Source organism: Labeo rohita, chromosome 18 (genome assembly GCF_022985175.1).
Source record: "Labeo rohita strain BAU-BD-2019 chromosome 18, IGBB_LRoh.1.0, whole genome shotgun sequence".
Taxonomy (NCBI): domain Eukaryota; kingdom Metazoa; phylum Chordata; class Actinopteri; order Cypriniformes; family Cyprinidae; genus Labeo; species Labeo rohita.
In genome coordinates, this window is record NC_066886.1 from 9242604 (window position 1) to 9530961 (window position 288358).

The following is a 288358-nucleotide window of genomic DNA, read 5'->3' on the forward strand; positions in this document are numbered from 1 at the left end:
TACATAGAGTCCCTGGGCATGTAACTCCTAACCAGGCATGAAGAGATTATGTGAAATCCTGCTCATAGTCGTCCAAAAATCCTTCTGTATATCAAGTATCAAATATGTTTTACTTGACTTGTCACATCCTACAGCTTTTTTGATTTCACTGTGGACAGACAAATAGCGTGACGTAAAAGTATTGCATAGCTCCTAGCTACACGCAGTGTCATTCTTTCTTTCCTCTGTCTGTCATGATGGTAAGAGCCTCAGTGGGCAGCAAGCTTCCCATTAATCTTAGCTGACAGCTTGACCATAGATGTACCGCAGCGTGGCGATGAAATTCTGGAAAAGGTCTCGCTTGGAAAGTTAAAGTATTCCTCTTCTCTGTATCACAGGAGCGTCATCACTGCAGTAGTTCTAGTCTAGGTGGAGGTTTTATTGAACATTAGAGACCCTTTGACAGACAGCTGTGATTGCAGCCATTCCTAGTGCTTCTTTAAAGGCAAAGTTTTAAAAATGAATCAAAGGCTTTAGGAGGAGGCGTTTTTCAGCATTTTTTTCCAGGCTTACTTCACAGTGACTATCCATGTATTATTTATACACCACACAAAGCTTTGCGAAAGAGTAGGAGGGACTGTTCAAGCACTCATTCATATGCAGAATTAGTCAGGTTCATTTAAAGAGTGCCATATGATGTGCTATAGGCTAATAAACTCAGATTTCAACAGTTCATTTGCAACATCTGGCTCATAAACATCCCTCTGTCCTAGAATAAGTCTCATTCTCGCTTCAAAAAGAGACATGTACTGTTTGTTGGAACATTGTTCATTATCCTGATAACTTGGAACAAGGTGGAGTAAAACAATAAATATTAAATGAAGGTTCGATTAGCATCCATCAGTTTGAAAAACAAACATGTTTACAGTAATGCACTTAGAATGGAAGTAAAAGGGCCTTCTTTCTCTAGACTCTTTGTCTGCAATGTACTGTTTATATATTTGCTGTTTATTTAGAGGCTGATGATGCTTTATATTTTCATTCTTATTCAGGGTTCTCATGCTCTTAAGCAGGTGTTTGTACATGAAAGCTCTTATTCCTGCCGTCAAATGAGCAACTTGTGTGTGATCTGCTGATGTCTATGTGATGTTCTGCTCAGGTACAAAGTGTCTTTTTGTGTCCCTCTGAAACCAACAAACTGTGTCGGAGTCCGTACTATAACAAGCGTTCCATCTTATAGACAGACTTAATGTTTTTGGTATTTTGTGGTGAAAAATGATCCTTTGTCTCTTAAACTGTAATGAGAATGACTGCTTATACAGATGATATGTCTGCAATTAGGTAATAGCAACCAACATCTGCTGTTCTGAATTACTCTTTTAGAGGAAAGTGGTTTAGTTTGACATTTGAGATTGCAGCAGATTGAAAGAGTGGTTGAATAATGCTTGTAAATACTATTATGATAACTTAGAGGAGAAGTCTACTTGTTCATGACTTTCTTTCTTCTTCAGTCGTAAAGAAATTATGTTTTTGAGAAAAAAAATTCAGCATTTTTCTCTATATAATGGACTGATATGGTGCCCTGATTTTAACCTTCCAAAGTACAGTTTAAATGCGGCTTCAAACGATCCTAAATGCGGTTTAACGTCAAACGCTCGTCTTATCTTATTCTGCCTGGACTGTTTTTTTCCGGTTCATGACAGTTAGGCTATTTCGAAAAACTCCCATCTCATGTTCTCCCTCAACTTTAAAATCGCTCTATATCACTGTTTTACCTTTTTTGTTAAGGGTGTTTGATTTTCTTTGCATGTTCACTTTGCAAAGAGTGAAGAGTGGGTGGGTACTTCTGCAGCGATGTATGATGATTTTGAAATGATTTTTGAAGTTGAGGGAGAAAATACGATTGGAGTTTTTCGACATACCCTAACGGTCTTGAGCCAGAATACACAGAGTTCAACGAGAGCAAGGCAAGATGAGCGTTTGAGAATAAAAAGTATTTAAATTGTACTTTTTTTAATGAAAATAACCGATCGTTTCGCTAGATAAGACCCTTCTTCTTTGGCTGGGATCATTTACAATCGCATTTGGGATCATTTGAAGCCGCATTTTAACTACATTTTGGAAGTTTAAAATCGGGGCACCATATCAGTCCATTTTATGGAGAAAAAATGCTGAAATGTTTTCCTCAAAAAACATAGTTTCTTTACGACTGAAGAAAGAAAGACATGAACATCTTGGATAACAAGGGGGTGAGTACATTATCTGTGAATCTTTGTTTTGAAAGTAGGCTTCTCCTTTAAATGAAACAAATGGAGAATGGTGTGTTTATACTTACTGCAAAGTCATAATTTTACTGCATTGCAACATTATTAGCAAGCTTTGCATTTCATCTCTGGTGCTTGAAATGCCTAAACTGGGCGTTTTATGATATTGAATTTCCTGTGTATCGTCCCATAAACAGATTGGATGTCAAAGGCTAAGTTCAGAGTGAAATAATAGCTTACTGCATACTGCGCAATACATTCTCAAAGCTTTTTATAAATGCGTCCAGTATCTGAATTAAATTGCGACAACAATTTGCATGTTTAATTCAGGTACTGGACTTCTTAGAATCAAATATGGTTGTTTTGCAGTTTTTAATTCAACGTTTGTGTAAAATGTACCTTTCTCGCATCCAATCAAGTAATTAGAAGACATGTTAGATATCATATTCATAGTAGCTACTAGGTCAGTTGTTATTCCGGAAATGGAAGGTTAGGTGGAGTCCATTGTATTGTGGGATACATTACATTGTACAGTATTCCATACATACACTATAAGTCGGCAGTTTTTTATTCTGTTTTACTGCACTTGCTGAAAATAAAGAGGTAAAGAGCTCTGAGAATTTGTGCAGAGTGTAAGAACCCAGACCTGGGGAAAGGTGACTATAAATCATAAATGAAATCATCAGTCCATTTGCCTGTGGACATTTTATGGATTCACCACCATCCTCCGTGAGGTCTGTTGAAGCTCATTAATACATTACAGTTATAGTCGCATAACTGATTCAGGGATATTTCTACTTTCCCTGACATGACATCGTTCTGGTCACCATGGCCTCTAGAATAGCTCATCCCTGTCTGTGGGCTATTTAGAGTGGGCTTTGATCGATTGGTTCTAGGATGTTAGAAGTTGGAACTAATTACCCACGGTGATGAGATGATTAACGCTGCCCTTTAATCTGCCCTTAAAGACAGTAATCATCAATGTCTTGTATCTGCCTTCTTATCTCTAGATACCTGCTTTACTCAGCCCTCCACCTGTCTCTCTGATCTCTCTTGTCATGTATGATTCCAGGTTCATCAGCCTCTGTGGAACATCAGAACAAGTTTGTATCATTACAGCAATTACAGCACTTCCAACTACCAGAACAGCTACAGCTAATGGCACAATTTTTGACTCTTAACATTTCTGCAGTATGCATATAGAATACATCTGTAGGAGGTGAATAAATGAATAAATAATGCATGACCTACTACTTTTGCTAAAATGTGCAGTTTACAACAGAAGGAACACACTGCAAGGAATATACACTACCAGTCAAAAGTTTTTAGATTTGTAATATTTTTTTAAATAAGAATCTAAATATTTTTACTATTTAAAATAACTGTTTTTATTTGAATATACTTCAAAATGTAATTTATTACACTGTATTTTTTTTAAGAAACCTGATAAAATTCTCAGTTGTTTTCAGCATAATAATAATAATAATAAAATGTTTTTTGAGCAGCAAATCAGAATATTAGAATGATTTCTGAAGGATCATGTAACTAGAGTAATGATGCTAAAAATTCAGCTTTGAAATCACAGGAATGAATTAAATTTTACAAAAAATGTTAGAAAACAGCTATATTTAATAGTAAAAAATATTTCACAATTGTACTGTTTTTGGATCAAATAAATGCAGGCTTGGTGAGCAGAAGAGACTTTTTTAAAAACATGAATACTCAACCACATAGAAGAGAAAAGAATGGGGAAAAACCCTAATATGTAATATGGCTGGTATATGCAATATTCTGTGTGTGTGTGTGTGTGTGTGTGTGTGTGTGTGTGTGTGTGTGTGTGCATATATATATAAAATATATATATATATACACACACACATTTGAGATCAAAAGTTTACATACACCTTGCAGAATCTGCAAAATGTAAATATATATATATAAAATGCATGTTATTTTTTATTTAGTACCAAACTGAATAAGATATTTCACACAAAAGACGTTTACATATAGTCCACAAGAGAAAATAATAGGTGAATTTATAAAAATTAACCTATTCAAAAGTTTACATACTCTTGATTCTTAATACGGTGTTGTTATCGGAATGATCCACAGCTGTTTTTTTGTTTTTTCATTTTGTTTTGTTTTTTGTTTAGTGATAGTTGTTCATGAGTCCCTCAGTTAAACTTCCCCCTGTTCTTTAGAAAAATCCTTCAGGTCCCACACATTCTTTGGTTTTTCAGCATTTTTGTGTATTTGAACCCTTTCCAAAAATGACAGTATGATTTTGAGATCCATCTTTTCACACTGAGGGGTGAAAACTTTTGAACAAAATGAAGACGTGTACATTTTTTCTTGTTTTGCCTAAATATCATATTTTTTCATTTAATACTGCCCTTCAGAAACTACAGAAGATACTTAAATGTTTCCCCGAAGACAAAATAAGTTCAATTTACTCTAATCTTCAAATTCCAAAAGTTTTCACCCCCCCGGCTCTTAATGCATTGTGTTTCTTCTAAAGCATCAGTAAGCATTTGAACCTTCTGTGTAATAGTTGTCATTTAGTTGTCCTCAGTGTGAAAAGCTGGGTCTCAAAATCATATAGTCACTGTTAAAACCCTTTTCAATTACAAAAAAAATGCTGAAAAACCAAAGAATGTGTGGGACGTGAAGATTTTTTCTGAAGAGCAGCAGACAGTTTAACTGTTCCGGACAAACAAGGGACTCATGAACAACTATCACAAAAAAAAAAAAACTGTTAACTGTTAAAATTGTTAATGTTATTTAAATATAATATTGACCATTTTAGCAATTTGGTCTGTATATTCAAAATTTTCTCTGCCGTATTATCATTTTTGAGTTATACCTTCATAACATCTCGGAACTGTCTGTACGACACTTGAACAAACTATAATACATAACAGGAAAAAATGTTTTACAGTTATCTTGTCATTCCATTCTATTTTAATCACTAGTCTGATATCATACTTGTAGAACTGGGTTTCATTTCCTCTCTCTCATCTCTCCTGTGCAGCTCCAGCCGAGATATCATCACTATATCATCAGTCTCACTCTGGATTACTGCCAGATGTTCGCTTGCCTAAAATCAAGAAATTGAATGCCACAAAAACATTCAAAAAAACTTGTCCACGGGGATCTCCATATGCCACAGAATCAATCGAGCAACCAATTTGACTGCCCCATTTATCTTCAAACATAACGATGGTTGGAGAAAAGAAAGTTGTCCAGCTGGATTGAAATTGTTCCCCCATCCTCCCTCCTTCCTATATTAGATATACAGGGTAATTTGTGATCAATCTTGAAATAGGGAAAAGTGTTAGTAGAAGACTTTGTGTCCTTTCAGCTGTGGCAGGGCTGGATTGAGTCTTAATCATCCAAACTATCAGCACAGACTGTGAATAAGCCCCTGATGGGCCCTTCATTTTGCTCAGTTGGAAATGCGCAGAAAACCATCATCTTTCGTTAGTTTCCCACTGCATGCATATATGCATGTGCGTGCGCACACGTCCACGCTCTGACATTTTGATTGGCTGTATAGTACGTTTTTTGTTGACTAAATCTCTCTGTGGTCGTGTAAATTAGAACGCCTTGGGCTTTGAATGCTATCCGTGACGCTGGGCAGATGGTGAGGTTGAACTCCAGAGTGATGAATCAAGGGTTCAAAATATAGATCAGTGCAAAACACTACAGAGGCTGTGGTGAAAAGAGCACCCTTAAAATAGCCTCTAGATTAGTGCTTGAACAAATGTAAAATTTACATTTAAAATATCAACCATTTATAACCTACTTACACTACCAGTCAAAAGTTTTTGAACAGTAAGATTTGTAATGTTTTTAAAGAAGTCTCTTCTGCTCACCAAGCCTGCATTTAGTTTTTACTATTTAAAATAACAGTTTTCTATTTGAATATATTTTAAAATGTAATTTATTCCTGTGATTTCACACAGTCTTTAGTGTCACATGATCCTTCAGACATCATTCTAATATTCTGATTTGCTGCTCAAAAAACATTTAATATTATTTTTCCTTTTTTTTTTTTTTTTTCAGGTTTCTTTAATAAACAGAGTTCAGAAGAACAGCATTTGTCTAAAAAAGAAAACATTTGTAACATTATAAATGTCTTTATAATCACTTTTGGTGAATTTAAAGCATCCTTGCTAAATAAAAGTATACATTTCTATAATTTCTTTACCAAAACATTATGGTGACTCCTAGCTTTTGAATGGTGTAGTGTATAATGTTACAAAAGCTTTTAATTTCAGATAAATGCTGATCTTTGGATCTTTCTGTTCCTGAAAAAATGTACACAAATGTTTTAAATTTATAATAATAATAATAATAATAATAATAATAATAATAATAATAAATGTTTCTTGAACAGCAAATCAGAATATTAGAATGATTTCTGAAGGATCATGTGACACTGAAGACTGGATTAATGATGCTGAAAATTTAACTTTGATCACAGGAATAAATTACATTTTAAAATATATTCAAATAGAAAGCAGTTTCTTTTAAATAGTAAAAATATTTCACAATAATATTACTGCTTTTGCTGTATTTTGGATCAAATAAATGCAGGCATGGTGAGCAGAAGAGAATTCTTTAAAAAACATTAAAAATCTTACTGTTCAAAAAGACTGGTAGTGTAGATAAAAATAATTGTTTGCATGAATAAACAAACAAATAAATAAATAGAATATTTACACAAAGGTGGCGCAGACGCACTTCTGAAGTGGAATTTAAATGTATTCACACAGACTATTTTAACAATTTCCTTACTACCTTTCTGGGTCATTTGAATGTGTCAGTTGCATTGCTGTCTATGCAGGGTCAGAAAGCTCTTGTATTTCATCAAAAATATCTTAATTTGTGTTCTGATGTTTTATATGTGTATGTTTTATACACTGAAAAACCTTCCAGTTGTTATTTATACAGTACAATAAAAATATCCCAGACAAATTTAACCCTAGAATTACACTGCTCAGATCGGATGAAACGTAAGCAACACACATGCAAAACAAATTTACATCCCTCAGTATTCTGTATATACAGCTGTAGTAACCCTCATATACAGTAACCCTGTTTCCTCTCTCATTTACATAAGCTCCACCTTTTCCTCATCATCTCGCTTAACCTGTGGAGTTTTGACATCATCACAGCAGACCAGAGGCTTAGTGCTACAACACACCTGATGGCTACAGGTAAGACTTTTTGCTTCCTCTGCTGCATATATTACATTAGCACAGAGATTTGCTCTGTCTCTAAGTCTGTTATTGTTCTATCAGTGTTTGCTGCTAAGCTGTGTACAGATAAGGGGGGAAGGGATGTTTTTGGTGCTGTGACACCAAATCCTCTGGAGGAGCACAGATGGTCACCATAGACACCAAAACATAACCATGACGATAACAGGGGGCACCTTTGGTGTCACACCTTATATAGATGAAAACAACCGAACAGAATCAGTGTTAGAGGCAGTATGCAATACATAGCAATTATTAGCAAATACTCAAGAGTGTTCAGATCACTCTTCAATTTCATCTCTTTATATATATTTATATATAAAAATGAGAAAAAGTGTAATTTTAAAGGGATAGTTCACCCAAAAATGAAAATTCTGTTGTTAATTACTTAACCTCATGTCATTCCAAACCTATAAGACCTTCATCTTCAGAACACAAATTAAGATATTTTTTATGAAATCCAAGAGCTTTATGACCCTGCGTAGGCAGCAATGACACGTTTAAGGCCTAGAAAACCAGTTAAGACATTGATAAAATAGTCTGTGTGACATCAGTGGTTCAACCGTAATATTATGAAGATACGTGAATACTTTTTGTGCACAAACAAAACAAAAATAATGACTTTATTCAACAATTTCTTCTTTCCTCTGTCAGTCTTCAACGCGTGTTCATGACAGTTAATGGCAGAATTGTAATTTTTGGGTGAAATATTCCTTTATATTTAAGTGCTTCCTTCCTTTTAACCCTTAAATGCATACCTCGGGTCTTTAGCAACCGGGGACGTCATTCACTACATAGAACTACTAGTTAGACATCAACTTTCTTAGTGTTCCTCAATCTATTCATTACAAACAATATGAAAAGAAAAAAATACAATTTAAAAAAATGTCTGTTTTCTGATTATTTTTTATAAAAAAGTGTATAGGGTCCCGAGACCCGAGGTGTGTATTAGTGTATATTTTCCTGCACAAAAATATTTAAATATCTGATGACTCAGTACATGCAATTTACCTTTATTCCTCGAGGTGGCACTGTTTAATAGACAATACTGACGTGATGTTTCACTCGTAATTACGGCAGGGATAAAACAAAAGAATATCATTAGCAAAAATAGAACTAGTTTGAATGGCTATACTGCAGAGGAATTACTGTATGCCATAAAATATAATTGTCACTGTCATTTGATGGTGGATGTGGTGAAAAAGCTGCCAGCAATCAAACTACTGATTTTGTCATTAAAAACAACAGTTTTGCGAATATGATTGAGATCGCGAATATGAGCCAGATGCTGAATAAGTTTCAAAAGGTAACAAAGTATGCTTTATTTTATTCTTCTGTAATTGTACTTAAAATATTAAGAAAGCTTTTTGCTATTGCAACAGAGATCCATCCGTGCTGGATATATAGATTTGGCTCACTAATATGACCTGAATATGTAATAGTGGTTGGCAAAACATTCATGCATTTAAGGGTTAATTCATGTGTATTGAGCTGTCAACATGCTCTTCAGAGAGATAAATTAATGACAGGGAAGTCATCTACTATAAATAAATGCATTTTATTCTATTAAGATTCCCCTAAATCCGCTTTCTGCTTGCTATGTCTGTTTACATTTAATTCGAATTAGGAACTGAATTGAAGTCATTCTCAATTCATTTTGAAAGCTGATTGTTTTAATTACATAAAATTGATTTTAAAGATGCCAGTATGCTTTAAATTTACAAAAAAATCCAGGAATCCATGTCTATCTAAACCAATTTACTTCTATTTTAAATTAGTATTCCTAGTTGTAATAGACTGTCCAAGTCTTATTTTATAATAAGCTTGGCCCTCTCTAGCAGGACAGCTAATCCAAAAACATAGAACAACACCTCATTTTCATTACATTGATTTATCTCCAAAATTGCACAGCAGCTTTGTATCCAAGAAAAAAAAAATAATGTACATTCTGTCTTCATTCTGGAAGAATTTGCTTTGTAACAGAAGCTTCTGAGTAATCTAACAGAGCAATTTTGGTGGAATTGTGATTTAGATGATCTTTATGTTCCAAAGAGTTCCTGTCTGGCTGGCTTCTCATCTTTTTGTGATACCCAGGTTTTGTAATCAACAGCAAAGCCATCTGGGTAAGTGCAGAGACACCTGTGCTTTTTGGGTGAAAGCCACTGAAGTGGAAGCACTGCCAGACGAGAATGCCCTTCTAGCAATGACAATGTAAAAACATACAGTTCAACGTCACAACATGTTATTCCACCCCCACACTATGCATCTTATATTGCTCTGAACCATTTGGAGGATTAATACTTAACCTGTCTATGTCATGTAATTAGTTTCATGTTGTGCATCTTTTCACATTTTCATCCTATCCGAGGGATCCTGAACGTAAATTCTTAATATGATGGATGATGCTCACCTCAGCTAAAGCTAACCTTTAGTTTAACACCTTGTGGGTCACAGCACCCAGACAGAGATTAATCTTATTTAAAGTTATTTCGTCCCTGCTGTGATATCCGATAACTTGAAAATCAGTCTGATTAAGCTACTGTCAGTTTTTACTTCATGAGACGTGTCGAAATTCATGCCTGGAATATGAAATCATTAAACAAGATGTCAAGGTCTGTTGACCAAGGGTGGTCTGATGCATGTCCAGGGAGTAAAAGATCACAGATAATCAGGCACTGTACAATATTCCATAACTAACTAGCTGACAGCTGGTTGGTTATTAAAGTTCTTTTTAATTGGATTTCATCCAAGGCTGAACCAGCAATTAGTCAGAGAACATCCAACCTATGAAGCTTTAAACAGGACATGCAGCATTTAACTTTACAGCTGTATTTTAGCCTTTCAGTGCTGTTTAACCAAAATGACCAGTTTCTCTAGTTATAGTTATTCTTCCACCTCTATATTCAAGAAATATAATTTAAAAGTTTGGGGTCAGTAAGATATTTTGGTAACACTTTACAACAAGGTTCATTCGTTAACATTAGTTAACTACATTAGTTAACATGATCTAAAAACGAACAATACTTCTACAGTATTTATTAATCTTAGTTAATGTTAATTTCAGCATTTACTAATGCATTTTTAAAAGTTGTGTTTGTTAACATTAGTTAATGCACTGTGAACTAACATGAACTAACAATAAACTACCATATCTTTATTAACTAACATTAACAAATAATAATAAATACTGTAATGTATTGTTCATTGTTCATTCATGTTAGTTAATACATTAACTAATGTTAACAAATGACACCTTATTGTAAAGTGTTACTGATGTTTTTATTCTAAAGAAATTTATTTTCAGAATGAGTGGATTAAATTGATCGAAAGTGAGAGCAAAGATATTTATTATGTTACAAAAGATTTCTGTTTTAAATAAATGTTTCATAAACTTCTACTGTATGTATTAAATAGTCTTAAAAATATGTATCAATAGTTCTATTAAATTTTTAAGCAGCAAATCAGCATATTAGAATGATTTCTGAAGGATGTGACACTGAAGATTGGAGTAATTGCAGCTGAAATTCAGCTTTGCCTATAGGAATAAATTTCATTGGAATATTTTCTTAAAATAGAAAAATGTGATTTTAAATTGTAATAGTATTTTACTTTATTTTTAATCAAATATGTGACCCTGGACCACAAAACCAGTCTTAAATAGCACTGGTATATTTGTAGCAATAGCCAACAATACATTGTATGGGTCAAAATGATCATTTTTTCTTTTATGGCAAAAATCATTAGGATATTAAGTAAAGATCATGTTCCATGAAGATATTTTGTGAATTTCCTACCGTAAATATATCAAAACTTAATTTTTGATTAGAAATATGCGTTGCTATGAACTTTAAAAGTGATTTTCTCAATATTTAGATTTTTTTTTGCACCCTAAGATTCCAGATTTTCAAATAGTTGTATCTTGGCCAAATATTGTCATATCCTCAAAAAATCTAAAAAAAAAAAAAAATTGACCCTTATGATTGGTTTTGTGGTCTCGGGACACATATATGCAGCTAAGCATAAAATACTACTAAAAATATAAAATACTATTATAAATATTACAGTAGTGTATATTTCTTGCACTCATAGTATTTTTTTTTTTATTTCGAGAAAGCGACTGCTTATATCAATATAAAGTGCTCCTCACCAAATTAATGTTCATGAGTTAATGATTAAGTTGCTGGTTAAGATATTTCCACTAATCTTTATCGCTCAGAAGACAGCTGGACAGACATATTGCAGTTTATAATGACGTTTTGGTTTCATTAATATATCTGAGAATGTAAAGGGATGTAAGCCAGTATGTAAATTTATCTATGTTTGATAAATATTACCTAGACTCATAACTCACATTATCTGCATGCTTTGACACTGCATATATCCTTTTCAGTAGTCTATGATAAATTCAGTTTAAAGCATTAGTAAAAATCAGTAATATAAGTGTTAATGTCATTCTAACTGACTTCTCATCTTTTCATCCAAAGTACTGCCACACAGTAAACCAGGATCTTATGTACATGTATTATCATATACATGTGACATATTTAACATTCATGTCATGCAACCAGTTCTATTGGTATGGAAGCCGAACGCATCGTCTTTAGTTTTTACTATCCACATCTCTTTTTTTATGCAAACTTTAGTGTCTCTGTAATATTACTCACCATCTATTTCATAATGAATAGAGTTTAAGTGCCTGTCCAGAAGCCAAAAATTACAGCTGAATGAATCTGAAGCTGGCACTTTTTATGCACATTTGACAGTTTAACCTTCCTTTTAGGAAATACTTCCCACTTTACATGCATAAAGAGGGAGAGGGAGAACATCAATGAAACAAGTTTTTTTTATTGGCCCCCAAGCTTATTTAATTTTCCTTCCTTTTAATTTGTTTTTCAAAACACTTTGGTTTTTCGCTCTGAGCAGTGTAGATCAAACATCAGAGGAAGCTTAAATGACCTCCACTAATCAATGAAAAAGCAGTGGATGAGAGATGAGATTCAGGCTGTTACTGAACTGCTAGGTTCTGAGGGTAAAGTACTATTTATGCCTCAATTTTAGTTGAAGTAGAGTGTCAGTTCAGTTTCAAGATTACAGGTGCAAGAGGGTGCAAAAAAATCAAAAGAAGTTCTTGGCAATGCATATTACTAATCAAAAATTAAGTTTTGGTATATAGGAAATTTACAAAATATCTTCATGAAACATCATCTTTACTTCATACTCTAATGATTTTTGGCATAAAAGAAAAATCGATAATTTTGACCCATACAGTGTATTGTTGGCTATTGCTACAAATATACTCATGCTACTTACAACTGATTTTCTGGTCCAGGGTCACATATAATGACCTTGGACAATGCTAATTTGAAACACAATTAGGCAGGATAACATTACTGACTATCAAATTTACAAACAACCTTACAAATACTTTGGAGGTCAAAGGTTTACCCAAAACCCCTCCATCTTATCTTCAAAATCCTATTTTTATGTACTAGGCACTTTGTAAGATATTGGGTGAAAAGGAATGAGAATGAAAAGGAATTATGTACCATATTGAGCTCAAAAAAGCTGATGTCTGTACATTCTTGGTCAGTTATTGTGTGGTTTTTACCATTTCTATTATATCTGATTCTTAGAAACTATTTTCATTGGTGTTAGCTAATGTATTCAGGTTAGTTCAGTTATAAATTACATGTTTGACTCGAATAAAAGCAGTTAATTTAGATGCTATCACACAATGCACATACCTAGCTTATCTAACAAAATGTGCTAAAGTGCTGAATGTACCAGAAGGCTCATCAATTTTATCATAAAGAAAGTTTTAAATTATATAAAAAGTATAACAATTTTATAAAAAAAAGTGTTTCTGTGTTCATAGTGTTGGCTTCTACTGGTGAAATGTATTATAAGATATATTCAGCCTAGCAGGGTAAGATATAAAGGTGGTTTAGCGTGCAATTAATTGTTAGTTTCGGCACATCTTGTATGCTCTGGAGAATGATGTGCTACGCACATTACTGTGCAGAGTAATTCATTTACAAAACAGCTTATTTATGCTCAGGTCCAGAGATCATTCAAGCGTTGGATCAGTGAGGTTTGGTTAGAGTAGTTGTGCAACTCCTGCAGCATAGCAAGATAAACGCTCTTCATGTGCTCTAATATAGAGAACTATCAGGAAATAATAATGCATAATAGAATAGAATAGAATAGAATAGAATAGAATAGAATAGAATAGAATAGAATATTCTTTGCTGAAAAATATAGTAAAATGATTTGAAAAAAAAAAAGCCAGACAGTAAAATATAGTAAAATGAAGTGTCAGCAATTTTTTTTGTTTGTTTTTTAATAATACAGTTTCTCCTTTCTATTTCCCAATTTCTTCCTCTTATATGAAATAGTTTGCCACCAAGAAGGTTACCTCCCACTTCCTACTTGTTCCCTGTGTTGACCTTTGTATTTGTGTGTACGGTAGTATGGATATGCAGTCACTAAAGATGAGCCAGACAGAACATGAAAATGGGAATGAGGAGCCTTTGCAGCCAGCAAACACCATGAGAGGTATAATCTTGTTTGTATTGCAAATATAATGACCCTGCAACCTCTTCAGCTGTGATTAGATTTAGAATATGGTGCCTTATTGTATGTTTAAATAGTTGCTACATGATGTGAAATAATGCGTTAATCATTTTTTAAAAAATAGGGATGCACAACATTGGATTTTTGCAGATATGTGTTATTTTCCAACACATTTTAGCCGATAACCGATACCGATATATTTCCTTTTGTTTGGAAACAACACGACATCTCTCCTGTGCTGAAATAATAAGCAAATTATTTTACATTTTGGCTAGTTTTTAACAATAACTTATTTGTTAGAATTAAATAAACAACAATGCTCTTTCAATGACGGTACTCTGAAGCTCTGAAAATAACTATAAATAAACTATATATCAATTGCTGCATTTTTTTTCTCAGAAAAATGCAGTGGTAACCTTAACATTTTATTCTAAGATTTAACATTCGTAGATGGTCTAAAGCAAAAGAATTGTAAAAATTCTGAAGATCTTTTAGCTCGTAATTTATTTAAAAAATAACATTTACACATTAATAAATAAATCAGTATATCTAAAATGATTTAATTTACAAATGACATGTTTGTGATTTTTTTTTTCTTTTTTTTGTGATTTTTATAGCTTCTGACTATTAAATGAAAACATACTCATGATTTTATGACATCAGTTACTGCTTACTCAATCAGAAATACAGTCCAAATTTTAGTTGTGTACTTTATTTTCATTTTATTTCATCATTTTAATAAAAGTCTTTACCGAACGGGGATTAGGACCTGGTGGAGGCTGCCGCTGCTGCAGCTGCACGTGCTATTGCTGTTTACTCTATCACAGACCAAACATCTTATTCTGTGCATGCATTCTCAGATTAAATGCAGCGATCCAAAACAGTGAATCGAATCATCATTCAGGCAAAACTTTGCTTCAAGAATGAGCCACACTGCTGATATGATCTAATCACTAGCTCACCCTAAGCACATATGAGTTATTCCCTTATATCAGCAAGACATATCAGCATATTTTTTTAGATTTGGGCCAGTGCCAGTATTTACATTTAAAGCCATTAGCTGCCGATTCCAATATCGATAATATTGTGCATCTCTAGAAAAAAGTCGGCACAGGCTGATGGGTCATTAATGCAGACTAATAATATATTTACAGCATTAAACAACTAGGTACAAGCTGATTGGTTCATGTTGTATACGCAGTCAGTAAGCTTGCTGCTTTACATTTAAAGGAGAAGTCTACTTCCAGAATAAAAATCTACAGATAATGTACTCACCCCCTTGTCATCCAAGATGTTCATGTCTTTCTTCAGTCATAAAGAAATTATGTTTTTTGAGGAAAACATTTCAGGATTTTTCTCCATATAATGGACTGATATGGTGGCCCGAGTTTGAACTTCCAAAATGTAGTTTAAATGCGGCTTCAAACGATCCCAAATGTGGTTGTAAGAAGGGTCTTATCTAGCGAAACAATCAGTTATTTTCCTTAAAAAAAAATACAATTGAAATACTTTTAAATCTCAAATGCACGTCTTGTCTTTCTCTGCCTGAACACTGTGTATTCTGGCTCAAGACAGTTAAGGTATGTTGAAAAATTCCAATCGTATTTTCTCCCTCAACCTCAAAAATAATTTCAAAATCGTCCTACATCGCTGCAGAAGTACCGACCCAGTCTTTGCAAAGTGAACATACAAGAAAATCAAATAACCTTAACAAAAAAGGTAAAACAGCGATATAGGGTGATTTTTAAGTTGAGGGAGAACATGAAAGGTGTTTTTTCGACATACCCTAACTGTCATGAACCAGAAAAAAACAGAGTCCAGGCAGAGTAAGACAAGACGAGCATTTGACGTTAAAAAGTATACAAATTGTATTAGTTTTATGAAAATAACCGATCGTTTTGCTAATAGATAAGACCCTTCTTCCTCGGCTGGGATTATTTACAACCACATTTGGGATCATTTGAGGCCACATTTAAACTGTATTTAAAGTTCAAACTGAGGGCACCATAATGCCAAATTTCCAAAATGCTGAATTGTTTTCCTCAAAAACATAATTTCTTTATGACTGAAGAAAGAAAGACATGAACATCTTGGATGACAAGGGGGTGAGTACATTATATGTTAATCTTTGTTCTGGAAGTGGACTTTCCTTTAAATGGCTGGTTAGCATTCACTCCCCAGCTCCACCTGTTTAGATCTGCTACGGAATATAATACATGCTACTACATTTTAATACTCACAGCAGCGTATCTGCTGCATATTTATTGGCAGTAGCAAGTTCCTTTGCTTGCTTTGCTATAATCTGCAACAACAGCAATAGCAGCAATTTATCAGCGTAGCAGATCTATTCCGCCAAGACCAAATACATTAACATTGTCATATCCATTACCATGCTAAAGTCTTCTGAGAGGTGTCATGATAGAACTAAATTTCACCCTGAAAATTAATGTTGAATAAATGGCTGTGCTGGATTTTACACACAATAACATCCTGCTTGTGTTGAAAAAGAAGGGAATATTTACAGAGCAAGATTTGTAATGTAATATTAAGCAAATGTGTCTGATGCTTACGCTTTAAAATGATCATGAATACTGGGGGACGGATTGTTGTCGTCTATCCATAGCAGTTATCGCTCTCATGACCTGTAAAATTAAAAAATGCATGTTAAATACATGTAAGAAAGTAATGATGTAGGGAAAAGAAGTTATTGAAGCTGTGTTGTCCTATATGGCTTTCTTAAAGCTTATGTTACGTGTGAGGGGTGATATACAGGTCATCATGTGGACACCTGTCTTAACTGATAACTACCATCCTGCATGACATGCTAATAGCTGTTCACACCTATACATTAACACATGGGTTATAAAACAGGACATAAACACATGTCAGCTGCTCTAGGAAACACCCCTATGTGCATAATGACGAAGACCACCATCAGCTCCAACTGACTGGCTGTTAACAATTGCTTCTGGCGGTTAAAAAAGGAACTAGTTTTCTCACCGTTTATGTCTCATTGTTATGCTGACATGGGTTCAACATTCATTCCCTCATAGAAAAACACATGTGCACAGCGTAAGTTCAGTGTTATACAGTATTACTGATTACAGCTTGTAGTAGTTAATCATTCTACAGCTGTTTTGACACTCACAGATAATAATTGATGAACTGTATCACTTTCGTCTCACTGGGTTCGGAGAACATTAAGTGCTGACTAGGCAGTGTGGATTTATGCATTCCATAGATTTAAAAATAGTCTGATGTATGCTGTATCTCTTTTTTTAGATTGCAGATGATGCTTTGAATTTCCAATGGAGCTACAAAGGAAGAGCCGGACAGGTCAGCCTGCTGGGACTCTGGATGGAGGCTATGGCTGGTTCATTGTGCTCTCCACCTTCCTTGTGTTTGGGCTGACATTTGGTGTAATCAAGTCCTTTGGTGTGTTCTTCGTAGAAATCCAACACTACTTTGCTACCACAGCTACTGCAAGCTCATGGATCACATCCATTTCGGTGGCAACTGTACATTTTGGGGGTATGTGGCAATTTTACGTTTTTAGCCAGGAGGGGGCTCCCTCTACTTACACTCTTAGTATACACCTTTGCCTTCGATGTCACACATGGACATACACTGATTGAGATTTGTTTGTAAATATAAAAAATGAAAATGTGACTTGGTAAAAAGTCATTGTCACATCGGTGCCAATAGCTTTGTGGACAGTGCACCGATGATGTGTCCCGAGATCGAATCCCGTCTCGTGGATCTTTCCTGACCCCACAAATTCTGAACATATAATATTTTTTATATTTTCAATGTACAAATTTATAAAACTAAATACATAAATAATACTTAAAACATATTATTTAAAATATTAAATAATAATATTAAATTATAATATTTTAAATTTTAATATTATAATTTAATTTATTTAAAATAATAAGTTTTATAATAAGTAATAAGCATTAAAAAATATTAAGTTATTTAAATATTTATTTTTATAAATTTATATTTTATCATTTTATAAATGTAAGAATTATTTACACTAAAGAAATTTTTGCGCACTGTTTGCACAAACTCTAAGCTGCAAACACACAAATAAAATTTAAAAATTGTAATAAATAAAGGTGTAATTTGGTAAAAAATGATTGATTGTCGTTGTTGCCTGATCTTATTTAATATTAACTTGCATACTGTCAAAAATCAAATATATATTTGTTTATATACAGTTTTTATTAAAAAACTAATCATATTTTATAGATAGATAGATACATTCATGTACTATTATTTGTTGTCATTGCCTGATCTTATTTATTATTAAGATGGATATTGACACATGATCATTGAAATGTTTTCATATTTGTTAAAGACACACTCATGTTCTAGTATTCTAGTATTTTCTTGTTTATTAATCATTTTATTTTTAAATATTTAAATATTATTTGTTAATATCCCCTTTTTAATCTAGAATAAAATATAACAGAATACATTTAAAATAATATAATACATTTAAAATATTACAATTTATACATTTTAGAAATTATAACATTTATGTAATATAATATATATTTTTCTCTCTGTATAAATACATATGAATGTATTATTATTTGTCGTCATTGGCTGATATTATTACAACGCATACTGACATGCAGTCATTGTAATCTTTTAATATTTTTTAGAGACAAACTCGTGTTCTAGTATATTTATTTTCTTATTTATTTACTTTTTATATTTTAATATTATTTGTTAATATCCCCCTTTTAAACTATTTGCACTTATGTTATTTTGCACAACTTTGGCTATAAATGAAGATTTAGTAAAAATGTTATTTAATGTTTAAAATCATTGTCTGATTTTATTTGTGATTAAGATGCATCCCAACACACAATCTCATTGTAAATGTTTGTTAGAGAAACGCTTATGCTCTCTTATATATATATTTTTTTTACAAATATTTCCTATTTAAATATCATTAGTTAATATTAATCGTTTAATCTAATGTTATTTTCCACAGTGTTCACGCACATCTAAGCTGCAATCAACAAAGATGTGATTTGCGAAAAACTGTCGCACTTGAAAACTCTTTGTCACACTTGATCTTCTGTTGTCTGATCTTGTTTGTGATTAAGACGCACGCCAACACACAAGCTCGCTTTAATCTTGTAATATTTGTTAGAGACACGCTCATGTTCTCTGGCACCATCAGACTTTTAAACATTATGTGGCTGAAATAAATCTAACAGAGCAGGGGACTAGAAATATGAGTTTGTGTTCTACCATTTCTCTGTCTCCCAGTATGATAGCACTACTGGGTCTGACAGAGCACTTGGTTCCTGGGGGTACATTATGTCATGACTGTGTGCTTTGTGTTTGTCTGTGATTCAGCCCCCGTAGGCTCTGCACTAAGCGCGTACTTCGGCCATCGGCCAGTGGTCATGGCAGGAGGTCTGCTGAGCAGCATTGGGATGGTGGCCGGGTCATATGCCCAGGACCTGCTACAGCTGTACATCACTGTGGGGTTCCTTACAGGTAAGAGCGCAGCCGGGAGCATATGCCTCACACACACACATTCACACTTCCAGTGTTTCAATGTGGATTCACAACTTGAAAAGGTCATTAGCCATTTATAGCAGCTGTATGGGATCTTATTCATGAACCCCTCAGATTCAGGAACACTGCAGAGCATATGATGAAATGGGAAAATGGCAGGGGCAAAGAAAGAAAGAAAGAAGGAAAGAACAATGACCGTTTATTTTGCTCATTATAACTACTGGCGTATTTACTCAAAAATTAATTTTTACTATATTCTTCGTAATTACTTGTTATTCATGTATTTTACTTCATTAACTGGCACTTTCTTAGTATCTTAGACTTAAATTATATTTATTTCACTATTTAGTTGTTTTGCTTTATTTTTGTTTTTTATTTTATTTTTATTTTAACATTTATTTTTATATTTATTTATCTATATATTATTACTATGTCTGCCTGCCTGTTAATTTTAATCGTTTAATCTTTTTGCACTAATGTTATTTTGCACAAAAACTAATATACTGATTTTGTCAGACCAATAAAGCACACTAAAAGAAAGAAAGAAAGAAAGAAAGAAAGAAAGAAAGAAAGAAAGAAAGAGAAATTTTACCCAAATTATGTAGTTTAATTCATTAATTTGCCACTTTTTTTATTATCTTAGTCTTGACTTATTTTTAAGAATTTTTTTAAAATCTAATTATTTCGCTTACAGTTTTTTTTTTCTTGGCATCTTAGTCTTAAATTATTTTTAATTTATTTAACTATTTAGTTGTTTTGCTTTATTTTTGTATTGCGATTTTATTTTCATTTATAACATTTTTTTGTATATTTACTTAATATTTTATATTTATTATTACCTTACTATTTCTGTCTGTCTATATATATATATTATTTATTATTATTATTATTATTATTATTATTATTATTATTATTATTTTTACTACTTATTGTTATTTTGCTTATTTGTTTGTTTTGCAATTTTATTTTTATTTTATTTATAATATTTCTTTTCGGATTTATTTATTTATATTTTATTATTGTACTATTATCTGTTAATTTTACTTTTTTAATCTTTTTGCATTGATGTTATTTTGCACAAAATCTAAGTCACAAAGCCTAAAAATGTACTCATTTTGTCAGACCAATAAAGCACACTAAAGGAAAGTTGTTATGGTTATTACAATACTGTTCTCCATTTAACCAGTGGCATTTTTACCCTAGAAGGATTAATGACTTGTCAGAGGAATAAATGCTTGTTCAGGTACATCCATCTGCTTTGCTCTCTGAATGTCCTTTTGTTTCGTCCTCTGCAGGATTTGGCTATGCCCTGACCTGGACCCCTACTGTCACCATGCTGGGCTGGTACTTTGAGAAGCGACGGCCAGTGGCCAACGCTCTGGCCAGCACAGGAGAGTGCCTCCTCACCTTCATCCTCACCCCATCCTTCCAGTTCATGGTGGATCAGTACTCCTGGAGGGGAGCCATGCTGATCCTGGGAGCTCTGCAGCTCAACTTGTGTTTGTGTGGAGCTCTTCTGAGACCCCTCAACAGACATGTACCTCCTAAAGAGCTCGAAGAGGAGAAAGAACATGAGCTTGAACTGTTAACTCAACCTCACATAGACTGTAAAAGTTCAAACTTTAAAAAATCAGATGCACTGAAGGTCAAAATCATTCGTTACGTGGACTACACGCTTATCGCTAATGCTCGCTTCATGGTGTATTCGATGTTTGGTGTCTTCGCTGCTCTCGGTTTCTTCGCTCCATCTCTCTTTCTGGTACCGTACGCCCGTAGTCAAGGAGTGGAGGAGTACCAGGCGGCCGCTCTCATGTCCATCTCTGCGGTGCTGGATCTGTTAGGCCGGGTGCTGTTCGGGTGGGTGGCTAATCTGCGGCTGGTAAAGACAGTCCATCAGCTGATCGTCACAGTGATTCTGTTGGGCATTGTTCTGCTGCTCTGCCCCCTGGCAACTACATTCACCCAGCTAGCGCTGTTCAGTGCAGGTTATGGACTGGTGTTTGGAGCAACTGTGGCCATTCATATCACGGTGCTTGCGGAAGTGGTGGGGGTGGAAAGGCTGGGAAGCGCTCTGGGCTTCTTCATGCTCATCCGCAGTAGCGGTGGCCTCCTTGGACCACCTTTGGCAGGTGAGATGTTTAAATCTAATTACAAATATAATATATAATATACTATTTATATTATATTATATTATATTATATTATATTAGTGTGTTACACAATCAAAATAAATGTTTTTGCTCCAGAATTTAAAAAACAAGAAATAATATTTTTTGAGTGTGTAATTTTGTAATGAATTGTATAAATGTAAGATTACAATATTATTGTGTATAATTTAATTGCAAATATAATATATACGTAATATAGTATTTAAAATGTATTATATTATATTATATTATAATATAACCATTAATATAATATAATAATATAATAAAATATAGTTCTTACATTATATTATTGTATATATAGTAATATATAATAAGAATTGTTTTAGTTATTTCTTTATTTATTATGTGTAATTTAATTACAAATATAATATATAATATAGTATTTAAAATTATATTTTATTATAATCACTAATATAATATAAATAATGAAATTTGATAATGACATTTATTTATTGTGTAATTTAATTACACATATAGTATAGTATTTAAAATGTATTATATTATTATATTATATTATTATATTTCTGCGTAATTACAAATAAATGTTTTGCTCCAGTATAAAAAGATCAAGAAATAATTAATATTAGTTATATTCATTTATATTTGTGATTTATTTATTTGTTGAGTGTGTAATTTAAATAAATCACTAATAATATATATAATATGAAATAATAATAATGATACTTTTTTTATTTGTACTTTTTTATTTATATACATACATACATATATATATATATATATATATATATATATATATAAATATATATATATACACACACATTTTTTTATTTATTTGTTTATTTATTTATTTACTTGTGTTATTTAATCACAAATATAATTTATCAGTTAAACTTAATATACATTTAAATGTATTATATTATATTATATTATATTATATTATATTATATTATATTATATTATATTATATTATATTATATTATATTATATTATATGATATTATATTATATTAATCCAGTCTATAAAACAAGAAATAATGAATATTAGTTATATTATATTATTTTAGATTTGTGATTTATTTGTTTCTTTACTTATTTGTTTGTGTGTAATAATGAAGTCTGCAACCAGGGGCTACATAGTTCAAAATGCAGTATTATTACAAATAGCTTGCTGAAGTTATTTTATAGCCTGACATTGTACATTGTCCTGTTTGCTCTTTATCAGTCATCCTAATGCATACCCTTTCCCCACCATATTTCTTTGATGAGGTTTCTCATTAATGCCCGACAGGGCTTAATTTACAGTAATACTATGTTATCTTCCCATAATGCATAGCCTATCAGAGAAATACAGTCGGCTGTTGTGTTAATTTCATGGATTATTGGTCACTGCATAAATGGCTTTTCCTGTTTCAATAGCAGGCCACGCTTTAACTGCCCTCACCGAATGTAACCCATTTATTTGGTTTCATTGGCTGTAATTTTTCTGTGGCCGCTACTCAGTACAAAGAACACATCACAAACGGTAGTGTGATAATACATCAGCGGAGCTCTACAAAAGTGGCCAATAAATCAACAAACAAACAACCAGCCAGGAACAACAATGTATATAATAGCTGTAATTGACTGCTAGACAATAAGCTCTGATAGGGAAACTTCAAATAAATAGTTCTGTAATGTTGAGATAATGACATTTTGCTCTTGACAGTTTTTCTCTCAAGAACATCTGCCAAAACATGGCACAAGTTAGAAGAGTTTTCACCCTGAGCAGCCAAAAACCTCTCCCACGCCAAAAACACTAAATCATCCAGAAAAAAACATCATCTTTCCATTTAATGGCACTGACTGCCAAAACTACATCTATATCTGTATTCTAAAAGACTTATGTCGTTAATATGAATCTCTTGGGTTTTTAGGCCATTAAATAGAGCACAGATTGATGTTTGGGAGGAGAGCAGAGCCTTTATTTTAGGCACTGCAGGTTAAGAGTGCAGTCTGCTGGGCTCCATAAGCAGCGGTGTAATTACACCATAAATTAGCTCTGCAGCAGTTTTTCGCACTGAGTTTTAATCGGGATGGAAAACTCCTTCACTGTGGCATTATAAAAGACGACTCAAATAATCACTGCCTCACTGACTTCACAGGCGCTCTATTTCTAGGTGCTTTAACTGATTGATCATTTAAAATAAATGTACAGGGAAATGTGCAGTCAGAAAGCAGCTTGGCCCGAAAACGTGAGGTGGGAAGATGCACGAACAACTGCGGACTAATTAGTGGTGCTTGGGCAAGCGTCACTGTTATGCACAAGCAACCTTCCAAAACATCCTAATGCAACCGCATACAAATGCCCTTGCCAACACCTACAACACCTTAGAATTGTTGCGGCAAGTTTTGCATGCAAGCAGTGCACTCACATTTTCTTTAGATAATGTAAATATTTTAAATAATAGCACATAAGAGATTTTTTTTAGTTTGTGGTTCTATTTTAGATATTTTGTTTACAAATACAGTTGAAGTCAAAAGTTTACATACACCTTGCAGAATCTGCAAAATGTTAATTTTACCAAAATAATAAAGATCATACAAAATGCATGTTATTTTTTATTTAGTACTGACCTGAATAAGATATTTCACATAAAAGATAATAGTTGAATTTATAAAACTAGCCTTGTTCAAAAGGTTACATACACTTGATTCTTAATACTGTGTTGTGACTTCAATGATCCACAGCTGTGTTTTTGTTAAGTGATAGTTGTTCATGAGTCCCTTGTTTGTCCTGAACAGATAAAATGCCTTCTGTTCTTCTTTGGTTTTCCAGTATTTTTGTGTATTTGAACCCTTTCCAACAATGACTATATGATTTTGAGATCCATCTTTTCACACTGAGGACAACTGAGGGATTCATATGCAACTATTACAGAAAGTTCAAACACTCACTGATGCTTTGGAAGGAAACAATGCATTAAGAGCCGGGGGGTGAAAACTTTTTAAATTTGAAGATCAGGGTAAACTTTCCTTATTTTGTCTTCTGGAAAACATGTAAGTATCTGCTGTAGCTTCTGAAGGGCAGTACTAAATGGAAAAAAATATGATATTTAAGTGAAATAAGAAAAATGTAAAAATTCATTCTGTTCAAAAGTTTTCACCCCCTGGCTCTTAATGCATGATTTTCTTTCTGGAGCATCAGTAAATGTTTGAACCTTCTGTAATAGTTGCATATGAGTCCCTCAGTTGTTCTCAGTGTGAAAAGATGGATCTCAAAATCATACAGGTATTGTTGGAAAGGGTTCACATACACAAAAACGCTGGAAAAACAAAGAATGTGCGGGATCTGAAGGATTTTTCTGAAGAACAGCAGTTTAACTGTTCAAGACAAACAAGGGACTATAAACAATCACTAAACAAAAAAGAAACACACACATCTGTGGATCATTCAGGTAACAACACGGTATTTCGAATCAAGCGTATGTAAACTTTTGAATGTGGTCTTTTTTTTATAAATTCAACTATTATTTTCTTTTGTGGACTATATGTAAACATCTTTTACATTAAATATCTTATTCAGGTCAGTACTAATTAAAAAATACCATGCATTTTGTATGATCCCTCTTATTTTGGTAAAATATTTAGCATTTTGCAGATTCTACAAGGTGTATGTAATTTTTTGACCTCAACTGTACATTTTGGATGGCCTGACGGCAAGTAAATATTCTTCAAAAAGTGACAATTTAACTTAAAGCTTAACTGACAATTAATAAATATTTTCTACTCTTCCACAGGAATCTTCATTGACAAAATTAGTGACTACAGTGCTGGTTTTCTGATGGCAGGTGTGGCTCTTCTCGTCTCCGCCCTCTTTTTGCTTGTATTACAGCAGATGAACAAAAAAGGGACGGAAAAGGGAAAAGACGTCAACTTGGAGAACGAGGAAAGGACATGAGAATCTGAAACACGGGATTCTGGTTACAGAAAAAGTTAGTAAAAGGAGGCCCTAGCACATAGTGCAGTGTTTCACCACAAATGCAGCCATGATAATAATTAGAGATGACTGTCATAGGTGTAAACTGACAACAATCATCATGCTGACATATACTGTCTGTTCATTCCTGAAGGAAACTCGCTTAATGACGCTGAGTGAACAGACATTTCCCACCTAATTGAAGCATTTGATGGATTCTGGGAAGTCATCTTAGCCCTGTAATGATGCCATTGCAAGCAATATTTCATTAGATCTATTGCTCTGGAAAATGGGCACTGCCTTAATGGACTAATGGAAGCTGACTCAGTTTAGCTACAGCCAAAGATAATCACATGCCGTCAAGAACAATACTGCAGTTTCTAGTGTATGACAATAAGTAATATGTATCTAAAATTACACAAATTGAAAGTGGGGTTAAAACATGATTTTATTCAAAACCCCATACGCAGGCCTAGATGTCAAATATATCTCAAGAGTTTTAGAAAACATTCTCATTTATCGCCCTCTAAAGGTGGGAAAATGGAATTGCAGGACGGATGTCAACAGCGAAGCTGTTCTAAATGCACTTTTTTCCTCAATTATTTTTTTTACTCATTAAACTTAATAAAGTAAGGCAGCCTAATAAAAGTTGTTTATTTTACATGGAGCAACTGTCACATCAATCAGTGCAACATAAAAGTTGAGTACGCATTCAAGCAAGAAAAAGCTATTAAAGTGCATTTTGTTTAGCAAAAAACATCTTACAATAGCTTAATCTTGGATCTGTGGGAGATAAATGTCTTTCCGAAAGCATAGACTAAAAACACAGCCACATCCTGCTGAAGAAAAGCACACGATAGATAGCAGTGTCTAGATCTTTCCTGTTTATACTGCGTGATGAAACAGTAACCGTTCAAAGCCAAACTGTCTTTATAAGATATCAAAGCATATTTCTCATCTCTCGTCTCTTCACAATAATCTGTTCCCAACATCTGCACTTTGATGTGTTTTATGCATGCTGGTCTGTGTGTATGACAGATAAATAGCTTTCCAAACTGGGGGAAAAAATGAAGATAACAGAAATAAAATTCAATATGCTTGTTACTTCCCATGAATCTGAGAAAGCAAACATTATGCTACACAATAACAGTGTTCAATGGCATACAAAAGAAAAACTCTTCACATTTTAGTCAGTTCACAAGCGCTTGTTTTTTTGTTTTGTTTTTTTACTTTAACATGCAAGTATTGATAGTAAACTAAACACAAATACATACACACAAGGCCATAATTTTATCGAGTTTTTAGTGTTATTTATATACTAGCATTTATTAGTTTTTTGAATGAGCTTTTTTTTTTTTTTAAATAATTTTATAATGCACTTTTGCCATTTTTTACATTTTTTTAGTTTTTCACATTTTTACTAAGCTTCAATTTTTTTAACTTTAGTTTTAGGAATTAGTACTTCAATCTTAATTTAGCTTATATATATATATATATATATATCATTTTTTTATTTTATGTATAAAATTAGTATTATATTTATGAATTTTTTGTTTAGTTTTAGTTAACAGATCTTATCATTTTATCTTTTATTAATATTTTTTATTTATCATTTTATATAATTTTATTATAATTGACATTTTATACTGTAGTAGGAGTTATCATTTCACACAGAAACTCAACACAGGCTGTTATATATCGTTTTTGACACTTGATCCCATCGGTAAATCCCAAAGAGGAGAAGAAATAATGCTGTAATGAGAGAAAATAGGACTCACGCTGTCTTCCTGTGACCTGAGCCATCCTTTCTTTTAAACACGGTTGAGGCGATGAGTCCTTTGAAGTCTGTAATTGGAAACAGTTGATGGAGTTAAGTGGAATAACGGATCCCAGATCCGTTTCTCCAGCCGTATCTCTCTCCACCCGTAAAACCGGGCCTCTTAACTTTGACCTTGGTGTAGTCCATGTCAGGCAGTAAGCCCAGAAACAGACGACCAGAATGATGCATGATGGCAACATTCAGTGAAGCCTCGGGATGAAAACTGAATTAGGCTCAATCTAATAATAAAGACGAGGAAAACTACCTAAGAAATTGGACAGCAATGACAACAAATTGGAAATCTGCTTGTCCCCGAAGAGAAAATTCAAAGTGGCAGAACACCTGATTAATGTGGCAGCTCTTTGAAAAGTAAGAAGCGATAATAAGCAGAGACTATGCAGACTCAGCAAACATAACCTTTCAGTAGTGAAAGCAAACACAGACAGACCACTTTTTCTTAAGAAAAACCCAAAAGCATTGTATACCAGTCTACTTAGGCTTACAATACTTTTAGGAAAGGTACAGACTGTGCTCTTTCTACACCAGACAATGAGGTAAAACTAGAATAAACTTAGTATATTAGTTTAGATATTAGTTTAGATAGTTTATAATATTAGATAACAAAACATTGAACCAAGTGGCATCTACAAACAAATTAAGCAAAGGTTTCAAGGTTTTTAGCAGATTTAGAGCTGGGTAAAAAAATATATATATATATATATATATATATATATATGTATGTATATTTTCTAGCATTAGAGATTTTTGTACATAATACTGTATCCAAAATAACCGATATTGAATTAAATCCGATTCGAATTGAATTGCAAGCTTGAAAAACATAATCGAATCAAAAACCCAGCTCTAATATTCTCACTCTCGTGTCGTTCAAAACCTGTATGACTTACTTTCTTCTGTGAAACACAAAAGAAGATATTTTGAAAAATGTGATTAACCAAACACTTTTGGTGATCACTGAATTGCATTATATGACCCATGGACCACAAAACCACTCATAAGGGTTAATTTTATGAAATTCAGATATATACATCATATTAAAGCTGAATAAATAAGCTCTTGATTGATGATTTGTTAGGATATGACAATATTTGGCCAAGATACAATTATTTGAAAATCTGGAGGGTGCAAAAAAAATCAAAGTATTGAGAAAGTCGCATTTAAAGTTGTCCAAATGAAGTTCTTAGCAATGCATAATACTAATCAAAAATTAAGTTTTTATATATTTATGGTAAGAAATTTATAAAATATCTTAATGGAACATGATCTTATAACTTAATATCCTAATGGTTTTTGGCATAAAAGAAAAATTGATCATTTTGACCCATACAGTGTATTGTTGGCTATTGCTACAAATATACCCATGCTACTTAAGATAAAAGAAAAACACATTTCTCAAAATATATTTATTGTTCCACAGAAGAAAGAAAGTCATACAGGTTTGGAATGAGTAAAAAATGACAAAGTTTTTATTTTTAGCTGAACTGTCCCTTTAAGTGTGGCTTTTGAGGCAATGTTCATGGATTACCATGCCATTTAACCTTCGGCGTTTGAAGTTTCATAAGAAGTTCTATCAGTGGGATATGTATTATGAATGAAAAAGATGCACTATGCAGTGAGGCCAGACAAAGGAGACATACTGCTTACAGAGAGAGTGAACTTCAAAGCAGCGAGGAATCAAAGTTGGAGAAGAAAAATCTGGAAAGCTGGAGGGATTATACTGAATAATACCCAAGAGGTGTAGTTCTTCTCCTGTACCTTTCTCTTACTCTCTCTTTCTCTCATTTTCTCCCATTTTGGGTGGGCCTAATGGGGTCAGATGAGCAGGGCTGTCCTAAACAATTGTGATAGGAACAGCTATGGAAAAGTTGGTATGAACCTATGAGACTGTTGTGGCTCTAATATAGCGTTATCCAAAGAAAATTCAGTTTTTGGTATATAAAAATTAGAATAATTGTGCTAGAATTGGTTGGAAGTTTCAGAGAATTGTGTAACATTTGAGTGCCTGACAAGTGCTTGACAACACAGACACTCAAGCCCACATCGCCTACATGCACCTACATGCGAGAATCAAAGGTATTTCTTTCAAAGGAAGCGACATAAAACGAGAGAACAGAACTTTGTGCACATCATAGCATTTTTTCTTGCAGATTTATTGTCTTTCTTTCCGGAGCACGGTGAGGTCGGACCCCTATTTTCTTTTATCCACACATAAATCATGAAAGCTTATTTCCGCAATACACCAATCACGTTGTACAGATAATAAAAGAGAACAATCTCACAAAAATGGGCAACTTTCAGGACGAGCAACATTAGAGCACAGAAACATGCTCAGGTTTTTTTCACACATCAGATTGAATTTTATGGGCATGTAATTCACGTTTATTCAACAGATGCTGAGAAAGCTGTGTTTCTGGTCTAGTCTTTGCAGATCGTAGCTTTAGCAGGTTAGATCAAAGGATTCAGAGCAGCTGTGCATCAGATGACACACGTGCATTCACTTCATTTATTGCAGTGCTGCCATACAGGTGTTTTCATGCAGATTTTTTCATTAGTCATTCTTTCTTACATTTGTTATTAATTTATCCTTTAGGTTTTATGCATTTGAGTGAGAAAACAGGACCATGTACTATAGCCAATAATTGCGAATGAAACATTTCTGACATGGAGGAGAAAAATGGTTGAATAAAGTTGTTATTTTTGTTTTCTTTGCAAACAAAAAGTATTCTTGTAGTTTTAAAACATTATGGTTGAACCACTGATGTCACATGTACTATTTTATCGATGTCCTTACTACCTTACAACCTCTTAGTCTTGAAGATGAACGAAGATATTACAGGTTTGGACCGACATGAGTGAGTAATAATGACAGAATGTTCATTTTTGAGTGACTGTCCCTTTAGCTAGAACAATCTGTTTGAATTAATTAAATAGGGCAAAAAAAAATCACACTTAAAAAACAGTTAGCCCTGGGTCCCCTGCTGAAAAAAACAGCTAAAAACAGCCTAAGTTGGTTGGATGGTTTTAGCTGGACAGCAGGCTGGTTTTAGAGGGGTTTTGGCCACTTCCTTAGCTGGTCAGGCTGGGAGACCAGCTAAAACCAGCTGTTTAAACCAAGACCAGCCAACCATCTTAGGTGGGTTTTAGCTTTTCCTAAGGGGTCATTATGCAAATCTGGACTACCTTGTTTTAAGTTTCAAGCTGAATATTCTTATTTGCAAATTTGTTGTGCCAGTGACTGGACAAATGCAGCACGTGTTTACATAAGAGCTTCTGCACACCCAAACTATCCACAAGTTTCCTACGCCCCATGAGGCCTTGCGTAAAAAGTGGGAGCGTCTTCCGGTTCATAGTAAACAAGCGGGACGTGATACTCATTCATTCAACAGTTGACAGTAGAAAGAAACACTGTCGGACGAAACATTCACGTATTCCACAAATCGAAGTGTGTTTGTGTATGTTTGTTGAATTTTTGTCTCTGATAAATTCATTTACCCATTAAACTGTGCTATTAAATGCTAGTATGAATATCTATATGATGCAATAGAAGAATAATGTACACATTAAAGTGCATATGGCAAATATTTAATTTTCCTGAAATAATTTGTGTTCTGGGGAGAGAAAAGGGAGGCTTTGTTTGTCACTAGTTTCGTGATTCTACATTAACAACACAAGCCTAGAATCGAGGCATCATCTGGCACACCTCTTAACACAAGCTCCGATGCCTCGGTTCAAATGTCACATCACTAGTTCACAGTCATTCAAGATTTAGCACTCCGAACTTGCTAATGATGTGGGAGCACAGCTTCGAACAACATGTTGTCCCTGAGCACCTGAAAACCTCAGGTAGGTTTTGATGCTGGTTTAAGCTGGTCCTTTGCTGGTTTATGCTGGTCCTTAGCTGGTTTGCTGGTCCTTTGCTGGTTTATGCTGGTCATGTTGCTGGTCAAGGACCAGCATAAACCAGCAAAGGACCAGCTTAAACCAGCCTCAAAACCTACATAACCAGCATTCCAGCATCAAAACATACCTACCAGCATATGCTGGTTTTTTCACCAGGCCGTTGTTTCAGAGACTTTCCAAAGCACGAGGATATGAGGCCCACGAAGCATTTAGCAGCAACATTACAATTTTAACAGCGCAAACTTAAAAATAGCTAGAAATAGTTAGAATTGTGAGATAAAAGGCTGTAATTACCTCTTTTAACAAGCTTCCCGTAACTTACCTTTTTTGGGGTTAAATTTACAACAATATATCCCATGCTCAAGTACTAAAAACACTTTCTTCCAGAACACATTGCCTTCCAGCATCCAATGCAAATCTGAACACACCATTTTGTTTTGTTTTACAAGTCAAAATTACTGCTTTGTTAATTATATATTTATTTTTATTAAACAAATATAGTTACCTGTTGCCTAGGATATAATTAAATTTCCTAAATGTTTTTTTTTTCTTACATGTAGCCTATTTCTTTTAATCCCTGAAATATTTACAGGTGTCTTCGTCCAGTAAAACAGAGTGGCGTTAAAGGTTAGAATGGACTTGGCATTCCTTCGTTTTTTTTCCTAGCCCCTGCAGCAGGGGTACAGAAGGGTACAGAGAGTGTGGGGCTGGAGGCGGGATGTCCTACTTTAGGAGGGAACGTGAATTTCAAAGACTGGTGGCCCCTTCCTCAGAATTCACCACATGCTTTCATTCTTTCTGCTTGTTCAGTCTGTCTTATCCCATGAATATGAGCACGCACACTCACAGATTGCAGGAAAACCTCAGGATAATGGTGCTAGGAATAACTTTTTTCTTTAAAAAACAGCAAATGTGAAATATGAGATTTTCCACAGTTCTTTTTTTGCTTTTACTTCACAGATGTATTTTCTAGATGAAGACACTTTTTCAAGTTTCAGTAAAATTTCTTGATAAAGATGCCCAGCCAAAGAAAGTGTAAGAAAGTTTAATTCCTCAACTTTGTCTTTTCGTCCTCCTCTTCACCCTCCCTCTCTTCTCATTCCCTCCCTCCCTCTCTCTCTCTCTCAAAGAGTAACCATGTGCTTTTCGTGTCAGTAGACACATTTAACCCTCTCCTCAGAATAACCGATGCATAGACAGCTGTCTTTTTTCTCTCTTTTTCTTTGACTTCTCCTCTCCTTTTGTACTGTCTTTGTGTTTTTTTCCACAGCTTTTGTCTTCTTTATGGCTTTAGAAACTCTCCTGTAGAGGAATTTATGTAACTGCAACAGGACAGAGACACCTTAAGCATACATATACATGCTGGAGGAAGCCGCAACATAAGCACTTCCAACAGGACCAACTTAGGAAGTCTGAGGATTACAGGGAGAAAAGAAGAAGGACCATGCCAGGCTGTCAGATCTGGACTGGGTTTGCGCCGGTACTGCTGATCTGTTGCTTTCTGCTGTTGGCATCTGGTTCAAGGAATGCACGCATGATCAGGAAGAGGGGACTCAACCAGAAGGTAAGGATTCAATGCATGTGTGTGCGTTTGTTGGACACTAGAGGCCTCTTAGGCTCAGCAAGACTTTTATTTGCAAGGCTTATTGCACTTACGTGATCAAAGATAATTATTACAATTTAAAATACCTGAGCGATTTTCAGCATCATTACTCCAGTCTTCGGTGTCACATGATCCTTCAGAAATCATTCTAATATGCTGATTTGCTTAAAAACTTTTATTATTATAATCAAACAAATGTTGATGAAACCTTGAGATGCTTTTATTTAGGATTCATTAATGAATATAAAGTTCAAAATAACAGCATTTATTTAAAGCAGAATTATTTTGCAACATTATAAATGCCTTTGCTGTCACTTTTAATGCATGTTTATTGAATAAAAGTAATCATTTTAGGGGTGTCACTAACGTTTATTTTGCTCAAGTAATCTGACGATTATTCTGACGATTAATGATGTAATTATAAATATTTTTAGAGTATTTAAAAGAGACCTAAGCAAAAATAGCCTTTAAAATGATTTAATATGCATATATAATAGCAATGAAGCAATAATAATTGGTTCAAATAAAGTATCTAAAGCGAGTAATCATATGGTTTTATTAAACAAAACTGTGAAAATACATAATTATAAACAATAGAACTAATGTGCATTTGCATTATATCAAAGACCTGCAAAGGGGCCAACGGGCTGACGATTGTTTTTACACTTTACTTTTAATATTGACTAAACAACATTTAATTCAAATGTCCACTTAATCTTTAATATGTGGCCATTTCTTTTTGACAGAAATGTTACGGCCACTGTAATTTATTGAATATGTGGATATCAAAATGTGTAAACTCAGAGTGAGGGTTTGAGCTTTTATTTTGAAATCGCGATATTCTCCTGTGTTGTAGTGATGGGACGTTCGGATCATTTTTATCGACTCGGACCTTTGAGTCTCGTTCAGCAAAATGAACGAATCTTTTTTCGAGTCATTTCGTTCATTTTAGCAAAATATAATTAAAATGTTACGTGTTACTTTCCTAACACATCTACTGCTTACACAAACGTTGATCACACTACAAACAAGACAAAACTATAATGCTATAAGAAACAGAAAAGATTAATTCATTGTTTACCTGGGTCTTTAGTCTATGATTAGCTCACCTCTTATCTGACAAGTTTTCGGGTTTGAGTCTTTCGTTCATCACGTGACAGCCCCATAAGATGAACGAATGACTCTAAAACCCCGAAGATTCGAATGCTGCGAATGAACGAATCACTCTCCAAGACGACTCGTTCGCGCCGACTCACATTAAAGCTTCGTTCAAAATGAACGAATCGTTCAAGAGCAGCCCATTTCTACTGTGTTGGCGCATGTATTAAAAATTGTAAATGATAATTGTCTGTGTGGAGCAGCATTTACTGTAAACAGAGCTGCTCTGAGACCCAGTAACCTACACGCATATAAACCCGAAGCGCATATATTTATTTAACTGAATCGTACAATTTGTAAATTCACAATAGCATTAAGCATCATTATTTTTTTAATGGCTTTAACATATCATGCAGCCTTAGTGGAATGTGCCACTTCCGGTATTTTTTTTTTTTTTTTTTTTTTTTTAATACAGTACTCAAATTGAACCGAGGAATCGTGACAGCCCTAATTCATTTCTTTAATAATTTTTTTTAATTTTAGTGTATAGTGTTTTTGAATTACATACTACAATGGTACCATAATAGAGTCAGTCATTTTGGCGGCACTGAATGTAAACGATGCCACTAAACCGAACGAAACTTGCATATTTTGTTGATTATTGCTACTGAAAATGGTCAATTATTGTCATGTTTTGGGTCAGAATGGTCAGACCTGGAAAAAAACTTTTGGAGTACTATAAATTGCCAAATGTTATAACAAATCAAGGAGAGGAGTGCAAAAAACTGAGGAACAAAAGGCATTTTTGGCTGGCCAAAATGAACCAGGATTTCCAGGGCAAGAATCTTGACAACATTCTGTTTGTTCTTATCATTTCCAGTCAGGTAGGTTAAATATTAGACTAATATCTTAATTAATACTGCTTGTACTTATCTATACCACCTATTACCTTACGTTTGTCAAAATATTGTGCCTTTTCCTGCTTACTAAGTCCTTCTCTATATGATTTAGCAGCTTCCACATGTTTTTTCCATGGTTTAGACAGCATAAAATTAGCAGAACAATGTATTTAGTAATACATTAACCACACAATCCATGCTGTTGTTTAAATCCAAGTATCACCAACATGGCTGTGCATCCGACCCTGTATATTTTGATCATGGTACTTTATATTAGAATATGATAGTATGTTTTGTTTTTCTGTATCTAGTTTTAAAAGATTTTGTTTTCAAATTAGACTGCAAATATGCTATGAAGTATGCAGATATGCACTCTAATATGATATCTCATGTACACTTGAGCAGGAAAATGGTCATACCATGGCACTCTTTGGCCCTTTGATGTTAGTGAAGGCAGTGTTGGCAGAGATTGGCATCTGTGAGCCTTTAAAAAGGTTTTAGGTCCATTATACAGTGAAAAAAACGTAATGAATACACTGTGTCTCTGTGACTCCAGTGGAGTTGCTGTGGTTACAGTTGAATACTCAGATGTATGTAGTGTGTAATGTGTGTGTGTGTGTGTGTGCAACAGAAGCAGAGGGATTTCAGGCGGGAAGTTTGTGGGCCTCAGCTCATTAGTCCTGATAAGCCTAGGTTTGATTGATAACAATTAACAAGGGATGGCAAAATGGAATTCGCACCGGATGGATAACCCTTCCCAGCTGACTGAATTCCAGCGTCATTCTAGATTGACAAGATTTACAAACGGATCCATTCGCATGCCACAGGAAAAAAAAACGTGCCCAAAGTAACCCCCTTGTCACACATGCATCTTTTTGTCCTTAAAAGTCCTTTCATACTCATTCTCGTTTGGTTAATTTATCTTTCCGTTTGACGTTTTGACAAGTAACATCTGCTTTCATCCCTAGCTGTCCTCTCGTTCTCACTCTCTCTTTTTGCAGAGTCATTGGTGTGAACTGATGAAGCACGGACAGACACACAGTACAGTGCTGTTATAGCAATAAATCATAATTAGGTTCACATTGAGGGTAATAGAGATCATTCCACTGATGTGACCTCTCTAAGAAAACCAGCAATAAGGGGCTCAGAGAAGTGGGTGAGCTGTGCCTCACATTCAGGGTTTTGTAATGTAGTATTGTTGGGGGAGAGAGAAAGTGGGTTTGAGCCAGCATTCTGCTGAGCTGGATTTTCTGGGTGGGCGTGAAGCGGTCCAAAAGCCATCCTGGTCCAACTGGCTCCCAGCTCACTCGTGACTGCAAACCATGGACTGTTTGTTCTTTCAAAGCATTTTTGTTTGGTAAAAATGCTTGTGGCTGAGCATTTCAGGCTTTCTGAATCTCTGAATCAGAATGTAATCAATCCATGACATTTTTAAAGGGTTTGGATTGCTAAAGTAAAATAACTTTAAGTAAAATATTTTGCATTGATCTAAATGCTAATATGGATAGTCTGAGTCTCTGCAGAACATGTGAAGACATGTGAGGGGTCATCTCAGCTCAGCTCTACCCTCACAGCCCCATCAATCTCGGAGCACAGTGATGATTAACAGGCCAAGGGAGAACGCTTTAAAAGCTGACAGAGATGATGACAGATGTTTTAGAGCTACTTGTCAACAACCCCCTGAGGTGATGTGAAGTGTCTGTCATCCTCGTTCAGGCTCTATTTGCTCATAGTAGGCTCTAAATCAAGAGTGCAGTATCTGCTTTCATGGCAGGTTATTTCAAACTGGATGGAGCATGTTAATGTTTTGAACCGTAAATAACTTTGTAAGATATTAAACATTAATTTGCAGCTTAAATGATTCAGTTAGCACCCTGGAAACTTTTTATCATCCAGTGTTAAATAAGCCAGTTTGGAAGCCATATAGGAAGTCGATATCTTTGTAAGTGCATTAATATTAAGAGTGTGCGATAATGACAAAAATCTTAATATTTTCTGGAATTTTGTTGATAACGAGTGTTATTGTGTTGGTATTTTGCCAAGTTTAGGACTGCTGTGGACAGCTGACTCCCAAAGCTTTTGATAGTCTTCATATTCTGAATTTAACAAAATGAACTTTCCTAATAAGTTTAATAAAGCAATAAGCCCCAAGAAGCCATGGTTTACAGTGAATTTATAACAGCTAAGGGGCGTTGTTAGGCACAACGCGAAGCGCTGTAAACCATGGCTTCACGGGGGTTATTGCTTTTATAAAACGGTTATTCCATATACGTAGTAAGGTTTCACAACATTAAACAGAGCAAATAAAGTGTAATGATATTAATAAAAACAGTATTCTTCCACCAAACAATGTAGTTCCTCAGAAACAGTTGTGGTTGCAACAAAGTGGTTGCCAAGCAACACACAGAAGTAAATAAAGGTGTATGTTTGTAGAGTAATTTACAACAGCTTAACAGCTCAACCAATCAGAATCAAGCATTTTTACCTTTATAAGGCCAATTTTGTGTAACCTAGTAAAATATATGCATCATCTTTTGTGTCAAATTCTTAAATTTAGTAAATAAATTTAAATAGTAAGACACTATAGGGCTGTTAACAATCAGATATCTAGAATCAGTGATATCTAGAAACTATGCAGAATCTACATCTGAAGTGGCATTTAGATGCATTTACACAGACTATTTAATGTAGGACATGAATGCAGTGAACCTGCAGTTACAAATGTGTAAATAATGTTTTGATGTTTTAAAAACAAAATGTTTAATAGTGATATTTGAAATTATTTGGAGAAAAAAGAGATGAGCTACTTTAAATATAAACCTAAAAATCGCCAGTTGGTCGCAGCAAATCACTGAATGAGTGAGTCATTGATTCAACCGATTCATTCAAACGGCTGATTGATTCAGTATGTGTGTGTTGCGCAGAGACGTAAAACAGTTCTGCTGTGGCTTTGTTTGAAACGATTTTCGTTGATGAAATAGAGCAAAGACAGGAACTTTTGTCTAGAATGTACGGTAAGTCCATTAATATTGGCTTTATTGGACTGTTTTATGAAATCATACTGATGTTTGGGAAAAAAATATACTTTTTGTGTGATATTAACTATATGCTACCAGTCAAAAGTTTTTGAACAGTAAGGTTTTTAATGTTTTTAAAAGAAGTTTTAAAGAAGCCAGTGTTTATTTGATCCAAAGTACAGCAAACAAACAGTAAAATTTTGAAATATTTTTACTATTTAAAATAACTATATCTATTTGAATATATTTAAAAATGTAATTTATTTCTGTGATCAAAGATAAAAAATTTTCTTCAGTCTTCAGTGTCACATGATCCTTCAGAAATCATTCTAATATACTGATTTGCTGTTCAAGAAACATTTATTATTATTATTATTATTATCATCAATATTTACAGCTGAGTACATTTTTTTATTCAATTGAATTGAATTTTTTTAGCATTCTTTAATGAATACAAATATCTAAAGAGCAGCATTTATCTGACATAAAAAGCTTTAGTAAAAAAGCTTGGAGTTGGTAACATTTTTTTTATTATAAGGGATTATAGAAATTAATCCTTTATTTAGCAAGGCTGTTTTAAATTGATCAAAAGTGATGATAAAGACATTTAAAATAATAATTAAAGATTTCTATTTCAGATAAATGCTGTTCTTTCATCAAAGAAACCTGAAACAATTCTACTCAGTTGTTTTCAACATAATAATAATAAATGTTTTTTTGAGCAGCAAATCAGAATATTAGAATGATTTCTGAAGGATCATGTGACTGGAGTAATAATGCTAAAATTCAGCTTTGAAATCACAGGAATAAATTACATTTAAAAATATATTCAAATAGAAAACAGTTACTTTAAATAGTAAAAATATTTCAAAATTGTACTGTTTTTGCTGTACTGTGGATCAAATAAATGCAGGCTTGGTGAGCAGAAGAGACTTCTTTAAAAAAAACATAAAAATCTTACAAACCGAACCTTTGAATGGTAGTATATAACTAATAAAACTACAAAACACAATCATTTATATAACCGAGAAAAAACATGTTATGAAAATACACACCAATCGCTGTAAAGCTGTAAAGCTTTGTGTGAGATTAAAATATGATCCAAAGTGCAAACTCTTTAAAAAATTACAGTATAAGTTCTTGAAGCATTTGACTGTTGTGGTGTTTCAACTCTAGCTAATATCCAAAATGGGTTCAAACTAAAGCAGTTGAACAGCAGTCATGTGTTCTGTTACAGAGAGAGTTCAACAGTAATCCCAGTCAGCTGAGGAGACCTTGTTTAACTCCACATAGAAATAGTAGAAAAGGTTTCCTGTGGTGCTGATATTTGAAGCAAGGTATGTTTAGCTGTTATGCATGTGTTTTGGTCTTTGCATTTCTAACAAGTACATGGCAGCTAACCTCATGGCATATCAGTATTGAGGTAGTCCCAAACAAAAGGGCTGCTACATTTCCTCAAAGAGGTTAGGGATTACCAGAGTTTATCAGGAAAAGAGGTGAAACACTGAAACAAGTGACCTTCACCCTGCCCCTCATCAAGCTTTCTGTTCCCATCTTCAGATCTGCCAATCATCTACAGGTCCCGTCCTACTCACTCCATTCAGTTCAGACTGAGCCAAGCCACCGAAGCACCTAAAAAGCTGTAAAATACCCAGAACTCGGCAGGAAATGAACGTGCAGACGTCTAGACTTAAATCACAGCTCGCTGGTGGAACTTAGAGAGAGAGAGGGGAAAGGGGGCTATTTAGTTTTCCTCTCGTAATTATCTTAATGATTGCTTGGAAGACCACACTACAGAGTGCTAAGTATGTCAACATGTATTTAGTTCAAATCTTATTGTCCATACTAATAGGGGCCTCAAGTCAGTGAACCTGAAGGATGTAGAGTAGCAAGAGGGTGGAGCATTTAAATGGAAAATGAAGGATATTTTGTGGCTCCTTGGAGGGTGAGAGAGTGTAATTTTGCAGCGCTTAACCCAGAACTGGTGATGTTAAAATAATAGGCTGCTCTGCAGACAACATGAAAGAAAAATTAGTAAAATCTAGTATATTTTGGGTCCACACTAAATGGCTGTCACTATATAGATCTCTTTTACAATATCTTGCATACATTTGTGTTAAAGCACTGTAAAAGCAGCATCAAACAGTAGAAAGTTTCTGTGCTGGCAAGACTGGAACAAACTGTTATATAAGCAACTGATATCTTCTAAGCAGGGACAGAGGATCTGAGAGAGATAAGCAGAAAGACATATACAGCACATCATCAGGAGACCTATTCCAGACAGGAAGAGCACACTACCACTTCCTCTCTGCCTCATCTAGAAACACTTGGGAAAATATAATCTGTACATTAAATAAGCAAAGGCTTAATCTAAGACTGATCTTAACAGTCACTGATATTTTTACTGTCAGCACTGGTAAAACAGCATGCTGAATTACTGTCATGCTAATGCCAGTCATAAATCATAAAATAACAATTTAAACTTAAAGATTTAAAAACCCAGGTTGGACAGATCATTGCTGTTACGCAACTGATACATTCACAAGACTAATATTACAAAAACTATTTCAAATAAATGGCTAAATGCATTCATGTGAATGTAAGCACAACTGTTTTTAAAGGGGTCATCGGATGCCCATTTTCCACAAGTTGATGTGACTCTTTATGGTCTTAATGAAAAATCTATAACATACTTTGGTTAAAAATTCTCAATGGTTGTGTAAAACAACACCCTTTTTACCTTGTCAAAATGAGCACTGCAAAAACCATCCTGTTCTGGTCAAAGCTGCTTTAAATGTTAATGAGCTCTGACATTTGTGTTAAAACAAATGTTTGGACAGGCACCTTTTCTAAACTCTTTATAGCTTTCCAAAGGATAATTTTCAACATTTTTTTTATAATTATTGGCCTAGAGAGTTGGCCTTTTGTTCCAGATTGGGCAAAAAACATAGGACTAGTTCGCAAAAGTACATTTTTTACATCTTCTCAATCATTTAACAAACGATTTGAGTGACAGCATTGGTTGTTAAGGCAAAGTTGTCCGAAATGAGGAATTCTATACGTATGTGCAAAAAAACATGCGACATTCAATCATTTACGCCATTGACTTTTGGGTTGTGAGTCGAACAGTCCCATCAAGCTACGTTTTGATCGGCCTCCGTTCCTTGCCTAACAGATGCTCAAAATTTGTAGGCCAATGGTGGTCATGTTTTTTAAGATATGCAAATGCCCTTGTAGGTACTTGTGGCAGTTCGCACCAAGACCGTGCACACCAATTTCCATGTTAATAGGACAAATGGTTTCACAGTTATAGCTATTTTTATGTTTTTTTCGCTCTTATAGCACCACAACTTTTTTCTTGCGACTTCAGATTGACCTCTTATAAGTGTTCTGAGTAGGCATTTTACTAAAAGTGGCCCTGCCTCTTTCAAATGTTTTGGCGTCCTTTGCAACGGTGAGTTGAAAGTTCAACTCTGCACTGGTTTGATTCCGATCGGGTGAAAAACCTAGGACTAGTTTGCAAAAGTAGGTTTTTCAAAAATGTGAAATAGGCGAAAATCTCACGATCGAATCTGCGGCGTGCATTTTGTCTGGCATGAGCCAAGGATTCCAACGACTGATGGTTATGATCAATTTTTATTTTTATTTTTTATACTTTTGATTGCTGTTTCGCCCCCATCAGGCCGATTTGGGCGAGCCTTGATCACGTTGTAGGTGGTGTGAGCACTACCATTCCTACAATTTTCACATCTCTACGATTTACATATTTAGATTTCTAATGGATCATGTGACACTGAAGACTGGAGTACTGGCTGCTGTTCCATCACAGAAATAAATTGCATTATGTTTTTTTCTGTATTTTTGATCAAATAATGCAGCTTTTGTGAGCATAAGAGACTTTTTGAAAATCTTACTAACGCCACTTTTGATAACACTTTTGGTATCTTTTGACTGGTAGTGTATATAAAATGATAACTGCACTCCGTAAGACTTATTGTACTCTGTAAGAAGACAATAAAATTGACTCTAGCCTAATTGTAAAAACAACCACAATGGCCTTATGCCAGACATTTGTTTTTATTTTAACAGTTTATTCAAAAGCGAAGCTCCAAACTTGCCAAGTGAACATGCTGAGTTTTTAAGATGCATGCAGCTCACAAACCCATAATTTAATTACTAAACAAAATCACAGCCACATTTCAACTTGGGCCCTAATGAAGAGCTCTGTGGAGAAGAATAAAGTGCTGAAAACCATTTCATGCGTGTCTGCATTCTAAACAGCTCTGGTCTGGAGTTTCAGCAACAGTTTAGTATATTCTTGGCCAGGGTAGCAAGAGAACTGATGAACTTAAGTATTGTTGAAATGTAAAAAGAAAAGCAAGAGCAAGAGAATGGAGGTGGATTCTGCTCAGAATAGAGTGAACCCCTAAACGGTACCTCTGGTGCAAACTGAAACCTGGCTCGGGCAGATCTATGAGCCCATTGAAGAACCCATGGGAGGAAGAAAACTAGAGTAGAAAGGCCCAGGCTTGGATAAAAAGCCTTTTTTTTTCGAACTCAGCATCTCTATGAGAGGTATTATGTTCCTGAACAGTGTACCCGTTGTATATTACAGTGTTAAATCAGAGAAACTGTGTCACAGGCTATTATAGGCACAAAATGTCATCCATGGAAACTGTATCTATAAACAGATCTTTCAAGGAACTTGAAACTGATGCTATGCAACTTGATTAGGCTAATTGTTTTGTGCAATACAAGTTTTTTTGTTTTTGTTTTCTTACTGAAAGCTTTAAAATAATATACATAACATGCATACCAGCAGACAAAAGTGTGGAATAATTACAATTTTTAAATGTTTTCTCCTATGCTCACAAAGGTTGCCATTTTTTTTCATCAAAAATACATTAAACAGTAATATTGTGAAATATTGTTTAAAAATAGCTGTTTTATATTTGAATATATTGGTGATGGCAAAGTTACATTTTCAGCAGCCATTACTCTAGACTTTAGTGTCACATGATCCCTGAGAAATCTGTTAATTTGGTGCTTAATTATCAGTGCTGAAAACAGTTTTTGCTGGAATGTTTTTTGTAAAAACCTTCATACAATTTTTTTCAGGATTCTTGGATGAACTGAAAGTTATGGCAGCCCATTTCTGCCCCTAAATAAAAAATGAAATATCTCACAATTATTTCACAATTCTGACTTTTTTTCTCAAAATTGCGAGTTTACATCTTACAATTCTGACTTTTTTCTCAAGAATGTGTGATACAAACTTGTAATTCTGACATTTTTTTCTCAGAATTGTGAGATATAAACTTGCAATTCTGAGAACATCTCAGTCTTTTTTCCCCTCAGAGTTGGACTTTTGACTCAGAATTGTAACTTTATATCATTCTAAAAAAAAAACGTTGCGAGATAAAAACTTGGAATTGCGAGAAAAATGTCAGAATTCTGAGTGTTTATCTTGCAGTTCTAACTTTAAACCACAAAATTCTGACTTTTGTCTCACAATTGCGAGTTTATATCTCACAATTCTGACTTTATAACATGTAATTGTGAATTTATAACTCAGTTCTGAGAACAAAGTCAGAATTGCGAGATATAAACTCAGAATTGTAAGAAAAAGCCAGAATTTTTAAATCGCAATTCTGACTTTATAACTTGCAGTTGTGAGTTTATATCTCACAGTTCTGAGAAAAAAGTCAGAATTACGAGATGTAAACTCGGAATTGCAAGAAAAAGTCAGAATTGCGATTGAAAACTCACAATTGCATGTTATAAAGTCAGAATTGCAAGATAAAAACTCACAATTCTGAATTTTTTCTTGCAGTTCTGAGTTTATATCTCACAATTCTGACTTGATAAAACGCAATTGCGAGTTTATATCGAGATGTGAGACATAAACTTTTTATCTCGCAATTCTGACTTTATAACGCAATTGTGAATTTTATTATAAGAATATATTATATATAAGAAATATTATAAGAATATTAGAATGATTTCTATAGGATCATGTGACTGGAGTAATGATGCTAAAAATTTAGCTTTGAAATCACAATTCAAATAGAAAGCAGTTATTTTAAATAGTAAAAATATTTCATATTTTAATAACTAAAAAGTTTTACTCACAATTGCACTCGTACTAAACTAACTCGTAACCTTTTTGTCTTGCAAATCTGACTTTATAACATGCAATTGTGAGTTTATACCACAAAATTCTGACTTTTTTTCTCACAATTGCTTGTTATAAAGTCAGATTTGCAAGATAAAAAGTTTACGAGTTAGTTTTCAGTCGCAATTCTGACTTTACAACTCGCAATTGTGAGTTTATACCATGAAATTTCGACGTTTTTTTGCAATTCCAAGTTTATATCTCACAATTCTGAGAAAAAAAGTCAAAATTGTGAGATGAAAAAGTCACAATTACCTTTTTTATGTTTTATTCAGTGGCAGAAATGGGCTCTCTGAACGTTCAAACTGAACAGCAAAAGTTCACTGAACAGCATGTATTTGAAATTAGATTTTTTTTGTTACAATATAAATGTGCTTACTGTCACTTTTTATCAATTTAATGCATCCTTGCTGAATGAAATGATTTGGTCATACTTATCCCAAACTTTTGAATCGTATTATATCATGGGTTCCATAAAATTATTAAGCAGCACAACTGTTTTTAAAATTGATAATAAAAAATGTTTCTTGAGCACCAAATCAGCATATCATGTGACACTAAAGGCTGGAGTAATGATGCTGAAAATTCAACTTTGCATCACAGGAATGATTAACATTTTAAATATATGTTCAGAAAGTTATTACTCTTCTTTTTTCTTTCCCTTACATATGTTGTCTTTCAATCTCTCAGGACTACGAGTACCCCAACCATCCTCAGACCGCTCAGCACCAGAAGAACGACCGCTGTCCTCCGCCACCGCAGATGCTGCCCGAGCGAGCCTGTGAGGTGCCGGGCTGCCGGTCCGATTCTGAATGTGAGAGACACAAACGTTGCTGTTACAACGGCTGCATCTACGCCTGCCTGGAGTCAGTGCAACCTCCACCCGGTGAGAAAACACCATGATCTGCTCAAAAATCAATATGAGAAACACATATCCACTTTAGCAATTCAACCAGGCATAGTGCTAATGGATTCTAAAATGAATTGATCCTCTCGTGAGGTGTGAGTTACTGAGCTGGATGTATATATACGGTGAATCATGAGTACATTTAGCAGTGCTGATATTATGTATTGATTTCTTATTGGTCAGTGCTGGACTGGTTGGTGCAGCCCAAACCACGGTGGTTAGGAGGAAACGGCTGGCTTTTAGATGGACCAGAAGAAGTTCTGCAGGGTGGGTATCGATTAATCATTGATCGAGTGCACAAAGTGACAGAGCACTGACTCACAACTAAATGTTGTTTGGAGCAATATTAAAAAAAAACTTAATAGACCTTAGTCACAGCTGATGCCATATTGAATTTTCTGTGAATGAAAACAAGGCTTTGAGGTATGGACTTCGAGTCTGTACAATGGCATGTGCTGTATAAAGGTCCTAGATCACACGTGACAGCTTTCAAAGCTGTTTTCTGAAGTTTTGAGTACTGAAAGTCTTTTTCGTCAGCTGAACAATCTGTATTTTCAATCCACTGAACAGACTTCTATCCCTCACAGTGTTATTTTCATTAAACATGGAGCTACAATACTATCCTGAGGTTTATTCATTTTCAAAAATCTGTCAAAAATAAGCAGTTATTTTGAAATCGTTATAACAGTCAGCAGTCTAAAATAACACTGAGGACTAGACTGACACCACATTAGAATGCTGATTGGCTGATCGCACCACAAGAACATGCACAGTCCCTGGCTCTTTATGAGCAACTATTCTGCCAGGTTTGCCTAGTTAGCATGATTCATTTGGCTCCTTCTAGTAGAAGTTGGAACTACACCCACATCTGGCAGCAAAATGCATCTTTCTTCTTAGACGGCAGGTTAAAAGTAGCCACATGTTCTGACAAATCGCAAATATTTTATTATAATGTATCAAGATGTGCCAAACTGGGGTTTGCGAGGGAACTACACTACCAGTCAAAAGTTTTTGAATGGTAAGATTTTGAATGTTTTTAAAGAAGTCTCTTCTGCTCAGCAAGCCTGAATTTATTTGATCCAAAATACAGCAAAATTAGTAATATTATGAAATATTTTTACTGTTCAAAATAACAGTTTTCTATTTAAATCTGGTTTGTTAAATGTAATTTATTCCTGTGTTCAAAGCTGAATTTTCAGCATCATTCCTCAAAAAACATGACCCTTCAGAAATCATTCTAATATGCTGATTTGCTATTCAAGCAAACATTTTATTATTATTATTATCAATATTTAAAAAGGTTGAGTACATTTTTTTTCAGGATTCTTTGATGAATAGATAGATTATCTAAAAAAAAAAAGCTTTTGTAACATTAAACACTACACCATTCAAAAGCTTGGGAAAAAATTATAGAAATTAATACTTTTATTTAGCAAGGGTGCCTTAAATTTATCAAAAGTGACATTTTTAATGTTACAAAAGATTTCTATTTCTGATAAATGCTGTTCTTTTAAATTTGCTATTCATCAAATAAACCTGAAAAAATTCTGCTCAACTGTTTTCAACATAATAATAAATGTTTTTGAGCAGCAAATCAGAATATTATAATGATTTCTGAAGGATCATGTGACTGGAGTAATTATGCAAAAAAAACAGCTTTGAAATCACATAAATAAATTACATTTTAAAATATATTCAAATAGAAAGCAGTTATTTTAAATAGTAAAAATATTTCATATTTTAATATTTAAATGTTACTGTTTTTGCTGTACTTTGGATCAAAAAAATGCAGGCTTGGTGAGCAGAAAAGACATCTTTAAAAAACCTTAAAAATCGTACTGTTCAAAAACATTTGACTGGTAGTGCACAAGAGGTTTCATGAAACGCAAATAATTAATTAAATCTGAAAAATATAATGTTACATTAAATAAAATAATTTAAAAATAAAAATAAATCTGAAACAAAAAATGCATATAATATAAAACAATATAAATATAGTTTTTATATTGTATAAATATTTCTCAAAATATTTATATTATATAAAATAATATAAAAATATAGTATTTTATAATATATAAATATTTTATTTGCTTATCTGCATGTTATGTGACCATTAGCCTCCATCAGAGAAATCTGAACTGCTCTTTAGTATCTGACTGTTGTTAATTATTTAAATATTGTTGTTAAATTATTCAGATGTTAATATTAAATCTGAGGGGTCAAGGGGGTTCAGCTGACTCCTGGAGAAAACTATCCAGAGGGGTCTAAATGGCCCATGACCAGCAAAACCCTGACTATAAACCTCACTGTTGTTACTTAAAGGTTCAGGACAGTTCACCCAAAAATTAAAATTCTGTCATGAATTACTCACCCTCATGTCGTTACAAACCTGTAAGACTTCCGTTAAACTTCAGAACACAAATTAAGATATTTTTGATGAATAAAGTTGTTGTTTTTTTTCTTTGGACACAAAAAGTACTCTCACACCTTCATAAAATTAAGGTTGAACCGCTGATGTCACATGGACTGTTTTAACAAAGTCCTACGTTTCTGAGCATTGAACATCAGTAGTGTTGCCGTCTATGCAGGGTCAGAAAGCTCTTGGATTTCATCAAAATATCTTAATTTGTGTTCCAAAGATGAACGAAGGTCTGACAGGTTTGGAAAGACATGAGGGTGAAAAATTATTGACAGAAATTTCATCTTTAGGTGAACTATCCTTTTAATGTTATTCAATACCTTTTCTAACTGCAACACTGCCATCTGTAGGTGGTTTACTGATATTACTAAATCAGCTACGAAAGAACAAGGATTACATGAACACTTTCCCACAATAAAACATTCTGGTGCTCTGACCAATAAATGATACTGTGTATCAGAACACGCTGGTAACTTGCTTGGTTGTTTTTATGTGTAGCTGAGGCCTGCAGCACCACAGAGGATGGAGATGAGCCTTTGCTTTGCCCAACTGGTTACGAATGCCACATTATTAATCCGGGAAACCCCTCGGCTGGGATCCCAAATCGAGGCCAGTGCATCAAACAGCGTGGAAACTCAGGTCTGAAGTGGCTCCTAAATCCAAACCTTCATTCATACATCCATCACGCCATCCACTCACACGTTATGCATGTGTAGGTTATATAGTATGGTGGTTATAAACATCTAAGCAAGATTACGTTCACACATCCAACAGCAGATTTTTATAATTAATATATTTAAATAAAAATATTAACACAATAAACATTAAACTGTTCTTCCTCTAGATGGACGTAGCCTGAGACACAAGTCCTTCAAAGATTACAAGGATTATTTAGGTTAGTATGACCACCAGTTTATTTTGTGTTTCAGCTGTAGGGAAGGAAAAAATAAGAGCGGTCATTATTAACAGAATGACGATGAATTTAATCTTTTGTCTTCAGGAAGTAACTCCAACAATGCAGTGAGCTATGAGAAACATCAGCACAAGCATTTGGGCTGAGACAGGTGAGGTGAGTTTTACTAATGAATCTTAAAGGAGAACTCCACTTCCAGAACAACAATTTACAAATTTACTCACCCCCTTGTCATCCAAGATGTTCATGTCTTTCTGTCTTCAGTTGTAAAGAAATTATGGTTTTTGAAGAAAGCATTTCAGGATTTTTCTCCATATAATGGACTTCATTGGTGCCCCGATTTTGAACTTCCAAAATGCAGTTTAAATCCAGCTTCAAACGATCAGTCATTTTTTTTAAAAAATAAAAATTTGTATACTTTTTAAGCACAAAAACTTGTGTAGCACTAGCTCTGGCATGCGCGTCCACAACGCTACGTACTATTGAATCACGTCGAAAGGTCACGTGGAAAGTACACTGCCCTACAAAAGTTTGGAAACATCCCTGGCAAAGTGTGGTTTTGGACAATATCAGCTTAAATCCTTATCATTTTTTGGTGCAAATACTTTAAAGTAACTTGACATTATCATTGAAGACCAGCAATAATAATTTTCATTTTGATTACATAATGGCAATATATACATGTCAAAGTCAGACATGCCCCTTTGCCAGCTGTGATGCCTGGTTACTGATTTAAACTTGGCCCAGGTTTTTAAAAGATTTTTGGGTCAGCACACCTTAATAGCTATAACAATTGATTGCCAATTAAGTTTAGAATACAATGAATTTAGGCCTAGATTAAGCAGAGCTGTAATAGCTGCTAATGGTGGATGTTTTGATGAATTTAAGTTTTTTCTATGTATAAACTGTTTATGTAATAAAATATGTTTTCGTAGTTTGTGTTGTCCCTTAGCAGTGCAAACTTATCACAAATTAAAAAGGATTCATGCCAATATTGTCCAAAACCCCACTTTTCTAGGGTGTTTCCAAACTTTTGGAGGGCAGTGTAGGTGGAACTACAGACCCAGTTTTTATAAAGCGAACGCACAAAGACGAAGTTCAAGTAAGTCAAACGCTGTTTACAAACTTTTTAAGCACAAAAGCTTGTGTAGCACTAGCTCTGGGATGCGCGTCCACGACGCTACGAATCGAAGTTCATCGTCTGTGTACTCCGGCTCAAAAAGGTAGAGTGTGGTGAAAAACTCCATCTCATTTTTTCCTACAATTTCAGAATCGTCCAACATTATTGTATCTTTTTGTTTGTAAACAGCGTTTGACTTATGTGCAGTTCCTTAGTCTTTGCGCGTTCGCTTTGTAAACACTGGGTCTGTAGTTCCGCCTATGTTCCATGTGACCTTTTGACATTTAGAGCCCTTTAAAACTGCATTTAAACTGCATTTTGGAAGTTCAAAATGGGAGCACCATATCAGTCCATTATATGGGGAAAAATGCTGAAATGTTTTCCTCAAAAACCATAATTTCTTTATGGCTGAAGACAGAAAGACATGAACATCTTGGATGACAAGGGGGTGAGTAAATCATTTGTAAATTGTTGTTCTGGAAGTAGACTTCTCCTTTAACTATTTTTGTTATTAAATGTATTAAAAGAGGCACTTTTTCTCATTTAGTTTCCAGGACTGAAGTAATCAGTAAGCACTGACCCTTATACCTGAACCCCAACCATCAACTTCAACAGAACTGCACAAGCCTTTCTCTTCAGCTTAAACCAGAGATCGGTTTATATGTGGTGCTCTTTTTCTTAGGTGCTTAATGTGGAGTGACAGAAATGCAAAGCTAAAATGTCCTACCTCTTGTAAAAGCCAAAAACAGACTACAAAAAGTATCAAGGAACTTCTACAAGAACATGTCTTGAACATATGCGTACTTTGGGTAAAAAGCAGAGTTAACTCTATGTGATTTGTGTTAAAAAAAGATATGTTGTGTGGTTTCTATGCTGCTAGTCTTTTTTTACTTTAAACACCAAAACAGCTAATGTATGCTCTGCTCTGTTACTATGTCTGTGGATTTAACTTTTGCTACAGAAATGCTTAAATACTACACGATTAGGTTTCTCCTTCAAAGTTTTATATTTGTTCAAAAATCATGTGTTTAGGTGCTTGCCGCAACTAGTTCATCATAACTAAGCAACTGTTCATTTCCAGCTGTGCTCTATCACTGCAAGCTAATTGTTTCTCATATGGTGCTCCAATCAATAACTGTGGTTGTTGTTGTTTACTCATTGTGCAGGTTTGTGTTTTACTCTACTGCTCTCTGATAAGCTATACAAGTCCGACGATTGGGACAAACCACAGCTTTCGATAAAGCAAAACATTTGAAACTGGTGCTGCATTACTGCCTTGTAATTCCAAATAAAACAGTTGATAAAATATATCTGTGTGTGACGTTCATGTGTATGTTATCATGGTACTGTAGGGTTTGATCTCAGCTAAAGAAACTAATCTCTTGTAAATTTAACAGATTTTATCCAGCAAATGATACAGAAATTTAAAAAGGTAAAAATACAAATAGGATCTTTTGTAATAACCGTCATGAAACCACCTTTATTTTGTTGTCATTCATTTATTAATTACAATATTTAGTGTTCTTGCCTTATGGGAAGTAAGTTTTTAAACTAAGTCTGCTTTAGATACATTCTGCTCACCAAGCCTGCACTTATTTGATCCAAAGTACAGCAATAACAGCAAAATGTTGAAATATTTTTACTGTTTAAAATAACTGGTTTCTATTTGAATATATTTTTAAATGTAATTTATTCCTGTGTTCAAAGCTGAATTTTCTACGTCATTAATAGTGTCACATGATACTTCAGAAACCATTCTAATATGCTGATTTGCTGTTTAAGAAATTATTATTATTATTATCATCATCATCATCAATATTTAAAACAGTTGAGTACAGTTTTTTCAGGATTCTTTGATGAATAGAAAGTTCAAAGATCAGCATTTAGGCTATCTGAAATAGAAAGCTTTTGTAACATTACACTGTCTATACCTTTCAAAAGCTTGGAGTCATTATTTTTTGGTAAAGAAATTATAGAAATAACACTTCTATTTAGCAAGGGTGCTTTAAATGGACCAAAAGTGATAACAAAGACATTATAATGTTACAAAAGATTTCCATTTCAGATAAATGCTGTTCTTCTGACCTTTCTATTCATCAAGGAAACCTGAAAAAAATCTACTAATAATAGTTTTCATAATCGTAATAATAATAATAAATATCTTTGAGCAGCAAATCAGAATATTAGAATGATTTCTGAAGGATCATGTGACTGGAGTAATGATGCTAAAAATTCAGCTTTGAAATCACAGAAATAAATTACATTTTAAAATATATTCAAATAGATTTTAAACAGTAAAAGTATTTTAAAAATGTACTGTATTTTGGATAAAATAAATGCAGGCTTGATGAGCAGAAGAGACTTCTTTTAAAAACATTAAAAATCATACTGTTCAAAAACTTTTGACTGGTAGTGTACGATTAAACTTCATTGATTGTCATGAAAAAGATTTTTAATCGTTTTTAATCAATTTACTTTTATTTTTGTTCAAAGTTGAAGTTTGTTAATAGGCTGAATTTGCGGTTTTCTTTAATCAAAATCCCTTTAAAAGGTCTTTTTTCACCTTATTTTTACTGTTTGTAAGTGGTTTAAATGTTACGTTAACGTTTCAATATCTTACACATGTATTTGATGTAATTACATTGTATCGACATTGTAATTAAAAGCTTTAACTAGCATATTACACATAAATAACATCGAAACAATATCTACAACAATACTGTTGTTTCGAGACCTTTATTTTGAAATTCATGTTTGTAGCCGGGCTTCCGTTCCGGGTCAGGGGTCCCAACGTGGTACCTCTTGCAGCTCAACGTGTGCGTTTCTTCTGAGTGGTAAAACATCTGAAAGCGAGTAATATATAAGAAAATAAGGTAAGGAACGGAATTGTCATTTTGCACATCATCTCGAATCATACGACATGAAGTATATGTCACCTAAATCAGTAGTTAACCTACTTCAGAAAGACACTTTCAGGGACAAGCCAAAACATGATGCGCGTAGTCGAATTGTTAAATTAGCAAAATATGATTTTTAAATAGTTGCATTTACAGTTATATAAACTTTTAGGACCGTCGTGTCGTTTAGAATCTCTGTAGTGACCAGTCCGTGCTCATTTAACTATTTGATGATAATAGCAGAATCTTCTTTAACTAAAACCATGTTCTCATGATGTCTACAGATCTCACATCAGCGATGGGGGAGTTTAAAGTTCACCGGGTTCGGTTCTTTGACTACATGCCGTCGGGAATCAGAGCCTTGGCTTTCAACCGGGACACCGAAAGGATAGCAGTAGCGAGGGTGGACGGATCAGTGGAGATTTTCCACTCTTCAGACAGATGTTTCCAAGAAAAGGTAACTTACGTTCAGTCATATTCATCAAATTGGTCCTCGTAAGACACCTCCGTCTTAGGTTTGGGTACCAGAGCTATGATGATAAAATTATTTTCGACCAGGAGATTGTTTCTTAATGATGCTTAATTGTGTTTCCCTTGTCCACAGATCATCCCTGGCAGAGAGCAGTGTGGGATTGAAGGCCTGTCCTGGGTTGGGGATCGTCTGTTCAGTGCAGGACTAAACGGTGGAATAACAGAGTATGACCTGACAAACCAGAAAGTAAAATACACCACAGATGCCTACGGAGGGCCAATCTGGGCCATTACAGGCAATCAACAAGGAACACACTTAGCGGTAGGTTTCCAATAAGTGTACAGTCACAAAAATCAGCTACTCTCAATGTATAAATGTCATTGCATTAGATAATGAAATCAGTTTAAAAACAAATGGTATTTATTTTAAGGTAAGATAAAGCAAGCAAACACTTGCAGAAAAGAAGTGTGCATAATTGTACTGAATGTGCACTTCAGATAGTGTACTAATAGTGTACTTCAGATCTAATAAAATATATATATATATATATATATATAAAAAGCTTTAATTGCATATTATATACACTACCTGTAAAAAGTTTTATTTTTTATTTTATTTTTTTTTTTAAATAAGTCTCTTCTGCTCATCAAGCCTGCATTTATTTGATCCGAAGTACAGCAAAAAAGAGTACATTTTAAAAATATTTTTACTATTTAAAATAACTATTTTCTATTGGAATATATTGTAAAATGTCATTTATTCTGTGATTTCAAAGCTGAATTTTCAGCATCATTACTCCAGTCACATGGTCCTTCAGAAATCATTCTAATATGCTGATTTGCTGCTCAAAATCTTTATTATTATTATTAATATTATTATTGTTAAAAGTCTACATTTATTTGACCCAAAATACAGTAACATTTTGAAATATTTTTACTGTTTAAAATCTATTTGAAAATATTTAAAAATGTAATTTTTTTTTTCTTCAAAGTTTCTTCAAAGCTGAATTTTTAGCATCATTACTACAGTCACATGATCCTTCAGAAATCATTCTAATATTCTGATTTGCTGCTCAAAAAAACATTTATTATTATTATTATTATTATTATTACAATTATGAAAACAGCTGAGTAGAATTTTTTTTCAGGTTTCAGAAAGTTCAGAAGAACAGCATTTATCTGAAATAGAAATCTTTTGTAACATTATAAATGTCTTTATCATCACTTTTGATCAGTTTAAATTATCAATTATATGTATATATACACACGCTGACTCAAAGCTTTTAAATTGTATAGTGTATAATATTACAAAAGATGTTTTTTTTATTAAAATTAATCAGATAAATGGTGATCTTTGGATCTTTCTATTCTTTCTAAAAAATGTACTCAACTGTTGTAAATATTGATGATAATAATAATAGTAATAATAAATGTTTCTTGAATAGCAAATCAGAATGATTTCTGAACGGTCATGTGACACTGACGACTGGAGTAATGATGCTGAAAATTTGGCTTTAATCCCAGGAATAAATTACATTTTAAAATACATTCAAATCGAAAGCAGTTATTTTAAATAGCAAAACTGTTTCACAATATTAGTGCTTTTGCTGTATTTTGGATCAAATAAATGCAGGCTTGGTGAGCCGAAAAGACTTCTTTTAAAAACATTAAAAATGTCTGTCCAAAAACGTTTGACTGGTAGTGCAATACTAATGAAATTAAAGGCCACTTAATGGTACTTAAAAAGTACACTTTCAATTTCACTTTCATTTTTGGGCTTTTAATATTTGTAGGTTGGCTGTGAAGACGGAACTGTGAAACTGTTCGAGGTGATTGAAGACACAATACAGTTTGAGAGAAATCTGGACAGGCAAAAAAGTACGACTGTAGTCCTATTTGAAATTTCAGATGAATGTGATGATTAGTTATTGTATTAAAGATTAAAAAATCTGAACGTCTAATGAAATCCCTATTCCACAGGCCGCATCATCTCTCTGTCCTGGCACCCATCAGGCTCCAAAATAGCAGCTGGAATGATGGATATGATCCAGATTTTTAATGTAGAGACAGGTAAACAGCATCATTCTTTTAGAATGTACTCTTGTAGTCAGTGATGTAATTAGTACATGAACTGGAATATATGAACGTAATCAAGTGTTTAATACGTTTTCTAGGCCACTCTATACACAGAATGCTAGCTGACAGAGGGGTCGGGACGTCCCGCAGTAAGGAGTGCGTGGTGTGGAGTGTGGTCTACCTCACGGATGGGACCATCATCAGCGGAGACTCTGTGGGAATGGTCAAACTGTGGGATGATCAAACTGGCACACTAATCAAAAGTCATAATGTCACAAAATGTGATGTGCTGGCGTTATCAGTCTCTCAGGTTAGAAGATTAAATCTTTCTCCTAAAGGATAAGTTCACTTTCAGAATAAAAATGTCCTGATAATTTACCATGTCATCCAAGATGTTCAAGTCTTTCTGTCTTCAGTCACAAAGAAATGAAGGTTTTTAAGGAAAACATTCCAGGATTTTTCTCCATATAGTGGACTTCAATGGGAGCCAATGGGTTGAAGGTCCAAATGGCAGTTTCAGTGCAGCTTCAAAGGGCTCTACACAATCCCAGTCAAGGAATCAGGGTCTTATCTAGCAAAACGATTGATCATTTTCCAAAAAAATTAAACGTTATATACTTTTTATATACTTTTTAACCACAAATGCTGGTCTTGCACTAGCATTATGTAATCACGTTGAAAAGATCACGTGTGGTTAGTTCTTTGTCTGTGTACTTTGGTTTAAAAAGGTAGGGTACGGCAAAAAACTCCATCTTGTGTTCACCTCTAATTTCAAAATTGTCCAACATAAATGTTTTATCTTTTTTTGTAAAGGGAGTTTGACTTTCTTTGCACGTTCGCTTTGTGAACACTGGGTCGGTACTTCCACCAACGTCACGCGTGACCTTTCCAACATGATTAGTTAATGCATGAGGTCAGGCTGGTGCAAGATGAGCATTTGTGGTTAAAAAGTATATAAATTGTAAGAAAATTGTTAGAAAAATGATTGATCGTTTTGCTAGATAAGACCCTTATTCCTCAGCTGGGATTGTGTAGAGCCCTTTGAAGCTGCATTGGTCCCAACTTCAGTTTGGACTTTAACCCATTGATCCCCATTGAAGTTCACTATATGGAGAAAAATCCTGAAATCCTTCATTTCTTTTCACCTAAAGAAAGAAAGACATGAACATCTTGGATCATGTGGGGTTGAGTAAATTACCAGCAAATTTTTATTCTGGAAGTGAACTTCTCCTTTAATAAAACACATGACATATTATAAGAATATGAACTAATTTTGTCTAATTTTCCTTTTTTGAATGACAGGATGAGGACAGCCTTGTTGCCGGGACATCAGAGGGAACTGTGGTACAGTTCCAGTTCGTCTCTATGGTTTTGGGTAAGGATGACAAAGAATGGGTCAGAACCAGAACATTTAAGAACCACACGCATGACATCAGAGCTGTGGCGGAGATCACGACAGCTGTGGTTTCAGGAGGTGAGTATATTCTTAGATGCTTATTCTTAGATCACTATGACTGAAGTGTTAAGGTTTGAAATAATTTAAACAAGCATTGTTGTCTCAGGTATGGATGCACAGCTTGTTGTGAGACCTTTACTAGACAAGATTGAAGTGAGGTCAGTGGCCTCAGCTTTGAGGAAGATTCACTTTCCACATGTGAGTATTGTAAAATTATGACTTGCACATAGACAACATGTTTGTAATTGGTTTTTAATGAGAGGGACCTGTTGTGCTCTGTTGCATTGCAGAGGAGACTGGTAACCTGTGCAAAGAAATCAGGCCTGATGCTTTTCCAGTACACTGGTCATCTGGAGCTCTGGAGACTGGGAGAGACTGAAGGAAAAGGTGATATTCAGTGTGATCCTTAAAAGTTTGGACACACTTCATTTGAACATTCTCAAAAGCACCCTGAAATTATATCAAAATTTTAAGTAGCACAACTGTTTTCAACATTAATGATAATAAATGTTTTTTCAAGCTTCAAATCCATATATTAGAATGATTTCTGAAGGATCATGTGACACTAAAGACACTAAATATTCAGCTTTGGAATTGCAGGAATAAATAGCAGTTTAAAATATATTAAAATTAGGGCTATAAACAATTAATCACCATTAATCGCATACAAAATAAAAGTTTGAGTATGACTAATATGTGTGTGTACAGTGTGTAATTACTATGTATGTATTAATACAAACACATTCATGTATATATTTTAGAAATATTTACAAGTATTATAATTTTTTAATATAATTTATATTATATATAAATAAAAATATTTAGTAAATAAATAACATTTCTTTAAAATATATACATTAATTTGTGTGTATTTATATGTACATAACAATTACACACAGTACACACACATATATTAGGCAAACACATTTTTTTGTGTGGGATTAATCCTTTGACAGCCCTAATTAAAATAAAAAATATATATATACATTATTACTGTTTTAATGTAATTTACATTATAGGTGCATTCTATAATGGTTTTATACAGTATTCCCATAGTGAACATTTTTATTTATTGTAAAACTTATGTTGGAATGTTTTATAAAACTAATATCAAGCAGAATATAATAATAATAACAATAATAACAATAATTTGACTTTTTGAATTTGAGTTGACTTTGGCATGAAACTGACTATTGGTCTTTGTTTTCAGGTGTACCAGGAAGCAGTTTAACTGTAAAAAGAAATCCAGAAAAGCTGCTTCATTTGAAAGTGAAGGTACAGTGCTTGTTTCGAAAATCAATGTCATTTTTTTTGAAAGGTGACATCATGAAAATCTGACTTTTTCCATGTTTAAGTGCTATAATTGGGTCCCCAGTGCATCTACCAACCCAGAAAACATTAAAAAGAACAACCCAGTAAATTTAAATTTTTGGTAAGCCTTTTTTGTGCAAGTTTGTGAAAAAACGAGACGCTCAGATTTCGCTCTTCCCGTGACATAAAAGAGGGATCTTATTATAATATTACCGCCCTTTAATCTGCATGATTCCACCTATGGCGCAGACATTGTGTTTTCGCAAGTGACAGCGGTGTACCAGTTTTAACACCATGGCAAAAGATCGCTCAAAGCATGCTAACTGTTCTGTCGTTGGCTACACAGACGAGCACAGAACACTATTTAGAGTCCCAGCCTCAGGAGACAAGAGAGCAGTGGATTTATTGATTTATTTACTGTATATTACGCTGCTGCCACACAGATCTAATATAAGCATGCAGTTTCTTTCCCAGCTGTTTACCTTCTCAGACGTAATCAACTGTTTTTATAACTCGTGTTTTTAATATTAAACTTGTGTGTATTTAACAGTTTAAGCACAATACGACATGAAAGAGAACTTTAGTGCTCGCATGCCATGTGACAGCTGCTTTCTGTGTGCGTGCTTTGAATGTGTGTGCTCAGAAAACCCTAAATCAGAAATTTAAACTGATACAGCTTTAAAAAACATGATTTCAACACGATAGACATGATAATCAAAACCAAACAGATGTTTTTATCAGAGTATCTGAGTTATGACCTGTAAAGGCACTGCCCTATTCTGGAAAAGGGGGCAGGGAACAGCAGCTCATTTGCATTTAAAGAGACATGCATGAAAAAAGCATGTTTCTACTTCCACTCAAATTAGGCATTTTGAAAACAAATATATTAAACGATCTGTGGGGTATTTTGAGTTGAAACTTCAGACACATTCTGGGGACACCTGAGACTTATGTTACATATTGTAAAAAGGGGCATGATAGGTCTCCTTACACCCATATCGAATAGTCTAGAATCTGTGTAACTAAGCACAATGTTGTGAGAGTTGTTACATCCATAGAGCTGCAATAAATGAAGTGACTGTGATTATGATGTTTATCCGTAGGGTGAGGATCACATCCGCTGCAGTGCTGTGTCTCCCTGTGGAGAATGGATTGTGTACTCCACAGCCAGCAGTCTAAGGCTCTACAGGCTACACTGTGACAATAACAATGTCAGCATCACCAAGGTACTGTAGATGTTTTTCACTAAGTTGCATGAAAACACATTACATGGTTTTGAAGCATGATAAAGAAATGGGTTCTCATCAAGTTTTGAAGAATCCCAAGAACTCCATGAAAACTGATTAACTGGTACCAACATTGATGTTATTCTTCTTTCAGATATCCAAACTTCCAAAGGTACTCAGCTCAGCCAATCAGCTTTGCTTCTCCTCAGACTCCTCCCATTTGTTTTCCGCCTCTACACAGTCAGTGCACTTAGTTTCTCTCAGCCAGTCAGGATGCAAGTTTGTGGCCACCCTTAAACCCAAGTCAGGTGAGGTGTTACTACTTTAGGCTGGTGTGAAAAGTTTATAGAAATTAACACAGTTAAAACGTATGTATGTAACAAAGTTGTCCTCCTTTAGGTTCCCATCAGGCCATTCACTTATTAGCAGTCAGCGAGGATGGCAAATGGTTGGCCTCTGCAAACAATGACCACGAGGTTCACGTCTACAACCTGCAGACACGGAAGGTGTGTTATATGATCGCAGTATTTGTATAACCTTAAAGAAACATTTGAGAGAAGACTGATGATTAACAATGACCTAATATGTTTCAGGCTCATTGCACAGTTCCTGTATACAGTTCTGCTGTCACCGCCATGGGAATTCACCCAACAACAAACTGTTTGTTCATGATGCATGCGGATCAACAGGTAATCACTGGGCTTTTTTGACAATGTGTCCACTGAAAAACGTAAGTGTGAGATGAAGTGGGTTTGATTGTTTCTCGTGTCATCTACAGATGTTTGAGTATTCCATAGAGCACAAACAATACACAGATTGGAGCAGAATGGTGCAGAGGAAGGGCCTTCATCACCTCTGGGTGGAAAGAGACACACCGTGTCTCAATGTGATGTTCAATCCACAAAATCCCTCCCATGTCATCCTGCATGATACGTACATGTTCTGCATCATTGACCAAACCCTGGTGAGACAAACTTGATCATATTCAGAAAGCATCTGAATGTCTAAAAACAGCTATTTTTTCATGCATTTACAAAACTGTGACTTTTTTTCCAGCCACTGCCTGATAACAAAACTCAGTTCTACAATCAGCTGACTTTGAAGAGCCTCCCAGAAGAACAGAGGAAAGCTCACAGTCACGCTTTTAAAGTCTGCAAGACCTTCAAGGTGTGTGTGAGCAACTTGCATGTGTCTTTTTTTTTCTTTTCCAGCAATTTTGGATGGAGAGTGGCAAACCTTTTTTTTCCTCTATTTGTCTTTTAGGATATCCTGTGTGTTGAGATGATGTCAGATCAGTCTCTGGTGGTGGTTGAGCGCCCTCTGGAGGATGTCGCCACTCAGTTGCCTGCACCTATCAAACAAAAGAAATTTGCCACATAAGGAAAAAGCTTTCCATCTGTATGTGTGTGGCCTCAGTGAGGAAGTGTGTTTTTATTAAGAGACTGCAAATTGTTCCCTGTTTCCCTCCATGTAAAAACTGCTGAGTCAGTATTAAAAAGAAATATTTACTGTAACTGCTGCATTGGTCTTTTTTTGTCTGAAAAGGTTAAGTTTGATATTTTCATGTATGTTCTGATGTTATTGTTAACAGTAAGTTTTCAGTAATTGAAATAAAGCTGAAATATAAATATTATCTAAAGGAAAAAAAGAAAAACAAGCTCAACTTGAAAATTAAAAAATATTGCCTTTGCAACTAATGGCAAGTTTTAAAGATGGAGTATTTCCTTATTTAAAAAAAAAAAAAAGGTTAGAAAGATTTAAAAAAAAAAAAAAACTGAAACTGACAAAAGTGCATGACAAAAATTAATAAACCAAACTAAAATACAAATATGAAATAAAATCAAATATTTATAAATACTGTAATGATATACAATCTAAGTAATTACTTGAAAATAGAACATTAAGATTATACAGAAATAAATGTTTAAAAAGCTGTTGAAACTGGTGAAAAAAAATAAAACAAACTAAAGTGCAAATATGAAATAAAATCAAATATTTATAAATACTATAATGATATACAATCTGAGTAATTACTTAAAAATAAACATTAAGGTTATATAGAAATAAATATTTAAAAAGCTAAACTGACAAAATGTATAAAACAAACTAAAATGCAAATATGATATAAAAGGAAATATTTCTAAATACTATATACAGCATAAGTAATTACTTAAAGTAAACATTAAGGTTGTTTAGAAATAAATATTTTAAAAACTATTGAAACTGACAAAAGCTTGTGACAAAACCTATTAGAAATATGAAATAAAAGTAAATATAAATACTAAAATAATAAATATTAAATACAGTATTTACAAAATAATAAACATTAAGGTTATATAGAAATAAATATTTAAAAAACTATTGAAACATGACAAAAATTAATAAAAAAAAAACTAAAATGCAAATATGAAGTAAAAGCAAGTATTTATAAATACTATAATGATATACCGTGTAAGTAATTACTTTAAAAATAAACATTAGGGTTATATAGAAATAAGTATTTAAAAAACTGTTGAAACTGACAAAAGCACATAACAAAAATGATAGTATAAATAATACTAAAATAACACATTGTGACAACTCCGGTTTTTCATATATCTTCAGCACTTCATTCATTTCATCACTGAGAAAATTAGTAATAGTACTAAATTATTTCCCTATTCATATATCATTGTATTTTTTGCATTGCAACAACATAAAATATAAGGTATTTCAAAAATTCAGTGGCATGGAACCAATATTTTTTATTTTTGTTGGAATGATTTAATATGTATGCCAAAATAGGCACATTTTATTAAAATTCTATCTCAGTTTGTTTTCTGAATATTAGCCTTATTGTTATATTTATTATCTTTTAGTTGATAATTAAGGTCTGTGGTTACCATTACTTGAAGAGGCTTGAGGGCCAAATTACTCAAAATTAAATAAATAAATAAATGTTGAAATATATAAATAAATCGTTAAATGCATCATTTAATTATTGAAAGCATAAATAAATGTATAAATATTTATTTACTTAAATATTTAATTATTTATTTATTCATTTATTTAAATATTTATTTACGCATTTATTTCTGTATTTATTTATTGCCTCCACATCTCATTTTGAGGTTTGCGGTTGTCGGCACGTCACTCAACAATAGTGGGCGTCACCTTTCCAGCTCAATTACTTTGGTAATAAATAAACGCAGAAATAAATGCGTAAATAAATAATTAAATAAATATTTAAATAAAAAATATTTATACATTTATTTATGCTTTCAATAATTAAATGATGCATTTAACGATTTATTTATATATTTCAGCATTTATTTATTTATTTATTTTTGAGTAATTTGGCCCTCCATATTTTCGCTTATTATAATATATTATGTAATATTATAATATAGGCTGTATTTTCTTTAACCGTTTGCCGGTTAAAGGCTATGATAATAACGTCTCCTCCTTTTATTTTGAAAACGTGGTAATTACGTCACTAGAGCTTGTTGCGGGCTCGCTGACAGACTCACGCGATTGTTTTGGTAGGATGGCCGCTCCTGTCAGTGACAGCAATCAGAGACCGCTGCAGAATGCCATGAGACTTGTAAAAGTGGCCATTCAGCTGGATACCGGCAACAGACACAAGGTACAGATGTTTAAATCTTTAAACCTGTGCTGTTAGGTCCAAATATGGCCATATTGAGCCAGTAAATGCATGCGCGAGTTACGTCATTTATCAGCGTAAATATTGATCGAAGCAGAAGATCATGAGAACTCCAATGATTTTCCCCCAAAAACTGGCGAGTCCATTTGAGTGGAATTATATCAACGGTGATATGGAGTGTTTACCTTTTGATCTGAACTAATGTAATGACCTGTTTCCTAATCGTCTGAAATTAGAGTGTTTAAAGAGTCATCAGGGCTAGTTTGAGTTCATGTTGTGAAAACACACAAATTCAGAGATGTTGTGGGTTGTTGTTGTTTTTTAGCAAAGACTAACACAATTACATGGCACTGTGCTGCAGAACACATCCAGTAAAATCTTCCCGCCACCCACTATGATTATTTATTTACTTTTATAGGAGGCCTACTGTGAATACTTGAAAAGTATCAACTATATCTCTCATGTTCTGCTTGAAGATGCCACATCTAAACGTAAGTTTGTCATACTTCATTAGTTCTCCGATCAGACATCCTTAAACCTCTATTCAAATGTGATATGTGTTTTCAGGCTTTAAAGCTTATTTCACAATGCATTCATTTCCTCTGCGTTAGTCACTGTCATGTGGCGTAAACTGGCTTCCTATTTTAAGAGAGGAAGAGATTGTATGTGCTAATGTGTCACAGATTTGTGTGCTTCATCATGACAAAACAGTTAATTTAATTGACAAGACAAACAGAGATCAAAAGCATCTTAACTTTTGTAGATTGCATCAAATGATTCTTAAAGCTCTATTAAGATAAGGCTCTCATCTTTATGATTAAGTTGTGTAAGTCTGCCGTGTTGATTAGGTTGGAGTAACTCCACTGTCAGATTGTAACTGTAAAGTTTTGTTTTTATGGACTGGATGAGACGTGAGTCTTTTGCAATTCTTCTTGCAGAGGAGGGAGAGATGGAGTCGGTGGAATTGGAGAAGATGGTGAAACTAGTTGAGCAATGTTTAGAGAGGGTTAAATCATGTGTCATAAGAAAGCACGAGTCCCCAACACCTATCATCTCTTCCACTTCTCCATCCGCCTCCCAAAAGACAGTCATTCCAGCTATTAATGCAACAAATCATCCCAAAATGACAGGTGAGCCTTTATTTTTTTATTCAGGGTTTTCAGTTAGGGTGTCTAATGTATTAAACAGAGACATTTCTTTAAAAAAATATATATTATTCATACACTACCATTGAGAATTTTGGAATAGTTAAGATTTTTAAGTCACTTAAGTCTCTTATGCTCACCAAGGCTGCATTTATTTTATGAAAATATAGTAAAAAAAAACAGTAATATTGTGAAATATTATTACAATTTAAAATAATTTTATTTGAATAGATTTTTGAATAGTTTGAATAGTTGAATAGTTACATGATCATACTGTTATTTGTGTGCTTAATTATTAATAATGGTTCTTATTATTGTCAGTGTTAAAAACAGATTTTATTGCTTAATATTTTTGATGAATATAATTTATTTGAAATAAAAGTCTTTTGTAACATAAATGTTTTACTGTCTTACTGTCATGGTTTATGCAAAACTCCTCTTTCTGTAGAAACACCTAATGCAGCTGCATTGATTTCTGAGACCCAAAGTAGACAGCAGCCCACCAGACATCGCAGAGTCCTCTCTGAAGGAGGGGAGACTGACTCCCCCTTCCTGCCACCTGAAGTTTTCCAGAAGCTTCAGTCAATGGAATCACAAGACAATCGAAAGTAAGTCAGTGAGCCACTGAGAGTTTCATAACCATTGTATACATAACAGCAGAATGTGGGGGAACCTACATAATCATGGGTGCAGAGTCCCAATATTTATTGATCGTTGACTTCACATCTTGTTCCCAAAGATATGGTACCATATACAAAGACATGCAAGATAATAAACAAAAACAAGATTAAATGACTAAAAAATATATATTAAAAATATACATTACTATTATACTCTACCAGTCAAAAGTAATTTTTTAAACAAGTCTCTTCTGCTAACGAAGCCTGCATTGATCCAAAGTACAGCAAAAACAGTCAAATTTTTAAATATTTTTACCATTTAAAATATGTTTTTTTATTTGAATATATTTTAAAATTTAAGTTATTTCCTGTGATTTTTAAAGCTGAATTTTTAGCATCATTACTCCATTCACAAGATCTTTCAGAAAATGTTTACTATTCTTATTTGTTGCTCAAAAACATTTATTACTATTATGTTACAAAACAGTAGAATTTTTTCAGGTTTCTTTGATGAATAGAAAGTTCAGAAGAACAGCATTTATCTGAAATAGATATCTTTTGTAACATTATAAATGTCTTCATTATCACTTTTGGTCAATTTAAAGCATCCTTTTTAAATAAAAGTATTAATTTCTATAATTTATTTCCCAAAAATAAATAAATAAATATAAATAAATATATATATATAAATAAATAAATAAATAAATATATATATATATATATATATATATATACACATATATATTTATTTATTACAACTCCAAGCTTTTGAATGGTGTAGTGTATAATGTTACAAAAGTTTTATTTCAGATTCATTAAAAATCTGGAAAAAAAAATACTCAACTGTTTTAAGTATTGACAATAATAATAAATGTTTCTTCAAATCAGTATATTAGAATGACTTCTGAAAGGTCATGTGACACTGAAGACTGGAGTAGTGAAGCTGAAAATTTAGCTTTGATCACAGGAATAAATTACGTTTTAAAATATATTAAAATAGAACACAGTTATTTTAAATGGTAAAAATATTTCACAATATTACTGCTTTTGTTGTCAAATAAATGCAGGCCTGGTGCGCAGAAGAGAGTAAAAAACATTAAATCTTACTGTTCAAAAACATTTGACTGGTAGTGTGTAATTCTAAAGGCTAATAAACAGTGTTTCATTTAATTGTGTCTCAGCATCTCAGAGCTCTACATTAAAAAAAAGTGTTATCATTTGCTTAAACTTTCTCCAAAAGGAATGCCCTTGTTTTATTAAATTAGATTATCCAAGAACATTATGCTTGGTTTTAAAAGAGACAGAATAGTTTTTGTCAAATACTTGAAAACTGTATATGGTGGTTCATTTTTAATGGATGGCATTCAAATATAGTTTTTGTAAGAAAGCAAAAAGCAATAATGTCAACAAGTTTGTTTTTATCTGGATGATGCTTCTAAGAAAAATACACCAAGGCAAAAACTGCAAGCTTTTGCTTAAAATTTAAATAACTATTATAAGTAATTATTTTTTTATTCTGTTTTGTTAGCTGCTGTCTTGAACCTTTAAAATTTGTTTTTTTTAATCACGTTTTTTTTTTAAATAATGGTTCACATGACACCCCACGTTTCACATTAGTTACGTGCATTTCCACTGAATGCTGACCCCGACAATTGATCTTTCAAGGCAATCAGTTCTGTGCTAGAGAACAAATCTATTCTGCATTCATGTGAAGGAAGTTAATAGAACATCACGTCCTTCTAGTCTCACTAAGAGACTACTCTCACTGTCTCTAATGCACAGAATGTACACAATAAGACGTTTTTTATGTGTATGACAGGGAATTAACGCCTATTGAAGAAGCATCACGTCTCAACCAGAAACTTAAGGCTAATTATGAGGCTCGGCTGGCAAGACTTACTCCTAGTCAGGCCACACAAAAAACCTCACTGGTAAGTCTGGAAAAATGTGAGATATATATATATATATATTATATAACATTTTCCTTTTTCCATTTTTTAGGTATTTATCTCCAGTAATATTTTATTTGTATTTTTTTCAGAATCCTTTTCTTTTGTTAACAAATTCTGAAGAAAAATAGAAAATATGAAAATAATAATAATAATAAATATATATATATATATATATATATATATATATATATATATATATCAGGAAAATCATGAATTAATGAAACAGACCCACCTTGTGGTTCAAAGTTTTCATAATATCTATAAAATTCTATATATGGTGTGGAAAATCTGTAAACACTGAACTTATTCTTTGACCAATTTCATATGTTTGCGCACATGATCTGTGACCTTATTGTGCGCATGCGTAGAACGCGTCTGACGCCACACCTGTTTTAAATGGCTTTGCGCGATTCACTCAACTCACATGTACATGTGCTGCGACGCCTGCTGTGGTTTTGGGATCCAGTCAGGGACCGAGAGAGCGATAGACTGGCCGCAAGTAGAAGAAAACAATTCATATTTAATAACTTGAGGTCGCTATCGCAATACTGTCGTAGTTTTAATGAGAAATATCGCATTTACTTACACGGTAAGCTCTTTCGTTTGAGTTTTGGTGGCGGTCAAATGTAATGTTGCTCGGAGTTACACAAACAGTGTTTGCTGTCCAGTACTCAAGAATGATCCGGAGACGCAGAGAAACACCAATGGATATCCGTTTATACTGGAAAAAAATCAAGACATTCTGGAAGGTTCGTTTTGATTATTATTATTATATTATATTATATATTACGTGGCGACAAAGTAAAATAACTGGTACTTCTCGAACGATTTACATATTAAATTCTTTTATGTTTCCAGGATAAATCGTGTAAATTTAAATACGATCTGTACTGTATTGGTATGCTAAAATGTTTCCGTTAATCGCAATGAATCTTTGCCGTTAGAAAATCCAGTGCGTAATGACGTTAAAATATTTAAATTTTGAAAGTTGACAACTCACGCTGTGACCTAAAACTGTTTTAATTTGCGTTTTGCATTATGTATGCAGCTTTTAAGACATTATATTAATTGATAAACTACTTTTTATGTTTTTAAAAGCTCATTTGACACTACAGGATTAATTTAAATCAACTAGGGAAAAGTTTGATTTACAACTGGTGAGCAGTAAGTAGTTTAGTTTTTGTGATTGGATATGGTGGATGTTTTCTGAAGAGTGTGCTGAATTATGTGTTTAAAGCTATATTCGCTTTATGTAACTTTCTTCAACTTTCTCTTTTTTATTCTTCTAATGTAATCTAAACCTATGAAATAATTACTTGTATAACAATGGCCTTTTTCTTATGCTTATTACAGACTCTCTCACTCCAGAGACAGATGATGGAGAATCTGATAATAGCCAAAGCCAGGCAAGATGCCGTATCCTTAACAGTTTCTAAATGTGTTGCTTTGGTTAAGATCTGGTTTCAGAGTTTACACCTAAATGCATTGCATTACCATTCTAATGTAAAATCAGCCTGGTTTAGGACGGGTGTTAAAGGAGAACTCCACTTCCAGAACAACAATTTACAAATAATTTACTTACCCCCTTGTTATCCAAGATGTTCATGTCTTTCTTTCTTCAGTTGTAAAGAAGTTATGTTTTTTAAGGAAAACATTTCAGCGTTTTTCTCCATATAATGGACTGGTATGGTGCCCCGATTTTGAACTTCCAAAATGCAGTTTAAATGCGGCTTCAAATGATCCCAGATGCAGTTGTAAACGATCCCAGCCGAGAAAGAAGGGTCTTATGTAGCGTAACGATCGGTTATTTTAATAAAAAAAATACAATTTATATACTTTTTAATGCCAAACGCTTGTCTTGTCTTACTCTGCTTGGACTGTTTTTGTTCCGGTTCGTGACAGTTAGGGTATGTCAAAAAACTCCCATCTCATGTTCTCCCTCAACTTCTAAATTGTCCTATATCGCTGTTTTACCTTTTTTGTTAAGAGTGTTTGTTCTTTGCATGTTCACATTGCAAAGACTGTGTCGGTACTTTTGCGGCAATGTAGGATGATTTTGAAATGATCTTTGAAGTTGAGGGAGAAAATACGATTGGAGTTTTTCGACATACCCTAACTGTCTTGAGTCAGAATACACAGAGTTCAGGGAGAGAAAGGCAAGATGAGAGTTTGAGATTAAAAGTATTTAAATTTTTTTTTTTTTTTTGTTTTTTTTTATGAAAATAACGATCGTTTTGCTAGATAAGACCCTTCTTCCTTGGCTGGGATCGTTGACAACCGCATTTGGGATCGTTTGAAGCCACATTTAAACTGCCTTTTTGGAAGTCCAAAATCAGGGCTCCATACCAGTCCATTATATGGAGAAAAATGCATAAATGTTTTCCTCAAAAAAACATAATTTCTTTACGACTGAAGAAAGAAAGAAAGACATGAAAATCTTAGATGACAAGGGGGTGAGTACATTATATGTGAATCTTTGTTTTGGTAGTGGACTTCTTTAAAATGTAGTAGTTTGTGTTTGCACTCTGGTGGCTGTAATTGGATTGTTCTTGCTATCGTATCTGTTACAGCTATTTTCTTCTCATCAATAATTTCTGTCTATTACTTATGCTGTTGTAGAGGTTATTACATAATTATAAAAGGGTTCTTGTTGTCTGTTTATCGAAAGCTTATCAAAGGGTTTTTGATGTCTTTTTTTGAGTTCATCAATGTTTGACCTTTGAGATGCATGTATCATCTCTGTAAGAAAGGTTTAGGGTTGGAAGGTCAACACCTCTGTGACCTGTTAACGTTTCATGAAATCATACTATTTCTGGTTTATTTTATTTTTTAAAAAGGTATCTATGTGTATTAAGTGAACTAATGAATTATTTTCAAAATCTCTAATATCTAATATCATTTACTAAAAGCTTAAAGCACTGCCTCATTGATACTAGAATGTAGACATGAAGAACCGAAAAGCAAACTTTTACTGTGTAATGTGAATGTTTAATCAATGTGAGCAAGGTTTGCTTTCAGCTGATATCTTTTTCTAAGTGTGGTAATTTTTTAAACGTTTGGTAGTTTTCCTGAACTCTTGCAGCTTCAAAGAAAAATGGAAGAGAGGAGACTCAGGCTGCAGGAAGAAGCCAACAGGTGAGCCTTCCTGCCCCATAGGCCTTATAAAGTTGTTTAGCTGGCTGTTTATTTGCAGATGTAGTATTTTGAGAGTTCCCTGTTTCATATCTGTTGTTTGTGGTGTTAGCAAAGGCATTATGTAAATGCATTTATGCATAAAATTGTGCATTTTTGCAGGAGGTTTGCGACCTGTGGGACCATGACACCTGAGGAACAAGAGCAGCGAGTTCTGTATGCAAGTGTGCTTGAATATGAGCAAGATCATGTAAGTTTATGTATATTGTAGCTTTAAAAAAAAAAAAAAAAGATTATTATTTTATTTTTATTTTTATCATTTTAGTAAACAGTTGTGCTGCTTAATATTTTTGTGGAAACCATATTTTTAATGATTTTATTTTTTTTCCTCCAAGATTCTTTGAGTAGAACTATGGAAGCCTGTTTCCACCACTGAATAAAAAAAAAGTAATTGCACGTTTTTCTCAAAATTCTGACTTTTCTCACAATTGCAAGTTTACGTCTTGCAGTTTTCACAAAAAAAAATGTTTTTTTTTTTTTTTTTTTTTTTTTTTTTTGCATTTTTTCGTAATGCATATATAAACTCGTTTGCGAATTATAAAGTCAGAATAACGGGATATAAACTCACAATTGCAAGAAATGAATTGCAAGTTTATATCTTGCTATTATGAAAAAAGTCAGAATTTAGAGATGTAAACTCGAAATTGTGAGAATTCAGAATTGTGAGAAGTCGCAATTACTTGTTGTTGTTGTTGTTGTTTTTATTCGGTGGCAGAAATGGGATCCTATGTTTAACGGTATTAATTTGAAGCCGAACTCATTTAAAAGAAAAAGTACTGACCAAACATTTAATGTACACAAATGTATAAACAGTTATTTTATTGGTTTACTCTCAGGAATGGCCAAAAGTTTGGAAAGCTAATCTGAAAAAGAATCCAAATGATCCAGTGCTGGTTTCAGGTCTTATTTCATGTCTTCTCAGGTAGGTCCTTGCTGTCAGATCATGTGTGAGCATAAAAATGTTTCTTCCGTATCTTATGCATTTCTTTTCCAATCCCAGCTACCCAGACCACCCAGTCATGAAATTGCTGAAGAGGCTTCAGTATCGGGTGTATAACAGACTATATCCTATAGTGAGCCAGTGTGTTTCTCTGAGCACTGGTCGCTCACTACCCTTAAAGCCCTCCCGCAGTGCCCAAAGCCTGCTCCTGTCCGACAGTTCTATATCTCCACAGCAGCAGCAGAGCCCACTCAAATCTGCCATGACACACAGCTTATCAGACGCCTCCATCTCCCTTTCCCCTTCCCACGACCTCAACGCAAACGACACAAAGTCCGAGATCGACCCGGATGAGTCCTCAACTCTGGTCTCCACAGATAGGGAGAACTCTTTTGAGGATCTAGAGAAGTTTCTTACTCAGCTGGACTGGGTTCCTTCTCAAGGTGGAGATGATACGGACTCTGATGTGACCTTTGACACAACACATGTGGGCCTAGAGTCTCAAATTCATCATCTTGAAGAGCGTGCTTTGAAAGAACATTTGAAGGCCATCGTCAAAGACATCCACATTGCTATTGGTAAATAAATGTCTGATCTTGTGTGATTGAATGAGACCTTAGTTGTGATTCTAGATGTGAGTTCAACATTTTAGAAATCCCCTGTTATAGCCAGTGGGATCTGTATGGTCGTATCATGTGTTTATCATAATCTTCCATTAATGTGTTTGTAAAAAGGTCTTTTTATGAAATAGACTAGTTGGCTAAAAGTCTGTGGTAAATGGATTTGTATTTGTGTGAAACAGATCGCCTGCTGTCTCTGTGTCTACTGTCTTTTGAATGTCTCAACACTGCAAATTCTAAGGACCAATGCGTGGCGAGTATAGAGGAAGTCTTCTTCACCCCTATTTGGCGCCCTCTGTTGGCCCTCTTTAGGTATGTCACAAAATAAATGTTTTAAAAATGTACACCAGCGTTTAAAACGGGGGTGCCCAAACTTAGTCCTGGAGGGCCGGTGTCCTGCAGAGTTTATATCCAGCTTACCTCAACACAACTGCCAGGAAGTTTCTAGTATGCCTAGTAAGAGTTTGATTAGCTGGTTCAGGTGTGTCTAACTGGGGTTGGAGCTAAACTCTGCAGGACATGGCCCTCCAGGACCGAGTTTGGGCACCCCTTGTTTAAAAGTTTGAGGTCAATGAGGGTGTTTTTTTTTTTTTTTTTTTTTTTTTCTCACCAAATCTGATGTGTTTGATTAAATACAGTAATATTATGAAGTCTTATTATAATTTAAAATAATTTAATATTTTAAAATGTCATTTATTCCTGTGATGGCAAAGCTGAATTTTCAGCAGCCATTACTGCAGTCTTCAGTTTCACATGATCCTTTAGAAATCTTTATAATATGCCGATTTGCTACTCAAAAAAGCAAAAACAAACTCCTTTCTTAACTCCTTTTCTCATCTATTGATTGCATCTTTTCTTAATAAAAATATTAATTTGTAACTTATTTTCTAAATTTAATGAGTAGTGTATAACAAGAATTAGGTTAATCTAGTTTTGCAGAGATTTGAGTTAAACAGATTTTTAAATAATTAATTTTTCTATTTCACTTATGTGAAGTAAATACTGTATTTTAGTGAAATTAATGCAGGAAATTTTAATTGTTGGTAACACTTTACAATAAGCTGTCATTTGTTAATGCATTAACTAACATAAACAATGGGCAATTAATTTATTACAGTATTTATTAATCGTTGTTAATGTTAGTTAATAAAAATAGTAGTTCAGTTTTAGTTGTTTAGTTAGTCTAGTCATGTTAGTTCACAGTGCATTAACTGTTAACAAACACAACTTGTGATTTTAATAATGCATTAAAGGTTTAAATTAATATTAACTAAGATTAATAAATGCTGTAGAAGTATCGTTCATTTTATGTTCATGTTAACTAAAGTAGTTAACTAATGAAACATTATTGTAAAGTGTTACCAATTGTTTTTTCCTCATTTAAAATCCATTTAAATTACTTTGGCAGAGATTGCTGAGTCATGTTGAGTCATATGGATTGTCTAGACACTGAGCTGTAGATGGCACTGTTAATCTAAACTTCCACAGTCCCAGAATGGCTGAAAATAACCATCATGCCCTTACAACTGCTCCCTTAAAGCTCTTAGCCATCAAAGCACTTTTATAGATGCTGTAGGGTTTAGATAACTGCATGTAAATGACTTTGTGATGCGGTTATGTTTTAGGAAGGTGCATCAAGAACGGGAGCTGACTGTTGAGAGCAGCATGCGTTTTCATCGTAATGTTTCACCTGGTGATGTTGGTGTACCATCCAAACTGTTCCCCAGAGACCCAGCTGTACTGCACGGTTCCTATCCATACGAGTCAGCAGTGCAGGAGCTGAGGCTTCTGTGTAGAGATCACTGTCCTCAGAAGAAACTGGAATGTATTGGTAAGATTTTGAATTGGAACCACAAACCCTTTCAGTGTGTCAGTTTATCATGTAAATTACAAAAATAAAATGTTTTCAAACAGGTTTACCAAACACACTTGCCATTTGGTCTGACACACTGCTGGTCACACCCTTTTTTTTTTTTAAAGGTGAAATCAGCTTACAAATTGTTCACTTTCAGTTATCTGTGTATGTTAAAAGTATAGTTCACCCAAAAATGAAAATTCTGTCATTACTCACCCTCATGTCGTTCCAAACCAGTAAGACCTTTGTTTATCTTTGAAGTACAAATTAAGATCTTTTGATGAAATCCGAAAGCTTTCTGATCTGGCATAAACAGCAATGCAACTACCACATTTTAAGGCCTGAAAAGGTAGTAAGGGCATTGTTAAAATAATCGATGTGACATCAGTAGTTCAGCCATAATTTTATAAAGCTACTATGCAGTATATGCAGGAAAAGAAAGCTCTCAGATTTCACCAAAAATATTTTGATTTGTGTTCTGAAGATGAACAAAGGTCTTGCAGGTTTGGAACGACATGAGGGTGAGTAATTAATGACAGAATTTTCATTTTTGGGTGCACTATCCCTTTAAGCTGTGATAGGAGAAAGTATTGTAACATTTTATCAAATCATTTTAAAAATGTTATTCTAAGTAATTACATGATGTTGATTTAATTAATCAACAAAATTCTAATTAATCACAAAATTAGTTTTACTGTGATAAATAAAAAAAAAAAAATATATATATATATATATATATATATATCAAAGTTATGACAGTGGAAAGTGACATTTGTAATGGGCAAATGCGAAGTTTAGATGGGGGAAAAAAATCAGTTTTGAAAGCTGAAATTGAGGCTTGATAGCTTACAGTTTCAGCTTCATAATTACAACTTGTTTTATGTCATAATTTGATTTAGTATATCAAATTCAGCTTATTCAGCATAATTATTAGTCATATTTATGAGAAAGTTATGACTAATCATGACTTGATCTTATAATAATGACTTGTCATGACTATTACTTCATAAAATAATGCTTTGGTAAATGTATTTTGTGTGTGTGTGTATGTGTGGCAGAAATGCGGTTCCATACTTTTGCCTTTAATTAAGGTGTTCATAAATGTAACCTTTTGCACTTTGTTTAAAATTAAATTCCTTTTGCACCCCTAAAGGGTGCATATTAGTCTTTGGTGCATATTAATGTTAAGAGTGCATATCAGTGCTGAAATGTACCCTTACAGTTTGAACATAAATCTATTCTGTCTGCATTTGTTTTTCATTGCAGTGAGAACTCTACGAATCATCTGCGGCTGTGCTGAAGAGTACCGCCTCCTGCAAGAAAATGATCCTCCACCCAAATCAGCAGCAATGTGAGTATACATAAGTCTTATAAAAACTGTTATGTTCCTGTAAAGCTTCATCCATTTTGCTGTCCTTTTCAAAAAAGTAGAACAATTCATGAAAGTACTTTATGTTGGAGTTCAGAGTTCTTCTAGAACAATCTCCTGCTTGTCCGCTGGCCTTGTGTCAGACTTCATCAGACCTCACGGAGGCCAGAGCTCAGCAGGGGTGCCGTCTTGACCCTCTGGACCCCGCGGGGTGCTCAGAGCTGACTTCCTCTCTAAGTGGGTCGCCCTGTCTGGAGCAGACTTTGGCCTTGATGCACTTTGAGAGAGAGGGTCTGAGCGTAGAAGTGCTTCGCTCAAGTCAAACTGATCAAGTAATGATAACCAAAAAGTGAGCCTTATCTATAATGTATACAGACTTGTGACTCTAGTTTATGAGATGTTCACACAACTTCTGGCCAATGAATTTGTAAAACTCTTAATTTGTGGATTTACAGCTTGAATGGGTGTGTTCCACCAGAGTAACATCCTGATGACACGCATTTTCTTAAAAATGTGGGTTTGTTTAGGTTTATCGGAGTCAATGTATTTAGCTCAGATTCCCTGTGGTAATTCTCCCACAGACCTCAGCGTCTGCTTCACTCTTTTGGAAAACATCTTAAGTTTCCTCCCATCTCAGCTGCAACCTTGACGGTTAAAGTGAGAGCTCACGCTAGCATCCTGCAAAGGGGAAAAAAAAGTGCACAGGGAGATTATGTGGGCCTGTGACCTTTTGGCCCTGCCACACCCATCAAAACAAGCTGCCTGTTCATCTTTCTCTCGATTTCTTGCTTCATTCAAGGAAACGAGGGTAGAATGAACTCTTGCGTCATATCTACATGTCTCTTTGCATCAGTTAGCAGAGCGGTGGCTCGTTGGTGACGCACATGCTCAGAGGTTTGGCGGCCCATGACAATGGCTGATGTAGATACTTATTTTTGAAGCAGTCTTGCAATGCTTATACAATGACTCACAATTGTGCTTCTTAAGAAGGAACAGTTAGCTGATGTGAAATGTGTAGAAATGTCTCAACTGGTGTGAATTATGCTGTTTACACTATTCAATATATGCATGGTGATGTAATTAAAAAATTGGGCAGAAAGCAGGCTGTATTGCAGGTAGAAGCTTCCAGTGCAGACTTGTTACCTGTGTCAACTTTGAATCAATCAAATGTATATGCTCAATTACGCTTTTACATTTAGTCATTTAGCAGACGCTTTTATCCAAATGAGGACGATAGAAGCAGTCAAAACCAAATAAAGAGCAAAAATGTCAATGCTGTGAGTCTTGGTTAGTCTAACGCAGTACGTGTAGCGAGTTTATTTGTTTGGGTTTTTTTTTTTTTTTTTTTTTTTTTTTTAAATAAAAAGAAAACAAGTAGATGAAAAAGAATAGAAAACACTAGCTTTAGAGGCTCGTTTTAAAATGAATAAAAAGAAATGTCGAAAGAATAGAAAAAGAACAGAGCACCGACATAAGGTGCCCCGAGTTTGAGTCCTGACTTCGAATCCCGCCTCTTGGATCTTTCCCAAACCCGCTCTCCTCTCTCTCTCCCATTCACCTCCTGTCATATCTTCACTGTTTTATCTAGAAAATGCAAAAATGCCCCCAAAAAAAGTACAGAGAATACTATATATTTTGTATTCTATAAGAGAATAAAAAGTATTCATTTTATAGACTACAAATATTAGAGGGTCAAGTTTTTTTTACGTAAATAAATTAAAAGTAACAAGTAGATGGAATGGAAAAAGTATAACGAATGTTAGTGTTGGAAGCAAAAAGTATTAGAATAAAAATTGAATAAAGTACAAATGTTAGAGTGTCAAGAGCAATACAAACAGGGTTGCCAGGTTTTCACAAGAAAATCCACCCAATTGCTTCTCAAAACGATCCCAATTACGTTCCCAGGGGTAAATATTGTGTTAGTGGGGTCGCTTCAACCCACAGAATTAGAAAAACAACCTGCGGCAACTGTGAAAAAGTAGCCCAATTCCATGGGAAAACTGTGGACTTGGCAACACTTGCGCATCGCGCTGTCGTACCGAAGTAAACACAGAGGACATAAAGTAAGAGATTATGCATTTAAAAAAGACATTTACATATAGTCCACGAGAAAATAAGTTTAATTTATAAAAATGAACCCATTCAAAAGTTTAACTGTTCAGGACAAACAAGGGACTCATGAACATCTATCACTAAACAAAAAAACACAGCTGTGAATCATTCAGGTAACAACGCAGTATTAAGAATCAAGCGTATGTAAACTTTTGAACGGGGTCATCATTATGAATTCAGTTATTTTCTCTTGTAGACTATATGTAAACCTTTATGTGAAATATCTTCACGTCAGTACTAAATAAAAAAATATATCATACATTTTGTATGATCCCTCTTATTTTGGTAAAATTAACGCTGCAAGATTCTGCAAGGTGTATTTTAACTTATGACCTCAACTGTATTTATAGTGTGATGTGCTGCAGAAGCCAGTGAAATTGTGTATAGGCAATATGAAAAATAAAGACAAGGATGTATGACAGGAGAATAGAGTTTTAAAACTTTATGATGTGAGCCTTTGTTTTGCTTGAATGTAAACTACGTCTTGCAACTGTCTGGAAAACTTTGTGACTCTCATGAGTGCAGAATCGTGACTGTTGATCTAGAGCAGGGGTGGCGAACTCTGGTCCTGGAGAGCCGCAGCCCTGCAGAGTTCAGCTCCAACCCTAATTAAAACTTACCTGCCTATAGCTTCCTAGTTACCCTTCAGACCTAATTAGCTTGTTTAGGTGTGTTTGATTAGGGTTAAAGCAAAACTCTGCAGGGCTGCGGCTCTCCAGAACCAATGTTCGCCACCCCTGATCTAGAGTGACGTAATTTAACTGTTCAGACTGCGGTCGCATTGCAAAACATCTGACCTATATTGGATTTAGTACCACATGTGGAAGTGGCACAAATTGGAATTGAAAGATCAGATTCCATGTGGTTTGTGCTGTTCACACTGTCATGAGAAAAGCAGATCTGAGGATTTGGGCCATATTTGCCTGCGGTGTGTATGTAGCCTATATTTTGGGCTTTTAGGAAGGAATGAAAGTGCACCGCTTTGAATGCAACACAATCATTTACCTCGTAATCTTGTATTAGTTATTGGGAGCCAAAATTTAAATAAAAAATTTAAAAAAATGTATGAAATCGCATGGCCCTGAATTTTAATTTAATAATAGTAATAATATTTGTTGTTGTTTAAAATAGCTTAATTTCTGATGTTCTATAGTTGTTATATTTGCATATTTATTTTAGATTTTATTCTATAAAATGTATAATATGCAGTTATTTATTGAATTATCAATCAATTTTTTTTTTTTTTTTTTTCCTCCTCCTTTTAGAAAGATTTATTATAGAATTATGATTTTGCAATTGGATGGATTGGTCATACTGCCCATCCCTAATTTCTGCATGTTTATTTATTCTTACCAGAACAATGTTCTGTTGCTTTTCAAGTCCAACGGTTTGGTTCGTTAGCATTATTTGGGTGTTTTCAATTTGGGTGTTTGAACTGTGGTTTAAAAATGATTGTGCTATAAAGGCATCAGCGATCCGAAAGGAAATGTGTCATTGTGAGACTTGTCCTGATTTTGCCCTGGTAGCACAGCCAAGGCACATTCTGCCTTTGTTTTGCTTTTAAGTTTGTATTTGGTTGTGAGGGAGAATGAATGTCCTCATGCATGCATGAACATGAACAATTTAGCCATTCTCACCCTTTTTTCGGTTGTTCTGTTCCATTGTCTCTCCTCTTTCTCACTCGCTCACTTTCTTCTCTTTCACTCGTACTTAAATTCATATTGCTGTTTCCTTCTGCACAGCAGTCTTTTCCTCTGTCTGTCCGTCTTTTGTATTATTCTTTTGTCTTTTCTTTAGAGGGGGCATATTGCTGAAAACAAAGCTGTTTGAAATATGCTCTGATTTTGTCATAATTAAACAGGCTTGAACAAGCTAACTGCTGCGTCATCCCAGCACGCCTTTGCTGTGCATGAGCATTATTTTGAAAGCAGGAGAAACAGTGTTGAAACAGAGATGATGATGGTATGCACAGCTATTCTCACCTGTATGAAACATATCAGGTGTCCTCCAGTCCGGCAGGAAAGGGGACACCCAGCTATTTTCTCACGCAAGCGTCCCTCAAACGCACGAATCACAGGGTTTATCTGTTCTTCCTGATACTAGCTTGTCCTGCAAATAAGTTTAATTAAATTTGTTCATTTACTTTATCTAATTTCTCTTATTTTGTTTCTCCCAGAGGTGCCGACGACCTGTTGCCCATCCTGGCTTTCGTGGCTTTACGCAGTGAAATGCCTCAGCTGGTGTCTGAATGTGCTGCGTTGGAAGAGTTCATTCATGAGGGGTGCGTCTTCAATATAAAATGTTGTGTAATTTATTTATTTATTTATTTATTTATTTATTTTAATTTTCTGCCATTATGAACTGAAAATGACCTGAACATGCTGTACCACAGGAAGTTGTGTAGACTTTTCCATGCTGCGTGCACTTGCCTCCAACTAGGCCATGATTTGTGGTGGTCTTTTGTAAAGTCAATCTCTTTTTAGATTTAGACGTTATAAAGAATGAAGTGAAAAGTAGCATGTGATATCAGTGGCAAGTAACCACAGAAAGGTCAATGGGAAAATGCTTTACGCCAAAAACTATTGCTAAAAGTTTGTGGGTTTTTAAAATGTCTCTTATGCTCATGATGGCTACCTATATTTGACCAATAATTTTCATCATCAAATCATTCTAAAATGATGATTTGGAGTTCAAGAAATGAGTTCATTTGCAAAAACGGATAACTCGGTTTTTAACCATTGGGTTATTTTCGTTAAGTAAAAAAATAACACAAGCAGCTAACTAACACAATAAAAACGTAACACAATAAAAACGTAACATCATAAAAAACATGATTTTTGAAAATGTTATCTCTTTTTGCAAAAAAACCCTCTAAATATTACTTAGTGTTGAAGAATTTGTTTTGCTTAATTTTTGTGGGAACCTTGATACTTCTGAAAAGTAGTTTATGTATATTCATGAAAACAGCTTTAGACATACACTACCAGTCAAAAGTTTTTGAACGGTACGATTTTTAATGTTTTTAAAGAAGTCTCTTCTGCTCACCAAGCTTGCGTTTAATTATTTATTATTATTTTTATGCATTATGCATTTATTTATTTTAAAAAGCTATTTATTCCTGTGGCGAAAGCTACATTTTCAGCATCATTACTCCAGTCTTCAGTGTCACATGATCCTTCAGAAATCGTTCTAATATGCTGATTTGCTGTTCAAGAAATGTTTATCAATATTTAAAATGGTTGAGTACTATCTTTAGAAAGATCTAAAGATCAGCATTTATTTCAAATAAAAAGACATTATACAGTAGTCAACATTTGAAGTGGATCAAAAAAGTTGTGCTAAGACAAGAACAGGCATTGTTTTAGTTTTAGGACAGCTTTGAAGAAAGGTTTTGATCCACTTCAAATGTTGACACTACTATTCAAAAGCTTGGAGTCAGTATTTTTTTTTTTTTTTGTGAAAGAAATTATAGAAATGAGTACTTTTATTTAGCAGTGATGCTTTAAATTAATCAAAGGTGATGATAAAGACATTTATGATGTTACAAAAGATTTCTATTTCAGATAAATGCAGTTCTTCTGAACTTTCCATTCAAAGAAACCTGAAATTCTATTCAGCTGTTTTAAACTTTTTTTTTTTTTTTTTTTTTTTTTTTTTTTGAACAGCAAATCAGAATAATAGAATATTTCGGAAGCATCATGTGACTTGAGTAATAATGCTAAAATTAAGCTTTGAAATCACAGAAATAAATTACGTTTTAAAATATATTCAAATAGATAAGTTATTTTAAATGGTAAAAATATTTCCAAGTTTAACTGTTTTTGCTGTACTTTGGATCAAATAAATGCAGGTTTGGTGAGCAGAAGAGACTTCTTTTAAAAAAAAAACATTAAAAATCTTACTGTTCAAAAACTTTTGACTGATGTAACATTAAACTATTAAATAAAACAAACAAAAATTGGAAAAGATTGTCCAGTTGATACTAGAGCTGCATGATTCTGGATAGATTGAGAATCTTTTTTTTTTTTTTTTTTTCTTTTCTTTTCTTTTCTTCTTCTCCCCCCTCTTCTTAAATAGAGATCACAATTCTCCCACGGTGCTGAACTAAGCAAAATAACGTGATTTACTAGAGGCTGTGCCTCATTCTATTCAAATATGTTTAATTTGAATGAATCATTCGTTCAAACAAATTGAATGACTCACTCATAAATACTTTATTTGTTCTGTTACTTACTGAATGAGTATTTAAACAAATCTGTTAAATGAATGATTCAGTCACATACAATGATTAAGTCACTTGTTGCCACCTAGTGGCTTAACATTGTAATCAACAAATGCTACATGAAGCGCTAATTTGAAGTGAAAAATTATTTGCTCAATTTCGATCACTACCATAGACATCAGTGTTTATATCTGAACTATAAATGTTTGTCCCAGTACTTCTGTGATGAGTGATAATTGTATGACATAAATAATACTGTGTGTATTTTCAAAGGTTTAATAGACACAAATCATTATCATTTAGAAATAAATTTGCGTGGGTGTTTTGAATCAATTGAATGTGTAACTCTAGTTGATGCCTGTAATGCTGTGAGTTAAATGTTACTCTTATAATGGGTTAAAGCTTTGCAGTTACAGCCTGACTAAATATTATGCAATAGAAAATAGCATATCTCAGATAGACTGTCAATGGGTTTGAGAGACTGTCAAATTTTTGGCATCAGTTGTTGATAATGGTGAGGTAGATTTGGCTTGTCTCATCCTTTTAAGTGCCAGTCTCGCTATCATTTGGGCATGCATCAAGTATCGACAGAACACGACCTCACTTGCTACCAAAAATCGAATCTCATCTATTGCACAGTCTCAGATTTTGTGCATGAGTATTTCAGCTAGAAAAATACCCTCCAGTCTAAACATGTTGGAATAAACCCATAAAGCAAATATTACAGTTCATAATATGAGTTCAACTTAGATGCCATCTTTCATGTTTACTTGTATTGTTTTGAGCAGAGGATATCACAGTGCGATCTCAGTTCATTTGGGTGACCGCTTGACCTGTTTCCTGAGCAGCGTTATGGGTATTCATGTCACCCCTCCTGCGCTGTACTCTCGCGTGTCTACTCAGACCACAGCCCTGAGCTCTGTTTATCAGTATAAAACTGGACATTTTTACAGGCTGGTTAGATTGGCACTTAACAAGGAATGTTGGGGATATTCTGGTTTGGGTTTTTCTTTCCCTATAAAAATACAAATAAAATCTCTTTAGATGTTTATGCTCCTTGGTGGCTTGGAATTGAGGGTGGTGCTCTGGAGCGTGTGAGCAAAGTTGTGATAGGAAGTGTTCTCATGCTCAGGCACACTTGACAGGTTTTGTTTAATTAGGACTATATACGTGCATCTTGGACTGATTTAAAGGGATGGCTCACCAAACTATTTTGTCATTATTCATGGCATTCCAAATTTGCTGTTATTTTTGACATTGAACTCAGAACTTTTTTTTTTAATTCACCAACTGTTCGTAGTGGCAGGATTCAAAAGTGTCAAAGTGAATTATATTCACTTTCATATATTCCATCTCTCAGGCCACAGACATTTAGTATCACATCACTTGCTCACCAGTGGATCCACTGTAGTGAATAGGTGCTGTCAGAAAGAGAGTTCAAACAGCTGATTTAAAAACATCACAATAATCCACAACAACTCAAATCCATCAATTCATGTCTTGTGAAGTGAAAATCTGTGTATCCATGAAGACATTTTAAATTCAACCATTGCTTCTGGCTAAAATATCTCCATTATAATATGTGACCCTAGACCACAAAACCAGTCATAAGGGTCAATTTTCTGAAATTGAGATTTGTACATCAAAGCTGAATAAATAAGCTTTCCATTGATGTATGTTCTTTTAGAACAGGACAATATTTGGCAGAAATACATCCATTGAACAATCTAAAATCTGAGGGTGCAAAAAAATCAAAATATTGAGAAAATCGCCTTTAAAGTTGTCCAAATGAAGTTCTTAGCAATGCATATTACTTATCAAAAATTAAGTTTTAACAATTTTATGGTAGGAAATGTACAAAATATCTTCATGGAACATGATCTTTACTTAATATCCTAATGATTTTTGGCAAAAAAGAAAAATGTATCGTTTTGACCCATACAATGAATTGTTGGCTATTACTACAAGGGTCCAGGGTCACAAATATCCTCTATCTATAATATTGCTTTTTCCCATGGAAAAACCCATCTCATCTTAATCAGGAGAGAAATATGCACAGATCAAGCAGCTTTTCACTTTCCAAGATATAAATTTATGGACTGGAGTCTTGTGGATTATTGTGATGTTTTTATGAGTTGTTTGGACCATTATTCTGACAGCGCCCATTCACTGCACTGATGAGCACGCTATGTAATGCTACATTTCTACAAATATCTTCTGATGAGGAACCAAACTCATCTACATCTTGGATGGCCTGAGTGAGCAAGTTTTCATTTTTAGGTAAACTATTGCTTTAAAGGAGAAGTCCACTTCCAAAACAAAGATTCACATATAATGTACTCGCCCCGTTGTCATCCAAGATGTTCATGTCTTTCTTTCTTCAGTCGTAAAGAAATTGTTTTTGGAGGAAAACATTTCTGCATTTTTGTGGTTGTAAATGATCCCAGCTGAGGAAGAAGGGTCTTATCTGGCGAAACGATCGGTTATTTTCATTAAAAAGATACAATTGAAGTACTTTTACATCTTGCCTTTCTCTCCCTGAACTCTGTGTATTCTGGCTCAAGACAGTTAGGGTATGTCAAAAAACAATCGTATTTTCTTCCTCAACTTCAAAAATAATTTCAGAATCATCCTACATCGCTGCAGAAGTACCGACCCGGTCTTTGCAAAGTGAACATGCAATGAAGATCAAACACTCTTAACAAAAAAGGTAAAACAGTGATTATAAGACGATTTCGAAGTTAAGAGAGAACATGAGATGGGAATTTTTTGGCATGCCCTAACTGTCATGAACCAGAACAAAAACAGTCCAGGCAGAGTAAGACAAGACAAGCGTTTGGCATTTAAAAAGTATATAAATTGTATTATTTTTATTAAAATAACCGATCGTTATACTGGGATCGTTTACAAATGCATTTGGGATCATTTGAAGCCGCATTTAAACTGCATTTTGGAAGTTCAAAATTGGGGCACCATATCAGTCCATTATATGGAGAAAAATGCTGAAATGTTTTCCTCAAAAAAACAATTTCTTTATGACTAAAGAAAGAAAGACATGAACATCGTGGATGACAAGGGGGTGAGTACATTATATGTGAATCTTTGTTTTGGAAGTGGACCTTTCATACGCGAGTCATCTCAAGTCATACGTGAGATTTTTGTTCTTTATGCAAACTTAAGCCTTTTGTTAATAATTGCACCTCATACAGGTCTCAAATCAAATATGATTTAATGACACGGGTGTAAAATGACTTTAGGGTGCAAAATTTTTATATTTGAGTAAACTTCTTTTAATGAACAATAATATAATACGGTCTGCCTTTTCTTCCTTACTTTCTCTTCTCTAATCACACTCTCCAACATGTTACACGCTCTTGGCTTCAGCTTGATCTCGTGTCTTAGTCTCATTAGCAGATGGGTTCACTTGAAGTTGACCCTCAGTGGAAGAGATCTTGTTTTCCCTTGTGAGCAGAAGCGCTAATGAAGTGTTTATGTCTACAGGTATCTGATCGGAGAGGAAGGGTACTGCCTCACGTCAATGCAGAGCGCGCTGACCTACGTTGAGTCATTGCCCTTGGGTGGGGCTCCGCCCCCGGCTGCCAAACCCACCTGACGTAGGTAAAGCCAATCATATAATTTCAGGTTTATCCTCTCTGATACACACTGACTTGAATCTGAGCTACCTACATGTAGGCTACATAGATTGTCTTTTCTTTTCTTTTTCTTTCTTTCTTTCACAAAAAATCTTTAAAATGTTCTTTTAAACTTTTTATTTATCTGAAAATAACAAAAAAGTCACTTTTTTTTATATTAGTTTTTAACTAAATTAATATATTAGATTAGTTTCTGAAAGATTATATGACACTGAAGAGTGGAGCAATGGCCGACAAAAATTAAAATTAATTTGCATTAAAAAAATCTATATAAATATCAAATAGGAAAGTTATTTTGAATTATAGTCACTGTTTTTACTGTATAATATTACTGTTTTTCTACTCCAGTAAATGCAGACTTACTAAGCATAAGAGACTTCTTTCATATATTTAAACAAATATCTTAATGACCCTGAATTTTTGAGTGGTGGTGTTGTAGTATTATTATTATTATTATTATTATTATTATTATTATTATTATTATTATTATTACCACCACCACCACCCTTATCGGTAACTTTATAATAACTTTCATTAATCATTACCAAGATTTATATAATGATTAACAGATCATTAGTTGATATATTCACACAGCTAGAAATATGCTTGTTAATGTTTACTAATGCGCTTATTATACATTATCTAATGATTAACAGATCATTATTTAATGTGAATTGAAATGTTTACAAATGTCATTGAACTTTGAATTCATATGATCATGCACTTTGAAAATCTACAAATGATTTTGATAAGATGGTTTACAAAAATTAAAAGCTTTATTAATAAGTCATTAACAATAATGCTCAACAGATTATTTTTGGTAGTATACTTCTGAATGCTAACAAATGTCATTAAACTTCAGTTTGTATATAACCTAATTCTTTTTACATTTACAAATGTGGTGAAAAAATGGCTTTAAGCACTATTTATTAACTCATTAGTCTTTAAAGGTAATATATATTTGGTCTTTGTTGTGTAGACTTCTATTTTCACATCTTAACAAATCATTTATTAATTCATGTTTTTGCAGTGCCCAATCTAAAGTGGAAACTCATCATTTGTAAATGTTTGTAAAAAATCATCGTTAATTAATCATCAGTCATCAAAAATAAATCATTATTACCCTTATGAACCCATCTCGATGGCAAAATGTCTCCCAAATGGCCTGAAATCACGCTATTTTATTTATTTATTCACAAGACCTTCATTCACATTCGGAACACAACTTAAGATATTTTTGATGAAATCCAAGAGCCTTATGAACCTGCATAGACAACTGAGACATTTAAGGCCCAGAAAGGTAGTAAGGACATGAAAATTTTCCATGTGACATCAGTGGTTCAGTTGTTCATGAGCTTTTTGTTTGTTCTGAACAGTTAAACTGCCCACTGTTCTTCAGAAAAATCCTTCGGGTCCCACAACTACTTTAGATTTTCAGTGTTTTTGTCTAGTTCAACCTTTTCCAACAATTACTGTATGATTTTGAGATCCATCTTTTCACAGTGAGGACAAAACTCATATGCAACTATTACAGAAGGTTCAAACTCACTGATGCTTCTGAACAAAAAAGATGCATTAAGAGCCGGGGGGTGAAAACTTTTGAACAGAATGAAGATGTGGACATTTTCTTATTTTGCCTAATTATCTTTTTTTTCTCATTTAGTACTGCCCTTCAGAAGCTACAGAAAATGCTTGCATGTTTCCCAGAAGACAAAAGTAAAATTTATTCTGATCTTTATAATTCAAAAAGTTTTCACCCCCCAGCTCTTAATGCATTTTGTTTCCTTCTGAAGCATCATTGACCATTTGAACCTTCTGTGATAGTTGCATATGAGTCCCTTAGTTGTCCTCGGTGTGGAAAGATGGATCTCAAAATCATAGTCATTGTTGGAAAGGGTTCAAATACACAAAAATGCTGAAAAACCAAAGAATTTGTGTGACTTGAAGGATTTTTCTGAAGAACAGCAGGCAGTTTAACTGTTTGGGACAACAAGGGACTCATGAACAGCTATCAGTAAACAAAAACCACAGCTGTGGATCATTCAGGTAACAACATGGTATTAAGAATCAAGTGTATGTATATATTTTGGTAAAACACTTAACATTTTGCAGATTCTGCAAGGTGTATGTAAACTTTTGATTTCAGCTATACTTAATTGTGTTAATCATTAATGTTTATTAATCTCATTAGTAAACATTAACAAGCACATTATCTCTGTTTTTAGTTATTTGAACATATATTAACTAATGATCTGTTAAGCATTATATATGTTTGTTAATGATTTATTGCTGAAAGTTATTATAAAGTGTTACCGTTATCTTTCAGCTGAGTAAGGACTTAGTCAAATGGTGGGTCAGAGCAAGATGAACTAAATCTATCAGACAAAATTGTTCAGCCTCATCAGAACTGACTGTGACGGAGTTATCCCATTTTATCCAAACATTTAACTTTGCAGAGCACAATGTCTGTACAGTTGTCACTTACGCTACAGCATCCCAAGTTGAAATGCGTTCCTCTTTCGTCATCGTTCATCAGCTTAGATTAAACAAATAGAAAAGGAGGGGCTGGGCGGTACCCCTGGATCACAGCCAGATGTGTTGCTCTTACCTTGATGGATTAATTACATTGAACTTGCTGAACTTTGAACTTCACTTCTTAAAGTGAAATGTTGCTGTTTGTTTTTGCCCACGGGGGGAAGTTTCTATTTAAGGTCACGTTACTGAAATAATGATAGTCTACGGTGGCTTAGGTTCTAATTAGATTACCCAATGGCGACTGTTAAACATGCCAAAACGTCAAACAAACTTACAGCCTCTGCCAGAGTGATGGAGAAAACTTGTTTTTGCTTTTCTAACAGCCTCTGTTCTTAAAGGAATAGTTCACCCCAAAAACTAAAATTCTGTCTGTAATTACTCACCCTCATGTCGTTGCAAACCCGTAAGACCTTCGTTCATCTTCAAAACACAAATTAAGATATTTCTGATGAAATCAGAGAGCTTCCTGACCCTGCATAGACAGCAACGCAACAATAAATTGAATAAAGTGGTTATTTTTGTTTTTTTGTTTTGTTTTGTTTTTTTGCACACGAAAAGTATTCTCGTAGCTTTAGAACATTACAGTTGAACCACTGGTGTCACATGGACTATTTTAACAATATTCTCACTACCTTTGTGGGCTTAAATGTGTCTATGAAGGGACAGAACTCTCTCGGATTTCATCAGATATATCTTAATTTGTGTTCCGGAGATGAATGAAGCTCTTGGAACGACATGAGGGTGAATAATTAATGACAGAATTTTCATTTTTGGGTGAACTGTCCCTTTAAAACCCTTTTTTTTCATACAGTTTAATTAGAGCCGTTTGTGTTTTGTTTCTAGGTGCCTCAGCCAACGGAAAGATCTCATCGTGTTTGACAGTCCTCAGGAGTTGGTGTATCTCCTCTGCTCAGCCTGTTTAGTCCCAAATCAGGCCAGACTTCAGTTCTGCTCAAATCGTCCCCACCTACTGCTTTTGAAGGGACTGGAGAAGGTTATTCGCTGTGTTTGGACAGTACAGGGCAGGTTGGTCCGAATGTGGTTCGAGGCGAGATGAGTATTGTAGCCAAAGCAAAAAAATATATTTATGAGATGAAATGAGCCAGATGTTAGGAAAGGTTAAGAGTTAAGATATCATCTTTTTTTTTTTTTTTTTTTTTTTTTTTAAAAATGTGTGTGTATATATATTCTAATCCCATTGACCTTTTTTATTTTCTTGTCCAAATATATTTCCCAGAGAATTTTACAATGGAAATGAAAGACTAAAGCACTACTAGCTAGCATTTGTCATCCTGTAACACCCTATTTATTAAACAATATAAAAAGAGACACTAATAGTTTTTGTGTTGTTTTAGCTCATTTTTATTCATTTTGAGCTTAACTGGGTAGGAGAAAATGGAGAAAAATGCAAAACATTCTCTTATATTTTTTTTTTTTTTTAAATACGCTGAGCTGTATTTCTTTTGCAAGTAAATATACCACTAAGCAAAACAGGCATCATGTTGTTAGACAGTATAGGTTTTATCAGTTTCTTTTTAAATATCTTAACTTATTTAAATTCACTCTAGTAGTCAAAGAAGTAAAATCGATGTGGAAAAAAAAAAAGTTTGGATGTGCAAGAAAGATTAATGCTGCTGAACTGTCTTCACTCTGACGTTACTGATGTTAAGGGGATTGAATAGAAAATAGAGGCGTAATAAAATGTGCGTGCAAATGCCTAAAATATATATATATATTTATATGTTGAATGTTTGTTGCATAAGTATGTAATGTGAATGATGAATGTAGCTTGAATCTCTCTGCCTGAGAGAAAACAGCCGTGTGTTTTTGTACAAAACCTTCCCAAGTTCTTCATACCCGATCATTAGGATTGGATAATGCACATGGGCATGGTTTAAAAGAAATTGCATGGCATGTGAATTTTCTAACAATAAAGACATGTAACCCTTTCTAGTTTAATTCCTCATTCTTCCATGCTTTTGAACACCTTTTCATTGATTAGGTACAATTCAAAATGCAAAGAAATCACTGGGAGAGAAGCAGTTGCTCAGAGGGAGGCCGAGTCGCCTGATGGGCAGATGGCTGGATTGCTTCAAAAGTTTCCGGGCCGAAGGAGAAAACATGCCACTCTGAATCAGGAGGCTTAACCTCTGTCCTAGAATACCCTCTGTGTGGATGACGATTACTCTAATGGCTTCACTGTGTGACTTTGTCTATGGGCGGCCTTTTAAATCTCTTCCAGTCCACTTGTCTTGTCCCTCTACATATATGCCCCAATTCCTGTCTGTGTTTTGCAGCTGGCACCCAAGCCTTGGGGGTTAAACACCAAAACACAGCAAGAGTGGTTAGGAAAAGTTTGCAAACCCTGATCTGAATGCGTTTAATTTGATCTATAGAAATGGTTGATGAGAATAGATAACCAAATATGGATGTTTCTCTTTTTAACTGGGTGCATAACATTTAAATAAATAATTGACCCCAAAATGGAAAATAGTCATTTACTCACCCTCAAAATATTTTTGTGTTTCCTTTGAAGGAAAACAGCACTGGTTTGGAATGACATGAGGGTGGATAAATAATGACTGAGTTTTCATTTTGTGGTGAGCTATCCCTTCAAGTGTGACTTTTGAATGAAAATATTGATGAGAAGCAATGTCTTTTTGGCACTCGAAGTGTACCGTCTCACGAAAAGGGACATTACTTGTTGCCAGCGTGGATGCTTTGTTTTCCGTTGTTTTAGATTTTTCAATTCCCAAACTGAAAAGAAATCCAAGCCAGATTTTAATGAAGTCCAGGCAACTAAAGTCACATCACACACCCTTGGGTTTGTGGCTCATAGTTACTAATTCAAAAAAACTAGGAGTCTGGGAGATTTTCTCTTTTTTTTATTTTAATTTCCTCAGACACACATTATAAGTGCGCCCTTAAATTCATTTCACTCAGACAAGTACTAAACCATGTAACAGAGACACTGTTTTTGGTGGTGTGAACAGAATGGCACTCTTTTTGGTCTGAAAACTCTTAACATGTACTCACCCTCATGTCATTTCAAAGCTACACTTCCAGTCAAAAGTTTGTGAACAGTAAGACTTTTAAATATATATATATATATATTTTTTCTTCTGCTCTCCAAGCGTGCATTTATTTGATCCAAAGTACAGCAAAAACAGTACAATTTTTTAAATATTTTTACTACTTAAAATAAGTCTTCTATTTAAATGTTTTAAAATTTTATTTATTTCTGTGATTTCAAAGCTGAATTTTTAGCATCATTACTCGCATGATCCTAATATTCTATAATTCTAATATTCAGATTTTCTGCCTGAATTTAAAGCATCCTATAACCCCCCCCCCCCCATCAAAAAAAATTGACTTCAAGCTTTTGAAAGGTAATAATGTTACAAAAGCTGTGTATTTCAGATAAATGTTTGGATCTTCCCATTCATCAAAAAATCCTGAGAAAAAATTTACTGTTTCAAATATTGATAATTAAAAAAATGTTTCTTGAACATCAGATCAGCATGTTAAAATGATTTCTGAAGGATCATGTGAAACTGAAGACTGGAGTTATGCTGCTGGAACTTCAGATTTGATCACAGGAATAAATTACATTTTAAATAGAAAAGCTATTTTAAATAATACAAATATTTCACAATTTTACTGTTTTGCTGTACTTTGGATCAAATAAATGCATCCTTGGTGAGCAGAACATTAAAAATCTTACTGTTCAAAAACTTTTGACTGGTACTGTATACATTTTTTCTTAAAGAATTGATATTTTAAAATCTTGTTTCACAGAAGAAAGTAAGTCATGAGGGTTTGGAATGACATGTGGGTGAAAAGTGTTATGTTTTAACCACAGCTGACAAAACCTTTAATTAGACAGTTCACTGAATCCAGATTCTTTTAATGGCAAATTTACATTCATACCGCTAAAGCATTTATGCAGATATCATATGATAATCGCAAACAAAACAAAAACGTCCTCCTTCTGAACCCCTTGCCCCCTCACATGCTTATTATGGGCCACACGGCTGGGAATAATTGAAGCTGTGGAAGCAACAGCCAGATAAGTTTGGACTGAACAAGGGCAGGGGAGTCACGCTACGGGGATGCAAGTGTGCCAACAACCTGCTATGTTCTTTCTCATGCTCTAACTGTGAAAAAGTTTGTTTTTACAACCATCCTCACACGTGGCTCTGTTCTTCAATGTCAAGCTTGTATATCTGGGTCTGCGTTTATGCTCAGCTGCACTCCAAAGCATCTGTACCATTCCATTGGTTATTATATTGATTTGTTTTGAGCACAATGAGTATGACTATATTATGACAAAGCTGGGGATTTTCAATACAGAAATGTTTTGCTGTCATGCAATAAAACAGTACATGCAAACTAACAGGAGAAAGTGAATACAGAGGAAAATCTGACAGGGCTTGCTTACAGATGGCCCTCCAAGATAACAGTTTTTAGGTCGGCAGGAGAGCTCACGGGGAAGACGGTGTGAGACGTGTTGCGGCGCTCTATCAGCGTAGCCACGGCTTCCCCTAAATCCAAGTGGTTCAGGTACCCGGGGGCCATTCGTTCTGGGGCCGCCACACCCGTATTGATTTTCACCTGTTGGAAGATTATTAAGAGAACAAATATGAGGAAATACTTTCATGACATTTAATTAAGCACATCTGTAGTGAGCGTGCATGTCATGGCCGGAGTATAACCTCATGAGCTAATTGCTGTGTTTGGGTGAGTTTGATGAGACACACCTGGTTGAGTTTGCATGGCACCTCTGGGTATTCCTCACGCAGAACCTGACAGAACGCCAGAGCGCTGGCTGCTCCTACGGTCAGGAACCCTGTGCCCGGCATGAGCACTTTCTCTCCAGCACCTCCTGTATAACACAGAATGCATTAGGATAAGATGGGGGAATAGTAAGTTTGTTACCTAACTTGTTAACTAATGAGTTAAATAATGACCTTATTGTAAAGTATTACCTGTTTTGCTTCTCTTTATCTGGATAAACACACACACTCAAAAAAATGTGTTTTATAAGGTTCTATCTATATTTTTTTCTCAGTCGTTTAGTGTATGACGGCCCGTTTTTCCTCTGTGACGACTATTACAAAGTCGGTAAGTATATGACGCCTAGTGTTTGTAAAATCTGTTCAGATTTTAAAAGTCGTGTAGTATAGGCCTGTTCCACGCTTTATGAAGAACATTTTAATATGGAAGCCTGTTTACACCCCTGAATAAAAAATAAAAAAGGTAATTGCGACTTTTTGTCTCACAATTCAGACATTTTCCTTCAGAATTGTGAGATATAAACTAGCAATTGCGAGTTATAACGTCAGAATTGCAATATATAGACATTTTCCCTCAGAATTGTGAGATATAAACTAGCAATTGCGAGTTATAACGTCAGAATTGCAAAATATAGACATTTTCCCTCAGAACTGCGAGATATAAACTAGCAATTGCGAGTTAAAACGTCAGAATTGCAAAATATAGACATTTTCCCTCAGAACTGCGAGATATAAACTAGCAATTGCGAGTTAAAACGTCAGAATTGCAAAATATAGACATTTTCCCTCAGAACTGCGAGATATAAACTAGCAATTGCGAGTTAAAACGTCAGAATTGCAAAATATAGACATTTTCCCTCAGAACTGCGAGATATAAACTAGCAATTGCGAGTTAAAACGTCAGAATTGCAAAATATAGACATTTTCCCTCAGAACTGCGAGATATAAACTAGCAATTGCGAGTTAAAACGTCAGAATTGCAAAATATAGACATTTTCCCTCAGAACTGCGAGATATAAACTAGCAATTGCGAGTTAAAACGTCAGAATTGCAAAATATAGACATTTACCCTCAGAACTGCGAGATATAAACTAGCAATTGCGAGTTAAAACGTCAGAATTGCAATATATAGACATTTTCCCTCAGAATTGCGAGATATAAACTAGCAATTGCGAGTTATAACGTCAGAATTGCAATATATAGACATTGTCCCTCAGAACTGCGAGATATAGTTAACGTCAGAACTGCAAAATATAGACATTTTCCCTCAGAATTGTGAGATAAACTAGCAGTTGCGAGTAAAAACGTCAGAATTGCAAGATATAAGCTCACAATTCTTACTTTCTCTCAGAACTGCGAGATATAAACTAGCAATTGCGAGTTAAAACGTCAGAATTGCAAAATATAGACATTTTCCCTCAGAATTGTGAGATATAAACTAGCAGTTGCGAGTAAAAACGTCAGAATTGCAAGATATAAGCTCACAATTCTTACTTTCTCTCAGAACTGCGAGATATAAACTAGCAGTTGAAAACTATAACGTTAGTTTGGCGAGATATGAACTAGCAATCGCGAGTTATAACGTCAGAATTGCAAGATATAAACTAGCAATTGAGAATTATAACGTCAGAATTGCGAGATATAAGCTAGCGATAGCAAAGTAAAACGTCAGCATTGCGAGTTATAACGTCAGAATTGCAAGATATAAACTCACAATTCTGACTTTCTCTCAGAACTGCGAGATATAAACTAGCATTTGAGAATTATAACGTCAGAATAGCGAGATATAAACGCATTTTTTTCAGAATTGCATGATAAACTAGCAATAGCAAATTATAACGTCAGAATTGCCAGACATAAACTAGCACTCGCGAGTTATAACTTAATAATTACGAGACATAAACTCGCAATTATGACATTTTTCTCATAATTGCGCGATATAAACTAGCAGTTGTGCGTTATAACGTCAGAATACCTTGATATAAACTGATATAAAATCTGAGAAAAAAAGTCAGAATTGCGAGATATCAAATAATCTGAGGAAAAAACTGAGTTTTTATCTCACAATTCTGATTTTAGGCCTAAATCTCACAATTCTAACTCAGTAACACTGAATCATGAGTTTATATCTCACAATTCTGAGGGAAAAAAAATAACACAAGAACCTGCTGGGCAATAAAAAGGTTCTAAGTACAATAAAGGTTCTTTGTGAAACCATAAATGCTCATACAGAACCGCATTTTTGCAGTTTTTAAAAATGCTACTTGACCAATGATTCTGTTTTATTGATTTGTGTTTTGAATTTGCTGAATACAAACTCAAGGAGATTTTTAATGCTCATTTGTGTACTGTTAGTAAACTCACAAGATTATTTTGCACATGTAACTAATAACTTTAACTGAATACGTGTTTTTGGAGGGCAAATAATGATTTACCTGTGATAAGCGTGTAGGTGCAGTTAGGATCATCTTTCACCAAAGGGAAAAATGCTTTCCAAGACACAAAGGTGCTGAAAAGCAGAGTCTCAATAACCTGTTGAACAGAGAGGATGAGTTTTGAGCAATCAAATGGTGGGAAGCAGACCAAAGGAAAGCAAAATGTGGATGGTGAAATGTTGTGCGTCATATAAGCATGTATAAAGAATCACTGAAAGGGATCATGTTTAATATTGTAGACGGGTTGCCAGGGTAAATGCTGCTCTCTTACCCATTGCAGTTCTTTGACGGGCTGGGTGTGAGGTGGACCTCCCTGCCACCAGCTGAAGCCCAGAGAGGACACCACATCTGTGATCTTACCCACAGACTTTACCAAGGCCTGTTTGACCTCCTCCACTCCTTCTTCTGAGCCTGATAGATTAGGAGAGTATTTCATCAGTCACAAACAATCTCAGATCAATGAGATGTCTAGAGTTGCAAAGATAAAAGGTAGAAGATACTTACCAACATTCCCCACTAAAGTGGTCAGGTTATTTTTTGTGCTAGGTGAAACAAACCCCTTGAGTTTGTCCAACTTGCTGCTGTCTCTGGAGATCACAGCAACCTTGAAACCTAAATATGTTTGCATAGTTACCACACATGTGATGCAAAACTTACAAAATATATTTATGCAAAGAAATTTTTAGAAAAAAGTTTAATCAATTTAAAATTAAATCAGAATTAAACTTGATCTGAATTTAACCAATAGGGGTGGATGTATAATTGTTTTCCTAATTATAACTGCACTGAATCTAATTTTTAAGCAAAACAATATGTTTAGAATCAGAGCAGGGCAGTGCGGAAAATTGATCTATTTTGCTTAATAATAATAAAAACAATAATAATAATAGTAATGATAATTATTGCTGTTGCTATAAATATTTATATATTCATAATAAATAATGCTTCATATATAAATTTTATAAAAACAAAAAATAAAAATAATGCTTACTATTATATACTGTGTATAAGTGTAAATACTTAGCATGCTCTTACCTCTGTCCAGGAGAGCTTTCACTATCCCGGAGCCGACAGTTCCTGCTCCACCGAGCGCTAAAACCACCCTGTCCCCGTTTGACATCGCGCACACAACCGCTGCAGCAGTGCAGACGTCTGAGATTGATTATGCTTTATGGGGTTCATGTCTCCTGCTGCTCAAGATCTTTAAATCAAACCGCAGCACGAATGCCACGCCCCTTTCAAAGCGACACGCCCATCTAATGATGCATTCTTTTATCGTTTATCACAATTACATTACAGTTTCTAAGAAGCTACTTTTCAGGAAAATTATAAATGTTGCGACTGAAAAAAAAATATTACATTGTAGTGAAAGACAATAATATCATCATGTCAGTAGAAATGTTAATACAAGGGTCAGAAGTGATTACCAACGGTTTCTATCATATATTATAGCGCCCTCTTGTGAACTATCACTAGTATGTACACTTCTTATATAAACTCTAAATAAATTGGTATAAATTTATCAGTTTTATTCACGAAATGAGAGTAGCCTCTGTTTAGTAGACTTGCAATAAGAAATAGGGATCTCAAGACTGATATGGAATACTTTCCATATACACCACCAGTCAAAAGTTTTTAATGTTTTTAAAAAGTTTTTTTGCATTTATTTGATGCAAAGTAGAGCTAAAACAGTAACATTTTAAAAATATTTTTGCTATTTGAAATAACTATTTTCCATTTGAATATATTTTAAAATGTAATCAGTTCCTCTGATTTCTCAAAGTTAAAGCTCCAGTCACATGATCCGTCAGAAATCATTTTAATATTGATTTGCTGCTCAAAAACGTTTATTATTATTATTATAATGTTGAAAACAGCTGAGTAGAATTTTTTCAGGTTTCTTAGATGAATAGAAAGTTCAGAAGAACAGCATTTATATGAAATAAAAATCTTTTGTAACATTACAAATGTTTTTATCATCATTTTCGATCAATTTACAGCATCCTTGCTAAATAAAAGTATTAATTTCTATAATTTCTTTACAAAAAAAATTATACTGGCTCCAAGATTTTGAACGGTATAGTGTATAATGTTACAAAAGTTTTTTTTATTTTCAGATAAATGCTGATCTTTGGATCTTTCTATTTATCAAAAATCCTGTAAATATGTACTCAACTGTTTTAAATATTAATAATAATAATAATAATAATAATAATGTTTCTTGAACAGCAAATCAGCATATTAGAATGATTTTTGAAGGATTATGTGACAGTGAAGACTGGATTAATGATATTAAAAATGTAGGTTTGATCACAGGAATAAATTACATCTTAAAATATATTCAAATAGAAAGCAGTTATTTTAAATAGCTACAAATTTTCACAATATTACTTTGTTTAAATAAATGCAGGCTTGATAAGAAGGGGCTTCTTTAAAAAAAAAAAAAATCATTAAAATTCTTACCGTCCAAAAACGTTTGACTTAGTGTATAAAAGAATCATTAAACTGTGAAAACTGCAAGTCATTATACCGTTTTATTTTTTATTGTTTTATTTATTTACATACACTTATATTTACTCATTTAATTTTTATGTACGTGTTTAGTTTATAAGGTTTAACGACACAGCAACTCTAAAAATCTTCACGTGAGCCGAACACGGAAGTGATGTCAAAAAAGTTTCTCCACAGAGAAACAGCGACGCTCTTCAAAGCAGTTCGTGTTGGACGTTGAACGTTGATCAGGTAACAAATCTACTTTATTTAATTCGTTAAGTCAAAATATGAAGGGCGTTAGTGTGTCAAAAGCTTTGTTGGTTGAAATTTAAGGAGTCACTTGGGAAAAAAAACAGAAGTTGCGGTGGTTTTGTTTTGGAAAGGCAACAAGATACACAATCTTTAAACATTTGGCGTAGTTTATGTTATTTATTGTTTAACAATGTGCTATACATTAAATATACATCTAAAATATGTCGTTTAATAACTGCAGAATGATATAAAACGATGGTTTTTAGATTATCCGACGGAATTGTGCTTTCGATCTTTACTTTCACTTTAGTCTGTTGATTTAGTAATAGTATTATAGATACTGGGTATTTAATAGTTTACATTTTTTTCACATATTTTACATCTTTGGTCAGATTCAGTTGAATTGGATGTTGTTATATCATATTTTATGACATAAAATTTTAGTCGTCTATTACACAGTATTAATGACGTCATCATGCAGAATAGAAACTTGCTGTAATGTTTCTCCACACCTGTTGTAAGTGATTATTGTCGTGTTTAATGATTATAAAAATGAAATTTTTATACATTGTTTCTTCTAGGATGAATTCTGCTCATAAAAAGACAGAGGATGGTCTCATCAATAAGTACAAGTCTAACTTGGAGAGTCGAATTGAGAAGGGGGATCGAAGTTTGGTATGCAGGGATGAGGACTTCTGTAAGGAAGTCGAGATGCTCCTTCGCAATGGCAGTGGCCAGAAGATACACAGTCTACGTGGTTTAGATTCACTGGCGGTGATGGAAAAATCTCTCTCTGTATTTCCCTCTAAAACTGGCCAGGTGGGGCTTGAGAAACTTTCCAAGGCCTTTGAAGTGTTGGAGCTCGCTGCGTTAAATCTTTATGTCTACCCCTGGAGAAGAGAGTACCGACTGGTGAAGGTATGTGGAAATACTAGTGTACTTGATGTTTTGTTTGTTTTCACTACTTAAAAGTAGTCTCCTCCTTCTCATCAGATGTTTTCAGGTATGTTCACCCATTCGATCAAACCTGCACTCACACTTCAGCAGGCTAAAGAGCTGTTTGGTTTGCTTGGATATCAAGTTTCAAGTCTTAAAGGAGATGAAGAGCTGGCGCTGAACTCCAAACTGGTTCCTGCTGATTTTCTACTCAGCTTTGCATGTGGTTTCTTCGCTGCTCGGATGGAGTGCCAGCTGCTACTTTCTGCCTTGGGATCTGTGGACAGAGGTCTGGAGTGGGCTCTACAGCTAGTTAAGGAGAGGCAATTGGGCCTCAGTCTTCAGGTGGCATTAGAGAACACCAAGAGAAAGTCAGATGCTGCTAGTGTTTCAGATACAGTCCTGGCAGGCGGCATGGATGCTGAGCTGGATCTGTACACAGAGCAGGCAGATGCTTCTCACGTGATGTCTACTTCTTATTCACCACCTCACTCTCCTTATACGCAACCAAAAGAGATTGTTGTAAACCAGCCTTTACCTAAAGAGCCCTCACAGTCACACTTGGGGAGTAATGAAGATGCAAGGCATAGAAGGTCATTCAAAGATCCAGGTATAATGGAAAACACATCTCATGGTCAAGCTGAAGGTGATGCCCAGAAACAAGAAGCATCAAAAGTGATGTGCAGCTGTGTCATGCTAAATCAGTTATATATATACCACTGTGAGCAGTGCAAAGACATTCACAGTTCAGTGTGTTCCTGTTATACAGAGTGCAAAAGAAAGGACACATTTTAGTGCTATGCTCACTGAAAGCTGAAGAACTTTATTTAGCTCAAAACAAGAATAGCCTGGCTAAGGAAAAATCGAAAGATTCCATGAAGACGCATTATTGTGTGGATGGTTCTACTTCTGATTCATTTTTAGTGTGCTATGACTGCCAGTGTATTCATGACCACACCTGTAATGATATTAAAAAGTGCAATGTAAACCACAATGTGAAGCCAACAGGAAAATTGCAGCCCCCTCAAGAGAAAACACAAAACCTCAAAAGAGGCATACATGTCTTTCTGCTGCACATCATAAGCAGTACTCCCAGGAAACAGATGCTTTAGAGAAACCTTGTGCACCAATACCGTATCACAATTATTGCTGGAATGGTAACCAAAATTTGCCTGAATCTGTATGCCTCACTTGTAAAGTCTTTCATTTCTATGGGTGTCCTGAACAACAACACTGCTCTCAAAAACACAACATACAAATGTTAGAACATTCTGTGACATTTGCTACAGTTTTGAATTTGGCACCTTGCAGGTATGCAGGTATTGTTGTACCGTGTATTGCAAACGGTGTTGCTTTGAAAAAACCATGATATGTAGTAGATGTGGAGGGTCTTTCTTCAGCTCTTCTGCTGTTTAAAACAACTGTGTCAGCATTCACCATGTCTGGTTGAAAACAGTTTTTAATCTGCAAATTAATCCTATTTTTATTTTGCTAATTGCACAATAAATCTGAAATACTGGTTGATAGAAACATGACAATCTGATACACTTTTGATTTTTGATAATATCTTTGTGTAATGATAAGAGCTATATATTAGAGAAAAGTAACAAAATTCACTGTTCACAGGTTGGCTTTCTCTTACTAATGTATATGGCATACAGTAGCACATCTTATTACTATCTATTATTGGTGAGATTGTGTAATGGCCAGTCAAATATTCTATGTATTCAGTTATTGGTTTCATGTGTCTTAGCAACAACTCAAAACAGTGATATACTGCCATATAATTCTTAATTATAATGTACATGTCTGTTATTATGATGATTTAATGGAATTAATATAAAAATAAAGGATCTAAAGGAGAACTTGTACTTTTATTTAAAAGAGGTCAAATTAAAAACTACATAGGGTGACCACATGTTCTCTGTCCTTGGCATGATTTCTAAATTGCCTAAAAAGTCCAGGTTTTGGCTTTGTTCTCCTTTTGATGTGCTTTCTACACTACTCATACATTATATGTACATGTATTTGCATTGCTTTGACTGTTCTCTTGTGGATTTAACCTTCTCACATGCCATGATTGGTCAATTATGTACAATGCTTGCATGCTAATGGTCAAACTACTTTTTAGTCGTAAACAATAGGAAAACAAAACCAAAACCAGGACATTTTAAACAATTTACAGTCATCTTACACTACCAGTCAAAAGTTTTTGAACAGTAAGTCTTTTCTGCTCACCAAGCCTGCATTTATTTGATCCAAAGTACAGCAAAACAGGAAAATTGTAAAATATTTTTACTATTTTAACTCTTTTCTATTTGAATATATTTTACAATTAAATGTATTTCTTTGATTCAAAGCTGAATTTTTAGCATCAGTACTCCAGTCACATGATCCTTCAGAAATCATTCTTATATTCTGATTTGCTGTTCAAAAACATTCATTATTATTGAAAATAGCTGAGTAGATTTTTTCAGGTTTTGATGAATAGAAAGTTCAGAAGAACACCATTTATCTGAAATAGAAATCTTTTGTTATCTTCTTAATCATAATTTTTGATCAGTTGAAAACATCTTTGATAAATAAACAGAAAAAATTATTTCTATAATTTCTTTTGAAGCTTTTCACCAGCTTTTGATGATATAGTGTATAATGTTACAAAAGCTTTTTATTTCAGATAAATGCTGATCTTTGGATCTTTCTATTCATCAGAGGATCCTGAAAAAAAAAAAACAGTTTTAAGTAATAAAATGTTTCTTGAACAAATCAGCATATTAGAATGATTTCTGAAGGATCATGTGACACTGAAGACTGGAGTAATGATGCTGATAATTTAGTTTTAATCACAAGGAATAAATTACATTTTAAAATATTTTCAACTAGAAAGCAGTTTTTTTAAGTAGTAAAATATTTCACAATACTACTGTTTTTGCTGTGTTTTGGATCAAATAAATGCAGGCTTGGTGAACAGAAGAGAATTCTTTAAAAAGCTTACTGTTCAAAAACTTTTGACTGGTAGTGTTTATTACAAAAATTGACTATTGCAGATGAAATTGTTTTATTTTCCCTATAATCTAGCTTGCTTGTAAATGCTCAGTGTGAGAAATCATTTCTGGGTGTGAAATGTGATAAAATGCTTGTTTCAGATAACACAGGAGAGATAAAAACATCAATTTTCACTGAATTGCAAAGGTACGTTGTAATAAAGTTCCCAAAGCTTTATTCATTATACTCTTCCCATTTTACATTGATGAAGGTTTTACTATCCATGCGATCGATATATAGCACTCCATTGAGGTGATCCATTTCGTGCTGCAGTATTCTGGCCGGCCATCCACTCGCTTGCCAGCTGACAGGCTCTGCTTTCTCATTAAGACCTTTGGAAAGAAGACAAAACCTCTAAAATTTGATACTTCGAAAAACATCCGAAACTAAATCTTTAGGTCACCTCAGTGGTTTTAAGTCTAGCCTATTTTAGAGCAATTTTACCTGAAACTTCTACAGACAGATAGCGTGGAACTGATGCTGAAAACCCAGAGATGCTCTCACAGGCCTCTTGGAAGATGACAGTGCGTCCATCTAGTACACGTAACTGTGGGTTTACAAAAATCATGAGAGGCACTGCCACCAGACCCCGAGCTTCAACAGAAGTGCTTGAGCTGTCCTCCAGCATTTTCTTTGGATACTCCAAGGCTAATATTTGTAGAGGAACGCCAATCTGGGGTGCGCTCAGGCCGACGCACTCAAGCTTCCTCATCACCTTGACCAGGGTCTTTATGACCTTCTGCACTTCTGGTCCCTGAATGTCTCTGGGTTCCACTGCCGCAGCCTGTGAACGTAACACAGGATCTCCAACTTGACACACATGATTGTATGGAGGAGCCGGTGCACCTTTGACTTTCCTTTTCATGTACTGTAAATAGGAGCGCATCTTGATGTTGGTAGAATGAGAACGTGGGGATGTGGTATGTGTGAATGGTGACCAGGGCAAAAGAATCCTAACTGGTTTGGAAAGTACATAATTTGTTTGACTTTTTAAGAAGTAATGTGAAAATGTCCTGCAGTGCCTGAACATGACTGACTGAAAAGCTTCTCTCTTGCCACCTGGATAAAAAAAAACACGTAAACACATACAATTATTATGGCAAGACAAACTAGTGAGTAAGGCAAGCTTTATTTTCGCATATTAAGCTGAATGCACATTTAATTTTACATTTACACTACCAGTCAAAAGTTTTTGAACAGTACGATTTTTTATGTTTTTTAAATAAGTCTCTTCTGCTCACCAAGCCTGCATTTATTTGATCCAAAGTACAGCAAAAACAGTACAATTTTGACATATTTTTATTATTTAAAATAACTCCTTTCTATTTGAATATATTTTAAAATGTAATTTATTCTTGTGATTTCAAAGCTGAATTTTTAGCATCATTACTCCAGTCACATGATCCTTTAGAAATAATTCTAATATTATGATTTGCTGCTCAAAAAAAACATTTTTATTATTATTATTATTATTATTAACTTTTTAAGCTTCTTTATGAATAGAAAGTTCAGAAAAACAGCATTTATCTGAAATAGAAATCTTTTGTAACATTATAAATGTCTTTATCATCATTTTTGATCATTTAAAGCATCCTTAAAAGTATTAATTTCTATAATTTCCTTACTGTTTTTGCTGTACTTTCAAATAAATCAGGATCAAATAAATGCAAGCTTGGTGAGCAAAAGAGACTTATATATATACAGGGGTTGGACAATGAAACTGAAACACTGGCCAATATAGTGTTGGAGGTTTCATGGATATGTTTGCACAGCCTGGTGGCCTATCTTCACTGATTGCACACTGCACCAGTAAGAGCAGAGAGTGAAGGTTGACTATGTGCACCCAATGGATCAAACATTGTACCCTGAAAAGTAGTGCCTTGTATCAGGATGATAATGCACCAATACACACAACAAGGCTGGTGACAGAGTGGTTTGATGAACATGAAGGTGAAGATGAACATCTCCCATGGCCTGCACAGTCACCAGATCTGAATATTATTGAGGGATGTTTTGGAAGAGCGAGTTAGGAAAAGTTTTCCTACGCCAGCATCACGTAGTGACCTGGCCACTTTTTTTTTTTTTTTTTTTTTTTTTTTGCAAGAGGAGAATAGCTTAAAATCCTTCTGGCTACTGTGCAGGACTTATATTTGTCATTCCCAGGATGAAATGATGCTGCATTGGGCACAAAAAGGCTCAACAACGTACTAATTGTTTTTTTAAAAAAAAAACAGGTGTTTCAGTTTTATTGTCCAACCCCTGTATATTTGATATGAACATTTTTCCAATGACATGACAAACAATCATTTTAACAAAAAATGACTCGGTCACTTGTATGAGCAGGTGTCAGTACTCACCAGCGCTGTAATAATTCCCTATGTTAAAAAAATAATTAATATTTCACGTGTAAATGTCTTTAAGCAGTTAGCATTTCAATGTAAGGACAGACCATTCCGGAAAACGTTACTGACTCAGACGACACTTTGTCTTTTTTCAAAATAAAAGTATCGGGGTGACAATTAAATTGTGGATTATTTACTTATAATGTGATTTATTATAAAGCAGCTGAGATAAAGGTTGAAACGGTTCAAACTGAAATAACACTGACCAAAATTTAAATCGACGTGTAGTTACATTTTCCTTAACGTTTACAACTTCCTGTTTCGTTCGTTTTAAAATGTCACGTGATGGCATGACAAAACGTGGGGATTGTTTACACGTACGTTAAAAGGACACTCCTCCGGTCATATATTTTAAGCCAAACACGTCTTACCATTAACAGAACCATTTATGAATAATATATGGAATACATATATATATATATATACACACACATATATATTCACCGTTTCTCTCATGAGTAATTACTCATGTCGTGTTATGACAATGTTATAGTCGGGAGGATAACAGACGTTGTCTTACTTATGCATAACATTAATTATTTTTAATCTATGTATTGTTTATGAAACGTATTTTATCTTAAAACTCGTATTAGTTGTTCATAAATGAAAGTGAAAATAAATAGGTGAAGTCACGTGTTTGCATCGTTGTAGTAGGGAGAGAGCTACCCACAGTACGTACTACATCCGTGATTAGATGAACATGGCGCAGGGGAAACAGGCCATCGGTGGATTGTAAACAAGAGGAAATTTTGGGATAAAATTGACATCGTACCATGCACGTGTGAAATGGTCTCAATCTCGATATACTGGACCACTTGTTCTGCTTCATTGATGACTACGAGGCGACAGATTGAGTGCAACACATCCAATTGCATTCATAAACATTTCTATAGGACTTCAAACCCCTGAGCATTCACTCGTTTGGATATTTAAACAATAAGCCTTGTTTTTATTGTGGATGTCATCCTTGCACGACCAAATGGCTGCAACTGGGAAAGTCAAACGGAGTAAAGATATGCCCCAAGGCGTTGAGAGGTTGAAAGAGGAGCACAGAAAGGTCAGGAGTAATGTTTATTTCATATACCACCAATGCATTCCTGCAGATATTAAAGCTTAATGCTCATGCATGTGGTGTATCATCAGCATCGATTCATTTGGTCATTTGTTGATGTTGTTTTTGCAGTGTAGTCGCAGTATTACGCGTTTCGTGCTCTAGAAAGTTCTTTGTGTATCACGTGTTGCTGTTGGCTAGCTGATTGCAAACAGTTATTTTGCTTTGGGGCACGAGTGCTTCTGATAATTTGCAATTAAAAGCTTGTGCATATTTATATGCAGTGTATCTCAGTAATGTTAACAGTTAATTATTCATGTATAGTAGTTAGCAAACAATCTTTGTTCCAGCACATGTGGTCCACGTTGCCAAAATGCATGCAAGCAAGGAAAAGTACAGTACAGGTACAGTAGGTAGTTTACATGCTGTGAAATGACCCCATGGGAAGGTAAGTTAAGGGTTAACTGACCTATTTATATTTGCATGTTATTTTGAGTAGGTGAAAGGCAAACAGTGTCGACTTTGGAGGATAAATCTCAGCTGGCAAGATATGAAAACTACATTTGTGCTGGTTCATTAACAGTCAGCAAGAGCAGAGGATTTTTTATTAGAAGTTTCTAAATCTTTTAGAAGATGGAAAATAAGACAAACAAAACACAATGCATGTTTGTGCATGCTGTTAGACTTGCTTTATATTGTTTTATTGGTGGGTGATTCTCTTAAAAGGCCATATCTGGGTCACATTGCACTGTAATATTAAAGCTCTAACTAAAAAGTGGAAAAATAGAAAATTGCAAATAGAAAATTAAGCCTACTTTTAGCAGCATTAAGATGATTTGACATGTGACCTCATTTTCATGTAATCAGTACATTAACCTAGAAAAGTTAATAGTCCTAATGCCAAAACAATCTCATTCTTATTACTTTAATAAAAAAAAAAAAAAAAAAAAAAAAAAAAAAAAAAAACATTAAATGTTTATACAAGTACATTATATATGGGCCATTCTACAGAATTGGTGCAAACTGCTGTCCCACAACCAAAACTAATTTAAAAAGCATTTAAGTATTCAAATCTCAGATGTTTACTAAGATCCTTCTATTTAAACCCACAATAATGTTTTAAAAAATGGTAATCTTGGTATGTATAAAATCATTTATTAAAATTAAATTGAATATTGAAATATTTTTTTCCATTGTTTTTAAAAGCATCTTTTTGATTCTCTTAAAAAAAGTGAAGTTTTTGATTCTCTTAAAAAAGTTTTGCATATTCATACTACCGAATGTAGTAGTATAGTATGTTTTAGTCCATTGAGACTGTTTTTAACATCACCCCTACGTTTATGATCAGGAAATATTCCTGTGTCCTTTTCTCTCAAAGCTACATGGTGAGTAGACAGGCCCCATCATTTTGAGGTAAATGTGTTCAAAAGTCTGAAAAATCTGTGCGTAATTTTAAGGAACGCCACTACCGAACACCTTTTTTCTGCAATTAAGCACACTTTTTTTGGGAGTTATTCCATAAACTTTTAGTTTTTATATGTGTACCACTGTTCAGAACTGTGCTAGCTAACCATGTGCTGATTAGCATCTTTAAGCGAGGTTTAAAAGTATATAAAACATTGTCACTACTGAAACATTTGGTGAAGTTTCGGTAGTGAAATCTTTTGTGGTTTTTTTGGGTTTTATTCCTGTTACTACCGTAACAATCACGACCGAAACATTTCATCATTGTTTCGGTAGTGACAAAAAGGAACACATAATCCTTGTATTTGGGGAAAATAAACAGTTTTATTTTTTGTATTTTAGTTTGTTTTAGTATGCAAGTTAAAATTCTGTAATGTGATGTGGTCGCTACCAAAACATTACTGTCACTACCAAAAATATGCACTCACAACCAAAACATGGGATGTTTTGTCAAAAATAAAGTATATTGAATTATCAACTAAGATGTTATGACATTCTTTGGTTCAAAGTATATTCAAACTAATGAGTCATTAACTTTGAAATCAGTATGATCAACTTTTTGCCTTTTGCAAAGAAAAACTGGATACAAAATACAACAAATCTCATAAATTACACTTGAAATATTGTTAAAAATGTACCTCTGAAAAAAAAAAAATCAAATAGCAAAAATATATTTATGATATAGATGTAAGCAAAATCTTAATACTGTAGGTCAGTATAACCCTTCTGATTAAATTACTAAATTATATTACTGTTTCAGTAGTGACAAATATTCCAAAACTTTCTGAAAATACAATATGAGAGTTAACTGCACAAATGTGTACCTTGGATTTTGTACAGTTTGCATACATACAAATATTTTAGAAGACTTTTTTTTTTTTTCAAGATGTTTCCAACTCTGACTTCTGTAGGATGGCCCATATACATGGACACACAGGAGGCTTGTCATTACCCAGTTTCAATAATGAGAGAATGAGGTTAACGTGAGTTCCAAAAAAATCCTCAAAGGTATCCAAGTGAGCGTTAAAGTAATGTGAAATAGATGGTAAATATTAAGAGATCACAAGTGCAAAAAATCCTAATGGACTTGAAATAGGCTTCATGTTGTGTAATAGTACTTCAGCCTACAGACAGTTATTTTGACATTAAAATTGCCAAAAACATGCCTTTTGTCTCAGTATCACTCTCTATAATGGCTAATTCACATTACCAGAATAATACAGATAGTTTAGCAGTGATTGTCACTGGTTGTCTGTGGCATTTCGGGAATCTCAGCGTTTATGAAATAACAAATTGTCTCTGTTTCCACAACAGGTGGTGAAAGATTGCAGAAGTCAAATTGAGCACTGGTGAGTGTCCTCGTGCAATTTAACAGCTCTTTCAGACATGCATAATATTATTATCAATCTATCATGTCAGTGTTTCTCAGAAAATAACTATTCATTCCTGTGTGTTAACTTGTCATTGGTTGTTTATTGATTGTTAAAGGTTTAAATTTGGAATTGAAATGCTATTTATACTGTGTATCACTATATAGATGTTGATGGTTATGACAAAAGATTTGACAGGCTTTTGTTATGTTCCTTTTCAGTATTTTTAAAAGATTGTCAGTGGGTAGGACAAAAATAGAACTTGTATGTCAACAAACCGACAATTTTCTTTTAAGTGATTCATTTTTCTCTGTGACTGTCAGGAAAAAAGTGGAAAATGACTATGAATCTCTTCAAGACCGCCTCAGGACTTTGCCTGACAAGCTGTCGTATGATATTATGGTACAGTGTCACTTTTCAATTACTGACGCACCCAAGTTAATCTTCACATCTAGATACACAAACAATTTGTATGCCTGAGCAACAAAATATTAAGATATCATTAGAGTATTATTCACACATTTTTAGCCTGTTTTAAGACCTGTTTACATCAAGGACGACAGTTATAACCATGAAGTTTTAATACTTATACTTAATACAACAATTATCATTGTATGAAAATAGGAAAGTTCACACCACAAGCAGCCAGTCAGAGCTTGAGCATTTAAAGTGACAGGCAACATAATTGCAGTGTGTGTTTATAATAACAGAACGTTGCTGTGATACTTGTGTAGTTATCTTTATATCATTACATATTCTTGGTGTGAACAGGCCTTTACTTGACAGGTTTGAAAATGATGAATGTGAAAGTGACACTATTACATTAAGCCCTGATTTTGCTCATTATCTGGATGTTTTTTTTTTCAACATGATAGGTACCGTTTGGTCCCTTGGCTTTCATGCCGGGAAAGCTAGTTCACACTAATGAGTTAACCGTGCTCCTCGGGGATAACTGGTTTGCAAAGTGTTCTGCCAAACAAGCTAATGATCTTGTGGAACACAGAAAGAAACGTGAGTTCATTTCTACTTGATTAATATTTTCCCTTGACCCATTTGGAATGATCCGTACAGCTTGATCTGATATGTGTTATTTTTCCAGATGTCCAAAATGCACTGGATGACTTACAGAAAGTGATGAAGAACTTTCAGAACAGAGCCGACTTTACAGATGATCTTGAAAAATTGACTGGCGTAAGTGTCCTAACCATGACCTCATTGCTGTGGGAAACCTTATACTGATGCTTTCTTCCTGGAAAAAAAGAGTCACATCCACACTTTTTTTTTTTTCTAACAGGATACTGGAGATTTTGTAGACATTAGAGAAGAGGTAATAAATGAGGAAGAAGTTACCAAAGGTAATTCTAGTTTTTTAGGTTAGCTTTTGTGTTGTCAGGTTGTTTTTATCTTCTGTTGATCATTTACCCCCTGTTGTGCTTCCACAGGAAAACATCGTTTGGCCCACAAACCCAACTCTAAGCCTAAGCAGGAGTATTTGTTGGAACTGAAGGAGGAAAAGGAAAAGAAAGAAGATGACGAAGAGAGAAAAACAGGGGTGCTGTCAGAGGAGGAGCTGTGGGCTCGACTTGATGAACTAGAACGTGAGGAGGAACTTCAAGATGAGAGATACCGGTAAAATATTGAGTTTCTGATAAAAATATTAAGCACCACAACTGTCTTCAACATTGATAATCATAAGAAATGAATCCTGAGCACCAAATGTATGTATGTACAAATCTACCCTATAATGATAAAAATCCATGCAGTGGTTAATTAATCTGTAAAAGTAATATTCCGTTTTTCAAATCGAGCCGTTCTCATATGCCTGTCGGTGTGGCGTCACACCCACAGAGGCCGCTCCCACGATAGTTGATTGACATGAGCGTTTTACCTCAGATCAGTTGTAACAGTCCGACCTCTTTGTTTCGTTGCCGGAGCAGGGATGTAAGTTAGACAAGAATATCTCCGATTGAGCAATTGAGGTGTTGTGTTGCCGGATGTAATAATAAACATAGTGGTCATCATTTACACCTGACATCTGAGCTGCTGAAGATGCAGTAGATTACATTCGTTTGTGAAGGGAATGCGCCTCCTGATCTCTACATATATCCGTCTATGTTCGCGCAAATCATTCATGATCCACCTTCACTTACAGCAGAAGTGAGTATAAGTTTTTTTTTTAATGAATCTTTGCGATCGCCTTTCCTAATAATGTGCTAGTTAGCAAGTTTAGCAGCTAAATGCGGCTAAAGTAAACAGGCTTGTCACTCCACAGAGAGAAGAGAGGGGCGGGGCGAGCAGAGCTAATTTGCATTTAAAGCAGCCACAACCAAAATGAGATGATTTTTGCAGAGCTGATTTTGGCCATGTAAAAAACCATTGAGAATTTTTAACCAAAGTACATTATAGACTTTTCATTAAGACTCTAAAGAATCATATCAACTTGTGGAAAATGGGCATCCGATGACCCCTTTAATATATATTAAAATAAAAAAAAAGAGTTATTTTAAATTACAATAATATTTCAAACTTTTACTGGTTTTACTGTATTTTTAAAATCAGGTAAATGCAGCCTAGGTAAGCATAGAGAAACAATAAAATATTTTACCAACCCCAATGATACTAGCTAATAAATGTTTCCTGTGAGACAAAAGGTAGACATTAAAAGGTAAACATTAAAATGTAAATCAACCCCAGATATCCCAATTATATGTGACCCTGGACCACAAAACCAGTCTAAATAGCATGGGTATATTTAAGCAATAGCCAAAACAATGTATGGGTCAAAATTATTGATTTTTCTTTTATGAAAAAAAAGTCATTAGGATTTTAAGTAAAGATCATGTTCCATTAATATATTTTGTAAATTTCCTATCATAAATATATCAAAACTTAATTTTTGATCAGTAATATGTATTGCTAAGAACTTCATTTGAACAACTTTAAAAGAGAATCTTTCTTAATGTTTTTATTTTTTATTTTTTTATTTTTTTTTGCACCCTCAGATTCCAGATTTTCAAATAGTCGTATCTCGGCCAAATATTGTCCTATCCTAAGCTTATTTTTTCAGCTTTCAGATGTATCAAGGGTAAAAAATTTACCCTTATGACTCGTTTTGTGGTGCAGGGTCACATATAATTTTATTTTAAACAAATACCTAGTAATCTTATCCAGTAATCACAAACTTCTCAGAAAAGTCATGAGAAATTTATTGATCTAAAAGTGTAGAAACTCTGTTTGTCATACCACATATGCATACATCTTTAGGTAAATTGAAAATGCAATATACATACAGAAAAAGTAGCTGTTGCCAAACTTTTTAATAGTATGCTTATAGATTTAGTCTATTTTTTTCCTCCTGTTATACTAGATTGGACAGCACAGACACTAATGGAGAAGACACCACTTCCTCCTCAGAGGAAGAGAAGGAAGCAGATGGTGGCAGCGATGTCCAGGTTAATGGCCATCAGAAGGAAAATGGCTGGGTACCGTCATCTATCACGAGTCAGATGAACGGCACTAATGGCTCGCACCATGAGGATGAGGAGGAGGAAGATTGTGATGAGGAAGCAGGCAATGGTCTTCCAACTATCTACTTTTCTCATACTGCGGAATTCAAAAAGGTTAGTCGAGTGCTGCATTAACCCGTTTTAGATAGTGATACAAAAGATGTCTATTTTTGCAAGTCATAAAGTCAGTACTGCGTGATATAAATTTGCAAATCTGAGAAATAAAGTCACGATTGGGAAAAGTAAAGTCAGAATTGCAAGATATAAACTCATAATTCAGACTCATAAGTATTGTGATATAAATTCGCAGTTGTGAGGAAAAAGTCAGAATAGCGAGAGATAAACTTGCTGTTCTGAGAAATAATCGCAATTGGGAAAAATAAGGTCAGAATTGCAAGATATAAACTCACAATTCTGACTTTTTTCATGATAAAAGTTTGCAATTGTGAGGAAAAAGTCATAATTGTGACTTTTTCCTCACAATTGCAAATGTATGTCACACAAATACTGACTTTATAACTTGCAACTGCAATTTATATCACGCAATTCGGAAACAAAAAGTCGGAAATGCAAGTTTATATCTCACAATTCTGACTTCCTTTCTCAGTTGTGAAATTATATCACAGTTCTGAGGAAAAAAGTCAGAATTGTAAGTTTATATCTTGCAATTCTGACTTTATTTTTTAGAATTGTGACTTTATTTCTCAGAAATGGTACTTTATACTTTATATCATAATTCTGACTGTTTCGCAGAATTGTGTGACAAACTCTCAACTGTGAATTAAGTCAGAATAGCGGAATATAAAAACGCAATTCAGACTTTTTTCTTGCAAATGCAACTTTGTATTTTACAATTGTGATTTTTTTTTTTTTTTTTTTTTTTTTTCCTTCTCCTTACAATTTTTATAAATTACAAATTTATACCAACCAATACCGACTTTATAACTAGCAACTGCAAATTTATATCTCGCAATTCTGAGTATTCTCAGAGTTGTGAGTTTGTATCCTGCAATTCTGACTTTCCATACAATTGCAAATTTATATCACAGAATTCGGAGAAAATAGTCAGAATTGTGAGTTTTCGTCTCGCAATTCGTATTTTCTCACAACTGCGAATTTATTTCACACAGTACTGAGGAAAAAAAGCCAGAATTATGAGTTTATATCTTGCAGTTCTGACTTTATTTCTCAGAATTGTGAGATACAAACTTTTAATTTGTGAGGAAAAAAGTCAGAATTGCGAGTTTATATCCCGCTCTTCTGACTTTACAGCTCACATTTGTGAGTTTATATCACAATTCTGAGAAATCAAGTCAGAATTGCAAGATATACACTCACAATTCTGACTTTTTTTCTCAGTGTTGCATGCTCAGAATTTACAGTTGTGAGTTCTAAAGTCAGTATTGTGTGATATAAATTTGCAGTTGTGAGAGTCACAATTGTGAGATGCAAACTTTTAATTTGTGAGGAAAAAAATCAGAATTGTGAGTATATATCTGATTATTCTGCCTTTAGAACTGGCAGTTGTGAGTTTTTATCATGCAATTCTGAGGGAAAAAAGTCAGAATGTCCTATTTCTGAAAGTTGGGATCTCACAATTCTGACTTCATTTCTCAGAATTGAGAGTTTGTATTACTCGCAATTGTGAGAAAAGTCAGAATTGTGAGAACTCAGAATTACTTGTTTTTTTTTTTTTTTTTTTTTTTTTTTTTTTTTTTTTTTTTAGTTTTTATTCAGTGGCGTAATGTTAAAGATGTAATGAAATTTCACAATATTACAGTTTTTATTGTGTTTTTGATTTTCAAAAATCAGCCTTTGTGAACATAAGAGTGAACATTCCTCCTGTCTGTCTTAAAAACGAAATATTTTGCATAATTCTTTCTTTTCATCTCCCCTTTTCCCTGTGAAGGTCAGGATAAATACAGGAAAGAACACCACTCTCAAATTCAGCGAAAGAAATGAACAAAAGGCGCAAGCCAAGCGAAAAAAGAAAAGTGGCAAAACTAATGGCCATTCTCCTCACGAAAGCTACAAGATCACAAGCCCGGCAGACATTTATAGGTAACGGCCTACTGATTCATCTATATTTATTGATGTGTTCCACTGCTTGTTTGTATTTTATAGGTTCAGCTTTAACACAGTGTTTGTTTGTAGGGTGTTTGTGGATTTGGTGAATGGAGAGCCTATACCACGCAAATCAATTCTGAAGTCCCGTAGCCGTGAGAACAGCGTGTGCAGTGACACCAGCGAGAGCAGCACAGCTGACTTCGAAGAGCGCCGCGCAGCTTTTGGACGCTCGTGGAGCCACGACGACGCCACATACAGTGATACCAGCGATGGCATTACAGAAGAGGAAAGCCCTACAGGAACAAGCCCCCGCACTAACGGACGCTTTGAGGTACAGAAGACATGTTGCTGTTGGTTAAATGGATAGTACACCCACAAATGAAAATTCTGTCATTAATTACTCACCCTCATGTCATTACAATCCTGTAAGACCATTAAGATATTTTTGATTACCCTGCATAGACAGCAATGCTACTGGCCCAGTTCAAGGCCCAAGAGATAGTAAAAACATCGTTTAAATAGTCCATGTGACATCAGTGGTTCAACCATAATTTTATTTTTGTGTTCAAAAATAAAACAAAAATAACAAATTTGAATGTGCTAGTTGCATTGCTGTCTATACAATCTCATTAAATATTTAAATGTCTGTGTTTTAGGCTTTTACAGGCACAGTGATTGAAAAGGATCCCCTGCCTTGCTCAATCCCACATCTGACCATCGCCCCTCCTGCCTTACCCACAATCCCTGAGAGGAAACTAGAGGAGGTGGGACCCGAAGCTCCTCAGGAGCCACCCAAGAGGATATCCAAGTTTAAAGCTACACGTTTGCATCAGAAATGAGATTTTTGTCTCATCAGCACCCAACTTTTAATTCGGTTTTGTACAACAGTAACACTTATAGTCTGACTTTCTCACTACTGTCCTCTTTCTCTGTCCTCCATGCTACTTCTATACTGTCATCTGTCATACTGTCATTTATTTGCTCAATAAGAGTAATTCATAGAGATGATAAATGATTTCCCTTTTTTGTAAATGGCAGATGGTTTGTTTAAAGGGATAGTTCACTAGAAAAGGAAAACTGTCATTATTTACTCACCTCATGTCTCTCCTCCGACATTTTTTTTCCCTGTGGAACAGAAAGGAAGTTATTTTGAAGGAAGTTGGATTTTGTTGTTGCACAGAAGAAAGTCATACAAGTTTAGATCTTCATGAGGTTAATTTGCTTTTTTTGTGTGAGCTATGCCTTTAATTACAAACAAGCTGCACATTTTGGTACCTTTCGTGTGTATTAGTTTAGATAAAAGTTAAAAATAGAATGGGGAAAAAAATGAAAATGCTTTCAGAATGTTTTCAAAACAAACAAAATGGTGTTAGAGACATCATGACTACTGTCATTGCGATGTGGTCTATGATGTGGATTTTTTTTTTTTTTTTTTAAATGCTATGTCAAAGTTTATTTTCATTTTGTTAATCATGACATTAATGTGCAACTTTGACCTGTGTTGGTCATGAAATAGCTGACAATTTCTGTCAGCATAAAAAAAAAAAGAAAAACACACATTTTTATCCCTTCTGAACTTTGTCTCCGACTCTCCCTATGTCGTTTTGTATCTTGTTTTTGTATTGTTTACAGAGTTTTGGCTTTGCTGACTGCCGGAAAAAATGTTGATGTAACTGAAAAGGAAAAAAATAAATGATTTTTAACTCGCCATTAGGATATTATTCTTTTGAGTTCGGTTCTACACAAGACGTAAATTCTTGCATTCATTTCTGGGCATGAAACAAAGAAGTCATGACTCTGAAGATGAAGCAACTTTTTTTTCATTGTGGTGTTGTTGGGTCAAAACCACAAGAGGGCGCTAAAGCCTTGTACGGTTTTATCCTTAAACAAATCAAAGGCAAAACAAGCTTTAGACATAGACATTTAACAGCTGAATCTATTGGAGTGAATGTTACCAACAAAAACTTTGAGCTTGTCAGGTGTTTTTATGTATTTTTTGTAATAAAATAAGTTTATATATATATATATATTACTACCGTTCAAAAGTTTGGGGTCAGTACATTTTTATTGTTTCTTTTTTTTTTAAAGAAATTAATACTTTTATTCACCAAGGATGTATTAAGTTAATAATTAAAAGTATATTAAAAGTTAATAGATAATTTACATTGTTATAAAATATTTATATTTTGAATAAACACTGTACTTTTTAAATTTGTTATTCATGAAAGAATCCTGAAAAAAAAAAAAAATTACAGGTTCCAAAAAATATTTGGCAGCACAACTGTTGATATTATCCAACATTGATCATTCTAATAATAAATCCGTGTATTAGAATGATTTCTGAAGGATCATGTGACACTTAAGACTGGAGTAACAGCTGATAAAAATTCAGCTTTTCATCACAGGAATAAATACTATTTTAAAGTATGTTAAAATAAAAAACATCATTTTATATTGTAAAAACATTTTGCAATATTACTGTTTTTTTTTTTTTTTTATATATATTTTTAATCAAATAAATGCAGCCTTGATGAGCATAAGAGACTTCTTTAAAGTCTTACTGACCCCAAACTTTTGAACGGTAGTATATATATATATATATATATATATATATATATATATATATATATGTATATATGTATATATGACAGGGTATCTTTAAGTTATTAAGTTAATCAAAGGCAACGTAAGCATCCATGTTAGATTGTTAGATTATGTATTTGTGTTTAATGATGCAATATATCACAATAAATGAGTCGTGGGCACACAGTCCTTTACAAGGTTCGCAATGTGCCTTTCAAGAAAAGTAGTTCGTCCTTCTTGGAAACAAACAAGTGTGTCAAATAATCCAAAAACTAGATGACTCAGAGTGCTCCATTATTACTTCTGGCATTTAAAGGCAAGGATGGAGTACTACTGAGGACTACTGCCTCCATTAATGCCTTTGTTTGCACCGGTATCAGTCACTTGTGTTTGACTGCAGACTTATCCATCAGCACATTGACATTTGGATGTGGACAGGTTCTGAGTCAGCAGCTGGGCTGAACGCAGCTCAGTCCATTCAATTAATTTCTGTCTAGAACGACTGAATGATCAACTCAAATCAAAATTTTCCAAGCATGATTTTAATGCTTAAAATAGGTTGATTTTTGATGTCATTTAGCAGGGCTGCTGTGAAATTCGCGAGAGATATTTACATCCACCGTATTCTTCACCGCAGAAGTAAGCCTATGGGCGCGACTTCCGGTTCATTATTAAGCAAAGGAATAACAACGTGCGGCAAGTGGTAAAACTGTTTGCACTTCAAGCCAGTGTTTACATAATTAAAATAATACATTAAAATAATATAGTAAGACACAGCAATTTGCAGTATCAAGCTACAAAACGAGCAGTTTGTGAAGAAAAACTGGCTTGATGCATGAGACTGGAAGCCACACCCATAAAATGTACAAATGGCCGCACCCACTCTTATAGCAAAAATAAGGTGGATAGAAACATATTCAATGGGTGTTAAAGAAATAGTACAGTCAAAAGAAAAGGAATTCTCAAGATCAGGTAATTTTCGCTACTTAAAAACATTTTTCAAACTTTAATCTATCATGACGTTTTAAGCCTGTATGTTATTGCTTGTTGTTTATTATTTGTGACCTTGGACCACAAAACCAGTCACGGGTACATTTTTTGAAATGGAGATTTATACATCATCTGAAAGCTGAATAAACAAGCTTTCTGTTGATGTATGGTTTGTTAGGACAATGTGTGGCTGCAATGCCAACTATCTGAAAATCTGAAATCTGAAGGCGCCTTCAAAGTTGTCCAAATGAAGTTCTTAGCAATGCAATTACTAATCAAAAATTAAGTTTTGATATATTTACGGTAGGAAATTTACTAAATATCTTCATGAAACATGATTTAATATGCGAAAAATCAGTAATTTTGACAGATACAACATATTGTTGGCTATTGCTACAAATATATCCATGCTATTTATGACTGGCTTTGTGGTTCAGGATCACATTTTACAACCTCTGTTCACCATTCACATCCATTTTACTAAAAAGAGAAGCACAAACTTTCAATTAAACGTCTCATTTTGTTTTCCACAGAAGACAAGTTTGGATCAACATTAGGGTGAGTAAATGATGGCAAAAATGTCCATTTTTGCTAGAACTATCACTGTAATTTTCATTCATGAGTCAGTGTTGTCAAATAATTTTGTGTGCCAGTAAATAATACATGCAGAGCCACTATGGTGCTTTCTATTTTATGCCACTGTCTCAAGAGCTTGGGGCAGCTGTGTTACTGAAACTGTCACTGATAAGGATCGCACTAATAATCGCTTCTGGGCCCACGAGCTCTATAATGTCCAGCTGGTCTCTCATGCTGATCCACCGTTTTAGGGGTCAGAGTCTCTCCGAAGTTCAGTGTGGATGTGTCATCATTAGACTCAACATACCAGCTATACCAAACCATAGTGCCTCAGAGTGGCCAGTTCACCCCATAATTGAAACATCTGATACTCATCGCAAAGCAACAGTTATTAAAGGCAATTACACAGCAATTAGTTGTGTAGTTAACACATCTAATGGAGCCAGATGGGGAGTATCAATTTAAGCTCGAATGACAAACCTGCCCTGGATTTTGCTTGGGTGCAATTAGCAGTATGAATGAAGCTGAAAAGAGTGAGAGTATTTCATGCTTGCAATGCATCCTTGTTCCTTACATTACTATGCATGTTTTGCATCTTGGGCTAATTTGATAGACTCTCTGTGTTAAGCAATTACATTCATTTTGGAGATCTGCAATGCAAGTGTTTCACTATGCATGTGTTTGACTGGTAAAACAATAGATCACCACGGGCAGCTGTGTTACCTCCCTTGTTTCCATGGCAATGCTGCTGATTGACAGTTGCCCTGACAACTCCATTCAGCCACCACCTGCTAGCTGTCAATCAGACCTGCCATCCTGGGGCTATTGACAGAGCTGTCAGCCCATGTGAGATGTGCCTGTCAAAGCTTCCAAACACTTGTGGTGGCAGGGAAACATCTTTTTCCTCCATTCACATTGTCTTCTCTTGCTGCCTTCTTAAAAGTCAGATTTGGGCAGAGCCATATCCTCTTAGATTTACATTTTACATTCACATTTATATGCCTGGCACACAGGTTTTTTGTCAGCTCCATGGTATTTAATGGAGAACATTCTGACTTCATTGTTTGTTATTGCTCTCTGCGTTTATTCATTCGTGTTGTCTGAATGCTAATTTTTAGTAATATTACAGTGGCACTGCATGAGTTAATAGCTGACTCAATGATGTAATTTTCAAAGTATTCTTGTAACAACAGTTATTTTACATGAATTATACTACATTTTATGGTTATAAGCTAGGAGTGTAGACACATACTTTCACTGCTGTTCTCACTAAAGTAGTAACAATCTAAGTCAGCAAACTGGCAATAAATTTGAGCCACTTTACAAAAAAAGGGGTGCATTTGAAAGATCAGTTCACGAATTGCACTGAACTAGTCCAAACGGTTTTGGAACAGGAAACTGTTGTCCACACAATATTAAAATATGTATTCACATAAACTCACAGGGTCAAACACAAAGTTTATCTAATCAAAACTGACGCTGAGTCTGAGCTCCTCCCCTTTTTAGGGAATGTTTTCCACTGACAGATTTGTCAGCCAATCAAATGTTTTATTTATTATCCTGGTGGGCGTTGTCCTGTCGAGGCCTCATGCAATCATGCATTCAATGACGTGTGTAAATAAAGAGAAGACTGCCAGAGAATTCATCAAACAAGAAGGGAGTTGTTTTTATTTATTTTTGCTTCAAATAATAATTAGTAAGTGATTTCTTGCACTTGAATAATGTTGAGCTTGCACAGTAGGCCTACTGAACAGTGCACTGTAAAAAACTATTTGTTGAGTCAACTTAAAATAATTTGTAACCTGGCTGCCTTAAAATTTTAAGTTCAGTCAACTCAAAAAATGTTTATTCAACTTGAAATGTTAAATTATACTAAGTGACAACTTAGATATTTGAGTTGAATCAACTTAAAATTTTAAGGCAGCTGGGTTACTTACCCATCTGTTAAGTTTAGCAAACACAAATATCTAAGTTGTTACTTAGTATAACTTAACATTTCAAGTTGAATAAACTTATTTTAGTTGACTGAACTTAACATTTTAAGGCAGCAGGGTAACAAATTATTTTAAGCTGACTCAACAAATTGTGTTTTTTATTTTTTACAGTGTGATACACGTGTAAAAACAAAATAACACCCCCCCAAAAAAGTGCTTAATTGAATAAAAAAAGGTGTTCGGGAGTGAAGTTCCTTAAAGTCACACACAGATTTTCAGACTTTTGAATACATTTACACATGGGACTACTCACCATGTAGCTAATGAGAGAAAGTGACATGAATATTTCCTGATCATAATGTAGGGGTGTAATTAAAATCAGTCTTAGCCAATGGATTAAAAAATGGCATGAAAATGCTGGACATTTTTTAACAAAATCAAAATGACATTTTCACAAACAACGATGGAATCAAACGATTTAAATATCATTTTCATAAGTTAGGAGTTGGGGTTCGGGTTAGCCACCTCCCAACTGAAAGTACCCAATAAATGATGATCCAGTTCTGTCAAGTTCATTAACATTTTTGAAATTTCAGTAGCGTTGTTGGTGCAGATGGCTAAACTTAGCCTAAATGTCCATACAGGACTAATAGTTAAGGCATTATGTAGGTGTTTTAAAACATACCCTCTTTCTTCCGTCCATGTTTGTAAGTGTCATCAGCCCAGCAGAGCTTTGCTCACACCTGACAGATGACAAGCCCCAGCTCAGAGGCTGACGCTGCAATCAAAGTTCTGTCACACCTGTCAATATCCCGCTGTCATAGCAACACTTCTTGTGAATGATGATGTGAGAGGCGGTGGTGGTGGGTTGGGGGCTAGCTTTGCATAAACAGTCACCCACACCTCCAGATAAAAGGTAGGGTATGTTCTCTAGGTTTCGTAACTTCATAGCTGTCCATTAGCAATGTACTTTCTAGGATGTTTCTTCATTTAGAACTATCCGGGGGAAATGTGCATTCAACAGTGATAGGGTTTTTATTAGGGCTATCAGTTTAACATGTTAACTTAATTATTAATTATGAAAAAATAATGTAATTAAAATATTTTAACACAGTTAACGCCACCAGACCTGATCTTATATTTCATACAGTTGACTGTTGACAAATATGATGCAGGGCAACAACTCCATAAATGTAATTACACCCTGAAATTCAAGACATTGGTGCAAAAATGCCCCTGTATGTGTTTTTAATATCACACGGGCAGTAAGAGCAATATGACACGAGTGCTGATTTTGTCCAGATCTATCACAAGCTTAAATGTGATTTTATACAACAGTTCAGTAAATAAGAAGTTGATGCTGTGTTATATTTTAAACACTATATTATATTTTTTAGCTCAATTTTTACCTTTGAAGCAAATAAGAATAAGAAACTAAATCTGCCAGCAGGTGGCAGTAAATGTCTTTATGAGTCATTCACTCATTTGATTTGATTAGTTTAAACAGCTGATTCATTCAGGAATGAAGTAAATGCTCACTTTATGAATGGGCCTTTGAATCATTGATTAAAGCAGCCTCGACCAGAACAGGATGATTTTTGCAGAGCTGATTTTGACAAGGTAAAAAGGGTGTTGTTTTACAAAACCATTGAGAAATTTTAACCAAAGTATATTATAGACTTTTCATTAAGACCCTAAAGAATCATATCAACTTGTGGAAAATGGGCATCCGATGACCCCTTTAAAGACTCTCGGTAACAAAGCTGTTTTAGTTACCATGACTTTTGTTATATGAACAAAAAATACTGAGCTGTTTCTCCAATTCTCTTCTTTTTTGTTGCATAGTTTATGTTATGCCGTTCCATCCTAAATGTTTATCTGTTAAACATTTTATGTTGAAACGAATAAAATATTTCATTCTAAAGCTAAAATGTTTAATGTCTACTTGATACTTTCTCATTTAGCTTTAAATAATTTTTTGTGGGTATTTTCACAGTCAAATTTATTTTGCGAATAATTAGATTAGTTAATCGACACAGCATGTAATTATTTAGTTAAAAATTTTAATAGACTAAAAGCACTAGTTTTTATGTATTCACTCTATTCTGATAATGCAGAAGTTCTTTTTGTAATTCGCTTAAAAAACGCTTCAACTTTAAGTGCTCATTTGTATCCGTACATCATGCTACTTAATCGTCCTTTTTATTTAGTGTTTTTAAAAGCTCAAAAATATACTCAGTCTGAACATTTAGGGCTGATAGATAATGCCTGTTCAAAATCTTTTGACAAAACTAAAAAAGTGTTAAAGGGATAGTTCACCCAAAATGTCACCCTCACCCTCATGTCGTTCCAAACCCGTAAGACACAAATTAAGATATTTTTGATGAAATCCAAGAGCTTTCTGACCCTGCATAGACGGCAATGCAACTGACATGTTAAAGGCCCAGAAAGGTAGTAAGGACTGACGTGGAAGAGAAGAAATTGTTGTATAAAGTCATTATTTTTGTTTTCTTTGCACACATTAAGTAGCTTCATAAATTACGGTTGAAATATAGACTATATTCTTACTAACTTTAATGGATGCCCATCACATTTCTAAAATGTGTGTGCCTACCCTATAGAGAGATTCAATAATATTGCCTGTACTGTTTTTTGAGCTACTCGACAGGAAAATAAGACGTTAATTTAACATTTGCTTTTATTGTTTTACACTTGTACTCCAAACATGACAACAATAAAGTTGATCTCAACAAAACATGCAGATTAAATCAAATAGCCTATTAAAGTATGCTCAGAAAATTGACATATGCAATTTAATGACTGTCTTGCGTTTTGTTATATATCACATTTGAAATCCCATGATTGGGTCAGTGCAGGGGAGGAAGGTTCTATTAAATCTGTCTGGATGAGGCATTCGTGGTTTTAAAGAGTTTACAATATCCTGGCCATATTTCAAAGCCTATCATCTCCTTCAGATTAAAGCTGACGCTGATGTCTGCCAGCTCACATTAATCAGAAGAGTGTCACAATGGGTTTTGCAACACTTAGAGTCAATGCTAATGATGTCTGCATTTCATGTTTCCTCTGCAGTGGATTATTAATCATGATCTATGATATTTGCTGTCGAATTGTTGTCTAATCGTCCAAACAGTTTGCATTTACACTTTGTTTCAACATCTTTGGACATGTTTGACTTAAAAAAAAGATTTGATTCCTGCCACGCAAAAGTCCAGTGAATGGAAACTCATGTCTCCTGTGCATTTACATGACGTGAAATCGGAAGGGACAGGCTCGTCCTTGACAAGTACACCTGTCACAGGGTCAAGTCAGATCACATTGGCAGAGTCAAGCATGTTGCGCTTGCTGCTTGTGTTTGTTTATTTCAGGATACATTTGTTGTAGTAACTAGCTGGCTTGTAAAGCAACAACGAATGAAGTAAAATGTATTTTCAGATTGTAACACTATACCACATACTTAATAAAAAAACAGAAAATGTAAAGCAATAAAAGTAGTCTTACTATCTATATAACAATATTTAATCTTAGTATTTATATGCACATGGTAATTTACACTAGAAACTACAGTAGACAGAATTTTCTGCAATTATGTTGTCTTTTTAGTTTTTATATTATCTATAATTTTTACAAATAATTACATTTATAAATAATAAAATGTACTAAATCGAATGTTTTTGAGATTGTAGATAAGTGTCAAAGTATTACTTTGCTGTATGAATTCTGCGGAAAATAGACAATATTGATAATACTAGAAAATGGTAAGAATATTTATTTTGATTATTTCAATGATTTGTATCATTATATAGATTAATATTTTTATTTAAAATAGTTTTTAATAAGAATTTACAATCTTTTATGGCAAGTTAGAAATTGTATTTTATTTTAATTTTATTTTAAAATATTTTATTTTATTCAGATTTGTAATACTGTTTTTTTTTCTTTATGTGGAAGTAAATGCTATTTAATCTTATTTGTTGTGTTTTTGAACAGCAAGATTTTTAATGTTTTTTAAAGCCTGCATTTATTTGATCCAGAGTACAGCAAAACAGTAAAATGTTGAAATATTTTACTATTTAAAACAACTGTTTTCTATTTGAATATATTTTAAAATGTAATTTATTCCTGTGATTTCAAAGCTGAATTTTTAGCATCATTACTCCAGTCACATGATCCTTCAGAAATCATTCTAATATTCTGATTTGCTGCTCAAAAACATTTATTTTATTATTATTATTATTATTATTATTATTATTATTATTATTATTATGTTGAAAACAGTAGAATTTTTTCAGGTTTCTTTGATGAATAGAAAGTTCAGAAGAACAGCATTTATCTGAAGTACAAATCTTTTGTGACATTATAAATGTCTTTATCATCCTTTTTGATCAGTTTAAAGCATCCTTACTCAATAAAAGTGTTAATTTCTATAATTTCTCCCCCCCAAAAAATTGTACTGACTCCAAGTTTTTGAAAGGTAAACATTAAAAATCTATAATGTTACAAAAGGTTTTTATTTCAGATAAATGCTGATCTTTGGATCTTTCTATTTATCAAAGAATACCAAAAAAATGTACACAACTATTTTAAATATTGATACTAATAATAAATGTTTGTTGAACAGCAAATCAGCATATAAAAATGATTTCTGAAGGATCATGTGACACTGAAGACTGGAGTAATGATGCTGAAAATTTAGCTTTGATCACATAAATAAAATACATATTAAAATAAATTGAAATAGAAAGCAGTTATTTTAAATAGTACTGTATTCTGGATCAAATAAATGCAAGCATATATAATAAATGCATACATATATATATATGTGTGTGTATATATATATATATATTTTTTTTTTTTTTTTTTTTTTTTCAGCACATCACAAGGGTTAATTTGTTTAGCATTCTAGCCATTTATACACGCACAATAAGTTATTCAAGATGTTTTCCTTTGTGAATTCTTTCTTAGGTAAAACATAATATCCTGAAACCAAGCTGATGGACAGAGTTGACACCTCTGTCTTACAGCTCATGTTATTATTGGGGCATTTTTTCATGAGGGAAGGACTCACCCTGCCAAGCACACAGGCTGATGTTCACAGCTTTGACAAGATTCTGCACCTCTTTGATGTCTGTATGCGAAGATGTACGTGCGTGTGTTCTCCAACACGTTATCACGTCTCTGTCATTCTTCTGCGCTGAACTGACATCTTGAAGGTATGGGACAGCAGCTTGAGAGACCGTGGGTGGGTTTGTGTTCGTGTTTATGCTATCTAAATGATATTAGAAGGCTACAAGTAAAATATAACTTACATGATTGATTGGATGAAGTAATAATCAGTCACACCTTTGTCAGGATAGCATCATATTTAATTTTTGACAGGGATGAAAACAAGGCTGTGAGGGATAGGCGTAGTACAGTGCATTCAGATTGTACTGATTAACAACTTACCGACTGTTCAGAAGAACCGTCTTTCTGAAAAATTGTAATCTAGGTCGTTTATATAGTGGGTGCCAGGAGTCCATTCACACAGAACGTTCTTCCATTCCATTGTTTTTTGATGTAAATGCGCTAGATGAACGTGTTGCATTCGCAGCTCACATCTTTTGCTATGTTCTGCACATGACATGAATGCGCCACTTACTTTTAAGTTCAACTTCTAAAAAACGCGTCGTTTTTGCTTTAAAAACATTTAGATGTGTAATGAGGAAAAATACCTCAAGATGTGTTTTTTAAAAGCTGAATTTACTTTTATTTTAATGGAAGCCCATTTCCACCCACTGAATAAAAAATAAAAAAAGGTACTTGCAAATTTTATATTACAATTCTGACTTTTTTCCTTGAATTGTGAGTTTACATCTCGCAGTTCTGAGTTGTCAGTATTGGGTAATATAAATTCACAACTGAGTTTATATCAAGCAACTCTGACTTCATTTCTCAGAATTGCAAATTTTTCCTCTGAACTGCACATTAACATCTCGCAATTGCGACTTTTTTCTCTGATTTGCAAGTTTATATGTCACAATTGTTACTTTTTTCTTTAAATTGCAAGTTCACATCTTGCAGTTGTGACTTTTATTTCAGAATTGCATGTTTATCTCGCCATTGCAATTTTTTTTCTCTGAATTGCAAGTTTATACCTTGCAATTGTGACTATGTTCTCAGAATTGTGTTTATATCTTGCAAATGCAACTATTTTTTTATTTGAAGATTGTATCTGTTTTTCCTTCTTTTTTTCTTCGAATTGTGAGTTTATATCTTGCAATTGCAACTTTTTTCCTCTGAATTGCAAGTTTATACCTTGCAGTTGTGACTACACTGTAAAAAATAAAAAACACAATTTGTTGAGTCATCTTAAAATAATTTGTTACCCTGCTGCGTTAAAATTTTAAGTTCAGTCAACTAAAATAAGTTTATTCAACTTGAAATGTTAAGTTGTACTAAGTAACAACTTAGATATTTGTTTTTGCTAAACTTAACAGATGGTTAAGTAACCAAGCTGCCTTAAAATTTTAAGTTGATTCAACTCAAATATCTAAACTTTTTTTTGAGTTGACTGAACTTAAAATTTTAAGGCAGCCAGGTTATTAATTATTATTTTAAGCTGACTCAACAAATTGTTTTTTACAGTGTATGTTCTCAGAATTGTGATTTTATATCTTGCAAATGCAACTATTTTTTCCCTGAGTTGAAGATTTTTTTTTCTTCTTTTTCTTCGAATTGCAAGTTTACATCTTGCAGTTGTGACTTTTTTTCTCTCAGAATGTTTATATCTCGAAATTGTGACCTTTTTTTTTTTCCGAATTATATGTCACATATGTCATAATTGTGACTTTTTTTCCTCCAAATTGCAAGTTTATATCTCGCAGTTGTGATTTTTTTCTCAGAATTGCGACTTTTTTCTCAGAATTGAAGTTTATATCTTGCAATTGCGACTTTTTCTAAGAATTTCACACTTATATCTCACAATTGTGACTTTTTTACTCAGAATTGTGATTTTTATATCTCGCAATTGCAACTTTTTTTTCAGAATAACTACACTTTTTCTCCAAATTGCAAGTTTATATCTCGCAATTGTGACTTCATAACACTCAAATGTGAGTTAAGTCAGAATTATAAGATATAATCTCAAAGACCTGAGAATATATCAGTCTTTTTCCGCCCTCAGAACTGGACTTTATAACTTACAATTTTTCAGAATTGCGGGAAAAAAAGTCAGAAGATACAAACTTGCATTTGCAAGGAAAAAAAAAAACAATTCAACAAAGAATTGTGAGTTTATATATCTTGCAATTCTGACTTTATAACTCACAATTGCGAGTATATATTATAAAATTCTAAAAGTAAAAGTCACATCGGCTAGTCACATCTGACTGTGTTTCTCAGAAATGCGAGTTTGTATTATGCAATTATGAGTTCTGAGATTCAGTCAGAATTGCTAGATATAAACGTAGTTATATGATATAAACGACAAAAACTCACAATTACCTTTTTTATTGTTTATTCATTAGATGAAACAGGCTTCCACAGGGTTCCCTCTGGTTTAGACAGATTTAAACCTAGACTATATAGTGTTAAATAATTATTTGACTACATTAAACCTTGATGTTACATCCGCTTTAAGAGATAAATCAACAATCCTTGACTCTAGGAAATAAAATTAATGTGTTTAATTGTTTTAATTTCATTTATTACTTTTTATCGGTAAATCATTCTTAATTAGACTAGAAATGGCTGAGTTGGCCATTAAATGCAGTAGCACATGGCTGGTATCTGCTGCTCTGTAATGCAGATCAGAGCTGGCGTTGACGTTGAATGAGAGGTGGCCGAACACGATCATGACAGTCAAACAGAAAGGCCAGACAAGCAGACAGATGTCTGATCAGTGATTTTCAAAACAGTGTATTTCAACTCCCTCAATGTGTGAATAAAGAGGACAGGAAGTGGCAGTTTGGCAGCTCCAACCAGGAGTGTCACACTGAATCGTGTCCCCTGCCATCTTCGGACGGCTAGCGCGGCCCAGGAGGTCGCGTGAAGCGCTCAGCTCATGCATTTCTGGGACGTCGCATCTAAACGCCACCTATGCATACGGCCGAGACGTGCGGAGAGGGACGATGGACAGGGACCGAGACCATTACCACATTTCGAATGAGCCCTGACAGAACATGAGTGGATGCCTTGTCAGATCATTCTGAATACACAATGTCAGAAGTCATGCCACCATGTCAGACAACTCTGGCGGTGGTAGAGAGCAAGCATGCTACTACGTTCGTCTTCTTTCTGAAATCTTGACATGGCTGAGATTTCGGCTCAAAATGAGGTCATTTCAAGTGAAACAAGATAGACAAAAGACTATTAGGTGTTTGAGACTACCAGTAATAGTGCTTCTATTTATATTATTTTCACATTTAAAACAATGTATTTTCTAATTACAAATTATGCAATGAAATTAAAATCTTAAATATTTATTTACTGCCAATTTATTTTCTTTGGTTAAATTATTTTAGATCTCAATTTTGTAGTCATTGCCAGGTTTAAAAGGGGAAAATATAGTTGATGTCAAAAGTTTACATACACCTTGCAGACTCTGCAAAATGTTAATTATTTTATGAAAATAAGAGGGATCATACAAAATGTTTTATTTAGTACTGACCTGAATAAGATATTTCACATACAAGACAATTACATATAGTCCACAAGAGAAAATAATAGTTAAATGTTCTTTAGAAAAATCCTTCAGCTCCCACAAATTCTTTGTTTTTTCAGCATTTTTGTGTATTTGAACCCTTTCCAACAATGACTGTATGATTTTGAGATCCATCTTTTCACACTGAGGTCAACTGAGGGACTCATATGCAACTATTACAGAAGGTTCAAATGCTCACTGATGCTCCAGAAGGAAACACAATTCATTAAGAGCTGGGGGGGTGAAAACTTTTGGAATTTGAAGATCAGGGTAAATTTAACTCATCTTATCTTCTGGGAAACATGTAAGTATCTTCTGTAGCTTCTGAAGGACATTACTAAATGAAAAAAAAAGATATTTTGGCAAAATAAGAAACTTGTGCACATCTTCATTCTGTTCAAAAGTTTTCACCCCCGGCTCTTAATGCATCGTTTTTTTCTTCTGAAGCATCAATGAACATTTGAACCTTCTGTAATAGTCGCATATGAGTCCCTCAGTTGTCCTTAGTGTGAAAAGATGGATCTCAAAATCATAAAGGATACAGGCAATGTTGGAAAGGGTTCAAATACACAACAATGCTGAAAAACCAAAGAATTTGTGAGACCTGAAGGGCAGTTTAGCTGTTCATGACACTTAAGTCCCTTGCGTCACATCTTCAATAGAAATATTCTTGTTTCTAAATTCTGTCAAGAGAGGTAGGGAATAAAAAAAGAAAGTGGACAAAACTAAAACTAGTTCTTAGTGAGATATCCAACTTGGTTCTCTTGGGAGTTGTTTGTTACACTCTAGTGTATAAAAATGAAATATATGCTCTTATTTATACCCCAGCAGATCTTGTTTTAGACCTTCCTTTTCTTGCAAATGTAGCTAGATCAGCCAGTCTGTTCCTCTCAAGCGTTTTACTTGGTCAGCACTTCTCTCCTAGTCAGAAATGTTGCTTAAGGTATCACTTAAGGTGTTAGAAAACAGGATCAAACGGATTGATACACAGCTTTTGACATGCTATTTGAGCATGTAGCTCACTATAATTGGTCGTGTCATCATGCATTAAATTAACAATGTATGGTGTAATGCCCTGAAACGAGTGTCTTTTGCAAATCTGTCAGATATCATGCCAAAATGCTCTTGACAGCTGTCTGGGGAAATGCTAGTGAATAGCAGTTCAGCTGCTCAAAGTATTCCCTGTCCAGCTGTTAAATATTTTGGACTTACAACAACTTTCTTGAATTAGTTTATTGGACAGATCGAAATGGATGTAAAGCACCATAGTTATTCATACTGCTTACGACCTTCTGTGACTAAAGCAATATCATGTTTAAGTAACATTAAGCATAAACATTGTCCAACTTGATTTAAACTGACTGTACTTCAGCAGTATGACAATTTTCCCATTCTTTAAGAAAAGGAAAATGACCTTAACCCGTACCCTTGTGCTGAGAATAATTCAGCCAGTGTGAACTCTGTGGGCAGCTGCCTCGATTCTGTCCCATGAGTGCTCTGGAGCTGTCACAAACTGTCATGTCAACTCAGGTCTGGTCACAATATGAACTGACACTCAAGTAGCGGGTGAACATGATTTCCAAGAGGCCATGATGAGATGAAGATTGTGCTAGCTCAGTGATCAATTTACTTTCAGGTTAACCATGAATATGTTCTAAGGAACGCTGCAAATTAAATTAAGCAAAGCACAGCTTTGCAAGTTGCATGTTGAGATGTTTGTGAAGATCTATGCTTGGCCTATATGCTGTAGTTTTTCGAACAGCTAACTTCAGACGAGATGTCAGACAAGAAATAAGGATGACGCCAGTACAATCTGTACAGAATTTCACATCAAATTCAAGCTACTGTTTTCCCGTCAACTTTTTTTTGGATTGGCACATGTGTCAGAATTCCTGTTCAAACTTGTCTGATCAGGTTGAAGCTTATTGCACTGTCAAACGTAGCTCTCTTCTCATTAGTCTGGGCCCCCTTCCCATCAGTGCATGCGCTCAAATTAGATTGACATCCAAACTGTTCAGATATACAAAGCAATTTAGATGATATTCATTAGAGCGATGACATAGGCTGATGTGACTCTGACAGGGAGCACTTCTCTCTCTTTCGCTCTCTTATTTTATTACCACTGAGGCGTGACTACCCCCACTGAATTCACCGTACCGAAGGAACAAAACAAAAAGACACAACAGTGTCAATTTAATTCTGCCAATACTTGATGGGAAACAAGCTAAGATGGCAAAGGGTGCATATATTTGATGACGACTGAATGTTTAGACTTGGCGTGGTAAGAGTTAAAAATCCCGCACTCTAAAGAGAAAGAAACTGAAGCACAATGGGGAGATTTTTTATTTAAAAACATTCATTTTACATTGGAAAAAAGGGCTTGATCCAACTATGACCGGTCCATGGATTGTTTCTGAAACTGAATAAAAAAAAGGGGTTGTGACTTTTTTTTGTCAGAATTGTGAGATATAAACTTGCAATTCTGAGAAAGGAAGGCAGAATGAAACTAGCAATTCTAACTTTTTTCAGAATTGAGATATAAACTCGGAATTGCGAGTTATAAAGTCCAATTTTGAGAGGGAAAAAAGACTGATATGTTCTCATAATTCCGAGTTTATATCTCGCAATTCTGACGAAAACTCACAATTCTGAAATAAAAAGTCAGAATTGCAAGTTTGTATCACAATTCAAAGAAAAAAAAGTCAGAATTTCAAGTTTATATCATGCAATTCCAAGAAAAAAGAAAGAAATGCGAGGAAAAAGTCAGAATTGCAATATTGTATCACGCAATTCTGAGAAAAAAGGTAGAACTGCAGGTTTATATCTCAATTCTGAGAAAAAGAGTCAGAATTACGAGACGTAAACTTGCAATTGCGAGAAAAAAAAATCAGAATGGAAAGTTTGTATCAAGCAATTCTGAGAAAAAAAGTCAGAATTTCAAGTTTATATCTCACAATTCTAAGAAAAAAAGTCAGAATTTCAAGTTTGTATCACGCAATTCTAAGCAAAAAAAAAGTCAGGATTTCAAGTTTATATCACAATTCTGAGAAAAGAAAAGTCAGAATTGGAAGTTTGTATCACGTAATTCTAAGAAAAAAAAAGTCAGAATTTCAAGTTTATATCACAATTCTGAGAAAAAAGTCAGAATTTCAAGTTTGTATCACGCAATTCTAAGCAAAAAAAGTCAGAATTTCAAGTTTATATCTCACAATTCTAAGAAAAAAAGTCAGAATTTCAAGTTTGTATCACGCAATTCTAAGAAAAAAAAAGTCAGGATTTCAAGTTTATATCTCACAATTCTAAGAAAAAAAAAGTCAGGATTTCAAGTTTATATCACAATTCTGAGAAAAGAAAAGTCAGAATTGCAAGTTTGTTTCATGTAATTCTAAGGAAAAAAAAGGCAGAATTTCAAGTTTATATCACAATTCTGAGAAAAAAAGTCAGAATTTAAAGTTTGTATCTCACCATTTTGAGAAAAAAAGTCAGAATTTCAAGTTTTTATCACGCAATTCAAAGCAAAAAAAGTCAGGATTTTAAGTTTATATCACAATTCTGAGAAAAAAAGTCAGAATTGGAAGTTTGTATCACGCAATTCTAAGCAAAAAAAGGCAGAATTTCAAGTTTATATCACAATTCTGAGAAAAGAAAAGTCAGAATTGGAAGTTTGTATCACGTAATTCTAAGAAAAAAAAAGTCAGAATTTCAAGTTTATATCACAATTCTGAGAAAAAAGTCAGAATTTCAAGTTTGTATCACGCAATTCTAAGCAAAAAAAGTCAGAATTTCAAGTTTATATCTCATAATTCTAAGAAAAAAAGTCTGAATTGCAAGTTTGTTTTACGCAATTCTCAAAAAAAAGAGAAATGCGAGGAAAAAGTCAGAATTGCAATTTTGTATCATGCAAATCTGAGAAAAAGGTAGAACTGCAGGTTTATATCTCAATTCTGAGAAACAGAGTCAAAATTGCAAGTTTGTATCATGCAATTCTGAGGAAAAAAAGTCAGAATTGCGACTTTATATCAGGCAATTCTGAAAAAATTGCAAGATGTAAACGCAATTGCGAGAAAAAAGTTAGAATTATGAGATAGGAAGTCACAATTACCTTTTTTATTGTTTATTCAGTTAAAACAGCACCGGTTAGACATAAAAATACACTAAAAAAGTGATTTTGGACTCTTTTGGATGACTAATAAAAACAATGGCCTGTTAATGTCTTATTAGAATACTGATATTAGGTTAAATTATGCTGTTTAAAAACATGAATTCAAGCATTTAAAAAAAAACAGACAAAAAGGCTTTGTTTTTGTTTCAAATTGCATTTTTTTTTCTATAAAAAGATTACAGATTTTTTTACATTTACATATATAGATGGCATGCCTCGTTCAATGTTTTAACATTCAACAAAATGGATGTAAATAAAAACAGTCAAAAATGTCTGGTTAAATAGTCTGATTAACAAATCTGGCTAGAATAAAAATGAACAGGTGATACAAATATTTAAAGAAAACATCTGTAAAAAAAATCTGCAAGTCAAGGCAATTTATATCAACAAAAATGTTAAAGACTTAAGTATTATATACATTTTTTTCAATTATATATCTATAAATAAATCAGAGTCCTTATGCACATATGAAGCATTAGCACAGGCAAAAATGAGAGAAAAAAAGCAAGCCATATTTTTGGAAAATACGCATAACATAATAGTTTATCTATGTACATCTATACATTCTTCTCTCATCAGAACTAAAACTTCCACCAGAAACCTGTTCATCATGAGCATCCAAGAGTGTTTACAACTTTAAGACATTTTTATATACTGTATAATAGATTCTTATACTGTGTATCTACTTGATAAATCTGGTGGTAGCCACCTTAACTTTAAACAGGTTTTAAAGTTAAATTACTGTTCACAAAGCTTAGCCTACAAGGCCAACTGTGTATGTTAATGCAACAATATATACATTATGTCTGTTCTCAACTATTCTGGCATACAATGTTAACTGTATTGTTTTATAAGCTGTTTGCATGTTACAGTGCTGGCACTGGTGGTAATTGCTCCTGACATCCTCTAGTTGGCAGTACAACAGGAAGCACAGGTTTTATGGCCGGGCTTTTAGAATGCTTTGCAATCCTCCGATTCAGATCCTTAGACGTAAGTTTAGCCAAGTCCTTTATTTTAAACCCAAGGTGTGACTCAAGATGACAGATGTATGTAGAACGAGCTTGGAACTGTGTTGCACATTCACTGCAGTAGAAAATCGGGTGTCCTGAGTCAACGTTCTTTATGAACTTCGTTCTGCCCGTTCGTCTAAGCTGATATTTCACATTGGCCAGCCAGTGGCTGATTGTTGTCATAGATAGACCCGTTATATGTGATATGACCATTCTTTCCTGCGAGCTCAAGTCTGATATCACATACTTTCCATCAGCTGTCTGCCTGAGGCAGGATGCAAACTGAGCCTGCAAAATCAGCAAGTGCTGGGGTTTCCAGTGCGACTGCCTACCTTTACGTTTATGCACCACAGATGCATCCTCTGCCTCATCTGAAGTATGAGAACCCTCGATTTCTGACTGCTCTGGTTTACATAAAAGCACTGGGGATTTCAAAACTCGAGAGTCTGAGAGATTGCGCAGCATGTCTGATATGTCCAAGAGGGCGTTTTCACGCAAAGGACTCACAGGTGTTACGATTCTTGAACTAGTTGACTCACTTACAGATGCATCAGACACAGAAGAACTCAAAGCTTTGCCTGGGAGAGCGGCAGCTTTGAGACACTGTTCGCTTTTGCCTTTGGACAAGTCTATCGGTTGGTCTCCGCAAATTTCATGGCAGTCAGAATGCAACTGGCTAAGTTTCGCCGAGTGTCCAGATGGACCGGCAAGAGCGGCCCTTTCAGCCATGCTGTTGCTCATCCTGAGAAGCATACTCATAGGATCCTGGACCGGCCTTACTGGTTTGGCAGCTTTACCCAGATGAAGATTCATAACAGACTGAAGGGCACTTAGAGGACTGACAGAGGGTTGTTTTGGCTCAGGCTGGGCTGAGAGTAGACCAGCATCATCATACAGGTCTGAAGCGGAAGTAGAGTGAGTTCTGAAATCTTGTGTGTGCTTCTGAATTTCCCTTTCGTTTGGGTTACCCTCAGAGACATTGCTCATAGATATAACCGCACTCTCATTACTTATAAGTGGCTTCTCGTTAGAATTCAGCATTTGCTGATGTGGGGATCCTTGCCTATTTAAGTCCGGAGTCTTTTCTGTTACTCTCTTTTCCAGTTTGTCCACCTCCTGGACAGTAGCTGTGGTTGAAGAAGCTCTTGGTGGAGTGCCTGGAAGGATCAAATGACTTTTGTCTATGGACTGTCCTTCCTGACTGGCTGAATGTTTTAAAGAAGAAATACAGCCTGAGTTGTTTACAGCAGGTTTCTGTTGGTTTCGTAACTGATAAGCGGCATGTATGCTCTGGTAACCGCCCCAGCTCGGGGCGCCCCTCTGTGCTTTGTTAATGGCCGATGTAACTGTATTCTCCAGTGATTTTAGAATATCAAAATCCATTTTAGGACTCTCTTTTAGATCATCTTCAGTTAGGTAATCAGACTTTGAGGATATGCCAAAGTTCTGCTTAACTTCATTTCTATTTGCAGGATCCTTGTCTTTCTGAGAAGTCATTTCTTGTGTCTTGTTCTTGTCTCCAGTTGCAACAGATGGGAGGGACGGGGACTCCAAGAGTCCCCTGGCTAAGAGAGGGGATGAACAAGGTGTACCTGACTGAGACTTCTCAGACTTACTTTTGGAAGGCTTGTCTGTCTTCTGCAATGTTTGGGTGACTTTAACGAAGTGTCCGGTCAACATCATATGAGCGCTCAACTGCTGCAAAGAGTCGTGTGAAATTCCACACTCCATACATTTGAGATTCTGAGACTTGAACTGTGCACCACGGCTTGTCTTCTGATCTGTCAAGTCATCTTTGTTGGTTTTCTCAGAATACATCTGAAAAAAATCACTGGCCTGTCCTCCATTGGGACTTCTTGTCAGTTCTGTGGTGTGCAAAGATTTTGCAACATCCAGCTCCACTGGAACCCTCTTCCTGAATGAAGACACAACTTTAGCAGCAATTGCTGTTCTTGGCTCTCTCAGTGGAACCTTCTGATAATGCTTAGTCTTTATCATGTGCACGCTGAGGTCTTGCAGGGATTCAAAAGAATGTCCACAGTACATGCAGCGTAGGACTTTCTGGGCATCTTCCTTTCCCTCCATCTCCAAAAGAGAGCGCTTACGTGGCTTGGACCATGACTTGGCACCCTTGCTAGCGCTTTCAAGGTTGTCATCACGGTAGTGGTCCGTTTCATTCATGTGAACCGTGAGATCAAGCAGTGTGTCGTATGATGCACTGCAGCTTTTGCAGTGGAACTTGCTAGCACCGGTAAAGATGGATCCATAGAGTTTAGTACTTTGGCGATAGAGCTGCACAGTGGAGAAAATACTTGGTTCAAGTGCACTAGGTTGTTTCTGAGAAACCTGTTGGAGTGTCTTTGCAATAGCAGACTGATGCCAGTCATAGCTGTTGCGTCCAGGACTGCTGTTGCTGCTACTGGTACCGCTGCTACTAGCCAGCTGTTCGTCTGCATGCAGTTGAGAGGAATTCAAGCTCAAAAAAGACCAGTAGGGATTATTAAGGAAGCTTTTGTAAATAGCCTTCATCTGGTCTAGGCTGTCTGTAATACATACTGAGTCCTCAGAACGGTCTGTTGTGGCCTCCTCCTTATTTTTCATCGGGGTGCTGTCTACATCTGACGTGGGGTCACTAGACTCACTTATGTGAGATTCACTGTCAACATCATGACCTGACAGCTCAGCAGTAGGGGAATCTTGTTCATCCACTGGGTTATTGAAGTCTTCTCCCACATCACTTTCACCCTGGTGTTTCTTCTTGGTCACTGAGCAATCACTTCCAGTGCCTTCGGTCTGTATGGTCTCCTTAACATTCTCTGAATCATAAGCTAGTAGGGGGAAAAGAGAAGAAAATATTAAATAAATGCCATGTAAGTTGAACTAGATGAAGTAAACATACAAAACAATCATTTAACCTAATGATATTCTTCTGGAAATTAAAATTAATGGGCCACATCCCACAAAAAGTTCAACTGCAATACAGGCAATTTATCTTGGGAAATGAAGTATTCCTCCACCCCGGCCAACAAATTTGAACTGCAATTCTGTATCCTGTTGTCTGCTTCAATTCAAAACAAATTTTTAGGAATTGATATCATTCAGTTCCGAAGGGAAAGAAAGGCAAGCTCTCCGCGGGTCCTTAAAAAGTCTTACATTTAGTATCAAATTTAAGGCCATAAAAAGTCTTAAATGGTACAAGAAAGTCGTAATTATGATTTCAGGAGGTCTTAAATTTGGGGACGAAACAACAAGAATTGCAATATAGCTTAATATGATGATTAAACTTCAAAAGGCTATGATTTTAACTGCATATATATGAGCACTGCATGTTTCAAAGTTGAGTGTTGTGCTGTTACTGGGAAAATCGCTATATTTCTGCTGCCCCAAAAGCGCCATCTGCTGGCAGAGAATAAATTTGCATTCTCAATAAGCCATCTGCTGTTTTTGCAAAAATCCAAGACTCATATTTTTTATGCAGCGAACACGCAAAGTTGTAAATATGAACTGGTGGATTGACTGAAAGTTAATGCTTTATAAAAATCTAAACAATAAAATAAAATAAAATATAGAGTGTGGAAGCTGAATAGCAGCATGCTCACTGCATGACAGATGGAGGCACCGGTGCGGTCACTTACTCTTAAAATATAAAATTTTTGGTCATACAGACAAAAGTAATTCATCTTTCAAATCTTTAAAGACTCTACGTTTATCTGTGTGCACTCAGAATAACAACGAAACGTTGCGCTTTTGTAAAATAATTAAAGCGAACGGGATGCGCTTTCTGCCGTCTCAGTCTCTGTGAACTTGAGTGTGAACGTTGAAACTCTGTGTATATTTGCCTATTTATTAAGAAACATGGGACTAATAGTCGATTAATGCTTAAAATGAACAACTACTAGTCAACCAGAAAAATCTTTAGTCAGGGGCTTTGTTTTTGTGAAAGCCTGTATCTGAACTGTAAATCATGCTTTTACAGTCATTTTAGTTTGATATGTTATCATAGACATTGCCCTACCCTGCTCATATAGCATTTATTTTATTTGTGCAGATGAAAAAGGTCTTAAAAGTCTTAAATTGGAGTTTAAAAAACCTGCAGATACCCTGTAAGCGCTGGAGCATCCATAAACAAACAGAAGGACCAAGAATTAACCTAGAGATTTTAAACTAGTTTGGTATAGTCTAGTAGTCAAGTGAAAATCAAAGATTTTTATTTGTTTGTTTCTAAGCATATAATCAGGCCATTTGCAAGGGGTTGCACCTGCTGCCATTCGGCCCACCTCTCCACATGTCCACATTTCGACACACCTGTGCACATAGGAAGAGACAAATAGATAGAGGGAAAAGGTGGACAGATAGATTGAGAGGTTAAGGGGAATGACATAAGATGGCGGCACATAAGCCACCTGTCACTTTGAATCCCACCTGACGACTGTTCACCTTGGACAGGTGACGTGTTGCGAGAAAGGTGTCTGCTCGAGCACCTCCCGATGACAGATCCAAGGGGACACGGTCGCCCTTCTCTCTGCCAGCTGCCCTCACACCCTCAAAAGAGCCCATCCACCACCGTCCTCCGGGACTGACGATCCCGTCTCCTGACAGCCTGTCCCCTGCTAGTTTGACACTGTCACTCTGACTCCGTAAGTGGAACAAATGCCCCCTTGAAAGCCATACCAACCCCCCTATCTCTGTTCCACTCTATTCGCTCTTGTTTGTGTGCGCATTTGTGATTATGTTGCTCATGTCAAACGAAAAACGCTTGACATGTTAGATGTTTGGAAATACAGCAGGCCTTGAATTACAAGCTAACATGGTGTGATTCAAGTGCATTGTGGCACGCTATCGGCCCCTCTTCCTTTCTTACAAGATCCACCACAGTCTTGACAAGAGTGTTAAAGCACAAATAGCTCTCATTTCAAATGATAATACACAATCTCACAAGCCTGCGCTTCTCTCATTTAGCCTCTCACTGGCTGTCAGCCAAGCGGCCCGCAGGATGGGGGCTCTAAAGGATAACTGGCAGGTGCAGGCCAGTCTTATCCCCTCTGTAGATTTGGATTGTCACTAGGTATCCATTACTTGCCAATCTCCTCTGATCGTGCCCGACAGCCTTGATCAAAAGATGTCATTTGAACGGCCTGATTTGGCATGAACTCCAAAGCCGCTCGAAAAGAGGGTGAACCAGGTGTAACTACAATGACATGATCATTTTCCTGCCCTCTCATATCCCTGAGACAATTACGCTGACACACTGAAGGTCCACAATGGCAAATTGCTTTTTTCTTGCACAAATGCCAAAGACCACAGAGTGTAACTTTTTCTTAAACCAAGTAAAATATAAAACAGATATCATAACCCTGAGGTGAACCAGAATAAGAATCAGAATCAGATTTGCTTAGAGGGTGCACTTCAGGAGATACTCTTCAGAACATAACCTAAGAAGAAACCATATACACATAAATGTGTATCAAGACCAAAGCCCACCAATTTTGAACACAATCTTTAACCTTAAATGTTTAACATTCATACAAAATACTGTAAAATTAAATTCCAGGACTTTTTAAGCATGACTTTTTTGATTTTCAAGGACGTCAATCAGAGATCTCACTTATCAAACAATTTCTTTCATTTTAAATTCTGAAAAAAGAGAAATAGATAAATGAAAATATACTAATAAAAATGGCGAAAATAAAGTGAAGCACATGCAAGTAAGAATTACAAAGTATACTACACTTTTACTATAGTAAAACCACTGTTAATTTTCATAAGGGATTAGTATTTGTGTTTATTTGTGTATTTTTAATTTTGTACTGCACTAATGGTTTGATGTATTCTAGTGTTTAAAAAAAAAAATGTAAATGTGCGAAATAGCTCCAAAATCCTGATCTGCAACAAATGATTCACGAAGCCGCACCGAAGTCCTGTTCTGAATAAAAATGATTCACAATCCACGCCTGAAGTTCCGATCTAAATCAAATGATTTGCGATCCACGCTCTGAAGTCCCGACCTGAATAAAATAATTTGTGACACGCGAAGTTCCAATCTAAATCAAATGATTTGCAATGCGCAAATTTGAAGTCCTGATCTGAAACGAATGATTTGTGAACCCGCAGCATAGTCCCATTCTAAATCAAATAATTTACAATCCATGCTCCAAAGTTCCAATCTAAATCAAATGATTCACGCTTCACACTCTGAATCCCGACCTGAATAAAATAATTTGTGTTAAGTTCCAATCTAAATCAAATGATTTGCAATTTGAAGTCCTGATCTGAAACAAATGATTTGTGAAAACGCACAGAAGTCCCGATCTGAATCAAATGATTCGCAATCCATGCTCTGAAGTTCTGAACTAAAGTAAAAGATTTGCGAACCCATATGCGTTTTGAAGTCCTGACCTGAATAAAATTATTTCCGATACACAAAGTTGCAATCTAAATCAAATTATTCGTAATTTGTTAATTGAAGTCCTGATCTGAAACAAACGATTCGCGATACGCAATCAGACTGGAGCAATTCAAAACAGTGAATCATTTTGCAACCTAATGGTTTAACTGATTCAAAGTTTCACTCATCACTACAAGCTTTTTAAAATCATCACAAGCGGTCAAAATTAAAAAACGAATGGCTTTTTTACTTTTATCTGTTTTTTACTAGTGAATCGCCTGAACTGAATGATCAAAGTCTGAATCAATTGAATCAATCGGAGTGGTTCCAGTGTAAATGACTCCATTAATTCGGTTTGTCTGTTCCTCCTCTTTTCGCATCTTCAGCCAAGTTTACGCGACACTGTCAGTACTACTACTTGCTTAGCTTGATTGTTTTCTGACATTAACTGAAATAAGCAAAAACTTATGTTTTTTGAATTAAGTGAATTTTGCGTGAAAAGACGTGCTTATTAACAAAATTAAACACTTATTTCTTTGATACATTGTCTTTATTAATACAAGTACTTTTCGAGTTCCTCTTCAGGAATATTGCTATTTTCAAGGGTTTTCCAGGCCTTAAATTTCAAAAAGTCAAATTCAAGTACCTCAAGCACTTTTCACGAACCATGGATTTATAATCCATCTCAGGAGGCGCCTACCATAACCAATTATTCTCAAAAGGCTTGATTGACAGCCTGGGTGATTTATTAAGCTAATAAAATGTGACGTGTGCAATGAGAACAAAAATCCAGGAGACTTGTGGCACTCACCTTGTTTGATTTATGTAAGTATTACATTTGTCTCCATATGATCAGTCATTAATCCCCTCCACTTTACAGACAAAAAACAGCGCCAATGATATCTGACCGGAACATCAAGAGCTTTTCTTAATGTGCGTGCGTAATTGCTTACTCTAAGACTGCACATGATTACACTTAAAAGTAGGCATGTTTTGTTAATCTCATCTAATGTGATCCTCTAGATGATCATCTAAGTTGCTCATCTTGATGTCATTGCATTTGATGCCATACGCATGTCTTAGGTAACTCTGCAATAATACCCAATGATATAATTGCTCAACTCAAACAAAGCTTTCTGTCCGTAAATACTGTAGCTTTTCATCCTCAGAGCTCACATGACTCACTCACAACCTCTTAGTGCGATACAGATTGAGGCTAACTGCGAGAATTGTTCTTGCTTGAGGCCATGCTAATGTGCAACACATGACACTCTGATCAAAATAAAGCAGCGTTCAGGCAACATGTCGAGATGCCCCCATGCCAAAAATAGCGTGTTCTTTGCTGCAAATGAAGCAGAGGGAATGTGTGAATTTTTTAGTCAATCAAAAACTGGGGGTGCACAACGCCGTCCTGGGTCTTGCCCTTTCTGTAGTGTTTTTCTTTCTCTGCTGGAGAAACCTAAAACTGACCATTTACAGTAAACGCGGGAAGGCAAACAGTCTCTGCTGACTGGAATTCCACCGACCACAGACGTCCTTTCAGGGAGATATCTCTCTAATTATCACTCTGTGTGCCTTTGATTCCTTTTCCCCCTTGACAACAGTGTGTCTGATGTGCCTCAGCTGCCAAGAGTGATTGGCAACAATTCTATGTGTATCTAAGCCAGCAGCTGCTGAGATGATGGCCCGGCATCAAAGAACTCAGCGAGATGGATGGCACTCATAATTCTACTCTGCAGGGACAAGGTGGGGGAGGTTGGGGGCAAAAACCAACATCAAAAAAAACCCCCAGACTGTCACCCGCCCACCCCCAACCTTTCAAGCAGGGCTTTGTCCCCGAGTTACCCTCCTTTAATAAGCTTCCGATAACTACGAATTGAGTTCACTGAGAATACTGGAAGACTTCGTCGGGAATGCAATACCGAACTCCCAATCTTATCCGGCAATGACCACCCGGTGGACAGCTGGTGTCTCATAACAAACACAGAGAGAAAGCAAAGCTATCCATCATAGAGAGGACATCTAAGACCCTGTGCTCTGTCTATGCCTCTCTAACTCTCAGGTTACAGGCTTACACAGCCGTCCAAATAATATTCACTGTGATAAATGGTCCTCTAAGCCGCCTACCTCTCATTAATCTCTTTCTTTAAAGGAGCATCCATCATGGAGCAGGGCTAGAGCTGTGGGAGAGAACGCTAGAGTTCATTTACAGGCCAGCTGAGCTTGAGTGATGCATGTCATTTTAAGCTCGGACGGGAATGCGCAGACGTGAACACGTACAAATGTCGTCCACGTACGTGAATACCTACACACGAAGGCGGACGCACGCACAAACATGCATTGATTGACGGACTGACTGACCGATTTAAAACCAGAGAGAATTTTCCCACCTTTCGCTGAGGTAGAAATTATCACGCATTAAGCTAAATTAGAACTCATTTGTTGTTTCACTTGCTCAACACGTAATATATCTCAATCTGTCATCGGCTGAGGTCTCTACCCAAACAGGGCTTTCAATGACTTAATGACTTAACAGCTTAACTCAGCAGTGCGACAATTTATTAAATCTTCTCGCCTGTGTCACTTTCTCTTAGTCTAGCGGCAAACCCTGTACAGCACCGCCTCCGTTTTATACATTTGACCTGTATCTCTGACTTCCCAACTTTCTCCCCAGCCTTTTCTGTCTAATTCTCAACAATATTTCTTCTCTTTCTTCCCTCCCTCGGCGTCTCGGAAAGCCTGCGTGATAGATGACATGTGTCAGGATGCCAGAAGTAAAGGGTGGCAGCGTGATTAACGGCTCTGTTGAAAGGGTAATTGACGGTTTGGCATTGTGCTGATCTTCTCCACCAGGGTTTGGTTTCTGGACCCCTGAGGACCAGACTGACTCATTTTTCTAAAATGGACCGCAAGCTAAAAGCCACCTCCCATGAGAAAAGAGATGGATTCTTGTCTTCTTAACAGAAGATTGATGTCTTCATTGTCAACACAGCAAAGTAACATTCATATAAGTTTACAACCACAATAGAGTGCTAGTTCAAATGAGACTTTGGACAGTAGGTCAGTGTGAATGAGGGGGGCATATAGTGAAAAAATGAGCGATACGACTGTCCTGATATCACAATTAAGAAAACATCTCATTAAAAAACAACTGTGATGTATTTTACTATTATTTCTCAGAAAAATTATAATATTTAAAAAACCTATCTGTCAAATCTTTACAGTTTTAAAATACCATATACTCTCAGGCGATTAATTTTTCCAGTTTAATGACGTTAAAAATATTTAACGCGGGGGCGCACTGCTGCTTCTGTCTCAAGAATTGCGTTTATTTAGTTGTAGAACGTGTTTACGACCACATCAAGTGGGAGACTTTCTTAGACGCGTACTCCAACTTCAAAGTTCTTTTTTAATTGATTGTTTGGTGGCATTAATCACAATTAATCATGATTAATTTCAGAAAAAATGTGTGATTAATTAGTTAAAAAAAAAATTATTGATTGTTAGGTGGGATTAATACGATTAATCATGATTAATTTCAAAAAAATGTGATTAATTAGTTATTTTGAATTGACTGTTAGTGGGATTAGTCACGATTAATTCCAGAAAAAAAAGTGCATTTATTAGTTATTTTTTTATTTATTGTTTGGTGAAATTAATCACGATTAATCATGATTAATTTCAGAAAAAATGTGTGATTAATTAGTTAAAAAAAAAAAATTAATTGATTGTTAGGTGGGATTAATCACGATTAATAGTGATTAATTTCAGAAAAATGTGCATTTAATTCATTATTTTTTAAATTGATTGTTTGGTGAGATCAATCACGATTAATTCATTGTTTTTAATCTATTTTTAGTGGGATTAATCACAATTAATTCCAGAAAAAAATGTGTTTAATAGCTTTTTTAATTGATTGTTTGGTGGCATTTATCACGATTAATCGTGATTATTTTCAGAAAAAATGTGCATTTAATTAGTTCTTTTTAAATCAATTGTTCGGTGGGTTTAATCACGATTAATCGTGATTTATTTCAGAAAAAATGTGATTAAATCGATTTTTTTTTAAAATTTGAAATAATGATTACATGTTTAAAACTAGATTTTTCCTTTTTCGTTATCATAGACACTCAAACCATTGACTAGTAAACGACATCTGCATCCTTTTAAACTGAAATGTTTAAGCAATTATAAGGATTAAACTGAATATTCACAAAGCAAAAATAAATTTGTCCATCACAACTAAAGTATCAATGCCAGTTCTGAACACATCTGTGTGCATGTGTGAAATGTGTACGCAGGAATGTGTATGATTACTTTAATCTTTTGTCTCGGCCACCGTGTAAATCAATGGGGTTCTAGCAGTTTTGAAGCTGTTGGCAGTGATTACAGGCATGCCTGGCTGGAGAGGTATGTTGACACTGGTTGGGATTAGGGAATGGTGGGCCTCTATGGTTTCCTGGCCTTTCATCACCGCCACCATCAAGCCCAGCTCCTGCGTCACATCTACGCATGACTGATGGCCGCCTGTCCGGATGACCTGCCTCGCACCTTAGATCTGACAGCGACTGATTTTACCCTTAGAAAGCGGGAGAAGGCAGGGCCTGGAGTCGCGCCCAAAAAGAGCCTGAGAACGGAGAAGCTTTTTGGCCAGGGTGGCCCGTGGGATTTGCGGAGGCGTGTCCGATTAACTCACATTATCAACCCACACACAGACGGAGAGAGATCTAACTAAGAGAGTTGAAAGAAAGTACAACTCTCAAAATAGATTTGATGTCTAATCTGTCTTTCCAAATGTGGCTCAAAGACAGATGAAAACATTCATTTTCAGAAGGACTGTAGGTGTTTCCACATGTTTATCTTCTCATAGCAGTTCAGAATCGTCTAGATTCCAGACTGGCACCGAAAAGCTCATTTGTCACGTAAAGGTGCTAAATTGGGTTATGGCAATAGGAAAGGCCAGCAGGAGTGGCTAATATCAACTTGATTACATCAAGGGAGCACAAACCTAATATGACTTGGTGACAGACGCATAGCTTGTCAACTCCAATCATTACACCTGTCAGGAATCCATCAAGTTTACAGCTAATTAGATGTGCTCAAATTAAGCAAAGCTATTTTTTACAGACCTAGACTGCACATCCCTCATTACGACTTCACCTACAAGATTGCTATTGAGCGCTACATCGCCTACAGAGAAAACAAAGCATGAGAATCAATAAGTTAAAAGTAGCAGTCCTGCTTCCAGTGGCTCAGTATGTGTTCATACCTGTAAACCATAAACTCGCACTTGTAAACCACACGGTCACCACTCTGCACAGCGGCCATGAGTGAAGTTTGGAGGAGCATACTGATGAAATAAAAGCCCAGGCAAGCTTATGGGAAAAAGAAGGAGAGCACTCACATGGCCTTGCTCTGATTGACCATTAAAGCCTTTGATGGATGAGGCTGTCACAAGGATAACAATTAAATCCAACATGAGACAAAGCTGTTCTGACAGGCCAGTCTAACAGAGCAAGCCATACCCCTCCATTAAACTCCACATCATCTCTGCCTCAAACACACACACACAAACAGTGAAGGCTATATAATAATGGCTTTGTATCTCTGTTTCAAAGAGCTCTGCTATAAATATAAAAATGCTCCAGAACTCCTCCTCTTTTAAATAACAGGATAGGATCTATTCTATTAAGCAGACAGATAATGTTTTAGATGACATTAAGGCGGTTTCAGTGCTTACCACCTCTTTGGAGAAGTTAAAAGAGTCTGAAATCTACGTGCATCCCACGTATATGTCAAAGATGCATAAAGATATAAGGTCTGAGCAGATAAAAAGGACATATGCTAGGAAATATGCTAGCTGGTGGTTTCACAGCTTTGAAAAAAAAAAAATACTAATTTTACTAAAACACTTTGTCTGCACCATGTACATAATCATTATTTTAAAAAGTAAATATACTTTTTTCATTATTTTAATAATATTTAATTATATTTTCTGTTTTATAATGCATTTTCAGTTACAAATGTCAAGTTGTATTGCAACAACAACAAGCTTTTTCATAAGAATATCCAAAACAACTTAATGACCTTGATATATAGATGACTGTCTAAATGGGTTCTTTCTAGTTTATGGTTTTCTTGTCACATGACAACAAAATGGCTTCCTGGCTGTCTGTTAAGCAAAGTTTTTCAAATATTAATATTTTAAAACAAAACTTCTTCACCCCCTAAAAATAATTAAATAAATTAATAATAAAAATAAATATAGAAAGAAAATACACTAAAACATGATTGTCTGAAAAACATGATTGATTTCTGCCTTCTAAATATTCTTTACTTTTTTTGTTGTTTTCCTTTTTTTTCTTTCTTTCTTTTTTTAATTACAGTATCTAGACACCGCTTAATCAATTCTGGATTGTCTTGAAGCCACATAAATTCAATCAAAATGACTTTTTATTAAATATTTAAAGCACCGTCATTATTCAAGTATCTTTGTAGGAACTGAATCGGACTGAAAAAGTATCTAGTAACATGACAAAAAGTATTACTGAAATTAGAATAGGAAAAACGAGTTCAACGCGAAAATAAAAATCCAAATCCACGTAAACGCGATTATACACAAATATTCTTCCTCATGATAGTTTGTAAATGCAAGGCAACATAAAGCATTACGGTTTAAAACGAAAACACTCAAGAAGACAGATGCACAAGAGCATCTGACTAAAACCAGTTCAGATAAACTTACCTGCCGCTCGTTTCGGCGCCTGCTGTTTTCTCCTCGGCATACTTGCGCGCAGATTGTGCGTCTGAATACGCAACCTGAAACGATATTCAACAATATATGCTCCCAATCAGACGTGTCACCATTTAACAACAGCGCAGCGCATTCAGAAAAGCTACGCCACTTCGCATTAGGCATAGGAGAAAGCCAGGTGCTCGGTGTTCAGCGGTAGTCTTTGTTTAAAGCCCGTCTGCTGGAGTGATGAGGAAAACTGCACGGCAGGACAGTAACGCCTAGCCGCTCGCTACGAGTTTGTCACGTCACTCAAAAGTCCGCGGCAACTGATTCTCTCAGAACGCAGAAAGTAAGGGGGCGTTCAGACGTCTGGCGGTGTTCAAAACAGCTAGATATAACGCAATGGAATGGCACAGAACGCCAGGGGATTTAAATCGAAATTAGAAGTTAATAGAAGTTACACGCCGTTTGACTCGACCGCGCTGATGGCGCAAGACGATGAAACAGAGACGCGACGCAGCGACCAAAGACGTGTGGATTGAGAAAAATTACACAATAGCAGACGAAACGCGTCTTGTGCTCCTATCGCTCACTCCCACGCACATTTAATACCCAAAATGCAGTCTAGGTAGCCAGCTCGTAAGGTTTTGAGACACTGCCAATATGTCACTTAAGAGCGCATTAACAAGACCGCTTACACTGTCAGGAAGGAAGGATGTAACTTAACCCTTTAATGGACACACCCAGAATAAACAATAGAGTTTTTGGGACAATAACAAACAAGCTTTAGTGTTTATTAAGCATATATCAAAAGGCTGATATGAACATTAATGGTTGAAGTTCATTTTTCATTATTACTTTTTTTTAAATCATCATTGCAATATGAATAAAACTGTTGGTCACTGTTTGAAACCACTTGCTTGAAAAAAATATATTAGTGGAAATCACTGATATTAATACTGATTTAAAAGTGAACTTTTACCATGATTGGATATCTGAAATATTTGGTTAAGCAGATTTACTAAAAAATTCACCTTTTTCTTTAATGCTGAAGAAAGCCTATGGGTGAGACTTCTGGTTTGTTAGCCGCTATAGGGAAAAAATGAAGAATAACAATGTGCAGTAAACGGTAAAACGTTTGCACTACAAACCTGTGTGTTCAGAATACAAATAATACATTAAAATAACATGGTAAGACAAAACCAGCTGTTTTGCACAGCTAAAAATAGTTGGACATGAATGAGACCGGAAGCCTGACCCATAAAATTTACAATCTTACAGGAAAAATAAAGTGGATAAAATAGAAGAAAACACATAAAGAGCTGAATGGTAGAGATGCCTTACACATTTTTCAGTTGGATTTCATAACTCAAAATTCGGTTCAGTGGTTAATTGGCCTTTTCCTGATTACACTTTGCACTATTTATTACATGAACTATTTTTCTCCTGTTGTCAGTCCCTTAAAGGTCATGAAAAAAAAATCTTTATTCAGTAATAACAATAGCACACACTACTGCATTTTACATTTAGATATTTACAAATCACGAAAATTTTGATTTGTATACTGTCTTATCAGATGTCTATTTAAATGTACGTTAACTAACTTACACTACCAGTCACTAAGTTTTTTAATTTATTTGATCCACTTTTATTTGATGTACTTGTTTTTGAAGTACAGCAGAAACAGTAAAATGTATAATTTAATAATAATATAATATAATTTTAAAATATAATTTAAAACGCAATTTATTCCTGTGATCAAAGCTAAATTTTCAGCATCAGCAAATCTCCAGTGTCACATGATCCCTCTGAAATCATTCTAATAGGCTGAATTGTTGTTCAAGAAACATTTTTATTATTATTAGTGTCATTATTTAAAACAGTTGAGTACATTTTTTTAATAGGAAGATCAACATTTATTTGAAATAAAACGCTTTTGTAACATTATACACTATACCTTTCAAAAGCTTGAAGTTGTTGTTTTTTTTTGGGGGGGGGTAAAGAAATTATAGAAATTAATACTTTTATTTAGCAAGGATGCTTTAAATTGATCAAAATATGATGAAGACATTTACAATGTTACAAAAGTTTTCTGTTTCAGATAAATGCTGTTCTTCTGAACTTTCTATTCATCAAAGAAACCTGTAAAAATTCTACTCAGCTGTTTTCAGCATAATTTTAATAATAAATGTTTTCTGAGCAAATCAGAATATTAGAATGATTTCTGAAGGATCATGTGACTGGAGTAATGATGCTAAAATTCAGCTTTGAAAACACAGGAATAAATTACATTTTAAAATATATTTAAATAGAAATTGTTATTTTAAATAGTAAAAATATTTCAAAATTGTACAACTTTTGCTGTTTTTTGGATCAAATAAATGCAGGCTTGGTGAGCAGAAGAGATTTCTTAAAAAAAAAAAAAAAACAAACATTAAATAAATCTTGAATGGTAGTGTTTAATAAGAAAATTGTGATTGACATTTTGTGTAAAAGGTTAAATACTACCACTACTACTAAATACTACTATATTCATGCTTTGCATAAATAATACATAATTATCTGTTTTATTCCATACGTAATAATGTTTTTCATCACACATTTCTTTCAGCTTTTGAAAGGGAAAAAAAACGAAAAGACAAATCTGAGTCATAACTGCCTTTTGAATATTTTAATGTGTTAAACAGTAACAGACTTTGCAAAAACAAACAATGAGCAATGAAATAGAATTTGCTACAGTAATTAAAATGTTCATTTCTTTCTCAATGTTTTGCTAAGCCACTCAATGTGAAATTCCACTGAAAACCTAATATAAAAAGTTTGTTGTGCATGTCTCTGTTGTATTTCCTGCGAACAGTCTCCTGGGTAATCAAAACTGCATGGCCAAAACAAGCTTGCCCCGAGGACTTTCTTTTACAAATCAGCACTGTCTGAGGATGTCTTTTTAAGTACTGTAAAGTCATTCAGATGTGGGGTCAGAGTTCTGACCGTGCCATTAAAACGCAGGCAGAGACATAGTGCTCTCATTTAACTGCTCGGCTGCATCATATATCATCCCACTGCCACAGAGCTGCATTAGAGAGGATCTTTGATTTTTACTTTTAGAGCAACATAAATCAAATGCAAGGCAAGGTCTGCCAGTGACATCCTTGTATTGGTCCTCACCGAATGGGATGGAGAGGGTTTGTTGATTGAGGTCAGGAGCAAACGGATATGTTGTGCTAAACACAACACCGTTGCAAAGGAGCAGAAGAAAATACTGTATAGTCAATCGAAATCGGTTAGTTTCCATGAAATGTAATGATTGTTGTACATTTTAAAATGCAGCAAATGTTATTTGCCCACTGTTACTGTTACTTACAAAAAAGGCCAGAACTAGTCAAACATGTCTTCTCGTTTTTGTGCTTGTGCAACGATGTCAGAGCAAACATTAAGAAAGCAACTGTCTCATTACTCAGAACGCTTTGGTCTTCCTCACCTCAGAGCAATCTTGTCAAGCGGCATCTGAAACTAGAAGGGACATCTGCCAGCAGGACACCCACCCTCCCTACAGCTCACAGGAGGGTGTATTTGAGCCACATGTCCATCAGTCCTGTTGTGAAGATTTCATTTTATCTCCTCCTGCCCGCTTTCCGCCACTGTTTTGAGAGGTGCTGTCCTCCACTTTGATCTATGATGAACAGATGACCTTTTTCCCAAGTCAGGTGTCTGACTCTGTAACATCATGTTCTAACAGTGTGTCAAAACAGCATGGCTCACCTTCTCCAACTCCAGTTATTTGTCTCGGATAGACCCGCAAATCTGTTTTGAAGAGAGCTATGGTGAGGTGAATGCGCTGGGGATGGCAGCACCTGGGTGTATAATAAATGTTAAAAAAAAAACAGAGAGAAAGCGATGATGTTGATTAAAACAAACTGGAAGAAGTATCTGCAAATACTGCTTTTAGCAATTCATTCTGACACCGTATTGATCAGGCAGAGAGATTACAAGCCTTATCCTCTAGGATGTGTTGATCACTCCTTAATCAATGACACAATCAGGATGCTTATTCTTAACCCTGCAATAATTCAGTGTAACTGCAGCAGGCTGTAAAATGAAATAAGTATTGCCTCCAATACAACCACCTGCATTTCATTAGGAAAATAAATGTGTGGTGTTAGGGGAGAATGGGGATAGTTGTCACAAAGATACTTTGGTATGGAGATACAAATGTTGATTTCATATTTAACATTATACACAAAGTTCATTCATTATAAATCTACAGAGTGTTTTCATGACACGTCATCAGTTGGCTATATTGACAGCACTGAATGTAAACAATGCTACTGAACTGAACAAAACTTGCATATTTTACTGATTACTGCTGCTAAAAATGGTCAATTATTGTCATGTTTTGGGCTGTGCTAATCGGTTGGACTGGGAAAAACATTTGGAGTACTCTAGACTGCCAAAAGTTATAACAAATCAAAGAGAAGAGTGCAAAAAACTGTCTGAGGTAAAGGCGTCTGTGGTTGGACAAACTGAACTGGGATTTCCAGGGCAAGAATCTTGACAACATTCTTGTTTGTTCTTACTTCTGACAGGTGAAATATTAGGCTAATATCTTAATGCTGTTCATATGTATCTCTTTATCACCTATTAACTTTAGTTTGTCAAAATATTGCACCCTTTCCTGCTTACTAAGTCCTTTTTCTATGATGTAGCGGCTTCCACATGTTTTTTCCATGGTTTAGACAACATAAATTAGCAGAACAATGTATTCAGTAGTACACTAACCGTGCAATCCATGCTGTTGTTTACATCTGAGTATGGCCAGTATGGTCACACATCCGGATAACTGACCAAATCTGGGTAAAGAAATAGAATAAAATCACACTATCCTACATTAAAAACAGATAAACTCTATCATGACTGTGGATTTTACCCAGCAGGTCATATTGCACATATGTTGACGCAGGTTCTTCAATTGTTTGTACGGTATATGATGTTTTGGTCTTTTACAACCGTTTTAGTGTTTATAATTATTCAGTTCTCATTGTGACAACTTACCCCATAGTATGACAACAGGCACCACTAAGTGCTTTTCCACCATCTGGGCGAACGATTCTGTAAACGGTAAAATAGCACTTATAGTTGCAACAGCACTTGAATATGGATTGGAACGGTACGGTTACAAAGCGTTATCGGCCTGTATTTAGCTATAGTAAACCGTGTTAGTGGATAAACAAATGTCAATAAATATCGTTTGTAGCTAGTCGGGGAACTTTTACCTCTTTATGTGATGTTATACAATATAGTCTGCTCGCTTCAGTGTTTACGTACAGTATCACGCAATTCCCGCCATCGCCAACTCGTGCGTCACTGAGTTTACGTACATTCTCTGAACTGCACGGTTTCTCAACGACAAATGTTCGACCTGATGGTGGAAGAGTCTTTTTTAGGCAATAACAATGAAAATGCTCTTTTGAAGCTTTTCAAATCCAATAATTTAGGGTACACCACCAGTCAAACGTTTTTGAACGGTAAGATTTTTTTTAAAAATAAAATTCTCTTCTGCTCACCAAACCTGCATTTATTTGATCCAAAGTACAGCAAAAACAGTACAAGTCTGATATATTTTTATTGTTTTCTATTTGAAAATATTTTAAAATGTAATTTATTCCTGTGATCAAAGCTAAATGTTCAGAATCATTACTCCAGTCACATCATGATCCTTCAGAAATCATTCTAATATGCTGATTTGTGTCGAGAAACGTTTTATATCAGTATTATCAATATTTAAAACAGCTGAGTACATTTTTTCAGGATTCTTTGATGAATAGAAAGATCAGCATTTATGTGATAATAAAAACCTTTTGTAACATTATACACTGTATCATTCAAAAGCTTGGAGTCATAATTTTTTTATTTGTTTATTTATTTATTTTTTGGAAAGAAATTATAGAAATGAATACTTCTATTTAGCAAGGATGTTTTAAATTGAGCAAAAGTGATGGTAAAGACATTTATAATTCTATTTCAAATAAATGCTGTTCTTCTGTACTTTCTGTTCATTAGTGAAACCTGAAAAAAAATTACTCAGCTGTTTTCAACATAATAATAATAATAAATGTTTTTTTAAACAGCAAATCAGAATATTAAAATGATTCCTGAAGGATTATGTGACTGGAGTAATGATGCTAAAAATTCAGCTTTGAAATCACAGGAATAAATTACATTTTAAAATAAATTCAAATAGAAAACAGTTATTTTAAATGGTAAAAATATTTCATAATTTTACTGTTTTAAGAATAAAAATCAAATAAATGCAGGCTTGGTGAGCAGAAGAAACTTCTTTGAAAAACATAAAAAACTTTTGACTAGTAGTGTACGTTCACATCAATGACTAAGGCACGATAATGTTCTGTTTATTATAACCTAAATGGCGCTGCAGTTTTGTCTGTCGCTTTAAACAATGGACGCTGACAGATTGTCAGTGTTTTGTAACGCTGACTGTGCTATAAATTTTTACGATTTTTAAAACTATAACTATATGGCCTTTAAACTTAGCCTAAGAAATATTCATTAAATATTCAGTGTAAAATATTCAAAATAACTGTGACAACTTGCCCCAGTCTCCACTATTAAAAGACATTTCATTTATGCAGTGATCACTGAGGAATGTTTCATTAATATGACCACACCACATTCACATTTCCACTAATCCAACTTCCTCTCCAGGATGACAGCAGAGGCACGGTCATAGGCCGCTCTGAATAGATAATTAAGTCTTGATCTTAAAATATAAATGTACAGATGGGGCTTATGGCAAAAATGGAAATTTTTCACCTTTAACCACCATTAGTTTGACAGTGACGCAGCTTCCCCTCAGCGCCAGAATACAGTGGGCCGAGTTCAGTCAGGTGAGAGGTGACAGGGCCGTATGGTGGATCTCCTGCCAGTGACAGGCTGTCATTTGGAGATGTGTGCCATGTGGCTGTCTCTCAGCCTGTCTTTGAGCTGAAGGATGACCCCTCCTGCTCACTGGGGCTTCACCGGCCATGCCATTCCTGTCTCTCAGCTTACACGTCTGACAGGAGACATGACGTCCGAGACACATCGACTCCATCTTCAGGTAGGCCTGTCCTGCGTTTTCTCTGATAGTTCAGGGAGGGAGAGAAAATGAGAGAAAGTGTATATGTGTCTCATTCTTCCTCTAACTATCAAAGAGGTATGGCATTGTGCTTTAGAAATTTGCATACTGAAAGGTACGGCGTGTCTTTCAAACCAGTCTGAAGATTGAGTGATGGCTCAAGGTTGAGTGTTTTGACTGAGGTGAAAGATGTACTTATTAAGATTTGGAGGATATTCTCACCAAAAATCCATCATAGGTGACATAAATGCATTTTTGCAATTAACTGTCCTGGCTGATGGAGTAATTTAACTTGATTTGTTGCTATTGGGAGGAGGACAAAATGTGTATCAATTCTTTAATAACAAACAAATACATCACATTTTCTCACACCCAGTTTAGTAAACCCTAAAAAGCATATCCAAGGACATGCATACATTAGATACTTGGGTTTGTCAATACAATATAACATAATAATAAAGCACCGGAAAGATTCAAGCTACATTTTAAGTTACGATTTACCACATATTGCACACCCATCTCAAACTCAATGTACCCGCCCAGCTCTTGAGAACTTCCTGAGAGCTTTCTGACCTGCTGCATCACAGTCTGCTATGACAGCTGCACATCCTCAGACCGGAAAGCCCTTCAGCGGGTAGTCAAAACTGCCCAGCGCGTCACTGAACTCGGCTACCGGCCATCGAAGACCTGAACAACCATCGCTGCCGGCAAAGAGCTCTCCAGATCATCAGGGATTCCATCCACCGCAGCTACAGCCTGTTTTCTTCCCTGCCATCTGGAAGCCACATAGACACACACAAACACGGACCACAAGGCTAAAGAACATTTTCATCCCTCGAGGTATTGCGTAAGCTAAACTCTGATCTCTCTTTCTCTCATCTGACTTACTCAAACAAATCCTCTGTACAAACCTAATTCCAAATACAGATGCTTTATTTGACTACTATTGCAAAACAGCATTTTTTTGCTTTGATTTTATGACTAATGTCAAAAAAATTTTCATATAAACAGACGCACACGCATACACATAATACTAGATAAATCTTCATTCCACTTTTTAACTCTAGTTGGAAGTTAGAAGTATGGAATAATATTTTTGTTGCAAAAAAATAGTTGCTAAATGCTTTGGAAAAGGAATTAATCATTTTAGAGACAAATGGGGATCTGTTTTGCTTTGCATATGGCCCTAGAGCAACAGCAATGAAAAAACATAGAGGAAGTGCTCTTCATTAGATAATCTGTCTCTCAAATGAAGTGCTTTTTAAACTATATTCTAGACTATATTCATTGACGAGAGACACAAAAGCAAATGAGTTAAGAAGGATAATGAGAAACAGGAAAATAAGATCATACAGGAAACTGCTATAGGCCTACAAACTAGAATTATAACAACTACTGTTAATACACACACACACACACACACACACAAATGCACATGGTGAATTAAACATTAATGAGACAAATTATTAATCATCATGAGCAAAATTAATGCAGAGTGAGATAGTCAAACAGGATGTCTTTTTTTTAAAGATGTAAGCACATTGTCCTCCCCTGCTGCAATATCAGAGTAGCTGGACATATTTGCATGCTCAGCGCTGTGTGTCTGCAGTAATTCATCATTGGTCTCTGAGGTATTGAAAGCATCAGCATCCGTCAGCAAGCTTATGTCAATGGCTCTGTTTTTAAAAGAACAAAAGAATTATTTCTCATCAGTAGAGCACTTATTTTTAAATAGCCTGTGTTATGTGTCTCCAAAAATATCCCCAACTGCAGTGAAGAAAAAAGCCATACCTAATGGCCTGTAAGATCAAAATATTGACTAAATAATTAGAAAAATAATCAATGGCCAAACTGCGAAACCGTGGAATGAGATTGTAGCCTATGTCCACTGTAGCATAAAAATGCGACAACAGATCCTGCTCTGAAACTGTAATAACAACCAAAGATTTATAGAAATAATACACTGATGACAATGTCAAGTGGTGTATTACTTATACTGCATACAAAATGACAACAAAAGACCATATATGTTTTAAAACCCTAATAATCAGTTGTAAATACAAACATATGGACATGCACTAATATTATAAGATCTAAAATGCATGTTTTAGTAAATTATTGTATATAAATGACAAATATGTCTGCTCTAAAGTCCTAAAAAAAACCAATTTGGAGTAGATGTCACAGTTACGTCAACTGCAGTTGCATGCATTGTGGTGGCAGAAAAACACTGGTAACAAGTGGAGGGAAATGGGTAAAATCAATAGATTAAGAGAAAAAACGTATTGTTGTACATTTGGATGTCAGAATCAGAATGCAAATCATTTTTAGAGAATACTGTCGTCAAGGACGCTATTTGAAGCTAAACGCAGATGTTTAAAGAGGTCATCGGATGCCCATTTTCCACATGTTGATATGGTTCTTTAGGATCTTAATGAAAAGTCTATAATGTACTTTGGCTGTTATTATTTCTCAATGGTAGTAAAAAAACACCCATTTTACCTTGCCAAAAACAGCTCTGTTTAAAGCAAACCCTTTCGGTGCATGGCTCTTTAAATGCTAATGAGCTCTGCTCACCCCACCCCTTTCTTCCGTGGGATGATGAGTGGTTAGCTGTGGAACTTGCTTACTAGCATATTTGCAAAGTTCATTAAAAAACCTTATACTCACTTCTTCTGTAGGTGAAGCTAGATCACAAATGATTTGCGCAAACATAAGATGCATTTTGGTAGATCAGGCGGCGCATTCCCTTCATAAACAAAAGTAATCCTCTGCATTTTCAGCGGCTCAGATGTCGGGAGTAAATGATGACTGCTTTGTTTATTACTACATTCAACAACAAAACACCTTAATCGCTAAGGAGACATTCTTGTCTACTCCTGCTCCTGTGTTGAAACAATGGTGGACAGTTTACAGCTCACTCAGGGCGGGTCTAAGGTAAGATAGCCATGACAATCAACAATCGTGGGAGCGGCCTTGGTCTGTGTGATGTCACACAACCAAGAATCTGAGAAAGGGGTTATTATTTATAGGGATTTAAAAAAAATAATAATTATCATTATAGGGTGGATGTGTACACACCCTGCCAACACACATTTATGTTCAAACAACATGTAAAAGTGAATTTTGCATCCGATGACCCCTTTAAACAGACAGAGTATGGATGAAACATAATTGTGAAATATAAACACAAATTGACCTTTTTTATTCTTTAATTCCATGGCTTTCTTAGACTGCTGTCATTTTCTGCCACCAGATAGGCTCCGCCCACAAAAACCGTCAAACGTCGTCACTGTTTGCAAGCACGACCACTGGTCTATGTAGGCTACAAGCACATTGATAGAGTAAGCACTGTTACTGTATAAATGCTAGCCTACAGCCAATGTAGCCTACATAAAAGATGACAACATAAGTCATCGGCTCTCTATAGAGAGAGAGATATAAACACATTCACACATTCACACATTCATATTCGCAAATATCTTTGAGGTTCATCTCACAACTCAAATCTTTTGGCGCACAGTTACTTAGCAGTTAGCTAACCTTCAGCTGTTGTTTTCGATGAAACTCTAATGATTTTTTTGCCATACTTTTGTGATGTGTAAGTCAAATAACATATCAAAAGTTGTTATTTTTGTTTCCTTTGCGCACAAAAAGTATTTTTGTCGCTTCATAAAATTAAGGTTGTCACATGGACTTTTTAAACGATGTCCTTACTACCTTTCTGAGCCTTAAACGTGGTAGTTGCGTTGCTGTCTATGAACGGTCAGAAAGCTCTCGGAATTAATCAAAAATATCATTATTTGTGTTCCGAAGATGAACGAAGGTCATACGGATTAGGAACGACAAGAGGGTGAGTAATTTTGCTTGAACTATCCCTTTAGGCGATTTCGCGCGTTGACATTTTAGCGCGCTCTGATTAACTTAATCTAAACTTTAGTTACTGAAATGTCGCGGGACTGTTAAAACCTACATTTACTTTAAAGAATTCAACCCATAATTGGCATCCTGGATAATCACAGTAGCTACTTTTCTAAAACCCTCATTAACCCATTTAGTTAATCATATAGCTAAAGATAAAATCTCATCCCAAAAGTCCAGTTTTGCAGATAAGGCTAAAACCAAAGCTGTTACCCAAGTGTCCCTGTGCATAAGTGCTCTCTCTGTCCCTCTCTAAAACACCCCCCTATCCTCCAGATCAGATCGCATTGCTCAAGATGTGTTTATTTCTGCTGCGCTGTCTTGTTTGCGACGTGGCTCCATCAGTATACAGTCATGTCTCGCATTTGCAGCGGAGGAACGTGGATAGGCAGACGAGCGCGTCTGTCAGTGAAAATGACACGCGTGCCACTTTGCTGCGCGACTGACGGCGGGATGCGCACCAGTGTCACATCCCTGTATATGTAGCCCGGAGCGGAGTGTGGGGGTCCCGTCCATCAGTAAGGGGGGGATGACGGAGACGGGGATGTGACGAGTGAGTGAGTGAATGAGTGACTGAAGCCGAGGCTTTTGCCTTCTCCTCATTCTCACGATCTCCAGCTGCCACATCAAACGCCTCCTTCAGCCCGCGTCCGGCTCTTTATCCCATCAATTAGATTTAATCGCAAGGATGGGTCACATAAACCCCACATGCGGGTAATCTCGGGCCCTGCTGAACAAAAGTACAAAAGATCAAAAGAGCCATAGGGATCGGTAAAAGAGTAAATGAGAACACACACCTTACTACACTTCTTTGCATAAAAAGTGCACTACTAGTACTAGCCTTACAGCATGTTTCAGAAGGTAAATACTATGGTATTTTGATATGTTCTACGGTATCCACCTTTTCTTCCTTATAGCATTACGGTCTCAGCTTTTTTGCTGTACAAAACAGCTCCCTTTCCTGCTTGATATTTGAAAAAAAAGGTGTCTTGCCATATTATTTTAATGTATTATCTTAATTACGAGGACACTGGTTTGTAGTGCAAACAGTTTTACCATTTACTGCACATTGTTATTCTCGTTATTTTCCTATAGCGAATAATAAACCGGAAGTCTTACCCAAAGGCTTACTTCCGCGTAAAAAAGAAAGGTGGATATGATTAGCATATTAGATAACACTTTATTTTACATTGTCCTTGTTACACATTATGTGTACTTACTATAGTAATTAACCGAAATTATGCGTAATTAGATGCACTAACCCTAAAACAAACCCTAACTGAAACCCTACTGTACATCTCATTTGTATTCATGAGTTCCTTGTTTCTCCAGAACAGTTAAACTGACCGATGTTCTATAGAAAAATCCCTCACATCCCACAGATTCTTTGGTTTTTCAGCATTTTTGTGTATTTGAACGCTTTCCAACAATGACTGTATTACAACTGAGGTACTCATATGCAACTATTACATTAGTTTTAAACGTTCACTGATGTTTCAGAAGGAAAAAACAACATTTAGAGCTGGGGGGTGAAAACTTTTGAATTTGAAGACCAAGGTTAATTTACCCGCTTTTGTATTCTGAGGAACATGTAAGTATCTTCTGTAGCTTCTGAAGGTCAGTACTAAATGAAAAAAAAGATACAGTCATTGTTGGAAAGGGTTCAAATACACAAAAAAAAAAAACAAAAAAAAAAAAAACAAAGAATCTGTGGGACGTAAAGGACTTTTCCAAAGAACAGCGGGCAGTTTAAGTGTTCAGGACAAACAAGGGACTCATGAACAACTATCACTAAACAAAAATAATAATAATAATAATTTACTATTATCACTTTCTTTTGTGGACTATATGTAAATGTCTTAAGCTAAATATCTTATTTAGGTCAGTACTAAATAAAAAATAACATGCATTTTGTATGATCTCTCTTATTTTGGTCAAATAATTAACATTTTGCACATTCTGCAAGGTGTATGTACACTTTTGACTTCAACTGTATTTGTTTACAATATTTATGATACTATGGTACAATATGTTTTTGAATTTAATTTATATAGCGCTTTATACAATACAGATTGTGTCAAAGCAGCTTCACTGTAGCCTAATATACAGGAAAATAACAATGGTAATGTACATCAATTATAAAACAAATACAATTTCAGCTATAAAGCAGCTCTGAAGAAGACAATCTGATTGTCATAGTGATATTAAATTATGTTTACACTGTTTTCCATGACATGATGCTCCATGAAAGGAAACCATAGTATTACCATGATGGTATAAACTGGATTTGATATATACCATAGTATTGTATGACGGACATGTTTATATGCTACATAACTTAAGCAACTTACACCACCTGCTGGACATTTTTAAAACAGAACCCTACAACATAGTCTATAAAATCATCCACAAGTATTTCGTTGGTCTAGTACAACTGATGTGCTTTATTTGGCAGTATACAGCATGTGCGGTGATTGTGTGGTCCATCTGAGACTAAGCTGCGGTATAAGCCGTTTCGTGCAGCTTTTCAGTTGAGAACAAGACTTTGGCTTTTTACAATAGTTACACGTTGGAACGTCTCAAAAACATCGCAGTTACATAGAAGTAACATGAAGAACATAGTCATTACAAATTGCAACTCCAAAAAGGAACAACCGGCATATCTAGTATATTAATACACATTTTAAACATTACATTCTCATCCTTCAGGCTATAATTTGTCCATCATAAAATGCCTGTCAAAGAGATAAAAGTCCAAATCTGGCGAATATAACTACAACAGATGAGTATTTTGTCCATACGCACTCAACATGTAACATTTATACTGGCCATTTAGTTGTTAGGTGCCATATTTTAACACTGAATTAAAAAAAACATCTCATCTTCTCATATTTTCACTTAATATATTGTTCCTCTTCATGTGGAGAGTCTGTAGCGATAAACTTGGCAGGATTCCTAAACTATCGCAAAATCCTTGGTGCTGATCTGTCATTGCAAGCCGCTTTTCTAAGACGCACTCCTCTACGGATGGTCTTCAACATGTCTTCTCCATCCTTCTCATGCCCTTGATCTTCCTGGTGGCCCTGGCTGGCCTGAGGGTCCGTGGGAAATGGGAACTGGCCCTCACCGAGAGCGTGAGCACTGGCGACCAGCTCTCCAATCTTCTCCACCAGACTATGGCGATTGGCGGCGAGCATTTGCTCTTCTTCTGAAGTGAATCCCGCAGCTCCAGTTTGCTGAGCGTAGACGCTTCCACCACCAGCTCCCCACGTTGGCAGACTCATCCGCTTGGGAGAAGCTTTGTAGTCTAGAATTTCTAACGATTCGTCATTGTAGAGGTTCTCCTCACTTCCGTTGTACTCAGGAGGAGGGCTGGGGAATCCAGGTGAGTCTGGAACAGTCGGGGTCTTTACAGGAACGATAGGTGGTCGAATAGGGATCGGGCCCACGCTGGATGGAGTGCGTCTCACGTTGGTTTTAGATGAAGGGGTTCGACGAATGGTGGCTGTTCCTGAGGCTATAACACCACTTCCTCCTGCTTTCCCATTGCTTGTTGGAGCTCCCTGGGCAGCCAGTGCTCCATGTAGCCCTGCGGTGCTGGCAGGCCGCTTGGTCTGGATCATACGGCGGTAGTTCTGAGCCAGGTTGCTGTGGCGAGGGACGGTGCAGGACTTGTCGAAGTCTGTCTGTGCGTCATTATCAGCATCGCCATTCATGGAATAACAATCGTATTCAGATCCTACAAAGAAAAAATGCGAAAAGAAGATAATGCTCAACTCTCTCGACCTTCATGCAATGGATTGTTTTTGTGTGCATTTTAGGTCTGTTATTAAAGTGATAACAGTTTAAATAGCTAAAAATGTGGCTGTGTTTCAAAACATAGTGTGATTCCTATTTAGGAAGTATTTTAAGGCATCATAAGCATGCTTCCAGCTCAACAAATTTTCCAGAAGATAAGATACCTTGTTTTGGTGAAATTCTAAGGCAGCAGTTCATGTTTCTATAATATAATGCAGTAAAATAAATTTAGCAAATCAGAATTGCTGATTATAAAATACTGTAGCATCCACCTTATTTTTCCCGTAAGAGTGGGAAAAAGGAACAACCGGCATATCTAGTATGTTAATACACATTTTAAACATTACATTCTCATCCTTCAGGCTATAATTTGTCCATCATAAAAGTCCAAATCTGGCAAATATAACTACAACAGATGAGTATTTTGTCCATACGCACTCAACATGTAACATTTATACTGGCCATTTAGTTGTTAGGTGTCAGATTTTAACACTGAATTAAAAAAAACATCTCATCTTCTCATATTTTCATTTGTAAATTTAATGTGTTTGGCTTCCAGTCTCATTTACGTCCAGCTGTTTGTAGCTGTACAAAACAGCTAATTTTGCTGCTTGATATTGCAAAGTGGTATATCTTACCATATAATTTTAATGCATTATCTTAATTATGAACAGACTGGTTCGTAGTTCAAACAGTTTTACCGTTTACTGCACTTTCTTCTAAATTCTTCTCCTTATTTTCCTATGATGGCTTATGAACTGGAAGTCTAATTACCAGAAAACAGTTTACTTCTGCATAGAAAAATAAGGGAGATACTGTATGTACTACCATTGGGTTTAGTAAAAGTTTTAATTGCTTTTGAAAGAAGTCTTTTATGCTTTTCAAGGCTGCATTTATTTGATTAAATACACAGTAAAATTCTAAAATATATATTTTTTAATTTTAAATAACTGCTTTGTATTTTAATATATTTTAAAATGTAATTTATTTTTGTGTTGTCAAAGCTGAATTTTCAGCAGCCATTACTCCAGTCTTCAGAGTCACATGATTCTTCAGAAATCATTCTAATATGCTGATTTGTTGCTCAAGAAACATTTCTTATTATCACTGTTAAAAACAGTTGTCACCTAATTTTTTTGTGGAAACTGTGATTCTTTTTTTCAGTATTAAGCTCAAAAGAACAGCATTTATTTTGTAACATTATGAATTTCTTTGCTGTCACTTTAGATGCATTTAATGCATCCTTGCTCAATAAAAGCATGAATTTCTTTCAAATAAAAATAACAGAAATTCTTACTGATCTGAAACTTTTGAAAAGTAGTGTACTAATAGTTCATTCATGCTGAAAAATAGCAACAGAAATTGTTAAACTATTTAAAATTATTTATTTTCGAATGCAGTTATGCATTTTATGTTTATTAGAGTTTTGTTTCATTAGCTTAGCAACATACTAATGCCTGCTGAGTCCACCACTGGCATCCAGTGAGGGGCATTATTTGTAAGCTGTATTGAGTTGCTGTCCTTGTACAGCAATCCAAATTGGTCACTTTTGTTGTTTTGCTCCGACTAGTTTTTTCAAAAAGAGCCTGTTGGCAATCTCTGAGTGTGTGAATATGTATTTTTCTCTGAATGAAATGGACAAGTGTTGTAAATATGTTTGTGTGTGTATATTACCCTGTGAAGGGATAGTATCCTCTGAACATGATGGTGTTGTGTTCTGTGTGCTGTATCCACTGGAGTACTGTAGAGAGTCACAGCTGCTCTTCTGCTGCTGTTCTATACTAAGCCCACGAGTCAGAACCATAGCCAGCTCACTAGCGGCGGATGACATCGGCTTACCATGCTAAGCGAAAAAGACAGAAAATAACAGATATGTATCAGTGTTGCCAAGTCTGTGGTTTTCCTGCGGAACAGGGATACTTTTATACTGTTGCCGCGACAAAACCCTGACAAAAACGTGTATTTTATCCCCAGAACACAATTTTTAACGGGAGACAAACGTGATCGGGCTAGTTTTGGGCTAGTTGCAATTAGGCGGGTTTTGGTGAGAAACCCTGGCAACCCTGATATGTATCAGAGGCGTTTCCTCTGAGGAGGCAAGGGAGGCAGTGCCTCTTCAAAACACTGGATGAGAAAAAAATGAGTTGTACAAAAATAAACCAACAGCAATATTATAAAATATGACATTTAAAAGTGTATAAATCTGTTAAACTCTTAAGAAAAAAAAAAGTAAACAATTCACACACTTAGATATAACCACTTTGTTATGTCAAAATAAGACTTAAAATGTCATGAAAACATGATCTGTGGGAGTTTTTAATGAGTAATCAGCTTGACCAATATTTATCGAGCTGTGATGACTGGTGACCCGAAAAATTCAAAAATAGTTAAAAGTTAACTATTAAAAAGAATAGCTGAACATAAGTTCGCAAAATAAAGTATATTGTTTAAACTGTGACTGCCTTGAGTTATTATTTTGGAATAAATGTACACTGCTTAAAAACACTAACTAAATGAGAATTATAATTCATATAATAAAGAATATTTAATAAAAAGAATATTGATTACATTGTTAATGTAAAAATATAAAACAGATTTTTTCTTTTTGTGATGCAAGTAATGTTTATTTAAAGTGTAAGGAATGTTTATTTAAACAAGAAAATGTGACTGGGATATAAATTTATATTTGATTAAAAAAAATAATACTTTGAGGACTTTGCCTCCTCATTTCACTGTATTTACACTACCAGTCAAAAATCTGTTTTATGTTTTTGAAAAAAATCTTTTGTGTTCAGCAAAATTAAAGTAAAAAAGTAATATTGTAAAATATTATTACCATTTAAAATAACTTTTTTCTTTTTTGACACATTTTAAGACGTAATTTATTCCTGTGATGGCAATACTAAATTTTCAGCATCATTACTCCAGTCTTTTGTGTCACATGATTCTTCAGAAGCATTTGTATTACTATCAGTGTTAAAAACATTGTAATATTTAACAATATTTTTGATATGTAAAATAAGTATTTTTAATAACTGATCATAATTAAGCACCAAATCAGATTTCCGAAGGATCATGTGACACTGAAGACTGGAGTAATGATGCTGAAAATTCTGCTTTGTCATCACAGGAATAAAATATATTTTAAATTATATAAAAATTGAAGTGCTATTGTAAATTGTAATAATATTTTACAAAATTACCATTTTTTCTTGTATTTTTAATCAAATAAAATGTGGGTTTAAAAACATTAAAATCTTTTAAATGTTCAATTTTATATTAAAAATGAATTCTCAGTACCTTGGCAGTGACTTCTTTAGAATTCATCCTAGCTAGCCTGTAAGGATCCTCAGGGTGAATGATTCCATTTCCTCCCATTCCACTAGAGGGCTCTCCAGCCTCAGACCTGCGCTGCCCGATTACAGCCGTCTGCTCATAGTGACCTGCCTTTGACCAGTCCTGCTGCAAGAGGAAATTGTGTTTTTTTTTTAAGGTCATGGAAATATAGCCAGAATAGAACAGGGCCTGCTTATTTAGTAGATGTTTGGTTTAATCAACAAAAAAATTGCAGGATGTTGGTTAATAGTGAAAAGCGGATGATACAGAAATTAAATGGGATGAGGAAAAAACAAACAAATTAAAACTAATAATGTCTTGCAAAGAATAACACAGCATAATAAAGCAAATAAAGGCTGACCGAATGGTCAAAATGAAAAACAAACCTTCCAGTAAGGAATCTTTGATGTGGGTGAAGGGGAGTTTGATCCTGGGGATTGATTATAGGAAGGGGACGCAGGAAGTATGTAAGAGTGAGGCCTGATGGAGTCATTAAAACAGTGAGCAGGGCGAAAGGTAGCAAAAGATGAGCCGAACTGTGGAAACGGAATGACAGGATGGCCCAATCAAATACGGAAATCATCACACAAGCTTGATATATAACCATATCCATATATCTATATATCCTCATATATGGACAATAGTGCTTAGGTACAAAGAAATATGATAACTTATGTGCAAATTATAAAAATGAAGGAAAGAATGACAACAGAATTCTGTCAATTAAACAAAAAAATGTAAGAGCTCATTCATGAAAGTTTAAGATGTTGAGGCCAAAGAGATTGATTAATCAAATAATTTATTGGACATTTCCTGACTGAAATGAATACTTACTATTGTGGGAGAGCCGCACTCACTGACTGATTGACAGGTTTCTGAAGCCTCTGAGGATGCTGAACTAGATGACTTCTGTTTAACAAAAATAGTTAAAGATAGGTCAGTGAAATAATGTGGAAATAAACATTGATTGAAACAGCCGATGAACTGGTAAAGACCTGGCTAGTGATGTCAGACGGCATGGGTGAGGGCGGTTTGGAGTGCACGTTCGCGTCTTGAGAGACAAATCCAGAATCGTGAGAGGAGACGCTGCTCAGGCGATGGGCACCACCTGGTGGCAGATGCACCAAACTGAAAGGAACCCAAGGAAATCATTAGTGTTACTCTCAAAATTAGCAAAAGAATATCCAAACGCAACTGAGAATTGTTGAGACTGCAAATTCAGTCTTATAAATAAAGATTCTTTATTGGAATCTATGGTTACATTAAAGGAGTAGTTCACTTCCAGAAAAATTTACAGATAATGTGCTCACCCCCTTGTCATCCAAGATGTTCACGCCTTTTTTTTTTATTTGTGAAGAAATGTTTTTTGAGAAATGAGAAATGAACTTCTCCTTTAAGAACCATTAATATATACTGTATGGAACCTTTCCATTCCACAAACGGTTCTTTATAGGGAAAATGTTCTGAAAATATTCTAAAAAAAAATAGGACTATTCACTGAAAGGTTCTTTAGGGAAGCAAAAATGGTTTCTCTTGGACATAACTGCAAAAGAAAAAAATACTGGAACCTTTATAGGGGTCATCGGATGCCCACAAGTTGATATGATTCTTTAGGGTCTTAATGAAAATGCTTTGGTTAAAAATTCTCAATGATTGTGTAAAACAAAACCCTTTTTACCTTGTCAAAATGAGCTCTGCAAAATCATCCCATTCTGAGGGGTTGTTCCTTTAAATGCAAATGAGCTTTGCTCGCCCCGATTTTTACATTATTTTTACAGATTAACTGGATGGATTTTTTTCAGTATAGGGCAGATTTGTGCATACACTGCCAACACACATTAATGTTCAAACAACATGTAAAAGTGAAGTTTGCATCCGATGACCCCTTTAAAAACAAAATTTTTACAGTAGCACTGATGGAATATTTTATTTGTGAAAAGAGGCAAGCACCTGCAAAGGCTGCTCTTCCTGGATCCAACACTACTGGGAGAAGAAGGTGGGGTTTGGTAGGACCAGTTGTAGTCAGAACCCTTAAGATCCAAAATCACCTAGTGGAAATCGAAAATAATATTTTATTAATATTAATATTTGTGTGTGTATGTTTGTTAAATGATTTTCATATACATGTTTAAACACCTGTTCACTGGCCTCTGGTAGTTTATGTGGGTCAGTGGTCAACACGGTGAGGTCATCAATGATGGCCTGTAGGTGAGTGGCCTCTCCCAGCATGGCAATTTCACCAATCTGAGGAAAGAAGTCAATGCCATTTTATTTTAAATAGCAGCAAGCACTCATCTCTTTCATTCAAATACATACATAGGGGAAACAGGCTTGTTGTCATGTTTTTTCCCTAAATACATAAAATCTAAATTCTCTTGATCTTTTGACATATAAGAGGTCATTATACTATAAAAACATCCTGTAGGTTTCAGAACACAGAAACTTACTTATTATTCTAAAAACAGCTTATATTGAAGTCAATCTGTCAAAACAACAGGATGTAGAATGTGCCACTTTATGACGTAATAGTGTGGCTAAACTCCGCCTCCACAGTAGAAGACCAACACCTGATTTTACATCACTGCCTGTTTAACCCCGCCTACTGACTCACGCACATAGTGTAAATAACGCAGGTCTATGCAGCAACCAAACTATAAAGATGGCTCTAAAGACAACAAGATGATGTGCAGTGCCAAGTTGTGGAAAAACTTTGTATTGCCTTCCTTCTGATCCCAACATTAGGACAGAGTGAATGAACTTTTTTTTAATGAAGTTCCAGACTGCTTCACTACGAACTCAGTCCTTTGTTCTCTTTATTTTACCACAGATTCAGTTACATAGAAGGCACAATTCAATGCAGGATTTTCAGAAAGATTGAAACTAAAAGACAATGCTGTGTCGACTATAATGGATCCGACAGTAATGTCGCACCACACAAGTGTAACTATTTTTATTACATGGTCACTATTGCTTTGTCTATTTTAGTTTGATATTTACGCAGTATTTATGCGTTTTTAACCTAATTCACAGCATCTGTGAAGGATGTAGGCTGTCAAACATACACAACTATTCACAACATACACTAGCCAATCATACAAGTGGCCGTTTACTTGCAAGTCAACAATCCACCACACCTATTTAAATAGAGCATTCCGATGAGAGTAGTCAAAACAGGACATAAAATAGCATATGACTTCTAAATTATGTTGTTTTTTTTTTACGTAAAAATCTTGATGTGAAGCAGACTTCAGAGAACAGTACAAAATAATTTTTAAAAAGGCAGTTCATTACCCCTTTAAATATATTATCTAGACTAAGAGCCTTTTATTCTCACCACTACAGGCTGCAGGAAGCTGATGAAGGTGCAGTAGCGCCCCCTTTCCTCCAGAAGGGCTCGGCGCACAGCCTGCTTCTCGGTCTCCTCCATCAGAAGGTACATGTCACTCACATCCTGCATGGCACTGTCCAGCTGTGGCTGCAAACCTCCTCGACCTGAGACGAAGAGACAGAGAGAACCATGAGAGACAAAAAAGCAGTGTGTGGATAAACAATCAATGAAAGGAAAATTACACTACCCTTCAAAAATTTGGGTAAGCAAGATGTTTTAACTATTCAGCAAGGATACTTTAAATTGATCAAAAGTGACAGTAAACGTGACTTTTACAATGCTACCAAAAATTTCAAATAAAGGCTGTTCGTTTGAACTTTCTATTCATCAAAGAATCCTGAAAAAATGTATCATGGTTTCCACAAAAATTTTCAGCATTGATAATAATTTTCTTGCACAGCAAATCAGCATATTAGAATAATTTCTGAAGGATCATGTGACACTGAAGCCTGGATTAACAACTGCTTTACCATTACAGGAATAAATTACATTTTAAAACATATTAATTATTAAATAAGTTTTACTGTCTTTTTGATCCAATAAATGCAGCCTTGGTGAGCATAGTATTATTTCAAAAACATAAAAAAGTCCTACAAACTTTTAAACAGTAGTGTACGCCAAGATGCACTAACTGGATGAACTGAAAATGTTTGATGTAGATGTCAACACAGATGTTCCATGGGTCAGCACAACCAAAGACAGATTAGGGTGGATAATGTCAACACAGCAACCAGGCATTGTCAGGCTTCATGCAAGGAAACCTTCATGACCAGATAATGAAAATAAATGACAGAGTTGATGCTACGAATCTAAACACGCTGCGAATATTGCGTGATTGTTCAAGACAAATGCTTATTATGTCTGATGGAAAGAATGACAATGAGATGAGCACGCTTTGCAAACAATGGAAGTTTCTGTTTGAAAAGGACACTAAAACATTCTCATTAAAACGCACGCAAATGCTTCAGATGAAAAGAAATCGATGTTAGTCATGCTAAAGGTGATGATGGACTATGATGGACTGCCTGAATACATACCTTGTAGTTCTACAGTTTATAAGCAGAAGCCAAGCCAATCACAGTATGAAAGACAGAGAGAAAAAACAGCATTGCCATGAAGAGATTGCAAAGGCGTGAGGGAATACAAAGGAATCACAAGCAAGTCTGTTGCCTCACAACATTTATGATACATTGCATAATTATACATTTTCCCCACCAAAATTCCTTCGTTTATGTTCTACAGTAGAAAGAAAATCATACAGTTTTGAAACAACATGAGAGAATAAACTAGAGATAAACTAGCACTCCTCCACTAGATGGTGGTACAGTTCACCATCATCTGATTCAAATATTGTTACCCTGACCTTTTGACCCACCACTTGAACTTATAATCTGTATTTGACCTAATTAATTTTGGCATCGGAAAAAGTAAGCATGCAAGAGAGGCCATTGAGTTTGAAAAGATCTCAGCAGGACACAATTTCACAAATTATTTAACATACCAAATGTAGTAATCCTCTGAAAATTATGCACAGAGAGTGTGAGCGAGAGGAGAAATCATTGCTCTGACAGAGAGAATAAAAAGACTGACCTTTTCTGGCTTTCTTCTGCAGCTTTATTGTGTCAGATGACTTCTTCTTGATCTCCTGCCTAGAGCGCTTGTACTCTGATGAACAGAAGGAAGGTGTAAATTCACAGACGTTAGTAGTGCAGCAAGTATAACCAGGTTTGCTTATCGACAACTGTGATGAGTCAGTCCCACCTTTGGCATGGTCTTTATCAAGCAGGGCAGCTGTTTTCTTCCACTCTTCTATCTTGTCTTGAAGTGGGGCGATCATTTTTTCCATTAGAGCACTGAGTATAAATTAAAAAATGGCAAAAATTAAACAACCGAAATAATAGTATGTAAAAGGGACAAATCAAGTGCTATAATCATATTTCCAGGGCATCTGCCAACCTAGAAAACATGAAAAATGACAACCCCAAACTTTGTTTTGGTAAGCCTTTCTCTGAAAGCAACAACGATGTACGAGTTCTAACACCATGGCGAAAGTTCGAGGAAAGCATGCTAACTGTTCTCTCTTTGGCTGCACAAACAAGTACAAAACACTGTTTAGAGTCCCAGCCTCAGAGGAGACAGTGCATTTATTGATTTATTTACTGTATATTACACTGCTGCTCTAATATAAATGTGATTTCTTTCCCAGCTGCTTACCTTCACAGACATAACCGACTGTATTTGTAACTCCTAATATAAACTTGTGTGTATTTGACAGTTTAAGCGCAATATGACATGAAAGAAAATTTAGTTTAGTACTCACATTCTGTGTGACAGCCGCTCTTTGTGCGTGTGCTTCGGATGTGTGCGCTCAGAAAACTATTTAGCAGAAGTTTAAACTGATATGGCTTTAAAACGCATGATTTCAGCACACTAGATGTGATAATCAAAATCAAATAGATGTTTTTTAGCAAAATAGGTATGAACTGTAAAGGCACAGCCCTATTCTGGAAAAGGGAGCGGGGAGCAGCAGCTCATTTGCATTTATAGAGACTTGCACGAAAACAGCACTCAAAATAGGCATTTTCAAAATGATATAGCCTAATAAATTATCTGTGGGGTATTTTAAGCCGAAACTTTACAGACACATTCTAGGGACACGTGAGACTTATATCACATATTGTAAAAAGGGGCACAATCGGTCACCTTTAAAATAGTCATTTTACACTACGGTATAATTTAATGAAAAACAAAAAACACAAGAGGCAGAACTCTAAGATTATATGGGAAATATATATGAATTATGATTTATAATATTGGTCAAATTTTAGAATATTTAAACATTTGTAATGTTTTTGGAAAAAATACTGTAAAATGCAATATAACTAATATTGTGAAATAATATTGCAATTTAGAATGACAGTTTAATATAGTTTAAAATGAATGGCAAAATATAATTCAATGATTAATTATTAATAATGGTTTATATTTATTTTCTGTGCTGAAAATAGTTTTTGCTGCTTAATATTTTTGCAGAGAAACCATAGAACTTTTTTCAGGATTCTTTGATAAATTGAAAGTTCAAAAGAACAGCATTTATTTAAAATAAAAATAACTCAATTTGTTTTCAACACTGATAATAATAAATGTCTCTTGAGCAACAAATCAGCATATTAAAATGATGAATGAAAATAAAGACTGGAGTAATGGCTGCTGAAAATTCAGCTTTGCCATCATATAAACAAATTACATTTTAAAATATTTTACAACAGAAAACAATTCTTTTAACTGTAATAATATTTGCAGTATTACTGTTTTAGTGTATTTTTTATCAAATAAATGCAGCCTTGATGAGCATAAGAGACTATTTTTAAAAACACAGAAAAATGCCAAATTCTCAAGAATTTGACCAGTGGTGTGTATACACACATATACAGTATGTACAACAAAAAAATGAAACAGAACTAAACGGTTCTTGTATGAATTTAAAATAAGGAAAGGAGAAGTGTGAAGATTTTGCCTGACATCTCCTTTTGTGTTCCACAGAATTAAGAAAATTACATCAGTAGTTTGGAATGAAATGAGAGTGAGTACATAATGAGAAAATATTCATTTTTGGGTAAACTATCCTTTTAAGGTCAGCATTTGAAATCTGTGAGCTGTGAGCTAATTTGGTCTCTCTGAAGACAACACATTAAAGCCTTAGAGCAGGCTGATTGATCTATGGATGTTTGCTTATCTCCGCAGTGGAAAATCAATGCCTGGCACAGACATAAAATCCTGTCGGTGCCGTCTGACTGGCGGGGAGCGAGGCATGAAAGTAATCACGCTATAAATGGGTCGATCACTCACTTGGTGAAGTGGCGTAGTTTGGCCTCGATGCTGCGGTGTCGCATGCACATCCGGGTCAAAGCGGATCCGATATCCCTGGTGGCACCTGACAACGAGAAAAATTAATGTTTAATGAAGAGGTATATATGAAATATGAACATTTTGTAGCCTTAACTTGAGTAGGCAGCATGAGTCAATATTTTTGAAAACACTAGATGAAACACAATCGCAGATATAAAAATGGCCACAAGGGGGCAAACTAATCAGAAACACAAAAGCAGGTCCATTAAAGGAAAAAGTATGCGCTTAGTCAGTGAAAATGCAAGGTAATTGCACCATATTCACAAGAGACAGAACTTCAAAGACCACAAATAGAACACTTCCCAAACTGAATGGCGCTGATCCATCAAGAAGTGCTCACTCAGTTGGTGACCTTGAATACAATTACTAAGCGGTGTTAACTTTCCTCTCCAGCCAAGTGTAATTAAAATGGGGTCTTAAGCTATAAAGCCCAGCCTGCCTGGGCCTTAACACAACCAGCTCAGCCAAGATTTCCCTCAGTCTCACAGCCAGATCTGATGAGATTGAACTGTGTCGGTATGAGGGCCAGGAGGTTACACAGGCTAGAAGGGCCAAAGGCTTCACTTACAGAGTTCAAAGGGGCCAGTGGATATAAGGGAACATCTGATTAATAATGTTCGGAAATGTAGAGAACTAAACGATTGTGGTACTTACAGTATTCCACTTCATGATTATGGTTTCTTAACTGTTTTTCCAATGATTCTTTTCATAAGCTTGATGAAGTTCATGGAACCGAAACATTGTGAATAAATCTATTTTTGATACTTTTTAGCTTTATTATTTGGAAAAAAGAAATATAATTTCATTACCAAATAATGAGTGTGTGGTTGTGCTGTATATTTGTGATTCAATCAGACTATACTGGTTGTGCTGTTGTAGGTTTTTATTCACTAAAATTAGTCGTTCGTCATTTTCAAAGTCATTCGTTTAGGAATTAGGCTACACTGGTTGTGTTGCTGTATGTTTTTGATTCACTAAAAAGAACCAATTAATTTCAGTAATTTGTTTAAAAATCAGACCACACTGGTTGTGCTGTATATTTTTGATTCACTAAAAAGAACCAGCTCATTAAGAGTCATTTGTTCAAGAATCAGACTACACTGGTTGCACCGTATATTTTTGATTCACTAAAAAGAACCGCTCGATTCACTAAAAAGAACAGGCTTGTTAGAGTCATTTGTTCAAGAATCAGACCACACTATTTGTGCTGTATATTTTTGATTCACTAAAAAGAACCGGCATGTGAGAGTCGTTTGTTTAATAATCAGACTACACCGGTTGCGCTGTATATTTTTGATTCACTAAAAAGAACCGGTTTGATTCACTAAAAAGAACTGGCTTGTTAGAGTCGTTCTTTCAAGAATCAGACTACACTGGTTGATTTATTTAAGAATCGGACTATAATGGAGTTATTTGTTCAAGAATAAGACCGCACTATTTGCGCTGTATATTTTTGATTCACTAAAAAGATTAGAGTCATTCTTTTGGAAATCAGACTATACTGGTTGTGCTGCTGCATGGTTTTTGTTCAGTAAAATAAGTCATTAATCATTTTCAGAGTCATTTGTTTGGGAATTGGACTACACTGGTTGCATTGCTGTATGTTTCTGATTCACTAAAAAAGAAGCGGCTCATTAGAGTCATTCATTCAAGAATCAGACTACACTGGATGCACTGTATATTTTTGATTCACTAAAAAGAACCGACTCATTAGACTCACTCATTCAAGAATCAGACTACGCTGGTTGCGCTGTATATCAGACTACCGATTTGCAGTACCTTTGAATAAGCATTGCAGCGAACTCCATCAGAATATTTTAGTACTGGATTTCATCTGCAATGGTGTATGAATGCGAGAACTGTTAACAGAACCAAAAATCAAATATCATTTTAAAAAAAGGTCTGAAAATGGACCGACTCTTGAATTACAGACTAAATGAAAACTTACAATCAAATACACAAGGTTTTAAAAGAGGTGAATATGTCATAATGTTTTGTATGCCAAATATAAATCTGTGTGTGTGTGCAATAAGAAACAGGAGCGGTCCAGAAGAACAGCACTTCATCTCTCCATCCAACCAGGTCCAATGGGAAAAGGAGGGAACCCGGTAAAGGGATATCCCTCCATTCTTCCACTCTGTATCTGCCTTTCCTGTCTGCTCATGTTTCCTAAACACCATTATTACAGGAGAGAATGGGAGAGGCCGGCAATAACCTGGCCTCCTATAACCACACAACACACACAACGACACACACACACACACATGGCTACAGAAGCACCAGACCTGAAAACCTTCAAAACAAACAGCCTCCTACATGAAAGTTCATTGCAAAGAGGCATGTCAGTTCTGCTGAGACTTCAAATATGAGTAAAGTATGAAAATGGAAGATTTTCAAAGGGATATTTCACCCAAAAATGAAAATTCTGTCATTAATTACTCACTCTCATGTTGTTCCAAATCTGTAAGACCTTTGTTCAGGGTCAGAAAGATCTCGGATTTTATCAAAAATATCTTAATTTCTATTCCAAAGATGAACGAAGGTCTTACAAGTTTGGAACGACATGAGAATGAGTAATTAATGACAGAATGATTATTTTTGGGTGAATGCAGTTTTCATAGTTTGCCCCATTGGGTGGGACACTAACAGATTGAACAGTGACCAAAACAGGTGATATTTAGCGGAAAAAGAAGGTTAAAGATCAGCCATCTGAATCCTTGTTCTAAAGGGTTGTACTCAGGAAATGATATTGCAAAAAAAAAATTCCCTGTGTACCCTTTGGCTCAGACCCACAGGTCCATCCCATAGTGTCTGTCTGAGAGAAAGTCCTACTGTCAGTACACAGTGTGCCTGTCCAAGAGCACGCACGTCTCACGTCCTATTCTCAAAGGTCTTCGGCGAGGCAAATCAAGTTCAATGCTACTGGTGTTGAGACATAACAGAGCTGTTCCCGAGCTGATCCCTGCACACACACACACATCCATTTGCATGGCTCAGTGCAAAGTTCACAGCTGCACTTTCGCTCAAAAGCGAAGGCTTCTTTATCTCAAAAACAGACTTTCTCAACGTCATTGCTACATGGGGATGATATGCTACACAAATACACTCACACACCTGCCAGCATCCTCTTCCCTTCCCTTGAGGGATCAGCTGACAGCTCCATCCTGAAAGCGTTCACAGACTTCCTGTATCCAGGAGTCCCCTGGCCTCCCACCCTGACCGGACACTCGTGACTCCCACAGCCTTCCTTCGCATCATGTGACCCGGAGGCTTCAGATGCTCCATTCAGCCAAACTCTCACTGCTTCCAACACCTGCCCACGACTGGGAAGCTATTTAGCAGATCTGTGAACCCTTGAGGAACTGTTCACGTGATCAATGGCTGTTTAAAACAATAGTGGATCCAAATATGAAGACTTTGTCATTATTAACTCACACTTCTGTTGTTTCAAACCTGTATGACTTTTTTTCTATAGTGAAACACAAAAGACATGTCAAAGAACTGTTTTGGTTAATACAACTTTCACATTTTTTCAAAAAATGTTCTTTTATGTTCTGCAGAAGTACGTAAGACATAAGGTTTGGAACAACGTGAAGGTGAGTAAATGACAAAATGTTCTTTGACTTTGATCTTGGAGTTGAGAATAAAAATCGTTTTAGAGGTTGAGCAACTTATTGCATAATTACACTATACCAGTCAAAGTTTTTTAACAGTAAGATTTTTAATGTTTCTTAAAGAATTATCTTCTGCTCACCAAGCCTGCATTTATTTGATCCAAAGCGCAGCAAAAGCAGTAATATTGTGAAATATTTTTATATATATTTTTATTTTAAATATATTTTAAAATGTGATTTATTAATGTGATCAAATCTAAATGTTCAGCAACATTACTTCAGTCTTCGGTGTCACATGATTCTTAAGAAATCATTCTATTATGCTGATTTGCTATTCATGAAATCAATATTTAAAACAGTTGAGTACATTTTTCAGGATTCTTTGATGAACAGAAAGATCTAAATATTAGCATTTATCTGAAATAAAAAGCTTTTGTAAGATTATACACTATACCATTCAAAAGCTTGGATTCAAAAAGAAATTATAGAAATGAATAGAATCTTTAGCAAAGATGCTTTAAATGAATTAAAAGTGACAATAAAGATTTATAATGTTACAAAAGTTTTTTATTTCAGATAAATGCTGTTCTTCTGAACTTTCTATTCACCAAAGAAATCTGAAAAAAAATCTACTCAGCTGTTTTCAACATAACAATAATAAATAAATGTTTTTTAACAGCAAATCAGAATATTAGAATGATTTCTGAAGGATCATGTGACTGGAGTAATGATGCTAAAATTTAGCTTTGAAATCACAGGAATAAACTATATTGTAAAATATATTCAAACAGAAAACAGTTATTTTAAATGGTAAAAATACTTCAAAATGTTACTGTTTTTACTGTACTTTGGATCAAATAAATGCAGGCTTGGTGAGCAGAAGAGACATACGATCCACGTTGGCTTTAAAATTAAAAGCTCATTGCATTGCTGTAATTATTTTGTGATTAAAAGTGGTGGGAAATGAAAAAAAAACAATTTGTTACCTTCACAGAAAGATATTTGGTTCTAGCCACCTTGACATAGAAACTAAACATGACCTTAACATTCTTTCAGTCAAAACATCTGATAAAACAGCCTTCACATCCTTCTGAACTGAGAAATAGTTTTCATGGGTTTTCATGTGTTCTTTCTCTCTCTGAATGGATACGCGTGCAGGTGCAGAAGTAGCTGGCAGACACTCTTAACAGAGTCTGTGAATGGCTGGCACCGCAAGAGTTTGTTTTTCCTCTGAAAAGACTTTCTTTTTAGTCTGTGCTATAATGTTACCTACTTACACTGAAAAAAAAAAAAAGAGACTTTGGACCAACTTAAAAATACTAATTTGTTACAGCCTAATATATTAGATTTTTGTTTGGATGAAACTTTAACTTTTTTATTTAATATTAATCATATTTAATTTTTTTATTATTATTTTCCAAAAGATAAAACATGCATACAAGTAAAAGTAGTGTGTGTACTACTGTATATATTTATTGTGCATATATAAATACACACATATCCATGTACACTATATATTTAAGAAAAATATGTTATGTTTATATATTAAATATATTTAAGTATAATAAAATTATGACTATAACTATACATATAAATATTTTCAAAATATATACTGTATGTGTGTGTCTTTATATATACACATAATAAATATACACAGTACACACACATATTTTACGTAAACAAACACTCTTGGATAATTTTGGATGCGATTAATCACGATTAATCATTGCCCCAGCACTAAAAAAATACTTAAACTTTTGTTAGTCAATGTTTTATTTAGTTTAATTACTATAAATACAGTTTGAAAGACATTAATATTTATTGTAATGTCTTTTTTAATTTAAAATATGTATCATATTTTCTATTATGTATTAAGAAGACAAAAAATGAATACAACCCACAATAAAAATAGCCAGTAAGTGTTCTGTACATCAACATTATAGGATCAAACAAAGATGCTATTTAATTATATTTCTTTTGTGACTGACAAACAGGTTAAAACCAGAAACCATGATTTTCAATATAAAATGGATAAAATCTTTATGTTTTGACCAAATTTTATTATATAAGTTTTTAGAAACATATACTGGGTTTCCAATGAGGATTCACTTTACATTTAAAGGAACAGGTCAACCAAAAATGAGCATTTCTGTCATATGTTGAACATAAAAGAAGATATTTTGAAGAATGCTGGTAATCAAACAGTTGTTGGTCCTCATTGAATTCCATAGTTTTTCTTTCCCTACTATAAAAGTCAATGGGGACCAACAACAGTTTGGTCCTTCAAAATTCTTCAAAATATCTTCTTTCGTGTTCAACATAAGAAATAAACTCATACAAGTTTGGAACGACACGAGAACATGAGAACGACATTTTTGAGTGAAATACTCCTTTAGGAAATCTCTTTTGGACCACCATATTGTGGGCTCACAGTGAACACGAAGTGCTGCGATACTCAAATCTGCATGTAAACACTTCCACGCAACCTCAAACAAAAATGCACTTGAGCAAAAACAAACACATGCACAGCTCTTTCCCTCTTCTCACGTTTGTAGCTGCAAATCACGTTTTTGCTGAAGAAAGCCTGTCTGGAGAACATTTCTGAGGGTTACATAATGATCTAATAAACCAGCAGACTAATAAACAGAAGGAGTCAATGTCAAAGACGCTCTCGCACGTTCAGTCTAGCACGAGTTACATGAAACGACAGCCAGAGACAGGAAGACCAGTGACAGCAAAGCTGAGTTTGGCCCCCTGCCTTCACTCTATCTGTTCTCAATTACTCCAGACTTCCCAGGACTCTCTCTGGCATGAGGAGGGGACAAGGATGCCCATGTGTGTATGGCTTAGTGTGAGTGTGTGCATGTGTGTTTACAGCCTCTAAGACTTCCTGTCTGGGGGATAGAGCAGTGCTGCTAAAAATACTCTGAAGTCCTCCTCACCAGATGTGCTTCACATTATAGCTCCAGCAAAAACACACTCTCGCATTTGACTAAAACAGACATAATATGGACCCCTCCTCGCTGTCTGTCTGTCTCACTCCCTTTCTCTCTGCCCATCTGTCTCTCTATTAAGGGTGACAGTAGTTCAGTCAGGCGTGAGTTCAAGATAACATCATCAGTTACTTTTCCCTGACTGCTATTCGTCATCTTCTTTTCCTTTACACCAGTGATTCCCAAACAGAGGTATGCGTTACTGAGGTTCTTCTGAGGGATTTTAGACTATTATTAACAGTGTTGAAAACAGTTAAATAATTTTGTTGAAACAAACATTCTTTCAGGATTCTTTGATGTATTTGATATTTTTCCTTTAGTCAATTTTTTTTTTTTTCATTGGGATGTAGAACATAGCATTCTGTTCTTTCAATACTTTATATTGTTTTCAAGCATCTGTGCTTGGCTTCAACAGCTGAATGTAACTAATTCCACACTAAATGTGTTGATTCTGGACGATTCTAAATGCACTCCAGGTTTCCTCTCTATTGTGAATAATATTTGTGGTAAATTCTGTTATAAGAGGAGCTCAAAGATATAAAATGTGTGCTTGCTTTTACTAAAGATAAATAATAAAAGACAGAAATTAGCTTAACAACTGTTGGTCCCTTAAAGGGACAGTTCACCCAAAAATGAAAACTATTCCATGATTTACTCACGCTCACGTCATCTTAGGTGTATATGACTTTCTTCTTTCAAATTAATACAATCAGAGTTATATTAAAAAATGTTCTGGCTCTTCCAAGCTTTATAATGGCAGTAAATGGGTGTTTAGATTTTGAAGTCCAATAAAGTACATCCATCCATCATAAAAAGTACTCCACATGTTCCGGAAAGTTAATAAAGGCCTTCTGAAGTGAATGGATGCATTTTTGGGTAAACTATCCTTTTAAATGTTTCCATTATGGCAATATTGAAAAATAATACTATTATTGATGGTATACTGAATCATTACCATTACCATTTTAATGGACCATCATGGATATCAATAACACTATAGTATTACCATCTCAGACATCCAAAAACCATGGCTGTACGACAACACCATATTAACAAGACCATAGTACTGCCACATTACATGTCCAAAAACAAAAATCAATGGTAAGTCCACGATAAATGTCCAAAAAATAATAATATATATATATATATATATATATAAACTATAAAAGAAATGTAAAATTATACATTTAAGGTGCTGTTAAAAGATAATTATGTAATTATTAATTCAACATTATTATTTAAGAATTCAGTTGAGAAAATATGACCCTGGACCACAAAACCAGTCTTAAGTAGCACGGGTATATTTGTAGCAACAGCCAACAATACATTGTAGAGGTCAAAATGATCGATTTTTCTTTTGAGCCAGAAATCATTAGGATATTAATAACATCACCGTGAAATAATATTGTCATAAAATAACATTGTCATGGTAGATGAATACCATGGTATTGAATGAATACCAGTAATACCATGGTATTATCATCTCAGATGTCTCAGAAGTCCAAAACTCATGGATGTACCATCATACCAATGTTGACAAAACCAAGGTACTGGCACATTACATAAGTAAAATGTCCAAAAACATAAATCCATGGTAAACTATTGATAAATATCCAAAAAAAAATGGTGTTGCAGTCTAATGCGACAATGTCCAAAATCTAAAGTACGTTTTATTACTGATGAAGGGTAATATGAGGTTCAGAATCCATCTTTATGCTTATATGTACACAGTATTATTGTATTATATATGTTATAGCAAAAACTATTGAATACCCAAGACAGATGCAACACCCATTATAGCCACAAAGACCCGCCTTCTTAATGAAAGAGCCAATCATTGAAAAGTAGTCAATGCATCACTGCAGCTGAAATGACTTGCCTTCAAGGGACTTTAGTTATAGTCATAGGATAAATCGTATTGCACCAATATACAACTGGCATGCTTAATAGTTGAATAGCTGTAGAATGACATGAGGGTGAGTGATTAATGACACAATTTTCATTTTTAGGTGAACTATCTCTTTAATAAATCAGCTGGGCGTTGTTTGGTGACCCACAGACCTGATAAAAAGGTAAATTAACAGAAATGGGTGAAATGTAGCAAGTGTGAATCTGACGGTATAATCTCCGGTGCCAAGTAAAGCAAATTCTTGCCCATGCCCCACACTCCAGATGGCTGGCACGGATACATGCCATCTGCCAGTCCAGAGCTGCAGGAAAGATTAGCAGCCCACTGCGTCCCACTGACACACACTCGCACTAACATGCACAAACTCAGCCTGTTTGTCAGAACAAGGTAAAGAGGATTACACATCTCTGCCTCGCCACTGCAAGCCGGGCGAAATCGCTTCCAAGCTCCTTCCATGTATAGACATACGCACTCATGTATACGCTGTCATCAGCTAGGATGGAAAACACACAAATACAGACCCAAGAGCCATCATTAAAACACACCTCACTCCGATCCCACGACAGAGAGGTTTGCGACCATCTCCCATGGCGCTTCACTCACAACATAAGAAATTACCCACGAGACTAACTATACACTTACACAACTAAATCACTATGGGCTATTGCAATGCATAGTGCAAGCACTGACATCATGTAAACACAGTGACTTGGATGTGTTAATAAAGACCTGGATGGACAAAGCATGTATCATTACATTTGTCTTGTGGTCCAGTAAACAACCCCCACAAGCATTCATCAGTGGAAGTGAATGTAAGCAAATGCAGTTATTTTTAGAGGCCAGACGTCCAAATGAAAGTCAAACACTGACATCAAACACTTCCACGCCTGTCTAACACGTGCACTAATAGACTGCCCACATCTGCTCTATAAAAAAACGCTGACCATGACGCCATGACTATAAAGATCACAAACAAGCCAGACTGCTGGACTCCTTTGCTATCAAAGGCAGGGAGTCATAATAGAAGGAAAAGGTATGAGAGAGAGAAAGAGTGACGCTATGCAATTTCCTTTCATATTGACATTCCCTCTATTTATATGCTCTCAAGACTACTAACACTTCACTTAAACTGGCCTTTTTCTTGACAAATACTTCAATCTTTTAAGAAGTATGAAAAATAAGTTTCTCCATTTAAATGAAACTTGATAAAACCTTAATTGTGCTTAACAGACATACAGGTAATCATGAAGATGAATCATGAACTGGTAACACTTTACAATAAGGTTATAAATTTGTTAATGTTCATAATGTTCAATCACAGCATTTATTATTTAAAGTTAATGGTGATTTCTACATATAGGGGTGCATATACTGCATCACTATAGTTGTATAAATTAACAACTCTAAGTTGTATAAATTAACATTAATACTAATGTATTACGTGTAAACATGAATTAACAATGAACAAGAGTATTTTTAATTATAATTATATTATGATTACATTTATTATTATTATAACATTTATAACAACATAATATAATATAATAACAATAACATCCATTAATCTTGATTTTTAAAATGCTGTAATATTATTTTATATTACTACTAATAATAATTCTAATGTATTATGAGTAAACTATGATTTAATTTATTGTTATTATTATTATTATTTAAACATTTATATAATAATAATAATATAATACAATATAATATATAGATTTTAAAAATGCTTATATTGTACTGCATTGTATTATTATTAAATTAACATTAATACTAAAGTATTACAAGTAAGCATGAATTAACAATGAACAATAGTATTTGTATTAATAGGTATATTGCAATTTATTATTACTATTATATATAATATAACAATATAATTAGCATTAATCTAGATTTTATATCTAATAATAATAATAATATATCTATATCTTGTTATAGTATATTGATATTTCTACTAATATTAATTTTAATATAATTTATATTATCAATATTATTACATTAACATAAAATTATCAGTGTGTTATGTTATTATATGATATTACAATTAGCATAAATCTAGATTTTAAAAATGCTGTACTTTGTGTTATATAATAAATGTTGTCATTTTTTATAAATGTAAATTCTTGTTGTAGTATATAAATATTTCTATTAATATTAAATGTAATATTAAAATTTATATTATTAATATTATATTAACTCTAAAATTATCAGTGTATTACATCATATTATATTATATTTATAATATAATATAATATAATATAATATAATATAATTAGCACAAATCTTGATTTTAAAAAATCTGCAATTTTATATTATAAAATCTACTTTTTTATGAACGTACAAATTATTGTTATAGTGTATGAATATTTGTATTAATATTAAATTTTATATAATTTATATGATCAATATTATTATATTAACTATAAAATTATCATATTATTATTATATTATATTATATTATATTATATTATATTACATTATAGAAATGTATGTTTTTCTAAGAACATGAACCAATTGTTGTTCATTGTCTGTTCAGGATACCTACTGCATAAACAAAGTAAATCTTATTGCATTCAAAAAACACTTTAGGCCACTGAAAGGCTGTGTTTATTAGTTAACGTGACTGTCCGGACTGTGTGCGATTACAGGCCTGCTGACTGGGGTGATGGGGGTAAGAATGTGTGTCACTGGAAGCCGGTGAGACGAGAATCCGTCTGATGTCAGTGTTTTAGTGAGATCTCCAGCTGTGCCAGTGCCCCCAGCCTGTCCCTAATTCAAAGAGAACGCATGCCTACTGTTGCTGACACTTAATACCAGGGATTATACCCTCCCCTCTCATTGGTCCAGAGTACATATCATTTCAATGTGGCGCAACTGGAAACCAAAAAAACAAGGGCATCACAAAAAAATAATAAATATATAAAAATAAGGATTGTGGTATTGAATTCTTTTCTTAAAAAATAGGACAACGGTCATTACCCAAAGGTCCTTTGATACGCTGCAGTGTACAGCGTAACTACTTGTAACTTTCGTATCAACGTAAAGTCATAAACAACAGCCAGACAGGGTCAGAGGTGAAAATGCTCCAGTGACAGCCATCCACTAAAAGTATTGACAGTTCGCTGAACTAATTTATGGCAGTGCTGTATGTTTGGAGTCCCGAGCAGAACAAAGCGCTCCCGCAGGACAAATGGAATCAATCTGGTTCACTGGCATCTGGTAATGATTCTGAACCGGGCAGAAGGGTGAAGGTGGATAGGTGGCTGTTTTAGGTAAAGAATTTGCATTAGACTGATACAAAACGAAACACTTTTTAAGCCTGTCTGCTCTCAGTGAGTTATCAAAGGACTTCACTTCCTGTGCAAGTGCTGTAACCTTGCAGATTCGGTAGCCAATAGCAACCGTTCCCTTTGTCTACTGTGTCTGGTCAGCTCTAAAACACACAAACCCACGCACGCTACATTGGATATAAAGATCCAGTGCATTCAATGCTTGTGTACATATGGTGCAGTTTACAAGACAGATGCAAATGAGTAATTCAGCTATGACCCACATCCTTTAACCGTGTTGATGAAGACTAGATTTGTTTGGCCTTGTCTGGTCCCTGCAGGCAGTAACTAGAGGATTTTAATGGCACAGGAAGGATTCGGTTTCAGAGATTCAATAGCAGACAGCTAGAAGCAGAATTAAACTATGATGAAATATGACTCTGAAGTCGTTTCCTAGTTATCAGAACAAACTCACAGTGACCTTTCTGATGTATTCATATAGAAGTAAACCGAAGCTGCATGATTAATCAATAATAAATTGAAATCACAACACAGCTTATAGTCCACAACGTCTGTAATTTAATTAAATAAATATGTGTTTTGTGTTTCATAGTACAGTTTGACACTTGTACAGCTGAAATTATTATTTTATTATTATTTCTATACATTTTTATATTTTTTTAGTTAGTCGTCATCATTGTAGTAATAATAATAATAATAATTATTATTATTATTATTATTATTATTAATAATAATAATATTATTTATAGCCATATTGATTTATAATCACTACAACTTGGCCAAATTATGCAGGCCTTCAAACATATATATTATATTTGTCATTCTGCATAAATATTTGTATTGTAATTTTACAGCTGAAATTATTTTATTATTTTGAAATTATTATTTTTTTAAATACTTGTTTTTTATTTAACATTTATATATATATATTTTTTTTAGTTAGTTGTAGTATTAATAATAATATTAATTCTTCTTATTATTATTATTATTTATTTACATATTATATTTGTAATTTTTCATAAATATTTGTATTATAACTGTACAGCTGAAATTATTATTATTCTATTATTTTTCTTAAATCCCCATTTTTTAATTTTTCTAAATAATCATAAAAATAAACATAACATTATTATTATTACTATTAATATTATTTTATAGCCATATTTATTTATAATCATGAAAGTTTGGATAAATTATGCAGCCTTTCAAACATATATATAAAATATGTAATTTTGCATAAATATTTGTATTATAATTTTACAGCTGAAATTATTATATTATTTTTTTATTTAACCTTCTTTATGTATATTTTTAATATATACAATATTTATTATTATTATTATTATTATTATTAACTATTATATAGCCATATTGATTTATAATCACAACTGTTTGGCCAAATTTTGGAGCCCTTCAAACATATATATTTGTAATTTTGCATAAATATTTGCATTATAATTTTACAGCTGAAATTATTATTATAATATTTTTCATGAACTCATTTTACATATATATATATTTAGTTAGTCATATTATCATTATTATTATTATTATTATTGTTGTTGTTGTCATTATTATTTTATAGCCATACTGATTAATACAGCAGTATGGCTATCACAACAGTTTGGCCAAATTATGCAGCCCTTCAAAATATATATTATATTTGTAATTTTGCATAAATATTTGTATTATAATCTTATAGCTGACATTATTCAAATATTATTTTTTTAAATACTTTTTATATATATTTTATATTTTATTTTATAATTTTATATGTTTTTTTTTTTAGTTGTTAGTCGTAGTAGAAATACTAATATTTTTTATATTATTATTATTATTTTATTATCACAACTATTTGGCCAAATCATGCAGCCTTTCAAACAACAACAGCAAACATTGTTTTTTTTTTTTAATCACAATTGCAATTCATGAGAAAAATCACATTTACTTCCCCAAATCATCCTGCCCCACTTCCAACTTCATATACAGGGATGAAACTGTGCAATTTGACTATGCAAAAGTTTATTACAGTCACCCAAAAGAGTCAACAACCTGCCACCCAAAAACTGTTGATCATTCTAATCTCAACATGTGTAAATGTACCTCTCGTGTTGGTTGCCATGTCTGCCACCTTCTGAAAAGCATCAAGAAACGCTGCAGCCGCCAACACTGTGGTTCTGCGAGAGAGTAAACAGCAAAACATTTACAGTCATCAGCGCCAGTCCTGAATAGGAACAGCGACAGAACATCTGAAAATCAATCTGATTCACATCTTGAGAATGCAAATTAAGGCCATGTCCAGAATAAAGTGCATGATGTGAACGTGACTCCATGAAGTCCATGAGACCTCAGGGTGTCCCATTTGTTGATTCAGAAGGGTGCTCATTCGCCATTTATTCGATCCCACACTGGTGCAGACTATTACCCATGCAGCAAAATGTAGACTGCACAGGGTGCCATTTGGAACAGGGCCTAAGGCGAGTATCAATATCTTCAAAAAGATGAAAGAAATAACTAATAAAAGACTTCTGAGGTGTTAAATTACCTTAGCTGGGAGTGTAGTTTCGTGGCCTTTGCAATGAAGTCTTCCCACACTGGATATGAGTACTACAGGAATGAAAAGAGACACATGAGAGAGTTAGTAAGGACGTAAACCTCAACACTAAACGGCACACATACAGGTATCCCAACACAGACACATTCAGAACTCCATGTACCACAACGAGAGAGCAAAAGCACTTCAGATGAGGACCAGATGTCTCGCTGAATACAAACGGTCATGACACGCCTCCATCTGTTTTGGAAGAACATTTTCTACAGGAACACCAGCAAAATGTTGTCCAGGTGTGCTGCCCCTGTCTGTCATCATGACTTTACATGCTGTTGAAATGACCAGCATATGTTGTTCTCCAACATATAGGATGCTGGTGTCCTCACAACAGGCTTTTAAAATCTCCTTGCTTTCTTCTTTGAAACATAAATTAAAGGAGACCTATTATGCCCCTTTTTACAATATGTAATATAAGTCTCAGGTGACCCCAGAATGTCTCTGTGAAGTTTCAGTTAAAAATACCCAACAGATCTATTATATCATTTTGAAAAAGAAACACGTTTTTTTCGTGCATGTCTATTTAAATGCAAATGAGCTACTGCTCCCTGCCCCCTTTTCTAGAATAGGGCTGTGCCTTTACAGTTCCTACCTCAGATACTCTGCTAAAAACATCTGTTTGGTTTTTATTATCATGTCTATCAAGCTGAAACCATGCGTTTTAAAGCCATATCAGTTTAAACTTCTGATATAGGGTTTTCTAATCCACACAACAGAAGCACACGCACAGAAAGCAGCTGTAATACAGTATATGAGTACTAAGTTCTCTTTCATGTCTTATTGCGCTTAAACTGTCAAATACACACAAGTTTGTGTTAAAAACACACAAGTTTCGTCCGTGAAGGTAAACGACTGGAAAGGAATTGCATGTTTAGAGAAATCTGAGCAGTTTGTTTTTTCACATGCTTGCAGATAAAAGGCTTACCAAAACTTTTACTGTTACTGGGTTGCCCTTTTTCATGTTTTCTGGGTTGGTAGATGCACCGGGGACCTGATTATAGCACTTAAACATGGAAAAAGTCCGATTTTCATGATATGTCAACTAGGGCTGTAGCTATCGATTATTTCAATAATCGAGTATTCTACCGATTATTCCATCGATTAATCGAGTAATCGGATAAGAAGTCATTTTTCCTTATTAAAGAGCAATAATAAATATACAAGAGAAAATAAGATAGGTCCCTTAAAATAAACAACTAATTTGTTTCCTTTTTAGAAAAAATAACATTTTTATTGCTGAAATTGCATACATTAATAACCATGAAAACTAAACCCATTTAATGCATTTATTTGCCAAATTACATTCAAAATGCAAATACAAATATATTTAAATATAAATATATATATATAATAAAAATACAAGAAATTGCAGCCATCAAGAAATTGAGGCATTTAGATGTAGGCCTATTTACACACTATTTAATTCAGCTCAGAGGGACATGAATGCATTTAACTTGCAGTTACAAATTTATAAATAATATTTTGCTATTTTAAACAAAACATTGAATAATGATATTTACATGTATTTTTAAAATGAAGATACTTTAAATGTGAAATCAAAACCGTCAGTAGCCAGCAGCAAGTCACTGTTAAGTAAGTGAGTCATTGAGATTGAACTGAATCATTTCACGGGTGATTCATTCAAGAATGAAACACTGTCATGTTGCTCAAACACGCAAAACAGTGCTGTGGCTGTGTTTGGAATGGTTATTTGTTGGTGAAATGCAGCAAAAACAGGCAATATGCTATCTAAAACGTAAGTCTCTTAATATTAACTTCTTGTTTATTGATGAACTGTTGCATAAAACCAGTATCACGTTTGTAATCATGCTGAGGCACCCTTTGTTTGATATTGACTAACTTTCTGTGTGTCACAGAGAGAATGAGACAATCAACATAAATGACACTTAGTCTTTCACAAAATATAACTAACTTAGGGAGTTGCCCTAATGTCAACTTCAAGACAATTTGAAAATGTCTCAGTATTTTTTGTCCATATAGTCAGCACCACTCAATGGGCTCCAAAACAGTTTGGTTACCACCATTCTTCAGAATATCTAAGAAATACAGGTTTGACATGACATAAGGATGAGTAAATGATGACAGAGGTTTCATTTCTGGGTGTACTGTCCCTTTAAAAAGCTTACAGAAACACTTCCTAGGTCAAAAGGAACCTTTGTAAACAACATTACAAACTTAAAAGAATGTTCATTCCGAAATAAATATTTATTATCACACCCCCAGATGCATCCTTCATAGAAAACAACTGAAAAACAGATCATCATAGGCTTTTACACTGGATCAATTCACGAGAAAGTCTGTCTTCAATAAACTGAAATTTCTAGGGACACGAAAAGAATCTTTTTAAAATTGTGCTGACAGCTCTTGTTAAGAAACTGGAGAGGTTGAAAAAAGGTTGTTGTTACATGGTCTCAGATGACTGTGAGCAAATGATTTTTCATTCAGAGATTCAGACATTTATCTGTTTGAAAATCCTTTGTCTCTACACATTTGTTTTAAAAATCAGTCCAATACTGCTGAGTAAGTGCAATCTGGCATTGGGTTTGCTGACACAACCACTAAATAGGGAGATACTAGGCCTATGATAGATATCTATTGTAGACAGTTGTTTCTTATTATTTCATAAATAAATAAATAAATAAATGCAAGGGAGTCTGAATTATTTTCTTTGTTGATGTTGGAATCTAGGTTTTCTTGTGTTTTGAAAGAAAACCTAATTTTGCTACGCAGCTCACTGTGCAGCTAAAATTGCAACCTTTAGTTACACACAATCTCTTTTTACTCTCTTAAGACATCTGTCTGCGGCTTATGCAGGGTAATGCATAAACATATAACTAGACTATCAAAAAAAATAGGTCCACATAGAAATATACTACCAAGTCTCTTATGCTCACCAAGGCTGCATCCATTTGATCAAAAAGTAAAAGCAGTAAAATTGTGAAATGAATACAATTTAAAATAACTGTTTTTTACAATGTCATTTATTCCATGCTGAATTTTCGATCTTCAGTGTTACACGATTCTTCAGATATCATCAACCATTTCTTATTATTAATGTTGAAAAAAAAAGTTGTGCTGCTTGATATGTGACGCTGGATCACAAAACCACTCATAAGCGTCAGTTTTTTAAAATTGAGATACATCACCTGAAAGCTGAATAAATACGCTTTCCATTAATGTATGTACTGTTAGGACAATAAGAAAATCTGGAATCTGAGGGTGCAAAAAAATCAAAATATTCAGAAAATCACCTTCAAGAAAATAAAATTGTCCAAATTAAGTTCTTAGCAATGCATATTACTAATCAAAAATTAAGTTTTGATATATTTACAGTAGGAAATTTACAAAATATCTTCATGGAACATGATCTACTTAATATCCTAATGATTTTATGCATAAAAGAAAAATAATATTTTGACCCATACAGTATATTGTTGGCTATTGCTACAAATATACCCATGCTACTTAAGACTAGTTTTGTGGTCCAGGGTTACATTTTTTTTATGCAAACTATTATACTACAGAAAAACATTGGAAAAACAACAACAACAAGATTTACTTTTGAAGTCTTAACTGTAATTTTTTAAAATCAATTTAAAGTGTCTTTGCTTGGATAAAAGTATTTTTTAATAAAATAAAATACTAAAATAAAATAAAATAAAATAAAATAAAATAATAAAATAATAAAATAAAAATAGAATTATTTTATTTTAAAATAATAAAATAAAATAAAATAAATCTATAAAACAATAAAAATGAGCTCTTCTAAACAGTTGAAGCCTGGTATATTTAAGACCCACAGGTGGTTAATTAGCTTTCAAGTGACAAGGACAAGAAGGACACGAGGAGATTGAGACTGAAACAGATGAACAAAGAAGGTTTTGCAGGTTAAGAACAGTCTGCAGATGCTGAGATCAATTCACTTATTGACCGTAAACAACTAATCTTTTTTTACTGACAGAATATTGTATATTGTTATACCTGTTTTACCTTTTTCATTTTAGATAAACAAAATCATATTTTCATTATCACAGGTTTAAACATTTAATATATCAGTAACACTTTACAATAAAGTGTCATTTGTTAACTTGAATGAACAATGAACAATACATTACAGTATTTATTATTCTTTGCTAATGTTAGTTAATGTTAAGAGTTAACATTGTTTGTTCATGTTAGTTCAGAGTGCATTAATTAATGTTAACAAGCACAACTTGCAATTTTAATAATCCATTAGTAAATGCTGATTTATCATCAACTAAGAATAATAAATGCTGTAAAGGTATTGTTCATTCTTAGTTTATGTTAACTAATGAACCTTATTGTAAAGTGTTACCAATATATCTATAAAATATACTGTAATATTATACAAATTAACTGATATTCAGTCACTTCAGAATCAAATCATATCGAATCAGAATCACTAGTTAGTTAGAAGCTAGGATAAAAAAGTAGGCCTTTACTACTAAAATATTAAAATATCACTGTCCTTCTTTCTGTTGATGAAAGAAAACAACGTTCTGATATATTATGATTGGAATCAGTGACAAAGCCCACATAAGTCTTTGAAGAAAAGCCAAATTATGTGGTTATTTCTTAGGCTCCATGCTAGTTTGTGGCAATAGTTCAGGCCTTGTGGCCAATAAACACATTAAACAAGATCACAGAAAGTCATAACACTTCTACCCAAGGATGAAACTGACCTTAAAGATGTTTTTTGTCAATTTGTCATATGAGACCTTTGGTTTATCTGTATTCATAAAGGCATTCACAGTTAAAAACTCGCAAACACCATAAATAAATTCAAAAAGCTATTAAAGTTTGTACAGGCAGAATATTTTATGCTGAATGCTTAAGCTGATTAATATAATTATTTGTTTTATATTTTATTTCATTTTATTTTTGAGTGAAAGCAGCATGTGTGCTGTGTTTTATTTCATATTATTCTAACAAAAAATAGCTGTTGTAAACCTTTGGCCACTGCTGTAAACTCTTTTATAGCTCTTGATCTGCCAAGTGAAACCACAGAGTAGAGAAACTCTACAATATGCTAATTTTTGAAGAGGAGTTTGCCCTACCTACTCATATCGTCTCTGACATTACGACACTCTCCGGCTGCACCCTCTTTACGAGTGCTGATATACTGCATGTCAAACAAGCTGAACGTTGCCAGGGTTGGTCCCGAGCCAAGTCTGGAGCCGTTCACAATATATGAACTCCAGATCTGGCATCTGGCCACTAAACTTCACTCAAACGCCAACTTTCAGCAATAACATTCACTACTGGAGCCGCATGAGAACATGGAAACCATTTATGGAACAGTACGTGCAACCACAGGGTTCTGCTCCAGCAACGCAACAGGCTGGAAAGCGCTCCAAAAACATCGCAAATAGCTGTAGGAAAAGAAGATCGTATCTGAGAGACGGCCATGAGAGGTTTAAATGTTACAGGAGAACAGATTAAATTCAACTTACTGACATGAATGTGCAACGACCTTGGGTTTTTCAACAACAACAACATCCTTCAGCCTGAATATTTGTACATTTTATACAATATCAGTGTTTACTGGATTCTGGCTTGTTTTCATTAGAAATATAACTACAAATTGTTCTCCTTAAAAGCAAAGTAAGAAAATCAATAAATAAAAATAAATGTGTAAATAAAGAAATCCAATATTTGCATGCCATGTAATAATATACACTACCTGTCAAAAGTTTTGGAACACTAAGATAAGTCTCTTTTGCTCACCAAGCCTGCAATATAATACTGCAAAATATTTTTACTATTTAAAATAACTGCTTTCTATTTTAATTTATTTTAAAATGTAATTTATTGCTGTCATCAGACTTCAGTGTCACATGGTCCTTCAAAAATCATTCTAATATGCTGATTTGCTGTTTATGAAACAATTATCAATATATAATGGCGTAAGAAATTATAAAAATTAATACTTTTGTTTTAGGATGTTTTAAATTGATCAAAAGTGATGATAAAGACATTATAATGTCTTAAATATTTCTTTTTCAGGAAATTATTGTTCTTCTGAACTTTCTATTCATCAAAGAAACCTGAAAAAATTCTACTCAGCTGTTTTTAATATATAATAATAAATGTTTTTGAGCAGCAAATCAGAATATTAGAATGATTTCGGAATGATTATGGAGTAATGATGCTAAAAATTCAGCTTTAAAATCACAGGAATAAATTACATTTTATAATATATTCAAATAGAAAACTGTTATTTTACATAGTAAAATTATTTCACAATTTTACTGTTTTTGCTGTACTTTGGATCAAATAAATGCAGGATTGGTGAGCAAAAAAAAAACATTAAAAATCTTACCGTTTTTCTTACTGTGATATTTACATCAATCAATCTTCAAATTTCTCATAGTTAGAATAACTTTCACTTTTAAATGAACAAACCTTTCTTTTCTATCAAAAATAAACGTCACCTAACGTTTCCTAAATGCATGAATATGAATATTTTACATACTGTATTCTATTCACAACCTTCGTTTTACTTAACTAAAATCACAACATGGCTTTGAGCAAGTGAGAGTTTACTTGAACTCCATATTTAAGCTCACTCTGATGCATTTCTGTCTCTTTATGAGATGTGCGTAATCCCTGTACATTAACATTGCTTTTAAAATCATCAATACTGACCTAAGAGATATTCTGACTGGAGTCCAAAATAGAGGTAAATGTCTGTTGCTCATTGGACAACTAATAGCTAGGCAGACTTTTAGTGCACCATTTTCAAATTTGTAATTGCAGAAGACAGTGTCAGGTAAAATTAATTGGGTTAAAATGGGATTATATGGTTGCAGTAAAAATTAAACTACACATGAGCCTCTCTAAACATAATAACAGACAGTAGGGCTGATGAATATAATGCAATACTTGACTATCAAAACATAATATATTTCTATTCAAATCTGAAAAATGGGTGGTGCCCATGGATATAAAAACCTGATGTTTAGTATATCTCAAATCTCTAATTCATTCTGAATCAATCGTTCTGAACATCTCTAACTAGATCTATATTCAGAGCAAATATGTTTTCTCTCTCTTTCAACTATCTGACGTGTTAGTTGTTTGTTTATCTCACATAAAATGCAAAAAAAATATGGTTTAACATTTAACAGGTTTCACAAACATCTACAAAAGGGTCCAATTCTCATTTCACAACAAAGCCCTCCATGCTGAGACCCCCATGCCATTAATCACAGCATCAGTGGTGCAGGCAGCTGGACCCCTGATGAAAACAAAGGCAGTAAAACACCATTTTTTTGCTAAATATCTGCGTCAATAAAACAGCACTGGTACCTTCATATCGTTGACGATCGCCTGAAACAATCCACCCAGAGCACCGCACTCCTTCTCCACACTCTCCATCATGTCACCAAGCGCTTGATTGTTATTATACTCTCAATGAATGAACAAAACAGATGAAATGTTTTGATCCAAATAAGCTGATTTCGTCTTCAGGGATTGCGATGAAAGTGGTCCATCACATCCTAATACAGACCTCTTGTTGCTTCGGATGCAAATGGGAGCAACATGCAGCAGATGTCGGCAAAAAGGAAACAACAATTGAGACTGTCGGGTGGCTCTGTGCCCGTTATCCAGGGAATGATGGCTGGGGTCAAAAGAGCTGATTCTCCCCTCCCAACCCCCGGTTTAGGATACAGAGGACGGTTTGTGTATCATACTAATAAACCTGTGCTGTCAAATCCGCGTGGACGAGAGCTTTCGGCTTAAACTGTGCCTTATTTTTGGATGAAATAAGGAGTCGAGTGATGCGGCGAAAGACGGACGTGATATTCGATCCTCCAGGTTGGTGGGCGGGATCTTAGGGGATGGGGGCGGGGCTTACGGATAGACATATGGCAAGTTGGTGTGTGTGTATAGGGAGAGGACAATTGAATGCTGAACCTTTAAAGTAGCTTTAGCTTGTCTTTGTGTGGCAGGGACAAAGTTAACAGCACAGCTGCCACTGCAGGCCATTAAATGGACAGTGCACTTTATTAACCCTTTACGGTCAAGACAATATGTTTTGGTCAAGTTATTTTTTAATAGTAAGTAAAACTACAGAACTACTATTTTGATAATAATAATAATAGTTCCTTGCTTTTGCAAGTCCCTTTGTATAAAAGCGTCTGCTAAATGCATAAATGTAATGTAACATACAGTATACTACCAGTCTCTTCTCACCAAGCCTGCATTTATTTGATTTAAAGTACAACAAAAGTAGTAACATTTTGAAATATTTTTACTATTTAAAATAACTGTTTTCTCTTTGAATATATTTTAAAATGTAATTTATTCCTGTGATCAAAGCTGAATTTTTAGCATGATCCCTCAGAAATCATTCTAATATTCTGATTTGCTGCTCAAAACACATTTATTATTATTATTATTATTATTATAATGTTGAAAACAGCAGAGTAGAATTTTTTCAGGTTTTTCTGATAAAGTTCAGATGGACAGCATTTATCTAAAATATAAATCTTTTGTAAATTTATAAATCTTTTTATCATCACTTTTGATCGATTTAAAAAATCCTTGCTAAATAAAAGTATTAATTTCTAGAATTTCTTTCCCCCAAAAAATAAATAAAATAAAATAAATAAATAAAATATTTAAAAAAAAATACAGACTCCAAGCTGGTGTAGTGTATAAAAAGCTTTTTATTTCAGATAAATGCTGATCTTTGGATTTTTCTATTCATCAAAGACTCCTCAAGAAATGTACTCAACTGTTTAAAATATTAATAATAATAATAAATGTTTCTTGAGCAGCAAATCAGCCTATTAGAATGATTTTTGAAGGATCATGTGACACTGAAGACTGGAGTAATGATACCGAAAAATTCAGCTTTGATCACAGGAATAAATTACATTTTACAAATGAAGAGTTCAGATGCAAAACCAGCTAAATCCATCTGACGTCTTTCTTTAAAAAATGCATTTTTATCCAGCTCAGATGTATAGGTTTCTATGTAAGTACCGGTACTTCTGATTGGCCTGAGGCTGGTATTTTAGTGAGTTTGAAGAAAAAGTATTTGATGGACGTATAATATGTGTTGAGGGCATTCACTCAGTATCATTATCTCATTTTTGACCGAGATGGCTTTTAGCTGGTTTTGCATCTGAACTCTTCAAATATTTTCAAATAGAAAGCAATTCTTTTAAATAGTAAAACTATTTTACAATATTACGGCTTTTGCTGTATTTTGGATCTAATAAATGCAGGCTTGGTGAGCAGAAGAGTATTCTTAAAAAAACATCACAAATCTTTAAATCTGAGATCTTGGGTGTGGAAACTTTTGGAAACTTGGCAAAGTAAACTGTTTAAAACGAGAAACAATGCACATAATTTCAAATGGTTTAGAAATGTTCTAAGCAGATAGAGCAGGAGATTTTGCAATTCTAATAAAATTCCTAAACAGGAGACTGTGATCTGACAATATTGAGCAAAGTGTGTGTCCTAAACCTTGACCTTGCTGCCAGACACTGTCCCTCGAGAGCCAAATGAGCAAAGAGGCCACAATGATTCATTCCATCCCTCTCTTGCACAGCGTATCTTATATCCATCTGCTTATGCCCTGTTATCTCCACAAGCATATCTCCTACATACTGTTGCCATATGAAGGTACACGGCTATTTGACCAAAAAATTCTGATTTACCTTCACTCTCCAAATTCTGTAAATGATGTTATGTAAGTAATTATAGTTACGTAACCTTGCGGTTGAGAAATAGAAGGAGAGCTCCCATATCAAATAAACACTTACTGACTTTGAGCCACTGTTTTCCATCACAGTTTCTACAAAAGCACTTAATACAGGATACGCGAGCCAGATAGTTTACAATTAGCGTGACCACAGAATGCAGCAGCTTGTGATTGTAGCATGACTGGTTTACAAAATTTCCAAAATAATTTTCCAAAATGTAACTCTCATGTAGAATAATGATAAGATAAGGTTTATTTTTATGTGCTGTAAATAGCAAGTAATTGGTTATGTTGCTTATACAATGTTGTAACATTAAATTGTTTATATCACCATTCTTTCTTTAGCCACGGAACATAGTTTTAAGAGTTTTTTAGATGAGAATGTACTTGTTTAGACTTCAGATATGCCATTTGTTACTATTTGCAAATTTGCTTCAGCATTTTCAGAGATGTGAGCTCCAGGGCGTCAGCGGCTGTTCAGTGCTCATGAACCCACCCAGAGCAGCCTTACCTTGGCTGGATCTTATAGAATTTGCCACTGGCTCTGATGTCTCTCTAGCGGTTAAACATGAGATATAATTCTTTTTGGGTAAATCTAACGGGCAGTCTTTGGTTTCATTAATCTATTATTTGTTCCATTGCAAACAGTTTAGCTGAGGGCAAAATCTCATCACTTTATATTTTATATGATTTTATACAACAGTTCTTTCTGGTCCTCGAATCTGATTGGCTAATAAGAGTGCGATATTAGAGTCCAACAGCCGTTTCAACATTTGTAATTGTATCACTCCGCTTGCGGTACTTATCGCAGCGAGTGTCATGTGGATGTCCAAATCCACTATAATTTTTTATAGTTTTTGTGTCACGGAATGTAGTTTTATCAGATTTTCAGGTTAGAATGTACTTGCTTATAGTTCAAATATGCAGTTTGTTACTAAAGATAACGTCTATTTGAAAACTGCTTTGATGTGAGCTCCGGGGCATCAGCGGCTGTTCAGTGCTCATGAACCCGCCGAGAGCAGCCTTACCTCGGCCAGATCTTCTGGAATTTGCCGCTGGCTCTGATGTCTCTGATGCAGCGTGGGGTAATTTATGTAATGCTATATCAAAGCGCTACCTTTGCACTTTTGAATTATCTAGCGACTTTTATGATAGCTCTTGTTGTTGTTTATTAAATATTATTATTCAATAAATAATACTTTATATGAATAATAGTAGTATATAATCATAGTATTTAGTTTAGAGAAATTTATGTTTGTGATGGTGATTTTATTTACATTTTTCCACCAGACTGTTTTTATGAGTGAGTCAGCAGTAAAGACTTTTATATTAAAAGAGACTAAAACAGAGATGTAAACAAGGATGTTATTTTACTTTACTTTGTAAGACGCTGCCAGCAAATGCACTGAACAGGGCTATCATCAGGAATCACCCTTAACCCCTTGGCATTTCCATCAAATTTTACGCAATGCAAAACGTCCCACGGGTGAAAAGTTGGAACACTAACAGGTTAACAGATGAAAGGATAGTACGACAAAGATATCGCTTCCTCAGCAGACATTCAAACTAATGTTTTATTGTGAAAATGAGATTGAGCTGAAGAATGAATGCTGTAACAGATGCAGGTAATCACACTCAGTCAATCTCTCTCATAACACTCTACATAATACAGTGAGCTTTTAATACAGTAATACAATAAGCTTTCAATGAAGCAACTGAACATTCCTTCATTACTTGTTCTAAAGTGATGTTTTTGAATTAGTAAAGGAGGCTTGGGCTCAGCTGTTAAACAGTCAAACTGAGATGTGAACCCATGGCGGAAGGAAGTAGTTCTGCACAAAAGAGGGTTCTGAAAGATAATCCATTGTTGTTTCTTGTTTATTTACACACTTGTGCCATCGAAATACTCATAGCTGTGCGATATGGCTGTATATCGAATCTCAGCCTTGCCAATTTACAGCCATATCGCACTGCTAGGAGTGTGACTGCTCATTTATATTTATTCATGCTTGGACGCTGATATTTTGGCTTTTGATTTTGGCTCAGCGATCTACAAATACAAAAGACACACACACAAAAAAAACTTGAAGCCATAGACTTCAAGTAGTAGCATCCCATGTGATCGAAAACTGAATGTCAGCAGTAACAAAGTACTCTCCTGACGAATAAACAAATGTCTGGTGAACCATCGAAAAGTTGTTTTGATATACACTTAATGTATGAGCCAACTGCATATAACTGACCACAGCGAAACCACGACCACAATTTCCTGGAGTACTGCTAAAGAAATCTAAAAGCCCCCCAGACCTTTTCCAAAGGAGGAGGATGTTGCTGTGTTCTTCTTACATCACAACCAAGAACATTCTGTTCTTTAAAACAGCTAAATTCCTCCAAAAAGATAAAGTCAATGAACCACCTCTGACCCTTACAGTATTTAGTCAGCTGTAAACCTTATAACTTTGACAGGTTTGGTTGAGCCAGAATGGGAGCTGGATGTTATTCAGTCAAGTGCAACCTTTACGTACATGATGGCTCTCTTGGGCCTTTTGGATGATACCACACATAAAGTCCGAAAGTCAGAAAAAGACGACACTTGCTCTATTTGCACTAAATCTTTTGTGAAAACAGTCCTGATGCATTCTTACCCTTTCCTTATTATTCTTCATCAACAAAATTATGATGCAGAATGAAAACCAGCAGGAGAATCTAATGGCAAGTATGAACTTCTTAAGATCACGCACATATGTTTTGGGTAACAGTTATTTTCATGAGCATGGTGATACTTAAAATACCATTCTAACCATAGTCTGTCTGCTGACTGGAAGAGAACCATCTGTGGTACCGTCACGTTCATTCCTCCTGGCCCCTTGTTGTCCCTGAGTCGATGGGTTTCAGGGATTCCGGGTCCTTGATCCACGCTGGGGCCTTTACTGAGAACATTTGAGCCCGTGGAATTTCCTCTTGCGCAGCCCACTAAGCCAAAGGATTCCTCAAGATCAGCTAAACAGTAAGGAGGCACGTGCATCTCCCTGTGCTTTAGAAAAAATAAACAATAAAGTATGCAGAGAGCATGAAGCAGGAGAGTATGATAGACAGTGTTTCACAATGCAACCAAGATTGCTTATGAGATTACTAAATGCAGAAATATTTCAAAATGTGCTCTGCTATGTCAAAAGTTTGCATGCTGTATTTATAATCAAATAAACGCAGCCTTCAATTTCAGACTTTTGAATGCTAGTGTATATACTGAAGCATAAGAAGTCACTTATGCAATAGTTCATGATTCCCAAACTATGCAAACATAAGCAAACAATGCAATATTATGTTTATCCCAACGCAAAAGTGTTGCACAAGACAGGATGTTTGACAGTGACGGCCTACCATAGTTTATTCACTGGACATTGTGTTCTCAGTGTAAAGAGATGTGTGAAATCAGTGTGAAATTGCACACTGTATATATAAACATACAGTAGCCTCAGTAAGGACACTTTAGTCACTTAAAATGTCTAAATGTAATTCGTTTAGATATAAAATACCTGTATCATCACACAAATGATGCACTTCATTGAAGCAGGTTTGGAGGAGTGATGCAAAGCATCACTTGCTCACCAATGGATCCTTTGCAGTGAGTGGGTGCCATCAGAATGAGAGTTACGTCTTATGAAGTGTAAGTGAAAGCTACATTTGTAGAAACAAAAACATTATTGCCCAACGTGTTTTAACTTCAAACAATTACCTCCAGCTAAAATATGAGTGCTCTATCCATAATATTGCTTTTTCCAGTGAGAAATATGCAAATATTAAGCACTGTTTATAAGCAAAACAGTTCTAAACAAATATGGTGGGGGATTTTCATGTGAGAGGACAACAGAGGATGGACTTTTCCTCTGGAGGAAGTGTTATTTTGGAATATGGACTTATATTTTGGCCAGACGCTATGGTAATAGACCTTATTTAATGATGGATTTGTTTATTACAAACACACAGCCTTTTGCTTCACAAGATGTTAATTGATAGACTGAAGTACCTGTGGATAATTGTGATGTTTTTATCAGCTGTTTGGACTCTCATTCTGACGGCACCCATTCACTGCAGAGGACCCATTGGTGAGCCAGTAATGCAATGCCAAAATTCATCAAATGTGTTTCAATGTTGGATGGCCTGACTGGAAATTTTTTTTGCAAATTTAAAAATTTTTGGGAGTGCTATTCCTATAAAACCTTCTGCAAAACATTTGGTGTTACATTTTACAGTACATTATGAAACAGCTTTAAACTTAAGTGACTTTCGTTTTAACAGACACCTTTGTGCAGCCTTTTTTTAACAAAGAAAGATATTTGCGTCAACAAATCAGAGAAGTTCTTTAAATAAACCAGAGAGAGAAGAAACTTTGCTGGCTTTGCTTGCTATCTTCCTCTCTTCCTCTTTCATTCTGTGTCATTACATCTGGCTGCCAAGAAGTAAGCAGGATGAAAAATGTATTTTCCCCCTCCTCTGTTTTCCTTCGGGCAGAACACTCTTTGACCACATGAACCGCACAAGGACTCTAAACAGAGGCCAAAAAAAGGCCAGGTATCAAAGACAGGCTACAGGAACAGGGAAAGACTCTCAAGGGACAGGGAATTGAGTCCCTAAACTAAAAGTTCAAAGGTCAACTGAGCGCTTAGAGCTAAAATGACTGTATCCCTTCATAGGAAACGAAAGCAAAGTATTGGCATGTAGCAGCAATGCTCACTACTAAATTAATTACATTAGAAAATTTTAATAAAATACATAAAAACAGAGGCTGGGCATGGGATCTAAAGTCTAAATGGAGTTTCTAGTGTAATAACGCAGCTAAAAAGTATCACAGTGGAATGTTTTTAAAGGAAGTGCTAAGAAAGTGCAAATGTTGCCCTCTATTGGATTTCATGAGAATTTCAATTCAACTGACTTCCAAACCAGTTCAACTGTGTGTGTGTATATATATATATATATATATTTTTTTTTTTTTTTTTTTTTTTGAGTAGCAAATCAGAATATTAGAATGATTTCTGAAGGATCATGTGACTGGAGTAATGACGCTAAAATTTTAGCTTTGAAATCACAGGAAAATATTACATTTAAAAATATATTCAAATAGAAAACAGTTATTTTAAGTAATAAAAAAGGACTGTTTTTCCAGTACTTTGGATCAAATAAATGCAGGCTTGGTGAGAAGAAGAGACTTCTTTAAAAAAACATTAAAAATCTTACTGTTCAAAAACTTTTGACAGGTAGTGTAAACTCAAGATGAGAATTAGAAACAAAAAAAGCAGAAAAATTACCAATTGTCTTTTAATCATGTGACTTTTCTTCTGTAAAACTGAATAAAAAATATACAACAAAAATGTAATGTAATGAATTCAAAATATGCTTAATATACACCATTTTCTTTTGCATAAAAACATGATTTTTCTGGACTGTGCACAGGTTGGCAAACTTGGTTTTAAAAGATAAAAGTAATACTCTTGCAGATACTAGAATATTTGGCTGTAGTGTTTGGCAAAAACCTGAAAAGAGTTCTTTTTTTATTTCAGAGTTACATGTAAACCATGTAAAATATATGGATATTTATACAGCAGTATTTCAGTGAAATTATCTCCAGTGTAATTAAGTGTCAGCAACAATGCTGGCTAGTGACAGGTTTTGCTTGAAAAAATACTAATAATAAAAATATAAGGGTACTACAATCACATACTTGCAAAGATTTATACTCAAATCTTCAACTCAAATTGCAGAATGGTGCAGGTCAGTTGTGCCTAGTTCAACCGTGCAAACAATTAGCACACAACAGGCTAAAAAGCTAAAAATAAACAGTACACTCACAAAAATAGTTCAAAGTTTGTATATGACATGGTACAAAGAAAATGTGAAGCGTTGATGATGTAAAAATAAGCAATCTCAGAGGGCTGTCTCTTTAGATTCTCCCACCACTGGTGCTGGATGGAAGGTCAGAATTTCAGTGAAGGTGAGTTCTGGGGTCAAAGAGGAAATAGAAGGAACAGAAAAAGAAAATTGTTATTTCTTAACTCTCAAGAATAAACTATAGCACATATAAAAGTAAAATACTAACAAATTAAAGGAAAATTTACAGATAATAGACTCAACCCATTGTCATCAAAGATGTTCATGTCTTTCTTCAGTCGTAAAAGAAATGATGTTTTTTTGAAGAAAAACATTTCAGGAATTATCTCCATATAGTGGACTTCTATGGTGCCCGTGAGTTTGAACATCCAAAATGCAGTTTAAATGCAGCTTTAAAGGGCTCTAAACAATCCCAGCCAAGAAATAAGGGTCTTATCTATCGAAACGATTGGCCATTTTTTAAAATAAATAAATAAATAAATAAAAATGTATATACTTTTTAACCTCAAATGCTCATCTTGTCTAGCTCTGTGATGCACATGCTTACTCCGTACAGTCCCTTTAAAGACCTTTAGGGTAGGCCGAAAAACTTCAAAAACCTTTTTTTTTGTGAAGGGCGTTTGACCTTCTTTGCATGTTCACTTTGTAAACACTGGGTTGGTACTTCTGCAGCAATGTAGGACAATTTTAAAGTTGGAGGAGAAAATGAGATGGGAGTTTTTCGATATACCCTAACTGTACTGAACCAGAATGCACAGAGTTCACACAGAGCTAGACAAGACAAGCATTTGAGGTTAAAAAGTATAGAAATTGTAATTTTCGTAATGTTTAGAACCCTTTGAAGCAGGATTTAAACTGCATTTTGGAAGTTTAAACTCGCGGGCACCACAGAAGTCCATTATATGGAGTGATATCCTTAAATGTTTTCCCTCAAAAAACAATTTCTTTACGACTGAAGAAAGAAAGACACAAACATCTTGGATGACAAGGGAGTGAGTACATTATCTGTAAATGTTTGTTCTGGAAATGAGCTACTGCTTTTGTGTGTATAACTTGTCAATTATTGTGTTGTTTTTATCAGCTGTTTGAACTCATTCTGACGACACTCATTCACTGCATTGGATCTATTGATGAGCAAGTGATGTAATGCTAAATTTCTCCAAATCTGCTCTGAATAAGAAACAAACTCATCTACAACTTGGAAGCCCTGAGAGTGAGTAAACTCTCAGCAAATATTAATTTTGGAGTGAAGTATTTCTTGATTGCCTGTTTATATCATGAAACATGTTATAATTGGTTGCCAAATCCATTACACCATTGCAGTGGATTTAAAGTAATTTAAACCTACTTTTCCATTGCTCCACTGACTGCTCTGCCTCATCCAGTGAATGATCATACGGCGGGGCCTCTGTCTCCTCCTCTGGTTCACGAAACTCTGAGAAGAATGGAAGAGCCAGTCCCTCTGCTGCTGTTATTCTACTTTCAGGGTCCAGGAGCAGCATGCATTCTAACACATGAATTGCTGAGAAGGAAATCAACACAGAGTCAGTGACAAATGATTATGTGACTTTCAAACTTGTCTTCATCAAATGCATTTATGAAAGATGTACTTGGATCCAACAGTAGTTCATGCATTCCTTGGGAAACTTATGGAACTTATGAAAATCATGGGTTCAATTGACCTTCGCAAAGACCCGCCCCCTTCGTTACTGTTGCTATGTCCAACAACGTACACCACACGTCGTTATATATATACATTGCGGAGCAAAGACGACACTGACAACACACTGATAGACAAGATGGAGCAGGTTACTTTAGCTATGAAAGAAAGTCTCAGCTTTCAAATTTTGCCATTTTTTAATAAATTTAGACAATAAATACAGCTTTGTGGCTCTTTAATGTTTCATGACATAGCGCTGTAGCACCTCAGTTTAAGCAGCACATAAACCGATTATCTTTTCCAGGGTTGCCGGGTTTTCACAACAAAACCCATACAATTGCTACTCAAAACTAGCCCAGTTGCATTTCAAGGGGGTCTCCCGTAAAAAAAAAAATTGCGTTCCGAGGATTAAAATACACATTTTTTTTGTTGGGGCCCCCTTCGTAAATTTGCATTTCAGTGGCTAAGTATGACGTTATTGGGGTCGCTTCAACCTGCGGACATCAAAAACAATCCGTGGCAACTGTGGGAAAACCACAGACTTGGCAACACTGATCGCTTCCTCTTTACTAGTTATAGCATGAAATAAACATGAATGAACATCAAAAGTTATTGTTTTAACCACGGAAAGACCATTTTTCAAGCTCAAGTCCACCAACGTTAATCTACTCTCCTGTCTTATTTTGTTTGTCGGACAAAAATGGAAGATGCTGCTTTATGATTGGTCAGACTGCTTGTCAGTCAAAATCCTGCCCAGTGCATGAATGCATGAACTAATTAAATGTCTACCTTGAATGCAATAAAAGCTGATTATATAAAAGAACCTGCCAAATGCATAAATGTAAATGATGAGATTTTATGTACATCATCAAGATTTACTTTATACTTTAATACAATTTTTCCCCTTTTCCTTCACAAGTTCATTTAAAAAGGGTGGTTTGGGTGTTTTTTTAAAGAACAAATATGACTGCATGCATATTAAATGCAAAAAATGCATAAAAAGAATAAAACAATGAGCAAAAGCATTTTTAAAAATACGTTTACATGTAGTATTCAAAGCTATATGTCTACTACATAATATGTGACTCTGGACCACAAAACCAGTCATAAGTAACACAGGTGTATTTGTAGCAATAGCCAAAAATACATTGCATGGGTCAAAATTATCGATTTTTTATTTATGCCAAAAGTCATTAGGATATTATGTAAAGATCATGTTCCATGAAGATATTTTGTAAATTTTCTACCATAAATACATCAAAACTTAATTTTTTTTTTTAGTAATATGCTTTGCTAAGAATTTAATTTGGACAAATTTAAACGTGATTTTCTCAGTATTTAATTTATTTTTTTATTTGCAACCTCAGATTCCAGATTTTGTATAAATGTATAAATCTTAATTTAAATAAATTGACCCTTATGAGTGGTTTTGTGGTACATCACTGTAAAAAAAAAAAAAAGTAAGTGTTCGAGCTGCCTTAAAATTTTAAGTTTAGTCAACATGAAATGTTAAGTTGTACTACATGAAAACGTGGATATTTGAGTTGAGTAAACTTAATGAACACTTTTCAAGTTGAAACAAGTTTCTTTTTCTTTTCTTTTTTTTTTTTTTTTTTTTTTTTTTTTTTTTTACAGTGCAGTGTCACATATATTGTAACCCTAATTTGAAAAATACACACTCCCCTTTTTTGCATTGAGAAAAAGGGAAAACACTCTTACCTTGTGGGTTAACATTTGGTAACAATGTCCGAAGGTCTTTCTTTCTAAGTTTTGGTAATTTTGCTATGTAGTTTCTAGCCTAGAAAAAAAATACCATGGTTTAGATTTTCACATCTCATAATACATCTGGTGAGTGGTGTGCAAACTAGTCTTAGTATGAAAATGTTACTAAAACACACATCTTCAGACTGTAGTTTGGCTGTGAACTCTTTTGTGGGTGTCCCTGTAATCTTCATGATCTCCATCAGCTGATCCAGGTCTGGTGGAACATGGTCAAGGATTCGATATACTGGGGATGAGAATTTGGGAAGTAATCACCACATCAAAAACACAAACATTCTCCTAAACTTGAACATAAAAACCACAGCTTTCCTGCGAGGAAGGATACGGTCAGTTCCTTTGAAAAGTGGTTTTCCAAGCAGCATTTCTGCCATGATGCATCCGACTGACCAGATGTCCACTGAGGGGAAAATTTAATCAAACACAAACATGTCTCGTTTAAAAAGCAATTGTGCATTACCTCACTAATCAAGAATTTTCTATTGCCTTTATAAAATAGACTAACGCTGATCCTTATGTAATATTACATATGCTTTTAATCACAGTATGGATAGCATTTCACAAACAGATTAACCTGAGTTAAACAAAGAAAAAAATACATGCAACCAGTAATAAATATATAAAGTTTACTGCATGCAACATGAAACTAACCAGTCTGTGTGTAGTGCATCCAGCTAAGGATGACTTCAGGCGCTCTGTACCAACGTGTCACAACATAGCCCGTCATTTCGCTGTCTGCTTGCCGAGCTAAACCAAAATCCAGGATCTACAATATAAGACACAAGGCTTTATCTTGACAAGAGGCATACAGCATAATTATTCAAATACCACTTCACAGTGAAATACCTTAAGCTCACACTCTTCATTGATTGCCAGATTGCCTGGTTTGAGATCCTGCAGATATTAACAGATGAAGTCAGTGGTTTTGCAGTGAGAAATACATGTGTACATACTATATGTATTTAAGACTAAATCAATCTTACTCACCCTGTGAATGATTCCAGCAGCATGGATATACTGTAAACACATACGGATTTATGACAATACATTTGAGAGAGCAATTAAGTATTACTAAGAACTTACAATACTCACTTTGAGTCCTCTCAACATCTGGTAGACCAAATACTGAACCCTGTCCTCTGACAGTCTCTCCATTTTCATTAGTTTTCCTAGATCAGTACCCATGAAAGGCATGACCAAGTAACTGCAAAAGATGATGATCATGCATCCAAGAATTACTATACATCCAAAACAATCACAGTACAGCGTATACAGCATTTGTAGGATACTCACAAGTCATGGAATCTGTCTAGAGAAAGGTCTGCAGTAAAAACATCCAGGAGTCCAATAACCTGTAACGATCCAACCAGAGAAAGTGGTTGTTAAATACAGCACAGCATGCAAATCTGTTCATTTATAGGCCTCATTATGGAGTGTTAGTCTCTGGTTTCCTACATTATCATGCTTCATGTGTTTGAGCAGCCTGAGCTCCCGATAAGCTCTTTTGGCAAACAGGTCAGACTGGAAGGGACGATGGAGCTTCTTGATGGCCACCTTTGCCCCTGTCCTCCGGTCAAATGCATAGCTGAGGAGTAAATCACCAGTTGTAAATGCTACATGCATTTCAAACTAGTACTTAAATATACATTTTGCCAATGAATTACCTGGGATGTTTTAACAGCTATTGCGTAAACTGAAGCATTACCAATATTAATGTTTTCAATGCCTTAAAAAACTAGGAAGTAATCATTAAACAGTGACTAGCACCTTCTTATTATTTAAATACTAGTACTGATTCCAGTAGTGACTAGCAGAGCTGGGTACTAACTGATTACATGTAATCTGGATTACGTAATCAGATTCCAAAAATGAAGTACTTGTAATTAGATTAAATTACGTTTTAAAGTACTCGGAATCAGACTACAGTTACTTTTTTTTTCATTTTCTAGATAGGACAGTGAAGATATGACAGGAAGTGAATGGGAGAGAGAGAGGGGAGCAGGATCAGGAAAGATCCACGAGGCGGAATTCGAACTCGGGACACCCTAGGTGCAATTGCGCCATATGTCAGTGCTCTGCCCACAAGGCAATCAGCGCTGACAGACTACAGTTACTTTTTAATTATTACATGATTACGTATTGTTCACACTATAGCAATAATTTATTCATAATGTATTCATTCTCCTTTGTTAATTCTTCTTATTCATATTTTACATTTGAAGGACCTCTGAGAGTTTAAAAGAAATACTGTAAAAATCAAGTATCACATTTACACATTGTTCACAGTTTTCTGATGTTGCTTAATGGCCACATGACATGCAGATAAACAAATAAAATGTTTTTTTTTTTTTTTTTTTTTTTTTTTTTGTAAGTGTTATTTTAAAATTATTTTAATTTTCTAATCTAATGATTTTTATTAAATTCACATACCCCCTGCAATTCCTTTACAAACCTTGATGTAATGTAATGTTTAACGCACAATATTTTATTTTTTGGTTTGCATTTTTATATCAATATGGTACACGATTTTCCTATTTAAATCAATGTCATAAACAAGTTAGGTCTACAGATCTAAAAGTAATCAAAAAGTAGTCTGATTACATTAACTGCAATATGCAATGTAATGGATTACATTAATAACTACAGTTTTTGTCAGGTAATTTGGAATCAGTAACGGACTACAATTTGTAAGTAACTTACCCAGTTCTGGTCACTAGTGTCTATTCAACCAATCCCTCAAGTTAAAACTAGTGTCTACAACAACTAGAATAGATACTAGAAACTGTAATAGGTATGAGCAACTAGAGAACATACTACAGCATTCAAAAATTAATAGTTGATACCTGAAGAGATTCCACAGAATCTAATAGCAAAAAAACTTGTTACCAGTAAAATTGAAATTACTTGGCAATAACTATTGGCGTAGTGACTAGTAGGAAATAAATAAATACTACTATGTACACACATTTCAAGCTAGTGTGCATGAATACAGTAGAACTTACAGCAAAAGAAGCTTGCCATCTCAAAAGAAACTCCTATGCTCAATATATATACCTATTTCTGTTTTTCTTAGGTGATATATTTTAATTATATGAAGAATTGGTCTGAGGACGATGTTTTAGGGATAGTAAATGGTTTTATTTACTATATTGTGGGACGTCTCAATAGTGGGATATTCCTCGGGGCCTTTTAAAGCAAGTATGAAAACGTAAGGACATGCAATAAACCATCATCACCTGACCACAGGCAGTATTCGTCAACAGCTGCCATCTTACAATTATGAACTTCATAGTAAAGCAAAGAGCTGTACGCAACGTAGCTTTGCAGGCACTTGAATTTCTCATTAGGAACTCTCATTTTCTCTCTTTGCTTTTCTTGAATATCTCTTTAAAGACGCAGTGAAAAAACAAAAACACATACTACTGAATTTCTATTAAGCTACTTTTGGACATCTTAATCATGAAGTAATCTTTTACTTGTGCTTGACTGCCTCCGTCCACATCATTTGTTTTGAATAGACGCCGGATACGTGGATCTGCTACGGTGACAATGCATTACGTCTGTTTACAATGTAAAGCACGATTCTTTCCAGGAAGTACAGAAAATTAGAGCACACTCACCATACTGTACCATATGCCCCTGTCCCCACCTGTTTCAGATCTCGGTATCTCTCCGGAACCTCCCAAATGGTTTTATTCACCTCCTGGCGATAATAGCCAGGTCTTGATCGGACTGACATATTGGTGAATACCACTTTAAATGTGCCACCTCGAGTCCCACGGCTGAGATTTCCAGGTTTACCTGAACACTGATAATAGAGATCTACCTGTGCGCGTTCATAGACCGTGCGTGCTCGCGTAACCGCTCCCTCTCCGGCTTGGCCGTAAGTATGGCAAGCCGTATTAACATAAAGCTACTGAGCAATTCTAAGTAAGACCCGTTTTGTTGCTAATATTTGAAAAATATATTAGCTATTAATCAGATGAGGACCAGTATGCTTTCCATTGTCACTAATAAGTAACTATTCTAACTATGTATCTATGATTCAAGTAGAGACTAGCATTCAGTCTATCCTAGAAACTTGGAATAGATGCTAGTAATTGTTCAAATAGTTAGTAATTATTACAATTACAAGTAAAACTGGAATAGGTATGAGCAACAAATGGAAAATATACTATGAATAATATTCACAGTATGTTCACACAACAACGATTGTACTAAAAATGCAAGTTTTCCTCTGCTTCTTTTTTTTTGAAAAGTTTTGCATACAGACAGCAATGTTGTCAGTATGATTTACCTTTACACAGCTCCACAAAAACAACTAAAAATGGTGTAATTTGCATGCCAAGTCAGTAGTTGGTAATGTCACTTTGTAAAGAAACACTATGTGCTTTAGCACATTTGGACATAGACTGAATGTAGCTGACAAAGGTTTGCATTTTTGGCCTCCAAAACACCACTGTCGTGTAAATGAATGGCCAAAATGTAAAACATTTTCCATATTTAGTTGAAAACGCTGTCGTGTAATCACCCTCTCAAAATTGAACTGATATCTAAACACAGATTCCAATAGAATTCAATGCCAATTAAATTTGTTCAAGTGAAAATGACACAATTACTTGTCACTATTGGGTTACTGACTAGCAGTGAAGTAATTATTACTATTATGTAATGAATATGTAATACTAGATTCTAGATGCTAAGAGAATAAGGGCCAGATTTACTAACAGCTTGCGCCAGCGCAAACCATTTTTTGGCATTAAAATTGTACTGTCAGGATTTACTAAAGATGTGCAATAAAGAACGGAGGACGTGGCTGAAGCTTGGTGCTGACCCGACTGTCATAGTAACAACAGCCAATCACATTACTTTTCTGGTGTTGCATTAACGCGATTGGCTAGCGTCTGCACTAGTATATTTGCATAAGGTTTATATGATTGGCTAAGGCCTGTAATGTCGCTTGAAAAGTTTTCAACTTCTGCCGCAAGTAACCCCAGTGACGCAAGCAACCCCAGTGACGCAACGCAACAGACTTCAGCAATGCTTGATGTCACCCTAATCAAAGTAAACGAGAGGCGTTGACGCTGACGCCCCCTGTGAATGCATCGTAACGTTTGTGCTTGTCAAAAACAAGCGTTTTTGCTTATTCATTCCATTATTTAATGCCAAGAAAAAGCGCATTTACGCTGGTAGATGGTAGTTTGCGCTGGTCATTATGGAAATGATCTGGCTGTGTCTATGTTCCTTAATGTGCGCACTGTTAGTAAATCACACACAGAATTTTCCCATCGACACTTTTATGGAATTGCACTCTAACGCCAATTTGCCACATTTAGTAAATCTGGCCCTAGGTATAATGTTCACATTAAAGTTAGCAGAAAAACTGAAAATGTTTTCTACTCATTAAATGACTTATTAGTGATTAAACAATTATTAGTGGCATTAAACATACTAGTTAGTTTAATGCAATAAACGTAAAAACAGCTTTCCATACACGAATTGCGTCACTGAGACAAAAAATCCAAGAACATGTTTGTCCTTCAGTCAATGTGACAACTGCTGCATGTTTTTTCTTCCACAGCCTTGAAAACATTAATACTAGGGCTTTGGGAGTCCCTTGGATTTTGGTCTTTCACAATATAAACAAAGAAGAAGAGTGCTCATTTTCCCTGTTAGATGCATTAGATTACATGGAGATTTTTGTGTCTGCAAGTACTTGAAAGCTGCTCTAATATTTTTAGGTGCACATCTGAACCTGTGATAACATGTTACCTACATACTGGGCCCCAGGCACAGACATTCCTCCCTAAACGAAAACAATGGAAGCCGCTTCCACACACACTCTCACTGAAAAGGTCCCAAATGTCTTTTACAAATACAAAACATCATCCTCACAGAAATAATCCTGGTTTACAAAATTAGAACACGGACATGCTATTTGTTATGTTTATTAAATTAGTATTTTATCTTAGAAATATTGCATATTCATCAGGGACGTTCATAAAAATGATAAATAATGTTTGAGAATTTCACCACAGTTGTTGAAACTATGCTGAAAGACATTATTTCTGTTAATTATGGCATTTCAGGAATGGACACAAAGCATATGAAAATACAGTACTTGCTCTGTTGGCTCCAAAATTAAAATGTAAAATGGTTTATGCAATGATTTTCCAATTACACTTTAAAAATGAACTAGGTGAAGCTGTATGGTAAGCAAACTTAAAAGTTCTTAACTGAAAATAAGACACTTTTAGTCAGGTTACTATTTACAAGTAAATGTAGTTGCGGAATAATTGACTACTGACTATTTCAGCTACGCATGGATAGTGTGTTACATCAGCACTACATACTTGTATAAATACATGATTTTAAATAAGACCCTTTAAGAAAATGATTACATTTTTTGTGCGTTTAAACTCTAGAGCTTGGTTGGTCAACAGCTTGTGCGTTTTATTTTAAAGTCACAGTCATTTTATAAAGGCATAACTTCTATCTTTCAGACTGAGACCTGTCATGGTTAGACTGCTGGTCTAAGTCATCATTTGCAACCAGTCAAATATACAGCAATAAACGTGCTGGATTTTCATTTAGCCCCTACGCGTTATCTCACTGCATGTTTTTAACTGGTGGACAGGAGTTTAATACCTCATTTAATATCTTCATTGACACCTGACCAGCTTCTGCAGGATTATTCTGCTTAAATGAGCAGGTTGTCATGAAGGTTTTATGATGATCAGGTGACACAGATCTCATTGGCCCATATGGGGGGCTTGCTGTCATATGGGACAAGCACTCGAGCCTCTGCTCCTGAAGTATTTCCTTCTTCTCCGGTCTCATCTCTTTCTCCTGAATCTGCCACTCCTCCTCTTCCCACCCAGCCTGGCTTTTCAAGACCTTCCTGCACAGAGAACGGCTTTTCCAACACTTTCAGAACTCTCTGGACCTAATGGGTTTGAGAAGACAAAGACTAAAATGCAAATTTGTTCAATAAAAACATCACAACTATTCAAAAGTTTGGGTCTGTGAAGTTAAAAATAAAAAATAACAGCATTACATTTTTTTAACAATTAATTGAATGTGTCCTTGCTGAATAGAAGTATTAATTTTATTTTAAAAATCATACCGTCCCCAAACTTTTGAACGATATTAGTAACTAAAACAAAGCTAGTAAGAGCCCCACCTCTGAGAAGTCACCATTTTCAGCTGCCTCTATTGCATTCTGGGCAATATAGTTTCTGAGTACCACATACGGGTTGTTGTTGTTCATCACACGTACTCTCTCCCTCTGCATATCTTCCACATCAACTCCTGACTCACATTCACGAGCAAGCCGCTGCCTTCAGAATTGGATAGACAATATAAAAGCACATTGAAAAAATTCACACAGATCTTAAATTACTAAAACTTCTTTCTCTCTAGGTCTGTTTGGTTTCAAATAACAATGTTTTGCAATGCATTTTTACCTGGCAACAGGAAATTAGTGTGTCAGATCAAAAGAATTTGATGTTTCCTTTCTCTACCTGTATTTTTGGATCCAGCAGGACCAGTCTTCAATCTGTTTGGCTCTTAGTTGTTCTGCAGTGGTGTCCATCAGCTCCTTCAATCTTGAGAGCCTGTCCAGCTGACGGGCGACTGTCTTCCTGTCCGAAATCATCTGGAAAAGTGCAGGGTTACTCTGAGCCATGGACAGCAGCATTGCAAGTTCGCTATATTGAAGGAAAGAAAACATCACTGAACAGAAGTATGCAAATAAAGATATATAAGAACTTCCTTTTAATTTTAACCAATACTATTTATAGGCACTTCAGTGTTATTCATATGCTATTATAGCATTTAATTCAATTTTAAAATCCACTTTTATTTTTTCAGTCTTTATTTTAATTTTAGTTTAAGTTTTTATGTGATGTGCTTTTGTCAATTAGTGGTTTAGTTTTTATTATATTTTTAATTTTTTTTTAATATTATTATTGATACTTTCAAATTATTATTCTATTTTTCCCATTTAGTTAAGGACACATTTCTAATTAAAAAAAAAAAGTTAAATATGTAATATTTAATATTTTATTTTTCAGCTTTATTTCAATGAACAAATACTTTAAAATAAAATGTAATACTGATTGTTAACAATAACAACACTTTTAAAAAAAAATTTTAAGAGCTAAAGGAAATAGTTCAGCTGTTTTTACTAAATAGTAAACTAAGCACAACTTTGATCATTATACACCATTAACACACTATATATGGTAAACATATACACTACTATTCAAAGGGGTTTGGAGTCAGTTATTTTTATTTAAACAAAATTAATATTTTTTTTTAGCAAGGATCCATTAAACCAATCAAAAATGACAGTAAAGATCTCCACAAAAAATTAAACACTGATATTAATAATAAATGGTTTCTTGAGCACCAAATCAACACATTACAATAATTTCTAAATGGTCGTGCGACACTGAAGACTGGAGTAACGATGCTAACAATTCAGCTTTGCCATCACAGAAATAAATTACATTTTAAAACACCATAAAATACTTTTACATTGTAATATGCTTTAAAATATAACTGCTTTTCTGTATTTTTAATCAAGTAAATACAGCCTCATGAATGCATTAGCGACCTGTTTTAAAAATATTCACGAACTTCTGAATGGTAGTATACATGAGAATATACACTGAGATGTTACCGTGGATCCATGGTGGGTCTGTTTGCAGCTTTGAGCTCCTCTAGAGAGGCACACTGCTGCAGGAGAAGCTCTGCAGCTTGTTTTATGGCCTCACTTTCATCTTCCCCCTCCTGCTGTGTTGGGCAGGAAATCTGACTCAAGCTGCGGAAAGTGTTGGTGAAATCCGCACCTAAGAGGATGGAAAGGTAGAGAGAAATCAGAGGTATAATCATCTACCATCAAAGAGAATAAGCATCATAAGCAAGATGATTGTTACAGTATCTTCATACCTGTATTATGCATGGTCTGCATAAATTCTGTGATGAGCATCTCATCCTCTGGTTCCTCCATCCTCAGCAGACCCAGTTTCTTCCTCATGTTGCTCAGATAGTAGCCATTGTAGAGAGGCAGGTACTCATCCAGCACCTGTTCGGCCCGGTCTGGAGGTAGATCAGGCACCAGGGCTTCAGCGAGACGAGCTAAATTCCAGCGGCAGATGGCTGGCTGGGCTTGGTATGAATACCGGCCTGAAGTATCGGAAGCATTACAGATGAAATCTGGGTCAAAACTAGAAAGAAAAAACAAGGAAATGAGTGTTCATGAATGATTGTTCAATAATACAAATGACTGCTAAACAGTCAGAAGAACATTTGAGTTAATTACAGACTTTACCGGTCCATGAAGCCAAAAGGGCCATAATCCAAAGTCACACCCAGGATGCTCATGTTATCAGTATTAAGGACTCCATGACAGAAACCCACACACTGCCACTGAGCCACCAGCCTCGCTGTTCGTAAAGTCACCTAGTAATAAAAATGCATGTTTAAGTGCATATAGAAAATCACAACAAATATGCAAATTTATATCTGATACTGAGTTATTTATATAAAATATTACTAATCTAAAAAGTAGTCAGAACAAGGACAAACACAAAACTACCGTTAAATATATAAATATTTAAGTAGAAAACAGAATAAGAATAAAAATGAAATATTGTTTTAGTATTTACCTTCATTTGTAAGTCACAAATAAATTTAACATTTAAAATAGTTCTATTTAAAAAATATATATATATTTATACTAGCTAATTTAATCACTACTCAGCACTAACATGCTCTAATATAGTCTCAGTGGATAAAGAGCTAAATCTGATGATGGTAGCCTGCCAAAGTTACTCAGGTAAAGAAGGTCATTGAGGATTAAGAACAACAAACTGCAGGAACTAAAAATAAAAGAAAATGGTCTGGTGTTTCAATGGATCAATACCATTACCGCAGCACTGATATTATTAAAAGCGATGAATAGATCTCAGTCTACCTCTCTGAAGAAAGCAGTATTCCTCTCAGTGCGGTCTGAGTGATTCTGATGGATCTCTGGGTAGAAGGTCTCAATGACGTAATCCAGCATCTGGGTTCTGATCTCATCACGGCCGTAGCTGGGACCTTGACGGCCAGTGAACTCGTCAGCTCGCTTGAAGATCTCAAATGATCCAAACCTACAACAAGAATCAGGTCAACATGCTGTATTAACATCTACAACAATGTCAGCTAGACCTAACAGACCTTTACAAGTGACATAAAATAAAATAAAATTAGATACTATAGACATAAAAACTGAAGTTCTGCAGATCAAGTAGGTCAAAAGAGATAGTTGAGGTAGTTGAGTGATAGTTTGTCATTATTGTTAGCTAAAACTATTTTTTAAAATCAAATATTTAGTTAAAGTACTAAAATTACTAAAATTAAAACAAAATTACAGCTAAATACACTACCAGTCAAAAGTTTTTGGACAGTAGGATTTTTAATGTTTTTGAAACAAGTCTCTTCTGTTCACCAAGCCTGCATTTATTTGATCCAAAGTACAGCAAAAACAGTACAATTTAGAAATATTTTTACTATTTAAAATAACTGTTTTCTATTTGAATATATTTTAAAATGTAATATTTTCCTGTGATCAAAGCTGAATTTTTAGCATCATTACTCCATGTGATCCTTTAGAAATCATTCTAATATTCTGATTGGCTGATCAAAAAACATTTATTATTATAATTATGTTGAAAACAGCTGATTAGAATTTTTCAGGTTTCTTTGATGAATAGAAAGTTTGGAAATAAAAATATTTTGTAACATTATAAATGTCATAGTTGTTGATCAATTTAAAGCAACCTTGCTAAATAAAAGTATTAATTTCAAGTTTTTTTCCAAAGAACTTTTTTCAAAAATACTGACTCCAAGCATTTCTTGAACAGCAATGCAACATATTTGAATGATTTCTGAAGGATCATGTGACACTGAAGACTGGAGCAATGATGCTAAAAATGTAGATTTGATCACAGAAATAAATTACATTTTAAAATATATTCAAATAGAAAGCAGTCATTTTAAATAGTAAAAATATTTCACTGTATTACTGCTTTTGCTGTATTTTGGATCAAATAAATATAGGCTTGGTGAGAGAATGTTTTTTCTTTAAAAAAACATTAAAATCGTACTGTACAAAAACTTCTGACTGGTAGTGTATAAATATAGGAAATAAGAAATAAGAAAATAAGAAAAATAATGAAAATGACAAATGCACATAAAATTACTGAAACATTACTGAAACCTAAAAATACAAAATAAATAAATAAAATACATAACTAAATAAAAAACAATATTATAAATACATAATATAGTATATAAATAATACTAAACTAACACACACTTTAGGAAAGTACTTAAAAAAGCATTTAGGAACAAAATAAACAACTTAACATTACCTAATAAAGCTGGGAGCAATGCGCAAGACCACAGAGCATCTTTCCATGCGTGGATTGCCATCGTAGTAGATATCCCTCATAACTCGCGAATCTGACATCACTACCGATCCAGCTCTCGTGGTCGGGATTCCCAAGGCAAAAACCGCCTCGCTGCACAGGAACTCACGTATGCTGGAGCGCAAAACCTTTCGCCCATCTGCCTGTCTAAAAAAACACAAGATTGCACAAAAATCTTATGGAAAGAAAAAAAAAAAAAAATATATTTTGTTCCTGTCCTGCTCCATTTATACTATGCAAGGTATAAGATAAGACCATTTATACATGGGATCTTCAGAATGATCATTTAAAATATGACACAAAACCAGTTTTAAGCAGCATGGGTATATTTGTAGCAATAGCCAAAAATACATCGTATGGGTTAAAATGACCGATTATTCTTTTATGCCAAAAATTATTAGGATATTAAGTTAAAATCATGTCCCATGAAGATATTTTGTAAATTTCCCACTGTAAATTTACCAAAACTTAATTTTTGATTAGTAACATGCTTTGCAAAGAACATCATTTGGACAACTTTGAAGGCGATTCTCTCAATATTTTGAATTTTATGCACCCTCAGATAATAGATTTTCTTTCTAGATAGTTGTATCTCAGGCAAATATTGTCCTATCCTAACAAACCACAGATAATGAAAAGCTAAAATTTACCCTTATGACTTATTTAATGGTCCAGGGTCACACATGTGAACAGCCAATGAGAATATCACAACATGATGTGGCAATATCTACGTAAAATGTTGATAAAGCATCAGTGATAATGCAGCAGCAGCCTACCTAGAGTATGGTGTCAGTCCAGCACCCTTCACCTGGATCTCCCAGCGTCCAGTGGGATTCTCATGCAGCAACTCAGGGCTCTGATCCACTGGTGCTTTCACTTCTCCCAGATAACATGCTGCTCCATCCCCAAGCTGTCCTGCAAACTGTCCAAACTGGTGCCCGCAGTAGCAATGGGCAGCAGGCTCTGACCCAGGCATCACTTTAGACCCACTGAGATACTCTGGACCCAGTGGATCCTTCAAAACCTCTTCAGCATCAAGACCCAGCAGTCCTACAGCTGGCCCTGAAACTGCCACAAACTTTGGGTTCTTCAGAGAGGTGGGTTGTACCCTAGAGAAGCAGGCCCCTTTGACCTGTCGGACCCCTGGTTCGGTGGACGGGTCCAGTGGAAGTTTTTTAAGAGCAACATTGTCAAACTCCAGTCGTTCGAGGCAAGAAAGACTCGTGCTTAATCCCATGTCGTCCATCCCCGCATGTGATATCGATCTACGTAAAATAACACCGGGACATGAGCTATAAAGCCGCGCTAAACGCGCTCCAGCAGAAGCCATTCACATCGTACTCATATCTAACAAAGCTTGTTAAGAAGACTTGGGGAAAGTGACAGTCATCCTTACGTAACTACGAAGAGAACCAATCTGTTTTCATATGTCCACGGAAATCTGGTCCGTCGTTGTTTTTGTTCCCCCTAGAAACAAACACCGAGGATTCGAACAGACTTCAAAGAATAGTTCACCCATTTACTCAGTCCCCATTTACTTTCATTGAAAAGTAAATATATATAGCATTTTGCTTTGAATATATTCACAATATATGGCCATGAAAATAAATACAAACTAAAAGCCCAATTAGAACATGTATGAAACAAATTACTGGCGATGTATAAGTGTGAAATGTTATCATATGAATTGGGGAGTGTAATCTCATTGCTGTTTTAATTTTTACTAATGTTTGTTCATGTAATGCAGGAATTCCCAAACGTTTTTTCAGACAAACCCCTTTGACAAAACATTTCCTTGGTTGCACTGATATGCAGACAAACAAGTAAAATATTTGTTTTTAGTGTTCAAATCTTATTTTTTTTTTTTTTTTTTTTTTTTTTTATTTGTAATGTAATGTTTAATGGATTTTGATATCACAAAATTGGATCATAATTTCTTTCTCTTTACTTTTTTATGTCAATTATTGGTCGGTTTAAAACAAGTTTGACAAAAAGTAATCTAAAAAGTAGTCAGGTAGCATTTTATCAACTCACAAATCCACTACAATTCTTACATTAAGCCAAAACTGGGTAACCCTTGTTGTGTAATGTAATGTTTAATGGATTTTGATATCACAAATTAGATTATAATTTTTTTCTCTTTGCTTTTTTATGTCAATTATTGGTCAGTTTAAAACAAGTTTGACAAAAAGTAATCTAAAAAGTAGTCAGGTTGTTTTTTTCAACTCAAAAACCCACCACAGTTCTTATATTAAGCCAAAACTGGGTAACCCTTGTTGTGTAATGTAATGTTTAATGGATTTTGATATCACAAATTAGATTATAATTTTTTTTATCTTTGCTTTTTTATGTCAATTATTGGTCAGTTTAAAACAAGTTTGACAAAAAGTAATCTAAAAAGTAGTCAGGTTGGTTTTTTCAACTCACAAACCCACCACAGTTCTTACATTAAGCCAAAACTGGGTAACCCTTGTTGTGTAATATAATGTTTAATGGATTTTGATATCACAGATCAGATTATAATTTCTTTCTCTTTGCTTTTTATGTCAATATCGGTCTGTTTAAAACAAGTTTGACAAAAAGTAATCTAAAAAGTAGTCAGGTTGGTTTTTTCAACTCAAAAACCCACCACAGTTCTTACATTAAGCCAAAACTGGGTAACCCTTGTCTAATACAGTGTTTGATGGATTTTGATATCAAAAAGTGTATTATAATTTTTTCTCTTTTTTTTATGTCAATATGCTATCTTTAATTGTAAGTATAAAACAAGTTAGACAAAAAGTAATCTAAAAAGTAGTCAGGTGGCTTTTTATCAACTCACAAATCCACTACAATTCTTACATTAAGCCTAAACTGGGTAACCCCCTGTGTAATGTAATATAATGTTTAATGAACTTTAATGAGTGTTAAAATAAAAAATGGATTATAATGTATTTCTCTTTGCTTTTTAAGCCAATATGGTACCTTTAATGGTAAGTATAATGCAAATTAGACAAAAAGTAATCTAAAAAGTGGTCAGGTGGTTTTTTACAAACTAATAAACCCACTACAATTCTTACATTAAGCCTAAACTGGGTAACCCTAATGTTTAATGGATTTTGATATCACAAAGTGGATTATAATTTCTTTCTCTTTGCTTTTTATGTCAGATATCAAAAATGAAATTACATTGGATTACATTACGAACTAGTTTTCAGTTTTATTTTTCAGTTTTTTTCTGTAGTTGTCAACTGACTACAATTTGTAATATATATATATATATATTTATATATATAGCTAGACAGATGTAAAACATTATATAATTACATAAAGTACTTACTGTACAAACTTTAAAGGCTTTAAAGGAGTGGAAGATAGACAAATATTGAAAAATTGTTTAAGATTTTAAGATGTATGAGATATTTTGAGCATTAACTATTTGGCTTCTTGTAAAAGGAGGACAAAAAATGATAGCACTAACAAAAGAAGTGGGACCATTTATTCCCCTTTTCCACAGTTAACAATGGTTACCAAAAAATGAAACTGGAGGAGTAAAGCTGAAGGATGTACAAATGCATCAAATATACCTTTGTCATTTTCACCCAACAAGTGCAGCAGATCTAGATGATCAAGAAGTAAAACTGCATAAAATTGACAGGAAGACAAGAGTTTTAGTTTTCAGGAAGACTGACATTCAAAACAAATGTAAGAGTATAGGAGAACTACACTACTGGGTCATTAGATCAGTAGATTTTTTTTTAATACATTGTATTAAATCAATAGTTAGTCAACCTGTTTAATTATTTTGCAACCACCTTGCACCATATGTATGATAAAAATTAAATGCTGGGACTGCTATACAAAGAGAAATACTCATTAAGCACCATGGCACTGACAAATATCTCAGAATGCTAATGTATCTTTAAAATCATTACAATATGTTGTAAAAACCCCAATTAAATAATCCCAACAAGATATCTACACAATAAATCATGCAGATATATCCATACAGACATTTCCTTCTCCAGCAGACCTTTAAATGCACATGGCATGCATGCATTTTTATTTGATCCCCACTGTAGTTCAAAACAAGGGCAATTTCCATTCACTAAACATTTAAAAAACACCAAGGCATTAGCATTCCCCACCACACTCAAGTGTTATGTGCTTCAAATGTGACTTAGACCACATTAAAAAAATTGATTTTCAATTACCCTATAAGACACAGTTGTAAAAAGCTACATGGAAAAACAAAGATGTGAAGCAGCAGTTCCAGTAGTATAAGGCTTTAAGCACACAAACAACAGAAACACTCCCACCTTTACTCCACCCATCCATATAAAGCATGATTTCTAAACTGTAGCCTGATGGCCCATGCTAGATGGCTCTTCTGTCACTGTTACTTCACTTACTCTTGGTTTCTTGGCATTTGGTTTTTCTACACTTGCAGTTTCAAGTCATTTTGGTGGTCTCATGTGATCAAGTTAATGAATAAATATAGAAAAGTTCACATTTCATTCTGCCTGCATTAGGTTTGTTTCCAATTTAGTGAAATCAAACATTAGGCAACTCATCTTCTATGAACAAGCGAAAGACATAAATTAAAATACTTACATTTGGAAACTGTTTTTCTTGGAGAAAAAAAAAAAAAAAAAAGTGATTCTCATCCTACTACAAAATATTGCATAAACACCATGCAGCTTGTCTAATTAATTGCATAATTCACTAATCTCTAGAGACTTTCCATTAGCATGAACCAATTATGAAACTGTGTGAGTGAAACAGAGGAGTCCAGATTTAGTAGTACCCATTTATTATGACCATATGGAGCGAGAGCAAAACACCTAGACCAGTCTCTGTTCCTTTTAGCCCTTTCCAGGTCATGTGGTAGGAGGCACTTGATAGCTAGCATGGGCAAAGTTTATGTTGACCAGAAAAACCAAGCAACCGTGCTTCCCCACTAAGAGTGAACATTACTGGATGTGACTTGAAACTCTTAAACACTGTGCACGGTTGTTTCGGTTTCACTCATTTAAGCCTTTTGTCAGAAACATACAAATTCAAACAATACTTTGGTCATGATCATTTTCCCAATGTGCATTGCATGTATTTATCATCAAGTCAATTTCCTTTCAATAAAATCTGAGTAATGCTTTTCTTCACAAATGGTCCTATTGCGCAAGACTTTAAAAATTAATTCTGGGACACTGAATACCATTATTAAAAAGGTGTCTCTTAGTGATCTACACATTACGGTGGGTCTTGATTAAAATGTTGACTTACAGGGAATAACAATACTGGATTTCTGAACACCACCAGCTGGGAAAGAAAATGCATCAACCATTTGCAGGAGCCAACTAACAGAATAAAACTTCAGTTCGAGTTGAATGATAACATGGGAAGTCCCGCTGCAGCTAATTTCTTAGTCGGTCATACTTTAAGAATGAGGAAAAGGGAAAGAAAGCACGGTCCGATTTCTTTGGCAGTACAACTCTGCATCCACAGAGCAGATGGACAGAGGGTTGAGGAGGTAGAGAGCTAGTCAAAAGCTTCCACCCCATTGTTTATTTCATATGGGATGAGAAGATGTTTACCCAACCACCATCCTGTAGTTAAGGCTATTGGTGCTCAGTGTGACATCCTGATCTCACTGCTGAAATGTCTGTGCCGGGTCAAACGGAAGGCGTTCGTATATTTTCAAGCAACGATTGGACTGTCGGTAAGGAGAGTAACGCCCTCCCCACACCCTTGCTGGCACGGAAGCAGGCGTAACCCAGAAGCCCCCACATGGCTCCCTTCAACACGTGGCGTACTACCCAGCCAAAGCGAGACGGTGGAGCCACACTAAAAGAAAAACAAAGATTGTCATGTTTTACTGTACTATAGATTCCAAAGTTTATGCAACTGTGTCAGTATGTACCTCATGATCTCATGAATATTGAGCTCTTTGTCCCAGTTCCTCTCAATACCAGGAACATGACCCATCCCAACCACTCCAACCACCACAGCAGGCACTTCTGAGGAAAACAAAAAAACCAAGAGAGCGTATGAACAAGAGGTTTCATGTAACAACAAGAAACATGACTCCAAATTTTAGTTAAAGGAGAAGTTCACTTCCAGAACAAGAATTTACAGATAATTTACTCACCCCCTTGTCATCCAAGACGTTCATGTCTTTCTTTCTTTCTTTCTTCAGTTGATAAGAAATTATGTTTTTTGAGGAAAACATTCCCAAATTTTTCTCCATATAGTGGACTTCAATGGTGCCCCCAAGTTTGAACTTCCAAAGTGTAGTTTAAATGCAGCTTCAAAGGGCTCTAAACAATGTCAGCCGAGGAAGAAGTGTCTTATCTAGCAAAACGATCTGTCATTTTCAATTTGAACATTAAATTGACAATTTATATACCTTTTAACCTCAAACGCTCATCTTGTCTAGCTCTGATGAACTCAGTTTTATCCGGTTCAAGGCATTTACGGTATTTCTAAAAAACTATATCTATATCTATCTATCTCTCTCTCTCTCTCTCTCTCTCTCTCTATATATATATATATATATATATCTATATATATATATATCTATATATATATATATATCTATACATATATATATCTATACATATCTATATATATCTATACATATATCTATATATATATCTATCTATCTATATATCTATCTATCTATCTATCTATCTATCTATCTATCTATCTATATATATATATATATATATATATATATACACACACACACACACACACACACTCTTTAACCACAAATGCTCATCTTGCACTAGCTCTGTGATGCACATCTACCACTTCACACATTACATAATCACGTCGGAAAGGTCACGCGTGGTTAATTCTTTGTCTGTGTACTCCGGTTCAAAAAAACTCCATCTAATTTTCTCCTCGTTTGACTTTCTTTGCACGTTCACTTTGTGAACACTGAGTTGGTACTCTGCCTGTGTCACGCGTGACCTTTCCAACATGACCACATAATGCGTGAGGTCGAGCTAGTGCAAGACGAGCATTTGTGGCTAAAAAGTATATACATTTTTATTTTTTGAAGAAAATGACAGATCGTTTCACTAGATAAGACCCTTATTCCTCAGCTGGGATCATGTAGAGCCATCTGAAGCTGTACCGAAACTGCAATTTGGACCTTCAATCTGTTGGCTCCCACTGAAGTTCACTATATGGAGAAAAATCCTGAAATGTTGACATGAACATCTTGGATGACACTGGAGTAAGTACATTTTTATTCTGGAAGTGAACTAATCCTTTAAAAGAAGATACGTTGGTAACCAAACATAGACAAAAATACAATGGAAGTCAATGGGAACTGAAACTGTTTGGTTACCAACATTCGTGAAAAATACCTTTTGTTTGTTCCAAGAAAGTAAGTCATACAGGTTTGGAATGACATGAGGGTGACTAAATGACAAAATTTTCATTTTTAGGTGAACTACCCCCTTAACAAAAACACTGAGCATATCAGAATATGTGTTTTTAAATTTTAAATGCCAGTAAATCAAATTAGCACAGCTATTGCTTCACAGCAGATCAGTTGAAAAGACTGCAGCATGCAGTACTCACTCTCAGCATTAGGAGGCGCCTCCACACAGCGCGCTGCCTGTCTAAGTGTGTGTGTGAGGTAGATGTCTCGTTCTGCAACAATAGTGCGGTGGAGGGCTGGAAACTCGCCGATCATTTCTGACATGGTCTGCTCCAGAAGATCCTTTTGTTTACACTTCTCTACATCCTCCTTGCTGATAGGAACAAAAATGCATATCAAAATCAGATTCACGTCAATTTCAACCAAACAAGAACATGTCCAGGCCATATTTCATCCACAAAAAGAATGACGCCAATATTTAGGATCATTAATTTAAAGGGATAGTTCACCCAAAAATGAAAATTCTGTCATTAATTACCTCACCCTCATATGGTTCCAAACCCATAAGACCTTCATTCATCTTTGGAACACAAATTAAGATGTTTTTGATGAAAGCCGAGATCTTTCTGACCACTAAAACGTTTCCAGGCCCAGAAAGGTATTAGAAACATCATTAAAAATGTCCATGTGACATCAGTGGTTCAACCATAATATTATGAACCTATGAGCTACTTTTTGTGTGCAAAAAGAATAAACAACAACAACTTCATTCATCAGTTTCTTGGGAATATTTCAGTTGCATTGTTGTCTATGCAGGGTCAGAAAGCTCTCGGATTTCATCAAAAATATCTTAATTTATGTTCTAGAGATGAACAAAGGTCTTATGGGTTTGGAATAACATGAGGGTGAGTAATTAATGACAGAATTTTCATTTTTGTCTGAACTACCCTTTTAAGAACAGCTATTAATTGTCATTAAAATAATGGTCCTAAGTAAAGCCTTCATTAAGCTTGTTGTAATTTCATGCTTAATTTAAGCATGAAACCTCACCGTTCCAATTCTCATTAATGTAATACGGGAAAAAAACATAACTTATTATCATTAGTGTAAGGCTTTATTACAAACAATTTAAAGAACTGTAATACATAAATTAATTTGAGATGCATTTATACACCGTGGTAGAATTTACTGCACTGCCTTTATGCAGATTAAATAATACTAACAATAAAAATATAAAGGCTGTCAATCAATTACATTTTTTAAAATATTTTTTTTATTGATTTTAAATGATAACTGAATTACATAAATAATTATATATCAATTTTTGTTGATAAAAGCCCTCAAATAAATTAAAGACATAACTGTGGCACAAGATGTATATATAATTGAACATATAATTGAACATAAGCTTATTGCTTCCAGCACACAACAATCCATTTTGCACAGCCTTTTTTTTTTTTAAATTGTACGCATACAGACTGGCATCTTTGGCTGTCATGTCTTGGTGTTTTTCCTATCTTGTTTTTAAGACACCACATGAAGATTCTAAAGCCTTGTCAAGGAGTGATCAATGTGCATATAAAGACAAACTGGTGTAAACTTGTACCTGATGGGGTCAGAGAGGAAGCACAGACCCCAGGCCAGACGAGCCTTCTGCCACAGGCTGAGAGCAGCTATTGCACGCTTAAAGGTTACTGGAATGGGCCGATCCCCAAGATGAAATTTACAGAAGGGCACTTTTCCTGCCTGCGTTGGGTAAAACAAAAGGAAATGCGTGTTTTATTTAAGCAGACCAGTCTTTGCTGTGACATGCACGGCGGTGTCCACAGGTTTCATGTTTCAGGTTTCGTGACTATGTGCATTTATTATTCTTTGATAATTGGTGACATCTGCTGGGAGTCAGAAACGAGTGCATGAGTTACAGTGCATGTCAGGAACATGAGCGAGAGCATGTGCATTCACACTGACCTCCTTAAAGGCTTCTCTAAACTCTCCTCCGGGGGCCATGCCCAGCTGTTCAGTAATGTGAGCCGAGACTTTGAGCAGCAATATCTGCATGAGGCCAGACATCACTCCATTCTGACATGAGAAATGAGAAAAAACAAAACAGGGAGTAGAAATGAGGTTAGACTGGTAACATGTCGATAAATGAATATGGTAGAATGTGTTTGACAATATAATAACCATGTCAGCACAGTCTTGGGTTTCATGGCTGACCTGTTTAATGGCCTGCTGGACCTTTTCCAAGTTAATGTCTTTAGCCTCTTTTAGCAGCGTTTTCTCATCCATCTTAAGCATGGATACTCTGTACTGGCATAGCTCCACCACCACCACATCTGGCTGGACCGCTCGGATCGTCTGAAACGCACAAACGACTTGGTTAATCAGTAGAACTGATGTTAGTCCATAAAAAGAGAAAGCCAATGCTTACAGTCGCAACATCCTTCTTGCTGCTGTCGCTGAAGTGGGCAGTGCCAACCAGGTACACAATACTTCCATCAGGTGTGGTGAGACGTGTTACAGTGTCCGGCAGATCTGGTTCCGTCTGCCGGCGCTGGGTTCGCACTTGCCACAACACTTCCACTGCCTCAGAGTCCGCTAAATAGAAAAACATTTTAATACCAAGATCACAACACGTTTTATGGATCCCAAGAACATAGGAGGTGGAGCAAGAACACTTATTATTATATATACACATGGCCACAGACGAGGCATCGCTACCAGAAAATATTTTTACAGAACTAGTTTCAGCACTACAAATCAGAAACGGAAATGGAAAATGAGTTGTAAACAAAACTATGTAAATAGTCTACTTTCCACATGAGCTCATAATCAAAAGAAAACGTTGTATGTAAACTAGACAGCAATGGAAAGATCAGTCATGTGATCTGCTTTTCAAGCAGTACTGACAAACTTAAGAAAGGATGAGCTTTAGAAAATATATGGTTTGAACTTTTGTAGTGGCATTCGGAAAAAGTTGAAAACTTGAAATTAGCTTCATTTTCTAACTTAGATTAACTAAACTAGTTAGTTTAGCAATTAAATGTGCACTGTTAAAAACTGTTGAGATATATTGGAGAGAAAAACGAAAAACATACACTACCAGTCAAAGGTTTTTGAAAAGTAAGATTTTTAATGTTTTCTTAAAGAATTCTCTTCTGCTCACAAAGGCTGCATTTATTTGATCCAAAGTACAGCAAAAACAGTAAAAATGTGAAATATTTTAACTATTTAAAATAACTGTTTTCTATTTAAATATATTTAAAAACGCAATTTATTCCTGTGATTTCAAAGCTGAATTTTTAGCACCATTACTCCAGTCACATGATCCTTCAAAAATCATTCTAATATTCTGATTTGCTGCTCTAAAACATTTGTTATTAATATTATTATTGTTGAAACTGCTGAGTACATCCTTGCTAAATAAAAGTATTAATTTCTATACTTTCTTTCCCCCCAAAAATATTTTTGAATGGTACAGTGTATAATGTTACTTAATGCTGATCTTTTTATTCATCAAAGAAAAAGCATCAACTATTTTAAATATTGATAATAATAATAATAATAAATGTTTCTTGAACAGCAAATAAGAATATGAAAATTATTTCTGAAGGATCACGTAACACTAAAGACTGAAGTAATTATACTAACAATTCAGCTTTGATCACAGAAATAAATTCCATTTTAAAATATATTAAAATATAAAGCAGTTATATTAAATAGTAAAATATTTTACAATATTACTGCTTTTGCTGTATTTTGGATCTAACGAATGCAGGCTTTAAAAAACATTAAAAATCTTACGGTTTAAAAACTTTCGACTGGTAGTGTAAGTGGGAAAATAGAAACTAAAATAAATTGACTTCAAAATTAACTGAACTTTAACCTAACTAAGCTTTACAACCCTCCTGCATTAAAAATTAAATGCCAGTAGACAGCAATAATACTAGAAAAAAAAACAAATCTAAGAATGATCAAGTGAAATCTTACAATAAACTACACTCAAATAACAAATTCCATTAATAAAACAATTAATTAATAAAACAATAAAAACAATGACATCTGTCAATTAGATTAATTTTATAGAGTACACAGCATCATTTCTTAAAAAAAACAAAGAAACTTGGGATTCAGATCTATTATTTTGTAAATTTTAAATCAGAAATTACTCACAGAGTCCAAGAGGAAATGGAGGTTGTGTGTCATCTTCTGCTTGGCCAACTGAGTCATCCTAAAAACAAAAAAGATGCATTATAATCAACATATTTCTTTGTATGAACACCTTCAGACAGGTGCAAACAAGCGGTACACTTCTAGGAACTGCCATTTTGTTTTAAGGGAATGATATCTTGAGCTTTGGTAAAACAAAAAACTTTCTTCTTCGTGGGAAATGCCCACCTAAACAAACAAAAGACGATTACCCGATATTTCCAGCACCCACAAGAAGGCAATAAAGAGACTATATTTACATTAAACCAGAAGGAAACTGAAACACTGAACTGCAGATGCCATTTCAGTTTGGCGGCACGTGTTCATGGCTTGAATCAAATCTAGTGAATTTCTCATCCTGCCAAATAAGACAAAACAAAACATACAAGTTCTTAGGTCTATACCTCTGAGTTGTTGTCCTGTTCCATTGTCCCCCGTTCAGTAAAACCTCAACCTAAAATAAAAGATGAGTCAAAAGCAAAATTAACCCACATAATAAGACTCCACAAAATGATAACAGATTTGAACCGTTTTAGAAGGCTGTGTTCTGGCTTGTTGGAAGTATATGCTTCAGCACTAAACCAGACACTCTTTAATTAAAGGATTTCTAACTTTTCTGACTATGGTTGACTGTGTGGTTGGGTTGGTCGAGTAAAGTGAGTCATCAGACTTGATTATCAGCCTGCCATCTTGCCTTGTGCAACTATACCACGTCTACTTTTCAAACTAAAGTGATTCCAGCACAACAGGATTAGTTTGGGTTTTGCTGAAGGTTTAGATCTGATAACTATAATTCAAGTTGCACAACAAAGCGTTTTTATGTTGACCATGTAACAGATCTAATCCTACAGAAGTCAGACATTAAAGGTGGCAACCTGCTGTCATCGGACCACCTGGTTAGCACACCAAACTCAATTCACACACCTTACCGTTACCACCTTTTGAAATGGATTTGTAAACAGCTGAATTTAACAGAACAGCCATTGACCTCGTGCATATTTTAAATTCAAGTTACGACTGTCAAAAGGCAAAACTAAACCGCAAAATCTGATGGACTAGCTGCAATCTCAGCCACCACTTTCGAAAAAGCAGCAAATATAAAAATAACTCTTACATTTGACTTGGCAGACAGCTTGTCCACACTTCCCACGGAAGTAACGAATCGGATCGGACCAGACTGGATCGGACTGTCAGTTGTTGTAGTGAAGGATGATTCTTTACAAGGTAGTTCGGCTACAGGCTAACTGCGCACACATACACGCAGCTGTTAGCTGATGCTATGCTAATATAAGCTAAGCCCCTTTAAAAACTTTAAACAACTGACCAACACTAAGTTATTTATTTGACGTGCCGTGACGATAATAATATTCCACTTTATTATAGAAAGACTGAAAGAATGCTAAATCTACCACCTTGACTTTAGTTTGGCTGCTAGCCTCGGTAAAAATGAAATGATTAAAGTTACAGCTACAGTCAGCTGCTCGCAAGAAGTGACTCTGTAGCGCCGCCCGCTATCGCAATGGTTTCTGGGTAATGTAGTATATAGGATAATAGAGACTGAGGTGTTTACAGATTGATAAACGGGTTTATCTACCTTTTTTGCCGTAAGAGCGGGCACGGCAGTTCGTAAATTTTATAGGTCAGTCTTCTGGTCTCATCCGCGTCCAGCTATTTTTAGCTGTACAAACAGCTGTTTTTGCTGCTTGATATTGCAAATTGGTGTGTCTAATCATTATTTTACTGTTTTATCTTTATTTCGAAAACAGTGTTTGTAGTGCAAACAGTTTTACTGTTTAGTGCACGTTGTTATTCTTATCTTTATTTCCCTACAACGCTAATGAACCGGAAGTCTCGCCCATAGGCTTACTTCCGCGATTAAGAAAGTATCATTTAAATGTTATCCTGTGAAACTATGTTTTAAAAGAAACTATTTTAATGTGAACTGTATATTTTTAAAGTTTAATATGTATACATGCAGAGCTGGGTATAATTGATTACATATAATCAGATTCCACAAATTAAGTGCCTGTAATTGGATTAGATTACATTTTAAAATACTCATAATCAGAGGACAGTTACTTTTTCATGGATTACATATTATTTATTCATAATTTTTTGATTCAACCTTATTCCTTTTTTAATCTTTTATGTTTTCCTTTCTAAAATAGCCTAAAGCTTATATACATTCAGAAAGATCAGTTATTAGTCAGGTGGCGACACAGCATTTGACCATTGATTTACAAAAATCATTTCAGTTTAAGAACATTGCATCAACAACTGATCAACACATTGATTTGAATTATCACTCTGTAGGTTATTTAATCATATATTTCTACATCTTTGGAAGGTTTTTGTTTTTCAAACACATTAAAATGCACAAATTCACAAACTTTTTTGTCATCTGATCCTCTTTCACCTAATATATTTACTTGAAATACTCAATAAATATGTCATTAATTAAGTATCATACACTGTAAAAAAATAAAAAACAATTTGTTGAGTCAGCTTAAAATAATTTGTCACCCTGCTGCCTTAAAATTTTAAGTTCAGTCAACTAAAATAAGTTCATTCGACTTGAAATGTTAAGTTGTACTAAGTAACAACTTAGATATTTGTGTTTGCTAAACTTAACAGATGGGTAACCCAGCTGCCTTAAAATTTTAAGTTGATTCAATTCAAATATCTAAGTTGTCACTTAGTATAATTTAACATTTCAAGTTGAATAAACATTTTTTTGAGTTGACTGAACTTAAACTTTTAAGTTGACTCAACTCAAATATCTAAGTTGTCACTTAGTATAATTTAACATTTCAAGTTGAATAAACATTTTTTGAGTTGACTGAACTTAAAATTTTAAGTTGACTCAACAAATTGTTTTTTAAAGTGTATATGCATGTTCATTGGTTCTTTCGCATTGGTTATGGTCACATGACATGCAAGTAAACAAATAAAACAATTTATTTTTTGTATGTTTTTTATTTTGATTGATTTAAAAAAAAATTTTTTTAATTTAATTAATTATTAACTGTTCATTAAACTCATAAACTCCAGGCAGTTCCTTCACAAACCTTGATGTAATATAATGTTTAATGCACTTCATGTTATTAATAACAACAAATTAAATATTTTTTCTTACTCTTTGTATTTTGATGTCGATATGGTACAAAATTATCCTTTTTAAATCAATGTGATAAATGATTAATCTAAAAGTTATGTGATTATATTACCTAAAACGTAATGGATTACGTTAATAACTAAAATTTTTCTCATGTAATTTGGTAACAGATTACAATTTGTAAGTAATCTACCCAGCTCTGGCTACATGTAATTTTTTAACAAAAAATACTTTTATACTTTTTTTTGTAACTTTACTTTGACTCACGTTTGTGCTTTCTGAAACATTTCTTTTTTGATGTAAACTTAAGTATGTCATCTCATGTTTAAGTTAGATTACATTGATCAATTAAAATTAATTTGTTAAGTGCAATGTATCTTTGTCATTCAGATATTACAGCTACTGAAGACAAAATTTTAAAACAAAATGTTTATTACAGTAACTACAATTCACCAACCTGGTGATGACCTAGTCAGCAAAAAAAAAAAAAAAAAAGATTCACAGCGATAAGGTGTTTCTAATTAGCTAAAAAGCGTGGGCCCCTTCTCTGAATTCTGTCAACAAAGCTTATGTGGAACTGTTACAGACAAGTGGGATTTCTCATCATACTGCTTTCAGTGTTTCTGTGAGGTAGTAAGCATTTTATGCATGATATTAAAAATTGCTTACAGCATCTTACAGCATTGTGAACTTTATACACCTCTTTCTGAAGTTCACCTATAACAGAAATATCTCATTAAAGAAACATTAGAGAGAGGCTAAAAAGTATAAAGGGCTGAGCAAGACAGACTAGCTGTTTTTTTCTCACGTAAATTATGTAACATGAGTAACAATTGAACATGCAGTATACAACCTATGTGATAATCTAACATTTTCTCTTTTTAGCATAGACTAATTTATTTCTCTAAGCAGGATACTTGGTTGAAATGCTGCAGTTCCATAAATATACATATATTAAACACAAACATCTGTCAATAATTTGAGACAACAAAAATGAAATGGCACTATGAAACGACGTTTCCCCTAAACGCAAGAACAAAATAAATAAGGTAACATGGCCATGAATGGGTTTTTTATACATACCTTGTCTAACCCCATTTTAACGTGTTGGCTCAAAGACCGAATGCCATTAAGATTTTCAAGTTTGAGATTAGCACCCGTAACTCCATCAAATTATATTCACATGAAAATTTAAGCCTGGAAAATCAGGTGTCGTTCCTTCCCCTCTAATGGTTTTGTCACTCATGATCTGTGTTCCCTGTATTACATAATCATTATCAAAATATTGCACTTGGATGCATGATATGTGCTAGAAAAAACAGAGCTGCAGCAGCTATCTCTAATATCTCATGCCTGGTGGTGCTTTTGGATTCTAATTGTGCGTACCACAATCATAAAAGTGTATTTTGGCAGGGCATTTGTTATACGTCACCACAAAATGCATAAGGGAGTATCAAAGGTTTGATCTAGGATTTACAAAGGTGGAATGACACTTACACAAACGGTGATTCACGGTGATCTAGGTATCAAAAGCATGAATCCTCTTTTGAAAATGTCCAGCAGAAGAAGCTGAAATCTTTCCGTCGCAACTCTGTCTGTTCAAAAAAGCTGGTATAAGGATCCACATTTTTCTTCTGACTATCCAGAGTTGAATGTCTTTGAGCAACTGACCCAAAGACCCAGAGTGAGTCTTATTAAATAAGTGCACCAGAGGTGTGTGGATGAACACGCCACGTGACAGTCTTTTTTAAAAAAAGAAAGCCTAAAATCGTTCATATTAGATTTTGTTTTGTACAGCTCTGTATATACATTCCAAATGTGCATATTATTGCGACAATAAGACATGAGGTTGCATATTTTAAGAGTACATGTATTGCGTTGGATACCTCAAGACATCTACATGAGACACTGATTGCGAAAAACAACATGAAACCGTGTAGACATTGACGATACAGGAACAAATGGTGCTTTGTGCAAAAATTCAAATGTGCCTTGCCTTCATTTGGAATGTCGTAGGGAACTTATTAACCCATATGGTGAGCACCAAGGTCTTGGGTGATTTTATTTTCCCTCAAACTACACATGTCCGAATATGTGGATGTAAGGCTGGGAGATGGTGCACTTATTTTTGCACAAAGAAATTAAGTGTTTAATAATACACCAGTTTAACATAAACAAAAATAATCGAGTGCACCTTTAAGAGTATAAAATATGCAAAACATCGGCTGTCCCGATGTCCCATAATCTTCATCTCTGAAAATGAAATAATCTGAGCTCCACTCATAATGGTAAAACCATTAACATAACTCTAAAACCCGGCATATTCCTTTGTGCTTCAGTTCATATTCTAAGTGCTTTTGCATTTGTGTGTCTGTGTGCAGGTGTGTATCTGCATTTTCCTTCAACACTCTCCAGCAGCAATCAGCTCGCCCGGTCTGGCTAGCCTGTCCCGTCTGTTTTGCTCCTCCTCTTCCTCATACAAGGTGTGATGGATGCTCAGCAGCGGGTGTGAGGGGTTTCGACTAAAAGGCCCGGGCTGGCTCTCAGGCTCCGGCCCCTGGCTGAGAGGATCTTTGACCTTCGGGGAGTCTGGAGGAGGCATGCTGGTCGTTCCACCATTCATATATGACGTGGTGGAGAGGGTGGCTGTGGAGAAGGCAGTGGTGGTGGACAGTGGAGGAGACTCTTTCTTCTCTAAGGGGACAAAAAGGTGATAGAGAATTATCAGGAATGCAAATATAAACCAATATATACTGTCAATTTATGCATCACAACATTTTAAAGGGATAGTTCAACCAAAGATCAAAAAATTCTGTCATTAATTACTCACACTCATGTTGTTCCAAATGCATAGACCTCTGTTCATCTTCAGAACACAAATGAAGGTATTTTTGATGAAATCCAAGAGCTTTCTGACCCTGCATAGACAGCAATGCAACCACCACATTCAAGACCCAGAAATGTAGTAAGGACATTGTTAAAATTGTCCATATGACATCAGTGGTTCAACCTCAATTTTATAAAGCTGGAAGAGAAGAAATTGTTAAAAAAAAGGCTTGAACATGGTAGTTGTGTTGCTGTCTATGCAGCTCTCGGATTTCATCAAAAATATCTTAATTTGTGTTCTTACAAGTTTGGAATGACATGAGGGTGAGGAATTAATGACAGAACTTTCATTTTTGGGTGAATTATCTCTTTAAGACAAGCTCAGTATATTTTTATGTTTTATTCAATGGTATAAAATACACCAGTAATACTGCCTCATGATTATTTTTAAGCTTTTATGTGTCCTGAAAATAGCAAGAAGTCTAATAAGTGGCTAAATGGGACTACACAGACTAAATGTCTGAGACGTTTAAAAGTGTGAGACATCCAGAATTCATCACACCAAACAGGAAAACTCATCTACTCACTAGTCTTCTTTTACAGCCTCATTATGTTTATACTTGCGCTCTTGCAAACTATTCTAATTTAAACTTTCCAACTTGTAAAAGAGTTGTAGGAAGCTGAGTAACACTGGAGACGTTGAAGTCATGCAATCAGGTGTAGTTCATTTATACTGTAGCCGAACTTTGATTTTTTACTTCTGGTGGTTGCATTTTACTTCAAAATTCATAAAGAGGACATCGGATGTCCATTTTCCACAAGTTGGTATGATTCTTTAAGGTATTCATGAAATGTCTGCAACCTGACTAAGATATTTCACATAAAAAAGGGGGGGGGGTGAAAACTTTTGAACAGGATAAAAATTTGTACTTTTTTCTTATTTTAAATTATTAACATTTTTCATTTATTACTGCCCTTTAGAGGCTACAGATTACATGTTACATGTTTCAAAATGACAAAATAAATTAAATTTACCCCGATCTTCAAATTCAAAAAGTTTTCACCCCCCAGCTTAATGCATCGTGTTTCCTTCTAGAACATCAGTGAGTGTTTGAACCTTCTGTAATAGTTGAGTCCCTCAGTTGTCTTCAGTGTGAAAAGATGGATCTCAAAATCATACAGTCATTGTTGAAAAGGGTTCAAATACACAAAAATGCTGGAAAACCAAACAATTTGTGGGACCTAAAGGATTTTTCTGAAGAACAGTGGGAAGTTTAACTGTTCAGGACAAACAAGGGACTCATGAACAACTATCACTAAACAAAAAAACACAGCTGTGAATCATTCAGGTAAGAACACAGTATTAAGAATCAAGGGGATGTAAACTTTTGAACTGGATCATTTTTATAAATTCAGCTACTAACTTCAGGTTAGTACTAAATAAACTATAACATGCATTTTGTATAAAAAATTGAAGAAAGTTTTTAACAAGGGAACCAGGTTGATGCTAACTCACAGATTGGCCTACAAAAATACATATTGTACCAATATATTGTGCTTTCCTAGAGACAATCCAAGCCTACCAGTATGAGAAGACGAGACATGGACAACTGTATGTGGACCCTCAATATACACATTACTGAGAGAGTGCTCGACAGGCGGTGGCTCAGGATTGACCGATTCTGTTTTCGCTTTCTGGATGGTTAGCATGTAAGGATGAACATCCAGCGAGAGGTTAAGAGTTTGTTTCTTCTCTATATTATTTGCTTCTGCAGCTGAAAAATAAAATTAGAAACACAATCAATAAAGGATTTAATGACATTTCGCTATACTAACCTAAACCAGGTTTTACTCTTCCTTTACTACCTTTGTTCATTGGAGGATGCTGTGTGCTCTTGGTGTCCAGAAGTGGAGCAATAATGCTATCTGCTACATTCTTTCTTCGGACTGGTTTAGGTTTCTCTGCCTTTATGCTGTTTTCCAGTCTGGTTAGAGTCAAGGGTTCCTGTATAAAAATAAAGAAATATGAAGTCTGTTTCACAAATAGCCTTCTATCATGTTATTCATCAACTACAGTGCCTTGCAAAAGTATTCATACCTCTTCATTTTTTGCACATTTTGTTAAGTTAAACTGCTTTAATTTTTTTCTTTCCCAGCATCAATCTACACTTCATACACTATAACAGCAAAGCAAAAAAACAGGTTTTTAACATCGTTGGAAATGTATTAAAAATGAAAAACCTAAATGATTCCATTGCATAAGTATTAATACCCTTATCTGGACAGTTGAAATTTAGCTCAGGAGCATTCACATTGCTTATACGTTACTACACTTCGATTGAAGTTAAGTTGTGGCAAATTCAATTGAATGGGTATGATTTTAGAGAGGCATACATGTCTTAATAAAAGATCTAACAGCTGAAAATGCATATCTGAGCAAGCCCTGAGGTAAAAAAAACTGCCTGTAGATCTCAGAGATAGGATTGCATCGAGCTACACATGTGGGGAAGAGTTCAGAAAAAACCCACCTAAAACCCCCTCAATTTCAAGCATCATGTTTGAAATAAACCAGGCACTGCTCATCACCTGCAGAGCACCATCCCAAAAGTAAAGTGTGGTGGTAGCAGCCACATGCTGTGGGGCTGTTTTTCAGTGGAAGGTACTGAGGGACTCGTCAGATTAGAAGAAAAGTTCAATGCACCAAAATATAGATATAGCCTTAATGAAAACCCAGTCCAGAGCATTCAGAACCTCAGACTGGGCAGAAGGTTCACCATCCAACAGGTCAATGACTCTAAGCACACAGCAAGAGTGGCTTATAGACAACTATGTAAAAGTCCTTGAGTGGCCCAATCAGAGCTTGGACTTTAACCCAATCAAACAAACCTGAAAATGTCTGCCAGCCCCCATCCAACCTGACAGAGCTTGAGAAGTGCAGAGGTGAGGTGAAGAATGGCATTATGGCTGTAAAGGTGATTCAGTTAAGTACTGAGTTAAGGGTATGAATACTTATGCAATGTATGTATTCAAGTTTTTTCATTTTTAATAAATTTATGAAGTTGTTACAATTCTGTTTTTGCTTTGTCATTATGGTGCACAGAGTGTAGACTGATGTGGAAAAAAGTAATTAGTAGGTAAAACAGTTTAACGTAAGGCAGCAACATAACAAGGTCACATTGGTAACACTGACCAGGTCTCACTGGAAGAAGAAATAGTACTGTCTCAATGTGATCTCCTGGCTAAATAAAGAAAATAAAAATAATAATAATAATAATAACAAAAAGTGAAAAAAAATTAAGGGGTGTGAATACTTTTGAAAGCCTGTGAACGTCTTACCTTAAAAGGCTGCGGCAGAGGGTTAGATGTGGGAATCCACTTCATCTTCTTGCGGGGTCTTTTGATCACTGAGGGCTCTCCTCCTAATTCTCCTACACCGAGCACTGAAGGGTCCATACTTGGGTCAACAGTCTGGATCCCAGAGTCTCTCACAGTCGGAGTGGCGTCGTGGTTGGATTGAGCCAACGCTGCCAGCAGCTGGCGCACCACATTATCATACATGAGGTCACTCTCGTTGGTGATAAAGTCCAGTCTGTTGAGAGACTTAATGTGGTCTCTGTTCTCATTACAGAACATGGCCAGAATATTAATGTCGCAAAACTGCGACTTCTGCCAGCGCCGGCGTGTTTTAATGCCAACTTTGTGCAGCTTGTCGAAGACGAAATTGGACTTGCGCACCACAAACAAATGCAGCAAGTTCACAAGGATAATGAGGTTCATAGTACACAGCAAAGCGATGTCCACTGCGGCCATAATGCGCTGGAGCTGCACGGCTGGCAGCTTGCAGTTAACATTCAGCCGCAGTTCAGGGATGCTGCTAGTGTCCGGCGGCTCGCCAAGTGCGCAAGTGAACTCGTTCTGCCTTTGACGGGCGTAGTAGGTGCTAAGGTACGTTATTGGTATTGAGCTGAGGCAGATGATGGCTAAATGTCGTGCTAGGTACAGCTTAGCTAGAAAGTTACTCTGCCCTCGGCGCTCGAGATACTTCTCAAACAGGTTCTGCTCAGGGCTCTTCTCTTTCTCTGCATTCTCGATGATCTCCCGTCGCTCACGTTCTGTAATCCCCGGCCCCTTGGACTGGATCTGCTTCTCGATCTTGGGCGCTCTGCCCTCGGCTGCCCTGTGGTAGCAGTTGTCGATTTCCTGAAGGAGGAAGTTGAGCTCAGAAGTGAGCCGTGTGGAGGCCAGGAACTCCCATCCCAGGGCAGGTATGTACATGATGCCTGCAAAGGCCAGCAGAGCGTAGGGCAGAAACTTGTGCTCGAACAGAGAAGGTCGAAGCTGAGGGTCGACGCCAGGCACTGCATCCCGCAGCTCTGTCCAGCAGTAGCCTCTGGCATACAGCGCCTGGTCACGAGTGAAGTTGTGTGGGGTGTAGCAATATATAGATTCCTCTAAAAGAGAAGGAAAATCATGAAAATCCCACTTCACAAAATATTTAGGATTTTTGAATAGCAATCATTTAGATACCACTAGTGTTCATACCAGGGGCATTGCAAGGGAGGCAGTGCTCCTTAAAATATTGGATGAGAAAAAAACTTGTTTTTCACTCGCTTTCTAAAGAAAGCCAACAGCCCACCACCAGGTAAAGTTACAATGGAATTCTGTGTCCTTCTCACCTCCCCTGAACCTACTGAGTTTTAACGGACTCCTTAAAGAGTGCAGTGAGTTTGGTGGGGGGTAATTGAGAATGAATGGGGGAAAGTCATGTAAGAGGAGGCCCGTGGAATTGGGCTACTTTAACACTGTTGCCGCGGGTTGTTTTTCATGTCCACGGGTTTTAACGACCCCAATAATGTGATATTTATCCCCTAAAATTCGAATTTAAAAAAAACATATTTGATCCATTAGAGTGCGATTTTTACCAGGAGACCCCCACCAAAACTTGGGCTAGTTTTGAGTAGCACTATGGCGGTTTTTGCTGTGAAAACCTGGCAACCCTGCACCACAGCTATAACGATATTGACACGTTGGAATCACTTTCAGAGCTGTTTTTTCCAGATGATGAACAATAAAACGTTGACAACCAGAATTCAAGTGGAAGAACTAACACTATTGTAATTACTATAAATAAAACTTAAAACTGAACTGAAATAAAATTTTAAGAACTGATAAAAAAAAAAAAAATTACAAAATGACTAAAAATTTAATTTAAATGAAAATGAAAGCTGAAAATCTAAAAATAAAAGCTATCTCAAAATAAAAAAAATATATATATAGTAAATTAATAATACTAAAATAACATTGACACTTTGTGTAGTTATAGTTATTGTTCTTGATGTTAACGAGAGAGATTTTAATTTCATCAGTTACAATGTTACAACGGTTTGTCGACGGTGCATTTCAGTCAAAATATGAGTCAATTTAATGAATATAAAATGATGCAATAATGACTAAATTTAAAGTGCCCCTATTTAGGTTCCTAATATTGTTTTGGGAGTCTCCTACAATAGCTTTACATGCATGCAAGGTTAAACAATGCTTTTAAACAAGTGCATTTAATATCACCTCATTTTCCAGGGATTCGTTCGAAGCAGTTCAAAGACTCAGTCTCTCTAAACCCCACCTTTCCGTGAGTGTACTCTGCTCTGACTGGTCAGATGGCCCAGCCTGTTGTGATCGGTCTACCACATACAGCGCATGTCAGGAACAATATGGACATTGTCATAATTCTGTATTTTGAACGCTTTATATAGAAAAAATTATTTTTAATATTATTATTTATCATACAGTTTGTTTATCATCAGTATTTGTGGGCGGGTCAAGTAGAAGATAGATGGGCCTTATGCAAATGTGTTACACCGTGAGGTGTAGCCGTCATGAAAGTGGGATTCGAATTACTGATGACTCGTTCAGGCTGTTCAGAGTGGATTCTTTCTTTTGGGAGACAATAACTTTATTTATTGTGCACTTTCGGCTTTACAACTTCGCAGATCGTTTGTATTTACATACAGCTACATTACACCATGAATGGAAGGCAATATTCGAAATGGCATAATAGGGGCACTTAAAACTGTGTAAAAATTAACATTGGATATTACAACTGTCTCTATCCAGGAAAATCTGGCAATTACTGTACCCAGCAGGGATTTGTTTCTAGTAACGAGCTGTCATCAGGTTGGAATGGGTTTAATGCATACTATATGGCAGCACAGGCCAATAATGATGAATCAGTGATAAAACAAATGCTACATTTGTCTGTGCCAGTTGGACAAATATAAAGGTATTTCTTTCACAGCTGTTGTAACTCCTATAGATGCCTCCACCTTATTCTGGCTGTTAGAGGATTACACTCCTGCACAGAATCAATAATGTTAAGAAAGGTAATATGGTCATAAGCTCTAGTTTAATAAAGCAAATACATGCATGTTATATTTGGGGTGTCTAGATGGGAATACAATTTTTAGGCTTTAATTTTTCTTTCAGAAAGTTTCAGACTGATTCAAATCCTTGCAATTTATGCTAAACTGCCTCAGCCAACACTAATCCTCATTCCTGATATATAACAAGTATTCCTATTACAAAATACAAATACTGCAATGTAGCCTTCCAAATGATACGGAAAGGCAATTTAGCTGCAGTCTCACAGGGACTCCAACAACAACCTTCCTAAGCATAAATGTTAGTGTTTCTCCAACAGTTGTTCAGATTTAAGCTATACTGCATGTTTGTGCCCAGCAGGGTTCTCAATGTTCAGTCACAGCCAGTTGGTGCTGCTATGCAGTAAGACTGACTCAGCGTTTAGAGTAAACCCCCTCCTACCACCACAACCTCTCTTTATCTCTCTCTCTCTTTTCCTACTTAATCACCCCTCAATCTCTCTAGCGAAAAACATTTAACCACTCCTTTGCTGGATAGCAGAGGACAGCAGGAATATAGAAATTCCCACAGAGCGGTTAATAGTGGCTTAACTTAATCAAATTAAAATCTGAAACTCTGTTTCCAGTGTCATTCATGTTGCATAATATTTCCGATTTAACATTTTATGCAATATCATCAGTTTTTCATATGTTAAAAAAAAGGGTGCTCTTAAAATGTTTACATCTACACATTTTTAAAAAGAAATGTTAGAATTTAGCATAAAAATACTAAATTGAAAACAGAATAAAAACGTGAATGTGCACCAATGTTATTTTAGTATAAGTGAGATTTGTTTTTATTTTTACATTTTCTGTTTTCATTTTAATTTTAAGTTTTATCAACTTGCGTGTTGTACGTTTTTTGTCATTTTCTCTATATCGTTTTATCCATTTTTATTTTAGTTCTAGTTTTAGTTATTATAGTACCATGTTAGTATGAAGTTAAACTAAATGAAAATGAGAACTATTGACTTGACAACTAGCTGAAACACAAAAGCATTTTTATTTTACATATTTTTATAATTTATTTCAGTATTTATTTATTTTTTTTAGTTGGCAACTAGCTGAAATAGAAAAAACGTTTTTCTTTAAATTTTACATATTTTTATAATTTATTTCAGTATTTATTTAATAGTGTTGGGCAACGATTAATCGCATCCAAAATAAATTTTACTGTACTGTGCATATTTATTATGTATATACAGATACACACACATGCATGTATGTGTGTGTGTGTATATATATATATATATAAATAATATATTTATGTATAATCTAAATTATATGAATATAAATGTATTAGGGCTGCAAAACGATTAATCGTGATCTATGATCTAAACTATATGTATGTGTACTGTGTATATTTATTATGTATATGTAAATACACACATACATGTATAATGTAAGGAAACATGTATATTATTTATTAAGGAAAAATCTGTTAGATTTATATATAAAATATTTATATTTATATATAATATAAATTATATACAAATATAAATATATAAACATACAAATATTTTTTGAATATTTATACATATAAGTGTGTGTATTTATATATTCATAATAAATATACACAGTACACACACATATAGTATGCAAACATAAAATTTTATTTTGAATGCGATTAACTGTTTTGCAGCCCTAAAATATATACATATGTAAATATTTTTTTAAACATATACTATATGTGTGTGTCTTTATATATACATAATAAATATACACAGCACTCACACGTTATATAAACAAAAACTTTTATTTTGGATACGATTAATCGCAATTATTTAATTTTTTTTTTGTTTTAGTATTAGCTTTATGTTTAGCTTTAATATATTTATTATTATTATTAACTATAATCCTTTTCTATGCTCATTTGAGGTAAATATATATTTTTTAATTGGTAAGAAGCACAAAAACTAATGGAAATACATGTACCAAGTAAATCCCTTGATGTGCATCAGAAAGTCATGTGACTAAATAATATGTTCAGATTTTTAGCTGCTTTCAACATATCGCTGCTTATTGGCATATACTGGCATAGAGCTGACCTCTGCGATTCCTCAAAAATCACCACCTCTTATTGAAAATGAATGCTTTCAAAACTCTTTCTCGCTGCAAACTATAAGGTGTTCATTTGTCCAGATAATGGACTGCTGTGTAATGCCACTAACCTGCAAAGTTCCTTGTGAAAACTAATGTGACCAGCAGTATAGGGATGATGACAGTTCCTATGGTGACGACCCGGTCGAAGGGCAACTCTAGTTTAAGTTGCACCATAAGACCCGCCAGCGCGCCGCCCTTCTCATCCTGCGTGGAACCCGGCAGGATCAACTCCTTCAGCTTCTCACCCGCAAGCAGAGCCGTGGCCATGTCCAAGTTCTGCTCAAAGATGTTCTGCATTCGGCACCAGCAGCCCGCTCGCCACTAACCTCACAACACTCCTGATGGGATTTGAAGCTCCTCCTCCTTCTCCCAACCCGTCAGCCACTGGATTGGCTGAGGGCTTTTCCCTGCAACAATATAATGAGTTATATGTAAGAGGTGTTGACTTGAAGGATGAAAGTGGATCTTCTAAGTCACAAAGGAAGATTTGTGGTCAGCCTGGGTTGATGGGTTATTGATGGCTGATCTTGTCAGAGGTAGTTGATTTGTTGCTTATATTGACAGCTGGGATGAATTTCTCATCATATCTGTTCCACTTCTGCAAAAACCTGTAAATGAACAAGAGAGTTTACAGATACAGATTATCAAGAAAAACTGCAAATGCATTTGTGCACGTTCAGACTCAAAGTGCATGTTCCTTTAATTCAGTAACCAGTGAAGTGTGCCTATCTGCAGAGTCCTTTGAGAGTGTGCACTAGTGACAAGGACAAAAAGACACGATGACATCCTACTAAAGGCTTAATCGTTCAAGACACTCCAGATACGCTGTTTTTCTTTAACTCATTGGAAAGTTTAACTGCATGTTTCTGAACTACAGATGGACGCTTGATATGCTGCAGAGCGTCTTTGCCCACAGTATAAAAAACATAGACAAGAAAATAGCTGTCGTACATTTTGAAAATCAATATATCTCGCTTTGAGCTCGAGAAATCAATAGGGAGCAGCTTTCTAACAAATGGAATGGACAACAAAAATGGCAGGAACCCTACATTTGTAAGTTAACTTTATTGTTGGGTTGAAGCAAATCAGTTTTTCAACTGAAAGCACTGAAAGCGCTATAGATGTTTTATGTTCACCTAAAAATGTAAACAATTCATTATTAGAAGGTAATGGATTGTTCTGACAAAAGTTGGTGTTTTTGTGCCTGACTTGGTTTTATTTATGCAAATAAATAATAATATTAATATAGGCTTTTATTAATATATTTAATAAATAAATAAATGCAAAAGACAATCAAACAGCTAAATAAGCTGATTTAAAAAAAATACATAATAATAATAATAATAATAATAATAATAAATACACTACCAGTCAAAAGTTTTTGAACAGTAAGATTTTTAATGTTTTTTAAAGAAGTCTCTTCTGCTCACCAAGCCTGCATTTATTTGATCCAAAGCACAGTAAAAACAGAAAAATGTTGAAATATTTTTACTATTTAAAATAACTTTTGTCTATTTGAATATATTTTAAAATGTAATTTATTCCTGTGGTCAAAGCTGAATATTTAGCATCATTACCCCTGTACCCCATTTGCTGTTCAAGAAACATTTATTATTATTATTATTATTATTATTATTATCAATATTTAAAACAGTTGAGTACATTTTTTCAGGATTCTATGATAAATAGAGGGAAGAAATTATATCAAATTAATACTTTTATTTAGCATGGATACTTTAAATTGATCAAAAGTGATAATAAAGACATGTATAATGTTACAAAAGATTTCTATTTCAGACAAATGTTGTTCTTCTGATCTTTCTATTCATCAAAGAAAAATTATACTCAGCTGTTTTCACCATCATCATAATAATAATAATAATAATAAATGTTTTTGAGCAGCAAATCAGAATATTAGAATGATTTCTGAAGGATCATGTGACTGGAGTAATTATGCAAAAAAATCAGCTTTGAAATCACAGGAATAAATTATATTTTAAAAGATATTCAAATAGAAGTTTTACTGTTTTTGCTCTACTTTGAATAAAATAAATACAGGCTTGGTGAGCAAAAGAGGCTTCTTTAAAAACATTAAAATCTTCCTGTTCAAAAACTTTTGACTGGTAGTGTATATAATTACAATTTAATATATATTCAACCTGTAACATAAATAATTGTTTGTATTAAATGCAGGGTTAAAGGTAATATCATATTTCATTGGATGAATCCACCAGTACCCTCACTCCATCTGAGTTAGTACAAAGTTCAAATAAGTTTTCAAATTCTGTTATTATGCACCTAACTGGTTGAGTATCATTCATATTGTAGATATTGCACTCTGTTAACAATATACTAGATATATTTGTGGTTGACCATTAAGTGTTTTTTAATATTTCGCTTTTAAATTATTACAACTGGTGCTGAATATGGTATGTTTAAATACAAGATATTTTCCAAATAATAATTTATTCTTGCCAGGCACAGTTTAAACTTGTATTTGTCACTTTGGCCTAGTTATGGACAATACAGATCCTCAGAGAGACACTAGAAGGAAGACTGAAAACTTCTTTCTCAGCAGGTTTGATAAAACTCTCAAACAAGTTAATAGTGATTAAGACATGTGTCATGAAAACTTAATGCAACAGCATGCAGGAGTATCTTTTAACGTAAAACACCCTCAGATATAATGTAGCTTTATCGACGATACTGTAAAGACACTGCCCGACATATTGACATTCTGACAGTGAATGTTTAGGAGCAATAAAGGTCATGCGGTGCACATCACTTACGCTCAGTCGAGGAGCCGTCCATCACTGGATCATCTGGCTAGGATGACACATAGCGGCTTAAGACACAGATATGATCAAATATATGATACTATATACTGCATGAGTGATAGAGAGACAGAGGACTGGCTTGCATTGACTCTCGTCTTCATGATGTCACATACCTGTCAGATCACTCGATTATACTGAGGAACACGCAGAGTCTGAATCCTATGCTCAAATCATCAACATCAGGAGGAATGTCCTCACAACGACCAACTGATCCCCCCCCCAAAAAACAAAGGACGCGGATGCTGGGACTTGTGCTTTGGTGTTGAGCATCCCCGGCGTCTGAAGAGTTAATCTGCAGTGCGGGCGAGCCGTTTCAGCGTGTATCCGGGCACACACACCGGTTTGTTCCGCCTCTCGCCATCCCTCTCACCCTCCCCTGACAAACCTCACACACTTCTACGGTTTAAACCATCATCTTAACACAGACCTTCAAGGAGATTCATTGCCATCGCTTGTTTGTCTTACGCGAGACTACAGTATATCGTTAGCATGCTTGTGTGGAAACGCAAGCGATTACATTTGCTTAATTATAAGACGACATTATGATATATAGTATGTATTAGATTCAATTTTTTTTTTTTAATAATATGTTTTGTTTTGCATTGTGCTGTATGTTATTGTGCATTAAAATTCCTCCAGCCCAGGCATAATATTCTATTCTATTCTATGTATAATTTAATATTTAATATTTAATATTTTAATATTACTGTAGACTAAGTGAAATCTGTAAAGATCTTTAGGTTACAGTGCGGTAGCAACAAAATATGGACGTGGCAAAATAATTTATGTAAAAAAAATAAAGACTATAAATAAATTTCTTTAAAAATTATGTACTGTACTTAGGGAGCAATAGGAGCATTTTACCCCATAATTGTATTGTTATATGCAAATACATTTGATATACTACAGCAAGATAAGTACATTCATTATGCAGTGTTATTTAATTCCTTCTGGTATTTCGTAACTCTTAACTAAATTGTCTAACCTTTAAAAAAATTGTATTATTATTTTAGTTAATTAAAGGGATAGTTCACCAAAAAAAGAAAATTCTGTCCAGTAAGATTTTTAGCATTTATTTGATCCAAAGTAGAGAAAAAAACAGTAAAATTTGAAAAAAAAAAAAAAAAAAATTCTATTTAAAATAACTGTTTTCTATATGGATATATTTTAAAACGTAATTTATTCCTGTGATTTCAAAGCTGAATTTTTAGCAACATTAGTCCAGTAACATGATCATTCAGAAATAATTCTAATATTCTGATTTGCTGCTCATCAAAACAAAACATTTATTATTATTATTATGCTGAAAACAGCTGAGAAGATTTTTCAGGTTTCTTTGATTAATAGAAAGTTCAAAAGAACAGCATTTTCCTGAAACTGAAAGATTTTGTAACATCATAAATGTTTTTATCATCACCTTTGATCAATTTAAAGCATCCTTGCTAAATAAAAGTTTTTTTTTTAATAATACTTTACCAAAAAAATTCCAATCTTTTGAATGATATAGTGTATACTTTTTTCAAAAGCTTTTATTTCAGATAAATGCTGATCTTTTGATTTTTTTATTCATCAAAGAATCCTAAAAGAAATGTATACAACTGTTTTAGCAACAGAACAGAACAGCAAATCGGCATTTTAGAATGCTTTCTGAAAGAGCTGAAAATTTTGCTTTGATCACAGAAATAAATTACATTTTAAAATATATTCAGATAGAAAGCAGCTATTTTAAATAGTAAAAAATATTTTAAAATATTACTGCTTTTGCTGCATTTTTAATCAAATAAATACAGGCTTGGTGAGCCGAAGAGACTTCTTTAAAAAATTAAATATCTTACTGTTCAAAAACTTTTGATTAGTGTACAGTTGAGTACAGTAGTGCTGTCGGGTATGTTGGGTGGAACAAGTAATTGACATTTCACATAAACTATAAAATTTTATTGATCTACAATAACATCACAATATTCACATATTTATACAAAAATAAAATCTAACAAAGTAAAAACAGTTGCACGCAGCAAGGCACTGAACAGTAACATGGTCCATTAAAGTGTGTTAAAGTTATTAAAAGCATCATATATTAGGTCCCCTACTCTTCCAGCTTTCGACGTGTGTTTTCTAGATAATGCATTACAAGTGCTGTGGATTGTACATGCATGGTGTGTTCACCATTTATTTGCATATAAATGTGCTCGGCCATTCACTCATCACATATGATTCTAATTTCAACTGGTATGGTAGGCTATATTAATGATTGAATGATTGTGTGACACACATATTTTGCATTGTTGGTTCTTTCTCTTACTAAATTGTCATTCAATAATATCTTTGACAGACACATATGATATACACCATAACGTTCAAAAATCTGGGGTCAGTATGATTTTTTAAAGAACTCTCATGCTTACCAAAGCTGCATTTATTTGTTTAAAAATACAGTAAAACAGCAATATGTGAAATGTTATTGCAATCTAAAATAACGGTTTTCTATTTAATATATTTTTTAAAATGTAAGTTATTCCTGTGATGGCAAAGCTACGTTTTCAACAGGCATTACTGTAACGAAATCATTCTTATATGCTGATACAGCGCTCAAGAAACATTTCTTATTACTATCTATGCTGAAAACAGTTGTGCTGCTTAATACTTTCACTTTTGATTAATTTAATGCATCTTTGCTGAATAAAAGTATTAATTTCAACCCCAAACTTTTGAACGGCAGTGCACTGTTCATAAATATGACAGGTCAGCTGACAACTATGACAAAACTGTAAGTTTCATACCCATAAAACAAACTGATTCTCTTCCAACTGACATTATCATCCTCCATATTTGTACTTTCACTTTTGTTCTCTCTGTTTTTCCCTTCTGATGCCTGTATCTTTGGTCACTGAGCCATTTGGACCACCACTGCTTTCCATGCCTTCTCTCTGTCAAAATCCCTTAGTGTGCCATTCAACATTTGTTGCTGTAAGAAAAGAATGAGATGATAGAAAAGAAATGGCCCAGTAGCCACAGAGGCGGAACAGCTGTGCCGTTCCACCGTGACTGTCTTTCATGCTACATTTGGCACTGTACAGTACAGTTTTCCATCTCTCTTGCACAGTTATACAAAATACACACACAATACAACACACTTCCTGTGCTCTTAAATCAACTTGTCAGTCATAAGGTGTATGCTTGTGTGTTTACCTCAGAGTGTTTTTTGTGTAGCGTGTCCCATTCAGTAGATCCCGTGTGGAGCTGGCTCTTGTAGGAAGCACATTTTACTATGGTGGCTAACGTCAACACCGCCTGGACCAGCAGCAGTCCCATCAGGACAAGCAGCAGTATGTCATAGGACTGCTGCATGCACAATATACATTCACAAACTTAATATGTTTCAAACGTCCTTCGGGGTGTAAAAAGGAAAATGTAGGGATAGTTCTCCTAAAAATGAAAAGTTATTTGGGTAGCACTTTACAGTAAGGTGTCATTTGTTAACATTAGTTAATGTATTAACTAAGATTATTAAATGCTGTGGACGTACTGTTCATTCTCAGTTCATGTTAACTAAAGTAGTTAACTAATGAAACTAACAAATGTTAACTAACCTTATTGTAAAGTGTTACAATTTATTTTTCCTCTTTGGAACTGATTCAACAGTGTTGCTCTTGTTAACTAATAATTTAAAAAAAAAAATTTCACTGAAATAAAGCAAAAATAAAATTCAAATATTAGACAAAAAAAAAATAAAACAAAAAAATTAAATGAAAAGTAGAAATGCTGCCTGAAACAAACAAAATAAAGTTCTAAAAATAATAACAAAAATTAATGATACACAGAATTATTAAAAAAAAAAAATTTAAACAAAAGCACATATCAGTTTTACTAAAAAAGCTAATTCAAAACTAATTCAATTCATATCTACAAAGATAAAACAAAATTTTGAAAACACCAAAGTCCAATTTTTCTATATACACTACCAGTCAAACGTTTTTGAACAGTACAGTTTTTAGTGTTTTTTTAAAGAAGTGTATTTGATCCATAGTACAGCAAGAACAGTAAAATTCTGAAATATTTTACTATCTAAAATAACTCTTTTCTACTTGAATATATTTTAAAATGTGATTTATTCCTGTGATTTGAAAGTTACATTTTCAGCATCATTACTCCAGACACGACTCATGTCTCATGACTCATGACTCAAAAATCATTCTAATATTCTGATTCGCTGCTCAAAAACATTTATTATTATTATTATTTTGTTGAAAACAGCTGAGTATTTTTTTCAGGTTTCTTTGATAAATGGAAAATTCAGAAGAACAGCATTTACCTGTAATAGAAATCTTTTGTAACATTATAAATGTAGAATTCCTTTCCCAGAAAAAAAAATTAAACTGACTCCAAGCTTTTAAATGGAATAGCGTATGTTACAAAAGCTTTTTATTTCAGATGTTTGGATCTTTCTATTCATCAAAGAATCCTGAAAAAAATCTCAGTACTCAACTGTTTTAAATATTGAAAATAATAATAATAATAAATGTTTCCTGAACAGCAAATCAGCATATTAGAATGATCATGTGACACTGAAGACTGGTGTAATGATGCTGAAAATTTAGATTTGATCACAGGAATAAATTATATTTTAAAATATATTTAAATAGAAAACAGTTATTTTAAATAGTTAAAATATTTAACAATATTACTCATTTTGGATCAAATAAATGCAGGCTTGGTGAGCAGAAAAGAATTTAAAAAACATTACAAAAGGTACTGTTTAAAAACGTTTGACTGGTAGCGTACCTCTATTTTTATTTCACTTTTAATTGCAGTAATTTCAGCACTTCAACATATTTATATCAGATATTTAAATTTTGAACATTTTGTTTTTTATGTTTTTCATTAATTATATTTTAATTCAGCTTTAATTTAAAAATATACATATATTTTATAGTTTTAGTTAACAAAAACAACTCCACAATGCGGATAAGTAAATTCTCAGTTTTGGGTGAGTGATCCCTTTAAGTGGTCAGAAAGGTCCATATCTGTCATATTGGAACTAATTTGATTTGATTGTTGTGGTGCACAGAAATGACTCACCTTTGCTAATGGCACTTCATGCAGAAAGATCTCAATAAAATTAATCACGCTGTTGGACAGGAAACCTGAAGCTGAGAAAAGCAGTGGTGAGGTCACACTGCTTATAGCAATCAGCATTTCCACCTACAGCGGTAAAATTGAGAGGGCGGAAAGAAAGAAAAAAAAGGTGAGAGACAGTCTTTAGAGAGGAACACTCTATAGAAAAGGCAGACAGACAGCTAAATGAATGAGAATGGTAAATGTCCTCTAGGGACGTTCGATTGCACTGCTTTATTGCTGGAGAGACCTTGATGGTGACTCACCAGACTCTTGCTGGGATATTCTGCCACCACATGGCTGGCAATGGCACTGGGAAAACACTGCAGAGGTATCACACAAACAAACAATGATAGCTAATCATACTGAATAATTTAGAATCTGTGGAAGACTAATATTTAATATAAACAACTGAACTCACAGCTACCAGAATCCAGAAGAAAGTGACAGAAAGATATGGCTCGGGGAGGAGAGCGCCCAAATTAAGAGCAATAATTCCTCCAAATACAGCGGAGATGCCCACTATAACCTCAATTACCTGCAGCAGAGAAAGAGAAACCAGATCTATAGTGAAAATCGTGCTGATATACAGTGCATACACGCATATCTCATTTGTAGGCAACTCACGGCGTAAGCCTTGAGAAGACGGGTGGGGAATGAAGCTGGGGTCACAACCACAGGGCCATCAGACACTGGCTGGAGGAATGAGATGGATGATAGCAATGAGGGAAAGAATAAGAGCAGAGAGACACGAGCATATAAAATGTAAATCGTATAACCTAGAAACAAATACAGTTAGTCACAGATATATCTCATGGTGATAAAATCCAGCTGCATAAAAGGATTTTGCTATTATTTTGCAAATTGAAATGAAGCTGAAATAAACCAAAATATACATTTGAGATCAAAAGTTGAGGAATGTGCAAAATGTTAATTATTTTACCAAAATAAGAGGGATCATACAAAATGCATGTTTTTTTTCATTTAGTACTGACCTGAATAAGATATTTCACATAAAAGACATTTACATATAGTCCACAAGAGAAAATAATAGTTGAATTTATAAAAATGACCCTGTTCAAAAGTTTTCATACGCTTGGTTTTTAATACTGTGTTGTTACCTGAATGATCCACAGCTGTTTTTTTTTTTTTTTGTTTAGTGATAGCTGTTCATGAGTCCCTTGTTTGTCCTGAACAGTTAAACTGCCTGCTGTTCTGCAAAAGAAAACTTCAGGTTCCTCAAATTCTTTGTTTTTTTTTAGCATTTTTGTGTATTTGAACCCTTTCCAACAATGACTGTATGATTTTAAGATCCATCTTTTCACACTGAGGACAACTGAGGGACTCATATGCAACTATTACAGAAGGTTCAAACGCTCACTGATGCTCCAGAAGGAAACACAATGCATTAAGAGCCGGGGGGTGAAAACTTTTTGAATTTGAAGATCAGGGTAAATTCAACTTATTTTGTCTTCTGGGAAACATGTAAGTATCTTCTTTAGCTTCTGAAGGGCAGTACTAAATGAGAAAAAAATATATATTTAGGCAAAATAAAAATGTACACATCTTCATTTTGTTCAAAAATTTTCTTAATGCATCGTTCTTAATGCATGCATTCCTTCTGGAGCATCAGTAAGTGTTTGAACCTTCTGTAATATGAAAAGATGGATCACAAAATCATACAGTCATTGTTGGAAAGGGTTCAAAGAACAGCGGACACTTTATCCATTCAGGACAAACAAGGGAGTCATGAACAACTATCACTAAACAAAAAAAAAAAAACACAGCTGTGGATCATTCAGGAACAACACAGTATTAAGAATCAAGTGTATGTAAACTTTTGAACAGGGTTATTTTTAAAAATTAAACTATTATTTTCTCTTGTGGACTATATGTACACGTCTTCTATTTGAAATATCTTATTCAGGTCAGTACTAAATAAAAAATAACATGCATTTTGTATATTCCCTCTTATTTTGGTAAAATAATTAACATTTTGCAGATTCTGCAAGGCGTTTTTTGACTTCAACAGTATATCACACTGTGTTAAAATCCTGCTGGCTGGGACTCAGCATAAAAGGATTTTGCTATTATTCTGCTAATTGAAATATAGCTGAAATAAACCAAAAATATAGACATTAGACATTTTGCTTTGGGAACTAACTAAAGTAAATAAGTTGACGTACTGAAATTAAAATATAAAAATTAAATTTTATTACATGTCTCCTGCAAGTCAATTATTTAAAATGTAAAAAATGAAGGCAAGATATTACATTTGATTTGTAAAAAAAACTAAATTTTCACCAAACAGTCAAAATTCATTATGAAAGCTCTTACATTATTATTTGTTAATATAATAATTATTTCCTTACTGATTACACAATTTGTGTAAACACATGCCAGAATAATTATATTACTCTAGTCTATACACACAAATAGCACAGGAGATACACTCACACACCTTTCCGTGACTGCAGCAGTCGTCTGCTGAGCGTGCTGACAGGATAACCGTACTGGCTGTGAGCACTTCCAGCACAATAAGCAGGAGCAGGTTAAAGTTAATCTTTAAGATGACAAACAGCAGTAACTGTTTTAATAGTATAGCAGTTGTACATGCACATTATAGCTTAGTGTCTGAGCATTGTAACAAGTGTAACCATGCAGTGTATTTAAAGAAAAGAAAAATGAAAATTCTGTTATTAATTACTCACCCTCATGTCGTTCCAAACCTGTAAGATCTTTGTTCGGAACACAAATTAAGATATTTTTGATGAAATCCAAGAGCTTTCTGACCCTGCATCGACAGCAACGCAACTACCAAGTTCAAAGCCCAGAAAGGTAGTAAGGACATTGTTAAAATAGTCCATGTGACATCATTGGTTCAACCTTGATTTTATGACGCTATGAGAATACTTTTTGTGCACAAAGAAAACAAAAATAACAACTTCACTTAACAATTTCATTCACGAGAGTGATATTAACAATGTCCTTACTACACTTCTGGGCCTTGAACGTCAGAAAGCTCTTGAATTTCATCAAAAATATCTTAATTTGTGTTCCAAAGATGAACAAAGGTCTTAAGGGTTTGGAACGACATGAGAATGAGTTTAAATATATATATATCATTTCTATCAGTTCCTTTAAAATTACCTTTGCTTTGCTATTGTCATATTATATAATATACTAGACTTGAGCCAAACCATTTAATTTTGATGTTACCACATAAAGGACATTTTTAAAGTCTCTGACAAATATTTTCGAAGTATTAGAGTTGTGTCGTTCTCACATTGATGGCTGAGGGGCTAATGGCGAGTTTACATCCGAACCACACCAGGCACGTGGTTGTCACAGCAAAGGACGACACATAGACCATTTGAAAGTCTGAGACCTGTAAAATAATGTAGGTTAAAAACTGTAACTGTAAAAAAGTCACTTTTTACTGAAAAAGCTTGATTGATTTGAATACAGTTGAGCTACTGAAAACTAGTACTGGGCAGTTTGACCACAAATCTGTATCACGTTTTTGTTTAGGATTATGGCAGTTTCACGGTTTGTTTTTTTTCCCTGACTGTGCCTTTATTTGAATCAGAATGCATAAAACAGTTGTAAAACCACTGTATTTTAATCACAATCCAAACATATATGCTACATATAGCACAACAAAACAAAAACAGCAGACTGAATGAAACGCAAATTCTCTCTGACAGCAGGTGGTGTTTATAGAACAGCAACGATACAGCTTTTCTTGCTTAGAGCTGTAAACAAAGCAGCACTGCTTTTAACTACTACATTAATCTGAATTATATGGAGGTGAGATGGAAACAAAATACCATCTAAACTTTACGAAGACAGTCAGTTCCTCACACAGAGATACTTTCATATAAACCCTCATGCCCAATTCAGTGTTTAGGATTCTTTTCCAATATTTGTACAGTGCCTGTACAGTATTTTCTCCTCTCTGCATTCGTCTTCAGTGTCTCTGGCTTCTGTTAACGGCCATTTAGTTGGTTTATTTGTCCAGTTAAAGAATAGAATGTTTTCCCAATGCGTCATCAGTCGGCTATATTGGCGGCACTGAATGTAAACAACTCCACTGACTAAACTGAATAAAACTCGCATCTTTTGCTGTTTACTGCTGCTGAAAATGGACAATTATTGTCATGTTTTGGACTATATTAATCGGTTAGACCAGGAAAAACAACTAGATAACTGACCAAATTGAGATGTAAGTGCAAACCCTCTATTCATAATGATGTTGGTTTAACCACATACTGTACACTGTAAAAAACAATTTGTTGAGGCAACTTAAAATAATTTGTAACCTGACTGCCTTAAAATGTTAAGTTCAGTCAACTCAAAACAAGTTTATTCAACTTAAAATGTTAAATTATACTAAGTGACAACTTAGATATGTGAGTCGAATCAACTTAAAATTTTAAGGCAGCTGGGTTACTTACCCATCTGTTAAGTTTAGCAAACACAAATGTCTAAGTTGTTACTTAGTACAACTTAACATTTCAAGTCGACTAAACTTATTTTAGTTGACTGAACTTAAAATTTTAAGGCAGCAGGGTAACAAATTATTTTAAGCTGACTCAACAAATTGTGTTTTTTATTTTTTACAGTGTATGCCAGTTTTTTAAAAATTCATACCATGTGCGTAATTCAATCTGGCTTTAGTTAGAAACTCTCCATCACTGAAATAGAGTTGATTTCTCTGTATTTACTGAAAAATATCCTTTCACTTACTGCAACTTGTCTGTTCTTGGCAATAGCGAAGCTCACCACTGCAGCGGGTATACTCTATAAACCAGAAGAGAAACATATATATGAGTGGAGAGTGGCTTCATCCATGAGCATATGAGTCTTTCAGGATGAACACTCACAGATCCAGCAGTACAACGCAGGTAGTCCATCGCATCTGGAAACACATTACCCATGTAGAGGGAGAAAGCTGCCACTATCAGCAAGCTGCTCTAGGGGTCAGATACAGATGAACACACTCAGACCTTTGAGAAATTCAGTGTGTGAAAGGAATATATGAGCCAAAAATTAAAATGTGACTTTTTAACAGCTGTTTGGACTCTTATTCTGACAGCACCCATTCACTGCAGAGGATCCATTGGTGAGCAAATGATGCAATGTTATTTTCCCTCAATCTGTTCTGATGAAGGAACAAACTCATCTACATCTTGGAAGCCCTGAGAGTGAGTACATTTTTTGCAAATTCTCATTTTTGGCTGAACTATTTTTTTTGGGCTCTTAGCTACAGGAGTGACATTTTGCTGAGCCAAAGCTCTTACCCCTATAACAACGCTGTAAAGCCAGACTCTGTAGCTAAAACAGGGATGTAATGGCCCAGGCTGATCCAACTGCAGGTCACTGGCCCTGACATCCACCGTGTAGCTGTCTCTCTCCAACCTCTCCCGTTCCAGATGCCGACTCAGCGTTCCTACCCCGCTGTTTCGCTCCAGGGTGGACATCTGGGCATAGCTGAACACTTCCTGAGCTGATGCCTCCTCTCGTTGCATCCTGATATCCATGACCCCTAGAGATCCAATCCATATAAATCACATCTATTGACTAGGTGAGAAAAAAATGCACCGAACGCAAACATTTACAGGAGGTAAAGAATACAGCTTATGTACTATTGACAGATTGCCATATGATCCTTTTAATGACACTTAAACTTACCTCAGTTCCCCAAGGCCTCTAAATGAAATTCAACACATTATACCTGTTACTTTTTTTCAGAGCGTTTGAAGGTCATTCAATCATAAATATATCTCATGTATTGTTGAATGCACTGCGAAGACGCTTTGGATAAAAGCACCTGCCAAATGCATCAGCGTAGGGTTGCAAACGATTATCGTAATTAGCCACATTCAAAAGAAAAGTTTGTTTACATACTATATGTGTGTGTACTGTGTATATTTATTATGTATATATAAATACACACACATATATGTGTATATTTAAAAAAATATATTTGCATGTGTATATATTTATACTTGTATATCCTTATTATATATCAGTATAAATGTTTTATACATAAATCTAACATATTTTCCTTAATATATACATGTATGTGTGTGTATTTATATATACCCACACATATACAATATAAACAGAAACTTATTTTGAATGTGATTAATTGCGATTAATTGTTTTGCAGCCAATGTAATGTAAATCTAACAGTCAGGCAATTTACATTTTTACAATTTTTAATTAACTTAGAACTGCTGAATGCAATTTTTAGCAAATCTTAATTTTTTTTTTTTTTACAGTACATTGTGTTGTGAAGCTTAAATTCACCTGTAGCATTTAATTATTAATTACAGTTTTCAGCATTTTGTTTTTACTTTATTTAAACAAAATAGTATTATTTTATATTATGTTATTTCATACTAAACTTCTGTTATTGTTAACTAAAATTAAAACATTGTTTTGTTGCTACATAAATCTTAGATGAAAAACTCTATAATAAAAAAATGTAAGTTCAATTACTACAATTACCAGAACTAAAATAAAAAAAAATAAATAAATAAAAATCTAAAAGTGAAAAAAGTACACTAAATTACTAAAACTTAAAATAAAAGTAAATGAAAAATGACAATATAAAAACTCTAATAAAAATCTAATAAAATCTAATAAAAAATATTAAGAAATACTACAATTTTTCATAAATAATACTAACCTAAGACTGATACTAATTTTATAGAATAGTAATAGTAGATTTCTAATGTCAGCAATAATTACTACTACCACTACTACTACTACTAATATTAATAATTTTTTACAATTATTTATTAATATGATAATAATATGAATTATCATTATTATTATTATTGGTAACACTTTACAATAAGGTTAATGAATTAACATTAGTTAATGTATTATTAACTAACATGAACAAACAATGAACAATACATTTATTACACTATTAATCTTTGTTGAAATGTTAAAATACAGTTGTTCATTGTTAGTTCATGTTCATTAACTAATGTAATATAATTATTACTACTACTACTACTACTATTAATAATATTAGTAGTAATTACAATTATATAAACATAATAATAATATAAATTATTGTTGAATTATAAATTATATTGAATTATTAGTAGTAGTAGTAGTAGCAGTAGTAGTAACACTTCACAGTAAGGTGTTATGTGTTAACAGTTAATGTATTAACTACCATGAACGAACAATAAACAATACATTTATTACACTATTTACTCATCTTTGCTAATGTTAATAGAAATATAGTTGTTCATTGTTTGTTCATGTTAGTTCACAGTGCATTAACTAATGTTAAGAAACAATTTGTGTTTAATAATGTATTAGTATAACAATTATTTTAATAATGTATTAGTAAATGCTAAAATTAACATTAAGAATTGTTCATTCATAATTCATGTTAACTAATGTAGTTATCTATTATTGTATAGATACTTATATATAATTATCTATTATCGTATACCTTATTGTGTTACGTTATTATTATTACATAATTATCGGCTTAACAGAATCGGTCAGAAATTTTAATATCATCTCTAAATAGTGTTTTTGAACATTTTTACCAAAATTATCTACTGATAACAACACATAGAGAAAGTTTATATTCTCCTCAATATTGTGCTAACATAGAAAGTGCCAGACTGAAGATTTACTTTCAGCGTCTTGCTTCATTTAATGAATTTACATAAAAATGTCCTTATTTAGGCACAGCTGAGAAAACATATGGGCTATAAAACAATGGCTTTACACTGAGACAACCATAACCCGCTGTGTTTTATGCTCAAGCTTTTTAAAAATGCATTTTTACAGAAGGCAGGGCCGTAAAGGTGCTCCAAGAACACATTTTCTTTTTTGCACTAATAAAATCATCATACAAGACCTATGAGCTCTCAATGCAACGTTTCTCTAATAACTACCAATATCTCGGTATCCAAGGGGAAAAAAGAATATTTTAGGTCAACAATATAGAAATAAAACGCAATCAAACTGCTCCCTCTTGAAAACCCACACGCACAATGAATATAAAGCACTTTCACTGTATTACGTAAACAGCCACGGGAACACAGAGCAATAAAGAGGATTCAGTGTGAGGATAATGCATGAAGGCAATGATTCATAAAAAAGTTTGGAACACACCAACCCCTCCCTCAACGCTTTTCCTCAACTTCATTCTGAGCCCCACCGTTCATTCATCTTATCTCTCCAGCCCTCTTTATCTTAATCTCTGCTTCCCACTCACCTGCCTCCAGCTTCAAGACACCGTTTATTTCAGCTTGGCCCACCTGTTCCCCTGTTCCTGTGGAAGTCTAAGGTTTTAGTTGTACTTTATCTCTGTCTTCTTCCTCTTGTTCCTCTCCTCCCTCTCTCTGTCCCCTCCACTCCAAGTCAATAAAAAACTTTTGGAACGCTTCAAAGCCTGGAACAGAAAGTGGAGAGAGTTGCCCTGCCAGCCAGTTTTAGCCAGTGAATGCAAATGGAGCGGAGAGATGGGGCTCAGATCAGGGGCTGCTGGGACCAGAGCCTCTTACTGCTCTGTTCAACTCAATGAGAGAACTCACACATAAATCAACACCCCCTCGCTGCCACACAGAAAGAATGCACACAACCTAGAACAAGTTTTCCCATGTACACACAACACAGGCACCCACAAATGTTTCCTTTCTTCATGCATGTGATTACATTCCAAACCAAAGTTTGGAATAATTAAGAATTTTTTGAATTTTTGAAAGAAATGCTCATCAAGTTTTCTTTTCAAAAATAGTGAAATATGTTTTCAGTTTTAATATATTTTAAAATGTAATTTATTGCGGTGAAGGCTTAAGCAGCTAATCAAAAATCTCTGTTTACATGGTAGATTCTTAATCAGAGTATTGTCTTAATCATGTTAAAATCGTAATATTGTTGTCCATGTAAATGGACACGTGTCACGTGATCTTGAAATCATTATAATATGCTGATTTGGTAATGAAAAAAAAAACTGTCACAATTCCTCAATTGCATTTTGCCCGTGTCAAGCAACCGACAAAATAAGGAAAGTGGCACATTCCATAGATTAGAATCCATGAAACGCATTTTTAGATTTTCCAAGGCTGCATGTCATATTAAACCCATTTAAAATCATAATAAAGCATAATGCTATTGTGAATTCACAAACACTGCAATTAAATGAAAGAAATATATGCAATGCAGGTTTAATATGTGCTTTATTAATTATTTACTTCGTTTATTAATTATTTGTTTATTCGTAAATGCTGCTCCACACAAACTGTTATCATTTACATGTGTGGAGCGTCTCAAACTACACCTCAACGCCACCTTGAGAAAATGCGGTTTAATGAAGCAAAGTCTCTTAATAAGTTTTCCAAGGTCCGGGGTCCCTTCCTCAAACAGTTAAACAACAGCAGTATTTAATGAACCTTGACACATTTGTGATACTGTAATTTCTATGCTGATTTTATCTCTCTCCCCTTTTTTGTGTGTTTTATCTCTCTCCTTTGTAATTATTTTAGCCACTTATGTCATGTGTAATGTATTCTGGCACCCCCCCTTTTTTTTTAATGTATGTATGTATTTTGTGTTTGTTCTTTGTTATGTTGTTGTTTGCTGTTGTTATAAAACTAATAAAAAATCAACATTGAAAAAAAAAATATATTGTTATGTTTGCATTTATTATAACGTCCATTTGGGAACGCAACGTGCGTTCATCAGATTTGTAAAGTAAAATGATTTACTGGCATACGCAAACACATGAGAACACATCAGTATCTTTCTTAATATGTGAACTGTTCATCATTATTCCAAAATAAAAGCTCACACCCTCACTCACAGTTTACACATTTTCATATCCACATATTCAAGAAATTACAGTGGCTGTAGCATTTCTGTCGTAAGGAAATTGCCAAATATTAAAGATTAAGTGGACATTTGAATTAAATGTTGTTTAGTCAATATTAAACAAGGATTAGATTGTGCTGTAAAGTGTAAAAACATTCGTCGGGCTGTTACGCCCTCTGCAATCATTTGATATATAATGCATAATGTACATTAGCTCTATTGTTTATAATACATTATGTATTTTTACAGTTTTGTTGAATAAAACCATATGATTACTTGCTTTTGATACTTTATTTGAACTAATTATTATTGCCTCATTGCTATTTTATATGTATTTTAAGTCATTTTAAAGGCTATTGTTTGCTTAGGTCTATTTTTATTGCCAAAAAAAGAGTAATTATCCGATTACTCGATTAATCATCAAAATAATCATTAGTGACAGCCCTATTATAAATGCTGAAAACTGTTTTGCTGTTTTTATTTATTTATTATTTTTTGTAGAAATTGTAATTTTTTTTTTCAGGATTATTTAATGAAATAAAAATAAATAAAAAAACAGGCTTTATTTGAAATGGAAGACATTTTGATCAATTTAAAATGTCCTTGCTGAATAAAAGTATTAATTTGTTTCATACCTAAAACATTTGTATGGTAGAGTATCATAGTTTCCACAAAAGTATTAAGCAGTACAACTGTTTTCAACATTGATAATAATAATAAATGTCACCAAATCAGCATATTAGATTGATATTTGAAGAATCACTGAAGACTGGAGTTATGATGCTGAAAACTGAGCATTGCCATCACAGGAATAAATTAGATTTTAAAAGATATTAAACTAGAAAACAGTTATTTAAAATTGTAATAACATCTCTGAATATTAATATATTTAGTGTACTTGTTATCAAATAAATGGAGCTTTGATAAGCATAAGATACTTTTTTCAAAACATTTAAGCCATTTTAATTATCCCAAAGTTTTAAACTGGTAGTGTATGTCAACAAACAAGATGCACTCACAGTTCTCGTTGCATAACAAGTTCAAAGCTGTGCAGTCCTGAGCTCCGCTCATGGCTCCTCCCACCCGGGCCTCCGTTTTACTAGGGTGAAAAAAACAAATCAGAGATTTGGGACATCCCACAGGGCTTCTGAAGTTTATAACCAGTATGTTCATAAACAGGTCTTTAATCCTAGCACATTTCAAAAGATTCACGCATTTTATCGCACGTCTTTGAAATGATAGAATCCAATCTATTTCATATCAGAATCATAAATTTAACTGCGTGCATTACCATATTTTGGCCTATAGGTATAAACAAGATGAATAAGAGGAGAGCGAGTGCATGTGTAAAAATGCTCCCAGCCGTATTGGTTCACATCAATGCTACTGTTCAAAAGTGTCCTTGAAAAGCAGTATCCATGGATACCTTTTAAACAGCCCCCTTCCACTGGCTGGCCAACACACTTCACTGCCCTCTGAATATGCTCTACACAAAGATCACACGCTCATGTGGACACGTACACACACACTCGAGGCATGCCAAGCCACTGAAATCCCTGCAGATGCATTATTGATTCACTATAACTCAGCTTTCAGTAGTCATTTTAGAAGTTTATGAGGCAAAGACAAAAAAAAAAAAGTCTAAAGTTTGTGAGTTGTAGCAAAGAGAAACCTAAATGTTTCTTTTTATTTTCACCTAAATCAAGAGAAAAATCTCTTTATAGGGTCTTGATGGGAAAACACCATAAATGCACAGTGGCCCTTTAATATGTGAGGGGGTCAAACAGCTAATAGTTCTGGCTATAAGCAAACACATTTCTTCTGTTGGGGATATGCATTTAAAGACTAATAAGTAAATTTAAAGCTAATAAGTGTTGCTTTATAAATATTATGGTACTGGATGCTGAAAGAGGCACTCATATAAAAAGTTTCACCCCTAATTCCCTTCACAGGAATGAATAGCACTTTAAAAATGTTTCAAATCAAGTACACTCACATGAGATGAGGACTGCAGTCGTCAGTTGCTCTTTAATGTAGCCTTCATGGAGCGACTCTTATTGTCATAGCTGCTGCCAAGTCGAAAATGACTCACTCAACCGCCATTTTGAACCGGTTCTTTTCAGTGAACCGGTTGAATGAAAGCGCGCTGAATCACAGTTCGCATCCGAGTCAGTTCAAGTAAGCTCATCAGCTGTCAGACAATCTAGTGATGTTTAATTTCACAGCATTTTTGTTGCAGTTAACAGCGAAATTTTGCAAATCGGATCGGACTGAGAACCATATCGGACATGAATTGAAGTTACTGACAGGCGAGTTCGATTCATTGCTTCACGAAACTTCGAAATGATTCTTTTGTGTTTTGAATCAGAGCGCGTATCACACCACTTCAGCATATTTTAAAACAAATTCTGTCTGTACAAGTGCACACTTATTGGTAGATAACAAGTGTTACAAATTAATAAAAGACTATATATTATCAGGTATTTAATAACATTTTAAACCGGTTCTTTTCAGTGAACCGGTTGATCTAAAGCGGGCTGAATCGTTTGACACAGTTCACATCCGATTCAGTTCGAGTCAACTGATCACCTGTCAGACAATCTAGTGATGTTTTCTTGTTTACAACATTTTCGTTGCAGTTAAGAGCTTCAGTTCGTAAATTGGATGAATCGAACGAAGTCATTAACGGGCAAGTTCGATTCATTGCTTCACGAATCTTCGAAATGATTCGTTTGTGTTTTGAATCAGTGCTTCGGAGCGCGTATCACATTTCAGCATATTTCAAAACAAGTTCGTAAAATTCTGTCTGTACAGGTGTTGTTGCAAACTTTTTGGTTGATATCAAGTGTTACAAATTAACAAAAGAATGCCTATCAGGTATTTAATGACATTTTAAACCGGTTCTTTTCAGTGAACTGGTAGAACTAAAGCGGGCTGAATCGTTTAACAGTTTGCGTCCGAGTCAGTTCAAGTCAGCTGTTCATCTGTCAGACAATTCAGTGATGATGTTTACTTTTTTTTACAACTTTTTCATTGCAGTTAACAGCTTCAATTCGTAAATCGGATCGGAGTGAGAACCATATCGGACATGAATCGAAGTCATTGACGGGCAAGTTCGATTCATTGACGGGCAAGTTCGATTCATTGCTTCACGAATCTTCGAAATGATTCTTTTGTGTTTGAATCAGTGCTTCGGAGCGCGTATCACGCCATTTCAGCATATTTTAAAACAAGTTCGTAAAATTCTGTCTGTACAATTGTTGTTGCAAATTTGCTGGTTCATATCAAGTGTTACAAATGAACAAAAGACTACCTATCAGGTATTTAATGACCGGTTCTTTTCAGTGAACCGGTAGAACTAAAGCAGGCTGAATCGTCTAACAGTTTGCGTACGAGTCAGTTCAAGTCAACTGTTCATCTGTCAGACAATTTGGTGATGATGTTTACTTTTTTACAACATTTTCGTTGCAGTTAACAGCTTCAAATCTTAAATCCGATCCGGCTGAGAACCATATCGGACATGAATCGAAGTCATTGACGGGCAAGTTCGATTCATTGCTTCACGAATCTTCGAAATGATTCTTTTGTGTTTTGAATCAGTGCTTCGGAGCGCGTATCACACAATTTCAGCATATTTTAAAACAAGTTCGTAAAATTCTGTATGTACAGGTGTTGTTGCAAACTTGCTGGTTGATATCAAGTGTTACAAATTAACAAAAGGCTACCTATCAGGTATTTAATGACATTTAAACCGGTTGAACTAATGCGGGCTGAATCGTTTAAACAGTTTGCGTTCGAGTCGGTTCGAGTCAACTTTTCATCTGTCAGATAATTTAATCATGATGTTTACTTTTTTTACAACATTGTCGTTGCAGTTAACAGCTTCAACTCGTAAATCGGATCGGACTGAGAACCATATCTGACATGAATCGAAGTCATTGACGGGCAAGTTCGATTCATTGCTTCACGAATCTTTGAAATGATTCTTTTATGTTTTGAATCAGTGCTTTGGAGCGCGTATGACACCATTTCAGCATATTTTAAAACAAGTATTGTTGTACAAGTGTTGTAGCAAACTTGTTGGTTGATAACAAGTGTTACAAATTAACAAAAGACTACATATTATCAGGTGGGATATTATAATATTTCGCAGATTACCTACATTTGGGCAGCGTATTGGAAGTATTTGTTGGTTATTTAACATTTGATTCTAGTCGAGGTCTTTGACATAAATGGAAAACATGGTGTAAAATATGAAAAATGTCCTCTTTAGAAATAAATATGCTCCTATAATTAATTTAAAATCAATGCTAAACTAAATTCTTGAATTCACAGATGTATTAGCCTGCAAACTTTGTGTTGTAAACCCAGACTCTTCACCAATGGGCAACTACTTCCCACATAATAGGACAATGCTTCTCTTGTTCTTTTCTTTTCACTTTTCTGACTCACATATCCCTGGCTTTTTCATTGCATCCCTTTATGCTTCCCTCCTCCCCTGCCCTTCTCCCTCATTCGCATCTGTTGTGCCTGTAAACATTGTCTGGTTTGCTGAGATTAAGTCTTCCTTAACACAGTACAAACAACTTGAGGGCTAAGTTGCACTCCGAAGTTACAAAAAAGATTTCTGAGAAAGCAAGAAAAATCACAGAGCTGCTGAATCAGCTAACGGCATTAAAATTCAGCAAGCAGTGTCTAAACGTGGAGAGAGGAAAATACTAAATGCAAATATTTAAATGAAACCAGCCATATGGTCATGTTAAATAACAAAATAAATACTTATTACGTTTTAAAAGGTATAGAACAATAAGCTTGATCTTTTTCATTTATTACGTTAATAAAATAAATGCTTATTCAATTTTAAAAGGTATAAAAATGCTTTATATTTTGACATTTGATATCTTAGTTTAATACATTAAATCATCATATCTTTATTAATGTAATAAATTATAAAACTTATAATTAAAAATAAATTATAAAAAAAACAGGCATCAGATTTCAAAAGGCAACAGATATTTTTGACATTATACCTTTATTTATTAAAGAAATTGAATTATAACATCTCAAAAGGTATAGAACAAAAAGCTTGATCTTTTAAAAAAAAGTCACCTTTATTCATTTATTAAATTATAATAAAATAAATAAGCTTATTAAGTTTTAAAGGTATATGAGAAAATGCTTTATATTTTCCATATTTATAAATTTTAATAAATTATCTTAGATTTATTAATTTACTAAATGAGAATAAAATAAATAGGCTAAAAGGTATAGGAGAAAATACTTTATAAATTTGACATTATATATCTTTATGAATTTAATATATTAAATTATCATATTTTTAATTATTAATTAATTAATTTATTAATAAATAAAATTTATTATAAATATATCATAATAAAACAGGCTTATTACGTCAAAAGACATGTATGCTTTATAGTTTTGATCATTTGTCTTATATCTTTAGTATACAAGAAATTAAATTATTATATATTTAAGAAATTACATTAGCAATAAATAGGCTTATCAATTTTCAAAATGTAAATGATTTACAATATATTTTTGACATTTTATCTTATACCTCGATTTAAGAAATCAAATTATTACATTTCAAAAGGTATAGAACAAAAAGCTTGATCTTTTTGATATTTTACATCTTTCTTTATTAAATTATATTATATTATGTTTTAAAAGGTATATCAGAAAAAAGCTTTACATTTTCTACATTTTATATTTTTATTCATTTTAATAATTTTAATGATCTTAGTATATTAATTTTTATTTATAAAATAAATAGGCTTATTAAATTTTAAAAGGTATAGGAGAAAATGCTTTATATTTATGATATTTTATATTTTTATTCATGTAATATATTACATCATCATATCTTTATTAAATTAATTTACTAATAACTATTAATAAATTAACAATTGTAATAAATTATTTTTTTAATTTAATACATGAAATGATCATATCTTTATTAATTTAATTTATTAATAAATAAAATTTATTATAAACAAATTACGATAAAACAAGCGTATCACATTTCAAATGGGTATAGAAAAAAAATATTTATATTTTTGACCATTTGTCTTATATCTTTAGTATTTAAGAAATTAAATTATCATATATTTATTTAATAAATTGTATTAGCAATAAATAGGCTTATCAAATTTCAAAAAGTAACAAGAGAAAATGATTTACAGTACATTTTTGATATTTTATCTTATACCTTTATTCATTCATTTAAGAAATCGAATTATCATTTAAAAAAATATAGAACAAAACGCTTGATCTTTTTGATATTTTACATCTTTATTTACTAAATGAAAATAAAATAAATAGGCTTATTACATTTTAAAAGGTATAGAAGATGCTTTATATTTTTTGACATTTTATCTTTATTCATTTAATAAATTATAATAAAACAGGTTTATCAAATTTCAAAAGATAACAGGACAAACAGTATATTTTAGTATATTGCAGTATATTTTTTGATTTTTTGACTTTGTTTTTTGGCTGTTTTTTTTACTAATTTTAGAAATTACAACAAAATAGGCTTATTCATTTTTAAAAGGTATAGGAGAAGACGCCTTAATCCTTTTGACAATTTATCTAATATATTTATGTTTTTAATTACATAATCATATCTTAAATAATTAAAAAAAAAAATAGTCTTATTAAATTTAATGGTTGCTTAGAGCATCAAACCATCGAGATCCAATAATTATTTAGAAACCAAAACTGTCGATTTTTCTATTCAGCCTACTTTGTGCAATAAACTGCATAAAGTGCAAAAGACTATGAAAAATGACGAGAAGCATGAATATTTTGTAATAATCTTTATAAAGAACACTGATTTAGTCATCGAGTGACTTTACACAAATGTCATTAGAGACACAGCACATCAGAACATATTGCAGGCACATTCTGAATCAGTCGTTTCAGTCAGGGGATTCACAGCTACAATTCTGCAACTCCATGCTGATAATAATTCATTTTTCCCAGACAAAACAGACCCCCGCACACACACACACACTCACACACACACAGAAGAGTGTAAAGTCAATGCAAGACATGACGACAGCAACGAAACCCAAGCATGAAAATACTTACATGCTCATCTACATTTACAACAGTTAACAAGACTTCAAGAACACTTCTATAATACATTATTGTGAGTTCTCGACAGAAGTCTCAAGATGATGACATCTTATATACATCTACTTACAGCTGGAGATCAAACTACTCCATGTGAGAGATTTCCATCAGATATTTACACCGGCAGCCCCACATTTTAAACATACGCTTACTGATAATAAGAGCAATATCTGTACAACTGTGACGAAGCATCATCTCAATGCTCGAAAATACAAATCTAGGAAGCATATTTAGTAACATCTATAATCAGTGCTGACAATGATTGAGTTGTTTTCTACTCCAGAGGACTAACTCTTTGCACCCCTAAGCCATAATGTACCAAAAAAGCATGACCCGCTTGCTGCACTGCCACTTTTTTGGGTCACGTCACATTTGCTGCTGTACTTCTTCAAAATGAGTTAGTGGAATTGCAATATTCCAAGGTTAGTAGAGGTACTGCATCTAAGAAAACCATAATCTGTCACATTGTGTTATTCAATTTGGAGACGAAACGTAAAATGGCATTGTTTCCTTTATGGCTGTTACCTAAAGCACAGATCAAGTCTGTCGAGAAGAGATCACCAATGGAGAACTATGAGTGCATTGCTACTGCCACTGAATGAACACATTTACACCGCACTGCTAGGAAGTGCACGTGTCGGGATCTCAGCATGCTTTGATGAGGACTAGAGGCAGTTTTAGACGATGGATCCCTTCGAGGAGGACAGGTGAATGGAGCGAATGCGCGTGGCCAGCGTTTTCTCCAGGTCGTGCAGTACGTCGGGGCAACAGTTCTCCACCGGGGTGTTATAGAGCAACTGTTTAAATGGCTCAAGCTCTATGAGAACCGCCATGTTCTTTAGAAAGTAGCCCTCGATGTAGGTCGACAGCTCAGGTGCCTCCAGGAACTAAGAGAGGTGGAAAGAAAATGCTGAGAATGTAAAGACTGTTTCTTATGCATGGAGAATGAAATCTGAGAGCATGTTGGATTGTGTGTTACTTTAGCATGGTTGTAGATCTCCACACAAGTTTCAGTGTTGATGTTCTTGGCGCAGATGATCTCACAGTGTCTCTGTAAAGCCTCCAGCTGGAAGAACTTAGATGCAGAGAGGAGCTGGAAGAGAGCGGAGAGACGTCGAGACCAAAATAAAACTCAAATAAGCCTAATAGTGTTTATACATAAGTAATCAATAATACAGTTGAGGTCAAAAGTTTACATACACCTTGCAGAATCTGCAAAATGTTGATTACTACTGTGTTGTTATCTGAACGATCCACAGCTGCATTTCTGTTTTGTTTAATGATATTTGTTCATTAGTCCCTTGTTTGTCCTGAACAGTTAAAACTGCCTGCTGTTCTTCAGAAAAATCCTTCAGGTCTCACACATTTTTTGTTTTTTCAAGTGTATTTAAATCATTTCCAAAAATGACTGTATGATTTTGAGGTCCATCTTTTCACACTGAGGAAAACTTAGGGACTATTACAGAGGGTTCAAACACTCACTGATGCTCCAGAAGGAAAAACAATGCATTAAGATCTGGGGGGTGAAAACTTTTGAATGTGAAGATTAAAAAAAAATTGAAAATTCAACTTATTTTGTCTTCTGGGAAACATGTAAGTATCTTCTGTAGCTTCTGAACAGCAGTACTAAATGGAAAAAATATAATAATTAGGCAAAAAAAAAAATGCATATCTTCATTCAGTTCAAAAGTTTTCATCCCCCGGCTTTTAATGCATCAGTTTTCCTTCTGGAGCATCAGTGAGCGTTTGAACTTTCTTTAATAGTTGCATATGAGTCCCTCAGTTGTCCTCAGTGTGAAAAGATGGATCTCAAAATCATCCAGCCATTTTTGGAAAGCGTTCAAATACACAAAAATGCTGGAAAACCAAAGAATTTGTGGAACCTGAAGGATTTTTCTGAAGAACAGCAGGCAGTTTAACTGAGGGACTCAATTCAACTCTTTTCTCTTGTGGACTATATGTAAACATCTTATGTGAAATATCTGTATGATCTCTCTTATTTTGGTAAAATAATTAACATTTTGCAGATTTGCAGGTGTATGTAAACTTTTGACTTCAGCTGTAAATGTCAATTAAAAAAAAATGCAATACATAATCTTATATTTTTTCGTTTTTTATTTTTAGTGCTTTATTTTGGTATTTTATTTACATTACCTAAGATTTATAGATTTTTTTCCTGAATAAAAGTATCAGTTTCTTGTTAAAAACAATCTTAGTAGTGTAAATAAAATAATGAAATAAAGCACTAAAAAAAAAAAAAAAAAAAGCATTAAAAACTAATGCATTAAAAACATGTAACAATACTTATATTTAAAATAAACACTGTTCTTTTGAACTTCAGAATCTTGAAAAAAATTATGAATTCATTAAACAAAAATGTATTTCTGAAAACTCAGCTTTGCCAACACAGGAATGAATTGCATTTTAGAATATATTAAAATAGAAAACAGTTATTTTAAATTGTAATAATATTTCAAAATATTACATTTTTTTCTATATTTCTGATCAAATAAATACAGCCTTGATGCATATGAAAGACACCCTTTTTAATGGAACAAATCTTTGGACAAATGTTTAAACAACAGTGTATTTTTTGTAATAAACTACTAAATGTACAATGAAATAGCGAGACTAATAAACTTACTTTATTGCTTTGTGGATAAAAAAAATTATAAGTTCAATTACTAATTGAACACTGGTCTCATGCTGTAAGAATCAATTTGACCGCTTTACACTGTAAAATCCATTTAAATATAAATATGCTGGATTGTATCCACCTTTTTCTTCCTTTAAGAGTGAGCACGCCTTTGTAAATTTTATGGGTCTGGATTCCTGTCTCATCCGAGTCCAGCTATTTTTAGCTGTAGAAACAGCTTGTTTTGCTGCTTGATATTGCAAATTGGTGTGTCTTACCATATTATATGAATGTATTATTTTAATTATGAGCACACTGTTTTGTAGTGCAAACAGTTTTACCATTTACTGCATGTTGTTACGCTTCTCGTTATTTCCCTATAGCGGCTGATGAACCAGAATTGAAGAAAAAGGTGGATAACATAAGGACTGAAGCAGAGTTATTAGTACTTACATCCATAACCTCAGTGTTTCTGATGTGAAGTGAATCCGTTCCACCACAGTACAAATACTGCATCACCAGCTGTAAGGAAAGCAAAATATTTTGTTTCACACATCAGTCAGACACACAACAGACCATAATAAAAAAATGATGAGCTTTCCTTTCCCTCTTAATAACAGCTGCGTAAAAATAGCAAGTCACATTCGCATTTTCTCAGCCAGACTGTACCTGAAATACATTGTATTTGACATGGCTGATTTCGATACAGGTGTTCTCAGCAGCTGGTCTGTTTGCCAAAAGTGATTTAAACCTAGGGTACAAGAAGGAAAAGTTAAATCAATAATGATACTCCTTATACAGTAACAATAAATGAAAACAAGCTGTTGTTGGGCCTCATTATAAGGTTATTTTTTTAGTAAGATGCAGTGCACCAACTCACCTGTTGGAGGCGGTGAAGAGCAAAACTTTGTGAGCATAGAATGGCTTTCCCTCCACCAGGAAGGTCACATCTGACATCTCCTTGTTGTTTAGAAAATGAGGATCTGACATAAACATATCACAGATGCATTTCATTAGCTGCAAGTGTCGTCCGTGGAAATCAGAAGCATGCCAGAGTTGCTGTCAACAGAGCTCAAAAGGTTCATCCAAAAATGAAGATTCTGTCATATTTACTTTGCTAACATGTTTTTCCAAACCCGTATGAATTATTTTAACTATATTCTGCTTGTTTTTTCATTCAAAATTGATCTCAATGATCCATCTGCCTAATTTCAGCTACTGTAAATGATTCTTAAAGGGACAGTTCACCCAAAAATTACTCTATGATTTACTCACCTTCAAACCATCCTAGGTGTATATGACTTTCTTCTTTCAGATGAGTACAATCAGAGTCATATTAAAAAAAATGCCCTGGTTCTTCTAAACTTTATAATGGTAGTGAATGGGTGTTGATATTTTGAAGTCCAATAAAGTGCGTGCATCCATCCATCCTAAAAAGTACTCCACATAGCCCCAGGGGGTTAATAAAGGCCTTCTGAAGTGAATCGATGCATTTGTGTGAAAAATATCCATAATTAACTTTGTAACCTCTTAAAACCGTAATCTCTAGCTTCTGCTAACTGTCGTTCGCATGATTACGAGACAGTAGCGTTCCGGTGGATGACATAGATTGTAGGCAAACGCGGTGACAAACGTGGAATTGCAGAGTAGAGAGAGCAAAACAAAACACAGGTCACAAATTAGTTAAACTGCTCACTGTTTTTCAAAAAATCCTTCAGTCCCCACACTTTTTTTGGTTTTTCAACATTTTTGTGTATTTTAATCATTTACAAAAATGACTGTATGATTTTGAGATCCATCTTTTCACGCTGAGGGACTGATATGCAGCTATTACAGAAGGTTTAAACACTCACTGATGCTTCAGAAGGAAACACAATGCATTAAGAGCCGGGGGGTGAAAACTTTTGAATTTGAAGGGCGGGGTAAACACTGTAATCTCTAGCTTCTGCTAACTCTTGTTCGCATGTTTACGAGATTGCGGCAGATGACACAGGATGTAGACAAACGTGGAATTGCAGAGGAGAGAGCAAAACAAAACACCGGTCACAAATTAGAAGTACAAAATGATGATTTGTAAAGAAAAATGTCAGACAAGCCAAGAGGAGACTGGTTTTCCTTTTCTGTAAACAAAATTAGGTTCTCACGAGACTAGCATATTCTCACCAGAGCTTACGCTACGCCTACATCATCCACGTGAACGCCACTTTCTGGTGAATGCATGGACAACTGTTAGCAAAAGCTAGAGATTACAGTTTATAAAGTTTTAAATATGGATATTTTTCACACAAATGCATTGATTCGCTTCAGAAGGGCTTTATTAACCCTCTGAAGCAGTGTGGAGCACTTTTATGATGGATGGATGCACTTTTTTGGGCTTCAAAATCTCAACACCCATTCACTGTCATTATAAAGGTTGAAAGAGTCAGGACATTTTTAATTATAACTCCGACTGTATTCATCTGAATAAATAAAGTCATATACACCTAGGATGGCTTGGGGTAATTTTCATTTTTGGGTAATCTATCCCTTTAATTTAGCTTGAATTAACTATAACAACTATAATTATTATAAAGATGAAATTTAAATGTTAAAGACCAGAATTTTGTGTTCCAGGTTCGGAATGACATGAGGGCAAATAAATAATGAGAGAATTGTCATTTTTAAATTAACTCTCTCTTCAACCTGCATTTAAAATATATTTTTAATGACAGAACCATTCACAAGTGACAATTTCACTTGACATTTTATTAACAAAAAGAGTGCTCAGTTTAATTGAAAATGTCAGTTTTTGCTGGTCATGAAAAGCATGCAGTTGTTTGTGTTTTACAGAGAGTACGGTGCAGCCTGATATCTGGTGCTACATACCCAGTCTTGACGTCTGTTTCCTCTTGATCTCTGTAAGTTTGGGGATCGGATACGGTCCGTAGCACTGAGTAAATATCATGGCCAGCTGCTGACTAATCACTTCATTCTGAAAACCATGAGAAAGAATAACAGGTAAGACCACTCTCATCAAGCCACAACACACTATGAATTGCCTTGAGGGTGTGCAGCGCCTGTGTGAAGGTTATATGTATGTGCGAGTCTGCATAGCAAAATCACACCAACTATTCTTGAGAAGTATCAACGCACAGTGTTTTTTTGGGATCAGTACTTTGTTACGGTGATAGGAGCACGCTAAATGCAGGAAGATTCTCAAATCCCTGTCAGATCGCTCCCTCTGCGGTTTGAACGATCAGCTTCTCTGAAGGATTGTTAGAGGTTCCTCATCAACTTGACATTTCTCTCGCCCAGCCTGCCTCTGCATCTACAAATCACCTGCTGTCAGCACAGTGCCGCTATTTCCTCTCTCTCTCTCTGGTGTTCTCTCTCCTGGTCTCTCTTTCTTTGTACTAACAAGCAGACACACATTATTTGTGAAGGTTGAGCAGGGAGCGGAAACTGTCAGTCATTCCTGCAGGGCTCAGAGTAAGGTTCCTTGACTCCACCATAGATCAACCTTGACAAACACGCTCACACATACACCTACTGTAGCCACAATAGAAGGAAATCTGCGTTTATCTTTACTTCCTGTACTGTGTGATCTGCTGTAGATGGAGTAGGTATGGATGTGTGAAGCAGTGGTCAGTAGATTCTTTCTAGCATCCTAGGTTTCAAAGCAAAGCTCACGATTACATAACACTGTGGGAGGACGTCAACAGAATGCCCAATTCAAATTATGCAAGTTTCTGCCTTCAATTCCTGTTTTAAAGAAGCAATATGTTGGGGTTCTGGACTCTAAGGACTGCAAGAGAAGCAACCCATGGAAATGTTCTAGAAATTACCTGACGGGTATGAGATCATGTATCTCTGGCAAGGCCAGAGGTTTGATTCCCAGAGAAAGCATATGATGTCAATTATGGAAATTTGCACTGTTTAGGTGCATGTGAGTTTAGCATGTGTTTTTATTCACCTTGCTGGCGCGCAGGATCTGGAACATGAGTGGGAGGCCGTGTGTTATGAGTTCCTCTGTGTACTCCTCCTCTTCAATAGAGCTGAACTCTTTCAGCAGACCCTGGATCAGCGGCCGCCGGTGTTGTAGGAAACAAGTTCGCAGGGACTCCAGCCACGTGTGCAGCGTCCAGGGCACCCCTGATATACACAAAAAACACATCAATCAATGTTTTACTTTTAAACAAAGAGAAATATGCGATCAGTGATGTAGAGTCACCTTTAAGATTTTCACAATAATTTACACTATCGTTCAAAAGTTTTGGGTCGGCAAGATTTTTTGAAATGTTTTTGAAAAATCTCTAATGCTTACCAAGCATCATTACTCCAGTCTTCGGTATCACATGATCTTTCAGAAATCATTCTAATATGCTGATTTAGTGCTTGAGGAACATTTCTTATTATAATCCATGTTGGAAAAAGTTGTGTTGCTTAATATTTTTCTTGAAGGATTGATACATATTTTCAGGACTTTTCAATGAATATAAAGTTATAGAAAATAGAAAATTCAAAAACATGTATTTTAAATTTTCTAATTTAATATTTCATATATAATTGTCAGAGTTCTGTGTGCCATTTGGACTGTTTATGTTTGTTTTTCCCATTGTGCCCATATTTGGTTCTTCCTGTCCTCATTTTGTCCTGATTAGTTTATTTACTACACCTGTCTGTGTCTTAATCACCACCCTTTATAAGTCTGCTTGTGATTTGAGTTTGCTGTCGGTCCATGACGTTATTTGGATGTGTGTGGATTATCGTTCTGTTCCTGCCTGTTCCTACTAAGAGTTATATTAAATTGTTATTTGTATCGTATCTCGTCTCTCGACTCATCTATCCAGCACGTACCGTGACAGAAGGACCGACCCTACAGTTTATCCCCGGCGTTTCCCTGCTTTATTTTTTTCCGTTTTTTTTTTTTTCTCAGTGTTTGTTTTTTTGTTTTTCGTTATGGATAACCCTGCTGTCCTCCTCCTTCTCCTGGAGCAGGGGAATCGCTCTCTCGTGGACCACACTAGAGACTTTGTCCACCTCGTACCACTCACACACTTCCCGGACAGCAGCCTTTGCACATTTTACCGTGCAGGACTGAACATCGCCACGAAAGCGCAGCTGTCCGGGGAGGGTCCACGAGAGAGCTTCGCCGACTACATGGAGTGGGTGCTGGTGTCCTGTAGATCTTCGTTGACCGCGGAGGATGACACCAGCCCCACTCAAGACCCAGAGCCCAGCCAACCAGCACCCCGACACGCGGAGTTTGAGCCCGAGCCCACCGCGGATGACGAGCCAGAGCCACGAGCGACAGAGCTAAAGATCGCCACAGAGCCAGAGCCCTACACATCCGATCAGGTGCGAGAGCCGGCTACATCTACCATGACGGGGAGTGCAAGATGGAGCAAGTGAGGGCTATGGAGAGCCCTGCCCACTGCACCACTGCTGGGGGTGAGCTGGATGATAACTCTGGGGACTTGATTGACTTTTCTACGGAAGATCTAGAGGATAACTCTGGGGACTTGATTGACTTTTCTACGGAAGATCTAGAGAATAACTCTGGGGATTTAATAGACTTCTTTACAGAAGTATCTACCTGTCTCGTTATGCCTGCCTGTATGGAATCCCCACCCACCCTCCCTCTTCTGCCTATGTCAACATCTGTCTGCTCACCGCTGTCCCCTGACAGCCCCTCTGCTCACCCTCAGCCCACCACCTGTGCAGTGGGTGCGCCGCGGGTCTGCCAGCTTCCATCGGCGTCAGGGCTGGAGGATCCCTCATCTCCGCCTCCAGCCTCAGAGTCCAGAACTCCGCCTCAGCCCTCCGACCCTGCGGCTTCACCACGGCTCTCAGCGCCCTCGTCTCCATCGTCGCCCATCGGTCCACCAGCTCCACCGGGCTCCCTCGTCTTTCCGGCTCCGCCCTGGTCGGTCGTCGGCCCTTCATCACCTCAGGACTCTGTTCCTACGGCTGCGCCTCGTCACTCCGTCCCACCGGCTCTGTGGACCTCCTTCCTCCCTCTGGCACAGCCTCCATCCTCTGTCGCTCCGGCTCCGCCGCGGACCGTCGGATCTCCGCCTACGCCTCGGTCGCCAGAGCCTAGGGCTCCGCCTTGGCCCTCCGGATCCTCGGTGTCGCCCTGGATCTTCGGCTCTCCGTCTCCGCCTCGGGCTCCTCCGCCAGCTCCTCCGCCAGCGGCTCCGCCTCCGTCGGTCGCCCCCTGGAGTCGTCAGCCTTTTCTCCACCATGGCTCCTCCCTCCGTCGGCTCCACCGTGGGTCGTCATGATGGCTGTGGTCTGGGTCTCGCATGGCTCCTCCTGCTCCGGGTCCCTCCTGAGTTCTCCCTGGCTCCTCCCTCCGTCGTCACCACCCTGGACTTTGTTTATTGTCCTCCTCCCGGAAGACCGTCCGCCACCAGAGCCTCCTCCCACAATGACTTTATTATTTTCACTCCCTTTCCACGCCGCGAGGTCGCGCCTTCCGGGAGGGGGGGAGTAATGTCAGAGTTCTGTGTGCCATTTGGACTGTTTATGTTTGTTTTTCCCATTGTGCCCATATTTGGTTCTTCCTGTCCTCATTTTGTCCTGATTAGTTTATTTACTACACCTGTCTGTGTCTTAATCACCACCCTTTATAAGTCTGCTTGTGATTTGAGTTTGCTGTCGGTCCATGACGTTATTTGGATGTGTGTGGATTATCGTTCTGTTCCTGCCTGTTCCTACTAAGAGTTATATTAAATTGTTATTTGTATCGTATCTCGTCTCTCGACTCATCTATCCAGCACGTACCGTGACAATAATATTTTAACTATACATTATTGTCTATGTATATTGTATATATTTTAATGACTTTGCTGTCACTTTTGGTCAATTTAATGCACCCTTGTTTTACAAAAGTATACATTTCAAATACATGTCAAAAGTTTACATACACCTTGCAGAATCTCCAAAATAAGAACGATCATACAAAATGCATGTTATTTTTTATTTAGTACTGACCTGAATAAGATATTTCACATTATAAGACGTTTACATATAGTCCACAAGAGAAAATAATAGTTGAATTTATAAAAATTGCAACGTTCAAAAGTTTACATACGCTTGATTCTTAATACTGTGTTGTTACCTGAATGATCCACAGTGTTTTTTTTTGTTAGTGATAGTTGTTCATGAGTGCCTTGTTTGTCCTGAACAGTAACACTATCTGCTGTTCTTCAGAAAAAATCCTTCAGGTCCCACAAATTCTTTGGTTTTTCAACATTTTTGAGTATTTGAACCCTTTCCAACAATGACTGTATGATTTTGAGATCAGTCTTTTTACACAGAGGACAACTGAGTGACTCATACACAACCATTACAGAAGGATCAAACGCTCACTGATGCTTCAGAAAGAAACCCAATGCATTAAGAGCATTGGGTTTAAGAGGGAGGAGAAAACTTGAACTTTGAAGATCAGGGTAAATTTAACTTATTTTGTCTTCTGGGAAACATGTAAGTACCTTCTGTAGCTTCTGAAGGGCAGTACTATGATATTTAGGCAAAAAAAGAAAAATGTACACATCTTCTTTCTGTTCAGAAGTTTTTACCTCCAGCTCTTAATGCATCGGTTTTCCTTCTGAAGCATCAGTGAGTGTTTGAACCTTCTGTAATAGTTGCATATAAGTCCCTCCACTGTCCTCAGTGTGAAAAGATGGATCTCAAAATCATAAAGTCATTGCTGGAAAGGGTTCAAATACACACAAACGCTAAAAAAACCTGAAAAACGAATATGTGGGACCTGAAGGATTTTTCTAAAGAACAGCAGGCAGTTTAACTGTTCAGGACAAAAAAGGGAGTCATGAACAACTATCACTAAATGAAAAAATCATAAAATACAGCTATGGATCATTCAGTTAACAGCACAGTATTGAGAATCAAGCATATGTAAACTTTTGAACAGGGTCATTTTTATAAATTCAACTATTATTTTCTCTTTTGGACTATATGTAAATGTATTTATGTTAAATATCTTATTCAGGTCAGTACTAAATAAAAAATAATATGCATTTTGTATGATCCCTCTTCTTTATGGTAAAATAACTAACATTTTGCAGATTCTGCAAGGTGTATGTAAACTTTTGACATCAACTGTATATTTATCAGTTCCATGTTATATATGTGTGCCATGTCAACAATTTTCCATAGCACACCTCTATTCAACAAGCCATTAATTACATTAAATAGGATTCCACAAGTTGGTATGATTCTTTAGGGTCTTCATGAAATGACTGCAATATATTTTTGTTAAAATTCCTCAATGGTCGTGTAAAACAACATCCGTTTTACCTTGTCAAAAACAGCTCTGTTCACAGCAACCCATTTTGGTGCATGCCTCTTTAAATGATAATGAGCTACTGCTCACCCCGCCCCTCTCTTCTGTTTTTTGTGTATTCGGTTGCGTGTTACCATCAAAAAAAAACAAAAAACAAATCCACTGTGTCCTCAGTGGCTGTGATGTTGGGAGAAAATTAAGACTCTTATGTTCACTTTTACAACTAACTACAAAACATTGCTTATGAGCTGCTCGAGCGTGGAAAAAAAACATCAGAGTCTGTGGGCGGAGCCTGAGCAGTATGATGTCATACTGCTCAGAAAATCAAAATGGCTTGATAATAGAGGCTGTTTAGGTTTTTTGGGGATTAAAAAAACATAAGTAAATGGATTTTTATCATCGTAGGGTGGTTGTGTCCACACACTGCTAAGACACATTTATATGCGAACACCACGTAAAAGTGAATTTTGCATCCGATGTTGCCTTTAAGCTAAACTTACGCAAATTAATACAGTATTGGTACTGACCTAGACTTCTGATATCCAATGTGATGTCGACATATCCGTGTTCAGAGCTGTGATACATCGCCTCTCTCAAAGCTTTGAGTTTGGCCTTCCCCGTGCGGCTTGCTTCCATCTTCAGGGAATTCCTCTCTTCCATCTCTGATCCCTCAGCCAAGATCTCCTGTAGAGACAGAACATCTGCCTTCCCCTTTTCCGACTGCGACAGAAGCTTGCAGAACACGTTCCTGCAGCACGAGGATGAGGATGATAAGATTTTGCAGTTTTATTAATAAATTACGAGACTGTGTGCACATTTGACTTATGAATGTGTGTGTGTGTGTGTTACCTGTGTCCATGCGCTGCGGCCAGGCTGTAAGAGTTCATGTCTCCGTGTGGTGCGGTAGAGATGCCGTTGCGGTACATGGTCCCAACCATGGGGTCTGCTCCTCTCTCCAAAAGCAGACTGACCAGCTCAAAGTTCCCTACAGCACACAAACTGCTGAGTCCTCTCTTGTGGCCCCGCTGGCTTACAATTCAGTAATTCGAGAAGGAAGTGGCACTGTTGTCCGGTCTGCAGTGCGAGCTTTCTTACCTGCAGCGGCAGCCAACTGCAAAGGCGTCTCAGTGTAGTTCTCCATCCCGTCCTGCAGAGAGCCCTCCACATTAGCTCCAGCATCCAGAAGCAACTGCGATGAAAGAAAGCAGAGAGATTGAAAGCAACTCCTCCTAAGACTCATTTGAGGAATTAGAGACAATAACAGGGAAATAAGCAAACACATAATGAATCATAATGGCTGTACGACTTCATGATTAAATGAGAGCACAACAAGAACCTCAATTCATGCAGACAAGGCTTTCAGGAGAAAACTGATGCATACGCTACAGAAATTTTATTATGGCTCAGTTGTTTGGCTTGAAATTTTGCCAAAAGTTCGGGCAGGAGAGAGAGGTCACTACCTGCACCACGGGGATGTGCTGGTGAAGTACGGCGAAGGTGAGAGGCGTGGCCTGCCGGGTCTCTGGGAAGACTGAGGGGTACTTTTGCACTGTGTTTGGCACCTACGGGAAGTACAGGGGACAGAGCAGGGCACAAATGAGAGAGATGGAGACCTTTAAAAACCTGTCCTGGGAAAAGCACAGAGACGCTGTGCTCAGCTGAAAATATGGAGATGGGAGAGAATCATTTGCCTTTTTTCCTCTTTATAGGAGCTGCCTGCACAGTGTACACTGCCGGTCAAATGTTTTTGAACAGTAAGATTTTTATTGTTTTTAATAAAGTCTTATGCTCATCAAGGCTGCATTTATTTGATTTATTGCATTTATTTGACAAAAATATTTTCTGAAATAATGTTGCAGGTTAATAGAACAGGTTTCTATTTTAATATACTTTAAATATAATTTATTCCTGTGAAGCAGCGCTGAATTTTCAGCATCATTACTCCAGTCTTCAGTGTCACATAATCATTCAGAAATCATTCTAATATGTTGATTTATAATCAGTGTTGGAAACAGTACTGTTTAATATTTTGGGACCTGTAATACTTTTTTCACAATTCTTTGATAAACAAAAAGTAAAAAAGAACAGTGTTTATTTAAAGTACAAATTTTGTGTTACTATATACAGTGCTATTCAAAAGGTCAGTAAATTGTTTTTCTTTTTTCTCTTTTTTTAAGAAATTATTTTTTTTTCAGCAGGGATGTCTTAAATAGATTAAAAAAAAGTGATAGTAAAGACTTATATTGTTAGAAATTGTTAGAAATTGTTCTTTTTAACTTTTTATTAATCAAAGAATAAAAAAGTATCAGGTTTCAAAAAAAATATTTTGCAGCACAACTGTCAGCATAAATTAGCATATTTAAATGATTTCTGAAGGATCATGTGACACTGAAGACTGGAGTAATGACTGATAAAAATTCAGCTTTGCATCACAGAAATAAATTATATTTTAAAGTATATTAAAATAGGAAAGCAATATTAGAAATTGCAATAATATTACTGTTTTTTCAGTATTTGTTAGTGCAATAAATACAGCCTTGATGAGCATACGAGACTCACAAACATTAAAAATCTTACTGATCTCAAACTTTTGAAAAGGAGTGTACATATACAAATTCAAAGATTTTGGTTTATAAGAAATTAATACTTTTATTCAGTATAAATGCATTAAATTGATCAAAGTGACAGTAAAGACATTTATAATGTTGCAAAAGATTTCTATTTTAATTAAATGCAAATTTTCTATATAGCAAATAATCCTGAAAATGTTTATCACAGTTTCCACAAAAATATTAAGCAACACAACTATTTTCTACATTGATAATAACATAAAAAAGCCTTAGGCATTAAGCATTAATTCAATCTAAATACAATTTAATTAATAGCAAAATAATAGTAAAATTTCATCAAACTGAATTGAATAATTTGTACATATTTTAATTGATTTTTCCTTAATCAGTTATCTAGTTAAAACACGTTAGGATTATTCAATTCAATTTGAAGGATTCTTACTATTATTTTATAATAAATAAAATTGCATAAATCTTTAAAATTAAGCAGCACAACTATGTTCTACACTGATGATAAACAAAAAAGCCTATTTTTAAGATTTACCCAATTTAATTATTAGTAAAATTCCTAAAATGAATTGAATAATTCTTACGTATTTTAAATAAACATTTGAACAATCTTTAATCAGTTATATTATTCAATTTGATGGAATTTGATGGAATCTGAAAAACAGGCTTAATATATTTTATGACTGTAATAAGAAACGTTTCAGAAGTATCAAAGCATCAGAAATACAGTAATATTCTTTTACAAGAACTACTAAAATACATTTATAATATTTTCAATTCATTAAATCACAAAAATTACATTAGCTTTTCATTCAGTGTATCACTAAAATTATAATGCTGATAATATAGGGCTGTCACAATATTAGATTTGTCACTACGCGATTATAGTGGCTTCAAAAAATCATGATATTAATAACGTGATATGTATAGAAATCTTCTATCAGTCAAATGAATTTTTACGTATTTATTTTTTTCTTTTCTTTGACTAATAAATCACACCATTGCACACAAAAGGAACAATATATTTACTCCAAACTTAAATATCTCAATGATTGTCAATACTGGTATATCACGGCACCCCTACACTGTAAAAAACAATTTGTTGAGTCAACTTAAAATAATTTGTTACCCGACTGCCTTAAAATTTTAAGTTCAGTCAACTCAAAAAAACGTTTATTCAACTTGAAATGTTAAGTTGTACTAAGTGACAACTATTTGAGTTGATTCAACTTAAAATTTTAAGGCAGCTGGGTTACTTACCCAGCTTTTAAGTTTAACAAACACAAATATCTAAGTTGTCACTTAGTACAACTTAACATTTCAAGTAGACTAAACTTTTTTGAGTTGACTGAACTTAAAATTTTCAGGCAGCAGGGTAACAAATTATTTTAAGCTGACTCAACAAATTGTGTTTTTTTTTGTTTTTTTTTTTTACTGTGTATGTGTAAATTAGTGTATAGTAGCGTATTTTTATTTCTAGTATTTCAACTCTAATTTATGACAACACCAGCACCAAATACCTTGTATTTGGCAAACTGAAGGTTAACATAATACTGAAACACTTCTGGGCAACCTTCAATTAAAAAAACGTTTATTAAATGATTAAAAACTATAATAAAATGTGGACCCTACTGCATATACTCTATTTGAATTTGTACTTGATGTTTTCACAGATAAAGTTTAAAATTGAAGGTTAACCCAATACATTGCCTTATCTTCTAACTTACATATGTTTTAACGGTAAAAACAAGTCAAAATTCTTGTGAGACAGAAAGTGTAAGGCTTTGTGTGAGAGAGAAAAACAACACCTGGCAGCAAACGTCAATGAACTTTTCACATTTTTATGACACAGTTGTAAACAATATTATTTTCCTGCTACAAGTGACTGAAGCTGTGACTTGCGCTGATATCTCGGAGGCGTGTTTTATCAAACTGGAAATAGCGACAAATAGCGAGCGTGTATATTAGTGAGAAATCTGTCTTTGCTAGCTTCTAGCACCGAGTTTGGCAGAACAGCACCCAGTGACAGTGACTTCCAACAAAACAGCAGAAATCTACCCAGACAAATCCCTCATGGGCATGCAAAGCAGTCTGAGTTTTCTCCTGTCACACCACAACACAGAAAACACAAACACTACGCATGAAACTACATGACGGGAGGATGGGTGTACAGAATGTGTATGTAAGAACACAGCAAAGACGTAGTCACAAACCTCACTGTTGATGTCAGCTCCTGCATCTAGCAGCATCTGAACCATGGCTTCGTCACCGCGGACACATGCGTACATCAGAGGGGTCATGCCCTGGAAAACACATAAAAGACCAGTCACATTGAGCATACGCTAGACATATCGAGGGAATACAACTTGACAATACACAGCATTTGAATACATTTCTGTATTTTATCCAAGCACTGAAAGAGTCTTCTCGTGTTGATAGGAACCGATCTCCTTGCAAACCGTAATGTTACTCAAATCAAGGGATGGAAAATCAGATAACAAGTGATTTAGCTAAGAAACAAAGGTAATGGCAAATGTTTCCACTCCCTGAGGTCAATAACGGAGCAAAGTAATCATCAGTGAGAGCGCACTGGTGTGTTTCTAAAAGCTGGCTCTGATTAGTACGGTCAACCGTTAAACACTGTGAATCTTAAGGGGAACCTGCTGTGCAAATCTGTTTGTTTCCTTCTGGGCTTCCATAAATGGAAAATATAGCAATGTGTGCAAGCATTTATGGTCTGGAGCCTATCAACTAATGCATTTATCTTCATTTAGTTGCTTTTGTCTATTTAAAAGTGACAAATAGTGCATTTGTGCACCTGGAGTTGCACCTGCATTTGTAGTGGGATGGGACCTCTTGAATGAACCACTTTTAGGGGTGAACCTGCAACTTTTAGCATACAAGACCAGGCCAAAACCAGTGTAAATTGATTCACCACAGAGGTGTTCAAAAGCCCAGGAAACATTTTGTAATTTTTTTTCTGAGGGGGAAAAAAAAGTTTAGGGGTGTCAAAGGTCTTATGTAAACGTAAATATAAAATATGTCTACCTTTTCTTTTCTTTTTTTTGCATTTTTGCATCATTCAAATTGTATTTATTTATTTATTTTTACTGAGGGAAAATGTTTAGGGCTGTCAAAGGTCATATGTAAACTTAAACATGAAATATTTAAAACTTTTGTATTTTTTATTTTTTTTTAATTTAAATTTAGATGAATTGTGATTATTCTGTTCTATTCAAAGCACAAAATATTCTCAGATCTAAATAATCAGTAAAAATACCACAAAAAAACAACTAAAATATATCTGTAAAGATATGTAATATCACGCTTAACATTTTCTTGCACATTATACATTTTTTGCATTCACATTCAAAATTTGATTTATTCAAATTATTGATTTATCCAATTATATAATAATTTATATAAATCGTAATCACTTTATTCAAATCACGTTTTTAAAAGAAAACAGTTCTCAAATCTAATTAATCTCAGTAAAAGTACAAATAAAAAATGTTTGTAAAGATATATAATATCACACTTAACATTTTTTTGCACATTATAAATGTATTTTCTTTTTTCATTCACATTCAAAATTTGATTTAATTCTGCTGGACAATTGTATTAATTTAATTTAGATGAATTGCGATTATTTTATTCTATTCAAAGCACACATTTTTAAAAGAAAACAATTTTCAAATTTAATTTTATTAATTCAGTACTAGTAAAAAATATTTGTAAAGCGATATATCACACTTAACATTTTTCACATTCAAAATTTGATTTATTCAAATTATTGATTTATTCAATATTAATTTAATTTATATTAATTGTAATCACTTATTCTAATCAAAGCACGTTTTTAAAAGAAAACAATTCTCATTTTTTTATTTCAATTTAATTAATCTCAGTAAAAGTACAAGTAAAAAATATTTGTAAAGATATATAATATCACACTTAACAATTTTCTTGCACATTTTTATTATTATTATTTTTTGCATTCACATTTAAAATTATTTAATTCTGCTGGACAACTATATTTAATTCAATTGAATTTTTAATTTTTTAATTATTTTATTCAAAGCACACATTTTTAAAACAAATAAATTTAGTAATATTTGTAAAGATATTTAATATTACGTTTAACATTTATTTTGCACATTAAAAATTTTTTTTTTTTTTTTTTTAAATACATGAAAATATGTAGTTTTCCTTTCCATTCGAAGGTTTAGGGTTGAGAATTTTTTTTTTTTTAAAACAAGCTAAATTCATTTGATAAAAAAAACACTAAAAACAGTAATATTGTATACTGATGAGTTGAGAAAATCATAAATTAAATAAATTGATAATTTAACTGTTTTCTATTTTAATATATTTTAAAATTGTTCTTTATTCCTGTGACAGCAAAGCTGAACTTTTAATTTAATATTTTGTGGAAACCATGATAATTGTTTTCTTAGAATATTTTGATTAGAAGTTAAAAAGTACAGCATTAAAAATATATATATATATATATATATTTATATATATGGAAGTGTATATTTCAGAAACGGGGTTCCCACGCAAAAAAAAAAAAAAAAAAAAAATTAAATCAAAAAGTTAAACCCCTACCTTACCAAACTGTTACAAAATACTGTTTTTGTGCATGACGTCTGTTATCTATATGTAGCAATCATTCTAACCTGTTCACTCATACTGTTGATTCCACCGGGTCCTAGTAAGTTCATGGCCTGATTGACGAGATCAGTGCGGCCGCAGTTCAGCATGCGGAAGCCCAGGTCCTGCAGGAACTTGGCCTCGGTAGAGGCAGCATCCAGCTTACGAGACACGCAGAAACAGTCATCCGTCCTGCGGCACACATACAACAAACATCTTTCTAATGTCTTAATCCTCTGCAAAAAGCTTGAGTCACTCATCTATGGGCAAACCTTTCATTACAACTCTCGGCCTAATAGCAATAAAACAGCAGTTATGATGTGACGCATGCCACATGTTGGGTGGACTGAGCTTGTTTTCCCTGTACAGAATGTTTATGAGCCATTTTCATTTCACTCATGATGGGTAGCAATATCTGGTAGCTGGATGTTAATTTAATGGCAGCATGCTTACTTCAGCTGGCGGGGTTCACAATCCACCCCGGGCAGCAGGAGTCTGGCCGCCTGCCGAACATCATCGCTATCCACTGAAAAGCTGCGGCGGTGCTCCGCGTGTGCCAAAGCTACTCTGATCCACTCCATCAGAGGAGGCAGTACGAGAAACGGCCTGCGGGAGGAGACAAAATGATTAGGTTATTTAACTAATGTTATTTTGGTATTATGATTAATATGCTAAATTAGTTTTATTTTTCGATTTTTAGTTTTCATTTTAATTTTTAATTTTGTTATTTTGCTATTGTTTACAAAAATGTTCCCACATGCATTTTAGTAAGTACTTTTAGTTATCTGTCAAGGCAGCATTTCAAATTTTTGTTTAGTTTTTCATCTAATATTTATATTATTTCAGTTGTCTTACTAATGTTATTTTATTATCATTTGTTATTATTATATCGATTAATGTTAAATTAGGTCTATTTTTAAATGTTTTTATTTTAATTTTATTTTAATTTTGTCATTTTTGGATTTGTTTTTTTTGTTTAAAAAGTTGTTTTAATTTTTGTTTTCAATTTTAGTTTAATTTCAGTAAGTACTTTTAGTTAAATGCCAAGGCAACATCTCAAACATTTGTTTAGTTTTTCATCTAATATTTATATTTTATTTCAGCTTTATTTAAATTAACAAAAGGAGACAAAATGATTGTTATTTAACAAATACAACTTATTTGTCTTTACTAATGTTATTTTGGTATTATTTGTTATTATTGTATCAGTTAATACATTAAATTAACTTTATTTTAATATTTTTAGTTTTTATTTTTATTTCTGTTTAATTTTGCCATTTTTCTTTTTTTTTCACAACGTTTCTAAATAGTTTTTTTTTGTAAATATATTTTTTTTTCCAGTTTTATTTTGATTTCAGTGACTACTTTTAGTTAGCTGCCAAAGCAACATTTCTCTTTTCTGTTTTGTTTTTCATCTAATATTTATATTTTATTTATTTCAGCTTTATTTAAACTAACAAAAGGAGACAAAATGATTATTTAACTCTTGACTAATGTATTTTTTATTATTATTATTGTATCGATTAATATGTTTAATTGCTTTATTATTATATTTTCAGGTTTTCAATTTAATTTTTGTGTAATTTGTCATTTTATTTTTGTGTTTAAAAAATGTTTCTAAATAGTTTTCTTTTTTAACTATATATATATATATATATATATATAGTAATTTATTCCTGTTGTGGCAAAGCTGAATTTTCAGCATTATCATTTTAATATGCTGATTTAATGCTCAATTGCTGAAATATTATGAAATTAAAAAAGAAAAAAATATTTAACATTTTTTCAATAATTTTACAATGTAAAATAAAAAAAAATAATCATTAAAAAAATGTAAAACTTATTTCAGTTAGCTAACAAGCCAACATCTAATTTTTGTCTAGTTTAGGTTTTTTTAATCATCATTTATATTAGATTTTATTTGCTTTATTTCAATAACCAAAAATGTTTTAATAGGTTTAGTTAGCAATAACAACAAAGCTAGATTCAATCTCACAACAACTGATTTAATATCAGCTCAACAAAAGCCCTTTTCATGACCTTGGAAGATATAATTTTTTAATTTGGTTTCGAAGCTAAATCTTATTAGCAGCTGAGCAACACAAGGTAACCTGATAATATTTACACCAAACAAGATCAACATTTAGCAGACAAATGAAGCCATAAATGCTTACACATTTAATATCTTTGAAAACGACGCACACATAATTTTCCATCAGATTCAGAATGTGCTTCATCTCTTAATTTATTTATAACGTGGCTTCATTTCATTGCATTGCCTTTCCTTTGCAGTCTATTGCGCTGTATTTCAAATTTACACGCCTCTGCATTTCATCATATTACAGTGTCAAGCTGAATAAACGACTGCTTGGCTAAAGGTAAGTACCTTGAGCGACTGCATCAATCAGAAAGCTCCCTAGAAAAAACACCCAGGCACAGTGGAAGTCCCCTCACCTCTCATTCTGCAAGGTGACTTTGGAGGGCTCTACGTTGGGGTTCTCCCACTCCATCTGAGGGCAGTGCATGAAGTAGCAGAGTGTATATAAAGCCTCAGGCTCCCAGTGGATCAGGCTGCTCTTCTGAGGGAGCGGAGTGCCGTTGCTGTGGTTCTTTACGCTCAGAGGCTGGAGGTGGTGCATGGCTCTGGACACTAAATCACCTGTCGGGGCACAAGAGACATTTGGTTTGTGGGGAATGATGTAAATGGTGAAGGACAGTACTGTCGTCGCATTGATGTTACAGCATAAAAAATTAGCAGCTCTGTCAATCTTTCTGTTGTTTGCAGGTCCTCGGCAGCACGTTTGCCAGTAATGAAATTCTCGGCCAGTCCATCAAACTGAATATTACACAGAACGGTTATGTCATTTTGCATAGTACACCTGTCAGGACAGAATTTTGATCATTAAAAAGTGTATAAATCACTTGTTTTTCTACCACCAGCAGGTAAAG

At 34.7% G+C, this 288358-nt stretch overlaps 16 protein-coding genes and 1 long non-coding RNA gene across 30 annotated transcripts in view; 6 read left to right on the plus strand and 11 right to left on the minus strand.

The window, feature by feature from the left end:
- Window positions 1-6821: 6821 nt before the first annotated feature.
- On the plus strand, window positions 6822-28346 carry si:dkey-246g23.4 (uncharacterized protein LOC559426 homolog). Of its 2 annotated transcripts, none has more exons than XM_051134938.1 (6): window positions 6822-7465; window positions 13900-14059; window positions 17360-17608; window positions 19457-19600; window positions 20917-21750; window positions 25525-28346. In XM_051134938.1, exons 3-6 carry the CDS (start codon window positions 17386-17388, stop codon window positions 25683-25685), a joined length of 1362 nt encoding a protein of 453 aa, XP_050990895.1. In that variant the 5' UTR covers window positions 6822-7465; window positions 13900-14059; window positions 17360-17385; the 3' UTR covers window positions 25686-28346. The 2 variants fall into 2 exon arrangements, with proteins under 2 accessions (XP_050990895.1, XP_050990896.1); XM_051134939.1 differs by having other exon boundaries at window positions 13974-14059.
- A 3900-nt stretch (window positions 28347-32246) lies between these two features.
- wfdc1 (WAP four-disulfide core domain 1) lies at window positions 32247-50883 on the plus strand. Of its 3 annotated transcripts, XM_051135397.1 has the most exons (8): window positions 32247-32478; window positions 32738-33007; window positions 44926-45121; window positions 45326-45409; window positions 48060-48200; window positions 48406-48456; window positions 48562-48625; window positions 50142-50883. In XM_051135397.1, exons 2-7 carry the CDS (start codon window positions 32888-32890, stop codon window positions 48618-48620), a joined length of 651 nt encoding a protein of 216 aa, XP_050991354.1. In that variant the 5' UTR covers window positions 32247-32478; window positions 32738-32887; the 3' UTR covers window positions 48621-48625; window positions 50142-50883. The 3 variants fall into 3 exon arrangements, with proteins under 3 accessions (XP_050991354.1, XP_050991353.1, XP_050991355.1); XM_051135396.1 differs by lacking the exon at window positions 32247-32478 and having other exon boundaries at window positions 32570-33007; window positions 48562-48630; XM_051135398.1 differs by lacking the exons at window positions 32247-32478; window positions 48406-48456 and having other exon boundaries at window positions 32570-33007.
- Window positions 50884-52345: 1462 nt separating this feature from the next.
- On the plus strand, window positions 52346-60533 carry utp4 (UTP4 small subunit processome component). Its single transcript, XM_051134301.1, has 17 exons — window positions 52346-52467; window positions 52776-52948; window positions 53096-53284; window positions 54756-54840; window positions 54943-55032; window positions 55137-55348; window positions 56341-56512; window positions 56601-56692; window positions 56785-56881; window positions 57705-57769; window positions 58909-59031; window positions 59186-59339; window positions 59431-59537; window positions 59625-59720; window positions 59810-59995; window positions 60088-60198; window positions 60295-60533. Exons 2-17 carry the CDS (start codon window positions 52790-52792, stop codon window positions 60409-60411), a joined length of 2055 nt encoding a protein of 684 aa, XP_050990258.1. The 5' UTR covers window positions 52346-52467; window positions 52776-52789; the 3' UTR covers window positions 60412-60533.
- Window positions 60534-62533: 2000 nt separating this feature from the next.
- On the plus strand, window positions 62534-88838 carry vps9d1 (VPS9 domain containing 1). 3 transcript variants are annotated; one of them, XM_051135533.1, is made up of 17 exons: window positions 62534-62656; window positions 63093-63165; window positions 63613-63804; window positions 64268-64427; window positions 66259-66370; window positions 67060-67140; window positions 67745-67807; window positions 69474-69526; window positions 69686-69773; window positions 70420-70505; window positions 70584-71101; window positions 71326-71455; window positions 72769-72974; window positions 74265-74349; window positions 78656-78760; window positions 84203-84319; window positions 87733-88838. In XM_051135533.1, exons 1-16 carry the CDS (start codon window positions 62558-62560, stop codon window positions 84312-84314), a joined length of 2163 nt encoding a protein of 720 aa, XP_050991490.1. In that variant the 5' UTR covers window positions 62534-62557; the 3' UTR covers window positions 84315-84319; window positions 87733-88838. The 3 variants fall into 3 exon arrangements, with proteins under 3 accessions (XP_050991490.1, XP_050991491.1, XP_050991493.1); XM_051135534.1 differs by having other exon boundaries at window positions 62536-62656; window positions 84203-84315; XM_051135536.1 differs by lacking the exon at window positions 67060-67140 and having other exon boundaries at window positions 62536-62656.
- Window positions 88839-89740: 902 nt separating this feature from the next.
- On the minus strand, window positions 89741-95295 carry si:dkey-238o13.4 (uncharacterized protein LOC560780 homolog). The gene is made up of 6 exons (XM_051135701.1): window positions 95156-95295; window positions 94625-94732; window positions 94392-94531; window positions 94121-94217; window positions 91650-91774; window positions 89741-91503 (listed from the first exon to the last, which is right to left on the minus strand). The coding sequence occupies exons 1-6, from the start codon at window positions 95238-95240 to the stop codon at window positions 91327-91329; spliced, it is 732 nt and encodes a 243-aa protein (XP_050991658.1). The 5' UTR covers window positions 95241-95295; the 3' UTR covers window positions 89741-91326.
- Window positions 95296-96732: 1437 nt separating this feature from the next.
- On the plus strand, window positions 96733-98968 carry spata2l (spermatogenesis associated 2-like). The gene is made up of 3 exons (XM_051135700.1): window positions 96733-96862; window positions 97447-97783; window positions 97859-98968. Exons 2-3 carry the CDS (start codon window positions 97448-97450, stop codon window positions 98594-98596), a joined length of 1074 nt encoding a protein of 357 aa, XP_050991657.1. The 5' UTR covers window positions 96733-96862; window position 97447; the 3' UTR covers window positions 98597-98968.
- Window positions 98969-100637: 1669 nt separating this feature from the next.
- On the minus strand, window positions 100638-103475 carry pdf (peptide deformylase, mitochondrial). Its single transcript, XM_051134458.1, has 3 exons — window positions 103204-103475; window positions 101291-101905; window positions 100638-101178 (listed from the first exon to the last, which is right to left on the minus strand). Exons 2-3 carry the CDS (start codon window positions 101874-101876, stop codon window positions 101021-101023), a joined length of 744 nt encoding a protein of 247 aa, XP_050990415.1. The 5' UTR covers window positions 101877-101905; window positions 103204-103475; the 3' UTR covers window positions 100638-101020.
- Window positions 103476-103812: 337 nt separating this feature from the next.
- Window positions 103813-114414, plus strand: uri1 (URI1 prefoldin like chaperone). Its single transcript, XM_051135507.1, has 11 exons — window positions 103813-104305; window positions 107078-107112; window positions 107457-107535; window positions 108009-108144; window positions 108233-108324; window positions 108428-108488; window positions 108576-108762; window positions 110501-110753; window positions 112549-112700; window positions 112794-113037; window positions 113363-114414. The coding sequence occupies exons 1-11, from the start codon at window positions 104207-104209 to the stop codon at window positions 113543-113545; spliced, it is 1521 nt and encodes a 506-aa protein (XP_050991464.1). The 5' UTR covers window positions 103813-104206; the 3' UTR covers window positions 113546-114414.
- A 16501-nt stretch (window positions 114415-130915) lies between these two features.
- tshz3a (teashirt zinc finger homeobox 3a) lies at window positions 130916-146469 on the minus strand. The gene is made up of 2 exons (XM_051135555.1): window positions 145793-146469; window positions 130916-135490 (listed from the first exon to the last, which is right to left on the minus strand). Exons 1-2 carry the CDS (start codon window positions 145830-145832, stop codon window positions 132519-132521), a joined length of 3012 nt encoding a protein of 1003 aa, XP_050991512.1. The 5' UTR covers window positions 145833-146469; the 3' UTR covers window positions 130916-132518.
- Window positions 146470-148299: 1830 nt separating this feature from the next.
- Window positions 148300-153845, minus strand: LOC127180466 (uncharacterized). Its single transcript, XR_007829645.1, has 4 exons — window positions 153489-153845; window positions 152612-152919; window positions 150560-150630; window positions 148300-149634 (listed from the first exon to the last, which is right to left on the minus strand). It is a non-coding gene; the product is annotated as an uncharacterized LOC127180466 (long non-coding RNA).
- A 5415-nt stretch (window positions 153846-159260) lies between these two features.
- Window positions 159261-193557, minus strand: mtss1la (MTSS I-BAR domain containing 2a). 3 transcript variants are annotated; one of them, XM_051134699.1, is made up of 15 exons: window positions 193035-193557; window positions 185619-185680; window positions 185177-185250; window positions 171208-171292; window positions 169120-169211; window positions 168949-169023; window positions 167305-167462; window positions 166107-166214; window positions 165921-166018; window positions 164966-165098; window positions 164805-164879; window positions 164357-164506; window positions 163935-164093; window positions 162309-162477; window positions 159261-160575 (listed from the first exon to the last, which is right to left on the minus strand). In XM_051134699.1, the coding sequence occupies exons 1-15, from the start codon at window positions 193104-193106 to the stop codon at window positions 159797-159799; spliced, it is 2289 nt and encodes a 762-aa protein (XP_050990656.1). In that variant the 5' UTR covers window positions 193107-193557; the 3' UTR covers window positions 159261-159796. The 3 variants fall into 3 exon arrangements, with proteins under 3 accessions (XP_050990656.1, XP_050990655.1, XP_050990657.1); XM_051134698.1 differs by having other exon boundaries at window positions 163935-164096; window positions 193035-193556; XM_051134700.1 differs by lacking the exon at window positions 164357-164506 and having other exon boundaries at window positions 163935-164096; window positions 193035-193556.
- Window positions 193558-200743: 7186 nt separating this feature from the next.
- On the minus strand, window positions 200744-208649 carry mapk12a (mitogen-activated protein kinase 12a). Its single transcript, XM_051134701.1, has 12 exons — window positions 208387-208649; window positions 206222-206351; window positions 206060-206118; window positions 205859-205970; window positions 205754-205783; window positions 205613-205660; window positions 205418-205532; window positions 205095-205166; window positions 204886-204965; window positions 204707-204785; window positions 202676-202849; window positions 200744-201437 (listed from the first exon to the last, which is right to left on the minus strand). The coding sequence occupies exons 1-12, from the start codon at window positions 208503-208505 to the stop codon at window positions 201364-201366; spliced, it is 1092 nt and encodes a 363-aa protein (XP_050990658.1). The 5' UTR covers window positions 208506-208649; the 3' UTR covers window positions 200744-201363.
- A 2551-nt stretch (window positions 208650-211200) lies between these two features.
- On the minus strand, window positions 211201-217713 carry selenoo1 (selenoprotein O1). 2 transcript variants are annotated; one of them, XM_051135225.1, is made up of 9 exons: window positions 217023-217713; window positions 216190-216393; window positions 214749-214926; window positions 214104-214234; window positions 213722-213999; window positions 213453-213621; window positions 212290-212475; window positions 211950-212106; window positions 211201-211712 (listed from the first exon to the last, which is right to left on the minus strand). In XM_051135225.1, exons 1-9 carry the CDS (start codon window positions 217574-217576, stop codon window positions 211494-211496), a joined length of 2076 nt encoding a protein of 691 aa, XP_050991182.1. In that variant the 5' UTR covers window positions 217577-217713; the 3' UTR covers window positions 211201-211493. The 2 variants fall into 2 exon arrangements, with proteins under 2 accessions (XP_050991182.1, XP_050991183.1); XM_051135226.1 differs by having other exon boundaries at window positions 211419-211712.
- A 3308-nt stretch (window positions 217714-221021) lies between these two features.
- On the minus strand, window positions 221022-229328 carry trabd (TraB domain containing). Its single transcript, XM_051135228.1, has 10 exons — window positions 228942-229328; window positions 228232-228281; window positions 227792-227849; window positions 226050-226216; window positions 225836-225976; window positions 225587-225697; window positions 225225-225364; window positions 223819-223991; window positions 222146-222242; window positions 221022-222069 (listed from the first exon to the last, which is right to left on the minus strand). Exons 2-10 carry the CDS (start codon window positions 228253-228255, stop codon window positions 221898-221900), a joined length of 1083 nt encoding a protein of 360 aa, XP_050991185.1. The 5' UTR covers window positions 228256-228281; window positions 228942-229328; the 3' UTR covers window positions 221022-221897.
- Window positions 229329-230869: 1541 nt separating this feature from the next.
- panx2 (pannexin 2) lies at window positions 230870-245561 on the minus strand. 3 transcript variants are annotated; one of them, XM_051135906.1, is made up of 7 exons: window positions 245238-245561; window positions 245077-245109; window positions 242356-242895; window positions 237105-238219; window positions 235635-235773; window positions 235352-235543; window positions 230870-233636 (listed from the first exon to the last, which is right to left on the minus strand). In XM_051135906.1, exons 3-7 carry the CDS (start codon window positions 242582-242584, stop codon window positions 233344-233346), a joined length of 1968 nt encoding a protein of 655 aa, XP_050991863.1. In that variant the 5' UTR covers window positions 242585-242895; window positions 245077-245109; window positions 245238-245561; the 3' UTR covers window positions 230870-233343. The 3 variants fall into 3 exon arrangements, with proteins under 3 accessions (XP_050991863.1, XP_050991861.1, XP_050991862.1); XM_051135904.1 differs by having other exon boundaries at window positions 245077-245113; XM_051135905.1 differs by having other exon boundaries at window positions 245077-245132.
- A 1483-nt stretch (window positions 245562-247044) lies between these two features.
- Window positions 247045-262186, minus strand: mlc1 (modulator of VRAC current 1). 3 transcript variants are annotated; one of them, XM_051135803.1, is made up of 14 exons: window positions 262091-262186; window positions 261114-261193; window positions 258500-258676; window positions 255543-255787; window positions 255126-255215; window positions 254989-255042; window positions 253526-253627; window positions 252701-252802; window positions 250867-250935; window positions 250661-250777; window positions 250506-250562; window positions 250204-250326; window positions 248314-248466; window positions 247045-248089 (listed from the first exon to the last, which is right to left on the minus strand). In XM_051135803.1, exons 4-14 carry the CDS (start codon window positions 255780-255782, stop codon window positions 248009-248011), a joined length of 1188 nt encoding a protein of 395 aa, XP_050991760.1. In that variant the 5' UTR covers window positions 255783-255787; window positions 258500-258676; window positions 261114-261193; window positions 262091-262186; the 3' UTR covers window positions 247045-248008. The 3 variants fall into 3 exon arrangements, with proteins under 3 accessions (XP_050991760.1, XP_050991761.1, XP_050991759.1); XM_051135804.1 differs by lacking the exon at window positions 262091-262186 and adding an exon at window positions 261386-261426; XM_051135802.1 differs by lacking the exons at window positions 261114-261193; window positions 262091-262186 and having other exon boundaries at window positions 258500-258772.
- A 4740-nt stretch (window positions 262187-266926) lies between these two features.
- Window positions 266927-288358, minus strand: part of btbd11b (BTB (POZ) domain containing 11b) — an 85470-nt gene continuing 64038 nt past the window's right edge. The window contains exons 3-17 of one of the 2 annotated variants that reach the window (XM_051135663.1): window positions 287864-288068; window positions 285863-286015; window positions 285436-285601; window positions 282970-283059; window positions 279638-279739; window positions 279273-279366; window positions 279027-279162; window positions 278705-278925; window positions 273840-274018; window positions 272753-272858; window positions 270768-270870; window positions 270557-270638; window positions 270341-270409; window positions 268232-268345; window positions 266927-268139 (exon numbers count right to left, since the gene is read on the minus strand). In XM_051135663.1, the coding sequence (XP_050991620.1) occupies window positions 267930-268139; window positions 268232-268345; window positions 270341-270409; window positions 270557-270638; window positions 270768-270870; window positions 272753-272858; window positions 273840-274018; window positions 278705-278925; window positions 279027-279162; window positions 279273-279366; window positions 279638-279739; window positions 282970-283059; window positions 285436-285601; window positions 285863-286015; window positions 287864-288068 (2030 nt within the window). In that variant the 3' untranslated portion in view covers window positions 266927-267929. The remainder of the gene's footprint in view (window positions 268140-268231; window positions 268346-270340; window positions 270410-270556; window positions 270639-270767; window positions 270871-272752; window positions 272859-273839; window positions 274019-278704; window positions 278926-279026; window positions 279163-279272; window positions 279367-279637; window positions 279740-282969; window positions 283060-285435; window positions 285602-285862; window positions 286016-287863; window positions 288069-288358) is intronic. The other variant, XM_051135665.1, reaches the window with a different exon arrangement.

Coding starts and splice junctions, on each gene's coding strand:
- wfdc1 (XM_051135397.1), top strand. CDS start 32,888: ATGCCAGGCTGTCAGATCTGGACTGGGTTTGCGCCGGTACTGCTGATC. Junction 33,008..44,925: donor AGAGGGGACTCAACCAGAAG/GTAAGGATTCAA, acceptor TCAATCTCTCAG/GACTACGAGTACCCCAACCA. Junction 45,122..45,325: donor GTCAGTGCAACCTCCACCCG/GTGAGAAAACAC, acceptor CTTATTGGTCAG/TGCTGGACTGGTTGGTGCAG.
- tshz3a (XM_051135555.1), bottom strand. CDS start 145,832: ATGCCGAGGAGAAAACAGCAGGCGCCGAAACGAGCGGCAG. Junction 135,491..145,792: donor GGCGCCGAAACGAGCGGCAG/GTAAGTTTATCT, acceptor TCCCCCTACTAG/CTTATGATTCAGAGAATGTT.
- pdf (XM_051134458.1), bottom strand. CDS start 101,876: ATGTTCAGGCACTGCAGGACATTTTCACATTACTTCTTAAAAAGTCAA. Junction 101,179..101,290: donor TCTGTCTGTAGAAGTTTCAG/GTAAAATTGCTC, acceptor TTCTTTCCAAAG/GTCTTAATGAGAAAGCAGAG.
- si:dkey-246g23.4 (XM_051134938.1), top strand. CDS start 17,386: ATGGAGCTACAAAGGAAGAGCCGGACAGGTCAGCCTGCTGGGACTCTG. Junction 17,609..19,456: donor GGCAACTGTACATTTTGGGG/GTATGTGGCAAT, acceptor TCTGTGATTCAG/CCCCCGTAGGCTCTGCACTA. Junction 21,751..25,524: donor CCTTGGACCACCTTTGGCAG/GTGAGATGTTTA, acceptor ACTCTTCCACAG/GAATCTTCATTGACAAAATT.
- panx2 (XM_051135906.1), bottom strand. CDS start 242,584: ATGCAGAACATCTTTGAGCAGAACTTGGACATGGCCACGGCTCTGCTT. Junction 238,220..242,355: donor TTTCACAAGGAACTTTGCAG/GTTAGTGGCATT, acceptor CTTCTCTTTTAG/AGGAATCTATATATTGCTAC. Junction 235,544..235,634: donor GCATCCTCCAATGAACAAAG/GTAGTAAAGGAA, acceptor TTTATTTTTCAG/CTGCAGAAGCAAATAATATA.
- vps9d1 (XM_051135533.1), top strand. CDS start 62,558: ATGGCCGCTCCTGTCAGTGACAGCAATCAGAGACCGCTGCAGAATGCC. Junction 64,428..66,258: donor GAATCACAAGACAATCGAAA/GTAAGTCAGTGA, acceptor TGTGTATGACAG/GGAATTAACGCCTATTGAAG. Junction 78,761..84,202: donor GAAGAGTTCATTCATGAGGG/GTGCGTCTTCAA, acceptor TTATGTCTACAG/GTATCTGATCGGAGAGGAAG.
- spata2l (XM_051135700.1), top strand. CDS start 97,448: ATGAATTCTGCTCATAAAAAGACAGAGGATGGTCTCATCAATAAGTAC. Junction 97,784..97,858: donor GAGAGTACCGACTGGTGAAG/GTATGTGGAAAT, acceptor CCTTCTCATCAG/ATGTTTTCAGGTATGTTCAC.
- mlc1 (XM_051135803.1), bottom strand. CDS start 255,782: ATGGATATCAGGATGCAACGAGAGGAGGCATCAGCTCAGGAAGTGTTC. Junction 250,936..252,700: donor ACTGCTGCAGTCACGGAAAG/GTGTGTGAGTGT, acceptor TCATTCCTCCAG/CCAGTGTCTGATGGCCCTGT. Junction 250,563..250,660: donor TCTTCTGGATTCTGGTAGCT/GTGAGTTCAGTT, acceptor ATACCTCTGCAG/TGTTTTCCCAGTGCCATTGC.
- uri1 (XM_051135507.1), top strand. CDS start 104,207: ATGTCATCCTTGCACGACCAAATGGCTGCAACTGGGAAAGTCAAACGG. Junction 107,113..107,456: donor AGAAGTCAAATTGAGCACTG/GTGAGTGTCCTC, acceptor TGTGACTGTCAG/GAAAAAAGTGGAAAATGACT. Junction 108,325..108,427: donor ATCTTGAAAAATTGACTGGC/GTAAGTGTCCTA, acceptor TTTTTCTAACAG/GATACTGGAGATTTTGTAGA.
- mapk12a (XM_051134701.1), bottom strand. CDS start 208,505: ATGTCAGTCCGATCAAGACCTGGCTATTATCGCCAGGAGGTGAATAAA. Junction 205,167..205,417: donor GATGCACTACACACAGACTG/GTTAGTTTCATG, acceptor TTTTCCCCTCAG/TGGACATCTGGTCAGTCGGA. Junction 204,966..205,094: donor ACTTTTCAAAGGAACTGACC/GTATCCTTCCTC, acceptor ATGTTCCACCAG/ACCTGGATCAGCTGATGGAG.
- mtss1la (XM_051134698.1), bottom strand. CDS start 193,106: ATGATGGAGAGTGTGGAGAAGGAGTGCGGTGCTCTGGGTGGATTGTTT. Junction 185,681..193,034: donor CGATCGTCAACGATATGAAG/GTACCAGTGCTG, acceptor TCATTCCTGTAG/TACTCATATCCAGTGTGGGA. Junction 165,099..165,920: donor AGGAAGAGCAGCCTTTGCAG/GTGCTTGCCTCT, acceptor GGTTCCTTTCAG/TTTGGTGCATCTGCCACCAG.
- trabd (XM_051135228.1), bottom strand. CDS start 228,255: ATGGAACAGGACAACAACTCAGAG. Junction 226,217..227,791: donor TCCATTTCCTCTTGGACTCT/GTGAGTAATTTC, acceptor TTTTCTATTTAG/CGGACTCTGAGGCAGTGGAA. Junction 225,977..226,049: donor GCAAGAAGGATGTTGCGACT/GTAAGCATTGGC, acceptor TGTGCGTTTCAG/ACGATCCGAGCGGTCCAGCC.
- si:dkey-238o13.4 (XM_051135701.1), bottom strand. CDS start 95,240: ATGTCAAACGGGGACAGGGTGGTTTTAGCGCTCGGTGGAGCAGGAACT. Junction 91,775..94,120: donor CACCTACACGCTTATCACAG/GTAAATCATTAT, acceptor TGTGTTATACAG/GAGGTGCTGGAGAGAAAGTG. Junction 91,504..91,649: donor TGCCATGCAAACTCAACCAG/GTGTGTCTCATC, acceptor ATCTTCCAACAG/GTGAAAATCAATACGGGTGT.
- selenoo1 (XM_051135226.1), bottom strand. CDS start 217,576: ATGGCTTCTGCTGGAGCGCGTTTAGCGCGGCTTTATAGCTCATGTCCC. Junction 216,394..217,022: donor GGACTGACACCATACTCTAG/GTAGGCTGCTGC, acceptor GTGTTTTTTTAG/ACAGGCAGATGGGCGAAAGG. Junction 214,235..214,748: donor ATACTGCTTTCTTCAGAGAG/GTAGACTGAGAT, acceptor TTTTATTACTAG/GTGACTTTACGAACAGCGAG.
- utp4 (XM_051134301.1), top strand. CDS start 52,790: ATGGGGGAGTTTAAAGTTCACCGGGTTCGGTTCTTTGACTACATGCCG. Junction 59,340..59,430: donor CACCCTTAAACCCAAGTCAG/GTGAGGTGTTAC, acceptor GTCCTCCTTTAG/GTTCCCATCAGGCCATTCAC. Junction 59,538..59,624: donor ACAACCTGCAGACACGGAAG/GTGTGTTATATG, acceptor AATATGTTTCAG/GCTCATTGCACAGTTCCTGT.